General features: G+C 37.1%; 12 protein-coding genes and 2 long non-coding RNA genes across 35 annotated transcripts in view; 7 read left to right on the forward strand and 7 right to left on the reverse strand.

Annotated features, from left to right (window-relative positions):
* LOC144002426 (germ cell-less protein-like 1) overlaps positions 1-2609 on the forward strand; it is a 7016-nt gene extending 4407 nt beyond the window's left edge. For 7 of the 8 annotated variants that reach the window (XM_077497639.1, XM_077497642.1, XM_077497641.1 and 4 more), the window contains 6 exons: positions 1-39; positions 144-213; positions 291-366; positions 648-793; positions 1212-1299; positions 1362-2609. The exon at positions 1-39 is cut by the window's left edge and continues 102 nt beyond it. In XM_077497639.1, the coding sequence (XP_077353765.1) occupies positions 1-39; positions 144-213; positions 291-366; positions 648-793; positions 1212-1299; positions 1362-1481 (539 nt within the window). In that variant the 3' untranslated portion in view covers positions 1482-2609. The remainder of the gene's footprint in view (positions 40-143; positions 214-290; positions 367-647; positions 794-1211; positions 1300-1361) is intronic. The other variant, XM_077497646.1, reaches the window with a different exon arrangement.
* Positions 2023-3495, reverse strand: fam136a (family with sequence similarity 136 member A). The gene is made up of 3 exons (XM_077497647.1): positions 3237-3495; positions 3029-3169; positions 2023-2879 (listed from the first exon to the last, which is right to left on the reverse strand). The coding sequence occupies exons 1-3, from the start codon at positions 3321-3323 to the stop codon at positions 2691-2693; spliced, it is 417 nt and encodes a 138-aa protein (XP_077353773.1). The 5' UTR covers positions 3324-3495; the 3' UTR covers positions 2023-2690.
* A 374-nt stretch (positions 3496-3869) lies between these two features.
* pcyox1 (prenylcysteine oxidase 1) lies at positions 3870-14069 on the forward strand. 7 transcript variants are annotated; one of them, XM_077497398.1, is made up of 8 exons: positions 3894-3976; positions 4285-4411; positions 5323-5529; positions 5624-5798; positions 5866-6077; positions 6152-6304; positions 10138-10838; positions 13935-14069. In XM_077497398.1, the coding sequence occupies exons 2-7, from the start codon at positions 4312-4314 to the stop codon at positions 10806-10808; spliced, it is 1518 nt and encodes a 505-aa protein (XP_077353524.1). In that variant the 5' UTR covers positions 3894-3976; positions 4285-4311; the 3' UTR covers positions 10809-10838; positions 13935-14069. The 7 variants fall into 7 exon arrangements, with proteins under 7 accessions (XP_077353522.1, XP_077353524.1, XP_077353525.1 ...); XM_077497399.1 differs by having other exon boundaries at positions 10138-10810; positions 13935-14036; XM_077497397.1 differs by lacking the exon at positions 13935-14069 and adding an exon at positions 10933-11085.
* A 38-nt stretch (positions 14070-14107) lies between these two features.
* Positions 14108-19011, forward strand: LOC144002295 (uncharacterized). 3 transcript variants are annotated; one of them, XM_077497403.1, is made up of 13 exons: positions 14108-14177; positions 14266-14316; positions 14389-14415; positions 14705-14755; positions 14834-14869; positions 14953-14973; positions 15058-15096; positions 16537-16572; positions 16662-16703; positions 16803-16841; positions 16925-16966; positions 17477-17509; positions 18264-19011. In XM_077497403.1, exons 1-13 carry the CDS (start codon positions 14123-14125, stop codon positions 18275-18277), a joined length of 486 nt encoding a protein of 161 aa, XP_077353529.1. In that variant the 5' UTR covers positions 14108-14122; the 3' UTR covers positions 18278-19011. The 3 variants fall into 3 exon arrangements, with proteins under 3 accessions (XP_077353529.1, XP_077353530.1, XP_077353528.1); XM_077497404.1 differs by having other exon boundaries at positions 18527-19011; XM_077497402.1 differs by having other exon boundaries at positions 17477-19011.
* Positions 19012-86982: 67971 nt separating this feature from the next.
* On the reverse strand, positions 86983-100775 carry slc20a1b (solute carrier family 20 member 1b). The gene is made up of 11 exons (XM_077497162.1): positions 100447-100775; positions 98587-99219; positions 97775-97915; positions 97166-97251; positions 96889-96985; positions 93848-93967; positions 92862-93143; positions 91939-92497; positions 91681-91866; positions 88588-88672; positions 86983-88497 (listed from the first exon to the last, which is right to left on the reverse strand). Exons 2-11 carry the CDS (start codon positions 98939-98941, stop codon positions 88333-88335), a joined length of 2076 nt encoding a protein of 691 aa, XP_077353288.1. The 5' UTR covers positions 98942-99219; positions 100447-100775; the 3' UTR covers positions 86983-88332.
* Positions 100776-102131: 1356 nt separating this feature from the next.
* On the reverse strand, positions 102132-109726 carry LOC144002417 (uncharacterized). Its single transcript, XR_013278735.1, has 4 exons — positions 109574-109726; positions 108769-108858; positions 103363-104718; positions 102132-103248 (listed from the first exon to the last, which is right to left on the reverse strand). It is a non-coding gene; the product is annotated as an uncharacterized LOC144002417 (long non-coding RNA).
* stard7 (StAR related lipid transfer domain containing 7) lies at positions 102370-106686 on the forward strand. Its single transcript, XM_077497619.1, has 8 exons — positions 102370-103293; positions 103373-103536; positions 103617-103666; positions 103990-104100; positions 104417-104499; positions 104629-104728; positions 104843-104927; positions 105718-106686. Exons 1-8 carry the CDS (start codon positions 102839-102841, stop codon positions 105891-105893), a joined length of 1224 nt encoding a protein of 407 aa, XP_077353745.1. The 5' UTR covers positions 102370-102838; the 3' UTR covers positions 105894-106686.
* Positions 109727-115295: 5569 nt separating the features above from the next.
* drg1 (developmentally regulated GTP binding protein 1) lies at positions 115296-123919 on the reverse strand. The gene is made up of 9 exons (XM_077496532.1): positions 123730-123919; positions 122419-122542; positions 121926-122101; positions 121749-121818; positions 120464-120633; positions 120209-120339; positions 117223-117390; positions 117004-117126; positions 115296-115625 (listed from the first exon to the last, which is right to left on the reverse strand). The coding sequence occupies exons 1-9, from the start codon at positions 123766-123768 to the stop codon at positions 115526-115528; spliced, it is 1101 nt and encodes a 366-aa protein (XP_077352658.1). The 5' UTR covers positions 123769-123919; the 3' UTR covers positions 115296-115525.
* A 382-nt stretch (positions 123920-124301) lies between these two features.
* On the reverse strand, positions 124302-161687 carry kcnn2 (potassium calcium-activated channel subfamily N member 2). 5 transcript variants are annotated; one of them, XM_077496529.1, is made up of 9 exons: positions 157979-161687; positions 157527-157622; positions 143874-144292; positions 143420-143561; positions 140371-140481; positions 140163-140290; positions 131823-131833; positions 130635-130741; positions 124369-127793 (listed from the first exon to the last, which is right to left on the reverse strand). In XM_077496529.1, exons 1-9 carry the CDS (start codon positions 158726-158728, stop codon positions 127518-127520), a joined length of 2040 nt encoding a protein of 679 aa, XP_077352655.1. In that variant the 5' UTR covers positions 158729-161687; the 3' UTR covers positions 124369-127517. The 5 variants fall into 5 exon arrangements, 3 of the variants coding, with proteins under 3 accessions (XP_077352655.1, XP_077352652.1, XP_077352651.1); XR_013278624.1 differs by lacking the exons at positions 130635-130741; positions 131823-131833 and adding an exon at positions 124302-124360 and having other exon boundaries at positions 127656-127793; positions 157979-161663; XM_077496526.1 differs by lacking the exon at positions 131823-131833 and having other exon boundaries at positions 130635-130704; positions 157979-161686.
* A 33-nt stretch (positions 161688-161720) lies between these two features.
* On the reverse strand, positions 161721-211092 carry LOC144001900 (uncharacterized). Of its 3 annotated transcripts, XR_013278626.1 has the most exons (5): positions 210912-211092; positions 191355-191440; positions 168506-168686; positions 168262-168377; positions 161721-167531 (listed from the first exon to the last, which is right to left on the reverse strand). It is a non-coding gene; the product is annotated as an uncharacterized LOC144001900 (long non-coding RNA). The 3 variants fall into 3 exon arrangements; XR_013278628.1 differs by lacking the exons at positions 161721-167531; positions 168262-168377; positions 168506-168686 and adding an exon at positions 172356-172571; XR_013278627.1 differs by lacking the exons at positions 161721-167531; positions 168262-168377; positions 168506-168686 and adding an exon at positions 191103-191288.
* Positions 168156-173464, forward strand: LOC144001898 (solute carrier family 2, facilitated glucose transporter member 11-like). Its single transcript, XM_077496531.1, has 12 exons — positions 168156-168194; positions 168287-168385; positions 168451-168611; positions 168691-168815; positions 169008-169137; positions 169309-169457; positions 169519-169706; positions 170184-170294; positions 172439-172540; positions 172626-172701; positions 172989-173116; positions 173197-173464. The coding sequence occupies exons 1-12, from the start codon at positions 168156-168158 to the stop codon at positions 173407-173409; spliced, it is 1521 nt and encodes a 506-aa protein (XP_077352657.1). The 3' UTR covers positions 173410-173464.
* Positions 175893-182115, forward strand: LOC144002750 (solute carrier family 2, facilitated glucose transporter member 11-like). Its single transcript, XM_077498241.1, is given in 12 exon segments — positions 175893-175918; positions 176234-176369; positions 176435-176595; positions 176675-176799; positions 177178-177307; positions 177479-177627; positions 177699-177886; positions 178646-178756; positions 179829-179930; positions 180015-180090; positions 181166-181293; positions 181374-182115. Coding segments are annotated over 12 exon segments (1548 nt in total). The 3' UTR covers positions 181590-182115.
* Positions 182968-192356, forward strand: nt5c2l1 (5'-nucleotidase, cytosolic II, like 1). The gene is made up of 18 exons (XM_077496530.1): positions 182968-183128; positions 184634-184707; positions 185173-185290; positions 185383-185478; positions 185546-185637; positions 186852-186909; positions 187004-187097; positions 187190-187243; positions 188456-188539; positions 188613-188648; positions 189139-189246; positions 189466-189532; positions 189627-189797; positions 189879-189930; positions 190145-190205; positions 191745-191921; positions 191998-192080; positions 192157-192356. The coding sequence occupies exons 1-18, from the start codon at positions 183070-183072 to the stop codon at positions 192176-192178; spliced, it is 1506 nt and encodes a 501-aa protein (XP_077352656.1). The 5' UTR covers positions 182968-183069; the 3' UTR covers positions 192179-192356.
* A 2958-nt stretch (positions 211093-214050) lies between the features above and the next one.
* Positions 214051-242846, reverse strand: sppl3 (signal peptide peptidase 3). Its single transcript, XM_077497778.1, has 11 exons — positions 242217-242846; positions 228500-228577; positions 225605-225693; positions 225396-225515; positions 225100-225178; positions 223589-223701; positions 222146-222252; positions 219926-220089; positions 219474-219664; positions 216888-216997; positions 214051-216409 (listed from the first exon to the last, which is right to left on the reverse strand). Exons 1-11 carry the CDS (start codon positions 242240-242242, stop codon positions 216341-216343), a joined length of 1146 nt encoding a protein of 381 aa, XP_077353904.1. The 5' UTR covers positions 242243-242846; the 3' UTR covers positions 214051-216340.
* Positions 242847-243793: the final 947 nt, after the last annotated feature.

Here is a 243793-nt window from a genome sequence, read left to right on the forward strand (position 1 = left end):
CTGCGCGCATCCTGGAGCGGGACAACATTTTGCCTCCTGGTACGCATCATTCCAATGCTAATTCGAATCTCATTTCATTTACAACAGTGCAAACCGATTTCAATGCAGTTTCACCACATTGTTTCATTGACCCTCTCTTCCAGATTGGTTGAACGCAGTGTACAAAACGCAGTGGTTTGCCATGTTGAGGACAGAATTTGACTATGATAATGGGTAAGAAGAGTTCCTCTGTGATAAATCTGCTGTATGTATTCAAACTGAGCTGAATGCATTAAATTATGAACCATTAGTCCACAGGAAGCCAACAAAGAAGAATTTGAGTTGAGCAGCATGAGGTGTGGCAGGAAATTGACCAAAGATGGAGATGTGAGTGACACATGATTGCGATGTCAGAAGATTTGTACTATATAGAGACACTATTTATGCATCTATGTACGGTACGTATGTTAAGTGCAACGTCTGAATTGGTGTAATTTAATGGTGTGAATGTGTGATTTATTTATTTTTTGCCTTTATTTATATTTAGTATTTGTTTTTATTTTTTATTTGTTTATATATTTATTAATAATAAATAGATTTTACTTTTATACATATGACATCATGCAAGCTAGAATAAAGGGTATATAATTATTTTTGTAAATCCTCAGTACTGCTGGCAATGGACCGGTTTCAACTTCGGTTTCGACCTGCTGGTCACCTACACCAATCGCTTCATCATCTTTAAAAGGAACACGCTAAGTCAGCCATGTGGGGGCGTTGTGAGTCTGCAGCCACAGCGAAATCTGGCATACAGGTTAGCAAGGACCACACCTCTCACTTGCTGTTGTGGCTCAGAGTTGACAGAATACTGAAATATATATATATATATATATATATTTTCTTTTCCATTTCCGTGGGTTGGTTTTGTGTCAACACTGTGGTGTCCTATCGTCACTAGGGCTTTAACTGGACTGATAACATCAATATTGCGATATTAAATTTACCACAATATCCGCCACGATATTAATAAAAGCAGCACATCTGTTGAAAGGGTGAGCTGAATTGATTGACATGGGTCATTTTATGACATCCCACAAACCTGGTGTTTTTATTCGGGGGTGTCTGGACTTTTAGTATCCAATGTACTTAGTAGATGTGTTGGTAGACAAGTAGGTCGACAAGATTATTGCAGGTATCACTATGTGTCATTTGTGCTGCTATTGTTGGTCCAGGTTACGCTTGGCCTCCTTTGATAATCGTGGCAAGCTGGTGTACAGCCGCTCTACCGGCTACCAGCTAATCACACTCGAGAAGGGCCAGGTCAGTAAGTGTGGTGCATCCATACAGGAAGTGAGGCGTTTTACTTGTGTCCCTCCTCTCAGGAGTATGTGGTGATGAACCTGGACAGCCGCCTGCTGTCCTTTCCGCTTTACGTCTGCTGCAACTTCTTGTATACATCGCCGGACGCGGACCACCGGCCGGATCCCTCGGAACAAGAGTGAAGCGGCTGCAGCATTTCCTGATCGACACACCATAGCCGCCACCCGCTCCTGTGGTAACTTTGGCACTGTTTGGACACTCCGCCGGCATCTTCAACATCACGAGTGGATCACCTGTAAGCCAGCGTGTGGGAATACGTCACTGATTGGAGAATGGTGTCATTCCACGGCGGTGTAAAACTGCATACCTCGACATGGAAACTTTTCCATTTGTGCACTTAACGTTGGTGACAGTGTTCCACAAACCTGTCACCACATTGATGGGAACAGTGCCCCGTGGACTTTTGGAAATCAGAAAACAGGGAATTTTCACCAAAGCAGGAATTTATGGATTTGTGTTTATTCTTGTTCAACCCCTAGCAAAAAGTATGAAATCACCAGTCTTGGACGGACACTCAGACGTTTTATTCTGTAGATCAAACTCAAGATTTATTAAAAAATAAATAAATAAATAAAAAATAAAAAAAAATAGCAAGTGCATGGAAATAAATATGGAATCACTCCATTCTGAGGAAAAAAAAATAAGCAGACAAAGACAAGACAATCAAAGCACATCACTAGTATTTATTTGTACCACCTCTGGCTTTTATGACAGCTTGCAGTCTGAGGCATGGACTTGATAAGTGACAAACAGTATTCTGCATCAATCTGGTGTCAACTCTCTTTGATTGCAGTTGCCAGATCATTTTTGCAGGTCGGAGCCTTGCTGTGGACCATTTTTTTCAATTTCCACCACAGGTTTTCAATTGGATTGAGATCTGGGCTATTTGCAGGCCATGACATTGACTGGATGCATTTTTGCTCTGTGGCATGATGCATTGTCATCTTGGAAAATGATTTCATCATTCCCCTTCAGTATATCCTTGCACCATCCCAAAACAAAATGATTACCGTAGTACGTACTTCACATATTTTCACCTGTTTCAATTACTGGTTGTACCTTTTAACCTAATGTAATTATTACCTTATTAGTTTGCTCTACAAAATATGCAAAAAGGCAATTGTGGTCTCGACCATGTTTAATGTTTTACAGAAACATACTTCCCACGATGGGAAGTAGGGATGTACTTGTACTAAAAATGACAATTAAATATGTGTGACAGTTCAACACATGATTCCAACTGCACAGCATACTGCTAGGTCTCCTGCTTTTTCACTTTTCTACTTCATAGTCACTGCTCCGAGTTGGCTCAGCACAAGTGTTGACGTTTGTTACTGAGGTATAGAGTCCAGGTTCTCTTGGATTCTACGGGTCATGCTGGGGATCAGGTTCATGTGGTCATCCACGCAGCTGCCCACACATCGCTCCATTAGGGATCGGACAGCAGGCTCCTTGGCACCAGTGTCAAACAGATCTTTCGCCTTGTCATTGCAGTGCATCGTGCATCTGGCCAGACGGTCCTGATGGTGAGAAAAAGGTTTAATTTTAATATTGCCATTCAAATAATTCACAGGAAAAATCTGGAATCTCACATAGATCCTTAGAACGGAGTTCGACGTGCTAGTCCAATTATGAAAAAAAAAAAAAAAAAGCAACTTCTATCACTCACTTGAAACTTCTCCAGCTCGTTGTTGACGAGGCCCTGGGCTTTGGCCAAAGGAGTGTGACAATTGTTGATGCACTGATGCACCTGAGTCGTCGAGTCCGTGAGTCGATCACAGCAGTCCGCGCTGCACTTGAACATGCGAGCCTGCCAGCACGAACACAACTCGTTCATAAATGTACATGCGCGACATGTGCACAATTAGAAGCCCTACCTGCATTTTGCGGATGTGATTCTTTTCCAGATTTTGGAGCATTTCCTCCACCACAGCCTGAACGCGTGCTTGGTGAGCCTCCGCCATGTACGTTCGTCGCGCTCAATACTGTATTAAACAATACGCGGCAGGTGCCTAACACTAGGGAACAGTCAATTTTTTTTAATTTTTTTACTTCACTATTAGACACTAAGGTCACCTCCATTCAAGCATGGTTTTCGAAAAGTAGGGAGCTTCGTCACTTCCGCGTTACTTCCGCTATCGGTTTTTACCTTCCCCTTATAAAAATAAAAATTGACAAAAATGTATAATTTTACATTTGTCTTTTTTTTTCAAACAGGAGGTCCAAGATACAAGCATTTTTGGTTTTATTTATAATAATATAATTTATTTTATTTATATATAACAAATGAAAATGAACGTCCACAGTCAGTGGCTATGAAAATATATTCATAATTCTACCACATTAGGACGTGATTGTTTAATGTAATTTTAAGTAACTGAAATATAACTGTAGGTATGATCAGGAAATTATAAGTATTATTGCATTTTTGACCCCCGAATGTATGCAAAAGTGTATATTTCTTTTAGTTTGAAACTGAAGGGGAAAAAAAAAAAAAAAAAAAACGTACCCGGAAGTTTCATCTCGAGTCGTTTCAACTGTTCAAACTAGCAGGTGAGGTGATTGCAACTTGTTACTAGTTTTGTTCCAAGCCAAGCTTCCTGTATATACGTCTTGTGTAAGTAGTCAAATAATCTTAATAGTCAACTTGTTTGTTATGACGAAGCGTTAAGAGTGACGCTAAAGAAAACTGCGAGACTTGTAGACTAGTTTTTTTTGTTTTTGTTTTTGTTGTTTTTATTTTTATTTTTATTTTTTTTGGTCTGGCATTCCCACTTGACTGCATGAAACGTAATTTGCTGAAATGATACTGAAGTGAACACGCTTTCCGTCCAGCTTGTTATGATATGAACTAGGTTAGGTTAGACTTTGAAACGTGACTGATAAGAATTAAATCACTGACTGGTTTTCTTTATATTGTTTCAGACGTCCTCGGCCCACTAAAAGTGCACCATGATGCTCATGAGAGCCTTCCTACTCTTGGGAATCTGTCACTACGCCAATAGAAGTTTGGCCTCCAGTCCGGAGCTACACCGGCCGCCCACAAATATTGGTGAGATTTAATACAAATCTTTTCATCTAGATGAATTGTTTTGAGTTAATTTTATTCCCATAATACAGCAATTACTATGGGATACAATGCGGTGGTTGCTGACCACCTGTTTATTAGTAGGAAAATTAAGTTAATTTGACATTCATTTTGATTCTCTCAACTCAACTTTGGGTGCTGAAGCCTATCCCAGCTGTCTTCGGGCAGTAGGCGGGGTACACCCTGAACTAGTTGTCAGCCAATTGCAGGGCACAGAGAGATGAACAACCACCCACACTCACAAGCACACCTAGGGACAATTAACCTGCCATGCATGAATGTGGGAGGCGACAAGAGTATCCAGAGAAGACCCACGCAGGCACGGGGAGAACATGCAAACACCACCCAGGAAGGCCAAAGCCTGGACTCGATCTTGCGTCCTCAGTACTGGGAGGCGAACATGCTCACCAGTCATCCACATATTTACACATACATTTTCCAGGCATCATTTTGTATATTTTTACAGTAATAAGGTCATCATTTTGCAAGAGTAAACTTTGCATCATATTATAGGTTAAAGTCGGAAAAGTTCTCAGAATCTGTTTTTATATTTTCAAGAAAAAAGTTGTCTATTTTCAAGGTTAAAGTTGTATAATCACGATGAATCATATTAGATAAAAAATTTACATGATCACCAAACACAGTATGCAAAGTTTGTACTCAAGTGCATTAGACAGAATTCCCATGACAACTGGCTTCCATTTTGCATAGACATTTTTGTCATTTTTGTGGTCAGTAACCGGGTCTATTCTCACGATTCAGTCCCTAAGCAAGTTTCACACCCCATGCATGTATTGTGTATATATAGACCCTCACAAATACTACATAGCGCATGGATGACTGCATGTCATTGTCTTAACATTGCTCACGTCCAGCTGTGGTGGGAGCAGGCATCGGCGGTACGGCCGCAGCGTTCTACCTGAGGCAGGAGTTCGGACCCACGGTTAAGATAGATGTGTTCGAACCCAACGATGTCGGTGGACGACTGGCGACGGTGCAGATGGCAAATCAGGAATATGAGACGGGAGGTGTGGTCATCCATCCCCTTAACCTCCACATGAAGCACTTTGTTGACAAATTAGGTAATAGCTTTGAATCAATAGGATGCTTTCCGACCTAAATGAAGGCTACCTGTACTTACTTTTTTTTTATATATATATATTTATCTATCTTCAGGCATCCCTTCACGTAAGGATTTCCCGTCGAAAAAGGCAGTCTTCGACGGTAGCGAGCTCACTTTCGAGGAGAGTGACTGGTTCATGGTTAACTTCTTGCGCATGCTGTGGCGCTACGGACTCAACTATCTTTTCATGCAGATATGGGTAGAGAGTGTCATGGATAAATTCATGAGGTGAGAGCAGAGAGAATAAATCTAATATCTTTTTGTCATGAAGTGTAAGAGTTTCCTATGCTGACAGGATCTACCAATACCAGCAGTATGGTTATTCCTTCACCAGCGTCGAGAGGCTCCTGCACGCCATGGGCGGGGATGACTTCCTCAGCCTGATGAATCACTCGCTGGAGGAAAACATGAGGGCCGAAGGATTTACGCAGGTCTTCCTCAACGACGTTGTGGCTCCCCTCACGCGGCAGACCTACGGACAAAGTGTCCGTATCAGCGGCCTTGCGGGTTTGGAATTTCACATCGCAAAACGCACTCGCCGGTCAAGAAATTTTGTGGACACGTTTTTGTTGTCGTGCCAGGGGCTGTGTCACTGGCGGGGGCTGACTCGGGCTTGTGGGCAGTGGATGGAGGTAACAAAAGAGTTTGCTCTGGACTTCTTTACCACAGCAAGAGTGAACTCATCCGAGCCAGAGTGACCAACGTTTCGTTCAAACTCCGCCCATCCAAGACAGGTACCCTTACTGAGTCATTCACAGAGTTTTGACAGTCAAGTAATTGACACCCACTTACACACACAAAAAACACCAACAGAACTGCCTGTATCATTGTTTTTTTTTTTTTTTTAAATTACACAAATATCACCAAAAATAAATAAAATACAGTCGTGTAAGAGAATTTTTTTCTTCCCTAAAAAGTATATTTTGTTCACCAAGGTAACATGGAGTTTGAGCACTAACGTGAGTCAATGTAGGGAAAAAATAATACTTGAAGGGGACCCAGAAATTTTCCTGACAATATGTTATATGTAACCCCACTAGTATAAACGCATTATTCTGATTAATATTTCCTTTATGAGTTAAATTAATATTTATACTTAAGTAGACAAATCCACCCATTTTTAGGGGGCGACCATTTTGCTTTGCTGTCAACTGAACAGAAACATCACAGTTGCTCACAGCTCACCTCTTTTCTGAAACTGCGCCGTGATTGGTTGTTACGTAAGCCTTGATCAACCGTGATGTCATTTTCTATCAACAGCAAGTGGCCAAATGGCCGCCCTGGAGATGGATAAAAACAGGTGGATTTTGCTGCTTAATTTATATTCTACAAACGCATTATTAGTCCGAATACTGTTTTTAGACTGGTTGTTGTGCATGTAACAATAATTTTTTGGGGTTGATTTCCTCTTTAAAAACAATTCCATTAAAATGTAAAGAATAAAAAAGTTAAAATGAAACCAAATATTTGTAGATGATTCAATCCAAATTGTACTTAAAAGTTCAATACAATTTAACTGTAACGACAGTAGAACAAATTTACTGGCCTGGATTAAAACAAAGTTGCAGCGACTCAAACATTAAAGGAAGGCTCCTTTAATTTTACATGTATGGCTTGATTGGCAGTAAATAGTTAGTATAGCTACGAAACATGCATAAGAGCTGAAGAATACACTCCTATATTGATTTATTTAACTTTTTTCAACATAGAAGTACTTCCGTGTTGCAACGCCCCGAAGTGGTGACGTCACTAGTGTGTATACTCGCTTGGGGAACAGTAGTTCACGCAGACATAACAACGAGGAAGACACAAACGTCAGTTATGCCTTACTGTATTGCAAAATTTTGCAAGGCGTCGGCAAGGAAAAACCCGCGAGAGACCCCCCCCCCAAAAATAAAAAAAAAAAAAAAAAAAAAAAGCTACTTGAGTAGACAATGGTTTGTTTTCTAAGTGCTGTCAACCTCCCGAACAGCGAACATTTCAGGCATGAGGACTTCGAATATATGTTACAATTTGAGATGGGGTACGCCACACGCCTAATACTAAAGCCCAACGCAGTACCGAGTATCTTTAAAGAACCAGACGTGGGAAATAATCAAGCCGATGGAGGAGCCGCAACTGCTAGCAACACGGAGCTTTCACTCTCACAACAGCCGGCACAAATCGAGGTCTTACTACGGCCACTGAAAGATCTCGGAGAAGCGAAGCAAATTTAAAGCGAAAGGTAGGCATGTTTCGGGGGTGGGGGGGCATTGGTTATTATACTGCACGGACTGTTTTATTTCATAATTCATTTGAAGGTGGCCAACGCAGGGGCACGTCGGCACGTTACCGTAATGCACAGTATTAACAATCGTTGGGGCGGCTGGCTTGACTTCGTCTTTTCGAGTGGCGGCTGGCCTGACCGCAGTGGGACGCTACGCAAAAAAGAAAAAAAAACAGCTAGGGGAGGTTGGGTGCTGTAACGACGATACATTTAATTTTACTATTTTTTCTTTTTCCTGAAATATTTCGTCAGTTCCACACGTTTTGCATTGCTCGTACTGTGTGTCACTTTACCTGTTGGATATTTGCTCCTCCAAGACTTTTCTTCTTCACATCTTTCATCGCAACCAAAGCTATCCTGAGAATGTCTATTTAGTATTGCCATGTTGAATGTCTGATGTTCCAGGATGCAGTTGAGATTGTCCGCAAGGAACCGATCCTCGAGTTCTTTCATTTCCAGACAGCACACATTCATTAGCGGATTGTCCATTCCTGCAGCTCCCGCACGAGCACCACTCACCCCCCGCCTGATTCACTCGTTCGTCAAAGTTTATTTTGTGCCCGAAAAGACCATCTGGCGCCACAACTTTCACATCCAAGGCAGACTTTCCTTCGGTAGTGTTATTTTGTCGTGTTGGCTCGAAGCGATAAGGTTTAATCCTTCCGGGTTTGACGCTAGATGCACGGCTGCGTTGCATAGTGCTTCCATAGTGTAGCGTTTACACACTAGTGACGTAAACATCCGGGTTATTTAGTCACGTGTAACAAACATGCCGGCGTTCGATTCATTTTAACAATGGTTTAAAAGTTATTAAATGTACATAAAAAAATAATCACGTCACCAAATTAATTATTGAAAAAGTAGCAACTTTTTGCTACTAAAAATGGATCAATAAGTAAAGTGTCCCTTTAACAGTTTGAACATTTCAATTTACCACTAGAGGGAGCCCACATACCAAATTTGACAATCACTGGCCTGTATTCATAGTGTGAACCAGAGGTCACTAACTGGCCAAACCCAGTCTGGGTCCAGTCCCAGAAGCTGTTCCATTTAGATGCAGACCTACAGCCAAAAAAGTTTGGTGAGCGTTCTGGTAGTAGTTTAGTGGAAGGCGAAGTGTGCAGACTAATTAAATTCGACTGAAGTCATCCTACGGGATTTTACTAAGCCAATCAAATTTTCATTTCAGCCAGTAAACACTGACTTAACAGTGAAGACGAGACCGCCATACGCTGAGAAAGGAAGAGAAAATACATAACGAATGACGCTCCCCAAAGAAATGAGTGTAATGACCAGTGGCATTTATTTCTGTTTATATTTCCCACTGGGAGCACCTTTTAAAAGGGCAAATGTGAAACATCATTATGAGACAAAACATGCCGGTTTTGAAAAAACATAGCCACTAATTATTAAACATAACATTAGAAAATAATAATAAGGAAATGGACCCCGTTCAGTCATGTTAGTCATGTGGGGACGACTCTCCATAACGCTGCTAAAAACTCAGGCTAAACCTAGCTCCTCCAAATTCATCTTTTTTTCTTTTGCTGTGGAGCTAAGCCTACTATATGTGTGTAATTTGGTGCTCTTTCTATAACATCCCACAGTGGCCTCACTCAGAAGCAGGTCTTACTAGATTTACGCCCTGGGCGAAAGAATCCCTTAACTTTTAAATACAAAAACATAACTAGAACAATGAAAGAACAACAGCATTAAATTAAATACAATGCACTATATAAATTGCACATACTTGAGAAATCTCTGGAAAAAAAAATAAATAAAATAAAACTGGAACAAAAAAAAGATTGAACTTTTTCAGTTCAAACTGAAATTAAAAACAGGTGTGAAGTACAATGTAAAACTTTTCTGGCCTTCTTCGGTGCAAACTCATCAATGACATCATCATATGAAATCTGTTGTGCAACTGTTTGATTGATGCTGATAAAGTCCAAAAAACCATGGCAAGTCCACAGTCAGCCATACTGTGTTGCAAACAGAGTACACACAAAACAGATAGGCATGGGTGAAATTAATTGCTTCACTTGATGCCTCAGTCAATTCTAGTAGTTGCTCGTTCAGCAAAACGAAATGCCAAATTAAATCGATTTGTCTTTTGTGGCTTAGCAACATATTAGCAAAAGGCAGCTTTATTACAGACACATTTTCAGAAATAGGAAGAGTGCAAAAGATTTACTTGCTTGTATATTACCCTTGATGGTGAAGATACACAGCTATTTGTGTTGAAGCCATTTAACAAAAAAAAAAAAGGAAAAAAAAAAGAGGTTGTTTTCTTGTTTGCAGTGGCCACCACCGGCTTCTATGAGGTCAATTATGTTGGGGACACTGGTGCGGGCCATTCCATGTATGACATCGTTGTCATAGCAACGCCGCTTCACCCGGGCAAGTCCGACATCTCCTTCTCAGGTCTATCCTCGCCGGTGGCGTCCCAATTCCCCGGCATCTACCACCAGGTGTTCTCCATTCTGGTCCACGGTGTACTCAACACGTCCTACCTAGGATTCACGCGGCCCACCTCGGAGTTTACGGTGTCGGAAGTTCTCACCGCAGACTCCAAAGACAACGTCATGTACAGTTTGACGTCCGTCGACCCGGTCCACATCCCGCCCGGCTACAGCCGACCTCCCGTCAGCCACAGCAAAGTGTGGAAAGTGTTTTCTCCGAGAGCGCTGGACCAGGAGGACCTCCGACGTTTGTTCCTCTCGTGGGATTCGGTATCGCAGACTCCGTGGCTGGCCTACCCCGCGTACCGCTCCCCGCAACGCCCGACCCCGCCCTTCATCCTCCACAGTAAACTCTACTATCTCAGCGCCGTGGAGTGGGCGGCCAGCTCCATGGAGATGAGCGCCATCTCGGCCAGGAACGTGGCGCTGCTGGCGCACCACCGCTGGCACCAGCAAACGGGCCGGATCGACCAGGAGGACCTGCACACGCGCTTGCGGGGGGAGCTCTGAAGGTACACGGCTTCGGTCCCAAAACTTCAGGTATTTGGCTGGTGTCAGGGTCAGACTATTTTCGTTGAGAAAATGATTTTAGAGTAATTATTTGCCAAAAAACTTGTCTTCTTATCACTTCCAGATCAACTGCTTGTCATCAGAGTCACACACAGCGTAGGCAAAATATTCAAGTTCACCGAGCATTTACATTAAAAGTTCTGCAATATTTCTATTTTTATTACTCATTAAATATTTGATTTATTGTAATAAAAAAAAAAAGGTACAATAAACCATTTCAGTCCTAAATTAAATATGTTTTTATTTTGTTTAAAAATTAATTATAATTATGTAATGTTAAGATGAAAATGATTTATTTTAATATATATATATATATATATATATATATATATATATATATATATATATATATATTTAATCTCATCAATAATACATGGCCCATCAAATGACTTTGCTTAACCCTGTGAATAATTCACAGCTGCAAAAATATTAACTTCATGTAGAGCATACACATTTAAAGAGTACGCCAACATAAACATTTTCTTTGCTACAATATGGTCTCTACATCCCACTAGTCTACACGCAGCATTCAAATTAATATAGACTTTGTGGACTATGAATTTAGCAGCAAAATTCTGCCATTTTTATCAATTTCAGAGGGCGGCCATTTTGTCACTTGCTGTGAACTGAACCTCAGGTAACAGTAGCTCAGGTAACTACCAATTACAGCTCAGCTTCAGAAAGCAGGTGAACTGTGATTGGTCGCCACCTGAGCCCTTCGGCTCTGATGTCATTTTCTATCAACAGCAAGTGGTAAAATGGCTGCCTCCTGAGATGGATGAAAACAGTCAGATTTTGCTGTTTAATTCACTTTCTGACCCCTTATGAGACTATTTCAAAGCGACTAGCAACTTTTTCAGATCAACAATCCTGCTGTAGATTCCCAATAAGGGCGTAGTAACTCGCTATGTGAACGTTATTATGCAAATTAGCCCCACTGTTGTGTATGTGGCAAAAGTGTGGAACACAGACACATTTTCAGAAACTGTGTTTAATGTCTGACTTCATAGCTGGGCAACACCAGAGATCCAACTATTTGCATATAAGCCGTTTAAAAAGTCCATTTTCCAAATTCATCATATTTTGATTGAACTTGAATCGGAAGTTCCACCTTGCACGTTTTCATTGTGTCGCGTTTTTGAAGTCGGCCGCACGATAATGGAAGTCACGTTTGCGGAAGTAATCAAGTGCCAAGCAACCCTCATTACGACGAACTGGCGTCCCTTTCTCGGTACCAACAGGCACAACCGCATTGCACTGAGATGAATTGCAATGATTCACTGTCAGTCATGCCAAAGTTTCGGCGTGCGCACTCTCAAGATTTGTATCGCCAAAATACTGTCATACGCCTGTCATGTTGTGACACTCCATTAGGGATACTTGCGCAAACTAATTATATGAGAATAATACGATATAATATAAGGTTTGTATGAGGTATATTGTGTCTTAAGAACAATAATAATGCTCAGTCTTGATTGAGAGGTATTTATTTCACATTTGTTATTTTGGTGGTTGTTTATATTGGTCTACAAGTGATCTACAAAAGTACTACTGAGAGCTGTTTCTATTTTTTATTTTTTTAAATTTTATTTTATTTTTTTGCTCAGCTTGGATTGAGTTGTGTAGTTGTAAGATAATTACCCTTACAAGGCTCAACAGTAATAGTGGCCTGATTGTCCGGGGCCAGTTTGACAAGTATTGCTATCGTGAATGACGAGGAGTAATTAACACTTTAAAAACAAAAAAAAACAAAAAAACACAAATTGCTAAACTGTCATGACATGAAGTCACGGAACACTGGAGTTAAGTGATGCACTACGCCTACGCATTTCTCATAGCATTAATGGGGAAGTCAACCCCAAAATATTCTTTATAATATGTTAATAGCATTACTAGTCCAAACGCGGTACAAATATGAGTTAAGCAGCAAAACCCTAACCTAATATTTTTGTCCATCTCAGGGGGCGGCCATTTTGCCACTTGCTGTCGACTGAAAATGGCAACCAATCACTGCTCAGCTCTTTTCTGAAGCTGAGCCGTGATTGGTTGTGCAAAATGGCTGCCCACTGAGACTGATAAAAACGGGTGGATTTTGATGTTTAACTCATATTTCCGAATGCGATAGTAATCAAAATGCCTAGTAGGATGGGAACACATGGAATATTATTGTAAAGAAAATTTTTGGGCTGGATTCCCCTTTTAGCTGTCAATATTGTCTCGCTCATAACTATTCAAAGAGGGGCTTTTTGAAACGTTGATGGCTGCAAGAGGATTTACGGTATTTTGTTTAATCATTAAAACTTATAATAACACTATGAATATATCACCAATAGCGGTTCTGACAGGGCCACTCAAAAGGCTTCATGTTGGACCCTGCCTTAATTGTCCCTCTTGGCCTTAACTCTTTACATTTTAATATAAATACATAAATATGCTTCTACTGTAAATGTTTATAATAACTTCTTCATTGTTCCTACCTCCTGAACTCCTCCTTTAACTTACTATCGAGTTCTTTTTAGACAGGAAATAACGCCATATTTGTTTTTAATGATCTTTAATGCTATTAGTAGAATAACCAATGTAAGCAGAATCTCACAATCAGGGCCCATCATAAGGGAGAAAATTGTTTGCATCTGTCTGATGTAGTTATTCTCTACATGCCATATTGTACTTTTGTAATGCATTGACAGCTCTGTTTTAAAAGAGAACAATTTGCTAATGCAATTTGAAAGGGTTTAATTGTGCAATTTGACAGAATCCAAGAACTGCAACAACTAAAATGTATTTTTATGGGAGTTAGAAATAACAGTTTACAGTGGTTTTCTACTGTGCTTTGATGTTAATAATCAATGTTTAAAAAAAATAAAATAAAATAAAAAGTCCCCTCTGCCAATGTCTCGGTTTTGTGACCATTGTGAGATGTCAGTTAACAGCCAAATGAAAACAGAATTAAAAAAAAAAAAAAAAAGGAAATAAACATTGTCTACACTTGTCAACAACATCTTTGCACTCTCTTGTTTTTTGTTTTTGTTTTTTGGGGCTTTGATCACCCTCCCCTAAATAAAGGCCCATGTGATGGAAGGCCGAACAATGGCTTCCCATTGAGCCTCTGAATAAGGAGGAGTCTGTTGAGCTGATGTGACTCAGGTAGTGAGGGGAGACAATGGTACCACAACCCAAGCGGGACATGTGACCGGACATCAGAGGAGATATAAGAGCATTGATGCCGTTTGTCCACGCACGCTTGCGTTAAGATGAGATTTCTAGCGCCGCTTTCTGTCGTCCTCGCTGCAGCAGCTCTGCAGTCTGGTGAGATTATGAAAACCTTTCATGGGAAATTCATCAACTTATATCAACAGTATTGACTTGCGTTCATATAAATGTATTTGTCCTGTAGCTTTTTCGGCATCGCTGCAACCTGCTGAAAAGGACAAAAAGGTTCATTATGGTGAGTAGTGATGATCATCATTAAGTTAATCACAATTAAATATAAACTTTTTTTTTTTTTTTTTTCTTGCAGATCCATTGACAGAACTGCGGAAAATAGGTGACGTGCATTTCTTTGTTCATGTTTGACATTTAAATAAGATGCAATATGATAGTGTGCATTTTGATTTTCCTTTTTTTATTTATAGGCATTTGCAGCTTGCTTGCACAGTAAAATGTGACAGAGGATGAGGATGATCATAATTGCGTGTTAGCTTATAAAATTGCTAGATTTTTATTTTATTTTCTTAACAGTACATGTATTGAGTAATGTAATCTTGATTGTGACAATATTAACGTGTGATAACATCTTTAATTGTAATAATGTATTTATGTCTAATTTTGTTCAGATCAGCTGGAGTTTGAGGCTGCTCAGAAGAATGAAGCCGCTCAGCTGAACAGTACGATTCGAATAAAATAACGTGCGCTGTACTTCTCGTGTGCGAACATAGTGAATTCAAGTGACTTCTGTCTTCTAGTTACGGAGAAGCAAGGCGAAGATGCACGTTACCTCGGTAAGTGGAGGCATTAGCATCACTTTACATACTCATCCAGGTTTGTGTGATAACATAATTCTTTGTGTGAAATATCCAAACAGAGGCTGGCACAGATGAATCTGGTAAATAGTTAAATACTGTAGAATCACATTACTAATTGGTACTGTGAATATGTCTAACAAGTGTTACCGGTGTTGTTTCTACAGTGGAAGTGCACAGTGAGGATTCAGTCAGTGACGCAACAGGTAAATGTGGCTGCAGATAAATTGAAACCAATAGTATTGTGTGGGGGGAAAAAAGTGCATGTGGAATATAATATAATAAAATGAAACTCATTGGAAACTACATTTGGAAGTGAACAAGAATAATTAAAAATGTACATTTGCAACACAAAGAACACTGATGTGCTGATGATATACTATATGTACAGAATACTGTGTGATCAGCAGCATCAATAGTCAGAATGTCAAATTATATTGAAGGACATGGGACGATATCCAGTAGAAGGAACAGTAATGAGTTGAACATGTTGAAGTTGGAATTGTTTGGATCAGTTAACTTATTATATGTCTAATCTGGAAGTGATTATGTAGAAATTTAGAATTAGGGAGAAGACGAACAGTTGAAAGTTAGAACTGTTTGAATTGGCCAAAAACTGTCGAAATTAGAGGGGGGTAGTTTTTGGTTTTAATTTTGAAATTTAATGAATTGTGCTAGGAATAAAATTAATAGTTTAAAGTTGGAAAAGTTTGATTCGGTCAAGAATATAGAAATTAGTGGAGAAAAAAAAAGCATAATGTAGCTTTTATTTTGAAATTTAAAGAATTGTGCTAGGAATAAAATGAATAGTTTAAAGTTGGAAAGGTTTAAATCTGTCAAAAATTTAGAAATTAGAGGAGAAAACAAAAAAAATCAATGTAGCTTTTATTTTAAAATTTAAGGAATTGTACTCGGAATAAAATGGTTTGAAGTTGTAAAGGTTTGAATCGGTCAAAAATGTAGAAATTAGAGGAGAAAAAAAATACAGAGAAGCTTTTATTTTGAAATTTAAAGAATTGTGCTAGGAATAAAATGAATAGTTTAAAGTTGGAAAGGTTTGAATCGGTCAAGAATGTAGATATTAGAGGAGAAAACAATTTGGGAAACTGACTTCCAAGTCATTTCCTGTTCAAATTGGGGCACTTCCGGTTGATGTTGGTTCTCTTCCAGGTTCACTTCCTGTAAAATTCCCAGGCTTTTTTTTTTTTTTTTTTTTTTTTTTTTTTAAGGCTCTTTTGGGTCACTTTTTGTTCAGTTTGGAGCACTTCCGGGTCACTTCCTGTTGATTTTGGAGCATTTCCTGTTGATTTTGGGGCTCTTCCTGTTGCTTTTGCAGCATTTTTGGGTCACTTGTACATAAATCGACAGCATACGTACATAATTGAATGTGAGCAGCAACAAGAAGTCAGTCAGCAGCATCATATGAACGAACACCTGCATTACTATCAGATGCACCTTGAGAACAATACAATCACAATAATGTATCAGATTTATATAGTCTTGTCCACTATAATATATTGTATACACAGTTGTAGATGTGATCCAAAACATGAAAAATTGTCAGTTCAGCGGGATTCGATGCTACACCAACATTATGCGCATTCATACAACTCTCTTGAGTGTCCCTGGTGCATTTATTTCCACAGTGGAGGTCCGCGGTGAGATTTTGAACGATGCAGCAGGTGAGTGCAACACGTGCAAAGATGCTGCACACATGCACACTCCTACCATATTATATAACATTCCCATAATGCCCCTGTCCCTCCTGCAGACGGAGGACGAAGCTCTTCTGATGCAGCAGCTGCTGAGGAGGGTAAGACTGTAGGTGGCGACTAAAGCCCACTCTGATGAAGTCCTGCACTAGTCTAGCGTGAAATATCACATAACCTTGTCTTTTTTTTTTTTTTTGCAGGTGCAAACTGTCAGTCTTCAGAGGAGATGGTGGCAGATGGTGAGAAGTGCACACACGGCTCAAGTTAGAAACGCTGGCAAGTTATTAAAAATGATGTTATGTAATTGTTGTTTGCCCTCCAGAGCAACAGCAGCAGCCACCTGGACACCCAAAGAGCACTTCGGGTAAGGTGGAAGTCACAACAAAATAAATAGGATTAAAATACTTTGTCAATATATTCATGACACTGTGACATAACAGCATAGCACAACACTGAAGTACATAAAACAAAAATGCTACATAAGATAGCGCAAGGCAACACCACACTTCACAGTAGGAAGAATGACTAACAAAGTGCAACTAACGCGACATGATAAAATTACACGAACATAACACAACACAAGAGTACATAACGTAATACAACACTACATGATATAAATCATGAAAAAATAGGCAGACGATCATATAGATGTAGACGTAGTGCTGTTTAGTAATTTTTTGTAAGTATGCTAGCTACTACGCAAGCTAATACTTCCTGCGCACTTAATGTTCACACAAACACACACAATGAAAGCGCCACTGCCACCTGCTGTAGTGGATGTGCAATTACACGTCATTAAGGCCTGATGTATTGAGTTACGCAGCTTGTGTAGGTGTACCTAATGTTGTGCCCCTTTTTTCTCATGTTTGTGCAGAAGATGACAGCAAGGATTTAACTAAGGAACAAGGTGACCACACACACACACACACAATATCTGTATAATATAAAGTATGTAAAATAGTTTATTTAAATTATAAAAATGCAATACTAAAATAATACTATGGCCAAAAAAAATGTAATGAATATACACATGGCTTAGCTATATGCTGTGACATAACCTTAGTGGACACGTCCACTACACTAGTGTGGCCCATCGCAGTAAAAAGTGTCAAGTGTGTGTATGAGAACGTGAGCTTATGCAATGCAGCACATTGTTGGGGGAAACTGGACGCAGCCAGTCTGGGTCAGCTGAAAATAGTCAACAGCCTTTTATAGACCTTTGGCTGAGAACACAACATTTACACATACCACTTTTTTTTTTTTTTTTTAAATGACTGGAAAGTGCCAACAACAATGTTGCAAATGCTGCAATGCTGCACAAATGACAAAATGTTTGGACCGGCTTGCAAAATGTAGTACAGGACAAACGTAGAACCAGGACATTTCTTTTTCAAGGCCAGTTGTCCCCTGGTAGTTATTGTGCTGGATTTCTACTGTCGCTATATTTGCCTGTGCTACTTTTAGCAGTGTTTAGTAGATGAATGGCGCACTTGCAGCTTATATGCACAAGTAGGTCAACAGCCATCTTACTGCACCTGTTTGAATAAAACCTGTTGAGCCAGTAGTGATCCAGAAGGAAGCTGAATGTGAGTCATAGTAATTAATGAATGGCTTGCACAGTGCTGGGAATGTAACAGTTACATTTTTTTCCCGCCTAACAGATGAACTCGAGTGAGAGCATACGCGTGAGTGGATGGGAGCACTTTTTACAACGTGGCAGCGCCAACCCTATTAAATACTAATTAAGAAAAAAAAAAAAAAAAAGTGTCTTGTCTTCTTAAGCAACATTTACAGTAAACTTCATGACAAGTTCCGGAAACCACTGTGGCAAGTTTGGTGGAAATATTTGAAGTTAATCATTTAGGCTAATGAGATGCTAATTTCTGGTAAATATACAAATCATCTAATTTTTTTTTTTAATTAGGTTTATAAGCGAGCTGAGTATATCCCGGCTTCCCCGGGAGAAGGGCGATGTGCACCGTGCATTGGGAGGCCCGACTGGAAGCAAGTAACACATTGTGGGCTGTGATATGATGCAGCCATGAATCTAAAGGCCTAAATCACAACTCCCATTAAACATCAAGTGTTTTGTTTTTTTTTTCTTTTCTTTTCTATTGGCTTGAGTTAAGCATGATATGAACCCCGCCCAACTCCATGTGCCGGAACGGTCATCGTTTTCCCTCTTTTCCCCGGCGGCGGGGGCCGAAGGCTCACACGGTGCCGTTGAAAGCGTAGATGAAGATGGCCATGATGGCGGCGCTGATCAGGCCCGAGATGGGCACGGTGACGAACCAGGCCATGAAGATGTTGCGGAACAGACGCCAGTCCACCGCCTTCCTGGAACGCAGCCAACCCACGGCCACCACGGAGCCCACCTGACAAAAAAACTAAATAAAAACATTCCTCTTGTTGTTGACTGTTATTGGCGCACACTTGACTTGACGACTTGTTAAAAAAAAAACGACCATGTATAGTAAGGCTTTTTTTTTCAGACAAAAAAAACGACCATGTATAGTAAGGCTTTTTTTCCGGCAAAAAAACAACCATGTATAGTAAGGCTTTTTTTTCCCGACAAAAAAACGACCATGTATAGTAAGGCTTTTTTTTCTGACAAAAAAACGACCATGTATAATAAGGGTTTTTTTTTCGACAAAAAAACGACCATGTATAGTAAGGCTTTTTTTTCTGACAAAAAAACGACCATGTATAGTAAGGCTTTTTTTTCCGACAAAAAAACAACCATGTATAGTAAGGCTTTCTTTTCCAACAAAAAACGACCATGTATATAGTAAGGCTTTTTTTCCGACAAAAAAATGACCATGTATAGTATGTTTTTTTTTTCTGACAAAAAACGACCATGTATAGTAAGGCTTTTTTTCTGACAAAAAAACGACCATGTATAGTAAGGCTTTTTTTTTCGACAAAAAAACGACCATGTATAGTAAGGCTTTTTTTTCTGACAAAAAAACGACCATGTATAGTAAGGCTTTTTTTTCTGACAAAAAAATGACCATGTATAGTAAGGCTTTTTTTTCCGACAAAAATACGACCATGTAGAGTAAGGCTTTTTTTCCCGACAAAAAAAACGACCATGTATAGTAAGGCTTTTTTTCTGACAAAAAAACGACCATGTATAATAAGGGGGGTTTTTTCGACAAAAAAACGACCATGTATAGTAAGGCTTTTTTTTTCTGACAAAAAAACGACCATGTATAGTAAGGCTTTTTTTTCTGACAAAAAAACAACCATGTATAGTAAGGCTTTCTTTTCCAACAAAAAACGACCATGTATAGTAAGGCTTTTTTTCCGACAAAAAAATGACCATGTATAGTATGTTTTTTTTTTCTGACAAAAAAAAAACGACCATGTATAGTAAGGCTTTTTTTTCCGACAAAAAAACGACCATGTATAGTAAGGCTTTTTTTTTTCTGACAAAAAAACGACCATGTATAGTAAGGCTTTTTTTCTGACAAAAAAACGACCATGTATAGTAAGGCTTTTTTTTTCGACAAAAAAACGACCATGTATAGTAAGGCTTTTTTTTCTGACAAAAAAACGACCATGTATAGTAAGGCTTTTTTTTCTGACAAAAAAATGACCATGTATAGTAAGGCTTTTTTTTCCGACAAAAAACGACCATGTATAGAAAGGTTTTTTTTTCAGACAAAAAAAACGACCATGTATAGTAAGGCTTTTTTTCCCGACAAAAAAACGACCATGTATAGTAAGGCTTTTTTTTCCCGACAAAAAAACGACCATGTATAGTAAGGCTTTTTTTTCCGACAAAAAAACGACCATGTATAGTCAGGCTTTTTTTTCCGACAAAAAACGACCATGTATAGAAAGGTTTTTTTTTCCGACAAAAAAACGACCATGTATAGTAAGGCTTTTTTTCCCGACAAAAAAACGACCATGTATAGTAAGGCTTTTTTTTCCCCGACAAAAAAACGACCATGTATAGTAAGGCTTTTTTTTCTGACAAAAAAACGACCATGTATAGTAAGGCTTTTTTTTTTCGACAAAAAAACGACCATGTATATAGTAAGGCTTTTTTTTCTGACAAAAAAACGACCATGTATAGTAAAGCTTTTTTTTCTGACAAAAAAACGACCATGTATAGTAAGGCTTTTTTTTCCGACAAAAAAAACGACCATGTATAGTAAGGCTTTTTTTTCCGACAAAAAAAAACGACCATGTATAGTAAGGCTTTTTTTCTGACAAAAAAACGACCATGTATAGTAAGGTTTTTTTTTCTGACAAAACACGACCATGCATAGTAAGGCTTTTTTTTCCGACAAAAAAAACAACCATGTATAGTAAGGCTTTTTTTCTGACAAAAAAACGACCATGTATAATAAGGCTTTTTTTTCTGACAAAAAAACGACCATGTATAGTAAGGGTTTTTTTTCTGACAAAAAACGACCATGGAAAGTAAGGCTTTTTTTTTTTCTGACAAAAAAATGACCATGTATAGTCAGGCTTTTTTTTCCGACAAAAAAACGACCATGTATAGTAAGGCTTTTTTTTCCGACAAAAAAACGACCATGTATATATAGTAAGGCTTTTTTTTTCTGACAAAAAAACGACCATGTATAGTAAGGCTTTTTTTTCCGACAAAAAAACGACCATGTATAGTAAGGCTTTTTTTTCCGACAAAAACACGACCATGTATAGTAAGGCTTTTTTTTCCGACAAAAAAACGACCATGTATAATAAGGGTTTTTATTTCGACAAAAAAAACGACCATGTATAGTAAGGCTTTTTTTTCCGACAAAAAAAACGACCATGTATAGTAAGGCTTTTTTTTCCGACAAAAAAAAACGACCATGTATAGTAAGGCTTTTTTTCTGACAAAAAAACGACCATGTATAGTAAGGTTTTTTTTTCTGACAAAACACGACCATGCATAGTAAGGCTTTTTTTTCCGACAAAAAAAACAACCATGTATAGTAAGGCTTTTTTTCTGACAAAAAAACGACCATGTATAATAAGGCTTTTTTTCTGACAAAAAAACGACCATGTATAGTAAGGCTTTTTTTTCTGACAAAAAACGACCATGTATAGTAAGGCTTTTTTTTTTCTGACAAAAAAATGACCATGTATAGTAAGGCTTTTTTTTCCGACAAAAAAACGACCATGTATAGTAAGGCTTTTTTTTCCGACAAAAAAACGACCATGTATATATAGTAAGGCTTTTTTTTTCTGACAAAAAAACGACCATGTATAGTAAGGCTTTTTTTTCCAACAAAAAAACGACCATGTATAGTAAGGCTTTTTTTTCCGACAAAAACACGACCATGTATAGTAAGGCTTTTTTTTCCGACAAAAAAACGACCATGTATAATAAGGGTTTTTATTTCGACAAAAAAACGACCATGTATAGTAAGGCTTTTTTTTCTGACAAAAAAACGACCATGTATAGTAAGGCTTTTTTTTCTGACAAAAAAATGACCATGTATAGTAAGGCTTTTTTTTCCGACAAAAATACGACCATGTATAGTAAGGCTTTTTTTTCCGACAAAAAAAACGACCATGTATAGTAAGGCTTTTTTTCTGACAAAAAAACGACCATGTATAATAAGGGTTTTTATTTCGACAAAAAAACGACCATGTATAGAAAGGTTTTTTTTTCCGACAAAAAAAACGACCATGTATAGTAAGGCTTTTTTTCCCGACAAAAAAACGACCATGTATAGTAAGGCTTTTTTTTCCCGACAAAAAAACGACCATGTATAGTAAGGCTTTTTTTTCCGACAAAAAAACGACCATGTATAGTAAGGCTTTTTTTTCCGACAAAAAACGACCATGTATAGAAAGGTTTTTTTTTCCGACAAAAAAACAACCATGTATATATAGTAAGGCTTTTTTTTTCTGACAAAAAAACGACCATGTATAGTAAGGCTTTTTTTTCCGACAAAAAAACGACCATGTATAGTAAGGCTTTTTTTTCCGACAAAAACACGACCATGTATAGTAAGGCTTTTTTTTCCGACAAAAAAAACGACCATGTATAGTAAGGCTTTTTTTCTGACAAAAAAACGACCATGTATAGTAAGGCTTTTTTTTTCTGACAAAAAAACGACCATGTATAGTAAGGCTTTTTTTTCTTACAAAAAAACGACCATGTATAGTAAGGCTTTTTTTTCCGACAAAAAAACGACCATGTATAGTAAGGCTTTTTTTTCTGACAAAAAAACGACCATGTATAGTAAGGCTTTTTTTTGGGACAAAAAAACGACCATGTATAGTAAGGCTTTTTTTTCCGACAAAAAAACGACCATGTATAGTAAGGCTGTTTTTTCCGACAAAAAAACGACCATGTATAGTAAGGCTTTTTTTCCGACAAAAAAACGACCATGTATAGTAAGGCTTTTTTTTCCGACAAAAAAACAACCATGTATAGTAAGGCTTTTTTTTCTGACAAAAAAACGACCATGTATAGTAAGGCTTTTTTTTCCGACAAAAAAAACGACCATGTATAGTAAGGCTTTTTTTTCGACAAAAAAACGACCATGTATAGTAAGGCTTTTTTTTCCCGACAAAAAAACGACCATGTATAGTAAGGCTTTTTTTTCTGACAAAAAAACGACCATGTATAATAAGGGGGGTTTTTTCGACAAAAAAACGACCATGTATAGTAAGGCTTTTTTTTCTGACAAAAAAACGACCATGTATAGTAAGGCTTTTTTTTTCGCCAAAAAAACGACCATGTATAGTAAGGGTTTTTTTTTCGACAAAAAAACGACCATGTATAGTAAGGCTTTTTTTTCTGACAAAAAAACGACCATGTATAGTAAGGCTTTTTTTTCCGACAAAAAAACAACCATGTATAGTAAGGCTTTCTTTTCCAACAAAAAACGACCATGTATATAGTAAGGCTTTTTTTCCGACAAAAAAATGACCATGTATAGTATGTTTTTTTTTTTCTGACAAAAAAAAACGACCATGTATAGTAAGGCTTTTTTTTCCGACAAAAAAACGACCATGTATAGTAAGGCTTTTTTTTTCTGACAAAAAAACGACCATGTATAGTAAGGTTTTTTTTCCGACAAAAAAAAACGACCATGTATAGTAAGGCTTTTTTTCTGACAAAAAAACGACCATGTATAGTAAGGTTTTTTTTTCTGACAAAACACGACCATGCATAGTAAGGCTTTTTTTTCCGACAAAAAAAACAACCATGTATAGTAAGGCTTTTTTTCTGACAAAAAAACGACCATGTATAATAAGGCTTTTTTTTCTGACAAAAAAACGACCATGTATAGTAAGGGTTTTTTTTCTGACAAAAAACGACCATGTATAGTAAGGCTTTTTTTTTTCTGACAAAAAAATGACCATGTATAGTCAGGCTTTTTTTTCCGACAAAAAAACGACCATGTATAGTAAGGCTTTTTTTTCCGACAAAAAAAACGACCATGTATAGTAAGGCTTTTTTTTCCGACAAAAAAAACGACCATGTATAGTAAGGCTTTTTTTCTGACAAAAAAAACGACCATGTATAGTAAGGCTTTTTTTTCCGACAAAAAAAACGACCATGTATAGTAAGGCTTTTTTTTCCGACAAAAAAAACCGACCATGTATAGTAAGGCTTTTTTTCTGACAAAAAAACGACCATGTATAGTAAGGTTTTTTTTTCTGACAAAACACGACCATGCATAGTAAGGCTTTTTTTTCCGACAAAAAAAACAACCATGTATAGTAAGGCTTTTTTTCTGACAAAAAAACGACCATGTATAATAAGGCTTTTTTTTCTGACAAAAAAACGACCATGTATAGTAAGGGTTTTTTTTCTGACAAAAAACGACCATGGAAAGTAAGGCTTTTTTTTTTTCTGACAAAAAAATGACCATGTATAGTCAGGCTTTTTTTTCCGACAAAAAAACGACCATGTATAGTAAGGCTTTTTTTTCCGACAAAAAAACGACCATGTATATATAGTAAGGCTTTTTTTTTCTGACAAAAAAACGACCATGTATAGTAAGGCTTTTTTTTCCGACAAAAAAACGACCATGTATAGTAAGGCTTTTTTTTCCGACAAAAACACGACCATGTATAGTAAGGCTTTTTTTTCCGACAAAAAAACGACCATGTATAATAAGGGTTTTTATTTCGACAAAAAAAACGACCATGTATAGTAAGGCTTTTTTTTCCGACAAAAAAAACGACCATGTATAGTAAGGCTTTTTTTTCCGACAAAAAAAAACGACCATGTATAGTAAGGCTTTTTTTCTGACAAAAAAACGACCATGTATAGTAAGGTTTTTTTTTCTGACAAAACACGACCATGCATAGTAAGGCTTTTTTTTCCGACAAAAAAAACAACCATGTATAGTAAGGCTTTTTTTCTGACAAAAAAACGACCATGTATAATAAGGCTTTTTTTCTGACAAAAAAACGACCATGTATAGTAAGGCTTTTTTTTCTGACAAAAAACGACCATGTATAGTAAGGCTTTTTTTTTTCTGACAAAAAAATGACCATGTATAGTAAGGCTTTTTTTTCCGACAAAAAAACGACCATGTATAGTAAGGCTTTTTTTTCCGACAAAAAAACGACCATGTATATATAGTAAGGCTTTTTTTTTCTGACAAAAAAACGACCATGTATAGTAAGGCTTTTTTTTCCAACAAAAAAACGACCATGTATAGTAAGGCTTTTTTTTCCGACAAAAACACGACCATGTATAGTAAGGCTTTTTTTTCCGACAAAAAAACGACCATGTATAATAAGGGTTTTTATTTCGACAAAAAAACGACCATGTATAGTAAGGCTTTTTTTTCTGACAAAAAAACGACCATGTATAGTAAGGCTTTTTTTTCTGACAAAAAAATGACCATGTATAGTAAGGCTTTTTTTTCCGACAAAAATACGACCATGTATAGTAAGGCTTTTTTTGCCGACAAAAAAAACGACCATGTATAGTAAGGCTTTTTTTCTGACAAAAAAACGACCATGTATAATAAGGGTTTTTATTTCGACAAAAAAACGACCATGTATAGAAAGGTTTTTTTTTCCGACAAAAAAAACGACCATGTATAGTAAGGCTTTTTTTCCCGACAAAAAAACGACCATGTATAGTAAGGCTTTTTTTTCCCGACAAAAAAACGACCATGTATAGTAAGGCTTTTTTTTCCGACAAAAAAACGACCATGTATAGTAAGGCTTTTTTTTCCGACAAAAAACGACCATGTATAGAAAGGTTTTTTTTTCCGACAAAAAAACAACCATGTATATATAGTAAGGCTTTTTTTTTCTGACAAAAAAACGACCATGTATAGTAAGGCTTTTTTTTCCGACAAAAAAACAACCATGTATATATAGTAAGGCTTTTTTTTTCTGACAAAAAAACGACCATGTATAGTAAGGCTTTTTTTTCCGACAAAAAAACGACCATGTATAGTAAGGCTTTTTTTCCGACAAAAACACGACCATGTATAGTAAGGCTTTTTTTTCCGACAAAAAAAACGACCATGTATAGTAAGGCTTTTTTTCTGACAAAAAAACGACCATGTATAGTAAGGCTTTTTTTTTCTGACAAAAAAACGACCATGTATAGTAAGGCTTTTTTTTCTTACAAAAAAACGACCATGTATAGTAAGGCTTTTTTTTCCGACAAAAAAACGACCATGTATAGTAAGGCTTTTTTTTCTGACAAAAAACGACCATGTATAGTAAGGCTTTTTTTTTCTGACAAAAAAATGACCATGTATAGTAAGGCTTTTTTTTTTCCGACAAAAAAACGACCATGTATAGTAAGGCTTTTTTTTCCGACAAAAAAAACGACCATGTATAGTAAGGCTTTTTTTCTGACAAAAAAAACGACCATGTATAGTAAGGCTTTTTTTTCTGACAAAAAAACGACCATGTATATATAGTAAGGCTTTTTTTTTCTGACAAAAAAACGACAATGTATAGTAAGGCTTTTTTTTCTGACAAAAAAACGACCATGTATAGTAAGGCTTTTTTTTCCGACAAAAAAAACGACCATGTATAGTAAGGCTTTTTTTTCTGACAAAAAAACGACCATGTATAGTAAGGCTTTTTTTTCTGACAAAAAAACGGCCATGTATATATAGTAAGGCTTTTTTTTTCTGACAAAAAAACGACCATGTATAGTAAGGCTTTTTTTTCCGACAAAAAAACGACCATGTATAGTAAGGCTTTTTTTTCCGACAAAAACACGACCATGTATAGTAAGGCTTTTTTTTCCGACAAAAAAAACGACCATGTATAGTAAGGCTTTTTTTCTGACAAAAAAACGACCATGTATAGTAAGGCTTTTTTTTTCTGACAAAAAAATGACCATGTATAGTAAGGCTTTTTTTTCCGACAAAAAAACGACCATGTATAGTAAGGCTTTTTTTTTCCGACAAAAAAACGACCATGTATAGTAAGGCTTTTTTTTCCGACAAAAAAAACGACCATGTATAGTAAGGCTTTTTTTCTGACAAAAAAACGACCATGTATAGTAAGGCTTTTTTTTCTGACAAAAAAACGGCCATGTATATATAGTAAGGCTTTTTTTTCTGACAAAAAAACGACCATGTATAGTAAGGCTTTTTTTTCCGACAAAAAAACGACCATGTATAGTAAGGCTTTTTTTTCCGACAAAAACACGACCATGTATAGTAAGGCTTTTTTTTCCGACAAAAAAAACGACCATGTATAGTAAGGCTTTTTTTCTGACAAAAAAACGACCATGTATAGTAAGGCTTTTTTTTCCGACAAAAAAACGACCATGTAGAGTAAGGCTTTTTTTTCCGACAAAAAAAACGACCATGTATAGTAAGGCTTTTTTTCTGACAAAAAAACGACCATGTATAGTAAGGCTTTTTTTTTCTGACAAAAAAACGACCATGTATAGTAAGGCTTTTTTTTCTTACAAAAAAACGACCATGTATAGTAAGGCTTTTTTTTCCGACAAAAAAACGACCATGTATAGTAAGGCTTTTTTTTCTGACAAAAAACGACCATGTATAGTAAGGCTTTTTTTTTCTGACAAAAAAATGACCATGTATAGTAAGGCTTTTTTTTTTCCGACAAAAAAACGACCATGTATAGTAAGGCTTTTTTTTCCGACAAAAAAAACGACCATGTATAGTAAGGCTTTTTTTCTGACAAAAAAAACGACCATGTATAGTAAGGCTTTTTTTTCTGACAAAAAAACGACCATGTATATATAGTAAGGCTTTTTTTTTCTGACAAAAAAACGACCATGTATAGTAAGGCTTTTTTTTCTGACAAAAAAACGACCATGTATAGTAAGGCTTTTTTTTCCGACAAAAACACGACCATGTATAGTAAGGCTTTTTTTTCCGACAAAAAAACGACCATGTATAATAAGGGTTTTTATTTCGACAAAAAAAACGACCATGTATAGTAAGGCTTTTTTTTCCGACAAAAAAAACGACCATGTATAGTAAGGCTTTTTTTTCCGACAAAAAAAAACGACCATGTATAATAAGGCTTTTTTTCTGACAAAAAAACGACCATGTATAGTAAGGTTTTTTTTTCTGACAAAACACGACCATGCATAGTAAGGCTTTTTTTCTGACAAAAAAACGACCATGTATAATAAGGCTTTTTTTCTGACAAAAAAACGACCATGTATAGTAAGGCTTTTTTTTCTGACAAAAAACGACCATGTATAGTAAGGCTTTTTTTTTTCTGACAAAAAAATGACCATGTATAGTAAGGCTTTTTTTTCCGACAAAAAAACGACCATGTATAGTAAGGCTTTTTTTTCCGACAAAAAAACGACCATGTATATATAGTAAGGCTTTTTTTTTCTGACAAAAAAACGACCATGTATAGTAAGGCTTTTTTTTCCAACAAAAAAACGACCATGTATAGTAAGGCTTTTTTTTCCGACAAAAACACGACCATGTATAGTAAGGCTTTTTTTTCTGACAAAAAAACAACCATGTATAGTAAGGCTTTTTTTTCCGACAAAAAAACGACCATGTATAGTAAGGCTTTTTTTTCCGACAAAAAACGACCATGTATAGAAAGGTTTTTTTTTCCGACAAAAAAAACGACCATGTATAGTAAGGCTTTTTTTCCCGACAAAAAAACGACCATGTATAGTAAGGCTTTTTTTTCCCGACAAAAAAACGACCATGTATAGTAAGGCTTTTTTTTCCGACAAAAAAACGACCATGTATAGTAAGGCTTTTTTTTCCGACAAAAAACGACCATGTATAGAAAGGTTTTTTTTTCCGACAAAAAAACGACCATGTATAGTAAGGCTTTTTTTTCCGACAAAAAAACAACCATGTATATATAGTAAGGCTTTTTTTTCTGACAAAAAAACGACCATGTATAGTAAGGCTTTTTTTTCCGACAAAAAAACGACCATGTATAGTAAGGCTTTTTTTTCCGACAAAAACACGACCATGTATAGTAAGGCTTTTTTTTCCGACAAAAAAAACGACCATGTATAGTAAGGCTTTTTTTCTGACAAAAAAACGACCATGTATAGTAAGGCTTTTTTTTTCTGACAAAAAAACGACCATGTATAGTAAGGCTTTTTTTTCTTACAAAAAAACGACCATGTATAGTAAGGCTTTTTTTTCTGACAAAAAAACGACCATGTATAGTAAGGCTTTTTTTTCTGACAAAAAAACGACCATGTATAGTAAGGCTTTTTTTTGGGACAAAAAAACGACCATGTATAGTAAGGCTTTTTTTTCCGACAAAAAAACGACCATGTATAGTAAGGCTGTTTTTTCCGACAAAAAAACGACCATGTATAGTAAGGCTTTTTTTCCGACAAAAAAACGACCATGTATAGTAAGGCTTTTTTTTCCGACAAAAAAACAACCATGTATAGTAAGGCTTTTTTTTCTGACAAAAAAACGACCATGTATAGTAAGGCTTTTTTTTCCGACAAAAAAAACGACCATGTATAGTAAGGCTTTTTTTTCGACAAAAAAACGACCATGTATAGTAAGGCTTTTTTTTCCCGACAAAAAAACGACCATGTATAGTAAGGCTTTTTTTTCTGACAAAAAAACGACCATGTATAATAAGGGGTTTTTTTTCGACAAAAAAACGACCATGTATAGTAAGGCTTTTTTTTCTGACAAAAAAACGACCATGTATAGTAAGGCTTTTTTTTTCGCCAAAAAAACGACCATGTATAGTAAGGGGTTTTTTTTCGACAAAAAAACGACCATGTATAGTAAGGCTTTTTTTTCTGACAAAAAAACGACCATGTATAGTAAGGCTTTTTTTTCCGACAAAAAAACAACCATGTATAGTAAGGCTTTCTTTTCCAACAAAAAACGACCATGTATATAGTAAGGCTTTTTTTCCGACAAAAAAATGACCATGTATAGTATGTTTTTTTTTTCTGACAAAAAAAAACGACCATGTATAGTAAGGCTTTTTTTTCCGACAAAAAAACGACCATGTATAGTAAGGCTTTTTTTTTCTGACAAAAAAACGACCATGTATAGTAAGGCTTTTTTTCTGACAAAAAAACGACCATGTATAGTAAGGCTTTTTTTTCCGACAAAAATACGACCATGTAAGGCTTTTTTTGCCGACAAAAAAAACGACCATGTATAGTAAGGCTTTTTTTCTGACAAAAAAACGACCATGTATAATAAGGGTTTTTATTTCGACAAAAAAACGACCATGTATAGAAAGGTTTTTTTTTCCGACAAAAAAAACGACCATGTATAGTAAGGCTTTTTTTCCCGACAAAAAAACGACCATGTATAGTAAGGCTTTTTTTTCCCGACAAAAAAACGACCATGTATAGTAAGGCTTTTTTTTCCGACAAAAAAACGACCATGTATAGTAAGGCTTTTTTTTCCGACAAAAAACGACCATGTATAGAAAGGTTTTTTTTTCCGACAAAAAAACAACCATGTATATATAGTAAGGCTTTTTTTTTCTGACAAAAAAACGACCATGTATAGTAAGGCTTTTTTTTCCGACAAAAAAACAACCATGTATATATAGTAAGGCTTTTTTTTTCTGACAAAAAAACGACCATGTATAGTAAGGCTTTTTTTTCCGACAAAAAAACGACCATGTATAGTAAGGCTTTTTTTCCGACAAAAACACGACCATGTATAGTAAGGCTTTTTTTTCCGACAAAAAAAACGACCATGTATAGTAAGGCTTTTTTTCTGACAAAAAAACGACCATGTATAGTAAGGCTTTTTTTTTCTGACAAAAAAACGACCATGTATAGTAAGGCTTTTTTTTCTTACAAAAAAACGACCATGTATAGTAAGGCTTTTTTTTCCGACAAAAAAACGACCATGTATAGTAAGGCTTTTTTTTCTGACAAAAAACGACCATGTATAGTAAGGCTTTTTTTTTCTGACAAAAAAATGACCATGTATAGTAAGGCTTTTTTTTTTCCGACAAAAAAACGACCATGTATAGTAAGGCTTTTTTTTCCGACAAAAAAAACGACCATGTATAGTAAGGCTTTTTTTCTGACAAAAAAAACGACCATGTATAGTAAGGCTTTTTTTTCTGACAAAAAAACGACCATGTATATATAGTAAGGCTTTTTTTTTCTGACAAAAAAACGACAATGTATAGTAAGGCTTTTTTTTCTGACAAAAAAACGACCATGTATAGTAAGGCTTTTTTTTCCGACAAAAAAAACGACCATGTATAGTAAGGCTTTTTTTTCTGACAAAAAAACGACCATGTATAGTAAGGCTTTTTTTTCTGACAAAAAAACGGCCATGTATATATAGTAAGGCTTTTTTTTTCTGACAAAAAAACGACCATGTATAGTAAGGCTTTTTTTTCCGACAAAAAAACGACCATGTATAGTAAGGCTTTTTTTTCCGACAAAAACACGACCATGTATAGTAAGGCTTTTTTTTCCGACAAAAAAAACGACCATGTATAGTAAGGCTTTTTTTCTGACAAAAAAACGACCATGTATAGTAAGGCTTTTTTTTTCTGACAAAAAAATGACCATGTATAGTAAGGCTTTTTTTTCCGACAAAAAAACGACCATGTATAGTAAGGCTTTTTTTTTCCGACAAAAAAACGACCATGTATAGTAAGGCTTTTTTTTCCGACAAAAAAAACGACCATGTATAGTAAGGCTTTTTTTCTGACAAAAAAACGACCATGTATAGTAAGGCTTTTTTTTCTGACAAAAAAACGGCCATGTATATATAGTAAGGCTTTTTTTTCTGACAAAAAAACGACCATGTATAGTAAGGCTTTTTTTTCCGACAAAAAAACGACCATGTATAGTAAGGCTTTTTTTTCCGACAAAAACACGACCATGTATAGTAAGGCTTTTTTTTCCGACAAAAAAAACGACCATGTATAGTAAGGCTTTTTTTCTGACAAAAAAACGACCATGTATAGTAAGGCTTTTTTTTCCGACAAAAAAACGACCATGTAGAGTAAGGCTTTTTTTTCCGACAAAAAAAACGACCATGTATAGTAAGGCTTTTTTTCTGACAAAAAAACGACCATGTATAGTAAGGCTTTTTTTTTCTGACAAAAAAACGACCATGTATAGTAAGGCTTTTTTTTCTTACAAAAAAACGACCATGTATAGTAAGGCTTTTTTTTCCGACAAAAAAACGACCATGTATAGTAAGGCTTTTTTTTCTGACAAAAAACGACCATGTATAGTAAGGCTTTTTTTTTCTGACAAAAAAATGACCATGTATAGTAAGGCTTTTTTTTTTCCGACAAAAAAACGACCATGTATAGTAAGGCTTTTTTTTCCGACAAAAAAAACGACCATGTATAGTAAGGCTTTTTTTCTGACAAAAAAAACGACCATGTATAGTAAGGCTTTTTTTTCTGACAAAAAAACGACCATGTATATATAGTAAGGCTTTTTTTTTCTGACAAAAAAACGACCATGTATAGTAAGGCTTTTTTTTCTGACAAAAAAACGACCATGTATAGTAAGGCTTTTTTTTCCGACAAAAACACGACCATGTATAGTAAGGCTTTTTTTTCCGACAAAAAAACGACCATGTATAATAAGGGTTTTTATTTCGACAAAAAAAACGACCATGTATAGTAAGGCTTTTTTTTCCGACAAAAAAAACGACCATGTATAGTAAGGCTTTTTTTTCCGACAAAAAAAAACGACCATGTATAATAAGGCTTTTTTTCTGACAAAAAAACGACCATGTATAGTAAGGTTTTTTTTTCTGACAAAACACGACCATGCATAGTAAGGCTTTTTTTCTGACAAAAAAACGACCATGTATAATAAGGCTTTTTTTCTGACAAAAAAACGACCATGTATAGTAAGGCTTTTTTTTCTGACAAAAAACGACCATGTATAGTAAGGCTTTTTTTTTTCTGACAAAAAAATGACCATGTATAGTAAGGCTTTTTTTTCCGACAAAAAAACGACCATGTATAGTAAGGCTTTTTTTTCCGACAAAAAAACGACCATGTATATATAGTAAGGCTTTTTTTTTCTGACAAAAAAACGACCATGTATAGTAAGGCTTTTTTTTCCAACAAAAAAACGACCATGTATAGTAAGGCTTTTTTTTCCGACAAAAACACGACCATGTATAGTAAGGCTTTTTTTTCTGACAAAAAAACAACCATGTATAGTAAGGCTTTTTTTTCCGACAAAAAAACGACCATGTATAGTAAGGCTTTTTTTTCCGACAAAAAACGACCATGTATAGAAAGGTTTTTTTTTCCGACAAAAAAAACGACCATGTATAGTAAGGCTTTTTTTCCCGACAAAAAAACGACCATGTATAGTAAGGCTTTTTTTTCCCGACAAAAAAACGACCATGTATAGTAAGGCTTTTTTTTCCGACAAAAAAACGACCATGTATAGTAAGGCTTTTTTTTCCGACAAAAAACGACCATGTATAGAAAGGTTTTTTTTTCCGACAAAAAAACGACCATGTATAGTAAGGCTTTTTTTTCCGACAAAAAAACAACCATGTATATATAGTAAGGCTTTTTTTTTCTGACAAAAAAACGACCATGTATAGTAAGGCTTTTTTTTCCGACAAAAAAACGACCATGTATAGTAAGGCTTTTTTTTCCGACAAAAACACGACCATGTATAGTAAGGCTTTTTTTTCCGACAAAAAAAACGACCATGTATAGTAAGGCTTTTTTTCTGACAAAAAAACGACCATGTATAGTAAGGCTTTTTTTTTCTGACAAAAAAACGACCATGTATAGTAAGGCTTTTTTTTCTTACAAAAAAACGACCATGTATAGTAAGGCTTTTTTTTCTGACAAAAAAACGACCATGTATAGTAAGGCTTTTTTTTCTGACAAAAAAACGACCATGTATAGTAAGGCTTTTTTTTGGGACAAAAAAACGACCATGTATAGTAAGGCTTTTTTTTCCGACAAAAAAACGACCATGTATAGTAAGGCTGTTTTTTCCGACAAAAAAACGACCATGTATAGTAAGGCTTTTTTTCCGACAAAAAAACGACCATGTATAGTAAGGCTTTTTTTTCCGACAAAAAAACAACCATGTATAGTAAGGCTTTTTTTTCTGACAAAAAAACGACCATGTATAGTAAGGCTTTTTTTTCCGACAAAAAAAACGACCATGTATAGTAAGGCTTTTTTTTCGACAAAAAAACGACCATGTATAGTAAGGCTTTTTTTTCCCGACAAAAAAACGACCATGTATAGTAAGGCTTTTTTTTCTGACAAAAAAACGACCATGTATAATAAGGGGTTTTTTTTCGACAAAAAAACGACCATGTATAGTAAGGCTTTTTTTTCTGACAAAAAAACGACCATGTATAGTAAGGCTTTTTTTTTCGCCAAAAAAACGACCATGTATAGTAAGGGGTTTTTTTTCGACAAAAAAACGACCATGTATAGTAAGGCTTTTTTTTCTGACAAAAAAACGACCATGTATAGTAAGGCTTTTTTTTCCGACAAAAAAACAACCATGTATAGTAAGGCTTTCTTTTCCAACAAAAAACGACCATGTATATAGTAAGGCTTTTTTTCCGACAAAAAAATGACCATGTATAGTATGTTTTTTTTTTCTGACAAAAAAAAACGACCATGTATAGTAAGGCTTTTTTTTCCGACAAAAAAACGACCATGTATAGTAAGGCTTTTTTTTTCTGACAAAAAAACGACCATGTATAGTAAGGCTTTTTTTCTGACAAAAAAACGACCATGTATAGTAAGGCTTTTTTTTCCGACAAAAAAACCCGACCATGTATAGTAAGGCTTTTTTTCTGACAAAAAAACGACCATGTATAGTAAGGTTTTTTTTTCTGACAAAACACGACCATGCATAGTAAGGCTTTTTTTTCCGACAAAAAAACAACCATGTATAGTAAGGCTTTTTTTCTGACAAAAAAACGACCATGTATAATAAGGCTTTTTTTTCTGACAAAAAAACGACCATGTATAGTAAGGGTTTTTTTTCTGACAAAAAACGACCATGTATAGTAAGGCTTTTTTTTTTCTGACAAAAAAATGACCATGTATAGTCAGGCTTTTTTTTCCGACAAAAAAACGACCATGTATAGTAAGGCTTTTTTTTCCGACAAAAAAACGACCATGTATATATAGTAAGGCTTTTTTTTTCTGACAAAAAAACGACCATGTATAGTAAGGCTTTTTTTTCCGACAAAAAAACGACCATGTATAGTAAGGCTTTTTTTTCCGACAAAAACACGACCATGTATAGTAAGGCTTTTTTTTCCGACAAAAAAACGACCATGTATAATAAGGGTTTTTATTTCGACAAAAAAAACGACCATGTATAGTAAGGCTTTTTTTTCCGACAAAAAAAACGACCATGTATAGTAAGGCTTTTTTTTCCGACAAAAAAAAACGACCATGTATAGTAAGGCTTTTTTTCTGACAAAAAAACGACCATGTATAGTAAGGTTTTTTTTTCTGACAAAACACGACCATGCATAGTAAGGCTTTTTTTTCCGACAAAAAAAACAACCATGTATAGTAAGGCTTTTTTTCTGACAAAAAAACGACCATGTATAATAAGGCTTTTTTTCTGACAAAAAAACGACCATGTATAGTAAGGCTTTTTTTTCTGACAAAAAACGACCATGTATAGTAAGGCTTTTTTTTTTCTGACAAAAAAATGACCATGTATAGTAAGGCTTTTTTTTCCGACAAAAAAACGACCATGTATAGTAAGGCTTTTTTTTCCGACAAAAAAACGACCATGTATATATAGTAAGGCTTTTTTTTTCTGACAAAAAAACGACCATGTATAGTAAGGCTTTTTTTTCCGACAAAAAAACGACCATGTATAGTAAGGCTTTTTTTTCCGACAAAAACACGACCATGTATAGTAAGGCTTTTTTTTCCGACAAAAAAACGACCATGTATAATAAGGGTTTTTATTTCGACAAAAAAACGACCATGTATAGTAAGGCTTTTTTTTCTGACAAAAAAACGACCATGTATAGTAAGGCTTTTTTTTCTGACAAAAAAATGACCATGTATAGTAAGGCTTTTTTTTCCGACAAAAATACGACCATGTATAGTAAGGCTTTTTTTTCCGACAAAAAAAAAGACCATGTATAGTAAGGCTTTTTTTCTGACAAAAAAACGACCATGTATAGTAAGGCTTTTTTTTCTGACAAAAAAACAACCATGTATAGTAAGGCTTTTTTTTCCGACAAAAAAACGACCATGTATAGTAAGGCTTTTTTTTCCGACAAAAAACGACCATGTATAGAAAGGTTTTTTTTTCCGACAAAAAAAACGACCATGTATAGTAAGGCTTTTTTTCCCGACAAAAAAACGACCATGTATAGTAAGGCTTTTTTTTCCCGACAAAAAAACGACCATGTATAGTAAGGCTTTTTTTTCCGACAAAAAAACGACCATGTATAGTAAGGCTTTTTTTTCCGACAAAAAACGACCATGTATAGAAAGGTTTTTTTTTCCGACAAAAAAACGACCATGTATAGTAAGGCTTTTTTTTCCGACAAAAAAACAACCATGTATATATAGTAAGGCTTTTTTTTTCTGACAAAAAAACGACCATGTATAGTAAGGCTTTTTTTTCCGACAAAAAAACGACCATGTATAGTAAGGCTTTTTTTTCCGACAAAAACACGACCATGTATAGTAAGGCTTTTTTTTCTGACAAAAAAAACGACCATGTATAGTAAGGCTTTTTTTCTGACAAAAAAACGACCATGTATAGTAAGGCTTTTTTTTTCTGACAAAAAAACGACCATGTATAGTAAGGCTTTTTTTTCTTACAAAAAAACGACCATGTATAGTAAGGCTTTTTTTTCCGACAAAAAAACGACCATGTATAGTAAGGCTTTTTTTTCTGACAAAAAACGACCATGTATAGTAAGGCTTTTTTTTTCTGACAAAAAAATGACCATGTATAGTAAGGCTTTTTTTTTTCCGACAAAAAAACGACCATGTATAGTAAGGCTTTTTTTTCCGACAAAAAAAACGACCATGTATAGTAAGGCTTTTTTTCTGACAAAAAAAACGACCATGTATAGTAAGGCTTTTTTTTCTGACAAAAAAACGACCATGTATATATAGTAAGGCTTTTTTTTTCTGACAAAAAAACGACCATGTATAGTAAGGCTTTTTTTTTCTGACAAAAAAACGACCATGTATAGTAAGGCTTTTTTTTCCGACAAAAAAAACGACCATGTATAGTAAGGCTTTTTTTTCTGACAAAAAAACGACCATGTATAGTAAGGCTTTTTTTTCTGACAAAAAAACGGCCATGTATATATAGTAAGGCTTTTTTTTTCTGACAAAAAAACGACCATGTATAGTAAGGCTTTTTTTTCCGACAAAAAAACGACCATGTATAGTAAGGCTTTTTTTTCCGACAAAAACACGACCATGTATAGTAAGGCTTTTTTTTCCGACAAAAAAAACGACCATGTATAGTAAGGCTTTTTTTCTGACAAAAAAACGACCATGTATAGTAAGGCTTTTTTTTTCTGACAAAAAAATGACCATGTATAGTAAGGCTTTTTTTTCCGACAAAAAAACGACCATGTATAGTAAGGCTTTTTTTTTCCGACAAAAAAACGACCATGTATAGTAAGGCTTTTTTTTCCGACAAAAAAAACGACCATGTATAGTAAGGCTTTTTTTCTGACAAAAAAACGACCATGTATAGTAAGGCTTTTTTTTCTGACAAAAAAACGGCCATGTATATATAGTAAGGCTTTTTTTTCTGACAAAAAAACGACCATGTATAGTAAGGCTTTTTTTTCCGACAAAAAAACGACCATGTATAGTAAGGCTTTTTTTTCCGACAAAAACACGACCATGTATAGTAAGGCTTTTTTTTCCGACAAAAAAAACGACCATGTATAGTAAGGCTTTTTTTCTGACAAAAAAACGACCATGTATATAGTAAGGCTTTTTTTTCCGACAAAAAAACGACCATGTAGAGTAAGGCTTTTTTTTCCGACAAAAAAAACGACCATGTATAGTAAGGCTTTTTTTCTGACAAAAAAACGACCATGTATAGTAAGGCTTTTTTTTTCTGACAAAAAAACGACCATGTATAGTAAGGCTTTTTTTTCTTACAAAAAAACGACCATGTATAGTAAGGCTTTTTTTTCCGACAAAAAAACGACCATGTATAGTAAGGCTTTTTTTTCTGACAAAAAACGACCATGTATAGTAAGGCTTTTTTTTTCCTGACAAAAAAATGACCATGTATAGTAAGGCTTTTTTTTTTCCGACAAAAAAACGACCATGTATAGTAAGGCTTTTTTTTCCGACAAAAAAAACGACCATGTATAGTAAGGCTTTTTTTCTGACAAAAAAAACGACCATGTATAGTAAGGCTTTTTTTTCTGACAAAAAAACGACCATGTATATATAGTAAGGCTTTTTTTTTCTGACAAAAAAACGACCATGTATAGTAAGGCTTTTTTTTCTGACAAAAAAACGACCATGTATAGTAAGGCTTTTTTTTCCGACAAAAAAAACGACCATGTATAGTAAGGCTTTTTTTTCTGACAAAAAAACGACCATGTATAGTAAGGCTTTTTTTTCTGACAAAAAAACGGCCATGTATATATAGTAAGGCTTTTTTTTTCTGACAAAAAAACGACCATGTATAGTAAGGCTTTTTTTTCCGACAAAAAAACGACCATGTATAGTAAGGCTTTTTTTTCCGACAAAAACACGACCATGTATAGTAAGGCTTTTTTTTCCGACAAAAAAAACGACCATGTATAGTAAGGCTTTTTTTCTGACAAAAAAACGACCATGTATAGTAAGGCTTTTTTTTTCTGACAAAAAAATGACCATGTATAGTAAGGCTTTTTTTTCCGACAAAAAAGCGACCATGTATAGTAAGGCTTTTTTTTTCCGACAAAAAAACGACCATGTATAGTAAGGCTTTTTTTCCGACAAAAAAAACGACCATGTATAGTAAGGGTTTTTTTCTGACAAAAAAACGACCATGTATAGTAAGGCTTTTTTTTCTGACAAAAAAACGGCCATGTATATATAGTAAGGCTTTTTTTTCTGACAAAAAAACGACCATGTATAGTAAGGCTTTTTTTTCCGACAAAAAAACGACCATGTATAGTAAGGCTTTTTTTTCCGACAAAAACACGACCATGTATAGTAAGGCTTTTTTTTCCGACAAAAAAAACGACCATGTATAGTAAGGCTTTTTTTCTGACAAAAAAACGACCATGTATAGTAAGGCTTTTTTTTTCTGACAAAAAAACGACCATGTATAGTAAGGCTTTTTTTTCTGACAAAAAAACGACCATGTATAGTAAGGCTTTTTTTTCCGACAAAAAAACGACCATGTATAGTAAGGCTTTTTTTTCTGACAAAAAAACGACCATGTATAGTAAGGCTTTTTTTTTGGACAAAAAAACGACCATGTATAGTAAGGCTTTTTTTTCCGACAAAAAAACGACCATGTATAGTAAGGCTGTTTTTTCCGACAAAAAAACGACCATGTATAGTAAGGCTTTTTTTTCCGACAAAAAAACGACCATGTATAGTAAGGCTTTTTTTTCCGACAAAAAAACGACCATGTATAGTAAGTCTTTTTTTTTCTGACAAAAAAACGACCATGTATAGTAAGACTTTTTTTTCCGACAAAAAAAACGACCATGTATAATAAGGGGTTTTTTTTCGACAAAAAAACGACCATGTATAGTAAGGCTTTTTTTTCTGACAAAAAAACGACCATGTATAGTAAGGCTTTTTTTTCCGACAAAAAAACAACCATGTATAGTAAGGCTTTCTTTTCCAACAAAAAACGACCATGTATAGTAAGGCTTTTTTTCCGACAAAAAAATGACCATGTATAGTATGTTTTTTTTTTCTGACAAAAAAAAACGACCATGTATAGTAAGGCTTTTTTTTCCGACAAAAAAACGACCATGTATAGTAAGGCTTTTTTTTTTCTGACAAAAAAACGACCATGTATAGTAAGGCTTTTTTTCTGACAAAAAAACGACCATGTATAGTAAGGCTTTTTTTTTTCGACAAAAAAACGACCATGTATAGTAAGGCTTTTTTTTCTGACAAAAAAACGACCATGTATAGTAAGGCTTTTTTTTCTGACAAAAAAATGACCATGTATAGTAAGGCTTTTTTTTCCGACAAAAATACGACCATGTATAGTAAGGCTTTTTTTTCCGACAAAAAAAACGACCATGTATAGTAAGGCTTTTTTTCTGACAAAAAAACGACCATGTATAGTAAGGCTTTTTTTTCTGACAAAAAAACAACCATGTATAGTAAGGCTTTTTTTTCCGACAAAAAAACGACCATGTATAGTAAGGCTTTTTTTTCCGACAAAAAACGACCATGTATAGAAAGGTTTTTTTTTCCGACAAAAAAACGACCACGTATAGTAAGGCTTTTTTCCCGACAAAAAAACGACCATGTATAGTAAGGCTTTTTTTTTCCCGACAAAAAAACGACCATGTATAGTAAGGCTTTTTTTTCTGACAAAAAAACGACCATGTATAGTAAGGCTTTTTTATCCGACAAAAAAACGACCATGTATAGTAAGGCTTTATTTTTTTTGACAAAAAAACGACCATGTATATAGTAAGGCTTTTTTTTCTGACAAAAAAACGACCATGTATAGTAAAGCTTTTTTTTCTGACAAAAAAACGACCATGTATAGTAAGGCTTTTTTTTTCCGACAAAAAAAACGACCATGTATAGTAAGGCTTTTTTTTCCGACAAAAAAAACCGACCATGTATAGTAAGGCTTTTTTTCTGACAAAAAAACGACCATGTATAGTAAGGTTTTTTTTTCTGAGAAAACACGACCATGCATAGTAAGACTTTTTTTTCCGACAAAAAAAACGACCATGTATAGTAAGGCTTTTTTTCTGACAAAAAAACGACCATGTATAATAAGGCTTTTTTTTCTGACAAAAAAAACGACCATGTATAGTAAGGCTTTTTTTTTACCGACAAAAAAACGACCATGTATAGTAAGGCTTTTTTTTCCGACAAAAAAACGACCATGTATAGTAAGGCTTTTTTTTCCGACAAAAAAACAACCATGTATAGTAAGGCTTTTTTTTCTGACAAAAAAACGACCATGTATAGTAAGGCTTTTTTTTCCGACAAAAAAACGACCATGTATAGTAAGGCTTTTTTTTCCCGACAAAAAAACGACCATGTATAGTAAGGCTTTTTTTTCCCGACAAAAAAACGACCATGTATAGTAAGGCTTTTTTTTCTGACAAAAAAACGACCATGTATAATAAGGGTTTTTATTTCGACAAAAAAACGACCATGTATAGTAAGGCTTTTTTTTCTGACAAAAAAACGACCATGTATAGTAAGGCTTTTTTTTCCGACAAAAAAACGACCATGTATAGTAAGGCTTTTTTTTCCGACAAAAAAACGATCATGTATAGTAAGGCTTTTTTTTCCGACAAAAAACGACCATGTATAGAAAGGTTTTTTTTTCCGACAAAAAAACGACCATGTATAGTAAGGCTTTTTTTCCCGACAAAAAAACGACCATGTATAGTAAGGCTTTTTTTTTCCCGACAAAAAAACGACCATGTATAGTAAGGCTTTTTTTTCTGACAAAAAAACGACCATGTATAGTAAGGCTTTTTTATCCGACAAAAAAACGACCATGTATAGTAAGGCTTTTTTTTTTCGACAAAAAAACGACCATGTATAGTAAGGCTTTTTTTTCTGACAAAAAAACGACCATGTATAGTAAAGCTTTTTTTTCTGACAAAAAAACGACCATGTATAGTAAGGCTTTTTTTTCCGACAAAAAAACGACCATGTATAGTAAGGCTTTTTTTTTCCGACAAAAAAAAACGACCATGTATAGTAAGGCTTTTTTTTTCGACAAAAAAACGACCATGGAAAGTAAGGCTTTTTTTTCTGACAAATAAACGACCATGTATAGTAAGGCTTTTTTTTCTGACAAAAAAATGACCATGTATAGTAAGGTTTTTTTTCTGACAAAAAAATGACCATGTATAGTAAGGCTTTTTTTCTGACAAAAAAACGACCATGTATAGTAAGGCTTTTTTTTCTGACAAAAAAAACGACCATGTATAGTAAGGCTTTTTTTTGCTGACAAAAAAACGACCATGTATAGTAAGGCTTTTTTTTTCTGACAAAAAAACGACCATGTATAGTAAGGCTTTTTTTTCCGACAAAAAAACGACCATGTATAGTAAGGCTTTTTTTTTCTGACAAAAAAACGACCATGTATAGTAAAGCTTTTTTTTCTGACAAAAAAACGACCATGTATAGTAAGGCTTTTTTTTCCGACAAAAAAAACGACCATGTATAGTAAGGCTTTTTTTTCCGACAAAAAAAACCGACCATGTATAGTAAGGCTTTTTTTCTGACAAAAAAACGACCATGTATAGTAAGGTTTTTTTTTCTGACAAAACACGACCATGCATAGTAAGGCTTTTTTTTCCGACAAAAAAAACGACCATGTATAGTAAGGCTTTTTTTCTGACAAAAAAACGACCATGTATAATAAGGCTTTTTTTTCTGACAAAAAAAACGACCATGTATAGTAAGGCTTTTTTTTTCCCGACAAAAAAACGACCATGTATAGTAAGGCTTTTTTTTCCGACAAAAAAACGACCATGTATAGTAAGGCTTTTTTTTCCGACAAAAAAACAACCATGTATAGTAAGGCTTTTTTTTTCGACAAAAAAACGACCATGTATAGTAAGGCTTTTTTTTTCCCGACAAAAAAACGACCATGTATAGTAAGGCTTTTTTTTCTGACAAAAAAACGACCATGTATAATAAGGGTTTTTATTTCGACAAAAAAACGACCATGTATAGTAAGGCTTTTTTTTCTGACAAAAAAACGACCATGTATAGTAAGGCTTTTTTTTTCCGACAAAAAAACGACCATGTATAGTAAGGCTTTTTTTTCCGACAAAAAAACGATCATGTATAGTAAGGCTTTTTTTCCCGACAAAAAACGACCATGTATAGAAAGGTTTTTTTTTCCGACAAAAAAACGACCATGTATAGTAAGGCTTTTTTTTTCTGACAAAAAAACGACCATGTATAGTAAGGCTTTTTTTTTCTGACAAAAAAACGACCATGTATAGTAAGGCTTTTTTTTCCGACAAAAAAACGACCATGTATAGTAAGGCTTTTTTTTCCGACAAAAAAACAACCATGTATAGTAAGGCTTTTTTTTCCCGACAAAAAAACGACCATGTATAGTAAGGCTTTTTTTTCCGACAAAAAAAACGACCATGTATAATAAGGCTTTTTTTTCCGACAAAAAAACGACCATGTATAGTAAGGCTTTTTTTTCTGACAAAAAAACAACCATGTATAGTAAGGCTTTTTTTTCCAACAAAAAACGACCATGTATAGTAAGGCTTTTTTTTCCGACAAAAAAACGACCATGTATAGTATGTTTTTTTTTTTCTGACAAAAAAAACGACCATGTATAGTAAGGCTTTTTTTTCCGACAAAAAAAACGACCATGTATAGTAAGGCTTTTTTTCTGACAAAAAAACGACCATGTATAGTAAGGCTTTTTTTTCGACAAAAAAACGACCATGTATAGTAAGGCTTTTTTTTTCTGACAAAAAACGACCATGTATAGTAAGGCTTTTTTTTTCTGACAAAAAAATGACCATGTATAGTAAGGCTTTTTTTTTCCGACAAAAAAAAAACGACCATGTATAGTAAGGCTTTTTTTCTGACAAAAAAACGACCATGTATAGTAAGGCTTTTTTTTCTGACAAAAAAACAACCATGTATAGTAAGGCTTTTTTTTCCGACAAAAAAACGACCATGTATAGTAAGGCTTTTTTTTCCGACAAAAAAAAAACCGACCATGTATAGTAAGGCTTTTTTTCTGACAAAAAAACGACCATGTATAGTAAGGTTTTTTTTTCTGACAAAACACGACCATGCATAGTAAGGCTTTTTTTTCCGACAAAAAAAACGACCATGTATAGTAAGGCTTTTTTTCTGACAAAAAAACGACCATGTATAATAAGGCTTTTTTTTCTGACAAAAAAACGACCATGTATAGTAAGGCTTTTTTTTTCCCGACAAAAAAACGACCATGTATAGTAAGGCTTTTTTTTCCGACAAAAAAACGACCATGTATAGTAAGGCTTTTTTTTCCGACAAAAAAACAACCATGTATAGTAAGGCTTTTTTTTTCGACAAAAAAACGACCATGTATAGTAAGGCTTTTTTTTCCGACAAAAAAACAACCATGTATAGTAAGGCTTTTTTTTCTGACAAAAAAACGACCATGTATAGTAAGGCTTTTTTTTCCGACAAAAAAAACGACCATGTATAGTAAGGCTTTTTTTTCCGACAAAAAAACGACCATGTATAGTAAGGCTTTTTTTTCCCGACAAAAAAACGACCATGTATAGTAAGGCTTTTTTTTCCGACAAAAAAACGACCATGTATAGTAAGGCTTTTTTTTCCGACAAAAAAAACGACCATGTATAGTAAGGCTTTTTTTCTGACAAAAAAACGACCATGTATAGTAAGGCTTTTTTTTCCTGACAAAAAAACGACCATGTATAGTAAGGATTTTTTTTCCCGACAAAAAAACGACCATGTATAGTAAGGCTTTTTTTTCCGACAAAAAAACGACCATGTATAGTAAGGCTTTTTTTTCTGACAAAAAAACGACCATGTATAGTAAGGCTTTTTTTTCCGACAAAAAAAACGACCATGTATAGTAAGGCTTTTTTTTCCGACAAAAAAACGACCATGTATAGTAAGGCTTTTTTTTCCCGACAAAAAAACGACCATGTATAGTAAGGCTTTTTTTTCTGACAAAAAAACGACCATGTATAATAAGGGTTTTTATTTCGACAAAAAAACGACCATGTATAGTAAGGCTTTTTTTTCTGACAAAAAAAACGACCATGTATAGTAAGGCTTTTTTTCTGACAAAAAAACGACCATGTATAGTAAGGCTTTTTTTTCTGACAAAAAAACGACCATGTATAGTAAGGATTTTTTTTCCCGACAAAAAAACGACCATGTATAGTAAGGCTTTTTTTTCCGACAAAAAAACGACCATGTATAGTAAGGCTTTTTTTTCTGACAAAAAAACGACCATGTATAGTAAGGCTTTTTTTTCCGACAAAAAAAACGACCATGTATAGTAAGGCTTTTTTTTTCCGACAAAAAAACGACCATGTATAGTAAGGCTTTTTTTTCCCGACAAAAAAACGACCATGTATAGTAAGGCTTTTTTTTCTGACAAAAAAACGACCATGTATAATAAGGGTTTTTATTTCGACAAAAAAACGACCATGTATAGTAAGGCTTTTTTTTCTGACAAAAAAACGACCATGTATAGTAAGGCTTTTTTTTTCCGACAAAAAAACGACCATGTATAGTAAGGCTTTTTTTTCCGACAAAAAAACGATCATGTATAGTAAGGCTTTTTTTCCCGACAAAAAACGACCATGTATAGAAAGGTTTTTTTTTTCCGACAAAAAAACGACCATGTATAGTAAGGCTTTTTTTTTCTGACAAAAAAACGACCATGTATAGTAAGGCTTTTTTTTCTGACAAAAAAACGACCATGTATAGTAAGGCTTTTTTTTCCGACAAAAAAACGACCATGTATAGTAAGGCTTTTTTTTCCGACAAAAAAACAACCATGTATAGTAAGGCTTTTTTTTCCCGACAAAAAAACGACCATGTATAGTAAGGCTTTTTTTTCCGACAAAAAAAACGACCATGTATAATAAGGCTTTTTTTTCCGACAAAAAAACGACCATGTATAGTAAGGCTTTTTTTTCTGACAAAAAAACAACCATGTATAGTAAGGCTTTTTTTTCCAACAAAAAACGACCATGTATAGTAAGGCTTTTTTTTCCGACAAAAAAACGACCATGTATAGTAAGGCTTTTTTTTCTGACAAAAAAACGACCATGTATAGTAAGGCTTTTTTTTCCGACAAAAAAACGACCATGTATAGTAAGGCTTTTTTTTCCGACAAAAAAAAAACCGACCATGTATAGTAAGGCTTTTTTTCTGACAAAAAAACGACCATGTATAGTAAGGTTTTTTTTTTCTGACAAAAAAATGACCATGTATAGTAAGGCTTTTTTTTTCCGACAAAAAAAAACGACCATGTATAGTAAGGCTTTTTTTCTGACAAAAAAACGACCATGTATAGTAAGGCTTTTTTTTCTGACAAAAAAACAACCATGTATAGTAAGGCTTTTTTTTCCGACAAAAAAACGACCATGTATAGTAAGGCTTTTTTTTCCGACAAAAAAAAAACCGACCATGTATAGTAAGGCTTTTTTTCTGACAAAAAAACGACCATGTATAGTAAGGTTTTTTTTTCTGACAAAACACGACCATGCATAGTAAGGCTTTTTTTTCCGACAAAAAAAACGACCATGTATAGTAAGGCTTTTTTTCTGACAAAAAAACGACCATGTATAATAAGGCTTTTTTTTCTGACAAAAAAACGACCATGTATAGTAAGGCTTTTTTTTTCCCGACAAAAAAACGACCATGTATAGTAAGGCTTTTTTTTCCGACAAAAAAAACGACCATGTATAGTAAGGCTTTTTTTTCCGACAAAAAAACAACCATGTATAGTAAGGCTTTTTTTTTCGACAAAAAAACGACCATGTATAGTAAGGCTTTTTTTTCCGACAAAAAAACAACCATGTATAGTAAGGCTTTTTTTTCTGACAAAAAAACGACCATGTATAGTAAGGCTTTTTTTTCCGACAAAAAAAACGACCATGTATAGTAAGGCTTTTTTTTCCGACAAAAAAACGACCATGTATAGTAAGGCTTTTTTTTCCCGACAAAAAAACGACCATGTATAGTAAGGCTTTTTTTTCCGACAAAAAAACGACCATGTATAGTAAGGCTTTTTTTTCCGACAAAAAAAACGACCATGTATAGTAAGGCTTTTTTTCTGACAAAAAAACGACCATGTATAGTAAGGCTTTTTTTTCTGACAAAAAAACGACCATGTATAGTAAGGATTTTTTTCTGACAAAAAAACGACCATGTATAGTAAGGCTTTTTTTTCTGACAAAAAAACAACCATGTATAGTAAGGCTTTTTTTTCCGACAAAAAAACGACCATGTATAGTAAGGCTTTTTTTTCCGACAAAAAAAAAACCGACCATGTATAGTAAGGCTTTTTTTCTGACAAAAAAACGACCATGTATAGTAAGGTTTTTTTTTCTGACAAAACACGACCATGCATAGTAAGGCTTTTTTTTCCGACAAAAAAAACGACCATGTATAGTAAGGCTTTTTTTCTGACAAAAAAACGACCATGTATAATAAGGCTTTTTTTTCTGACAAAAAAACGACCATGTATAGTAAGGCTTTTTTTTTCCCGACAAAAAAACGACCATGTATAGTAAGGCTTTTTTTTCCGACAAAAAAAACGACCATGTATAGTAAGGCTTTTTTTTCCGACAAAAAAACAACCATGTATAGTAAGGCTTTTTTTTTCGACAAAAAAACGACCATGTATAGTAAGGCTTTTTTTTCCGACAAAAAAACAACCATGTATAGTAAGGCTTTTTTTTCTGACAAAAAAACGACCATGTATAGTAAGGCTTTTTTTTCCGACAAAAAAAACGACCATGTATAGTAAGGCTTTTTTTTCCGACAAAAAAACGACCATGTATAGTAAGGCTTTTTTTTCCCGACAAAAAAACGACCATGTATAGTAAGGCTTTTTTTTCCGACAAAAAAACGACCATGTATAGTAAGGCTTTTTTTTCCGACAAAAAAAACGACCATGTATAGTAAGGCTTTTTTTCTGACAAAAAAACGACCATGTATAGTAAGGCTTTTTTTTCTGACAAAAAAACGACCATGTATAGTAAGGATTTTTTTTCCCGACAAAAAAACGACCATGTATAGTAAGGCTTTTTTTTCCGACAAAAAAACGACCATGTATAGTAAGGCTTTTTTTTCCGACAAAAAAAACGACCATGTATAGTAAGGCTTTTTTTTCTGACAAAAAACGACCATGTATAGTAAGGCTTTTTTTTCCGACAAAAAAACGACCATGTATAGTAAGGATTTTTTTTCCCGACAAAAAAACAACCATGTATAGTAAGGCTTTTTTTTCCAACAAAAAAACGACCATGTATAGTAAGGCTTTTTTTTTCCGACAAAAAAAACGACCATGTATAGTAAGGCTTTTTTTTCGACAAAAAAACGACCATGTATAGTAAGGCTTTTTTTTCCCGACAAAAAAACGACCATGTATAGTAAGGCTTTTTTTTCTGACAAAAAAACGACCATGTATAATAAGGGGTTTTTTTTCGACAAAAAAACGACCATGTATAGTAAGGCTTTTTTTTCCTGACAAAAAAACGACCATGTATAGTAAGGCTTTTTTTTCCGACAAAAAAACGACCATGTATAGTAAGGCTTTTTTTTCTGACAAAAAAACAACCATGTATAGTAAGGCTTTTTTTTCCAACAAAAAACGACCATGTATAGTAAGGCTTTTTTTTTTCTGACAAAAAAATGACCATGTATAGTATGTTTTTTTTTTCTGACAAAAAAACGACCATGTATAGTAAGGCTTTTTTTTCCGACAAAAAAAACGACCATGTATAGTAAGGCTTTTTTTCTGACAAAAAAACGACCATGTATAGTAAGGCTTTTTTTTCGACAAAAAAACGACCATGTATAGTAAGGCTTTTTTTTCTGACAAAAAAACGACCATGTATAATAAGGCTTTTTTTTCTGACAAAAAAACGACCATGTATAGTAAAGCCTTTTTTTTTTCTGACAAAAAACGACCATGTATAGTAAGGCTTTTTTTTTTCTGACAAAAAAACGACCATGTATAGTAAGGCTTTTTTTTCCCGACAAAAAAACAACCATGTATAGTAAGGCTTTTTTTTCCAACAAAAAAACGACCATGTATAGTAAGGCTTTTTTTTCTGACAAAAAAACGACCATGTATAGTAAGGCTTTTTTTTTGGACAAAAAAACGACCATGTATCGTAAGGCTTTTTTTTCCGACAAAAAAACGACCATGTATAGTAAGGCTTTTTTTTCCGACAAAAAAACGACCATGTATAGTAAGGCTTTTTTTTCCGACAAAAAAACGACCATGTATAGTAAGGCTTTTTTTTCTGACAAAAAAACGACCATGTATAGTAAGGCTTTTTTTTCTGACAAAAAAACGACCATGTATAGTAAGGCTTTTTTTTTCCGACAAAAAAAACGACCATGTATAGTAAGGCTTTTTTTTCGACAAAAAAACGACCATGTATAGTAAGGCTTTTTTTTCCCGACAAAAAAACGACCATGTATAGTAAGGCTTTTTTTTCTGACAAAAAAACGACCATGTATAATAAGGGGTTTTTTTTCGACAAAAAAACGACCATGTATAGTAAGGCTTTTTTTTCCTGACAAAAAAACGACCATGTATAGTAAGGCTTTTTTTTCCGACAAAAAAACGACCATGTATAGTAAGGCTTTTTTTTCTGACAAAAAAACAACCATGTATAGTAAGGCTTTTTTTTCCAACAAAAAACGACCATGTAAAGTAAGGCTTTTTTTTCCGACAAAAAAACGACCATGTATAGTATGTTTTTTTTTTTCTGACAAAAAAACGACCATGTATAGTAAGGCTTTTTTTTCCGACAAAAAAAACGACCATGTATAGTAAGGCTTTTTTTCTGACAAAAAAACGACCATGTATAGTAAGGCTTTTTTTTCGACAAAAAAACGACCATGTATAGTAAGGCTTTTTTTTCTGACAAAAAAACGACCATGTATAATAAGGCTTTTTTTTCTGACAAAAAAACGACCATGTATAGTAAAGCTTTTTTTTTCTGACAAAAAACGACCATGTATAGTAAGGCTTTTTTTTCCGACAAAAAAACGACCATGTATAGTAAGGATTTTTTTTCCCGACAAAAAAACAACCATGTATAGTAAGGCTTTTTTTTCCGACAAAAAAACGACCATGTATAGTAAGGCTTTTTTTTCTGACAAAAAAACGACCATGTATAGGAAGGCTTTTTTTTTTGGACAAAAAAACGACCATGTATAGTAAGGCTTTTTTTTTTCCGACAAAAAAACGACCATGTATAGTAAGGCTTTTTTTTCCGACAAAAAAACGACCATGTATAGTAAGGCTTTTTTTTCCGACAAAAAAACGACCATGTATAGTAAGGCTTTTTTTTCCGACAAAAAAACGACCATGTATAGTAAGGCTTTTTTTCTGACAAAAAAACGACCATGTATATATAGTAAGGCTTTTTTTTCCGACAAAAAAAACGACCATGTATAATAAGGGTTTTTTTTTCGACAAAAAAACGACCATGTATAGTAAGGCTTTTTTTTCTGACAAAAAAACGACCATGTATAGCAAGGCTTTTTTTTCCGACAAAAAAACAACCATGTATAGTTAGGCTTTCTTTTCCAACAAAAAACGACCATGTATAGTAAGGCTTTTTTTCCGACAAAAAAATGACCATGTATAGTAAGGCTTTTTTTTCCGACAAAAAAACGACCATGTATAGTAAGGCTTTTTTTTCCGACAAAAAAACAACCATGTATAGTAAGGCTTTCTTTTCCAACAAAAAACGACCATGTATAGTAAGTCTTTTTTTTCCGACAAAAAAACGACCATGTATAGTAAGGCTTTTTTTTCTGACAAAAAAACGACCATGTATAGTAAGGCTTTTTTTTTCTGACAAAAAAACGACCATGTATAGTAAGGCTTTTTTTTCCGACAAAAAAAACGACCATGTATAATAAGGGGTTTTTTTTCGACAAAAAAACGACCATGTATAGTAAGGCTTTTTTTTCTGACAAAAAAACGACCATGTATAGTAAGGCTTTTTTTTCCGACAAAAAAACAACCATGTATAGTAAGGCTTTCTTTTCCAACAAAAAACGACCATGTATAGTAAGGCTTTTTTTTCCGACAAAAAAAACGACCATGTATAGTAAGGCTTTTTTTTCCGACAAAAAAACAACCATGTATAGTAAGGCTTTCTTTTCCAACAAAAAACGACCATGTATAGTAAGGCTGTTTTTTCCGACAAAAAAACGACCATGTATAGTAAGGCTTTTTTTTCCGACAAAAAAACGACCATGTATAGTAAGGCTTTTTTTTCCGACAAAAAAACGACCATGTATAGTAAGGCTTTTTTTTTCTGACAAAAAAACGACCATGTATAGTAAGGCTTTTTTTTCCGACAAAAAAAACGACCATGTATAGTAAGGCTTTTTTTTCTGACAAAAAAACGACCATGTATAGTAAGGCTTTTTTTTCCGACAAAAAAACAACCATGTATAGTAAGGCTTTCTTTTCCAACAAAAAACGACCATGTATAGTAAGGCTTTTTTTTCCGACAAAAAAAACGACCATGTATAGTAAGGCTTTTTTTTCCGACAAAAAAACGACCATGTATAGTAAGGCTTTTTTTTCCGACAAAAAAAAACGACCATGTATAGTAAGGCTTTTTTTCTGACAAAAAAACGACCATGTATAGTAAGGCTTTTTTTTCTGACAAAAAAACGACCATGTATAGTAAGGCTTTTTTTTCCGACAAAAAAACAACCATGTATAGTAAGGCTTTCTTTTCCAACAAAAAACGACCATGTATAGTAAGGCTTTTTTTTCCGACAAAAAAAACGACCATGTATAGTAAGGCTTTTTTTTCCGACAAAAAAACAATCATGTATAGTAAGGCTTTCTTTTCCAACAAAAAACGACCATGTATAGTAAGGCTGTTTTTTCCGACAAAAAAACGACCATGTATAGTAAGGCTTTTTTTTCCGACAAAAAAACGACCATGTATAGTAAGGCTTTTTTTTCCGACAAAAAAACGACCATGTATAGTAAGGCTTTTTTTTTCTGACAAAAAAACGACCATGTATAGTAAGGCTTTTTTTTCCGACAAAAAAAACGACCATGTATAATAAGGGGTTTTTTTTCGACAAAAAAACGACCATGTATAGTAAGGCTTTTTTTTCTGACAAAAAAACGACCATGTATAGTAAGGCTTTTTTTTCCGACAAAAAAACAACCATGTATAGTAAGGCTTTCTTTTCCAACAAAAAACGACCATGTATAGTAAGGCTTTTTTTTCCGACAAAAAAAACGACCATGTATATATAGTAAGGCTTTTTTTTCCGACAAAAAAACGACCATGTATAGTAAGGCTTTTTTTTCCGACAAAAAAAAACGACCATGTATAGTAAGGCTTTTTTTCTGACAAAAAAACGACCATGTATAGTAAGGATTTTTTTTCCCGACAAAAAAACAACCATGTATAGTAAGGCTTTTTTTTCCGACAAAAAAACGACCATGTATAGTAAGGCTTTTTTTTCTGACAAAAAAACGACCATGTATAGTAAGGCTTTTTTTTTGGGACAAAAAAACTACCATGTATAGTAAGGCTTTTTTTTTTCAGACAAAAAAACGACCATGTATAGTAAGGCTTTTTTTTCCGACAAAAAAACGACCATGTATAGTAAGGCTTTTTTTTCCGACAAAAAAAACGACCATGTATAGTAAGGCTTTTTTTCTGACAAAAAAAACGACCATGTATAATAAGGGGTTTTTTTTCGACCAAAAAACGACCATGTATAGTAAGGCTTTTTTTTCTGACAAAAAAACGACCATGTATAGTAAGGCTTTTTTTTCCGACAAAAAAACAACCATGTATAGTAAGGCTTTCTTTTCCAACAAAAAACGACCATGTATAGTAAGGCTTTTTTTTCCGACAAAAAAACAACCATGTATAGTAAGGCTTTCTTTTCCAACAAAAAACGACCATGTATAGTAAGGCTTTTTTTTCCGACAAAAAAAACGACCATGTATAGTAAGGCTTTTTTTCCCGACAAAAAACGACCATGTATAGAAAGGTTTTTTTTTCCGACAAAAAAACGACCATGTATAGTAAGGCTTTTTTTTTCTGACAAAAAAACGACCATGTATAGTAAGGCTTTTTTTTCTGACAAAAAAACGACCATGTATAGTAAGGCTTTTTTTTCCGACAAAAAAACGACCATGTATAGTAAGGCTTTTTTTTCCGACAAAAAAACAACCATGTATAGTAAGGCTTTTTTTTCCCGACAAAAAAACGACCATGTATAGTAAGGCTTTTTTTTCCGACAAAAAAAACGACCATGTATAATAAGGCTTTTTTTTCCGACAAAAAAACGACCATGTATAGTAAGGCTTTTTTTTCTGACAAAAAAACAACCATGTATAGTAAGGCTTTTTTTTCCAACAAAAAACGACCATGTATAGTAAGGCTTTTTTTTCCGACAAAAAAACGACCATGTATAGTATGTTTTTTTTTTTCTGACAAAAAAAACGACCATGTATAGTAAGGCTTTTTTTTTCCGACAAAAAAAACGACCATGTATAGTAAGGCTTTTTTTCTGACAAAAAAACGACCATGTATAGTAAGGCTTTTTTTTCGACAAAAAAACGACCATGTATAGTAAGGGTTTTTTTTCTGACAAAAAAACGACCATGTATAGTAAGGCTTTTTTTTCTGACAAAAAAACGACCATGTATAGTAAGGCTTTTTTTTTCTGACAAAAAAACGACCATGTATAGTAAGGCTTTTTTTTCTGACAAAAAAACGACCATGTATAGTAAGGCTTTTTTTTTCTGACAAAAAACGACCATGTATAGTAAGGCTTTTTTTTTCTGACAAAAAAATGACCATGTATAGTAAGGCTTTTTTTTTTCCGACAAAAAAAACCGACCATGTATAGTAAGGCTTTTTTTCTGACAAAAAAATGACCATGTATAGTAAGGCTTTTTTTTCTGACAAAAAAACAACCATGTATAGTAAGGCTTTTTTTTCCGACAAAAAAACGACCATGTATAGTAAGGCTTTTTTTTCCGACAAAAAAAAAACCGACCATGTATAGTAAGGCTTTTTTTCTGACAAAAAAACGACCATGTATAGTAAGGTTTTTTTTTTCTGACAAAAAAATGACCATGTATAGTAAGGCTTTTTTTTTCCGACAAAAAAAAACGACCATGTATAGTAAGGCTTTTTTTCTGACAAAAAAACGACCATGTATAGTAAGGCTTTTTTTTCTGACAAAAAAACAACCATGTATAGTAAGGCTTTTTTTTCCGACAAAAAAACGACCATGTATAGTAAGGCTTTTTTTTCCGACAAAAAAAAAACCGACCATGTATAGTAAGGCTTTTTTTCTGACAAAAAAACGACCATGTATAGTAAGGTTTTTTTTTCTGACAAAACACGACCATGCATAGTAAGGCTTTTTTTTCCGACAAAAAAACGACCATGTATAGTAAGGCTTTTTTTTCCGACAAAAAAACAACCATGTATAGTAAGGCTTTTTTTTCCCGACAAAAAAACGACCATGTATAGTAAGGCTTTTTTTTCCGACAAAAAAAACGACCATGTATAATAAGGCTTTTTTTTCCGACAAAAAAACGACCATGTATAGTAAGGCTTTTTTTTCTGACAAAAAAACAACCATGTATAGTAAGGCTTTTTTTTCCAACAAAAAACGACCATGTATAGTAAGGCTTTTTTTTCCGACAAAAAAACGACCATGTATAGTATGTTTTTTTTTTTCTGACAAAAAAAACGACCATGTATAGTAAGGCTTTTTTTTTCCGACAAAAAAAACGACCATGTATAGTAAGGCTTTTTTTCTGACAAAAAAACGACCATGTATAGTAAGGCTTTTTTTTCGACAAAAAAACGACCATGTATAGTAAGGGTTTTTTTTCTGACAAAAAAACGACCATGTATAGTAAGGCTTTTTTTTCTGACAAAAAAACGACCATGTATAGTAAGGCTTTTTTTTTCTGACAAAAAAACGACCATGTATAGTAAGGCTTTTTTTTCTGACAAAAAAACGACCATGTATAGTAAGGCTTTTTTTTTCTGACAAAAAACGACCATGTATAGTAAGGCTTTTTTTTTCTGACAAAAAAATGACCATGTATAGTAAGGCTTTTTTTTTCCGACAAAAAAAAACGACCATGTATAGTAAGGCTTTTTTTCTGACAAAAAAATGACCATGTATAGTAAGGCTTTTTTTTCTGACAAAAAAACAACCATGTATAGTAAGGCTTTTTTTTCCGACAAAAAAACGACCATGTATAGTAAGGCTTTTTTTTCCGACAAAAAAAAAACCGACCATGTATAGTAAGGCTTTTTTTCTGACAAAAAAACGACCATGTATAGTAAGGTTTTTTTTTTTCTGACAAAAAAATGACCATGTATAGTAAGGCTTTTTTTTTCCGACAAAAAAAAACGACCATGTATAGTAAGGCTTTTTTTCTGACAAAAAAACGACCATGTATAGTAAGGCTTTTTTTTCTGACAAAAAAACAACCATGTATAGTAAGGCTTTTTTTTCCGACAAAAAAACGACCATGTATAGTAAGGCTTTTTTTTCCGACAAAAAAAAAACCGACCATGTATAGTAAGGCTTTTTTTCTGACAAAAAAACGACCATGTATAGTAAGGTTTTTTTTCTGACAAAACACGACCATGCATAGTAAGGCTTTTTTTTCCGACAAAAAAAACGACCATGTATAGTAAGGCTTTTTTTCTGACAAAAAAACGACCATGTATAATAAGGCTTTTTTTTCTGACAAATAAACGACCATGTATAGTAAGGCTTTTTTTTTCCCGACAAAAAAACGACCATGTATAGTAAGGCTTTTTTTTCCGACAAAAAAACGACCATGTATAGTAAGGCTTTTTTTTCCGACAAAAAAACAACCATGTATAGTAAGGCTTTTTTTTTCGACAAAAAAACGACCATGTATAGTAAGGCTTTTTTTTCCGACAAAAAAACAACCATGTATAGTAAGGCTTTTTTTTCTGACAAAAAAACGACCATGTATAGTAAGGCTTTTTTTTCCGACAAAAAAAACGACCATGTATAGTAAGGCTTTTTTTTCCGACAAAAAAACGACCATGTATAGTAAGGCTTTTTTTTCCCGACAAAAAAACGACCATGTATAGTAAGGCTTTTTTTTCCGACAAAAAAACGACCATGTATAGTAAGGCTTTTTTTTCCGACAAAAAAAACGACCATGTATAGTAAGGCTTTTTTTCTGACAAAAAAACGACCATGTATAGTAAGGCTTTTTTTTCTGACAAAAAAACGACCATGTATAGTAAGGATTTTTTTTCCCGACAAAAAAACGACCATGTATAGTAAGGCTTTTTTTTCCGACAAAAAAACGACCATGTATAGTAAGGCTTTTTTTTCCGACAAAAAAAACGACCATGTATAGTAAGGCTTTTTTTTCTGACAAAAAACGACCATGTATAGTAAGGCTTTTTTTTCCGACAAAAAAACGACCATGTATAGTAAGGATTTTTTTTCCCGACAAAAAAACAACCATGTATAGTAAGGCTTTTTTTTCCAACAAAAAAACGACCATGTATAGTAAGGCTTTTTTTTCTGACAAAAAAACGACCATGTATAGTAAGGCTTTTTTTTTGGACAAAAAAACGACCATGTATAGTAAGGCTTTTTTTTCCGACAAAAAAACGACCATGTATAGTAAGGCTTTTTTTTCCGACAAAAAAACGACCATGTATAGTAAGGCTTTTTTTTCCGACAAAAAAACGACCATGTATAGTAAGCCTTTTTTTTCTGACAAAAAAACGACCATGTATAGTAAGGCTTTTTTTTCTGACAAAAAAACGACCATGTATAGTAAGGCTTTTTTTTTCCGACAAAAAAAACGACCATGTATAGTAAGGCTTTTTTTTCGACAAAAAAACGACCATGTATAGTAAGGCTTTTTTTTCCCGACAAAAAAACGACCATGTATAGTAAGGCTTTTTTTTCTGACAAAAAAACGACCATGTATAATAAGGGGTTTTTTTTCGACAAAAAAACGACCATGTATAGTAAGGCTTTTTTTTCCTGACAAAAAAACGACCATGTATAGTAAGGCTTTTTTTTCCGACAAAAAAACGACCATGTATAGTAAGGCTTTTTTTTCTGACAAAAAAACAACCATGTATAGTAAGGCTTTTTTTTCCAACAAAAAACGACCATGTATAGTAAGGCTTTTTTTTTTCTGACAAAAAAATGACCATGTATAGTATGTTTTTTTTTTTCTGACAAAAAAACGACCATGTATAGTAAGGCTTTTTTTTCCGACAAAAAAAACGACCATGTATAGTAAGGCTTTTTTTCTGACAAAAAAACGACCATGTATAGTAAGGCTTTTTTTTCGACAAAAAAACGACCATGTATAGTAAGGCTTTTTTTTCTGACAAAAAAACGACCATGTATAATAAGGCTTTTTTTTCTGACAAAAAAACGACCATGTATAGTAAAGCTTTTTTTTTCTGACAAAAAACGACCATGTATAGTAAGGCTTTTTTTTTTCTGACAAAAAAACGACCATGTATAGTAAGGCTTTTTTTTCCCGACAAAAAAACAACCATGTATAGTAAGGCTTTTTTTTTCCAACAAAAAAACGACCATGTATAGTAAGGCTTTTTTTTCTGACAAAAAAACGACCATGTATAGTAAGGCTTTTTTTTTGGACAAAAAAACGACCATGTATCGTAAGGCTTTTTTTTCCGACAAAAAAACGACCATGTATAGTAAGGCTTTTTTTTCCGACAAAAAAACGACCATGTATAGTAAGGCTTTTTTTTCCGACAAAAAAACGACCATGTATAGTAAGGCTTTTTTTTCTGACAAAAAAACGACCATGTATAGTAAGGCTTTTTTTTCTGACAAAAAAACGACCATGTATAGTAAGGCTTTTTTTTTCCGACAAAAAAAACGACCATGTATAGTAAGGCTTTTTTTTCGACAAAAAAACGACCATGTATAGTAAGGCTTTTTTTTCCCGACAAAAAAACGACCATGTATAGTAAGGCTTTTTTTTCTGACAAAAAAACGACCATGTATAATAAGGGGTTTTTTTTCGACAAAAAAACGACCATGTATAGTAAGGCTTTTTTTTCCTGACAAAAAAACGACCATGTATAGTAAGGCTTTTTTTTCCGACAAAAAAACGACCATGTATAGTAAGGCTTTTTTTTCTGACAAAAAAACAACCATGTATAGTAAGGCTTTTTTTTCCAACAAAAAACGACCACGTATAGTAAGGCTTTTTTTTCCGACAAAAAAACGACCATGTATAGTATGTTTTTTTTTTTCTGACAAAAAAACGACCATGTATAGTAAGGCTTTTTTTTCCGACAAAAAAAACGACCATGTATAGTAAGGCTTTTTTTCTGACAAAAAAACGACCATGTATAGTAAGGCTTTTTTTTCGACAAAAAAACGACCATGTATAGTAAGGCTTTTTTTTCTGACAAAAAAACGACCATGTATAATAAGGCTTTTTTTTCTGACAAAAAAACGACCATGTATAGTAAGGCTTTTTTTTTCTGACAAAAAAACGACCATGTATAGTAAAGCTTTTTTTTTCTGACAAAAAACGACCATGTATAGTAAGGCTTTTTTTTCCGACAAAAAAACGACCATGTATAGTAAGGATTTTTTTTCCCGACAAAAAAACAACCATGTATAGTAAGGCTTTTTTTTCCGACAAAAAAACGACCATGTATAGTAAGGCTTTTTTTTCTGACAAAAAAACGACCATGTATAGGAAGGCTTTTTTTTTTGGACAAAAAAACGACCATGTATAGTAAGGCTTTTTTTTTTCCGACAAAAAAACGACCATGTATAGTAAGGCTTTTTTTTCCGACAAAAAAACGACCATGTATAGTAAGGCTTTTTTTTCCGACAAAAAAACGACCATGTATAGTAAGGCTTTTTTTTCCGACAAAAAAACGACCATGTATAGTAAGGCTTTTTTTCTGACAAAAAAACGACCATGTATATATAGTAAGGCTTTTTTTTCCGACAAAAAAAACGACCATGTATAATAAGGGTTTTTTTTTCGACAAAAAAACGACCATGTATAGTAAGGCTTTTTTTTCTGACAAAAAAACGACCATGTATAGCAAGGCTTTTTTTTCCAACAAAAAACGACCACGTATAGTAAGGCTTTTTTTTCCGACAAAAAAACGACCATGTATAGTATGTTTTTTTTTTTCTGACAAAAAAACGACCATGTATAGTAAGGCTTTTTTTTCCGACAAAAAAAACGACCATGTATAGTAAGGCTTTTTTTCTGACAAAAAAACGACCATGTATAGTAAGGCTTTTTTTTCGACAAAAAAACGACCATGTATAGTAAGGCTTTTTTTTCTGACAAAAAAACGACCATGTATAATAAGGCTTTTTTTTCTGACAAAAAAACGACCATGTATAGTAAGGCTTTTTTTTTCTGACAAAAAAACGACCATGTATAGTAAAGCTTTTTTTTTCTGACAAAAAACGACCATGTATAGTAAGGCTTTTTTTTCCGACAAAAAAACGACCATGTATAGTAAGGATTTTTTTTCCCGACAAAAAAACAACCATGTATAGTAAGGCTTTTTTTTCCGACAAAAAAACGACCATGTATAGTAAGGCTTTTTTTTCTGACAAAAAAACGACCATGTATAGGAAGGCTTTTTTTTTTGGACAAAAAAACGACCATGTATAGTAAGGCTTTTTTTTTTCCGACAAAAAAACGACCATGTATAGTAAGGCTTTTTTTTCCGACAAAAAAACGACCATGTATAGTAAGGCTTTTTTTTCCGACAAAAAAACGACCATGTATAGTAAGGCTTTTTTTTCCGACAAAAAAACGACCATGTATAGTAAGGCTTTTTTTCTGACAAAAAAACGACCATGTATATATAGTAAGGCTTTTTTTTCCGACAAAAAAAACGACCATGTATAATAAGGGTTTTTTTTTCGACAAAAAAACGACCATGTATAGTAAGGCTTTTTTTTCTGACAAAAAAACGACCATGTATAGCAAGGCTTTTTTTTCCGACAAAAAAACAACCATGTATAGTTAGGCTTTCTTTTCCAACAAAAAACGACCATGTATAGTAAGGCTTTTTTTCCGACAAAAAAATGACCATGTATAGTAAGGCTTTTTTTTCCGACAAAAAAACGACCATGTATAGTAAGGCTTTTTTTTCCGACAAAAAAACAACCATGTATAGTAAGGCTTTCTTTTCCAACAAAAAACGACCATGTATAGTAAGTCTTTTTTTTCCGACAAAAAAACGACCATGTATAGTAAGACTTTTTTTTCCGACAAAAAAACGACCATGTATAGTAAGGCTTTTTTTTTCTGACAAAAAAACGACCATGTATAGTAAGGCTTTTTTTTCCGACAAAAAAAACGACCATGTATAATAAGGGGTTTTTTTTCGACAAAAAAACGACCATGTATAGTAAGGCTTTTTTTTCTGACAAAAAAACGACCATGTATAGTAAGGCTTTTTTTTCCGACAAAAAAACAACCATGTATAGTAAGGCTTTCTTTTCCAACAAAAAACGACCATGTATAGTAAGGCTTTTTTTTCCGACAAAAAAAACGACCATGTATAGTAAGGCTTTTTTTTCCGACAAAAAAACAACCATGTATAGTAAGGCTTTCTTTTCCAACAAAAAACGACCATGTATAGTAAGGCTGTTTTTTCCGACAAAAAAACGACCATGTATAGTAAGGCTTTTTTTTCCGACAAAAAAACGACCATGTATAGTAAGGCTTTTTTTTCCGACAAAAAAACGACCATGTATAGTAAGGCTTTTTTTTTCTGACAAAAAAACGACCATGTATAGTAAGGCTTTTTTTTCCGACAAAAAAAACGACCATGTATAATAAGGGGTTTTTTTTCGACAAAAAAACGACCATGTATAGTAAGGCTTTTTTTTCTGACAAAAAAACGACCATGTATAGTAAGGCTTTCTTTTCCAACAAAAAACGACCATGTATAGTAAGGCTTTTTTTTCCGACAAAAAAAACGACCATGTATAGTAAGGCTTTTTTTTCCGACAAAAAAACGACCATGTATAGTAAGGCTTTTTTTTCCGACAAAAAAAAACGACCATGTATAGTAAGGCTTTTTTTCTGACAAAAAAACGACCATGTATAGTAAGGCTTTTTTTTCTGACAAAAAAACGACCATGTATAGTAAGGCTTTTTTTTCCGACAAAAAAACAACCATGTATAGTAAGGCTTTCTTTTCCAACAAAAAACGACCATGTATAGTAAGGCTTTTTTTTCCGACAAAAAAAACGACCATGTATAGTAAGGCTTTTTTTTCCGACAAAAAAACGACCATGTATAGTAAGGCTTTTTTTTCCGACAAAAAAAACGACCATGTATAATAAGGGGTTTTTTTTCGACAAAAAAACGACCATGTATAGTAAGGCTTTTTTTTCTGACAAAAAAACGACCATGTATAGTAAGGCTTTCTTTTCCAACAAAAAACGACCATGTATAGTAAGGCTTTTTTTTCCGACAAAAAAAACGACCATGTATAGTAAGGCTTTTTTTTCCGACAAAAAAACGACCATGTATAGTAAGGCTTTTTTTTCCGACAAAAAAAAACGACCATGTATAGTAAGGCTTTTTTTCTGACAAAAAAACGACCATGTATAGTAAGGCTTTTTTTTCTGACAAAAAAACGACCATGTATAGTAAGGCTTTTTTTTCCGACAAAAAAACAACCATGTATAGTAAGGCTTTCTTTTCCAACAAAAAACGACCATGTATAGTAAGGCTTTTTTTTCCGACAAAAAAAACGACCATGTATAGTAAGGCTTTTTTTTCCGACAAAAAAACAATCATGTATAGTAAGGCTTTCTTTTCCAACAAAAAACGACCATGTATAGTAAGGCTGTTTTTTCCGACAAAAAAACGACCATGTATAGTAAGGCTTTTTTTTCCGACAAAAAAACGACCATGTATAGTAAGGCTTTTTTTTCCGACAAAAAAACGACCATGTATAGTAAGGCTTTTTTTTTCTGACAAAAAAACGACCATGTATAGTAAGGCTTTTTTTTCCGACAAAAAAAACGACCATGTATAATAAGGGTTTTTTTTTCGACAAAAAAACGACCATGTATAGTAAGGCTTTTTTTTCTGACAAAAAAACGACCATGTATAGTAAGGCTTTTTTTTCCGACAAAAAAACAACCATGTATAGTAAGGCTTTCTTTTCCAACAAAAAACGACCATGTATAGTAAGGCTTTTTTTTCCGACAAAAAAAACGACCATGTATATATAGTAAGGCTTTTTTTTCCGACAAAAAAACGACCATGTATAGTAAGGCTTTTTTTTCCGACAAAAAAAAACGACCATGTATAGTAAGGCTTTTTTTCTGACAAAAAAACGACCATGTATAGTAAGGATTTTTTTTCCCGACAAAAAAACAACCATGTATAGTAAGGCTTTTTTTTTTCCGACAAAAAAACGACCATGTATAGTAAGGCTTTTTTTTCCGACAAAAAAACGACCATGTATAGTAAGGCTTTTTTTTCCGACAAAAAAAACGACCATGTATAGTAAGGCTTTTTTTTCTGACAAAAAAACGACCATGTATAGTAAGGCTTTTTTTTCCGACAAAAAAACAACCATGTATAGTAAGGCTTTCTTTTCCAACAAAAAACGACCATGTATAGTAAGGCTTTTTTTTCCGACAAAAAAAACGACCATGTATATATAGTAAGGCTTTTTTTTCCGACAAAAAAACGACCATGTATAGTAAGGCTTTTTTTTCCGACAAAAAAACGACCATGTATAGTAAGGCTTTTTTTTTGGGACAAAAAAACTACCATGTATAGTAAGGCTTTTTTTTTTCCGACAAAAAAACGACCATGTATAGTAAGGCTTTTTTTTCCGACAAAAAAACGACCATGTATAGTAAGGCTTTTTTTTCCGACAAAAAAAACGACCATGTATAGTAAGGCTTTTTTTCTGACAAAAAAACGATCATGTATAGTAAGGCTTTTTTTTCTGACAAAAAAACGACCATGTATAGTAAGGCTTTTTTTTTCTGACAAAAAAACCACCATGTATAGTAAGGCTTTTTTTTTCCGACAAAAAAACGACCATGTATAGTAAGGCTTTTTTTTCCCGACAAAAAAACGACCATGTATAGTAAGGCTTTTTTTTCTGACAAAAAAACGACCATGTATAGTAAGGCTTTTTTTTCTGACAAAAAAACGACCATGTATAGTAAGGCTTTTTTTTTCTGACAAAAAAACGACCATGTATAGTAAGGCTTTTTTTTCCGACAAAAAAACGACCATGTATAGTAAGGTTTTTTTTTCCGACAAAAAAACGACCATGTATAGTAAGGCTTTTTTTTCCGACAAAAAAACCGACCATGTATAGTAAGGCTTTTTTTCTGACAAAAAAACGACCATGTATAGTAAGGCTTTTTTTTTCCGACAAAAAAAAACGACCATGTATAGTAAGGCTTTTTTTCTGACAAAAAAACGACCATGTATAGTAAGGCTTTTTTTTTCTGACAAAAAAACGACCATGTATAGTAAGGCTTTTTTTTTTCTGACAAAAAAAACGACCATGTATAGTAAGGCTTTTTTTTCCCGACAAAAAAACAACCATGTATAGTAAGGCTTTTTTTTCCAACAAAAAACGACCATGTATAGTAAGGCTTTTTTTTCCGACAAAAAAACGACCATGTATAGTAAGGCTTTTTTTCTGACAAAAAACAACCATGTATAATAAGGCTTTTTTTTTCTGACAAAAAAACGACCATGTATAGTAAGGCTTTTTTTTCCGACAAAAAAACGACCATGTATAGTAAGGCTTTTTTTTCCCGACAAAAAAACGACCATGTATAGTAAGGCTTTTTTTTCTGACAAAAAAACGACCATGTATAGTAAGGCTTTTTTTTCCGACAAAAAAACGACCATGTATAGTAAGGCTTTTTTTTTTCCCGACAAAAAAACGACCATGTATAGTAAGGCTTTTTTTTTCTGACAAAAAAACGACCATGTATAGTAAGGCTTTTTTTTCTGACAAAAAAACGACCATGTATAGTAAGGCTTTTTTTTCCGACAAAAAAACGACCATGTATAGTAAGGCTTTTTTTTTGACAAAAAAACGACCATGTATAGTAAGGCTTTTTTTTCCGACAAAAAAAACGACCATGTATAATAAGGGGTTTTTTTTCGACAAAAAAACGACCATGTATAGTAAGGCTTTTTTTTCTGACAAAAAAACGACCATGTATAGTAAGGCTTTTTTTTCCGACAAAAAAACAACCATGTATAGTAAGGCTTTCTTTTCCAACAAAAAAACGACCATGTATAGTAAGGCTTTTTTTTCCGACAAAAAAACGACCATGTATAGTAAGGCTTTTTTTTTTCTGACAAAAAAACGACCATGTATAGTAAGGCTTTTTTTTCCGACAAAAAAAACGACCATGTATAATAAGGGGTTTTTTTTCGACAAAAAAACGACCATGTATAGTAAGGCTTTTTTTTCTGACAAAAAAACGACCATGTATAGTAAGGCTTTTTTTTCCGACAAAAAAACAACCATGTATAGTAAGGCTTTCTTTTCCAACAAAAAACGACCATGTATAGTAAGGCTTTTTTTTCCGACAAAAAAAACGACCATGTATATATAGTAAGGCTTTTTTTTCCGACAAAAAAACGACCATGTATAGTAAGGCTTTTTTTTCCGACAAAAAAAAACGACCATGTATAGTAAGGCTTTTTTTCTGACAAAAAAACGACCATGTATAGTAAGGATTTTTTTTCCCGACAAAAAAACAACCATGTATAGTAAGGCTTTTTTTTCCGACAAAAAAACGACCATGTATAGTAAGGCTTTTTTTTCTGACAAAAAAACGACCATGTATAGTAAGGCTTTTTTTTTGGGACAAAAAAACTACCATGTATAGTAAGGCTTTTTTTTTTCCGACAAAAAAACGACCATGTATAGTAAGGCTTTTTTTTCCGACAAAAAAACGACCATGTATAGTAAGGCTTTTTTTTCCGACAAAAAAAACGACCATGTATAGTAAGGCTTTTTTTCTGACAAAAAAACGATCATGTATAGTAAGGCTTTTTTTTCTGACAAAAAAACGACCATGTATAGTAAGGCTTTTTTTTTCTGACAAAAAAACCACCATGTATAGTAAGGCTTTTTTTTTCCGACAAAAAAACGACCATGTATAGTAAGGCTTTTTTTTCCCGACAAAAAAACGACCATGTATAGTAAGGCTTTTTTTTCTGACAAAAAAACGACCATGTATAGTAAGGCTTTTTTTTCTGACAAAAAAACGACCATGTATAGTAAGGCTTTTTTTTTCTGACAAAAAAACGACCATGTATAGTAAGGCTTTTTTTTCCGACAAAAAAACGACCATGTATAGTAAGGTTTTTTTTTCCGACAAAAAAACGACCATGTATAGTAAGGCTTTTTTTTCCGACAAAAAAACCGACCATGTATAGTAAGGCTTTTTTTCTGACAAAAAAACGACCATGTATAGTAAGGCTTTTTTTTTCCGACAAAAAAAACGACCATGTATAGTAAGGCTTTTTTTCTGACAAAAAAACGACCATGTATAGTAAGGCTTTTTTTTTCTGACAAAAAAACGACCATGTATAGTAAGGCTTTTTTTTTTCTGACAAAAAAAACGACCATGTATAGTAAGGCTTTTTTTTCCCGACAAAAAAACAACCATGTATAGTAAGGCTTTTTTTTCCAACAAAAAACGACCATGTATAGTAAGGCTTTTTTTTCCGACAAAAAAACGACCATGTATAGTAAGGCTTTTTTTTCCGACAAAAAAAACGACCATGTATAATAAGGGGTTTTTTTTCGACAAAAAAACGACCATGTATAGTAAGGCTTTTTTTTCTGACAAAAAAACGACCATGTATAGTAAGGCTTTTTTTTCCGACAAAAAAACAACCATGTATAGTAAGGCTTTCTTTTCCAACAAAAAACGACCATGTATAGTAAGGCTTTTTTTTCCCGACAAAAAAACGACCATGTATAGTAAGGCTTTTTTTTCCGACAAAAAAACAACCATGTATAGTAAGGCTTTCTTTTCCAACAAAAAACGACCATGTATAGTAAGTCTTTTTTTTTGGACAAAAAAACGACCATGTATAGTAAGGCTTTTTTTTCCGACAAAAAAACGACCATGTATAGTAAGGCTTTTTTTTCCGACAAAAAAACGACCATGTATAGTAAGGCTTTTTTTTCCGACAAAAAAACGACCATGTATAGTAAGGCTTTTTTTTCTGACAAAAAAACGACCATGTATAGTAAGGCTTTTTTTTTCCGACAAAAAAAACGACCATGTATAGTAAGGCTTTTTTTTCGACAAAAAAACGACCATGTATAGTAAGGCTTTTTTTTCCCGACAAAAAAACGACCATGTATAGTAAGGCTTTTTTTTCTGACAAAAAAACGACCATGTATAATAAGGGTTTTTTTTTCGACAAAAAAACGACCATGTATAGTAAGGCTTTTTTTTCCGACAAAAAAACGACCATGTATAGTAAGGCTTTTTTTTCCGACAAAAAAACGACCATGTATAGTAAGGCTTTTTTTTCTGACAAAAAAACGACCATGTATAATAAGGGGTTTTTTTCCAACAAAAAACGACCATGTATAGTAAGGCTTTTTTTTCCGACAAAAAAACGACCATGTATAGTATGTTTTTTTTTTTCTGACAAAAAAACGACCATGTATAGTAAGGCTTTTTTTTCCGACAAAAAAAACGACCATGTATAGTAAGGCTTTTTTTCTGACAAAAAAACGACCATGTATAGTAAGGCTTTTTTTTCGACAAAAAAACGACCATGTATAGTAAGGCTTTTTTTTCTGACAAAAAAACGACCATGTATAATAAGGCTTTTTTTTCTGACAAAAAAACGACCATGTATAGTAAAGCTTTTTTTTTCTGACAAAAAACGACCATGTATAGTAAGGCTTTTTTTTTTCTGACAAAAAAACGACCATGTATAGTAAGGCTTTTTTTTCCCGACAAAAAAACAACCATGTATAGTAAGGCTTTTTTTTTGGACAAAAAAACGACCATGTATAGTAAGGCTTTTTTTTCCGACAAAAAAACGACCATGTATAGTAAGGCTTTTTTTTCCGACAAAAAAACGACCATGTATAGTAAGGCTTTTTTTTCCGACAAAAAAACGACCATGTATAGTAAGGCTTTTTTTTCTGACAAAAAAACGACCATGTATAGTAAGGCTTTTTTTTCTGACAAAAAAACGACCATGTATAGTAAGGCTTTTTTTTTCCGACAAAAAAAACGACCATGTATAGTAAGGCTTTTTTTTCGACAAAAAAACGACCATGTATAGTAAGGCTTTTTTTTTCCCGACAAAAAAACGACCATGTACAGTAAGGCTTTTTTTTCTGACAAAAAAACGACCATGTATAATAAGGGTTTTTTTTTCGACAAAAAAACGACCATGTATAGTAAGGCTTTTTTTTCCTGACAAAAAAACGACCATGTATAGTAAGGCTTTTTTTTCCGACAAAAAAACGACCATGTATAGTAAGGCTTTTTTTTCTGACAAAAAAACAACCATGTATAGTAAGGCTTTTTTTTCCAACAAAAAACGACCATGTATAGTAAGGCTTTTTTTTCCGACAAAAAAACGACCATGTATAGTAAGGATTTTTTTTTCTGACAAAAAAACGACCATGTATAGTAAAGCTTTTTTTTTCTGACAAAAAACGACCATGTATAGTAAGGCTTTTTTTTCCGACAAAAAAACGACCATGTATAGTAAGGATTTTTTTTCCCGACAAAAAAACAACCATGTATAGTAAGGCTTTTTTTTCCGACAAAAAAACGACCATGTATAGTAAGGCTTTTTTTTCTGACAAAAAAACGACCATGTATAGGAAGGCTTTTTTTTTTGGACAAAAAAACGACCATGTATAGTAAGGCTTTTTTTTTCCCGACAAAAAAACGACCATGTATAGTAAGGCTTTTTTTTCCGACAAAAAAACGACCATGTATAGTAAGGCTTTTTTTTCCGACAAAAAAACGACCATGTATAGTAAGGCTTTTTTTTCCGACAAAAAAACGACCATGTATAGTAAGGCTTTTTTTCTGACAAAAAAACGACCATGTATATATAGTAAGGCTTTTTTTTCCGACAAAAAAAACGACCATGTATAATAAGGGTTTTTTTTTCGACAAAAAAACGACCATGTATAGTAAGGCTTTTTTTTCTGACAAAAAAACGACCATGTATAGCAAGGCTTTTTTTTCCGACAAAAAAACAACCATGTATAGTTAGGCTTTCTTTTCCAACAAAAAACGACCATGTATAGTAAGGCTTTTTTTCCGACAAAAAAATGACCATGTATAGTAAGGCTTTTTTTTCCGACAAAAAAACGACCATGTATAGTAAGGCTTTTTTTTCCGACAAAAAAACAACCATGTATAGTAAGGCTTTCTTTTCCAACAAAAAACGACCATGTATAGTAAGTCTTTTTTTTCCGACAAAAAAACGACCATGTATATTAAGGCTTTTTTTTCCGACAAAAAAACGACCATGTATAGTAAGGCTTTTTTTTTCTGACAAAAAAACGACCATGTATAGTAAGGCTTTTTTTTCCGACAAAAAAAACGACCATGTATAATAAGGGGTTTTTTTTCGACAAAAAAACGACCATGTATAGTAAGGCTTTTTTTTCTGACAAAAAAACGACCATGTATAGTAAGGCTTTTTTTTCCGACAAAAAAACAACCATGTATAGTAAGGCTTTCTTTTCCAACAAAAAACGACCATGTATAGTAAGGCTTTTTTTTCCGACAAAAAAAACGACCATGTATAGTAAGGCTTTTTTTTCCGACAAAAAAACAACCATGTATAGTAAGGCTTTCTTTTCCAACAAAAAACGACCATGTATAGTAAGGCTGTTTTTTCCGACAAAAAAACGACCATGTATAGTAAGGCTTTTTTTTCCGACAAAAAAACGACCATGTATAGTAAGGCTTTTTTTTCCGACAAAAAAACGACCATGTATAGTAAGGCTTTTTTTTTTCTGACAAAAAAACGACCATGTATAGTAAGGCTTTTTTTTCCGACAAAAAAAACGACCATGTATAATAAGGGTTTTTTTTTCGACAAAAAAACGACCATGTATAGTAAGGCTTTTTTTTCTGACAAAAAAACGACCATGTATAGTAAGGCTTTTTTTTCCGACAAAAAAACAACCATGTATAGTAAGGCTTTCTTTTCCAACAAAAAACGACCATGTATAGTAAGGCTTTTTTTTCCGACAAAAAAAACGACCATGTATAGTAAGGCTTTTTTTTCCGACAAAAAAACGACCATGTATAGTAAGGCTTTTTTTTCCGACAAAAAAAAACGACCATGTATAGTAAGGCTTTTTTTCTGACAAAAAAACGACCATGTATAGTAAGGCTTTTTTTTCTGACAAAAAAACGACCATGTATAGTAAGGCTTTTTTTTCCGACAAAAAAACAACCATGTATAGTAAGGCTTTCTTTTCCAACAAAAAACGACCATGTATAGTAAGGCTTTTTTTTCCGACAAAAAAAACGACCATGTATAGTAAGGCTTTTTTTTCCGACAAAAAAACAACCATGTATAGTAAGGCTTTCTTTTCCAACAAAAAACGACCATGTATAGTAAGGCTGTTTTTTCCGACAAAAAAACGACCATGTATAGTAAGGCTTTTTTTTCCGACAAAAAAACGACCATGTATAGTAAGGCTTTTTTTTCCGACAAAAAAACGACCATGTATAGTAAGGCTTTTTTTTTCTGACAAAAAAACGACCATGTATAGTAAGGCTTTTTTTTCCGACAAAAAAAACGACCATGTATAATAAGGGGGTTTTTTTCGACAAAAAAACGACCATGTATAGTAAGGCTTTTTTTTCTGACAAAAAAACGACCATGTATAGTAAGGCTTTTTTTTCCGACAAAAAAACAACCATGTATAGTAAGGCTTTCTTTTCCAACAAAAAACGACCATGTATAGTAAGGCTTTTTTTTCCGACAAAAAAAACGACCATGTATATATAGTAAGGCTTTTTTTTCCGACAAAAAAACGACCATGTATAGTAAGGCTTTTTTTTCCGACAAAAAAAAACGACCATGTATAGTAAGGCTTTTTTTCTGACAAAAAAACGACCATGTATAGTAAGGATTTTTTTTCCCGACAAAAAAACAACCATGTATAGTAAGGCTTTTTTTTCCGACAAAAAAACGACCATGTATAGTAAGGCTTTTTTTTCTGACAAAAAAACGACCATGTATAGTAAGGCTTTTTTTTTGGGACAAAAAAACTACCATGTAGAGTAAGGCTTTTTTTTTTCCGACAAAAAAACGACCATGTATAGTAAGGCTTTTTTTTCCGACAAAAAAACGACCATGTATAGTAAGGCTTTTTTTTCCGACAAAAAAAACGACCATGTATAGTAAGGCTTTTTTTCTGACAAAAAAACGATCATGTATAGTAAGGGTTTTTTTTCTGACAAAAAAACGACCATGTATAGTAAGGCTTTTTTTTTCTGACAAAAAAACCACCATGTATAGTAAGGCTTTTTTTTTCCGACAAAAAAACGACCATGTATAGTAAGGCTTTTTTTTCCCGACAAAAAAACGACCATGTATAGTAAGGCTTTTTTTCCCGACAAAAAAACGACCATGTATAGTAAGGCTTTTTTTTCTGACAAAAAAACGACCATGTATAGTAAGGCTTTTTTTTTCTGACAAAAAAACGACCATGTATAGTAAGGCTTTTTTTTCCGACAAAAAAACGACCATGTATAGTAAGGTTTTTTTTTCCGACAAAAAAACGACCATGTATAGTAAGGCTTTTTTTTCCGACAAAAAAACCGACCATGTATAGTAAGGCTTTTTTTCTGACAAAAAAACGACCATGTATAGTAAGGCTTTTTTTTTCCGACAAAAAAAACGACCATGTATAGTAAGGCTTTTTTTCTGACAAAAAAACGACCATGTATAGTAAGGCTTTTTTTTTCTGACAAAAAAACGACCATGTATAGTAAGGCTTTTTTTTTTCTGACAAAAAAAACGACCATGTATAGTAAGGCTTTTTTTTCCCGACAAAAAAACAACCATGTATAGTAAGGCTTTTTTTCCCAACAAAAAACGACCATGTATAGTAAGGCTTTTTTTTCTGACAAAAAAACGACCATGTATAGTAAGGCTTTTTTTTCTGACAAAAAAACGACCATGTATAGTAAGGCTTTTTTTTTCTGACAAAAAAACGACCATGTATAGTAAGGCTTTTTTTTCCGACAAAAAAACGACCATGTATAGTAAGGTTTTTTTTTCCGACAAAAAAACGACCATGTATAGTAAGGCTTTTTTTTCCGACAAAAAAACGACCATGTATAGTAAGGCTTTTTTTCTGACAAAAAAACCGACCATGTATAGTAAGGCTTTTTTTTTCCGACAAAAAAAACGACCATGTATAGTAAGGCTTTTTTTCTGACAAAAAAACGACCATGTATAGTAAGGCTTTTTTTTTCTGACAAAAAAACGACCATGTATAGTAAGGCTTTTTTTTTTCTGACAAAAAAAACGACCATGTATAGTAAGGCTTTTTTTTCCCGACAAAAAAACAACCATGTATAGTAAGGCTTTTTTTCCCAACAAAAAACGACCATGTATAGTAAGGCTTTTTTTTTCCGACAAAAAAACGACCATGTATAGTAAGGCTTTTTTTCTGACAAAAAAACAACCATGTATAATAAGGCTTTTTTTTTCTGACAAAAAAACGACCATGTATAGTAAGGCTTTTTTTTCCGACAAAAAAACGACCATGTATAGTAAGGCTTTTTTTTCCCGACAAAAAAACGACCATGTATAGTAAGGCTTTTTTTTCTGACAAAAAAACGACCATGTATAGTAAGGCTTTTTTTTCTGACAAAAAAACGACCATGTATAGTAAGGCTTTTTTTTCCGACAAAAAAACGACCATGTATAGTAAGGCTTTTTTTTTTCCCGACAAAAAAACGACCATGTATAGTAAGGCTTTTTTTTTTCTGACAAAAAAACGACCATGTATAGTAAGGCTTTTTTTTCCGACAAAAAAACGACCATGTATAGTAAGGCTTTTTTTTCCGACAAAAAAACGACCATGTATAGTAAGGCTTTTTTTTTCTGACAAAAAAACGACCATGTATAGTAAGGCTTTTTTTTTCTGACAAAAAAACGACCATGTATAGTAAGGCTTTTTTTTCTGACAAAAAAACGACCATGTATAGTAAGGCTTTTTTTTTCCGACAAAAAAACGACCATGTATAGTAAGGCTTTTTTTCTGACAAAAAAACAACCATGTATAATAAGGCTTTTTTTTTCTGACAAAAAAACGACCATGTATAGTAAGGCTTTTTTTTCCGACAAAAAAACGACCATGTATAGTAAGGCTTTTTTTTCCCGACAAAAAAACGACCATGTATAGTAAGGCTTTTTTTTCTGACAAAAAAACGACCATGTATAGTAAGGCTTTTTTTTCTGACAAAAAAACGACCATGTATAGTAAGGCTTTTTTTTCCGACAAAAAAACGACCATGTATAGTAAGGCTTTTTTTTTTCCCGACAAAAAAACGACCATGTATAGTAAGGCTTTTTTTTTTCTGACAAAAAAACGACCATGTATAGTAAGGCTTTTTTTTCCGACAAAAAAACGACCATGTATAGTAAGGCTTTTTTTTCCGACAAAAAAACGACCATGTATAGTAAGGCTTTTTTTTTCTGACAAAAAAACGACCATGTATAGTAAGGCTTTTTTTTCCGACAAAAAAAACGACCATGTATAATAAGGGGGTTTTTTTCGACAAAAAAACGACCATGTATAGTAAGGCTTTTTTTTCTGACAAAAAAACGACCATGTATAGTAAGGCTTTTTTTTCCGACAAAAAAACAACCATGTATAGTAAGGCTTTCTTTTCCAACAAAAAACGACCATGTATAGTAAGGCTTTTTTTTCCGACAAAAAAAACGACCATGTATATATAGTAAGGCTTTTTTTTCCGACAAAAAAACGACCATGTATAGTAAGGCTTTTTTTTCCGACAAAAAAAAACGACCATGTATAGTAAGGCTTTTTTTCTGACAAAAAAACGACCATGTATAGTAAGGATTTTTTTTCCCGACAAAAAAACAACCATGTATAGTAAGGCTTTTTTTTCCGACAAAAAAACGACCATGTATAGTAAGGCTTTTTTTTCTGACAAAAAAACGACCATGTATAGTAAGGCTTTTTTTTTGGGACAAAAAAACTACCATGTAGAGTAAGGCTTTTTTTTTTCCGACAAAAAAACGACCATGTATAGTAAGGCTTTTTTTTCCGACAAAAAAACGACCATGTATAGTAAGGCTTTTTTTTCCGACAAAAAAAACGACCATGTATAGTAAGGCTTTTTTTCTGACAAAAAAACGATCATGTATAGTAAGGGTTTTTTTTCTGACAAAAAAACGACCATGTATAGTAAGGCTTTTTTTTTCTGACAAAAAAACCACCATGTATAGTAAGGCTTTTTTTTTCCGACAAAAAAACGACCATGTATAGTAAGGCTTTTTTTTCCCGACAAAAAAACGACCATGTATAGTAAGGCTTTTTTTTCTGACAAAAAAACGACCATGTATAGTAAGGCTTTTTTTTCTGACAAAAAAACGACCATGTATAGTAAGGCTTTTTTTTTCTGACAAAAAAACGACCATGTATAGTAAGGCTTTTTTTTCCGACAAAAAAACGACCATGTATAGTAAGGTTTTTTTTTCCGACAAAAAAACGACCATGTATAGTAAGGCTTTTTTTTCCGACAAAAAAACCGACCATGTATAGTAAGGCTTTTTTTCTGACAAAAAAACGACCATGTATAGTAAGGCTTTTTTTTTCCGACAAAAAAAACGACCATGTATAGTAAGGCTTTTTTTCTGACAAAAAAACGACCATGTATAGTAAGGCTTTTTTTTTCTGACAAAAAAACGACCATGTATAGTAAGGCTTTTTTTTTTCTGACAAAAAAAACGACCATGTATAGTAAGGCTTTTTTTTCCCGACAAAAAAACAACCATGTATAGTAAGGCTTTTTTTCCCAACAAAAAACGACCATGTATAGTAAGGCTTTTTTTTTCCGACAAAAAAACGACCATGTATAGTAAGGCTTTTTTTCTGACAAAAAAACAACCATGTATAATAAGGCTTTTTTTTTCTGACAAAAAAACGACCATGTATAGTAAGGCTTTTTTTTCCGACAAAAAAACGACCATGTATAGTAAGGCTTTTTTTTCCCGACAAAAAAACGACCATGTATAGTAAGGCTTTTTTTTCTGACAAAAAAACGACCATGTATAGTAAGGCTTTTTTTTCTGACAAAAAAACGACCATGTATAGTAAGGCTTTTTTTTCCGACAAAAAAACGACCATGTATAGTAAGGCTTTTTTTTTTCCCGACAAAAAAACGACCATGTATAGTAAGGCTTTTTTTTTCTGACAAAAAAACGACCATGTATAGTAAGGCTTTTTTTTCTGACAAAAAAACGACCATGTATAGTAAGGCTTTTTTTTCCGACAAAAAAACGACCATGTATAGTAAGGCTTTTTTTTTCTGACAAAAAAACGACCATGTATAGTAAGGCTTTTTTTTCCGACAAAAAAAACGACCATGTATAATAAGGGGGTTTTTTTCGACAAAAAAACGACCATGTATAGTAAGGCTTTTTTTTCTGACAAAAAAACGACCATGTATAGTAAGGCTTTTTTTTCCGACAAAAAAACAACCATGTATAGTAAGGCTTTCTTTTCCAACAAAAAACGACCATGTATAGTAAGGCTTTTTTTTCCCGACAAAAAAACGACCATGTATAGTAAGGCTTTTTTTTCCGACAAAAAAACAACCATGTATAGTAAGGCTTTCTTTTCCAACAAAAAACGACCATGTATAGTAAGTCTTTTTTTTCCGACAAAAAAACGACCATGTATAGTAAGGCTTTTTTTTCCGACAAAAAAACGACCATGTATAGTAAGGCTTTTTTTTTCTGACAAAAAAACGACCATGTATAGTAAGGCTTTTTTTTCCGACAAAAAAAACGACCATGTATAATAAGGGGGTTTTTTTCGACAAAAAAACGACCATGTATAGTAAGGCTTTTTTTTCTGACAAAAAAACGACCATGTATAGTAAGGCTTTTTTTTCCGACAAAAAAACAACCATGTATAGTAAGGCTTTCTTTTCCAACAAAAAACGACCATGTATAGTAAGGCTTTTTTTTCCGACAAAAAAAACGACCATGTATAGTAAGGCTTTTTTTTCCAACAAAAAAACAACCATGTATAGTAAGGCTTTCTTTTCCAACAAAAAACGACCATGTATAGTAAGGCTGTTTTTTCCGACAAAAAAACGACCATGTATAGTAAGGCTTTTTTTTCCGACAAAAAAACGACCATGTATAGTAAGGCTTTTTTTTCCGACAAAAAAACGACCATGTATAGTAAGGCTTTTTTTTTCTGACAAAAAAACGACCATGTATAGTAAGGCTTTTTTTTCCGACAAAAAAAACGACCATGTATAATAAGGGGTTTTTTTTCGACAAAAAAACGACCATGTATAGTAAGGCTTTTTTTTCTGACAAAAAAACGACCATGTATAGTAAGGCTTTTTTTTCCGACAAAAAAACAACCATGTATAGTAAGGCTTTCTTTTCCAACAAAAAACGACCATGTATAGTAAGGCTTTTTTTTTCCGACAAAAAAAACGACCATGTATAGTAAGGCTTTTTTTTCCGACAAAAAAACGACCATGTATAGTAAGGCTTTTTTTTCCGACAAAAAAAAACGACCATGTATAGTAAGGCTTTTTTTCTGACAAAAAAACGACCATGTATAGTAAGGATTTTTTTTCCCGACAAAAAAACAACCATGTATAGTAAGGCTTTTTTTTCCGACAAAAAAACGACCATGTATAGTAAGGCTTTTTTTTCTGACAAAAAAACGACCATGTATAGTAAGGCTTTTTTTTTTGGACAAAAAAACGACCATGTATAGTAAGGCTTTCTTTTCCAACAAAAAACGACCATGTATAGTAAGGCTTTTTTTTCCGACAAAAAAAACGACCATGTATAGTAAGGCTTTTTTTTCCAACAAAAAAACAACCATGTATAGTAAGGCTTTCTTTTCCAACAAAAAACGACCATGTATAGTAAGGCTTTTTTTTTCTGACAAAAAAACGACCATGTATAGTAAGGCTTTTTTTTCCGACAAAAAAAACGACCATGTATAATAAGGGGTTTTTTTTCGACAAAAAAACGACCATGTATAGTAAGGCTTTTTTTTCTGACAAAAAAACGACCATGTATAGTAAGGCTTTTTTTTCCGACAAAAAAACAACCATGTATAGTAAGGCTTTCTTTTCCAACAAAAAACGACCATGTATAGTAAGGCTTTTTTTTTCCGACAAAAAAAACGACCATGTATAGTAAGGCTTTTTTTTCCGACAAAAAAACGACCATGTATAGTAAGGCTTTTTTTTCCGACAAAAAAAAACGACCATGTATAGTAAGGCTTTTTTTCTGACAAAAAAACGACCATGTATAGTAAGGATTTTTTTTCCCGACAAAAAAACAACCATGTATAGTAAGGCTTTTTTTTCCGACAAAAAAACGACCATGTATAGTAAGGCTTTTTTTTCTGACAAAAAAACGACCATGTATAGTAAGGCTTTTTTTTTTGGACAAAAAAACGACCATGTATAGTAAGGCTTTTTTTTTTCCGACAAAAAAACGACCATGTATAGTAAGGCTTTTTTTTCCGACAAAAAAACGACCATGTATAGTAAGGCTTTTTTTTCCGACAAAAAAAACGACCATGTATAGTAAGGCTTTTTTTCTGACAAAAAAACGATCATGTATAGTAAGGCTTTTTTTTCTGACAAAAAAATGACCATGTATAGTAAGGCTTTTTTTTTCTGACAAAAAAACGACCATGTATAGTAAGGCTTTTTTTTTCCGACAAAAAAACGACCATGTATAGTAAGGCTTTTTTTTCCGACAAAAAAACGACCATGTATAGTAAGGCTTTTTTTCCCGACAAAAAAACGACCATGTATAGTAAGGCTTTTTTTTTCTGACAAAAAAACGACCATGTATAGTAAGGCTTTTTTTTCCGACAAAAAAAACGACCATGTATAATAAGGGGTTTTTTTTCGACAAAAAAACGACCATGTATAGTAAGGCTTTTTTTTCTGACAAAAAAACGACCATGTATAGTAAGGCTTTTTTTTCCGACAAAAAAACAACCATGTATAGTAAGGCTTTTTTTTCCGACAAAAAAACGACCATGTATAGTAAGGCTTTTTTTTTTCCCGACAAAAAAACGACCATGTATAGTAAGGCTTTTTTTTTCTGACAAAAAAACGACCATGTATAGTAAGGCTTTTTTTTCTGACAAAAAAACGACCATGTATAGTAAGGCTTTTTTTTCCGACAAAAAAACGACCATGTATAGTAAGGCTTTTTTTTTCTGACAAAAAAACGACCATGTATAGTAAGGCTTTTTTTTCCGACAAAAAAAACGACCATGTATAATAAGGGGGTTTTTTTCGACAAAAAAACGACCATGTATAGTAAGGCTTTTTTTTCTGACAAAAAAACGACCATGTATAGTAAGGCTTTTTTTTCCGACAAAAAAACAACCATGTATAGTAAGGCTTTCTTTTCCAACAAAAAACGACCATGTATAGTAAGGCTTTTTTTTCCCGACAAAAAAACGACCATGTATAGTAAGGCTTTTTTTTCCGACAAAAAAACAACCATGTATAGTAAGGCTTTCTTTTCCAACAAAAAACGACCATGTATAGTAAGTCTTTTTTTTCCGACAAAAAAACGACCATGTATAGTAAGGCTTTTTTTTCCGACAAAAAAACGACCATGTATAGTAAGGCTTTTTTTTTCTGACAAAAAAACGACCATGTATAGTAAGGCTTTTTTTTCCGACAAAAAAACAACCATGTATAGTAAGGCTTTCTTTTCCAACAAAAAACGACCATGTATAGTAAGGCTTTTTTTTCCGACAAAAAAAACGACCATGTATAGTAAGGCTTTTTTTTCCAACAAAAAAACAACCATGTATAGTAAGGCTTTCTTTTCCAACAAAAAACGACCATGTATAGTAAGGCTGTTTTTTCCGACAAAAAAACGACCATGTATAGTAAGGCTTTTTTTTCCGACAAAAAAACGACCATGTATAGTAAGGCTTTTTTTTCCGACAAAAAAACGACCATGTATAGTAAGGCTTTTTTTTTCTGACAAAAAAACGACCATGTATAGTAAGGCTTTTTTTTCCGACAAAAAAAACGACCATGTATAATAAGGGGTTTTTTTTCGACAAAAAAACGACCATGTATAGTAAGGCTTTTTTTTCTGACAAAAAAACGACCATGTATAGTAAGGCTTTTTTTTCCGACAAAAAAACAACCATGTATAGTAAGGCTTTCTTTTCCAACAAAAAACGACCATGTATAGTAAGGCTTTTTTTTTCCGACAAAAAAAACGACCATGTATAGTAAGGCTTTTTTTTCCGACAAAAAAACGACCATGTATAGTAAGGCTTTTTTTTCCGACAAAAAAAAACGACCATGTATAGTAAGGCTTTTTTTCTGACAAAAAAACGACCATGTATAGTAAGGATTTTTTTTCCCGACAAAAAAACAACCATGTATAGTAAGGCTTTTTTTTCCGACAAAAAAACGACCATGTATAGTAAGGCTTTTTTTTCTGACAAAAAAACGACCATGTATAGTAAGGCTTTTTTTTTTGGACAAAAAAACGACCATGTATAGTAAGGCTTTTTTTTTTCCGACAAAAAAACGACCATGTATAGTAAGGCTTTTTTTTCCGACAAAAAAACGACCATGTATAGTAAGGCTTTTTTTTCCGACAAAAAAAACGACCATGTATAGTAAGGCTTTTTTTCTGACAAAAAAACGATCATGTATAGTAAGGCTTTTTTTTCTGACAAAAAAATGACCATGTATAGTAAGGCTTTTTTTTTCTGACAAAAAAACGACCATGTATAGTAAGGCTTTTTTTTTTCCAACAAAAAACGACCATGTATAGTAAGGCTTTTTTTTCCGACAAAAAAAACGACCATGTATAATAAGGGGGTTTTTTTCGACAAAAAAACGACCATGTATAGTAAGGCTTTTTTTTCTGACAAAAAAACGACCATGTATAGTAAGGCTTTTTTTTTCGACAAAAAAACAACCATGTATAGTAAGGCTTTCTTTTCCAACAAAAAACGACCATGTATAGTAAGGCTTTTTTTTCCCGACAAAAAAACGACCATGTATAGTAAGGCTTTTTTTTCCGACAAAAAAACGACCATGTATAGTAAGGCTTTTTTTTTCTGACAAAAAAACGACCATGTATAGTAAGGCTTTTTTTTCCGACAAAAAAACAACCATGTATAGTAAGGCTTTCTTTTCCAACAAAAAACGACCATGTATAGTAAGGCTTTTTTTTCCGACAAAAAAAACGACCATGTATAGTAAGGCTTTTTTTTCCAACAAAAAAACAACCATGTATAGTAAGGCTTTCTTTTCCAACAAAAAACGACCATGTATAGTAAGGCTGTTTTTTCCGACAAAAAAACGACCATGTATAGTAAGGCTTTTTTTTCCGACAAAAAAACGACCATGTATAGTAAGGCTTTTTTTTCCGACAAAAAAACGACCATGTATAGTAAGGCTTTTTTTTTCTGACAAAAAAACGACCATGTATAGTAAGGCTTTTTTTTCCGACAAAAAAAACGACCATGTATAATAAGGGGTTTTTTTTTCGACAAAAAAACGACCATGTATAGTAAGGCTTTTTTTTCTGACAAAAAAACGACCATGTATAGTAAGGCTTTTTTTTCCGACAAAAAAACAACCATGTATAGTAAGGCTTTCTTTTCCAACAAAAAACGACCATGTATAGTAAGGCTTTTTTTTTCCGACAAAAAAAACGACCATGTATAGTAAGGCTTTTTTTTCCGACAAAAAAACGACCATGTATAGTAAGGCTTTTTTTTCCGACAAAAAAAAACGACCATGTATAGTAAGGCTTTTTTTCTGACAAAAAAACGACCATGTATAGTAAGGATTTTTTTTCCCGACAAAAAAACAACCATGTATAGTAAGGCTTTTTTTTCCGACAAAAAAACGACCATGTATAGTAAGGCTTTTTTTTTTGGACAAAAAAACGACCATGTATAGTAAGGCTTTTTTTTTTCCGACAAAAAAACGACCATGTATAGTAAGGCTTTTTTTTCCGACAAAAAAACGACCATGTATAGTAAGGCTTTTTTTTCCGACAAAAAAAACGACCATGTATAGTAAGGCTTTTTTTCTGACAAAAAAACGATCATGTATAGTAAGGCTTTTTTTTCTGACAAAAAAATGACCATGTATAGTAAGGCTTTTTTTTTCTGACAAAAAAACGACCATGTATAGTAAGGCTTTTTTTTTCCGACAAAAAAACGACCATGTATAGTAAGGCTTTTTTTTCCGACAAAAAAACGACCATGTATAGTAAGGCTTTTTTTTCCGACAAAAAAACGACCATGTATAGTAAGGCTTTTTTTTTCTGACAAAAAAACGACCATGTATAGTAAGGCTTTTTTTTCCGACAAAAAAAACGACCATGTATAATAAGGGGTTTTTTTTCGACAAAAAAACGACCATGTATAGTAAGGCTTTTTTTTCTGACAAAAAAACGACCATGTATAGTAAGGCTTTTTTTTCCGACAAAAAAACAACCATGTATAGTAAGGCTTTCTTTTCCAACAAAAAACGACCATGTATAGTAAGGCTTTTTTTTCCGACAAAAAAAACGACCATGTATAGTAAGGCTTTTTTTTCCGACAAAAAAACGACCATGTATAGTAAGGCTTTTTTTTCCGACAAAAAAAAACGACCATGTATAGTAAGGCTTTTTTTCTGACAAAAAAACGACCATGTATAGTAAGGATTTTTTTTCCCGACAAAAAAACAACCATGTATAGTAAGGCTTTTTTTTCCGACAAAAAAACGACCATGTATAGTAAGGCTTTTTTTTCTGACAAAAAAACGACCATGTATAGTAAGGCTTTTTTTTTTGGACAAAAAAACGACCATGTATAGTAAGGCTTTTTTTTTTCCGACAAAAAAACGACCATGTATAGTAAGGCTTTTTTTTCCGACAAAAAAACGACCATGTATAGTAAGGCTTTTTTTTCCGACAAAAAAAACGACCATGTATAGTAAGGCTTTTTTTCTGACAAAAAAACGATCATGTATAGTAAGGCTTTTTTTTCTGACAAAAAAATGACCATGTATAGTAAGGCTTTTTTTTTCTGACAAAAAAACGACCATGTATAGTAAGGCTTTTTTTTTCCGACAAAAAAACGACCATGTATAGTAAGGCTTTTTTTTCCCGACAAAAAAACGACCATGTATAGTAAGGCTTTTTTTTCTGACAAAAAAACGACCATGTATAGTAAGGCTTTTTTTTCTGACAAAAAAACGACCATGTATAGTAAGGCTTTTTTTTTCTGACAAAAAAACGACCATGTATAGTAAGGCTTTTTTTTCCGACAAAAAAAAGACCATGTATAGTAAGGTTTTTTTTTCCGACAAAAAAACGACCATGTATAGTAAGGCTTTTTTTTTCGACAAAAAAACCGACCATGTATAGTAAGGCTTTTTTTCTGACAAAAAAACGACCATGTATAGTAAGGCTTTTTTTTTCCGACAAAAAAAACGACCATGTATAGTAAGGCTTTTTTTCTGACAAAAAAACGACCATGTATAGTAAGGCTTTTTTTTTCTGACAAAAAAACGACCATGTATAGTAAGGCTTTTTTTTTTCTGACAAAAAAACGACCATGTATAGTAAGACTTTTTTTTCCCGACAAAAAAACAACCATGTATAGTAAGGCTTTTTTTTCCAACAAAAAACGACCATGTATAGTAAGGCTTTTTTTTCCGACAAAAAAACGACCATGTATAGTAAGGCTTTTTTTCTGACAAAAAAACAAACATGTATAATAAGGCTTTTTTTTTCTGACAAAAAAACGACCATGTATAGTAAGGCTTTTTTTTCCGACAAAAAAACGACCATGTATAGTAAGGCTTTTTTTTCCCGACAAAAAAACGACCATGTATAGTAAGGCTTTTTTTTCTGACAAAAAAACGACCTTGTATAGTAAGGCTTTTTTTCTGACAAAAAAACGACCATGTATAGTAAGGCTTTTTTTTCTGACAAAAAAACGACCATGTATAGTAAGGCTTTTTTTTCTGACAAAAAAACGACCATGTATAGTAAGGCTTTTTTTTTCTGACAAAAAAACGACCATGTATAGTAAGGCTTTTTTTTCCGACAAAAAAACGACCATGTATAGTAAGGTTTTTTTTTCCGACAAAAAAACGACCATGTATAGTAAGGCTTTTTTTTCCGACAAAAAAACCGACCATGTATAGTAAGGCTTTTTTTCTGACAAAAAAACGACCATGTATAGTAAGGCTTTTTTTTTCCGACAAAAAAAACGACCATGTATAGTAAGGCTTTTTTTCTGACAAAAAAACGACCATGTATAGTAAGGCTTTTTTTTTCTGACAAAAAAACGACCATGTATAGTAAGGCTTTTTTTTTTTCTGACAAAAAAAACGACCATGTATAGTAAGGCTTTTTTTTCCCGACAAAAAAACAACCATGTATAGTAAGGCTTTTTTTCTGACAAAAAAACAACCATGTATAATAAGGCTTTTTTTCTGACAAAAAAACAACCATGTATAATAAGGCTTTTTTTTTCCAACAAAAAACGACCATGTATAGTAAGGCTTTTTTTTCCGACAAAAAAACGACCATGTATAGTAAGGCTTTTTTTCTGACAAAAAAACAACCATGTATAATAAGGCTTTTTTTTTCTGACAAAAAAACGACCATGTATAGTAAGGCTTTTTTTTCCGACAAAAAAACGACCATGTATAGTAAGGCTTTTTTTTCCCGACAAAAAAACGACCATGTATAGTAAGGCTTTTTTTTCTGACAAAAAAACGACCATGTATAGTAAGGCTTTTTTTCTGACAAAAAAACGACCATGTATAGTAAGGCTTTTTTTTCTGACAAAAAAACGACCATGTATAGTAAGGCTTTTTTTTCCGACAAAAAAACGACCATGTATAGTAAGGCTTTTTTCTTCCCGACAAAAAAACGACCATGTATAGTAAGGCTTTTTTTTTGACAAAAAAACGACCATGTATAGTAAGGCTTTTTTTTCTGACAAAAAAACGACCATGTATAGTAAGGCTTTTTTTTCCGACAAAAAAACGACCATGTATAGTAAGGCTTTTTTTTTCTGACAAAAAAACGACCATGTATAGTAAGGCTTTTTTTTCCGACAAAAAAAACGACCATGTATAATAAGGGGTTTTTTTTCGACAAAAAAACGACCATGTATAGTAAGGCTTTTTTTTCTGACAAAAAAACGACCATGTATAGTAAGGCTTTTTTTTCCGACAAAAAAACAACCATGTATAGTAAGGCTTTCTTTTCCAACAAAAAACGACCATGTATAGTAAGGCTTTTTTTCCCCGACAAAAAAACGACCATGTATAATAAGGCTTTCTTTTCCAACAAAAAACGACCATGTATAGTAAGGCTTTTTTTTCTGACAAAAAAACGACCATGTATAGTAAGGCTTTTTTTTCCGACAAAAAAACAACCATGTATAGTAAGGCTTTCTTTTCCAACAAAAAACGACCATGTATAGTAAGGCTTTTTTTTCCGACAAAAAAACAACCATGTATAGTAAGGCTTTCTTTTCCAACAAAAAACGACCATGTATAGTAAGTCTTTTTTTTCCGACAAAAAAACGACCATGTATAGTAAGGCTTTTTTTTCCGACAAAAAAACGACCATGTATAGTAAGGCTTTTTTTTTCTGACAAAAAAACGACCATGTATAGTAAGGCTTTTTTTTCCGACAAAAAAAACGACCATGTATAATAAGGGGGTTTTTTTCGACAAAAAAACGACCATGTATAGTAAGGCTTTTTTTTCTGACAAAAAAACGACCATGTATAGTAAGGCTTTTTTTTCCGACAAAAAAACAACCATGTATAGTAAGGCTTTCTTTTCCAACAAAAAACGACCATGTATAGTAAGGCTTTTTTTTCCGACAAAAAAAACGACCATGTATAGTAAGGCTTTTTTTTCCGACAAAAAAACAACCATGTATAGTAAGGCTTTCTTTTCCAACAAAAAACGACCATGTATAGTAAGGCTTTTTTTATTTGATTAAAAAAACAACCATGTATAGTAAGGCGTTTTTTATTTTGTTAAAAAAAAATGACCATGTATAGTAAGGCGTTTTTTATTTGATTAAAAAAATGACCATGTATAGTAAGGCATTTTTTGTTTTGTTAAAAAAAACGACCATGTATAGTAAGGCGGTTTTTATTTGATTAAAAAAACGACCATGTATAGTAAGGTGTTTTTTATTTGATTAAAAAAACGACCATGTATAGTAAGTCGTTTTTTATTTGATTAAAAAAACGACCATGTATAGTAAGGCCTTTTTTATTTGATTAAATAAACGACCATGTATAGTGAGGCGTATTTTATTTTGTTAAAAAAACTACCATGTATAGTAAGCCGTTTTTTATTTTGTAAAAAAAAACGACCACGTATAGTAAGGCGTTTTTTATTTTGTTAAAAAAACAACCATGTATAGTAAGGAGGTTTTTATTTGATTAAAAAAACGACCATGTATAGTAAGGTGTTTTTTATTTGATTAAAAAAAAACGACCATGTATCGTAAGTCGTTTTTTATTTGATTAAAAAAACGACCATGTATAGTTAGGCGTTTTTTATTTTGTTAAAAAAAACCCCGACCATGTATAGTAAGACGTTTTTTATTTGATTAAATAAACGACCATGTATAGTGAGGCGTATTTTATTTTGTTAAAAAAAACAACCATGTATAGTAAGGCGTTTTTTATTTTGTAAAAAAAAAACGACCATGTATAGTAAGGCGTTTTTTATTTTGCTAAAAAAAACCCGACCATGTATAGTAAGGCGTTTTTTATTTGATTAAAAAAATGACCATGTATAGTAAGTCGTTTTTATTTGATTAAAAAAACGACCATGTATAGTAAGACGTTTTTTATTTGATTAAATAAACGACCATGTATAGTGAGGCGTTTTTTATTTTGTTAAAAAAACGACCATGTATAGTAAGTCATTTTTTATTTGACTAAAAAAACGACCATGTATAGTAAGGCGTTTTTTATTTGATTGAAAAAACGACCATGTATAGTAAGGCGTTTTTTATTTGATTAATAAAACGACCATGTATAGTGAGGTGTTTTTTATTGTGTTAAAAAAACGACCATGTATAGTAAGGCGTTTTTTATTTGATTAAAAAAACGACCATGTATAGTAAGGCGTTTTTTATTTGATTAAAAAAACAACCATGTATAGTAAGGCGTTTTTTATTTGATTAAAAAAATGACCATGTATAGTAAGGCGTTTTTTATTTTGTTAAAAAAAAACGACCATGTATAGTAAGGCGTTTTTTATTTGATTAAAAAAACGACCATGTATCGTAAGTCGTTTTTTATTTGATTAAAAAACCGACCATGTATAGTAAGGCGTTTTTTATTTTGTTAAAAAAAACCCCGACCATGTATAGTAAGACGTTTTTTATTTGATTAAAAAAACGACCATGTATAGTAAGGCGTTTTTTATTTGATTAAAAAAACGACCATGTTTAGTAAGTCGTTTTTTATTTGATTAAAAAAACGACCATGTATAGTAAGGCGTTTTTTATTTGATTAAAAAAACGACCATGTTTAGTAAGTCGTTTTTTATTTGATTAAAAAAACGACCATGTATAGTAAGGCGTTTTTTATTTGATTAAAAAAACGACCATGTATAGTAAGTAGTTTTTTATTTGATTAAAAAAACGACCATGTATAGTAAGGCGTTTTTTGATTAAAAAAACGACCATGTATAGTAAGGCGTTTTTTATTTTGTTAAAAAAAACGACCATGTATAGGAAGGCGTTTTTTATTTGATTAAAAAAACGACCATGTATAGTGAGGCGTTTTTTATTTGATGAAAAAAAACGACCATGTAGATGTTCGTTTAAAATAAAAAAAAAAAACGCCTTAGTATACATGGTCGTCTAAAAAAAAAAAACGCCTTAGTATACATGGTCTTTTTTTTGTGTATAAAAAAAAAAAAACAAAAAAAAAAAACCTTAGCATACATGGTCGTCTAAAATAAAAAACGCCTTAGTATACATGGTCGGTTTTTTTTTGTTCATAAAAAATAAAATAAAACAAACCTTAGTATCGATGGTCGTTAAAAATAAAAAAAACGCCTTAGTACATGGTAGTGTTTTTTTGTTCATAAAAAAAACAAACAAAAAAAACCTTAGTATAGATGGTCGTTAAAAATAAAAATAAAAACGCCTTAGTATACATGGTCGTTTTTTTTTGTTTATAAAAAAAAAAAAAAAAAAAACTTGGTATACATGGTCATCAGAAAAAAAAAAAAACGCCTTAGTATACATGGTCGGGTTTTTTTGTATTAAAAAAAAAAAACCTTAGTATACATGGTCTTTTTAAAAAAAAAAAAAAAAACCTTAGTATACATTGTCCTTTAAAATAAGAAAAATGCCTTAGTATACATGGTCGTTTAAAATAAAAAACGCCTTAGCATACATGGTAAATTTGGGGCCCTCCCTCCAACCATGGCGCGAGAGCACACAGGGCGCCACAGCTCTGACTCGGACAAGACAGACACACTCGCACCCATCGACAGGAACGCGTAACCGTGTGGCACAAAGTCGGAAGTGCAAGAAGTGTGACGTTGCCCACACGTCGCAAACAGAAAAAGGAAACAAAGCTGATGTGTGAAATCCAGGAAGTCTGAAGTCCCGCCCCCTCCGTGGTATATACCCCATTTTCAAATTTCTTCCCATGTAATGTATCCAAAAATGTCCACACTCATAACTCAACTTTTATTGGAGAACTTAAGAGACACAACATTGGTTTCTTCAATTTTTGACTTTTTCCATCCATAATGTGGCTCAGTGTGTTCATGTACATTTATTTAAATAAAATAGAAAAACACAAAATTCTTTGGTACCTAAAGGGCAACTGAAACACTTTAAGGCAAGTACAGGTGTGAAAAGCATTTAGAGTTTATGGACAAAGGATCAAATGAAAACTGTGGAATGCAACATATCTGTCCTCAAATGCTTATTCAATTTCCAAGTAAAGAAGGAAAAAAAAAATAATAAAAAAAAAATATATATAATTAAACCGGCTGCATTTGGACACGTGTGAATGTAACAAAGGATTGTTAGCATCAAGCTAAAACAGGATCTCAGCAACATTCGTATTTTGTAATCTAATTCAAGTAACATTATTGTTCAGTGTTTTTAATAGCTGCACTGATACTTTGAAGGAATATTAGTCATTTGCTTTATGCACCTCATTTTTATTGGCATGTAGCATTCTTTCAAAAAATAAAAATTGAACACGCCACACAATTGAAACAATCGAATACCACACTAACCATTTGCTTTGTCAGCTAGCGCACAAAGCTGAGATGTAGTCTATTTAATGGATTTTTACGGTTTGTTTTTTTACACTTAACCTATGTTAGTTTGATCAGAAATGAAAGGTGAAGAATGTCATAAGCATTTCTTCTCAATTTGATGCAGTTTGCTTTCTCTGCAGTCTACAGCAATGGGGCCAAATGTTTCTAAATATGGTTTCTATCCCTCAGCATTTTTTTTTTTTTTTTAATGTAGTGAATACATCAGGAGAAGCCTGATAGAAAATAAAGTCAGGTCGAATCCCGCTCGTAAATGCATCCTGGTTTTCAAAGTTTTGCATCTATGCCAACTCCAGCACATGTAAAAACAGCAAACTTACATCTGCAAAACGCTAATACTGCATTTTAATTGTTCTTTTTGTATTTTTTTTTTTAATGGCTAAAACGGCATAGTTGTATTTACAGGACTGCAAAGTAAAAAACAAAAAAAAAGTGTATTAGAAAATCAAGTTGTTGCCTTTTACAGAATGAGAAGATATGAAACAGCCAAGTGAGAACAAAAACATTCTTAATGGGAGGCCCGACTGGAAACAAGTAACACGTTGTGGGCTGTGATATGATGCAGCCATGAATCTAAAGGCCTAAATCACAACTCCCATTAAACATCAAGTGTTTTTTTTCTTTTCTTTTCTATTGGCTTGAGGTAAGCATGATATGAACCCGGCCCAACTCCACGTGCCGGAACGGTCATCGTTTTCCCTCTTTTCCCCGGCGGCGGGGGCCGAAGGCTCACACGGTGCCGTTGAAAGCGTAGATGAAGATGGCCATGATGGCGGCGCTGATCAGGCCCGAGATGGGCACGGTGACGAACCAGGCCATGAAGATGTTGCGGAACAGACGCCAGTCCACCGCCTTCCTGGAACGCAGCCAACCCACGGCCACCACGGAGCCCACCTGAAAAAAAATAAAAAATAAAAACATTCCTCTTGTTGTTGACTGGAATTGGCGCACACTTGACTAAATCCGGCGCCGGTTGCAGCCTACCTTGCAGTGGGTGGTGGAGACGGGCAGGCCAATGTTAGAAGCCACCACCACCGTCAGAGCCGATGCCAACTCAATGCTGAAACCACTGCGGGAGAGAGAGGGAGGAGGGAATCAAAACACGGCTGTTGACAAATGTTAAAATACCGCCCATAAATAAATAACAAAATAACACACCTATACATGGTTGTTCTTTAAAAAAACAAACAAACAACAAAACACCTTACTACAAATGGTAATTTTTTTGTTTCGTTTTTTTCCTTTAAAAAAAAACAAAAAACTCTATACTATATATATATATATATAACTCTTATACCTGGTCATTTAAAATAAGAAAACGGCTTTGTATACATGGTCTTTTTTTTTTGTTTATTAAAAAAAAAACGAAAAAAAAACAAAAAACCTTAGTATACATGGTCGTCTAAAATAAAAAACGCCTTAGTATACATGGTCTTTTTTTTTTTTGCTCATAAAAAAAAACGAAAAAAAAAAACGCCTTAGTATACATGGTCTTTTTTTTTTGTGTATAAAAAACAAAACAACAGAATACATGGTCGTCTAAAACCCCCCAAAACGCCTTAGTATACATGGTCGTTTTTTTTTGTTTATAAAACCCCCCCCAAAAACCTTAGTATACATGGTCATCTAAAATAAAAACCGCCTTAGTATACATGGTCTTTTTTTTTTTTAATAAAATTTTTAAAAAAAGACCCTTAGTATACATGGTTGTCTAAAATAAAAAACGCCTTAGTATACATGGTCGTTTAAAATAAGAAAATGCCTTAGTATACATGGTCTTTTTTTTTTAATAATTTTTTTTTTAAAAAGACCCTTAGTATACATGGTCGTCTAAAATAAAAAACGCCTTAGTATACATGGTCGTTTTTTTTGTTTTTGTTTATAAAAACAAAAAAAACCCTTAGTATAGATGGTCGTTTAAAATAAGAAAATGCCTTAGTAATGGTCTTTTTTTTTTTTTGCTCATAAAAAAACAACTTAGTATTGATGGTCGTTAAAAATAAAAAAAAACGCCTTAGTATATATGGTCTTTTTTTTTTGTGTATAAAAAAACAAAAACAACAGAATACATGGTCGTCTAAAAAACCCCAAAACGCCTTATACATGGTCGTTTTTTTTTGTTTATAAAAAAAAAACAAAAAAAACCTTAGTATACATGGTCATCTAAAATAAAAACCGCCTTAGTATACATGGTCTTTTTTTTTTTTATAAAAAAAAATTAAAAAAAAGACCCTTAGTATAATACATGGTTGTCTAAAATAAAAAACGCCTTAGTATACATGGTCGTTTAAAATAAGAAAATGCCTTAGTATATATGGTCCTTTTTTTTTTTATAAATTTTTTTTAAAAAAAGACCCTTAGTATACATTGTCGTCTAAAATAAAAAACGCCTTAGTATACATGGTCGTTTTTTTTGTTTATAAAAACAAAAAAAAACCTTAGTATAGATGGTCGTTTAAAATAAGAAAATGCCTTAGTAATGGTCTTTTTTTTTTTGCTCATAAAAAAAAACGAAAAAAAAAAAACGCCTTAGTATACATGGTCTTTTTTTTTTTTGTGTATAAAAAACAAAACAAAAAAACAGAATACATGGTCGTCTAAAACCCCCCAAAATGCCTTAGTATACATGGTCGTTTTTTTTTGTTTATAAAAAAAAACCCCAAAAACCTTAGTATACATGGTCATCTAAAATAAAAACCGCCTTAGTATACATGGTCTTTTTTTTTTTTTAATAAATTTTTTTTAAAAAGACCCTTAGTATACATGGTTGTCTAAAATAAAAAACGCCTTAGTATACATGGTCGTTTAAAATAAGAAAATGCCTTAGTATACATGGTCTTTTTTTTTTTAATAATTTTTTTTTTTTTTAAAAGACCCTTAGTATACATGGTCGTCTAAAATAAAAAACGCCTTAGTATACATGGTCTTTTTTTTTTTTTTTTATAATTTTTTTTTTTTTTTTTTTTTTTTTTTTTTAAAGACCCCGAGTATACATGGTCGTCTAAAATAAAAAACGCCTTAGTATACATGGTCGTTTTTTTTGTTTTTGTTTATAAAAACAAAAAAACCCCTTAGTATAGATGGTCGTTTAAAATAAGAAAATGCCTTAGTATACATGGTCGTTTTTTTTTGGTTTGGCTAAAAAAAAACAACAACAAAAAAAAAAAAAAAAACCCTTCGTATACATGGTCGTTTAAAATAAGAAAATGCCTTAGTATACATGGTCTTTTCTTTTGTTTATTAAAAAACAAACAAAAAAAGCTTAGTATATACATGGTCGTTTTTTTTTTTTTTTTTTTTAATAAAAAACAAAAACCTTAGTATACATGGTCGTTTAAAATAAGAAAATGCCTTAGTATACATGGTCTTTTCTTTTATTAAAAAACAAACAAACAAAAAAAGCTTAGTATACATGGTCGTTTAAAATAAAAAAACGCCTTAGCATGGTCGTTTAAAATAAGAAAAAACCTTAGTATACATGGGCGTTTTTTTTTGTTTATTAAAAAAAAACCTTAGTGTACATGGTCGTTTTTTTGTTTGTTTAAAAAACAAAAAAACAACCTTAGTATACATGGTCGTTTAAAATAAAAAAATGCCTTAGTATACATGGTCTTTTTTTTTTTTGTTTATTTAAAAAAACAAAAACAAAAAACCTTAGTATACATGGTCTTCTAAAATAAAAAAATAAAAAAACACCTTCGTATACATAGTCGTCTTTTTTTTGTTTGTCTAAACCCCCCCCCCAAAAAAAACCTTAGTATACATGGTTGTTTCTTTTTTTATTTAAAAAAAAAAAAAAAAAAAAGGACCTTTGTATGCATGGTCGTTTAAAATAAGAAAATGCCTTAGTATACATGGTCGTGTTTTTTTTTTTTTTTTTTTTTATAAACACTCCTTACTATACCTGGTCATTTAAAATAAGAAAACGCCTTAGTATACATTTTTTTTTCTTTTCGAAAAACAAAAAACAAAAAACAAAAAAACCCAAAAACAAACAAACAAAAAAAACCCAAACACCTTAGTATACATGGTCCTTTTGTCTTTTGTGTCTGTTGTTGGAATGGAGGCGGAGCTTACCTGGAGGGGGTGATGGGGGTGAGGTCCCTGCCCATAGTCTGGATCACTCTGCGGCCCCACACCCACAGGCCAATGCAGATGCCCAGACCGCCGTAGAGCAGCAGCCAAATGGGCGTGGCTTCACTGGACGTCACGCTGCCGCTGTTGTACACCAGCCAGAGCGCCACCAACGGGCCGATGGCGTTACTGCACGACCCGCAAACGGAAACGTTATCGCCGCAGTCTCTGAGTTAACATGAGACCAAAACGACCGCCTACCTGACATCGTTGCCTCCGTGGGCGAAAGAGCCGAAGCAGGCGGTGAGAATCTGGAGGAACTGGAAGAGCGTGGACACTTCGGGTTTGTCGGCGTCCAGCCCGTCCTCGTCCAGGGAGCTCTGCGTGCTGCCCGCGTCCTCCTTGCCCATCTCCACCGTCGCGTCGTCCTCGCCGAGGCCCTCGGGCGCGGCGTGCTCGGCCACGGCGTTGCAGTAGCTGGTGTAGCTGTCCATGCGGATGCGCTTCCGGTCGGGCCCGGGGGCCTTGTCCCCGTCCTGGGGGTCGCCGTCCTTGTGCTTGAAGTCGGCGTGCATGCCGATGATGGCCATGGTGTAGGACGTGTAGCTGTTGTTGCGGCGGATGGGCCGCTCGGCCCCCTCGCCCATGCAGTCGCCCACCTTGGCCAGGTGGAGCTTGTGCAGCAAGTCCTTGTAGAGGCCCGAGTCCTTGTGGACCGTGTGGTACTGAGTGTAACCGTTGCTCGGGATCTGCGCCGGACGGTTGTTGAACTGCACCTGATGGGGGCCGGTGGCGGCACCGTTGCTCTGCTGCTTGGCGACTGCACGGCCAAACAAGTGCAATGAGACGTTCACTTCAGAGTGGTGAAAAATCAAAATAGTGTTTCCTCGTTTATCTATCACGGGTTTGTTCATCTTTCACATTCTCCGTTTCGCGGATTTTTTTTTTACAACATGCTTTTGTTTTTTGTTTTGCGCGGCCGTATCACTCGAACCCTACGTCCAACCGGGGACATACGGGTATCCGCGGATTTGTCTCAACAAGACCTTTCCAACGGCATCTATCCCGTCGCTCCACAACATTGCATTCCGCAGATAGAAAATATATACTGTACTGTATAACAAGTAAATTAAAAACATACTTTTAATGAAATGGGGAAAAAAAAAAAAAAAAACCACACTTACCATCATTCACATGGTTACACTCATTTTCATCCGGCTCGCCCACGTCAAAGGCCACCTTGCGCTCTTTGACCGCGTCGCCTTCGTCACCGTCACCGTCGCCAATGTCGATGTCGAACGCCACGTGGCGCGCCTCTGAAGGGGGCGGGGCCGCGAGGCTTGTTGGATCGACGGCCTGGGTGGCCGGCGCCTCCTTGTCGGGGTGTTTGAGGATGGGGCAGTGGGGCTCCCTCACCTCGCTCTTCATGAGGGGGCTCTCAGAGGGGCTGGAAGACTTGCTATCGCCTACGAAGAGGAGGAGAGATGGGAGTGAGACGTTGCTTGGGAGTCGGCCAAACATACGCAAAGAAGTGCAAGTACAGTCTAAGGGAGGGAAAATACTGTTTAAGAAATAAAATCAGATGACAAGGAATATATTTACAATACCGCTTACAGCTTCTCTTATAAAAGCAGCTGACTTGTGTCTCACATGACAAGTTTGTGGATTCAATGATATCCAGTACAGCAGGGGAGCGAAAACTTTTGCGCTCAAGTGATACATTTTTTCCCCCCCTCTGAACAAAATCAGTTGGCAAGGTCACTTGGAGTTTAAAAAAAAAAAAAGAAAAGAAAAAAAAAGCATAAATAAAAGTATTTTCTGTTAATAATTATATAATGCTTACAGAAATAAATTGGATTCAAGTGTAATTAAACCAAAAGTTCATATAATAAATAAATAAATAAAAACAAAAAAAATAAATAACTGTGTGATGCAACAGAAATTTGGACATGCATGATCAATGGTCCAAATGCAGACCTGGAGCAGGCCTGCCAAGATTCTGTATGTGTTCATCCAAACTGGTCGTGACCATAGTAGAGGTTGCACATTGCAAATGTGGTGTTGACACCTTAAGAACCGAACCTAACCCGAAGTATGTCACATTTGACAGCTAATAGTTTAAAAATGGTGTGGCTGGCAAGTAAACGATTTTTCTTCCTCAATTGCCTACCTTCGATCTTCTTCTTCAGGTGCGGGCAGACGACGAACCATACGATGACGGCCGTCAGCAGCGCGCAGCCGAGCGAGATGAGCAGGATGCCCCACCAGGGCAGCTTGTCGAACCCCAGCACTGGAGGACCGCCGGGCGCACATAACACACACAAATGGAGAAGGGGGAGAAAAAAACAAAAAACAAAAAAGAAGCAAGTTTTTAAACAAACAGGCAGCGGGCGCCACCATTCTTAGTGGGCAACAATTTTTTTTTTTTTTTTCGGGTTACCCCCACAAAAACAAAGAACTCTTTGTATGTATTGCAGAAAACTATTAGCATTGTGGATGCAACACCACGTCAATCAACTCGGCTGGTTGCAGCCAGGTAGTGCACTCAATGACCATACTATTGCGTTATGGCAGCTATGTGGTAGGCACCGGAGGAATCTTTGATTTGAGCCGCAGCAGTATCTCCGTGGTTCAATGCTGGCAACATGCGGCCATTGCTGTGCACTGAATGTAAATATTAACACAGCGGCGTTGTGATGCAGTGCTAGTTAAACATGTGAACTTGATGTGAACGCTTATGTAACATCTAGAAAAAAGAAAAAAAAAAAGAAGTTGAGGACGAATAATGTTCGCTTGAAGCCTAACAAGAGAACAGAGACGAGGAGTTCCTTAAAAGGTGACATTACATTTTCCACAGGGAGTGCGAGGGAAGGGAAGGGAAGGGAAGGGAAGGGAAAGGGGAGTCAACTCGATGCCAACGCTGCAGCAAGCTGGTGCAGCCGACGTCGGCATGACGCAGTGCACGGGCACAAAAAGTAACTTCAACCTCCCAGGGGATGAAGACAACTTGCGGCAAAGCTACTTGGCTGGTTGATTTAAAATGAAATTAAATGATCACAATTAAATAAAAAAATAAAATGTAACAAAGATAAATGAATAATAAAAATAAATGCATAAATAAATTAATTAATAAAAAAAAAAAAAAAAAAAAAAAAAAATACACGCTCTCGCTGAAGACAAACAGAGCGATAAGCGTTGTAGGGCAGAGTCCGCGGTGGAACTCTCGGTCACGCTGCAGCATGAGACCGCAGAGCACCTAGCTGCTGTTTATTCAGTTATGTAACAGAGCCGCGCACCCTTCGGGGGTGGGGGGGCGTGACAATGAGGAGAATAACCAGAGGGGCATGGTTCTGAACAGCTGAGCTCGCTGTCCTTCACGGGCCTCATTTGGAGCATGGGATGATCGCAAACAGGTGCCAGAAGGCCTTGAAAAAAAATAAAATACATTAAAAAAAGAAAGAAAAAAAGAAAGAAAAAAGTTTGGTTTGGCAGCTAGCCGCTAGTCATGTCAGTCTGTCCGTGTGTCATAATGACTCAGTTACGAGTTTCCTGCAAAACAGGCCTGCCGCAGCCATTAAGTGGGATGGATGGGACTGCGCAGGAAATGGAATTTTGACCACGGCGGCGTTCCACACCCCTCCCCGAAAACCTCCGCACACGTTACGCAATTACACTGAGTGTTTTGTTTTTTTTTTTTTCCCCTCCACCCTTCGGTGATCCGCCAACTTTAATTACACAAGTGACAGCGAGAGTGATACTTTATGGACGTGTGGGCGACTTGACCTTACGTTTGCCTAACTTCCAGTCGAGTGCTTGACAACAGAGAAAGGTCTTTGAGTTCAGCATTAGCGCCTCAAAAATGCAATATATCAATTTCAAAAATTAGCTTCCGGGAGCTTGGCTAAAATTGAAAAACTAAAAGGGTCCATTATGTTTTGCTGCTTTTTGTCACCACAGCAATAAATGCCGGGGGTGGTTCAGAGCAACCCGAGCAGAAAATCCCCATCCAGCCAAACACATTGAGCTGCCATCAATGGAGGCTGGTGCGAGGGTCATATTGTACCCTCACAATGACACTGACCCAGACGTGCACTCGCTCTGTCTGGTGTGCAAAAAGAGGATTTGTTTACGGTCCGATAGATAACGTGGTCTTTCATTCCAAATGTTTGTTTGGCGTAGCGTTCTTGTTCATTTACAAAGCCATGTGATATTATATTTCAGGAAATCCTCCTCGACTTTCCTTATGGAAGATGGACAGCTGACCCACAAATTCTTTCCTAGGATCGCGTTGGCCTTGCTGACTTGGTCTCTGCCACTTATGCGTGTATATTAAGTGCTGGAATGTTTGGGATCATATCGCACCACTACGATAGCATCTGAAGAACCCGAGTCCCATCACAGGAAACCAAGTGGACTGTACGAGCTTGGCTACTACTGTTACACAGTTGACCACCACACAATCCAAATGGATTTAGACAACTGCTGCTTAAATAATGTGGCAAAAGTGTGACTAAGGATGCAGTAGGCATTTGTTGATGCGTCTAAAATGCATTCTCGCACCTTTTTTTTTTTTTGTTTTAACCCAAGTACAATTGTACAGAATGCGCCTGGCTAGTCATCAGGCTCATGGGTTTATGATGGAAGCACAAGTGATCGCCTCTCAGTGCGCTGATGTGTACGTGCACATCAGCGCACCATATCTGGTCCTACTCTGGCCTGTGGCCACCATTTAATGGCCCAGGCCAGCTAACATCTCGTTAGGCCCTGCAGAGAGAAGAACACAGAAGGAGCAAAAGTTGCTCATTTAATCAAAAGTGTTTGACGTTAAGAGGGGCAACAAGTATTCAGAAAACGCTTGTATAATTTCACAGACTTGGAGCAAATATTACAAATGACAACACCCTCATTACTTGTCTTGTCCGCTTCCGCGTCTGAAGGCCACAGACGGTGACGTCAAGACTTAAAGTGAACTCTTATTTCCATCTGCCTGCCGCGCTCCGCTTTTAACATTTTGATTCCGCCTAAGACCCACTTCCAACCACAAGCAACCAAGAAAGCCCCGAAAAACATGTTAAAACAAACAGCTGTGAGGATAAACAGTCTGGAATATGCGTGGGCACCCTGCAGTCTGCGTGAGGGAGCGGTTTATTTTTAAGCTGTGGCTGAGGACAGACATGGAGAGAGAGAAGTGAACCAGACAGTGACACTCACTCGGCGCTCCAGTGTACATGATGGAGAACAGGTTGATTCCCATGGTTATGGCGTAGAACACAGGTAGGGCCTTCAATCCGTTCGGTACCGGGTCTTTCTGCAGAGAGAAAAATCACAAATCAGGAAAAACATAACGAGCCCCTTCGTTACACTTAAATCACACGATTAGCGAACAGGGGTTTGGGAGGCAAGTCCGAGCTCCTAATTTCCAACCCCCCACCCCCCCCCAAAAAAAACAACAGACGCTCAAATGACTCAGATCTAATTTTAAACTTACCTTGTGCAATATGAACACGCGTACAAAGTAGAAAACCACAGCAGACATTATTCCAGACAGAAGGGGACTCAGAAACCATGAAGCAACTGCAAAAAAACAAAAACCGGCCAGTTAAACATCAGACGCAATAAGGAATTTAAAAAACAAAACAAAAAAAAACAAGAAAGGAATATTAGACATCAATGTGGAATTTCCATCCATTCTTCCTCATTTACTTGTTAGGAAGCAACTGCCACCCATCTGGTTACAAACAGGAAACGCTTGCTCAGTGTCTCCAGTTACATCAGTTACCGCCAGCATTAGTAATTAGAACCCCAGGCGTGGCTTTGCGTCAGTGTGGCATCAAAACATGTTCCGGTAAATAAATACCGTACAATTTTAAGACAACTTCCGCTCTACATCAAGAGGGCAATTTGCCAAGTCCAATCATTTACAATGTAGTGTCAAACTTCCTTAAATAGCTACAGAAATGCTGCCGGTTCTCATGTGTCCTGTGCAGTTGCACGCCATCATTACCGTGTCGTTTACACGCCAAACAAAATAACCACGGGCTACAAGAACTAAACACTAAAGCTATGAAAAGCTGCCAACGAGGCACGTGTGACTTACCAATACGAAGAAGTTGGAGCCACCTGACCCCCTCCTGGCCTCTGGCTACTAAAGAGAAGCCGATGGTAGCACCAACAATGCAGTGTGTTCCCGAGATGGGCAGCTTGAGGAACGAGGCTGCCAGCTGCCACACAGCAGAACCTGAAGACAATCCAGACATCTCAGCTATCGTAGATTTTTCAACCTGGAAAACAACTTTTTGAAAAATAAAATGGCACTGCACTTTTTTTTTTAAGTTACATTTAAGTTTGAAGCACATAATATTTAATCTTTTAGAAATATTTGTTTTCAAACATTTAGGTAAAAATTGTAACTTATGGAAAATGCATTATAATTGAGTGGTTTTTAAAAATAAAAAAAAAAAGTCCAATATTTAAGTGCAGTGTAAACATTCCCACTGTGAATAACGCTACTGTGGCTGCTTACAATAATATTAAATATACCTTTTAGAAATAAAAATAACCCAGTGTTTATTACTACGCTTCTGCATTTAATGTTAGCCACTACAGAGATATGTGGAAAGCATTTTTTTGTAGGTAGTTGTAAAAAAAAAATAATAATAAATACAAAATTAGAGCACCACTGTTCAAAATGTATTAAGAGTCATACGAACATACAAAGTAAGCCATATAACATTTTCTCTAGTTTGTACAGTGGCCATTCTATATTAGTAACATTTTAAAATTTTTATTTCCGGGCTTTTCCCCAACTGTTTGCATAATCTAGACAACATAGTCAGAGAGCCAATTTGCACTTTGTTGACAGAGGTCAGCAAGCCCTCGTTTAATCACATATGCGGCGAAGATGCTCACCAAACATGGCACTGATGGATCCGGCCATCAACACGTGCTCGGATTTGTTGCTGTACATGCCTACGTCGATGATGCCCGTGCGGATGGTTTCGCTGACCTTGGCGCCGAGGAGCACTGAGCCCAACGTCTCAAACACGGTGGCCAGGATGCAAGCCTGTCTTAGGGTGACCACCCCAGAGCCCACCGCAGTGCCAAACGAGTTGGCGACATCATTGGCGCCCACCGAGAAGGCCAAGATGAAGGCGATGATGAAGCCGGTGACCAGCAGCCATAAGTAATCCGTCATGGGACCCTGTGTCGTCGCTACAGTAGTTGCTACCACGATTGCAGTGACGGTTGCCGTTGTCGAAACCATTATTGTAGATTACTTTAAAAGATAAAAACTACTAATGCTATACGACACAAACGAACTGGAGGTACGAGGAAATAAATATATTTTCTTGAAGGCCCACCTGTTGCACAGGACTTATCTGGGACAGACAAGAAAACAGAGGTACAGTTAATTTATGGGGCTTATTGCTATCCTATAATTATACTATACAGGTTACAGTTTATTTGGGTCTGAGCTAGTGCGCAGTGTGAAGAGGCGGCCATTGTGCAACTGTAAGAGCAGCAGATGAGCAGGGGAACATCCTGAAAGAAAGAAGAGACATTTGCTTTGCATCAGTGACTCACCACTATAGATGTACCATCTAGATTTCATTGGCCCAAAGCATAACGCATTATTGTTCATCTATCAATGCCAGCGACATATAGTGACAGACAGAATAACCAAATGCCCTTTCGCTAGATGGCAGAAAGCACAACTGACTTGAAATACTTTTGTGTTCAACTAAAGACATTTGCGAGTAGATTGAGACGAAATTATTTCAGTGCATCTAATTTGTTATAATTTTGTTTGGTTGCGTGCCGTAACATTTTTTTGAGGTTGGGAAAATACTTTCGATAAGCATTACTTCATGCTAGTGACAACAAAAAGAACTATTTGAGCGTGAATCATGGAATAACCTGAAATCTTAAACGTCTCACTATGCTAACTGTAGGACTGCGCCGCAGGGTAGCCATTTTTGTTACAACCGCCACACAAAACCGGCTTTTTATGTGCGTACATGCATATACATATACACATGAATAACAGAATCCCATCCTGTTCGACTCTAGACACAACAAAGCCAACTGTTTTGTGTGTTGCCCGGGGAAAGGGGAGACGATAGACCGAGACTATTTTATTATGCGCACGTGTCGTCATCCATTCATACGACTTTAAGCTTCCGCCATCTTCAACGGGGTGACACTTCAGTCCGTTTAATCACCTCGGAATATACATGCATGTCAAGTGAACCGCGATGGTGGCCGCAGTCTTTTTTTCCTCTCTCTTTTTTTTTTTTCCTTTTCAGTTTTATGTGATACGCGGTATCGCGCAAAACAATGTCGACAGCCGGATGTGGCTAGTATCCAAATAGTGCCAAGCCGCATTCAAGGACCTGCCAAGTGTTGGACAAGTAGCCACCACTCAACGACGACTTTCATTGTGTCGTAAAAATCACTAACACGACTCCAACATTCACCCAAACGCTTTCTTGGTTATATTCGTAGTAGTTAAACGACAAACAAATTAACGACCGGGTTTCTCAGCGGCGTTCACGAAGTAGCAGTAGTAACAGCACTTTTCATTCAAAGCTAACGTGTCATTCAAGTAATGCTTCAGGGTAGAAGGACGAATGCTAACAGTTAGCTTAACAACCCACAATAAGCCCATTGACGCCGCTTACGAGCGGGCGGGGTGAAAAATACAGGCTCCGTACTTTTGAATTTGACACCACCAAAAACAAACAAAACAACAGAAAAAAAAACACTTACCGCACTTCGAGTTGTCAATTCTCGTTTGAAGAACGTCGTTCTTGAAGCCGGTAAGCTAATTATGATGGCTGGCGCGCGCGCGCCTACTGGAACGTTGCGAGGGAGGGACCGTGGAGAATTCAAATTAGAATTCAAATGCCGTCACCAAAAAGAAAAAAGAAAAAGCCAGATTAATAAATAACACGGTACATGACACGAAGAAATAGCAGCGTCTTCCTTTCCAGAACCGTCTCAATTTCACTCGGCTTCGCTACCGCGTGTGCCTACGCTGTTGTCAGCGAACGAGCGGGTGAGTGGGGCTTTTATCGTTGGCTTGTCCCGCCCCTCCCACCACCACATCGCCGCACTTCCGCCACCCAGCTGACGTACAGCAGGACTTTTAATTTCAAATACAATGAGACACATTACGTACTTGGAAACGTACTCACACTCTAACCAAAGATGGTGCAATAATAATAATAATAATAATAATGTTGATAATAATAATAACAGTCCGGTAAGAGTTGGACAAAGGTGAAAAACAACAACACTGGATTTTGTTACATACTTTTAATTTAAAAAAAATAAAAATAGCAATCTATAAAAACATATTTCCGCCCATCATTCAATCATTGTGTTAAAAAGGACTGTGTAGGTTTTTTAAATATATAACATTTTAAGAAAATACATAAAACACGGGACAAACGTTGAAAGGTTTAAGTTTTTAAAATCATGCCCATTTATATGCACTGCCATAATCCTCAATTATTATTATTATTATTAACAACAATTTATAACAACTACACTCAGCATTTCTTGATATTCGCTTTGTCCGTGCTCCGTCTAGTTTTTAATCCACCTTTAATTAGGTAAAAGCAGCATTTCGAGGAACATTACTTAACGTTTCCGGGTAGTTTAGCAATGTCGTGTCGTCTCTTTGGCAAAGAGTGCCGGAAACAACCAAGTGTGAGTCAGGACGCCCAACTTATTTTTTTATTTTTTATTTTTACAAAAGTTGGGCGTGGACTGCCCCCAAAATAATCCATCAGTCAAAACCATGCATATCATGCATAGGCCTAATTATTTAAATCAAAATACACACTGTATAATTTATTTGACGTCCCGGCGTCATCCACGGTATGTCCCACAGATAAACTCGCCGTTTCTTTGGACAATTGACGCCACCTGCCGCCTAATGTGATGTATTACCTGCCTAAAACTTTACCTGAATGTTCATTCATTCATTTTCTACTGCTTATCCACAACTTACCACAAGAGCTGTAATTACATATGCAAGAAAATGAAAACTATAGAAAAAAAACCCATTGATAAATACAAAAATAAATTATATTCTAAATAAATACCAAAATGATCACAATTTGATTTAAGATGTACGAAACAACAATACTTAGGGGCAATACAAGCTATGCCACAAGCTATGGTAAACATAGTGAAAGGAATGTTATGTTACTTGTAAGAATACCTACGATTCCATCACTCTTTATTGACGAGGTTAATTTTATAGATAAAAAAAAAAAAGTACTAATAATTTTTTTACGCCTTGGCCGCACATCCAAAATATTTACATTGCCGATAGTGGCACTGCTCAGTTTAAATTGGATGCTGGTTTTTAAATCAAGTAAAGAAAGCATAAAATAAGTAACGTGTAGCGGCCGCACATTGATGACGTAAAGATCAGAACGGCGTTATGAACTCCCTTTTTTATTTTTAAATCATAATAATACAGTACTTACAAATTCTAAAGCAGCTGTAATTGTGGGATTTGTCAAGCATGTCGCGAAGATTGTGTTTTATAAAAGATACACAAGAGACGTAGCATGTGAAAATTCTGAACAATATTTAACCAGTTGAGAAAAGCGGACCAAACAACATGCTTGTACTCGAGCTAATACGTTTTAGACCCATGTCGACCAATCACAATCGCCTTAACGTTTACCAGTTTCCAATTAGAACGCTTGTTAGAAGGCTGTAAGGCATTTTACTTCCGGGTGGGCGTGTCTACCAGGCGATCAGAAGAGGAGGTCAAATGGACTGCTGAGGATGCGAAACGTGTGCGACAGTTGCGCGTCTCCGGGATATTATCAAATTTTAATTTGCCAATGCTAGATTTGAGGCTCGTATAATACGTATAGGTGCACATATAATTTGGAATAAGATCGACCCGTTAAGGTGTGCAAGTGTCGTGCTAACGTTAGCTGATGCTAAATGTCGCGTGTTCACTGAGCATTAATGTCATGGACATTTGCGAGCATGAATCTGCCATATAAACTTTTAATGTAGACAATCGTCTGGTGCTTATAGATAGATATTTCTAGTATCAACTTCGCTACCCTAGTTTTTGGGGATTCATCCTTTTTCTTGGGAACTTGTGTCACGGTCGCAGCAAGCCGTCATGTTTCACTCCGTACCCCGTCGTGTCACCACCGAGGTCGGTGTTAGGACACTCAGGCAGCCAGGGGTCAGGTCATTCCGACGGGTTGTGCAGGAAGATGACGGCCGAGGCTTAGCGCCATGGCTGGGCAGGGCCGCGGGCCTGCTCCTGTCCACTCTCCACCGGGTGGGCGTCCTCGCCGCAGAGACCGCCACAAGAACGGGAAACAGCAGCAAGGGTTTGCTGTCCATATTCGCGGACCATTGCGGCTTCGTCACCGGCCAGAGGCTGCGGCGTGCGTGTCGGATCGCCGAGTTGTACTCCAACCTGTATTCGGAGAGGACCCGACGGACCCTGGTGGGCAGCGTATGGCGCAGGTTCCAGAGCAAGCATCCCTCCCCGGGCAAGCTGATCGCGGCCCTGGCTGGAGTCTTCATGTGGGACAATGAGAAGATTCAAGATGAGGAAATGCACAGGTTTGCAAGCTCAATAACTCAGGACCACATGAGTAACCTAAGCTTATAAAGCTGGATAAAGCTTTGTACATTTTTGCAGATGCGGGCTGGAGCTGCAGGCCCTGGAGGCTGTGAAAAGTCTAAACGCACACGCCTGTGCTTTGAGCGGTCGCGCCGAGCCTGGCTGGGAAGTGGTGATGGAGAAGAAGGACTTCCGAGTGTGGAAGCGACCAATCCCCGACAGCCACCTCTACGAGTACAGAGGTTAGCATTAGAAAAAGTGGCTTGTCGTGCATGCGGACTATTTCAGCTGTCAACATTCGTTTGTATGTGTTTTATTGCAGTGCTGGGCTCTTACACTGATGTCACACCGAGGCAGTTCTTCAACGTGCAGGTACTAATGTCATTTTCTATGATCTCACTCGGGTTTGAAATGGGCCATTGGTGTCACACGAGGTCCATGATAGACATAAATAAGACTTGTACGCACAATAAACTGGTGCAAATTAGTGGGGGTGTTTTGTGTAGTGTATAGTTAGCTAGTTGAAAATACTTCTGAGCAGTAGTGAGGCTCTCACGACATGGGAAGGTGGTTGTGCATTTGTGGATTCACCTGTTGTGCAATCTGCTTGTCACCAATGTTAACATGTTGGCACTAATATACGGAATATAAATAGCATCGCACTTGACTGACCGCTGCTTTGTCTTTGGCCAAAGTTGGATACCGAGTACAGGAAGAAGTGGGACGCTCTGGTGATCAAACTGGAAGTGGTGGATCGTGACATCAACACGGGCTCTGAAGTCGTACACTGGGCTACGCACTTTCCTGTTAGTTCCCCTTCACCTTCTTCTCTTATTTACTTTCTAAATATAGCTCCCTGATAAAACAGTGCTTCACAAACTGTGGTAGTGGTGCACGGGCGCCCACTAGTGGTATGAGAAAGAATTACTGCCCAAGTATCTTTTGCTTGTATTTCACATTTAAGTTCAATACATTTGCATTTAAAATTTAAGAACGGGTACATTTTAAAAAACGTTTTTGTATACATTTATTCACTTTTTTTTTTTTTTTTTTATTCTTACGTGTACATTTAAGCGCCTTTCAAGCTGTGCCTAACGTTGCAAGTCGACTCTTCCTCTACAGTATCCCATGTACTCCAGGGACTACGTTTACGTACGACGCTATGAAGTTGACTTGGAAAACAACCTGATGACCCTAGTGTCCAGGTAAGAAATTATTATAAATGAAATGCAGCCCTGCTTACTTTTTGACTATGATACAAGCAATGAAAGGTCAAATTTTTTTTATGTCTGTTTTAAACGAAGCAATTGAAATGAAAATGTACTTATCGTTAGAGCCGTGCAGCATCCCAGAGTTCCCGAGTCTCAGGATTTTGTGAGAGTTCACGCATATCAATCCAAGATGGTCATCCGTCCTCACAAGTCCTTCGATGAGGTTAGAAACAAATCGGATCATTTTGAGTCCGAATGCAACATTCATATTTTCAGGATACACAATCCCAAGTCAACTGTTTTAACCGCCTCTTGACGATGATGATGATGTTAACAGAACGGATTTGACTACCTGCTAACGTACAGTGACGACCCTCAGACCGCCTTCCCTCGTTACTGTGTGAGCTGGATGGTGTCAAGTGGTGAGACTCTCATTTCATATCCGCCAATGTGTTCACAATCAGAATTTCATTTACGTTTTATTTATTTTATTTTACCCGTCCGACAAACAGGAAAAATAACAATAACAAATAGAGAGAGACAGAACGAGATGCAACGCCTGCACATAGCAACACAATAATGACATGCATACAACAAATGTGGATGCAGAAGTATTGATGAATGAATGCTGTATTGAAGTAATTTTCATAAATAACACACATTAGTCGTGGAATTATAGATTTTTAGGGACTGCTCCTTTAACGTCAAATCAACATTTAATCCCTCAAACCTTAAAAAATATAAACATTTATATTAATTTTTTTAAATACCATACTTGCACTTTTAACAACTTCAATACAAATTGTACATGTTAAGTAAAAAAAAAAAAAAAAAAAAAAAGTATTTAGTAAATGTGCCTTTCTATAAATTGCACCAACAAAAACTAAAAATAAATAAATAAAAAGATTTAATGGATTGTAATTAGCTGTTAAAATTGAATTGAATTTTTTATTTTTTTTTAAATTACTTTGGTACACAATTTGACAGACCAGAATGCAATTATGCACAAACACTTAGTTGATAGGTAATTTATTTATTTATTTTTGGTATTCTTACATTGGAATTTTTGGCAAAAAAAAAATAATACATTATTTGAATTGAGTAAAGAATAGACAAAAATTAAATGGCTTATAGCCATTTTCTATTGTGGTCCACATGTACAAAATAACACATTTAGAGACGTGTCCTATCTGTCCTATTATGACCCGACAGGCATGCCGGCCTTCCTGGAGAAGCTCCACATGGCTGCGTTGAAAGCCAAGAACTTGGAGGTGGGCATCCACGACTACGCCGGAGTCATCAAGTCCAACGACAACGCGGGCCGCCAGCAGAACCAGGAGCGCCTCGAAAAGAAACACGCCGGCGGTCCCGGTCAGATCTTCGCTTGACGTGGGACGACGACGTGGATGACTTTTTCACAGATGAAACCCTCCAAAGCCTACTTTGTGGGTACGATGTGTGTCAACATGTTTGTTTTATTTTGTAGATGAAGTGTTAAAAAGAAGAACGGACCTCGGCCAAGGTGCGATGTGTGGTCCCAATGACATGAGACGCTCTGGCCAAAGCATTCGCTGTTGGGCATTATTGACATTTTGGTGGACGTGCTTTTTTGCAGTATTTCCAATAGAATAGAGATGTCTGCACTGATAGATGAAGGCCTCAATGGGATAACACTGGTCTGCTCCTTTTTAAATTTTCTTCATGACTCACAACGTTGCTATTTCTTCGGTTATGTCCACACGATGAGAGGGCTTAAAAAAAAAAAAAAAAACTAGCTAAACCAGTCCTTCCATAGCAGGGGCGCAGTGTCTTATAACAACCGTGGAAAAGCCTCACGTCCAATGGTTATAGATGCACTTGCTAGTCTTTGTTTGGGGGGAAAAACAGCACTTCAAAATCTGTTCACGTATCATTTCACAAGTGGGAAAGGGTAAGATGGAAATGAACTTTAAAAAAAAAAAAAAGGTTATCCCATTTCAGCTATTTTTTTTGTAGCAAGCTAACATCTTTAACACTGTGACTTTCCACATGTCGACTTTGTCCCTAACTGGCATGAAATGACATGCACAAGCTCTGTAATTCTGCTTTGTTCATCCTGTAATGAATGTACAAATAATGCATTCGCTTCGAGATAATTAATAAAACGTTTACAGTCTGGCGATGTGGCAGACAACACATGCATTTCTATGTTATTGCTTTTTGTTTCCAGCAGTATCAACGTCGTCGTGTTCAGCAACTTCCTGCTCTTTACTATCTCACTCGTGAAGGGTGTGGAAATTTGGTTGTTTATTTTTCTGCTTATGTGCACAAAGTTAACAGTGGAACCGAAAGGGCCAAAGAGACAACATTTGCAATTTTTCTTATGACAACTGAATGAAGGTGTGGAATTCAAAGCGTAATAAAACCAAGGAGCTCATGCAGTCTTTACCAAAAAGAAAAAAATACTTCTGTATATGTGGAAAAATAGTTTTAAAGGAATACTTTACTTATTTAGCCATTTTATTTATTTATTTATTTATTTAGCCATGTCAAATATTTTTGCCTATAATAAATTTGATATTTTCATTATTTTTCACGTACAATTGGTACCTTTTAAAAACACATTTTGCAATTTGCTGTCGACTGAAAATGACATCACAAGGGCTCAGGTAACCAATCACAGCTCAAGTGACTTGTTTTGTTTTAGTTTAACTTTAGCAAGAATCCTTCTAAGTGAAAACAAATATAAAAACTAAAATTACTAATTGCATGGTCGTTAAAAAAAAAAAAAGAGCCTTAATGGTCGTAAAAAAAAAAAAAGTAAATAAAAGCTTTTACTATAAATGGCTGTTTTAACTTACTAAACATCGTTTTAAAAACCCCCGAAAACATTACTATGCATGGTCATTTACAACAACAACAACAAAATCAGACTTACTATACGTGGTCATTTAAAAAAAAAAACAATAAAAAAAAAACGCCTGATTATACATTGTAATTTTTTCGTTTGTTTTTTTTAAATGCCTTACTAGACATGGTCGTTTTAAGAAAAATAAAATGTCTTACTACACAAGGTCATTTTTTTTTTAATTGTATTTATTTATTTTAAGACGCCTTAAGACGTCATCTTTTTAAAAGTGCCTTACTACTTACCTTACATGGTACATAATATACACTTTACTATATAAATGGTCATTTTAAAAAAAAAAGAAAAGAAAAAAAAGACTCCCCATGATGGTCATCTTTTGGAAAAAATACCTTCCTATACATGGTCGTTTATTTAAAAAAAAAAACAAAAAAAAAACTACTTACTATACATGCTTGTTTTAACAACAAAAATGCCTTACTATACTACATGGAGATTAAAAAAAAATCCCTTAGTCGCTAAAAAAAAAAAAAAAAAAAAACTCCTTACAACACATGGTCGTTTAAAAAAAAAAAAAGGGAAAAAAAAGGCTTACTATACTACATGGTCATTTATTAAAAAAAAAAAAAAAAAAAAAAAAAAGACCTTTGGTCATCTTTTTAAAAATGCCTTACTATACATGGTGGTCGTTAAAAAAAATAGCATCATTATACATAGTTGTAAAAAACAAAAAAAACGTGTTATACATAGTTGTTTAAAAAAAAAAAAAAAAAAAAAAAAAAAAAAAAAGACGCCTACGATACATGGTCATTGTTTTTAAAATGCTTTACTCTTATACATGGTCATAAAAAACCCCCAAAAAAACAAACACCTTACTATATATGGTTGTTTAAAACAAAAAACATGCCTTACTATATACAGTACATGGTCATCTTTTTTCTAATCTTTACTATACATGGTCGTTTAAAAAAAAAAAAACACGCCTTACGCCTCATTAAAAAAAACGTTTTTTGTTGTTTTTTTAAAAAAAGGCCAAACAAAAAAAAAGAAGGCCTTACTATACATGGTCGTTTTTTTGTTGTTGTTTGTTTTACCTTGGTCGTTTTGAAAAAAAAAAAAAAAAAAAAGCCTTTCTATGCCTATGCCTGGATTATGCTGCTTTATTCATATCCATAAACACAAATTTAATCAGAATGCTGTATTTATACCAGTGGGGGCACATTGAACATATTATTATAAAAAGGAACCCTGGCTGTCATGACAAGTTTGCTCTATAACTATGAGATTCATTTTTCAAAAATAATTTCCAGTATTTTGTAGAAACTTTATTTAGACGTACGCTGACATTGTTACTTATTGGTACAACCATACGTCACACAGTGATATTTTCGCTGCAGAGGAAGATAAAGTCAACTTACTTTAAGTCTGGCAACGCATGATGGCCGCCGCCGGCTTCACTTTTCAGAAACATTTTCTGTCACTTAAAAGCGGGCAGTTCATTCTGAAATCTAAAAGACAATCGGGGAAAAAATTGTATAGTTCATTTTGCAATTTTTATTCAACTCAAAAGTTCATTTTCAACAAAACCACTCGTCATGACTCTGTGACCTGGGATTAGCTAGCAGTTGCCTTCATTTGCTTTTTGGATTTAGGGCTGTACGATGTTATTTTATTTATTTTTACTTATTCAATTTACTTATTCACTTACCTACATCCTGTTATATATATATATATTTTTTGCTTTTATACTTACCTACATATATTTACTAGAACTAATTTTATTTTGTGTTATTTTCTTTCACTTGTCTCTACTGCAAGACTGATTTCTATTCCATGCACAACACTTTGTATGCAGCAATGGATGTTTCAAAGTTCTTTATAAATAAGTTTGAGTTGAGATATGTCGATAATACAGAGAAACGACATATGGGTGTAATGAAAAACAAGCAAAAATATCAATCCAAACTGATGTGTAAAGTGCTGTTTTTTCATTAGAACTTAGTGACAGTCATCAACATTAACAAACTTGGCAATAAAAAAAAAAAAAAGAGAAAATTCAACTTACATTGTACCGCAACTGTGCTTTAGTGATAAATAATTTTATGCTCCAAAGTTTGTGTGTGTGTGTGTGACTACGTGGGTCTGTTAGCCGCATACTGTGTATTGCTACAATTCGTCCGTGCTGTGTGGCTTGACTAACCAAAACAAAAGTTTGCAACTCACTTGTAAACGTTGTTTAGTGGACCCAGTGGACGCAGGATTCCCAGCGATGTCAACTGTGTTGGTTTGGCATTTATTTGGTGGTCATTGAGTCAGCACCGGCCGGCGAAAGCGCACTAGTAGCTAACCCGGAAGTAAATTTGGCTAATGCTTTTGTATCCTCTCCCCCCACCCCCACCCTCCCAATCCCGATTGTCATTGGCCGTAGTTGTCAATCAAAGTTACATCTGAAAGGAGGTATGTGGTTGGCTGGCCATGCTTTACTTGAAACAGAAGGCGCAACTTTACGTGACTGACGTAGGATAAAAAAACAGACTGCACACTCTCTTTCACCCTTGTTGACTACTACCATGAGCGATTAGCATTTAGTTTGTCCAAGACGGCTGCCGTAGTGCAGCCTAATGGGATAATGTGTGTAAAGCCTGTTTTCCCTGTCTGGAGTCTGGAATAAAGGTCAAGGCAGGCACGGTACACAGTGACTACAAGCATTGTGTGCTTCAATAATAAGGATATGAAGACAGAATAAAGAAATTAATGTACTATTGCAATGTGCAACTTCTTGTGGAACTATTGGTACAATATTAATTAACAGTATGCTATGCTATCATATGCTATGCTATGCTATGCTATGCTATAAGGCTGAATTTTGGTATTCATGCAACAGAGTTGCATGAGTGTCCATAATAATGCTTTTGTATAATTTAGTAATATATACATTACTCATTCCATTACAATGCAACAAGAAAAAATAAAAATAATAAATCGGGGACAAAAAAAAATAAAAAATACATCTAACAGTATTCTATTCACACTTGAGCTTCCCTCTCAAATCTATTTATTCTTTTACTAGGTCAAACTAATGCTGTGCAAAAAAAAACATTTTTAAAACAGACCCTAATAACTTAAACATAAGCATATTAAACATGTATTCATTGTGCTCCAAGTGCGCTTTATACAATTCCAACAAGCTGTGTGTAATCTATCAAGTGGAGTAGTGTAATAACATTTGATCATCTCCATAAGCGCACACTTTTGCCTTGTATGTCTCATTACGCAATGTCTGCTCGCTCTGATTTATGGATCCGCTAACAGCATTAATAAAAACGACCTCTACGGGCTGCACTTATTAAGCCGGACGGTGGAGGCACTTACGCTAATTGAGACACTTCACAAATCTGCCATGTTGGCTTTGGCACACAGTCACCATTTCAAGACACGGGATTTTTGGATGATGTTTATTACAGTGACACAAGAAACAAACAAACAAAAAACAGCTTAAATGAAGTGTAGAGAAAAAGAACAAGAGGTTATTTTTTTTCGGATGTTGCAAATGCTCGCAAGGCTCCAAAGTGCTTGGCACAACCATGGACAGAGACGCACTGCATGGTTAGATCAAGCACAATGGTGCCCTCGGCAGTCAAGGGAGGGAATCGGACAATAATCATCGAAACAGGAGCTCACATCGACAAAAAAAACAAAAACAAAACAAAAAAAACAGCAAATATTGCCCACAACTTAAGTTAGGCTTTTTTTTTCTTTTTTCTTTTGCTGCAGTCAAAAACATCTTCAAGGTGACGTTCAAGTAGGAATGAGGAAGACAAAAACTGGTTTTAAAAATACACATGGAATTAAAAACAAAAACACATATGTATGTATATAGGTATACTGGTGGTTTCATGTGACACAGTACCTCAGCTCCATTTTCAGTTAGATACAAGAAAGTGTCAAAAGACAATATTTTTGCTTTTAATTTTTTTTATTTTTTATTTTTATTATTTTCAATGTTCTCATTGATTGAGCAATGTGGCCAGCTGTACAAGTACAAAAAAAAAAAGAAAACATAATTGGAAAATATATATCGAGAGTAAAGAAGGAATTAACAATCTCATTTTTAGACTGAGACATGACTTTATTGATCCTTTTGGGATGGCTCCCTATTTTGTAAATTCAAACTATTTTATTTTATTTTTTTATTAATTAATTTATTTATTCATTTATTAAATTTTTTTTATTCACGTCAATTTATCACCGCTGGCTAAAAAAACAAAAAGTAAATTGAATCTGAATTGATAAAATATCATTTAAAACAAATGTAAAAAAAAACAAAAAAAACAAAAACATAACAATAATAATTATTATTATTGTTATTATTGTAAGTTTTAAGATTTAAAATTACATTAAAGTGAATTGAAATTTATTTTTGATTGAAATTGAGTAAACATTGATCATTCATGTTCATAAAATCTTCATGTTCATAATATTTTGTAAACATTAAAAATGTATATTTGTCTAAATATTAAAATTACTAAAAGATAAAGCCCATAAAAAAAAATCAATTCTTTTAACTATTTTTTTTAACTAATTTTGACTTACAACTTTACATAAAAAAAAAAAAAGTACGTGTATGAATTTCAAAAATTTCAAAACCAAGAAAAAACAACTTATGATCATTTTACGAATGAAAAGTTACCAGGTAGCAAATCATTTTGATGTGCAAATTTTTATTTCTTTATTTTTTTTAATGAGAAAAAGATGAGTAATAGGTTGCGTCTCACTGCGGTAAAACGAGCGGGACTCCGCCCTTCTTGCGGACAAACTGCGTCAAACCCCACCCACGTCTCAAACCGTGCGACTTTTCCGATTTAAATTTTTTTTTTTTTTAATAAATTGCGGTAAGTTCTGACGTTTTTCGGTCCTCTTTACTGATGGCCCCTTAAAAATGGTTCCCAAGCTGGTCAGTTGACAAGCTAACTAGCTAAGATGTCTCAGACGTTCTGACATTTTCCCGCTAACCTTGTTAAAGGACAATCTCGTTACCTTCCCTTGAGTGTTTCTCTTCTCCTGTGGGATGTTTTGGGAAACGGTTGGAGGTGACTCAAAAATGGCAAAATGGAAGGACTTTACGTGACGATTAGACGGGGATGGATGATGATTTCATGGATGATTGTGATACTGAAGTACGTACGCATTCCTTACCAGGTTGTTTCGCAATGTTCACCTGTGGCGCTGCAAATATGAACGATTAATGACAAATCAAAACAACTTTGACTTTTTTTTAGCTATAAAAAAAAAAGACCCACCTTCTTGATCCATTGCGATGGCCTGAGGGTGACTACGGCTTGGGATGCTGCTGTCGGGTTTGTCGGTGGTTAGCCGAGATGTTTCCAGGCTGCTCTACTGGAGCCAGACTGTCCCGACTGCGTCCTCAGCACCCTTCAAGTCACCATCGCCTTCCCGCCCCTCCTTCCAGCTAAAGGAGGGGTCAGCGATGTTCTCCTCTCGGGATAGGTGCGCTGCCAAGGGGCGCTGCTACACGCTACCATTGGACATGAGATGGTGATGGGCTAGGTAGGGTGGGGGGGGGGATTTTTTTTTTTTTTTTTGGAGGATGGCTCCAATTCCGCATTTCATAAATATTAATACAGAGGCCTCACTCCGTGCCCGCCCTCGCTAAATGGCTAGTTTCTTTAATTTTGTTAGTGGGGGGTGGGAGGGAGTGGGAGTGCTTTATTCACTAAATGGCTTTTATTAGTGGCCGGTCTTCAACTCTTTCATTAGCTAAAGTGCTGCTATAATTTACAGACAGGGGGAGAAACGGGTGGGAGGAGGAGGGATGGATTGGAGGCCGCGCATCGGTGAGGATGCCGGGACTGGAAAGTCCTTCAAGTGTTTGGATTCATACTTGCGAAAACAAATGGAGACCACCACACATTACTGTGACAATATTGGGGGGGGGGGGGGGGGGGGGGTGGAAGTTAAGTAACATATCGATTGCAGCCACTTTGGAGCAACATTTGCAAGCATAAATCGAAACTCAGTGGCGTTGTGCATGACTGGTTAGCACATTTGCCTCGCAGTTCAGGAGTCGTCGGTTCAAATCCAGCAGCTGGCCATCCATTTATGTGACTGTGAATGATTCTCTTGAGTTAGGATCAGGTTTATAATAGTTTTCAATGTAGTTTTTAATTTATTTTGGCTTTTTTTTTTTTTTTTTTTATTCAGTTAGTTTTGTATTCAATATTCAGTTTTTATTAGTTATTTTTTAATGCTTTGTTTCAATTAGGTTTTTACCAGTTTAAGTATTAGTTTGAGCTTTTTTCAAAAAGTGGAGTGTAAAAAAAAAAAAAAAAAAAAAAAAAAAAAGTCACAAATTATTGTGTAATACAGTAAAGTGGTCTCACACGCCGGTCCTCGAGAACCGCAGTTCTGCATGTTTTAGAAATTTTCCTTCTCCAACATACCTGATTTAAATTATCAGCTCATCAGCAAGATCTACAGGAGGCTGATAACGATCCTGATAATGCTGATTTGCTTTCTTTCAAATACATTGCGGTGATATAAATTTACATCCAGTTGTGTTAGCAATTTAGACTACAGCCCTATTAAGCGATATCCATGTTTTATATCAGCCTCATAATAGCCGATACACGGGCGCAGTCCATTGCTGGTCGTAAAATGGCCGCTGGTCTTCCCGCGCACGCCTCCGCTCTGATGAAATGCTTTTTCCACGCATGTGTGTGCGCGTTCAATGGAGTCGCGTTAGTTGTGAACAGCTGCCGTATGATGTCCCCAAACTGCATCTGAGTGAATGAACTGATTAACCTGAGTGGCTGTCCCGGCCGGCGAGGGAGGAAAAAGGGGGGACGCAGGGATGGAGGGGGTGGAATAAGTGCCTTCATCATCAATGTCCCGTAAATCACTGAGCTGGACAGGCTTTTTAAATGAGACTTTCCCCCCCTCCTCTGAGCCAGAATGGAGTGGTTGTGATGCAGTGGAGAGGCCTTTGCATTACAAGGAAACCATCAAGTATAACTGCTTTCGTGCATTGTGTTTGTCGATACATTATTAGAATTTTTTTGAAACTGGCCTAAACATTTAGCTATACCGGAATGAATGACATCCAGTAGAAGAGATGAGTGGGCCAAGTAGTGTACCTAATAGGGTATATGCCACGGAAGAGGCGGGACCTGATTTTGCACATCCGTTTCGGGTCCGGGTTGCGAACGCGCAACCGAGGGGCACAAAGTCGGAAGCACAAGTATTTTTGACGCAGCCCACACGTCGCAAACCGAACCGGAAAGAAACTGATGTGCAAAAACAGTCCCGCCTCTTCCGTAACAATGATAAGCGCAATATTGTGATATTAAAACTGGCACAATAGCGTCGTCGTCATGTTCACAATATTTAAATGCAATACATCTGTTAAAAAAAAAAAAAAAAGTCAGGTTGATTTGCATTTGTGCAATTCTAGCCCCCTCTGGTGGCTAGTTTTTTTTTTTGTGCAATTTAATTTTCATTAGGGATGTTTTGGCCCTTCTATGTTGAAAATCTACACTAATTGTCAGATGAAGGGGAACGTAATATTCTTATGAAGCTAGAGTCAATATGTGGAGGAACTCAATGTGTGCATGCATTAACAAAGTCACATAATAATAATAATAATAATAATAATAGCATAACATTGCTGTTATGTACAAAAACACAATAGTGCTTTTTTTTTTGTATGAGCCCATTTTTTTTTTTTTTTTTTACAATATTGTGACCATATTTAAATATTGCCAACCTCCCCACAATATCATGATAATTATCGTATTGTGAGCTTCATATAGTGATAATATTGTGTCATGACGTTTGGATATTGTTACATCCCTAGTACCTAATGTTGTGGCCAATGAGCAGCAACAGATAGATGTGTACTGTTGACAAATAAAAAGTCAAACTCGTGTAAAGTTGTGAGACTCTTTTGCTTTTATTTTGTTTCCATTTCAATGCAAGCGTTAACCAATATTCAATATGAACTAATCATGGTGTTGAAGTGTTTCCATGTGACATGTACATTCATGTCATCCAGTTGAAAATAAGACAGGCGTGACAAGCACATTACACAGAAGCTCTGATGAATTGTTTACCTTTGTGATACCATGCCACACATCTTTTTCTTTCCTGCAAACTTTATTACTTCTTCACCAACTGGATAACGTCCTCGTCTTCCATCACGTGGTCCTTGCCCACCTTTTGAGGGTTGTGTTTGACGGACGATCCCCATACGAGCGCGCTGAAAAGAAGTTGATGGCATCGCGTGAATCGCGTGGGACGGAAGCAGAAAAGGTGAGCAGCAGCGAGCGTCAGTGACACAAAAGACTGTCGCTAATGTGGCGTGACACGGCTCGCCCCCCCCCCACCTTCGCCTCCCCGGAGGATCACTAATGCTCGGCCGCACTCATGTATTGACTGATTGACGACCCGGGCGCTCCCGTTTGGAGACGGACACCCCTGATCCAAACGCCGGCAGTTAATACGTCTATATCTGCACGTAAAGTGACCGACGGCTGTAACTGGTTAAATGGACTCTTTGTGATTCCTGGTTAGTGGTTGCTTTGGGACTAGATGCTGCCTTTATTTTTTATATAGTATTAAGGATAAAATTATTTCTAAATCTTACTAAGTAATTGGTTCGATTTTGTTGCAATATTCTGGACTTTTCCTTGCAAGTGTCGATGGCCAATGATGCACTAAAATCCTAATTTAAAACTTAATCACACCGACAACAGAGAGACATTGTGACGATCATTGGACAAGTCATTCTGTACACATGGGGGTATTTTGAGAAAAGCATGAAAATGACACCTGGGAAATGCAGGACATAATAATAATAAAAAAAAACATTATGTTTATGTCTTTATTTTATTTTTTTATTTTTTTTACAATGAAATGTATTTAGAATGTATAAAATTAATTTATAATTATTATTATTATTATCATCATTAATTCAATCTCTGGTGTAATAACCTTATTGATTGATTGAATTTTTATTTTACTTTTATTATTTTATTATTATTATTATTATTATTATTATTATTATCATCATCATTAATTCAATCTCTGGTGTAATAACCTTATTTATTGATTGACTGAATTATTTTTGATTTTATTATCTGTTCTCATTGCTGCTGGACATGTACATTTCCCAGAGGGAGCCATCCCAAAGGGATCAATAAAGTCAAGTCTAAGTCTAAGTCTATGTGCCCAGTAGTCCAAACTATGAAAGACCAAAACTGCCAAAATTCCAAATAAATAAATGTCTAAATATATAAAATATATTCTATTCTATTCTATTATATATATAATTTACGGTGGCCATTTTGCCGCTGTAAAACGGATACAAATGTGCGGATTTTTCTGCTTAACTCTTATTGCACAAACCATATTAATCAGAATGCAAAGCTTAGACTAGTGGGGCGCATACAACATTTTATTGTAAAGAACATTTTTGGGTTAACACCTCTCAGTGTGTCAATCAAAACTGAGCACTATCACCTTTGTCTCACAGTCTTTCATATTATTTCAGTGGCAGTATCTTGGATTTTTTTATTTTTATTTTATTTTAACACACATGACTGTATTGTATATGAATGGAGTGTTGCAGTACTCACTACTTGAATTCCTTGATGAGGTTCTTGTGAATCTTCAAGCAGAAGTCCTCGACGGCGGTGTGCTGGTCAGGCAGCACGACGGGCGATGTGTAATCAGGGAGCTGGCCCTTGGGTTTGGTGTAGCTGCACATGTTAACACGTTATCATCATCACAGCTCAGGTTAGGAAAGGCGAGATATTATGGAAAACAAAAAACAATCAATCAGATGCAGCGCTTACATGCGCACGAGCTTGAGGTAGTCCCACATCTTCTCCAGCAGGTCGTCAAAGTTCCAGCGGTGGTGGGCCGAGATGGGCACGCAGTGCGGCACCTTGTAGATGACGTCCAGCTCCTCGATGGAGATCTGGTCGATTTTGTTCAGCACGTAAATGCAAGGGATGTACACCCTGCAGGGAGCACACAAAACTCTCACTATGGGCAGAGCATACTAATGACTTGTCATAAAGGCAAAAACAAAATACACATTTTTGTCTTATTGGGCCTTCTAAAGCAGCAGTGTTGAACCTGGGCAGAATTAATAAAACCTGATAAGATATTGCTCATATAACCGTTCAATAATGTTTACTCAAAAATGCTCATAATTGTGGGAATGCTGAAAGCATCCCACGTTATTCGGATTTTTATGCACCTCACTTATTAGCCGAGAAACAACTCCCACATAATACTTCCGATTTACATCGTTCAAATTTCAACTTGCATCAAAAATCCACACCTTTCGGGGTATCTATCATCTGATTCCACGTTACATACAGTACTCGCTAGAGGTGGGAATCTTGGGGCACCTCACGATTCGATTGCGATTACGATTCAGAGGCGACGATTCGATTATAAAACGATTATTGATTTCCCCCCAGGCAGCAGAAAAAAAACAATGTATTTTGGCGCTTTTAATGTTTCGTACATTAGTTACAAAAATAGTACAAAGGTCCTCTCAGGCCTAAATAAACTACTATTTCAGTATCAAGTTAACAGTTCAAAACAGTAAATAAAATACTCAAGTCCTCATTCTGTAACAACAGCTTTTAAGTATATTCAGTCTTCAACAGAATAAAACATAGCATTGAGCAAAAATATATTATTTTTATCCACTCAAAAGTGCACTGAGGTATAAATGAAAGACAATGTGAACTACTACTTCAATACAAATGCCTTAAAAAAAAAGTGCTTTCCTGCTTTTTAAGTTGTGTAAAGATGAACATGTAAACATTAAAGTTTCTCAGAGGTACAAAAAAAAAAAAACCCTCAAGTGCTTTTCTGCTTTTTAACTTGTGTAAACATGAACGTGTAAACATTAATGGGATCGTTCGGCTTTTTTAACATGAATCTCAATTTGATCCTCACCTCCCGTGTGTGCGATCAGCGCTGACTTCGGCGTTGGACGAGAGGAAAATAGTCCAGCAAGCTGGCTGGGGTCTCGGAAATAAAGCGTTTTTCTTCTAAAAACTATTTGTTTTCAAAAGCGTGATACATTTCCACCACAATACTCTTTTCTGAATAAAGTCAGACGCCATTACCGCCAGCCACTACTTTTCTGTTCGTTCGTTCGTATCACTGCGCGGCGCCCTGTAGAACGCTAACCGACGCACTGCAGCCAGCTAGCTGATACTTCCGCCTGAAGTTGTTTGCCTTTTCGGAGCAGGTCTGATCTCACGAAGAGGTGGGTTGGTCAGCTCAGCCATGCTTGTTGTTGTTATGAATCTCGAGGCGTGAGTTGTGGATGTGTACTCTCGGTCCGTCCCAAAAAGCGTCCCGAAGACCGCGCGCGCTACTGCGTTTCAGTTCCGCGTACTTTTCGCTCGTTTCGCTTCCCTTGGCATATTTATATAATCGGAATTTGGACATTTGTGAATCGTTCTCGATTGTTGCACGGCCGAATCGTGAATAATCTAAGAATCGGAAATTTTGCACACCTCTAGTACTCGCACAATTTAATGTTAATTAACTTTTCCCCATTCATTTTCAACGGGACTGACTTTGATTTTTTTTTAAGTCCCATTTTCCAGCTCTTTGATACTGCTAAGTGGAACACTTGGTTAAGTGCGGGTTCAAATCCCACCTCTGACTGTACATTGCAAATATATCCATGGCAATTATGCTTAGTGATATAACTGTATACCACCTGACTATCGTATCAGGAAATTCATTCCAATTTCACTGAAATTATTAAATCCCACCTTAGACAGATTGCAGTTCATGTTTTCATCTTATTCATTTATCTTTCAACTTCAATTAAAACTGTAATTTTCACATAATTTATCTTTCAATTTACATCATAAGCATTCAGCTATAAGCAGCTTTCAGCATTCCCACGCAATTTCTCCAGAAATTGTACTTAGTCGAGTATTTAATACAAATTTCTATAACCATTGCTTTGTATTTATCCACAAATCAAAGTACAATTTTTTAGTGATAGACCGATATGGTTTTTTCAAGGCCGATACCGATACAGATTATTTGTAGTCAAGTTGGCCGATAACCGATATTTCAAGCTGATATTCATTTGCAGTAAAATGGGGAGGGGGGGGGGGGGATTCTTTCAAACTATATATAATTTCTCACTGAGTAACAAATTCATGTGAATGTAGCTCATTTGGGGTTTTTGTTAGGGTTCGTAAAAACGTTTCAAAAAGATTTTTGCGGTGAAAAATTGTGTGAATATGTTCCAAATTTGTTTACGACAAATAAAAACTGACTGCGAACATCTTACAAATCCTGATGAAAACCCCAAATTCGCTACGTTCGCAAGTATCCCCTGCTCAGTGAGCTTTATCGGCCTTCAGATTCAAAACATGGCCGATGCCGATATTTGTCAAAATGTCAAATATCGGCGCCGATAATCGGCCCCGGCCGATTATCGGTCTATCCCTACAATTTTTAGCTACAAAAGCTCAGTATAAATGTTTTTCACCATCATCAAGATTGCTCATATTACCTTTCTTCCACCATTTTAATCTCAAATGACATCACAAACATTTGATCACTTTTAGTCAAAAATGCTTGAATATATATTTTTAACCTAAGCGTGATAATAACAATAATATACTGTATATTCAATTGATGATTTTCAAAATTGCAGAATAGCCCACGGTGTGTCCCCCCCCCATATGACTTGAGATGATTCCCATTAGGAGCATACGGGCCGGCGGCAATGATCTGCCGAGTGGCCACGCCCAAAGGAAAGCCGGCGGCGGCTCGTCGCCTCACCGGTTTCCCTCCACCACGTCGATGAGGTCATCCGCCGTGGCGTCGCTGCGGAGGGTGATGTCGGCGTTGTGGATCTTGTACTCGGACAGGATGGTCTTCACCGTGTCGGCGTCCAGCTCGTTTTGTGCACACTGTGCGGGGCGGAACACACAAGAGCAAATATTAATACTGCGTAGAAGAAACCGCACATGCAAAAATCAAGTTAAATGTCCACTAGAGGGCGCCGTTGTTAAATACACCTAAAAGGACACTCACGGTGGCAGTAAAGTTGATGCCGCCTTTGTCCTTTCTCTTGAAGCCGATGTTGGGCGGCTGCTTGTTCAGTCGGATGCCAAAGCCCTCCAGCTCGTGTTCTATTAACCTCTTGTGCAAGAGAGGCTTCAGCACGTCCAGCACGATGAGAATAAGGTTGCAAGTTCGAGCCACTAGTGCACAGAGAGGGGGAGACATGCGTTAAGTTGATACAGAAAAAGAGCAGTATGGATGGTGCAAATTGTTTTTTTTCCCCCACTGGTAAATATTTAACAGGGAAAAAGGTGTGCTACTGTGCTTGGTTTACAAGTTCTCAAGATTACCTCATAACTCACTAATATAAAGTCTTGTTTATTTAAACAAATAAATAGAAAAAAAATCTGTCTGGAGCCACAAGACAATTGAACATGATGATGAAAGAAACAGGGTGTTAGTCTCTAATGTACTGAAGGCCCAAGAGCTAATTAGAGCTGCACCATAAGAAATGTAAGCACTGAGCAGCATCCAATATTTTGAGATCCATAAATTTTTAGACCTTTCTGCCAAATTACTTACATTTTTTCACAATTTTATGAACATATGGTAATTTTCTGCTTCTTCTTTCTTTTTGGACATTTTATGGTTTTTTCCCCCCACTTTTTTTTGCTATAAATTTTCTGACATTTTTTGGCATTTCTTTTGTGTGGACATTTTATGGTAATTTTCAGTATTCCTTCTTGTTTTTGGACATTTCATGGTTACTTTTTGAAGATTTTCGTTTTTTCCCCAGACTTTTTTTTCCCCTTCTAAGTTTGTGGTCATTTTATGGTAGTTCTAGGGATTTCTTCTTTTGTTTTTGGACATTTTATAGTTACTTTTTAAAACGTTTTTTCCTCCCCTGCCTTTTTATATTTTCTACTTTCCTACATTTTCTGACTGTTGGGCAGTTATATGGACATTTCATAATAAATTTTCTGCTTTGCCTCTTCCTTTTTGGGTACGTTATGGTCACTTTTTGGACATTTTTTATTTATTTATTTATTTATTTTTTATTTATTTATTTTTTTTAAATATTTTACTACCTTTTGTCTCTTTCTGACAACTTAAAAATGTGGATCACTAATTCATTTTAAGAAAAAATCTAACCTGAAAATAAAGATAAATACATACAATAACATTTTCAACTATTTTTTTTTTTTTTAAAGATACACAGTGAGCCACAGGAGAGGGACTACATAGCCACATGTGGCTCCAGAGCCGCAGGTTGCAGACGCCTGATTTAAACTGACTGCAAGCATGTTGGTGTTACCTGCAATAACTTGTCTGCCTCTGCCTTTGCCATCTTTGGCCCCTTCAATGATTCCAGGGAGATCCAGAAGCTTTCAGGGAAAAAGATAAAGTCAAAATAAAATCACAAACTGACAACTTTCCATAGCTGCTAATCAGTAGGATTTGTATGTTGTTGTTGTTGTTTTTTTAAATGTACCTGGATTTTTGCTCCTTTATAGCGAATGACTCCGGGTACCGTTGTGAGAGTGGTGAACTCGTAGGCAGCAACCTCGGAGTAGACCCCCGCCAGGTTGCTCAGCAATGTCGACTTCCCCACTGAGGGAAAACCCACAAAGCCAACACGGGCATCGCCAGTTTTCGCTACGTCAAAACCTGAAATGACATACATATCATCAGACAGTGTGACTGGATACGTGGATACATTTTGTCAACAATAATGAATTGGATCTATTTAATAGTCATATCAACAAACAACAAACACCAGCGGCAACAATATTTTAGGCCCAACTATTTTCATGCCTAAATGAGCTGCCACTAAAATTGAAATGGCAAGCAAATAACAGCTAGTTTGTGTTCGGACCATTTTGCACTAATAAAGTTTGCTGTAAAATATTACACAACAGAGTCCCTTGGTTAGGATTAGTTACTAGTTACTTGGAACATGATGTTATCTAGTCCGTACTCATTACCTTCTCCCGTGCCGCCACCGCTGCCTCCCTTTGGTGTGATGAGCTCCCGCCTGAGCTTGGCCAGACGTGCCTTGAGCAGACCCAAGTGGTGAGCGGTGGCCTTGTTCCTCTGCGTCCTGGCCATCTGCAACAAAGCAGAGCGAGCACGGAAGCGCCAGCCCCCGTCGGGTCTCTTATTCCACTTATATAACCGGTACACAGAAATATAAAATTCCAGAAACACACTAACATTCCTAGTATTCATTTAATTCATAGTCTTTAACTATAATGTTTTTGAATTGTACATTTTGTATGTCATTATTTTTCACTTTATTTGAATTTATGTCTATTTACATTTACAGTAACTACACATAATGTTCCACTTGTCTGGCCCACATCGAAGCTGAAATTTGTAAATAGAGATTGATTTTTTTGTGATACCAGTCCTGGACTTTGTCTGACAAGAATATATCATCACACAGCCCAAGGCGGTGCGCCATATTTACCGTTTTCAATTTGATTGATTTCTACTTGCAGCCATGATGTGATTGCCATGCAATATTTACTGCAGACAGTTATATTTCAATGACGCAGAGTGGTATAAATTAATTTGCATGATGGCTTTGATTAAATACTTCGTCATGTGTACTGGGCTTGGTGTTTCTCTATCTGACATTTTCATTTTTACAGTGCAGAAGTGTTTTTCATACAAATACTTTCTGTAACTATGACTTTATGACTGCATTGTATATAATTACTTTAGTGTCACCTAAACTATGTTTTAGTGAAGGGAGGAGCTTCAATTCCCTGTCAAATAGGGAAACAATCGAAAAAAAATTGACTGTATTAAAAACTTATGTCAAGAAGAATGAATCACTTTTTATGTTTTTTTTTTTTTTCTGATTCATTCAAAGTATCAGACACCACTAACGGGTAAGTGTCCAGCATCCAGTGAGTGAACAAGTGACAGATTGAATACACAATTGACTTTGGCTTTTTATAACACTCGTTTTGGCATGTAACTGGTTTATTTGTGCACTATAATCCAGTTCCAAACGTTTACCGGCGAACTTCTCCACGAATACAACAATAACCCCAAGATACGCTCTTAAACCGAATGTTACAGCTACACCTTCATCAAATGATGACAAATGTTTACAGGAGGTGGGGAAAAAAAAAAAAAAAAGACAAAAGGCTGTCCTAAAATAACGACGTAATGACACATATGGCCCAGCTCTGTGAGCGTGGCTAAATTGTTAGCATTCCTAACTAACCGTTAGCTACTACGAGGCTTGATTCATCCGCGAGCGCCACGTTTCCTTTCGATCTTACCTCATTTTCGATCTCTGCTATTTTGGCGAGTATGCTCATGATGACTGAGATTTTGTGTCACAGTTTTGCGTTACCGATAAACGTTAAAGAAATGACAAACGGACGTGTCTAAAGTTAACAAGTGTGTGGCAAGCACACTGCTACCACGCAGGCGTCAACGTGCACTTCCTGGTACCAAATCTCGCGAGAATGCGTCTGTGTTATCTTTGACCCTGTTTGTTGACTTGCAGGTTGACCATGTTTTAGTATAGTAGTGTAATAATAACGCGTCAAATCAGGACGCAAATTTTGTCTAACAATGCCAGAAAAATCTAATAAAAATTTTGATGTATCCCATGGTTTTAATGCAAAAACATTCTCATTGTACACAAAAATGCCGACATAATAAGGTACTATGTATTCACATTTGTTATAAAATAAAATATGATATATCTACAGCTCATGCCGGTATCATGTGATAGTAAAATTGTCCACGAGATGTATAACGGCTTCTATTATTTCCATTACTTTAGGAATACAATATGTTTCAAGAAGATGAGTGCTGTATGAATTGAAATCAAACACACCAGAAATCAGTTGTCAGCCATGTTTATCATTTCTGCTCTTGAATACACTTCAGCGGAACCATTTCCTGTAAAAAATAAATGCAAATTGAATGATGATATAATTGAAAAGAAAAACAGGTCCATAGTTACATTCTGTAAAGAACTTTGCAGATTTGAATTCATACTCAGTATATATGTATGTACTCCATTCTGATGAGTCTAACACCACATGCTTGGTATGCTGAATCTGTTTGTGCCCAGATCCCTGTTGCGGTTCATTATTATTACACTGTAGGAGGTGTGCTTGTCCTCATCAAAATATACAAAAATAGTACTTTTCTATAAGGTAGATACGGTATTCAGCGAGTTGTTCAGCATCAGTTGTTGTTCAGCTGAGCATGAGGAGCACACGAAGGAAGGAGGAAGAATAGGAAGTGTAACACAGCAAGACAAGACAAGTTTCATTATTACTGAGTTTGTGACATCTGTACTGTATACTAGATATGTAACTTTAGCTTAACACCAACGGGGGACTTTGCCTCCAGTCATCCGCCCTTGCCATAGCTCAAACTCTTCTTTAATTAGAATACATCACCAAACATCAGTCATTAATGAAGTGCATTGATTTAATAAAAGTGCAGATTACAGACTTTGATGCATTGGGCTGGAGGATTTTTACTAACGTGTTGTACATGCGTACAGATGATCAGACCTGAACTGTCCAATATAGCCGTTGTCAAATCTTTGTGTGTGCGGTGGCGGAGTCCTGATTTGGCATTTTTTAAAATTTAAATTTTTGACCGCGACCTTTCGCCGAGCGGATGACAGGATATTCCTGCGAGCCAGTGGCAAAATACTCCAATTATCAGTAAGCGTGTACCCCATTTTCTATAAATCATTTTTGTGCATCCAGATAAGTTTTTGATTCATATCATTGAATAGCTCTAGCTATCTACTTTTGACCTGTTTTTTTGTTATTTTATGTTATGATATTTAATACAATATTTTTGTGGGGAACATGCTAATATTCAAGTACAGATACCACTAATGTGCAAGTCAACCGCATAAGCCAGCGAGAATCAGTATGAATAAATAATTTGATAATACACAAGAAATAAATAAATGCAATATGGTTTATCCATCTGCAACTTGTCTCGGGTTGTCACACTGTGTCAGCTATCATGGCGGTTTTTGCTTATTTGCTGGCAACCAGCTGGAAGTGTTCTCTTCGGTCTTCACTCTGTATTTCTGTTAATGTTGTCAGAGCAACACAATCATAATAATACAAATAGAATTAATGATCAAATATGCTGTGTTATGTCCTTAAAATAATATCACAATATACGCATATAGGTATTGTGTGTATACTCACTATACAGTACTCCCTTAAGTACATTGAATATCTTGGTAATATAGTGAGTATATGGACAACTATAAGCACTAAATAAACTACATTCACTGAAATGTTGTGACATTTCTTTAAGGAGACCACGCAGTCCAAATTACAGCTCTTAAAAATCTCACCGTCAAGTTGATCAATTGCATACCCAGTTGCAGATGAATACACCAGTTGCAAATTGCAAAATGTCATTTTCAAAACTGGAATGAATAAAAACTCAGGACTCGGGTCTTGAATGTCACAGGAGTGACTGACCAATCAATAAGCATTGAAAAAGAATTTCTTCCAACTGAGGTGAAAAGTGTCAAAAGTTTTGTGACAGGGGGACGCTTCATTTGGAGAATTGAAACAAATAAATTTGGTTAATTGATGTATAATTTTTAGATCTTCAAAATGCCTCTTTCTCATAACATTTCTGAGTACAGTGAACCCCTGCTATTAACTAGACTAAGTGCAATTTCTGGAGAAATTGCGTGGGAATGCTGAAAGCTGAATGCTAATAGCCGAATGCTAACCTGAATGCTTACGAAGTAAATTGAGAGATAAATTATGTGAAAACTGCAAAGTTTTCATTGAAGTTGAAAGATAAATGAATAAGAAGAAAAATTGAACTGCAATCTAAGGTGGGATTTAATCATTTCAGTGAAATTGTCATGAATTTCCTGATATGATAGTCAGTTGGTATACAGTTATATCACTCAGCATAATTGCCATGGATATATTTGCAATGTACAGTCAGAAGTGGGATTCGAACCCGGGACCTCCTGGTGACTGGACAATGCACTTAATCAAGTAGGCCACTGAGCAGTGTCAAGAGAGCTGGTAATGATGATCAGTTGTATGTACGGAAGTGGGCATGGACAGAGTGACTTAGACAAAGTCCCATTGAAAATGAATGGGGAAGAGTTGATATTTAACGTTAATTTGTGCGAGCGCCGTAAGTAATGTGGAATTAGATGATAAATACCCCGGAAGGCGTCAATTTTTGAAGCAAGTTGATATTTGAACGGTGTAAATCGGAAGTATTATGTGGGAGTTGTTTCTCGGCAAATAAGTAAGGACGATAAAAATCCGATTAACATATGTGGGATGCTTTCAGCATTCCCACAATGAGTAGCCAAGTCCTGCTAAAAACAGCAAAAACCCAAGAGTAGGTTTTTGAAGGACTGCTTATAGATGCCACTAGATGGCAGCAATTCACATTTGTTCCTATTATACCTGAATAAATGGAGCTCCTCCTCTCAGTTCACGTTGCTTGGCACCAAGATACCAACAGGTGGTGCCAAACTTTTAAACACTGATTTGGCCTGAACACAAAACAGCAAATAGGTGAGTTTTTCATTGAATAACGATGTTGCCCAAAACAACCAGTGAAGAGGCGAATTTGAGAATGCAAATCTGCAAATATGCAGGAGCTCACTGCACTAAGACTTTTGGGGCACAATCACTACACCGCTGCACGCCATTTGTTCGACAGGACACTTGATGTTGATGCTGTTTCTAACCTAAAAGATTACACTTGCTTGTATTTGCCTTCTGCCGTCACGCCAGTCCCATCCAGCTCAAACCGTTCCCCCAATATCACTGTCATTTTCCAGTGAGAAGCACTATTTTAGTGCAGTAGTTTCCCACCCGATGACAGGCCTTTACTGAGGGAAGCGTCATGCCAACACTGAGGTAATAGAAAGCAAAAACTAAAAAATAAACTGCATGTAGTTATCCACTATCATTGGATTCTGTCATCAGAATATGGATAATACTTATTGAAGCCATAAGGCTTTAAGATAAATGCAACTTGGCCATATGATGGCAAAAGTCTTCAATGGAGGCCTTCCCTTCGGACCCTAGCTGCTCTCGGAGGAGGTGGGCGGCGCCGTGGTCGACGACCGCCGCCGCGACGCCGACTGCGAGCGTTCGGGGCTGTGTTTGTCGTAAGGCTGCAGCCGCACCTCCACGAAGTCCCTGTGCTGCTGGCTGATCACCTGGCTGATGAGCGCGGGCAGAGCCTGCAGGTTGCTCAGCAGAGTCTCAAGTTTGGTCTCCAGCAACGCGATCCGCTTCTCCATGTCCTCGCCCCGCTCGTTCAAGTCCGACACCATGTCGTACATGATGTTCTGAGTCTGGGACAACAAGGCAGAGGAAAACGCAGCGTTAGCGTCACGCGCTGCTTTTCCTGCTCCTCGCTAACATTCTGCTTTCATAATGAGACTTAAATGCAGCTGGCTGAATATGGATTTCTGAAAAGGAAGGAAATAAGAATGATATTTAGGCTGCACTTTAGTAGAATGGTAACAATTCATAACAGAAAAACAACATAATTAGAAATCATAAAACGTACCTAAATAGGTGCTGATGATATAATTAATCATTACTCATTATATACTGTGCGTGTTGTACAGGGGTCAGCAAGAGTTCCTGTCAAAAGAGCCATGTTAGACAAAATAAATAAAAATAACCACAAATCTGTCTGGAGCCGCAAAACATTTTAACATTGTGACGAAGGAAACAGTGTGTTATTGTTAGTCTAATGTACAGAGGGCCCAGGAGCTCATTAGAGCTGCACCATCACAGAAAAATATGCAACAGCCAATACTTTGAAATTCATTTTCTTCTACCTTTCGTATTCCGTTTTTTTTTTCTCCTTTTTTCTGTTAAATTTCTGTCATTTTTGGCAGTTTTATGGACATTATACCAATTTTCTCACTCTCTTCTTCCTTTTTTAGACACTTTTCTTTCATGGACATTTTACGGTCAATTTTTGGAAATTTTCCGGCATTTAAAATAAACAAAACTTTTTCTCTTTTTCCAACTTAAAAATTTTGACTCCATTTTAAAAAAATATTTAATTACTCATTGTTATTTAATCATTAATTAATTAGAAGAATATTTTATCTAAAAAATAAAAATTATGTAAAAAATATTTCTCTAACAATTTCTTCTCATTTCCATTACTTGACTCAGGTGTCTACAAAGGTGAGTAGTTTTACTTTATTTTAGTTTTATGACACACTGATGAACTCGTCTTTCTAATTGTCTGACATGATAAAATTACTTTATACGCAGTGATGTTGTATTGAGCTTAAATCACGTTCCATTATTTCCTAAAATGCATTATAACTAGTCAACCGTCATCATGAAGAATGTTTTGTTCCATTGTATTATGAAAATGTTACACGCCAAAGTCATATTTGACTGCCTCTCAATGAGTGCCCAATAAAAAGGCAAAGAAAATGTTGAATTTAAACAGTCAATGTCAGTTTAACCTTGTTGCTACTAAACTCCAAGAGCTGATCAGCAAAGCCAAGTAAAAAGCATCACCCCCAAAAGCAGTAAGACCTAACAGAGTGTATCCAAAGAGGAGTAAAGGTTAGAAGCAGAACCGCACATCCAGTATGGTTGACGACACATTCATCACCACCAGCACATGACTTATCTTTACAGCCTCCACAAACAGGCAGCAGCAGAATATATGCTGGAGGAGACGCGGCCACAAGGGGTCGTGTTATATGAGCAGGGACTCATGTTTGATTGAGCACGTTAGTCCGTCTGACCTTGACTTTTCAAAAGAAATGGTGCCACTTTCACACACCTTAACACAATATAAGCTCTGGGGCTGCGCAGGTCTTTGGAAAACACTGTCACTTTGAAAATGGACTCTTGGAGAGGAGAGTGAGAAGGTTTTAGACAATGTTTTAAGTGGAAAAACTTACAACTTACAGTAGGTCAGATAGGTGTGGCTACTTGGTGTTTTGAATTTTTTTTGTAAATGATGTGAAACTGAATAAAGTTTTGTAAAAATCGCAACGTAAGATGGCCGCCGCAGGCTTAATTTCTCGCCACAGCATGAGAAGCCGCTTATTTTTACGTCCGTGCTGTATCAGCCTGCGAATCCACCGTCTGACCGTAGTCTTTTTGAAGCTTGTTGCTGAGACAGCATGGTAGCGTTTTCATTTCATTTTCTCCACTCAAGAACGACGGTTCAACACACGCATTCGGGTTCGCTAGCGTCACGTTTACCGCGGCCGACTTGAATGACGTAAGCGCGCGTCTCTCACAAAGCAGAGATCTGTAAAAGTTCTGGAGTATGCGTGCGCATGTTAATGTGACGAGCGCAGGACTGCCATACTATATGTAAGTCCGTGGATGAGCGGTGCTCGCCGGAACAGCTTTTGGGGACAAAAACATGCATTGTCGAGCGTACCGGAAAGCTGATAGTACGTTCATTGCACGTTGAGGAGTACCTGAACGCTCAAGTGAGATTTTTAGAAGTGCCAGAGCTCCATACCGGCGCGTTCCGGCCCACTTAAATTTCAGACTCATCTTGTAGAGAGAGAGAGAGAGAGAGAGAGAGAGAGAGAGAAAAAGTGCTGCTGGACTGCTGCCCTCTTGTGGTGACACGCTCTTCCAACAATGAGACCAAGAATCAGCTGCTGTGTGCATAAAAACCATCTTGCAGCTGTTTTTATAGCGGGATACATTGCCAAATATTAGACTCCATGACACACTGGCCCTGATCCAGTTTGACTGCAGCGTTCTGTTGAATGTCAAACACTCTCCTTCTTTCTCTATCTCTATCTGTTGTACCTAGAAAGTCTTTTTCCCAGGTTACTGGTTCTGCTGTGTCAGGTTGGCCCGCTGCCCGGTCTTTGCCTCAAAGGTTCTGTTTAGCGCATCTGGAGATAAACTTTTTTTTTTTTCTTTCTTCGTAGAATACCCACACAGTACACACAGTCACACACAGGGGCGGCTGAATTGTCAAAACATTGTGGAAGAAAAGACAAGAGGTGAGTGAATTGGCACACATGTGAAAGGCCTGTCTGTTCATTTGACACCTGTAGACTTTGATTGAGGAGTGAAGCTTGCATGCGCCACAAAACAACAACACGCACATCGGGAGAGAAGCGTCAGTCTTTCCTCATGTGCAATGCAGCAGAAAACCGTTTACAGTCCATATAGCTTACCTTGGCAAGGTCCACTAGAGAGTTTGCTTGGTCATTCAGCTTGCGTTGCTCCATTTTAACACTTCTCAATCTGAACACAAGACCATCCAGAGGCCAGTAAATGAACGCTGCCATCAAATAGTGGGGTGGGGTTAGCATACACACGCAGCACGGTCCCGGGACATGCACAAGGATGTGTGTGTAGAGAGAATGCAGGGGTCACTCTTGTTCGGTTGGAGCTGCATGCAAGTGGGAAGGAGCCGAAAAAGAAAGGGGGACACGCGTGACTCTTTGGCTTATCGCTTCATTAATGCAGCGATGAAGTGGACTCAAATGGGGGCACGAGTGCACTTTAGTGTGGCACAGGTCCAACTGCCACTTGACAAAGAGGATTAGAAAAGTCTTTTACAATGTGCATTTTTCAATGGGATGACTTCATATTTATGCCCCTCAGGTTGCTCAAATTTACAGTGTGTGAAGTTTGGAGATGACCTCATTTAAAAGGCGGGGTCTTCCGTTTTCACTCAGGAAAATGCACTATATAAATACAGGATGTATACCCATGAACGCTTTCTCAATTTTCACCTCTGGGCTTCTGTTAATGTGTGGTGGTGATTTTTTCCTAAACAATAAAATAAAATACTGATATTGTATCTGCTCCCTTTTATGAAATTAATTTAACTTGCATTCCCAAATTACCTAAAACTAAACCCAATCTTCACTTGAAATTGAGTTGACTTTAATTTAGTAAGAATAATTTCAATAAATGGAAATAATAATAATAATAATAATAACAATAATAATAATAATAAATTTAAGCAAAGCTAAGCGTAATTATATGTTTACCCCAAACTTGTATTTCTCATATCTGAACTATACCGACTGCAACTTTACATTTCACCTAACCTGCTTAATTCGCTATTGTCCTCTCAGTGACCTTAAAAAACAGCTGTTAAGTTTTGCGCATGTGTACTTTTGGAAAAAAAAACAAAAAAAAAAACTCCATAAATAACCCACAAGATAAATGTAATGCATTTACGGGGATCATCTGGTTATGTAAATGGCAGAACAACCACAAGGGAATTATATGTGCTGATACGCGTTCTTATGTTCAACCTGGAAAGAAGCGCACACGGCCGCCGCCAGAGGGCGCCAAAGGACACCCTGTCTCACCTCATATGGAAGTCAAACGACTCCAAAAAATGTGACATTTTCTTGCCCTATTTATGAATCAAATGTGTGGCAGACAATATGGAACGTTCAGTGTTACATGAATGTGACTGCAATTGATGTAGAGGACTCGGCTGGATGGATGACCGACATCCGTGAAAACGCTGTGGAGGTCAGGCCACCACCGAGTCCGCCTCGCCTCGCCTTGCCTTTCATTCCCGATGCGTTCCCTCTCCTCGGTCAATCACCCGTCATGGGCGCTTGTGCATGGGAACGGCCCCTCTAAATCTGATTGCTATTCCCCAGGGCAGCGCGGCAACACAAAGCCTCTTGGCGTGTCACTCCCAGTTAGTGCTGTCCTATTTATTTATTTATCTATTTATTTATTTAAGCTTTTATCGCAGCCCTCTTCATTATTTCGTACAGCGCATAAAAGGACGACATGGACATTTACGCCACCAAGTCATACTTTTATCTTAGCTGACAGTTTTACGACATCTGTCACTCGGCTGCGCAAATGATGGGCGGCCGGCTTTGGCCTGACCTTCCTCTCGTGTCACGTTCCTCGTCACATATCTCGCAGCTTAAAAGACACATAGTCACTTGACTGTCGTGGCTCTCGCCTTGACTCCCGCGTTAACCTTGGGAACGGGAGGGGACACGGCCTCGAATAATGGAACCTCGAAAGTCGAACAGCTCTAAGGTAGTACAATTTTGATTTTGAATATTAGCATGGAGGGCTCTATTTTCGTCGATGGCTCATTTGGATCTGATTTTTTTTTATTATGTAGGGCGTTTCGGGGTCGTGATAGTTTTGAAGATGTGCCCAGTGGTATGAAAATTTGATGGCAGAAATTCAATTACAATTTCAATTATTACACTCCACAATTACAAAATCAGGATAATCGTTTAAAAAAAAAATAATACAAATTTTGAGTTGTTTGAGTTTAAATTTGATACATTTGCACCTTTTTTTTTTTTAAACATTTTAAAATAACTAATTTAAAATAACTAATTATAGTGTTTCAAAGATTTGTATTTGTCTTAATAGTATTTACGTTTAAGCATGTAAAAAAAATATCCGTGATTTCAATCATTACCAACATAATCGTGATTAGTATTTTTTAAAATTTTAAAATAACTAATTCAAAATAACTAATTATAGTGTTTCAAAGATTTGTATTTGTTTTAATAGTATTTACGTTTAAGCATGTAAAATTTTTTTTATCCGGGATTTCAATTATTACCAACATAAACGTGATTAGTATTTTCTTCATAATCGATCAACCCTAGCTCAGACCACGTCTAAAAATTGGTGCAAGTAGACAGATACTGAGTGCATCATATTTCATTCATAAATATGATACCAACGGGCATCAAACCCTCTGAATCCTTGTAGAAATCAATTAATTGAGCACATTATTATTATTATTATTATTATTATTATTATTATTATCATCATTAAAAACATTCATGTTATTAATAATATTAATACATCTGTCACCCTCTTAAAATAGTTACCTAAGTATTATTAATTATCATTATGCAGTACTTTGGCTGATGCCACAGCAGCCAAGCGCAGTGACAATGCTCCGGTCATGCACGGAATCACTGCGCCGTTTTCATTTTCCATTTAAAGGGAATGAGAGGATTCCGTTTTGATTGTTGACGAAATCAAATTGGCTGTGGTCACCCCCACAATGGTGCAAAATCTCCTTTAAAAAAAAAAAAATACCAACACCAGGTCTAAGATGCCTCTGGGCATTACCAGATTTGTGATAATAGAGCCCAGTGTTTAATTGTACGATAACCACATTAACTGTTAATAGCATATTATTTTTAATCCATCCATTTTCTATCCTGCTTATCTTCATTAGGGTCACAGGTGTGCTGGAGCCTATCTAGCTGACTTTTGGGTGAGAGGCGGAGTACACCCTGGTTGGTGAAGTGTTATTTAAGATTTTGTAATTTTATTGATGAATTTAGGAGAAAAAAAAAATACATAACCACCGCACTGCTTTAAAATAATGGACAATATTGTCGTTACGTTAGCAGAATAAAATGTTTAACTTATGCATGCACGTAGTCCAGTTTGAGCATAACATTCACCTTTTCTACTAAATTATTTGCGCTTCAAACTTAAAATTCAACAGAGGGAAATGCATGACAAGTGCCGCGATCGTCTTTGCGGCCGTGCCATCCGACAGAGAATTAGAGGAAATGTAGGCTGCAAATGTAGGAGCAGGCCAAACAATGGTTCCACACACCGAAAGATGACCCCCGAGCCCTGATCCGGCTGACAAAGCTGTTCAACGAAACACAAGGGGATATGCTGGTGGGAAAAGATAACTGTAGAGCTCTAGTCGTCATCCTTTGGTACATGAAAGCACAGTGGATTGGAGTTTAATCAGTGGCTTTCTGATTAAAGATCAAATCGTCATGCAGAAATGGAAAGAAGAACACCCTCCATCACTGATAATTGAAATTCACTTGACGAGCATCTGCGGGAAAGCCATTTGATTGCAACACAAAAAATGTGTTGTGAAACAAAAGGAAAAACAAACTGTGGCATGAATTTCACTTATCAAATGAGGGTGTGTCATTTGTAAGTCACACTATCGGGTTGGAAACAAGCTCTCGTTAAGCATGCACACGACAGGTCTGGAGCTAAATGGGAGGCGAGCACTTACTTTCGAGCTCTATTGCATTGAGTGTGGAACGACAAACAGGACAAAAAAAAGGAAACATGAAGTAGACAAATGAATTATTGCAACATTATAGACATATATTCAGATGGCAAATTAATCGCTTTCTCTTGAGTCTGGCTGCTGCGCAAACCTCATCTCCAACGTCTTGACTTATTGCTTCAGCAACCACGCTGTTCTCTCTCTGCAGTCTCACTTGTTTGCTGCTGCGCTTGCTCTCTTCACTGCGTCCAATCCCACTCTTACACTAAGCCATCACGCACGCACGCACACACACACACACATTGGGGCAACTAAAACAACCTTGCTGCTGACGTCAGGATGCTTACGCTTGGCCAAACAGACAGACGGTGCCTCAAAGCGTTAACGGCCCAACAGCTGTTTGCACCTCGCATTCCTTTCCTGCCACAAGGGGAGGACGTCTCACAGCGACGTGATTTGATGTTTCACATTGCAGCACCGCACACGTCACAGTGCATTCTCGTCCAAACTGCTTCGCCTTTTTCTTTTCTTTGATTATCCACTGCCACTTTAAGAATTGTGAGTTTATTTAGTTTATTTAGGTTCCAAGTGTGTCAGTGCTCTTGTAGTATTGCAGATTTTGCAAAAAATACCACGGTATCACAGGATTAAAATTATAGTTCTAAAATGACCCCCCCCCCCCCCCCAAAAAAAAATAAAAAAATAAAAAAATAAAAAAATAAAATTACATTATATATATATATATATATATATATATATATATATATATATATATATATATATATATATATATATATATATATATATATATATATATACATACTGGTGAACTATTTTTTAAAACAGACCTGTGGGCTACTCATGTTGTCCTTGGGGCTAAACAGTACTCAGCGGCACCATTTTTTCTTTTTTCTTTTTTTTCTCCCAAGGACAACGCACAGAGTAAAAAGGCATCGATGTTTGCAGTGTCATTAACACAACCTAGGCATAGGTTAATACTCCTAACCAACCTTTACCTATAACCACTGTGCTGTCACCGATGTGCAACATGAAACGCTAATGCCATCCAGTGTTACCTTCATTTTTTTACGGCAGCAATATTTTAAGCAACGTGCCCCCAATGATGTTTGTCAACTATATGACGATGCTCAAAAATTCAGAAGCACTAACTTATTTTGTTAAAGGGATACTTCACTTATTTTAGCCCATTATAGCAATAAAAAGTTAATATTTTTGTCTGTAAATTAATTTTATATTTTCATTATTTTTCACGTACAATCAGTACTTTTAAAAACACATTTTGCAACTTGCTGTCGACTGAAAATGACATCACAAGGGCTCAGGTAAGCAATCAGCTCACCTGTTTTCTAGGTTTGGTCATGTGACATTCACAAGCTGAGCTGTGATTGGTTACCTGAGCCCTTGTGATGTCATTTTCAGTCGACAGCAAGTTGCAAAATGTGTTTTTAAAGGTACTAATTGTACATGAAAAATAATAAAAACATCACATTTATTATAGGCAAAATATTAATATTTGACTGCCAAAAATATGAATCCTTTCGCGGCCAATCAAAGTGGCTGGTCTCATTCTATTTAAATGTAGCATCTCACATGGAGACATCTCAGGGAGAAAAAAGGACGCAGCAATCCGTGTGTGACGGAACATTGTCACTTTGATTGTACGTTGTGGCAGCAGGCAACGTGAGCGGGTATCTTCATTAAATGATATGCTGAGAACTTCTGTAACCGGTGATTTAAATATGTCCGCGGACCTAATGGAACTATTATCCCCACCACAGATCGTTTACCCCCCGCCAAAAAAAAAAATAACGCACTCAATAAATTCATTTCTACAATGATTCAGATGGTTTGATGTCCACTGTCGCCACATTTATGAATGAAACGCAATAACAACCGTGCACATTCACAACAATCGGAATACATACTTAGAAATGTCAAATATAAAGAAATACAAATGTTTGCTTATCCTGTCACCGCAGCATTTACACTCTGCCATCTCCACTTTGTGGTCTGTTTTCATACTTCTCGCAGTCTCCTCTGCATAACAACAGCCACACGCCGAGATGTAAATACGCAAGCTGCTTCCCTCTCTTCTGTTGTTTGGTGCCGTGTCTCGCTCTGACCGATGCGTTCAAAGCGACATGTTTTTTTTTTTTTTTCAAATTACCTGCAGAAGAGCCGAGCTTGTATTTCACAATGGGAAAATGTTTGAAGCTCCTGAGTGTAGTTTTTCAAAGGCACAATTGCTTTATTTTAAGTCATTTTAGTTGAAAAAATCATAACGTAGCTCACATAGTATTGTTGGTTTGTGTAACTGCAACTTGACAGTTGTGATATTAAAAGTGTTGGAGTAGTCCCTACTTAAGGGTCAGGTAGCAATGATGTATTTGCACTGTTAAGTTATTCACCAAAAAGATGATCTTCGAATAAGCCCAATTAAATTGTTACATGACAAAAAAAAAGGTACAACTTCATCAGGATTCAACTAAAGCAATGACATTTTGTTGAATAAAATCTCAACATTGAATGGCCGATTATGAACCCAACGTATCCCTTTAATGGAGAAGTCAAGTAAAAATTTTAATTTCCACTAAGTTCGATGCGCCCCCACATAGTCTAAACTATTCTCATCTTGTGAACGTCACATGACCAAACTCAGAAAACAGGTGAGCCGTGATGGGTCGTTAACCTATTGCTGCATTCGAGGAAGGTGGGAAGTCTGACATTTCCGACTTCATACCAGGAAGTGCGCACGGGAACAGCCATTTGAACTCGGACGTCTGAATTGCGACGTGGACAGACCATGAATGGCAAAACATAATTTACACGATAACATATTTCGCTTTACTTGTTATAACATTCATTTATTTATTTGTAATAAGTGTTTAAATTAGCGCGTTAATAGTGCGTTAACTTAATTAACTCATATGAACAATGTTTAAAGAGCAGAAAACTAGAATGGAGGAGCCATTTGGCACCGCTTCCATGCTTCAAAAGAACGCGCTTGTCAGTTAGCAGTTAGCGCGCGAGCTAGGTTGCTACAGCTCTCAAAGATGTCGACATGGGCACTCTCAGACCCCTTTGAGAGCGTGTTGAGCGTTTGCTCTTCATGTCACTTGGAGAGACGTCCAAGTCACTTGATCTTTAGACGCGAGGCGTATTTTATTCAGCAACTCCAGAAGATAGCTCGTGTAACACATCCGTGTCTGGTTCGTTTGCAGTAAAGCTGTGTCATTTTACAATGCGCAGCCGTGTAAAACTTATCAAAAGATTCATGAGTTAATTATTAAAGTCAAGATATTAATTATGATTAAAAAATTTAATCAACTGGCAGCCCTATAAATAAGTAGCTTCACGTAAAGCAACGTGATTTGGACTGCCTTAACCAGAACAACCAAAAATGTATCAGTATCAGCCATCTTTGTTATTTACATTCGCCTTGAACTGGGACAATCCAGGTGGGCTAAATCTGGCTTCTTTTGTCACAGCAAGTGACAAAATGGCCGCCCCCAAGGCGGATAAAAACGGGTGGATTTTATATATCGTGTTTGTGAAGAATTTTGACTTGATTTCCCCTTTAAGTGACGTCTGAATACTGACTGAATGCGGTGTACAGGGCAGCACAGCCTTTTCTAACTCCCTACTTTGATCCGCTTGCTGATGGCCATTTCCTGTCCTACATTCATCTTGATACAAGCATCACACTCACACTCAGTCCAGCCAATTTCTTGAGGCGCTCCGAGATAACACGCACACACACATACAGTACACAACAGCCCGCGCGTGTAACAATCTGTACAGGATGCTGAGCGCTACGCTACCACACAGAGCTGGACGTGTGGAGGATCAAAACTGCCAAAATTAAAAATAAATAAATGAATAAATAAATAAATAAATAAATAAACACAAGTGAAAATAAAATGTAAAAAAATAAATACAAAAAAAATATAAAAATAGAAATAAAAACAAACAAATAAATAAATATAAACATAAAAATGAGATTCAAAAAATACAAATATAATAAACACAAAAATAAATTTAATTAAATAAATGTAAATATCAATCAATAAATATGACATTACATGCAAAATGGTCTCACATTTATTTATTTCTTGCTGCAAACGCTCTGTCAGGAGTCAGGACAAAATGTTATTCAAATGAGGGGGCGGTCCGAAGCGCGTCTTGTGTTGGACTCCGCCGTTTGAAACCGGCTTTCAATGGTCGAGTGAGTGGGTCGGTGAACAAGGAAGTCTCACTGGCTTGCATGAGAGCTCCAAGCAATGGACTCGACTATTGAAAGGCAACGACGGAGTCCAACCGAAAACACGCTTAGGACCGCCTCCTCATTTGAATAACAGACAGAGCGTCTACAACAAGAAATAAACGTGAGAGAAGAGCGTTTTTTATTTAATGATTGATATTTAAGTCTATTTATATATTTATTTCCACATTTATTTTCATTTTTTGAATCTCGGTTTTATTTTTGTATTAAATTTTTACTTTTATTTATTTATTTATTTAGGGATATATAATTATCATTTAAAAATATATTTTTATTTCCATTTCTATGTATTTTTTTGTATTTAATTATTGAATATTATTTATTTTTTATCTGTTTTATTGTCACTTTATTTATTTTTGGCAGTTTTTTCCCCTCCATACTACACGGAGCTGGTCGCGCCTCTTTCCTACCCAATATTCGCACCAAAGGAACTTAATTCGGAAAGCGTGAGGTCTGTGTGTCATCGTCACATCATCGCTTCAAACTGCGAGGACATAAATGACACGAACAGGTGACCGTAAACAAACAAATATATATATATATATGTGGATGTGGGTTGCAGCAGCAGCAGCAGACCTTTTGTGTAGTAACCAGCCTTCCATACACAAACGGGTATGTCAAATGAAAGTCACACACGACATCAAACTACAGGGAGCAACCAAACATACAAACAGCAGCACATAGCGCGGTTCGAAAACTTAAACAAGAGCACAGTCAGTCACCTTTAGTTGAACAAAGCACTGAGCTGATTGCCGCTGAAAGAAGCCTGTGTGTCAATGGAGAAAAAACACGAGCAAGGTGAGGCTACGATCGATACTTTTAGTGAAGTCACAGCGCACTTTGGCTGTCCTCGGAGGCTGGGGCTGAAAGAGCAGCTGCCAGGTAAGGAGTGTGAATGAGCCCGTTAGGAAAAGCATAAAAAACAAAACGCGCAGGTCAACCTGGCGCCCGACTCCACGCATCCGGAGTGACAGTAACACATGAATCAATAGCTTGCGGCTAAATGAGTTGCGATGATGTTTCATCTGCACAACCACTCACGCGCACACAACACGGCAAGAAATGTTTTTACATATCTCGTTGCCAGAATAAGCATTTTTAACAGCTTTTACGCTGACTACTCCAACGCTGCTCTTAATATAAATGGATTACAAGAGCCTCTTAGTCCGAGTGATTTACATACATTTATGGAATTTGCATATTCTAACGCATATTGCAATGTACACAAAGCCAGATCAACTCCTCAGCTGTGAAATGAAAATGAGTCAAGGAGGAGGGGGAAAAAATTTCAAATACATTTGAGAGTTCATTTGCTACAGGTGTCAAACAATTCAGGATTCAGGTGAATGACAGGTGCGGACATAAGCGTGTGAGAAGTATGGCACCTACTGATGAATGGCTTGGAGAAATTTCCTCTGGTGCTTCCTGACTCTGGCGTGGTCCATCTTCCTCACCAGTTTGGTGTTCTTGTAGATGAGCCACGTCTCCCTGAGAACGTTCGCAGCTGTGTTTTTCACCTGAAGGGCCCAGCAAAGCGTAAGACGGCTGATAAATCCGACGCAAAGCGATCAGAAGCGGGCGCGGAGGGATGACGCACTCTTTTGGTGAGCTGGGTGTCCATCATAAAATTGTGAACGTGCTTTTCAGCTTTGGTTAATTCCAGCTTCTTCGCCACCACAGCTACCACCAAGGCGGTGCAGCCGGCACCCTGGGAAATAGGCAGGAAAGTGACACTTTACAAAGAGAAATTTTGTTACCATTTTATTTACTTTTTTATTTTTATTTTATTTTTTTATAGTTTTTAATTTTTAAAATAGTTATTAGTAGTTGTTGGATTTGCACACACGGGGGATGTGTTTGTTGCAACCTCTGCACTTTTTTAAAGCCACACATTTCACACTTGCCCCTTTTTAAATCACATGCAATCTGTGTGAAATGTTATTTTTAGTCCTGCATATGCCATGGGCCAATACAAAATGGACAGTGAGCTTCAAATGGCCCACGGGCTGTAGTTTGGAACCAAGGTGTCATGACTGGGTCATGCAAGGGTTATGTTTGGGTCATGCAAGGGTTATGTTTGGGTCATGGCACTGTCATGACTGGGTCATGCTAGGGTTATGTTTGGGTCATGGTACTGTCATGACTGGGTCATGCAAGGGTTATGTTTGGGTCATGGCACTGTCATGACTGGGTCATGCCAGGGTTATGTTTGGGTCATGCAAGGGTTATGTTTGGGTCATGGTACTGTCATGACTGGGTCATGACAGGGTTATGTTTGGGTCATGACTGTGCTTTGTTTGGGGTCTGATGCAGTCAGCATGTAACAGCAACTAGTTTCAACTGGTAAAACGCCATGTGATGTCAGAAGCTATGTGATGTCATGAATCTGTGATACACCCCCCCCCCCCAAAAAAATAAAATAAAAAATAAAATAAAATCTACGCCACTGCTCTAATTAAGTTGTTGGAGAAATTAAAGATGTTATTTCCGTTGTCCCCTTGTCATAAACTATCAAACAAACAACTATAATTAGAACCTAACCTATGATATATAATCAAATACATTTTATGGGCTTAAAGCATATTAAATAGGTGATTAAATCAATCAAGGGTTGGGCCAGACTGCTGAATTGTTCATTCATTTGTGCCAGAAGTTAGGGGAGGGCACTTTTCTGTTCCCCAGCGCCCAAAGCAAGATCCATAAAAAGCATGCCTGGATGAGCTCGCTGAAGAAGAACTTAAATCACCAAGCACCTTTGGAATGAACTACAACAGAGATTGTGAGCCAGTCCCTCGCACCGACCTCACAAATGTTGCTCTGGATGAGTGCACAACATTTCCCACACACGACAACATCTTGTACAGGAGTGGAAAGGAGTGAAAAGCAATTCAGCATTCTTTTTGATTTTCACTTCCGGTAAATGGAATGTCCAGATGTCCCGTCGTTTAAGTCAGGGGTCTGCAAACTGTGGACACATGAGTGTTCACATGTGGCTCTTTAGGCCCTGTGAATCTCTTAAAAAAAGAAAAGAAAAAAAAAGTAGAAATTATTATTATTTTTTAAAAATTTTTTTAGGGAAAATATTCTTCAAATAAATTGATTTATGTAAAAAAAAAAAAAAAAAAGCCGTAATTACATTTTCAAAAAATGTCACAGTTCAATTTTTTAATTTTTAAGATTAAAGGTACAATGAAAAAAAGTTTTAAATATTACTTTAAAATGTCCCAAAACTGACCATAAAACGTCCCAAAACAATTGAAGGGCGAACATTACCATAAAATGTACATAAATTTGCCAAAAATCTTCGAAAATTGCTAGTATAAATAGGCAGAAAAACTGCCAAAAAGCAGCCATAAAATGTCCAAAAAGGAAGGAGGCAGAAAATTACCATATGTCCATAAAATTACCAAAAATGTCAGAAATGTGACAGAAAGGCAGAAATGTCTAAAAATGTGTATTTTTTTTTATTCCAAAAACAGAAGGCGAAAGGTACGTAGAAGAAAATGAATCACTACGTATTCAATGCTGCATACTTTTCTGTTATGATGCATCTCTAAATAGCTATTGGCCCCACACGGTTTCCTTCATCACAATGTTCAAATGTTTTGCAGCTCCAGACCAATTATAGTTTTGGAATTTTCATTTTAGTTATGTTTTATATCATTTTTTTTATTTTTTTTTATTTTTTTAGTTAGTTTTTATTAGTTTTAGTTGTTTAATAATTATCTACTTTTAATTTAGTTTGAGTTAGTTTCAGTATTAGTTTTAGTTTGTTTTTGTTTTAAAAAAAAATGTGTATTACTTGTGCGCAATATTAACAAAAACAGCATGGGAGTGACGTCATCTGAAGGTGCTTTGCTATTGGCTGCTGCTAGATGACATCACTTCTGTGTGACACACTTTCAAACGTCCTTATTCCAGTTAATATCAAAATAGAGGGGCGGCACGGTAGTCGAGTGGTTAGCACGTCCGCTTCCCAGTTCTGAGGTCTCTGGTTCGAGTCCAGGCTCGGACTTTCCTGGGTGGAGTTTGCATGTTCTCCCCGTGCCCGCGTGGGTCTTCTCCGGGTACTCCGGTCTCCTCCCACATTCCAAAGACATGCATGGCAGGTTAATTGGGCGCTCCGAATTGTCCCTAGGTGTGCGTGTGAGTGTGGATGGTTGTTCGTCTCTGTGTGCCCTGCGATTGGTTGGCAACCAGTCCAGGGTGTCCCCCGCCTACTGCCCAGAGCCAGCTGAGATAGGCGCCAGCAGCCCCCGCGACCCTTGTGAGGAATAAGCGGTCAAGAAAATGGATGGATGGATATCAAAATAGAGCTACTTAAAATTACATTTAAAATCATCCCCATAGGCTCATGCATTATATTACCGAAGACTAAAATGAAGGACATTTTTGCTATAATCATAGTTAGTTTTTTGTTAGTTCTGTAAACATAAAATGTAGTTTCAGTGAGTTTCCAGTTTTTGAAAAAGCATTTTCATTTTTATTTTATTTTGTTAATGAAATTGTTTTTGAATTTTAGTTTTAGTTTTTTCGTTGACCTTGTTCCAGACAGATTTTTTGTTGTTGTTGTTATTTTGGCCTAAAATGGGCTCTTTTTGACAGTACAGGTTGCTGACCCCTGGTCTACGTAACAATGTTCTCACCATAATGCCCGTCAGGAGGCAGACTCCTTTCCCACAGTACGTATTTGGGACCATGTCTCCATAGCCGATTGTAAGAAAGGTGATGGAAATCAACCACATGGCCCCGAGAAAGTTGCTGTTGGTGTCTTGGCTGTCGTGGTACCTGCAATACATAATGCATGCAACAGGCTGAGCATCTTATTTTATCTTTCTTTTTCTGCCTCATGGTTTTGGGGTTGGAGTCTTGGCTCAGAACTCTCCATGCATGTTACGCTCAATAAAAAAAAAAGGTTCTAAATCGTGAAATGAAATAACTAAAGCAGAGCGGAATATGTTCGACCTTTTAGATTCAAATGTTGCTGGATGCTTATTGAGCTCTTGGATGCATGGAGATGATCTATTTTTGTGCCTTATCTATGTTTGATGCTGAGAGGCGCAGCATAGCGTGAGAAAAAAAAAAGAAAAAGAAAAAAACCTCTCGCAAGCTCTGACTGTCCACGCCGCGATGATCCACAGCGAGATGGTGAAGACCAGCAGCACCGTCCCGGGACAGATGGTCATGAGGGTCTTCATGACGAACCTCGTGTTGAAGTTGATCTTGTTGAGCGCCCCGATGCTGCGGGACGAGGCGTCGGTGAACAGCTTGCTGTGCAGCAGCATGACGCGGGCGATGAGGTACAGCCGCAGGAACATGGGGATGGACAGGATGATGTCCACGTCGGCGTCCGTCTGGGATGGCGTGTAGGAGTAGGCCAGGCGGGCGTTCCAGGTGAAGGTGTAGTTTCCCGGGACGGGGTGGATGGCGCACACCAGGATTTCAAGGCAGATGAAGAAGATGCGCTCGTAGGTCATGGCTATCCTCCAGTCGTCGGCCGCGTTGTCCACCATGAATAACTGCGAGCACAGCGGCCAACGTTTCCATCATTGTGACACAGCAGGCAACAGGAAATCATTCAAGCCTCTAAACAATATGTCACTAATGTCCTCGGGTCATTAAAGTACATTTCTCACCTCACGTTACTCAAAGACTCTTATTTCTGATTTGGTCCAACACTACACGCCGGAGACAATTGATTGCGAGTAAGCACAACATCCCTGCCCAGCAGCCAATACAAAACACGTTTTCAGGTCAAAACCCAAATTAGAAATTTCCTCACCAGAAGTCCAACTTACACGAATAAATTACATATTGATCCAACATTGACAGGCGCGTATAAATTAATGAAAAAGAACACTAATGTATTACAACAAATGGGAATCAAAAAAGCCCTTTGCCAAGAAATGGCATGCCTGCTTGATGATCAATAAAACAGCTTACAGCATTTCACTCTGACAATCTGCTACCCAATAAAAATGCGAGCCAACGGTCAGGAAAGGCAGCAAGAAAAGAAATCTTATATAAATGAAATATATAGTGATTTTTTTTCCAACAAACCTTTTCCACATATCATGACATTTCAGTATTTTTTATTTTTTATTTTATATCACCAAACTCCCCACAATATCGTGATAATTATCGCATTGTGAGGTTCATATTGTAATACTACTGTATCGTGACATTTGGATATTGTTACATTCCAAATCATAACCGAGCTAATCTGGGTCAAGGGTCAGCCAACCTGGACTCCAATAATGTGACGAGATTGTATGTTGTTGGTTAAAGCTACCTTGTGTTTAATAAATCATAACCATTTTGAGTTTCATTTTCGAATGAAACACTGCCAATTAGGTTCTTGAGTTTTTAGACTATAGTGGTACCTCTACTTATGAAATTAATTGGTTCTGGAAGAAAGTTCTCAAGTCGAAAATTTTGTAAGTAGAGACGCATTTTCCATGTAAATGCCCTAATCCGTTCCAAGCCTCCCAAAATTCAGAAATAAATGTTTTATAAAGCATAAAAATGCATCAAAACATGTAACAAATACAGGACTGTCTCAGAAAATTTGAATATTGTGTCAACTGAAATATTGCAAGACTTGTATTATTTTAATATCGCTGATTATGGCTTAAGAAATCAAAATATTAGATCTCAAAATATTAGAATATTTCCTCAGACCAAGTAAAAAAAAGAAAAAAAGAAGCCATAATCAGCAATATGAAAACAATAAAATCTTGCAATATTTCAGTTGATTTGTAATGAATCCAGAATGTATGACATTTTTGCTTATTTAATTGCATTACAGAAAATAATGGACTTTATCACATTATTGTAATTTTCTGAGACAGTCCTGTATACAAGTATACTGTAAATTTCAGCCACATTTGCTCCTTTTTCATATTCATGAGAAAAGATTTAAAGCACTTTGGGCACTCGCGGTGTTTGCACTCAAATGCAGTAAATCACACTTGCGCCATGTACCTTTTCTGCACAACCAAGCCAAGTGGGATAATGCTGTAACCGTGTGCACTTTCACTCAATGACACGGCATCCTGCAATCAAATCATTTGATTGATGCCAGAGTCTTCTGGAACGGATAAAAATACTTGTCGTACAGCCACAATTGCTTTTAACACAACAGGCCAGGAGAGGTGAGTGTGATGTATTAAATTTCACATCCCTGTCATGACCAAAAAAAAAAAAAAAAAAAAAAAAATCCCTGCAATTTTGAATCATGTTTCTATATTTTATATAAGCACTTTTTGGCCCAGTGGGGTTTGCAATAAACGCACGTGCATGCATTCCGACGCCAATGGCCCTCTCTCTCTCTCTCTCTCGTCTCTTTCTTCCACTTCTGTGATTTCTCTCGCCGCTTGGACTCTTTGAATAAAACAAGAGCAGAGAAAGGTGCAACATTAGCAGCGTGCAGTCAGCGTTTTCAGCTGCACGCCGAGTCGCACTGATGCGAACATCTGCTGCCGCCACATTAAGCGCTTTGCCTTCCCGACTGGACGGTGCCGGTGACCGACCGGTGAAGTCGTCTCTCTGGGGACGACCAACGTGGCTGTAATTTAACACCCTTCGTCGCTCCCGCAAACACACACACACACACATTCCTCCCTACTCTTCATCATTTTAAATGCAATTTACAGCTATCTACGAAGACAGAGCGTGTTCACCCTGAGCTCATGGCAGCAGTCCGATCACGGCGCTCTCTTATCTCATTTACACATTATCTGGAACTCACCCTGTTGCAGATTAAAGGCCATCAAACTGCATCGGCTTCCGCAACATTTGTCAAATAGATTTTGCTCCCATTAAGTTCCTCCTCTGTCTACGTGCACGTCATCGGGACTGGCAGCAGATATTTCACAAAATGTATCCGTCAGCAAACATTAAAGGGGATTCCCCCCCGTGGGCTGTTTTGGCCACGAAAAGTCAAAGGCAGGAGAAAAAAAAAAAAAAAAAAAAAAAAAAAAAAAAGACTAGACTAGAATCTAGAAGGTCTAAGTTGTGGCGCAGTTTGTTTGATCTTGGTCAAGGCAGCGGACGTGTTTTATTCATAAATATGTCAACAGTGTGCATCAATCTCTCTAAATCATTTTAGAAGTGAATTCATTGAATAAATTATAATTATTACATTCTATGTAGTTAGCACGCCCGCCTCCCAGTTCCGAGGACTCGGGTTCGAGTCCAGGCTCTGGCCTTCCTTGGGTGGAGTTTGCATGTTCTCCCTGTGCATGCGTGGGTCTTCTCCGGGTACTCCAGTCTCCTCCCACATTCCAAAGACATGCCCAGACTGCCCAGAGCCAACTGAGATAGGCTCTAGTACCCCCCCGACCCTTGTGAGGAATAAGCGGTCAAGAAAATGGATGGATGGATGGAAGGATATTAATGTGGACGGGCGAGTACCAACCAGTATCCATGCATCATGGTGGCATCTTGTGGCCATTTTACTATCAGGAACTAGATAATAGGAATTCGATTAATAGAAAATTGCCAATAATTTCATGCAGTTTTAAGAAAAAAAACGCTATATATTGGTATATATTTATATATATATTTATCAAGATCTGCTTATGTTCTATGTTGCCAAACTGGCCGGTTGTGATCTTTTCTACACAGAGATATCTCCATTTGAGATGAGCACGCCCCATTTAAAGGGACTGAGATGAGCTGCTTTGTTTAGCGGCGCATAAAGTCGGTTGTGCTCGCTCCCCCAACGGTGCAAACCAACCGTTGTATCAAATTACTAACACGCAGTCTAACCAGCCTCTGCGCAGATTTACTGTGTAGCGTACGCAGCTCGGCGTGATAGACTTGTGCCATCCAGTGTTTTGCTACCGAATTTTACATTTATAGTCGTTGATTTCACACAATGCCTTCACAATTATTAAAGGTTTTAAGACAATGACAGCTGATGCTGAGAAAATATTTTACATTCTTTTTATTTCCTATTGTGAAATCAGAAAACAAAATCAGCGATCAAACAGTGTCTCCGAATATTTATTTATTTTTTTGCCCGATTGCTGCTGTGCTTGTATTTTACTTCCTGCATTTATTTGATAGGGACATTGCAATTTACCATAGTTCAAAGACAGGTCATGAAACTGAGGCACTGCACAAAGACTTTATAGCTTTTTGCTCATTTACAACTCCGGGCCTTAGCTGAGCCAAGCAGGCGTACACAAACAAACTTAAAACTACTTTGACTTATGCGGCGTAGCCTACATTATAATCACACGTAAAATATGTTGAAAAGAGGTCATAACAGCAATCTTGAGTATGCAGATACAGCAATAGCCATCATATGGAACACTCGCTGCAAGCTCATGTCGGACCTTTGCCAGCAACTTTCCATTTAGTCTAATTTGAGATTTCTCATTATGGAGGTGAAAACAGTCCTGGAGGCCTAATGGGATCAGCGACCTAGATTGTAAATTTAGCAGTGATACATAAAATTAAATTGCTGAATAGTCTTGCCCCCCCCCCATACAACGTGAAATTGGAAACGCCTTTTCATCATTTTCAAGGCAAGGACACAAAAATGTGTCGAAAAAAAAAATAAAAAAAAATCAATAATCTGGAGTAATGCCACTAAACCGCCTGCTTTGCCTCGACACACGTCAAAGTCTGCTTTGTATGATACGAGAACAGAGCAAGCGACAAGTCCCCCGTCGTGGCCCCACAAAGGCCGCTCCACTCATCTATAATTATTTAAAAGCCACAATCCGTTTCCCCGCACACATGAAGAGGCGTCAATTAAATTTTCAGCGCTCGTTGTTCATATCAGCCGAGTGACACCGAGCTCTTTTGACAAGCAGACATCTGTCAGAGAAGTTGTGTAACCCTAACCTGCCCGGCCAGCTCGGCGTAACGTAGACACGCAGACACACAAAAACGGGCGGCCGGCCTCTTGCTTCCCGCCTCCTACTTCCTTACTTTACGCCAGCTCAATGCGTTGTTCTCTACGTGGCTCAAGCTGCGTTTTATTTTACATTTTGAACAACGCACATCCCTGTGTGAAGCGTTTACAGAGCTTGTTACCTCAAAACAATGTAATTAAACATTTAGACCCCGCTTGCATAAGGAGCGCCTACATGGTGGCTGAAAGCAATTAGGGTAATGGTTGACCTGAAATACAACACTCAAGGGCCCTTTACCACAGAGCATCAAGTATTGAAGGGTGGCACCAGAACAACAGTTATGACACACGGGTGCATACCAAGCCATAAAGCATGGAGTCAAACATTAAAACAAGAACTGTCGTCCTGTTGGTTGCAAGCTAACATACCGTTTTTTGTTTTTCGTCTATGAGATCAACCAAACCTTTAAAGTAGGCACAATTTTCCGTATCTTATAGCGATTAATCGCATTTTTCTACTTCTGCTTCAACTTTTTATTCTTCAAAGCTTGTAACAGACATTTGCTTGAGTAAAATTGGAATTAATGTACACTCATCAAATAAAAAGTACATTTAGAATTAAAGAACAATTGCCACATTCCTTTCTTATTTCTGTATTTATTTTATCAAATCAAATCAAACTTTATTTATATGGCACCTTTCATACTTTCAAATGCAACTCAAAGTGCTGAACAATTAAATCATCCATAATACAATAAAAAGGAAAAGCCATCGCCCCCCCCCATATCCCCATGATCGTTCCCACAGACACAAACCACAACATGGCGGGGCACAGAAGAACCCTGTGAGGAAAGGCACCCAGGAGGAGTTCATCCACACTGAGAGGGATGATGGCCAACCACCACAGGGATGTCAAGCGATTACATTTTTTTTTTTTTATCGTAATAAAACTCATGACTTCAATAGTTAACTCACGATAAATCACAAATTTTAATCTGTTCTAAATGTACATGTAATGTAATGTCTGCGATTGGCTGGCAACCAGTCCAGGGTGTCCCCCGCCTACTGCCCAGAGCCAGCTGAGATAGGCTCCAGCACCCCCCGCGACCCTTGTGAGCGGTCAATAAAATGGATGGATGGACTAAATGTACAATAAAATGTACAAAATATGTTTTCCCTCAAGTAACACATGTTCACATAAAAGTGGGATAAATGTTAAACTAATAGAAATATGGCTGCATCTTTGAGTCAATGGTTCAGTAATTTCATAATAATTCATAAAATTGAGTTAAAAAAAAAACGAGTGTGAAATTGATTTGTGCTGAGGTCAATTTTCTGCCACTAGATGGCATAATTGCATTTGTAAGACGATGACAGCTCGGTGCATTTTTCTTTTCATATTAAGAGCTATCTAATCTTTATCATAAAGTAACTTGTGAAATTCTGCATATTTTTAAAAATTGTAAAATACAACTTGACCCTCGTCTCCACAAATGTATGCATTATTCACTCATTCATTTTCTTAACTGTTTATTCCCCACAAGTATGGGATGTATGTATTATGTATATATTATTCTTAAATTTATTACTGCTAATTTTTTACATGGACGTGTCCTGATGTGTTGCGACTGGAATTCTCCCTGTACAGGCTTTCCAAGTAAGGAAAAAAAAAACTAGTGGCGTTAAAGGAACTTTAAATTCTCAAAATTAACACACTAATTTTGACACCCATAAGAACAATATATCGTGTGTAAACCACTTCCATTAACACATTCACTGCCAGCCCAGCAAAAATCCATTATTTGACGTCTTTTTCCGTCAATGGCAGTCAATGAGTTAAAATGAGATGTAACCAAAATTGACAGATTTTTAAGCAAAATTTGCCTTAAAAGGTTAAAAAAAAAAAAAAAAAAAAAAAAAAGGGGGGAAAAGGATGCTACAATATAATCACAAAATATATTGGCACATTGTGGTTAACACATTCACTGCCAGCCCAGCAAAAATCCATTATTTGATGTCTTTTTCCGTCAATGGCAGTCAATGAGTTAAATTCTAATAGGACCTTCTGTAAAAATCTTATGTGGCGTGAGGAAACACCAAATCATTTATTCATGTTTTTGTTTACAGGCTGGAAGAAACTGCACACATCAGCAAAATAATTAATGAAAAAAAAAATACAAAATAGTCATAGAGTGTGTTTGTAACGGTGTAGCTGATGTGAAACTCATCAACTTGAGCAGGAGAAAGCAAAATAATTGTTTTCAAGCTGCACTGAACACAGACCTGATGAACTGCGTGCATGAACAACAAAATGCAGCACATTTGCATGAAGGCCATATGCCACAGCTTCGTTTATAGATGCGCTGATTCATTCAAAGGGGCAGCCAACATATACATCATTTCAATAAAAACATCTATCTGCAAATTGTTTTCATCATCAAATTTCATATAAGGGAAAATAAACATGAAGAAAATTACCATTTCACAGAAATATTGTCGTTGTGGCGAATAGGGCGGAGAACGAATCAAGTCCAATTGATTTGACGATGCTGTACATACTGTACAAGCCTATTAGGAAAGTGAGTAAAGAGTATGAACTCTGGATTATCCTTACAGCTTCAAAGGCAGACACTCATGTTTGACTCTTTGTAACACACAATCGGATCCAGTAACATTTACCTGGCAGTTAAGCCGAGCATAGTGGACATGGGCTCACAAAAAACACATTCACTCACACGAGACGCACGCTAATCTCGTGCATTGTACAAGATAGCTCTAAAAGACACAGGAGTGAAATCCAAGGAGATTGGTCACAGGAACAGGCAACAACTGCACAACTTCTTTACTTCATTCATCTTCAACTAGACTAAGTGCAATTTCTGGACAAATTGCGTGGGAATGCTGAAACCTGAATGCTAATAGCTGAATGCTATGATTTGAATGCATGTGGAATGCTTATGAAGTAAATTGAGAGAGGTATTATGAAATCATAACCTCCTGCTTACTGGACAATGCACTTTACCAACTGTGTCACCGAGCAGTATCAGCCACCTAGAAATGATAAGTTATTTAGAAAAGGTTCAATGTCTGTCCCATTTAAGATGAATGGGGAAACGTTGAGATTTAACGTTAAAATTTGCAAAATACTGTATGTAATGTGGAATTACACAATATATACCTCAGGAGGTGTGAATTTTTTAAGCTAGTTGAAATTTGAACGGTGTAAATCGGAAGTATTATGTAGGAGTTACATGGCCAAAAACGTGTGGCGAATAAAAATTACAATAACAATGAAAATCCACACAGAAAGGCCCAAGTCAAGATTATAACCAAAAATGAGGCCAACGCGCTAATCGCAACTTCATCATGCTGTCCACAATACGGTCAGACAAGAGAAAAAAAACATACATTATATTTAGCGCAGAGATCTGCATTTTACTGAATGCCATTTATAGTTTATAGTGGGCACATTTTAGTTTTTGGTTTCCTTAGGGACAGCTCACCAGTGCTGCTAGCTAGGCTGGTTACCGCCTCCACCACGCTCAATATAACTAATGGAGTCCAGCTCAATATTTAATCTGTGTAATGTCGAGTGAGAAACATATATCTTGCCATCCAGAATGAAATCGCTCAATTTCATTAGTGAACAAAGTTGAGAGGTTCGGCCCAATTAGACATTAATGCAATGCTTTATTTATGATATCGAAGCGAGCCACTAAGGGGCCACTTTACTCTGTAAATCTGAAACTGTCGCACGTTCCCCTCGATTTTTTATTTTTATTATTATTATTTATTTTTTTTACCCGCGCCATTCTGAAATCAAGTTTCATGTATGCAAATAAATTCTTTTTAATCAAGCAAAGTAAGCACCCGAATAAATCTTTCTTCCTTTATTGTTACAGCCCAGATGCCCACAGTCGGTAAACTGAAATGCCCCGCATGTTGACATTGCCATGCAGAGCACGGTTTAGAGGACGTCATCAATAAATAATCTTTAGGTTTCTGGTTGGGAGGCAAAGAAGTACGTCTGCTCCAAAGGCTTGTATGTTCGGAGACAACATTGAGGTCAGCAACCAGTGAAGTCAACTCCAACCAGCCTGAAGTCTCAAGTACAGTTACAGAGGAAAATTCACGAGAGCTTTAAAGAAAACTGGATTCCTAAACCATTTCCTGTTTTTAAGCTCCAAAACTGCTTTAAACTGGTTTTCAGTATAAAATGTCGGGCTGTGCTTTATACACATACCACATTGCTGACAGGTAAAATTAACATCATTTCACGAATTAAATGTTAGCTAGCTAACTAGCTAACGAAAGAGCCATAAGTTGCCAAGGGAACAACGAGCGTCCAACAAATTCTGCGTAGCAAACATGTTATTGTGTAAATGTGATAAAGCAAGGAAAAACTGTCAATTTGTTGATCTGTCGCTTTTCTAACTAGCTAACTAATAAAAGAGACCACAGTTGCCAAGGGAACAAAGAGTGTCTCACAAATTCTGCATAGCGAACATGTTACTGTGTAAATGTGTGACATGGCAAGGTAAAAGAAAGCCAATTTGTTGATCTGTCGCGTTGCTTGCTAGCTAGCTAGCTAACTAACTAAGGAGACCAAAGTTGCCATGGAAACAAAGAGTGTCTCACAAATTCTGCATAGCGAACATGTTACTGTGTAAATGTGTGACAGGGCAAGGTAAAAGAAAGCCAATTTGTTGATCTGTCGCGTTGCTTGCTAGCTAGCTAGCTAACTAACTAAGGAGACCAAAGTTGCCATGGAAACAAAGAGTGTCCCACAAATTCTGCATAGCGAACATGTTACTGTGTAAATGTGTGACATGGCAAGGTAAAAGAAAGCCAATTTGTTGATCTGTCGCGTTGCTTGCTAGCTAGCTAGCTAACTAACTAAGGAGACCAAAGTTGCCATGGAAACAAAGAGTGTCTCACAAATTCTGCATAGCGAACATGTTACTGTGTAAATGTGTGACATGGCAAGGTAAAAGAAAGCCAATTTGTTGATCTGTCGCGTTGCTTGCTAGCTAACTTAAGATTTACTGCATTCACCAAATGAGAAAGTGCCCTTTGCCTATCTGCTGTTTGTAAAAATAACTTTTAATAGTATGCAAATTTTAAACAGACTTCAAGGACATGCGAGCCCCCAAAGAATTTAGCATTAGTCCACGTTTAAGAAACTCAGCAGAACTATCAATCACAAAGCATCACAACGATAGCATGAACACAAATGGCCCTCGGTCAAATAAAAAAAAAAAACAACAACTTGGATTTAGTGTGTTAAAACGACACTTGAACTCGTCAAGTTGGTGAACCCGCTGACCATCACAAAGCAGAATGGCGTTCACATGCTGACAATGACAAATCAAAGTCGGGGGAGACGCAACACAATCTCTGTTGGTACGCTAAATCGCTGCCTGCCAACGCAGCAACCGCAGCTAAAGTAAAAAGTCTAAAAATTCCTTTGGCGGATGGCCACATGTCAACATGAGGCATCAAGGCAACTTGATCATCAGCTAACACTTCAAGGAGGACTAAAAATAAGCTCAACATCGGCAATGGGAAAGGAGGATTTCACATGAAAGCGATTAGAGATGACGAGATCAATCTAGTTCACGGACACCCCACCTCTTTTTTTTTTTTTTTTTTGTGTGTGAGAAATACACTCGCCTCTGGAGGCCACCTGAGCACGGCAGACGATTCCCAAACTAGTAATTCCCATGACAGCAGGTAGGCTGCATCCATCCCTGTCCGACGTGACCTTTTCCAGCAAGCAAAAACATTTCACGTTGTTAGGAAGTAGATAAACGAGTGGGAGTAATATTTACTGAGCTTGACAAGTGAATCAGTTTTAAGGGGCCGGGAGTGGTGAGGGGAACGTTTCATAGCGAGGACTTATTATGGCTCAGTGTGTGACAGACATCTGTGAATACACAGAGACGTGCATGCATAATGAATTTCATTGCAGGGGGGGGCAACATCTCGGTGGGCCTAAAATGACTGGTTCATAAACCAGCAACATTGGAATTTACTTGGCAACAAAAAGCAGGTTGGAGCAACCTATTGACTGTGAATGAATCAGTGGTGACTCGAATTGAGATGCGAACGCTGAATCAGAATTTTCGGATTTGAGTGACAATGAATCACAGGAATGATTTCAATGGAAATGCCTGGAAAGTGTTTTCATGTGTATGAGAACGTTTAGCTGTCTATAAATATTATGTTTATCTGTCAAGTAATTAGTCACTAAAGACCATCTTGGCAACATATCATTACTTTGTCTTTGTCATTACTGTACTTCGCTGTTGGCGATGGAGTTTGCAATCTTGGTCGTTGGACCGGAAAGACAAACCCTCCTAGGTTAGCTTATTGCTAGCTAGCAGGTACAATACAACATGAATGGATTAAAAACTTTACCAAAAGTGAAAAAAATAAATAAATAAAAATAAACACCCTTTGACCAGTGTATGACGAGGTGTCCTGGGGGTTAAAAGTGAGTTATTTTCAACTACAAGTAAAACTGAAAACCTTTCTGTAGGTTGACGCGACTTCTTTAGCACATGTACACTCGGATATGTTTAAAAAAAAAAAAAAAAAAAAAGTGCTTTGGACAACAAATTTTGTCGATAAAGTGCTTTATAAATAAAGATGACTTGACTATAAGCATTTAACATTATGATCAAATTGGCTTTTTATTTTGTTATTGCTATCTTTTTTTTTATTGACATGTTTTTCGGCAAAAGTACATTCTGATTGATTAGAGATTTGGTTATTGAATGGTAAACGAATATACGACCGTGCATTTTTTGTACGATTCCAGACAGTAAAACTGTTCAGTTTTGTAAAAAACAAAAACTCCCCCAAAATGTTCCTTTGAATTAATTTGTCACTTCCGAATAAAACAATTCCAGTTGACAAAAATTCTGCAATATGCATGCCAGGCCACTAGGCGGCAATGACTGTTTTCCAGGACAGCTGGATTTACGTAATCCAAAAAACACGGTACTACAAAACAAATCAAAACTATATATATATATTTTTTTAAATCAATTTTCAATTTTGAGTGACTATTTATATTGGGTGTTTCTGTTGGGATAGCTGATGAATGTGAAATTACTAGTAAAATGATAACATACTTTATTATTGGAGATACAGTTTGCAGCTGTACTGAGAGGTGTTTTATTTATTTTTTATTAGCAAATTAATTATTCCACTGATGATAAGACTGCGTTTTTTTAATCTCCGTTTGTTTACTTATGTGTACGTGAGGATTATGCAAAACCACTTTACCTCAACTTTGCATGTCAATGGTCAAATCCAATCAAACTTGTGGTGGATAAACGTGAGGATCCAGGATTTGTCTTGTTTACTTTTGTACTTATGTCATGAGAAAGTTTGGATCTCAAGGTGTGCATGCTGCCTACAATTATCAGTACACTACCATTATGACTATAAAACCCAGCTTTCACTAATAACAATGTCAATGACTATCAAACACAGTGCACATGCACTGAAAGTGTTTATGGGGAATGGAGCCAATAAATGTGCACTGAGGCACCGCCAACAATTCCAGCCAACCTGTTATATCCTATAATGGAAACCCGCTTTAATGAAGAATACGTAGTGGCACGATATCATTCACAAATAAACCCCCCGTATGACGCGCAGAATGTTCAGGGAGGACTCGTTTATGAATTGAATAATTTACTCATAAGCAAGAGAGGTTGCAAGGAATGTATGTGATGCATTCATGCAAACGAAAGCTCTCTGAGGGAATGGATACACATTACGTGCATTTCTATCATCACTCATAAAAGAAAGCGTTACAATGAGACATTTTACTCTCGGGTGACAGACATGTAAATGACAAAAATACAAGCCTGGCACAAAATATGACAATCAATCTGAATTGAGTATGGGACTGTTAGGAGAACACGTCACAAAAGCGATGACGGTTGCTTCCCTCGCAAGTCAATTAAAACGGAGACGTCTTGCATACGTGAGAGCAACGTAGATTCTCACTGCAGAATGTGTCACTATTGATTTTGTGGCTGTTGGACAAAGGCACAAGCGCTGCGGCTTAAGATGAACTGTTGCAGCACCGTTTCTGGGCAAGGTCATTAAACTGTCCGCACGCGTTGGGGAACTCTCAAGGTGGTCGGGCGGGTTTATTTCACGCACTCGACGCTAACTTCTCGAATCAGACTGAATCTGTTTTTCAATTGCCATCAGGTCTAATTGTAAAGTTGTGTTTGCTCGCTTTTGAATGAGTGGAGATGAAAACTGAAACAAGAAATGAGACACGTGAACCTGAGCATGTTGTTTGAGTACGATAAATTAAACTACACGTTTCCTCAAATAATGCCGGGTGGGCCATTCACTTAAAAAAAAAAAAAAAAAAAAAAAATATCATTCTTTGAGCTTGCTAACCAAAACAGCAGCACCAAGTGAAGTAAACTGGACAATTAACATTCCAGTACTCTCACTACAAAATGTGTGTGCCCATTATGTGTGACAAGACTTATGGGTTTGGATTTTCCTCCATAATTTTTTTTTTTTACTTAGTTTTAGCTCCATTTTCACTTGACACAACTAGAACACATTCTAAAAATGCCGTTATACAAAACGCATTATATGGCTTCCCCAGCTGCAGTTGAGTAAAAAAAAAAAATGCCTCTAACCACTATTTATGGAAATCTAGTGTACCTTCTCTACAGCCCGGTTCCATTTCTAAAAATAGCCTTTAAAAAAAAAAAAAAAAAAAATCAATTGTGATGATCCCATATGAACCTCTATCCCCTTTGGTCACATCGACATGTAAAATAGTGTGAAAAAAAAACAAAAAAAAACCACCAACCAAAATACAAGGTGTGTTTCATTACCTGGATCTCTCTTGCATGGTAGATGATAATCAGTCCCAGGAGAATGATTGTAGAAAGGCTTATCAGGCATTTTAGCGCTAATGAATACAGGGACTCCTGGAAGAGAGCGACAACACTAAAACCAAAGACAAGATTGTGGCATAAAAGGAGAAATTTCACAGCATTATGTTACACGGCGGGATAAATCAAAATGACGGCTGATTAAAGCACTTTAGTTAGCTTGCTCCAAGGGGAAACGAGTCCATTAATGGCTCATCACCTTTAAAGATGCTTTGAAGCCTTAGCAACTCCGTAAACATCTCTGGAAAGTGAGTAAGAGTAACCTTGGAGCCCAGTAATGACTATTTATTGTACCTTGAGGGGCTGAACACACTCCTAAAATACTTTTTTTTTTTTGGTTTTGAAAAAAAAAAAAAAAAAAAAAAAAGTTACCAAAATTTCAAGATACACACCTTTCCATAGGTTCCCCAGGAGAGTTCAGTCTCTATAACCATAACAACGATCCCAAACATCCCAAAGATTAAAGCATAGTCGCTGAGCCGCTTCCTCTTCTCGAACAAGGCCCTCCTGTGGCCGAGTTTCTCCCCAATGTTCTGGTTCTTCTTCTTGCCCGATTTCCCGCAGCCCGCGCCTCCGTCCCCGGACGCGTACGGCATGTGCGTGGCCGAGTGGTTCTCCGGCTTGGAGACCGCCAAGGTGTCCGACGCGTCCGCGGCCGAGAGGGGCTGCAGGGGCTGCGACTCGGAATCGAACTCGTGCACGTTCCTGCGGGACGAGCTCAAGTGGCTGAGCGGCCGCATGACGCCGCCGTTGTATCTGCAGCTGCTCATGGCTGTCTCATGGCGGGAGGCGAAAGCGTGGCTGGCCCCGGGATGCTGCGGATGCTGCTGCTGCTGACGACGACGAGGAAGAGGAGGATGAAGATGAGGAGGGGGATGCCTGGAGGAAGTAGCATGACTAGAGGGAGTCGGGGCGCGGACGCCTCGCCTGGAAGACGTCTCCGAAGATGTCCTCAAAGTTACCGCGGTGCACGTCGGCGACGTCCCGCGGAGGACGCGGCTTTCCCGGGCATGGCAGGTGCTGTAGCCGGTGCAGGTGCAGGTGGAACGCGGCGGCTGTCCGCAGGGGTGCCGGTGGCACTGACTCGGATCCGACTGCTGCTCCTGGTAGAAATGGTTCCGCAGCTGCAACGGGCTTCCCATGTCACGGCTCCTTTTTTTTTTTTTTTTTTTTTTTAAAGCAGCAGTCAGCCAATCACTGAGCACCCGCGGTGTGCTACTCGGACCAGGACAGAGCCATGTCGGCTCCTGTTAACACAGCAGCTTCGATTGGGCAACGAGGACCAAAATTGCTTCGACGTCATGAAACGCTTGCAGCCGCGGGTTAACTTAATTGCTCTGACTTATACACGGTGGCACATGCATAAATTAATTAACTAGGAGTTTTATTCACAAATTGTATCAATAAAAGACCTAAAACTCCATACACTTGTTTGATGAAAAACTTATTTTTAATCTACAAACGGTATAGCATCTCTCTCCACCCATCTCAATAAAACAAACTTTTGTTTTCATGACTATATTTATCTATATCCATATAGCTATCAATCTTTCTACGTCCATCTAGCAATCGACCAACCCATCTATTTATCTATCCATCAGTTCATCTATGAAATATTAATCCATCCATCTATAATGTATCAAATATTTATCCATTATCTGTCCATCCAGTTGTTTTTTTATTGCTTATCCATATAGTCCTTTCTATTTATCCCACTCTAAACTTGGGCGTTTTTTTTTTAACCATCACTAATTTTCCCAATGTTGTACTTTATCAACATAGATTACAAATCTAAATACATGTGTTTTAAGCATATAGCACCCATCAAGGGCTCCTCATAAATTCCACACGCGCTTCGCTCCAGTCTAGCCTCTTCCACTGCGACTTAATTCATTTGATTGGCTGCTGGTCACGTGAGCAGGCGCGTTGCTCAGTGCTTGTGCTCGGACCCGGGAATGACTTGACCGCTGCAGCCTGCTGGCCGTTGCATAAACCGACTGCATGTGGCGTTCGCGTCGATCACGCCGAGGACTATTACGAGGTAAACGGGATCAACTTGCGTCGCCCTCTACCGTTCCAATTTGTGGTTCTCTGCAGTTATGTTGTCCCACTGAAGTTGCTTCCATGCGTGTACTAAACTCGGAGGTCTTCGTATAGTAAACGAACTTCTCACACGCTCGCTCATTGATCACGAAGCGCCTTTTCAGAAAAGCGTCCCTCTGCACAGCATCGCACTGGGCACTTACTCCTGATTGGCTCGATACCCGTACACAAATATAGTTAGCTTAGTGATTTGAGGGTCACAAAAAAAGGAGGTTAAAATGTGTATGTAAAATATGTCAAAGTTTACAATTAACTCATTCACTGCCATTGACGGAAAAAGACGTCAAATGATTTTTTGCTGGTCTGGCAATGAATGTGTTAATAAATAACTTAAAAAAAAAAAAAATCAAAGTGGCCCTTGCAGCTTTCTATTTTTCTGTATGTGGCCCTCAGAGGAAAAAGTTTGGACACCCCTGCTGTACATTATATCAACAATTTATAATTGCTTCATTGATTTTTACCATGTTTAACTCATTTACTGCCATTGACAGAAAAAGACGTCAAATGATGCATTTTTTTGCTGGTCTGGCAATGAATGTGTTAATAATTAATAAAAGCTGATGTTACTACCTGCAATACAAAGTGGCTTTATAGAAAGATCCCAACACATCTAGTTAGTGTAGTCTATGTAGTGTTAATGACCCAAGAAGCCATTCCTATATTGCAGAGGGGCACTGGAAAGTTAAGTTTTATCTAAGGTTATAAATAAAGGGTTTGTATCTCAGAGCTGCATGGGGCCTATCATTGTTCCCTAGGCTGTAAAATGCTATTAAAGATGAAACATCCCGCCAGCAACATACAGCAATTCCATACTCAGCTCCGCTTTAAGCCCTCCAACTTACTCAGTTAGGTTTTGATCATGCACGACATGACATGCTGATAGCGAAATGGACTTTGAGACAAGACGAGTTGATTTCCTTCGCACGCTTCTTTTGGACAAAAGTACCAGTCCATTACGAGAAAGAACCCTTTGACCTCAAGACAGGCTTAGTGCTGAGAGTTACGCGTTCGGTTCCGAAGCACTTTTTCAAGCACTTCATCACTTCAGAGACGTTTGTTCATTAGTCTTTTGAAACACACTGATGGGAAAATTCAAATAACGGCAATCGAGCCTAATAAATCATGTCCTGTCATTCTGTTTAACCTACGCGATCAATCGGTCACCTCTGCATTAAATGTGGACAACTCATACTCTCACTGATTGCACCATAAGTATGCAAATAAAGGGGTCCGCTCCTTCAAAGATGTCTGCCTTTACAACGAAGAGATGACACTCCAATCCTGCAAACGGATCAAGTCCAATCATGAAGCCTGTTCATGATCTGTCATGTTTCAGTTTTGGGGGGGTTGAGTTTTTGTTGAGTTTTGGGTGTTGATGTCTTTTGTCCGGTTTTGTCTCCCCTAGTCTCATCATAGTTAACCTCATCCACCTGTGTGTGTCGCCCCCTCCCCGAATGTGTTGCTAATTAGTGACCTCTGCCTGCTGTGCTTCCCAGGTGTGTCTTGTCAGTGTGGTATTTAGTGAGTTCACGCTATGGGAGCATTGTCTTGTCTTGTCCAGTTGAGGGTGCTAAGCTGTGTTAGTAGTTTCTCAATGTCTGGTCAAGTTTCGCAATGTCTGGTCAAGTGTTCTCTCGTCCACGCCAAGTGTTCTCTCAAGTATTCTCAAGTCTCCACATCAACTCAAGTGTCTCCACGTCAACTCAAGTGTCTCCACGTCTACTCAAGTGTGTCCACGTCTACTCAAGTGTATCCAAGTGTCTCGACGTCTACTTCAGTTTCTCCACGTCTACTCAAGTGTCTCCACGTCTACTCAAGTGTCTCCAAGTAAGTCCACGTCTACTCAAGTGTGTCCACGTCTATTCAAGTGTGTCCAAGTGTCTCGACGTCTACTCAAGTGTCTCCATGTCTACTTCAGTGTCTCCACGTCTACTCAAGTGTCTCCACATCTACTCAAGTGTCTCCAAGTAACTCCACGTCTACTCAAGTGTGTCCACGTCTATTCAAGTGTGCAAGTGTCTCGACGTCTACTTCAGTGTCTCCACGTCTACTCAAGTGTCTCCACGTCTACTCAAGTGTCTCCACGTCAACTCGTGTCTCCACGTCTACTCAAGTGTCTCCAAGTAACTCCACGTCTACTCAAGTGTGTCCACGTCTATTCAAGTGTGTCCAAGTGTCTCGACGTCTACTTCAGTGTCTCCACGTCTACTCAAGTGTCTCCAAGTAACTCCACGTCTACTCAAGTGTGTCCACGTCTATTCAAGTGTGTCCAAGTGTCTCGACGTCTACTTCAGTGTCTCCACGTCTACTCAAGTGTCTCCACGTCTACTCAAGTGTCTCGACGTCTACTTCAGTGTCTCCACGTCTACTCAAGTGTCTCCACGTCTACTCAAGTGTCTCCAAGTAACTCCACGTCTACTCAAGTGTGTCCACGTCTATTCAAGTGTGTCCAAGTGTCTCGACGTCTACTCCAGTGTCTCAACGTCTACTCAAGTGTCTCCAAGTAACTCCACGTCTACTCAAGTGTGTCCACGTCTATTCAAGTGTGTCCAAGTGTCTCGACGTCTACTTCAGTGTCTCCACGTCTACTCAAGTGTCTCCACGTCTACTCAAGTGTCTCGACGTCTACTTCAGTGTCTCCACGTCTACTCAAGTGTCTCCACGTCTACTCAAGTGTCTCCAAGTAACTCCACGTCTACTCAAGTGTGTCCACGTCTATTCAAGTGTGTCCAAGTGTCTCGACGTCTACTCCAGTGTCTCAACGTCTACTCAAGTGTCTCCAAGTAACTCCACGTCTACTCAAGTGTGTCCACGTCTATTCAAGTGTGTCCAAGTGTCTCGACGTCTACTTCAGTGTCTCCACGTCTACTCAAGTGTCTCCACATCTACTTAAGTGTCTCCACATCTACTCAAGTCTGTCCACGTTCTGCCCAAGTCTGACCACGTTCTGCCCAAGACTGTCCTGCCACGTCTGTCCACGTCATGCCAAATCTGTCCTGCCACGTTTGTCCACGTCATGCCAAGTCTGTCCATGACCTGCCCAGTCTGTCCACGTTCAGTCCAGTAATAGCAACTAGTCCGCTCACGCTCCATCCAGTCAATAAAATTATTCTTTTTGCTGCCTTTCTCCCCGCCTGGTTTCTCCGCCTTTGGGCCCATCCACCACATCCTCGCTCCACATATCCTGACATTATCACGTCATATGTCACATGCTCGAGTAGTGACCGATCTCCAAAGTCACCAGGTCAGATTCCAACGCTATTATTGGTAGAGGAAATGTAGGTTGCTCAGAAGAAAAAAAAAAAAAAAAAAAAAGCCCCATGATAGCAAGTAGAGTAATGACTTTCACTTATTATGCACAGAACTTTTCTTTCGCTTGAAGCCTTCTTTTTAAGGAGATCGAGGAATGGGATGATTAAGACGACAGATGCCAGTCTGGATGAGAGGAATAATTGCTATTGAGATTAAGAGCATCAATTAAACACTAGACGTGACAGCGAAGTGAGGAAAGAGTCCGAAGTTCATTATTTCTCTGTACTTCTTTGACATTTGTCTGCAAACTCCGATGACCGACTAAGCGGCAGAAGGGTCACCCCTGTCAAATTTGTTCTTGCTTTTTTTCTTTTGTTTTTAATGAGACAGTTAACGTTTGGCTGACAGACCATGAAAGTGTCACTGGTGACTTAGTGAAGTGTGTGACAATGTCCTTATGTTTCACACCTGCACAACTGAAGAAAAAAAAAAAAAAGTGCTCCTCTGTGTGCTTACCACATTCACAAATTTCACACCTCTCCAGTCCGGGCAGCTACAGACTTGAACGGAAGTGATTGGGTCTTCTTTAATAAAGGCGACACCTGAAAGTGCTGCAGGACATTGCGTGTTAGTAAGCAGATATAGTAGCTCGGCATTTCTACCTCTGGAAGCCACAGCAGTGAAATGCCGCTCCAGCCAAGGACATCCATCCAACCATTTTCTTTTTGTCCTCGTTAGTGTCGCGACCAAGCATGGAGCCTATCACACCTGACCTTATGATGTTAATATCTGGTCTGCACTTCTTAAGCACTAGACACAATATAAATACACTGTATATGAAAAATAAAGCCTAGCGACTGACTGATATGAAACTTTCCCCCTAATTACAGCCTTTGTGTTTAGAAAATTGCATTCTACTCATACTAATTTGATGAATTGCTCTGTCCTAATGTAATTCTCATTAGATGAAAGCAGGGGTGTCAAACTAATTTTTGTTGTGGACCACATAGTAGATACGGTTTCCCTAAAAACAAAAACAACAACAAAACATATTGTTTAATCACCTCATAACATTATTACATGTGCACATTAAATTGATGAATAACTAGTTTTGAAATCAGAAGTCAATATATTAGTTTGTTCAACTATTGTTCAACTTACTGTAAAAAAAAAATGTGTCTGGTAACAAAAAATCTTGCAACATCTGAGCGTTTATTATATATGAAAATATGACATTTGGCACACATTTGAGCAAGAATCATGTAAATTGACACAAAATGATTTGCTTTTGCAGGCCACATGCAGATTAAAAAATTATTGAATGCTCATAAAGTTGTTATTCTTGGCTTCACTATCCCTGAAGATCAATTAATGATTTTTTTATTTATTTTTGTGTGTGACATGATCCTGCTTGCTTCTAACAAGAAAAACAGTATTTAGTACAGTAGAGTGGTACATAACCTCAATACATAATAATAATCTTTTTGCACTTTATAATTAACAATTCATTAATATGTAGCCTAGACTGGTCGCCAGTCAATTATAAGACAGTAGTCAAGTTAGCCATATGATTTGATAAGGAAGCCAGTCTATCAAATCAAGCTACAGATACCACCTAGTGGCCGTGTCCAGTATTACCATGTGAATAGGTTTCAAATGAAAAGGTGTGATTACTACTTGGGAAAGTCAAAAATGTACTTTACAATGTGTTCTATGCGGCCCCCCTACGCTAAAAGCGGCATTGTGATTAATATTGTGTTTGTGGAATATGAATTACGTGTCAAAATTCACCTGTTTTGAACCATCTCAGGGGGCGGCCATTTTGCCACTTGTTGTAGACTAGAAATAACATCACAGTAATGACCAATAACAGCTCAACTGTTTGGTCATGTGATGCTTGTATTCTGGATTTGGTCATGTGACTTTCGCAAGCTGAGCTGTGATTGGTCATTACCTGAGCCCTGAGCAACTGTGATGTAATTTTCACTCGACAGCATGTCACAAAATGGCTGCCCCACAATTCATATTCCACAAATGCAATATCCATCATACTACCATGTTTAGACTAGTGGGGGTGCATAGAAAATAATATTGTCAGGTTTTTTTTAAACTTGATTTCCTCTTACAGGATTGCAAAGACACACTTTTATTATATGTTTTGTAACAAAAGGTGTCCTGCCCAGCATCATCATCTTTTCACATTTAATCTTCACTTCTTCATCGTGTCTGTCTGATACCTGTAATCCAGCTGGCTTTTAGTCAGGTTGCAACTGACATAACAGCCGTTTACGTTGAGTAGAAGATTTACGGTCAATCTGCCTTAAATGTCCCGCTCAAGGCCTTGATGGCACCATGCGGGATTTGGACTCGCAGGTTTATTTCCACTGTCACACTGATGTATGGCCACTGTGCTGATGTGTTGCTAAATTCATATTCGCAAGAAGGGGTGTAGGCAGAGAATGGGCGCCCCAACAGTGAACTAACTTGGATAATTATGTACTGGAAACTTTACGTACTAACTATACAGGCAAGATTTTAAATAACGTTCAAAACTGTTATATGCGTATTTACTTTGATGACAGCAAGACAACTACATAGAAATACAGTAATTTTAACTTCAACTAGACTAAGTGCAATTCCTGGAGAAATTGTGTGGGAATGCTGAAAGCTGAATGCTAATTTTTGAATGCATGTGGAATGCTTATAAAGTAAATTGAGAGAAAAAAAATTAAATTATGTTGTATGTATGGAAGGGGGCGTGGAAAGTGATACTTGGAAAAAGTTCAATGTCTGTCCCATTGAAAATGAATGGGAAAAAGTTGATATTAAATGTTAAATTGTGCAAATAGTGTAAGTAATGTGGAATCAGACGATATATACCCCGGGAGGCGTGAATTTTTGAAGCCAGTTGAAATTTGAACAGTGTAAATGACAAGTATTATGTAGGAGTTGTTACATGGCAAAAAAGTGTGGAGAATAAAAATCACTATAACATATGTGGGAATGCTGAAGCCTTCCCACAATGAGAGATATTGTGAATTTCTTTCCCCAGAAATTAACAGTTTCCAAGTGTTACATTTATGAATTAAATATCTGACTTAATGTTTTGGTCAAACTACACCAAGTATAGAGAATATACCTGTTGAAATCAGACAATATTTTTTTTTCCTAACCTTTTAGCCAATTCTGAATTGTACAAAGTACTGAAGGGTAAGCAAAAGAATGCAGCTAACCAGCTGTGAATGTTTCACATTATTAAACCAGGCTGTGTATAAATAAAACATTCACACACAATGAAGAGAGCAGAGCTATATTGGATAAATTGTACTTTTAACTAGACTAAGCGCAATTTCTGAGAAATTGCGTGGGAATGCTGAAAGCTGAATGTCAATAGCTGAATGCGTTGGAAGTAAATTGAAATACAAAATACGTGAAAATTACACATTTTTAATTGAAGTTGAAAGATAAATGAATAAAAAGAACTGAGAAGTATCACAGAGCTGGTAATGACGATCAGTTGTACATATGGAACTGGCTGTGGAAAGTGGGAGTTGTTTCTCGGCAAAAATGTGAGGAGAATAAAAATCGCAATAACATATGTGGGAATACTGACAAGACCAGATAATTATTATATTTATTGCTATACATATTGCTGTCATAATAATGCAATCATGTCAATTACATAGTGCCACAACCACACACAACTTGACTTACAATTTGAACTTTTTACTTATTTACGAACCACTTCTTGAGGTCAATGCGTCACTCACCCCTGAGAATGAAAACTCTTTATGGGTTTAATCATCACCTCAGAGCTGGAGGTGCAATTGGGACAGGACAGATTGCACTCATTTTCTCCAAAAGCCAGAGGTGCTTCTTTGGCCACTGACTTGAAATACACGGCACCGGGGAGCGTGTAAAACGGCATCGAACATTACATATCAGCGCTGTTTAGCAGTAAATACACTTTGCTGCCTTCGCATTTTATTTAGAGAGCTCCAGAAATGTAGGCTTCACTTGACAATGTGAGAGAGAGCACTTTTATCTGCTTTAAAAGCGCACGCTCGTCAGAGCCTGGAGCATCGAGATGGCTTCAGTCGCAGTTACGGGCATATGGGGAGCATTTAAGACAGCACATCATTTTGGATGTGGGCGGCTGATATTAAGTATCCCAACAGTTTGAAATTCTCTTGCATGTAACTGCGTGCAGTAGTCGACTATTATTTGCTCATCTATGTGTATAAAAATAAGGCGACTTGATTTTCAAAATGAAAAACCGGGAGACTAACATTTTGCTGAAAATCAAATGTACAATAAATGTTCACCTAGAACTATTTTACAACCCATTTAATCGCCAATCAATGTGGTGACTAATGGTTTTGGTATTATTTTATCAAATGCTAAATGCCAACTTGGTTGATAGTTCAACAACGCTAAACAAGCAAAATACTCACCATTGTAGGTATTACCTTTTTTGCGATCGCAGCATCATGCTAGTAAGACTACATTTTCCAAACCGTGATTCTTCTGCTGCATTCGAGGATGGTCGGAAGTCGAATATATCCGAGTTATTTTTTTTCCAGTTCCGACCTGAAAGCATTCGAGGAGAAAGTAAACAACTAAAATAGTGGAAAACAATTTTTTATTTTGGTTCTTACAAATCATTTTTGACTCCCAGGAAACTTACCTTCTCATAATTTTGCTTAATTTATTGTTTTTATCTTATTGTGGGAATGCTGAAGCACCCAAATCACCACCAGAAATTAAGAGAAGCCCAGATCTGTAAATTGAGAAGTCGTTTGTTTGTTTAAATCCTGTATTTAAAAAGTGCATTTTACTGAGTGAAACCGTCAGACTGGGCCTTTATACCTGACGCAAATATTGCTAAATATTGCCTTGACACTCAAGTTCAATTTATGAGCAAACACAAACGTCAAGATGATTCTGAAGATGATCCTCAGATGGTTTTTGTTTGTAGTTTTCCCACAGTCTATTTAAATGCAACAAGTTTTTCTAGATCTTTATTTAATTAGTAAATGGCAGTTAAATAAGGTTTTAGTACAGCAAGTGTTTATCAAGTCAATTATATAAACACATGCACACGTGTGTCATAGGAGCTCTTTTTAGCCTGATGGTAAGGTTAATCATTTCAGGGCAGCTTTCTGAAGGTGGAACACCAGATTACTCAGCAGTCAGTGATTCATCAGGTTGGCCATGAAGAGACCAACGATGCTACAGCACCTAACACTCCTGGTAGGTCCTCATTCCTTTTTTCCTAATGGAATTTTATGTTGTGTATATTAAAAAGGTCAAAATGCACCTTCCTCCATGCTGTTTCTTTACAGTTGGACTGTCCTCTTGTCATCGCTGTCATTTTCATCTCGGGCATCGGCGGGACGTTCCAATACGGGTTCGGAATATCTTCGATGACGGCCGCTTCCGTTGTAAGTCCAACATGTTTGGATGAAAGGTATTGATCGTCAGGTAATTTTCCAAGTGCTAATTGCAGCACATCAGGAAGCTGGTGAACCAAACATGCATACAGAGATACGATGTCTACCTACAAGACTGGCAGCTTTCGCTCATCTGGTCCTTCACCGTCTCCATCTTTTGCATCGGGGGCTTGCTGGGCTCGCTCCTGGCAGCTCCGTGCCTCTCGGCCGTTGGCAGGTGAGAGCGCAAATTAAGGCTTCGCTTTCACGATGACACTTGGCATTCATGCAGCTCTGTGTTTTCCCATCCCATCTAGGAGAAAATGTTTTTGGTTAAACAATTTCGTGGCTATAACGGGCGCTGTGCTGATGCTCGTGAGCCAAGTCGCCATGTCCTTTGAGATGATCATGGTGGCACGACTTCTTTACGGTATCAATGCAGGTGAGAAGAAAAAGCATACACAAAAAACGATTTTTAAAGCGCAAGTCAACACAAACAGTTTCTTTAATACGTTCTATGAAGCCCTACGAGTCTAAACACGATGTCACGACTCATGCAGGAGTAATGTTTGTTCCCAGTTGAAGCCATTCTTTGGTCACAAACATCTAAAATGTTCTGTTTGTGTACTTGCAGGAATCGGTCTCTCTGTTCAAGTCTTGTACGTTGTTGAATGCACCCCAAAGATTCTGCAAGGGATGGTGGGGGTCACCATCGCCACCTTCCTTGCCATGGGGAAGTTGAGCGGGCAGATTTTGGGGCTCAGGTGAGAATAAGTGCACACATGCCATCCCTTTAATGCGCTGCTCAGGCTGGGCTGCAGCTCACCTGTGACCCAAATGAGGATAAGTGTGACAGAAAACGGATGGAAATCGCGGCCACACAATCACATGTTGGCGCTCAGATTGATGCTAACTCATAGACACTCCCCTTGCAGAGAGTTACTGGGCTCGGAGGATAGATGGCCCTGGCTGCTCGGCTTCAGTGGCTTCGCCGCTCTGTTTCAGCTCGTCACCCTCCCCTTCCTGCCCGAATCTCCCAAATACCTGCTGCTCAACCGAGGAGACCGGCAGGCCTGCGATAAAGGTGCGTTCGGAATCACATACTGCGTGTCGGGTACGCCAAAGTCATGTCACGGCCGCTTTAGCTTTGGCGAGGCTTTGGGGCAACAAGGACCACAGCGGGGAGGTGGAGGAGATGCTGGAGGAGAAAGCTGCACTCAAGAACATCCAGATTCACTCTGTGATGGAGCTGCTTCGGGAAAGAAGCGTTCGCTGGCAGCTGGCCACCGTCGCCGTGACCTTCTCCTCGCTGCAACTTTGTGGCCTTACCGCAGTGAGTAACGTCATGTAAAGAACTAAAACAGGGGTGACCAACCTTCCAATAAATTCGACCACATAGGTCGTTTTGAAAAGGTGGCAAATTACGACCAAGTGTTACGTATTTTAGTTTAGCGACCTCTAGTGGCGATGTTCAATAGTGCAAAAATACTAAGGAGGGTTTCAAATCCGCTCCGTCTGGTCCAAAGACGAGTGCTTATTATGGGAATGCTGAAAGCATCCCACATATGTTATTCGGATTTTTATTCTCCTCGCTTTTTTTGCAGAGAAACAACTCCGACAAAATGCTTCCGATTTTCAAATATCAACTTAAATGTTGATCCATTTCAAGCAATCATTAGAGATACAGTACTTGTCAATGCTTAAGCTGTCTCGAAATGTTTCATAAGAGTTTATAATTTTTTTTTGCGGGGGTTATGAAGTGGCTTGTATGAACACGTAAATAAACCTACTTTGTTACGCTTTACTGCAGGTGTACTTCTATTCTTACGAAGTGTTTCGTGCAGCAGGCATTCACGAATCCCAGCTCGGATACGCCACTTTGGGAACGGGGACGAGTGAAATGACCTTCTCGCTAGTGTGTGTAAGTGCAACCTCATCACTATTCTGTGTATACAATTGCAGTGTGTTAAGATACATGCAATGACATCATTACATAAAGTATGCAGGGGGAGCAAACCACGGACATACTAGAACATTTGCAAAACAGTGCCCCCTGCCCATTTGTTTAATTCACCTTGCAGTTGTAAGTAAACTTTGTCAACAAACACTAGTAATGTTTGAACAGCATTATCTCTGTCTTATGAAGTAAAAAGCTGCTTTTTGCTCATTTTAAAAGAGCTAATATCTGCTGATTATATATTGGCTTAGGCCCGAGGTATTATTTCATATGGTAGCGAGAAATGACCCTGCAATTGTATTCTGTGAATTCATGTTAAGAGTTTTACAAGTTTCGGCTGTGGGAGGACATGAAGGTTGTGACGTTTCTTAAACCTGTACCGCAACTTAAGAGTGTTGTTTCACTTGTCCTGGGGCGCTTTTCAACTGCGAAATATGAAAAGTGCTCACGTCCACAGGAGAAGAGGCACGAGGCCAACGGCCATATTTGAGGGTTGCTTACGTTGACAGCAGGATCTGTATAACCAGAAGATTGTGCACCTGCCCGTCTTGTCCCACCTAAGCGAATATGGCCCTTAATGAAGCTACTCACGTGCATTTTTTTTCAGCCGCTTATTTTTAAGTGTAATGTTGATGAGTTTGAATGATATTAACTCATTCACTGCCTTTGACAAGTATACTTGTCAATTGTATTTTTTAGAGCGGTGCTAAATGGGGGCGAATCTGAGCATGCTCCACTGTAAATATCAAACTTGGAAACAACTTTACTGATGCCCAACCACCGGTAGATGACATCATTGCCGAATTTTATAGGAAATAAACACAGTTTCAGAGTCCATGGGAGAAATGGCTGTATTTTGGCAAACCTACATTTTTCTGCTGTCAATTATAAAAGAACGGGACGGGACAAAAAGTAGGGAGTCTATTCTGTTATTTGGTAGATTCGGTTTATATATAATTATTGAATGGAATATCACGTGAGTATTGTAAATGTAAAAATTTTCTATAATGACTGGCAGTGAATGAGTTAAACTGTTTTGGGTTCATAGTTGGTGGCATATTTACGGTGTAAACTATTACTATAAGCAATAAATATTATAAAAAAAATTTTTAAAAGGAAGGCAGCAATTGTTCACGTTTTTAACTATTGGCGGCAGGTCTTGGTTAACAGGTTAACTGTAATGTCTTTCACAGACACTACAAAGGACAGAGAGAACACAAAAAACTGAATTACAAAGATGCCAATTTCATTATTGAATCACCACTAGACCACCATTAGATATGTAACGTAAGTCCAAATTCACAAGGCTGGGTCCTCCTAAGGCCGAATTTGTCGGCCGCATGACGTCACTTCCGGCACGACTCGTCAACAGACTTACACATGAATGGAGTGTTCGTCAATGCACTACCGAAAAGCAACATTGACATTCCAAAAACAAAACAAAAAACAAACAAACAAACATGGACATTCAATTCATATGTAAGTCCGTGCGTGCTGCTAGCAAGCGGCAACACTTCCTCCTGACCGCTCATCAGCTGACAAACATTGACCAATCAGGAGCTAGCAAACTTTAGGTAAATGCAAGTGAATGAGAACAACAGATTAAACATATCAGTTTAGCTACTTGTATATAAAAAAAAAATACAAAAATGTGTAAATAATAATTCTAGAAACATAAATATATAAGTAATATATATATATATATATATATATATATATATATATATATATATATATATATATATATATATATATATATATATATATATATATATATATATATATATATAACAAATCTTACTCATTTCTGAACCTTACAGATATAAAAGGTCATCTGATGGATATGCCCCTAATTCACATTAGTCAATTCGTAAACGTGGTTTGTTGACAGATGAAATCTTTCAACACCAATCTGCATCCATATCATTCACAGTCTCTTTTATGAACTATATTCATGCTTTTGGATGGAAAGCAGCACACAGAAAAGCCCAAGCCAACACGTTAGAACCGAGAGGCAGTATTGTAACAACAGCCCCACCTTGTGGTAGTTTCTGTGTAATGTTTGTCCTCCAATACTGTCGGCACTTTGCTGTGTGCTGATACTGCAGTTCATCATCATTGAGAGTACAGGAAAGAAGGTGCTCCTCGTCACAGGATATGCGGCCATGACCGTTATTCTCACCCTCCTCACCATCACGCTGTATTTTCAGGTGAGCCACACCAAAACTGGGATTTCTGCATCTTCAGACATTCAAAGCAAAAGCGACAACTGACACATCTTTGATTCTCACCTAGTCAAACATCTCCTGGTTATCGTACTGCAGCATGGCCCTCATTTTCATCTTCCTCGCCACTTTTTCCAGTGGGCCAGGTAAGTTTTTTTCATTTAGCTAAGAAAGGGATTCAGCGTGAGTGTTACTATGTGAAATGACACGTCACTTTTCGTTAGGAGCTTCATTTTGACAAAGGTATTACTTTGCCGCCATCTTGACTGTAGCTAGCTCTAATGCTAAAGTCAATGTAACAGCCCATTGACATCCCATTCGCATTGACTTCAGAAGTGATATTCCTTCAGTACTGCATATTCACAGATGAATAACACAGGTAACATAATACTCATAGGCACAAATTTGTGTTCATGTGTTCTTGCGCGTATAGGCGGAGTCATACCTCCTCTTCCGGGTGTCATTTTCAGTCAGGCATTCAAAGCGAGTGCATACACTGTCGGCTGCGCCATCAACTGGGCGGGCATGTTTATAGTGGGGATGATCTTCACAATCTTAGTGGTGAGCTCATTCATGTGTTCGTGGATATGCAGAATGGGATCGCAAATTCACCCACGATGCAATTTGCTTCCCTTTTACAGGATCATCTGAAATCCTTTTGCTTTCTCATTTTCTTGTTTGTGTGCTTGACTTCTGGGCTGTTTGTGTACTTCAACGTGCCCGAGACGAAGAATAAAACTGCTCTGGAGATCGCTGATGACTTTGAAAGGATGCACGGCAAGTTGGGAAGGTGGAAGTGGGGCAAACGGGATGACAAGCTTGAAGTCTGTCAAACTTACGAGACCAAATTTTAGCTTCAGCTCAAAACTGAAATCTCAAAGATAAAAAGGGAGATTAGTTTACGGTATTCTTTTTTACAGAAGTTGTTTATTATGATGATAATTATTTCTTAATGTTGTGTATAACTTTTCGCTTTATTAAGAATGCTTGAACTTCCCATTGTCCTAAAGTTGTTTTTTATTTGATTGTTGTTGAAACTTTTTTTTTTTTTTTAAATTTCAGGCTACAAACTGCATAAAAACAATTTCATTTATCAGCCACTGTTAATTATTCAATATACTTATGTAGTTAATAAATTGTCACATGATATCACAGGACAGAGGACAATGGGATCTCTTCTTGTTTAAAAGTTAGTATTTAAAATCATCAACACAGGAACAAGCTGTGGCACTGTTACGTGTTTTAATATCATTCAACGGTAAATCTTGAATATGGCTGAAGAAGGAAACCAGCTTCTTTTTGGTTAGCATTTTGCCATCAGTTTAAAACAAAGATGATTGCAATTGCTTATTTATACTTTTGACAAATTCTTAAAATAACTTTGATCAATGTTTGTATTAGACCAAAATATACTTGTTGTTATTGATGAAACACATTATTGGGTATGTACATGTACGCAGCATGTTTTACATGAGGTTTGATATTTTTACTTGACAAATTTCTTGTTCCGTTGGCACATTTTTCAATAAAACAATAAATGTGATTTTTATTCCATTTTGTCTCCCAATGTGTTACTGTGATTCATGTAAGGGAACATTAAATACCTTTGTTGTTGTAGTTGACTGCAACAGTATGCGATTGTAACCTATGCATATTTTGACTTTGGTTAAATATAGTGGTAGACCAATATGTTTTTTTTCCCCAAGGTTGATACCAATTATTAGCCATCTTGAAAAGTGAAATAAAAACTTACATAATAGCTCCCTCTTGTTTTCTACAGTGAATAAAATCTTGCAAAAATTCTAAATATCTGAAATGTTAGTTTTACTTATCTTAGCTTGAATTTCAAACAAGGGCTCAGTAGCATCTCTTCTCAAGTTAACTGAAAATGTAAATAAATGTGTTTGGATCCTTCAAAAACATTGATCGAACGTTCAGGAGCGAATGTATCATGACTTTTTATTGTAGTCTGTAGATTTTAAGATACATTTTGAAGCTCTGGATGACGGAGTTGCTGGCCTGCGAGCCACCACAGCGGGCGCAAAGTCTGTTCCCGTTTTAGTAAATGTAAATGCAGTGATGTGTGCTGGCCAATAGATGGCACTGCAGCCTCTAGGGACCGGGGGCTTCTGGGCTTGTCAGAGAGTGTTGAGAAGGGAGTCTAATAAATAAAGTACTACTGACTTTAAAGTGTCATCAGATTAAACAAGGATTTGTGTTTTGTGCCAAGTAGACTGACATGGCATACTATATTTATTTTTTTGTGCTGATTTTAGTTGAAATTTGCTGAAAATCCCTTTTTTTCTTCAGCCGCAGCACCCAAAGATGTAAAAGAGGAGTATAGGCGTTGATTATAAATAGATGAATGAAAACACTTTACTATAATAGTAATTTATGGCAGGTGACTACTGCTGACTACTGACTTAGAATGGATGGATGGGTTTTTATTTTCCATTAAACTACAAGTTACTACTTCATAATTATTAGTAATACTACTACTATTACTAGTAATTAATAGTTAATTACTATGTAATTAACACCAAGCCCCCTTGAACTGTGGAGATGCACAGAGGAACAGTGGCAATAATCCGACAAACAAACACACACACACTTCTCAGACAGCTACTACAGACAGTGAATCGATCTGATTGGTTGTGACTAAGTAAAGGATTAAAGATTGACATCACAAAGCTCCTGACATCACATAGCTGTCACATAACTTAAAACCAGTTGAAACTAGATGTTACATCAATTCCATGACCTCAGTTCAAATGACCAAGTAAAGGATTAAAGTTTCTTGACATCACATTGCTCCTGACATCACATAGCTTAAAACTAGTTCAAACTAGATGCTGTTAAACTACAAGTTACTACTTGATAATTATTAGTAATACTACTACTATTACTAGTAATTAATAGTTAATTACTATGTAATTTTCACATAATTTATCCTTCAATTTCCTTCATAAGCATTCAGCTATTAGCATTCAGCTTTCAGCATTCCCACACAATTTCTCCAGAAATTGCACTGTTATGCAAATAGAAATTGCATAACATAATTGTTAATTTTGTAATTGATTTAAAAACACGGAACCCGTTGAAAGGCATACTTCAAGAAATAGGAGTAAAAAAATTATTTTTCACTTCTGTCTCTGCTTCTACTTCAACCTGACGCAAATATTGCCAAATATTGCCTTGGCACTCACAAGTTTATTTTATGAGCAAACACAAACACGTGCAAAGACAGGCATAAAAAAAAAGTGTCAATTGCTTTTGAATAAAAGTATCGCCTCAGTCCAGAAACGACTTATGGTAATTTTTACGACTGTTTGTCAAAATGCTTCTGAAGATTATCCTCAGATGGTTTTTGTTTGTAGTTTGCGCACAGTATTTAAGTTTAACAAGTTTTTCTAGATCTTTGTTTAATTTGTAAATGGCAGTCAAATAAGGTTTTAGTACAGCCCGTATAAGTGTTTATCAAGGCAATTATATAAACACATGCACGTGTGCCATAGGAGCTTTTTTAAATTGACGGGACGGTTAACATCAGATTAGACAGCAGTCAGTGATTCATCAGGTTGGTCGTGAACAGAACAACGATGCTACAGCACCTAAGACTCCTGGTAGGCCCTCATTCCTGTTTTCCTAATGTAATTTTATGTTGTGTATATTCAAAAGGTCAAAATGCACCTTCCTCCATGCTTTTCCTTTGTAGTTGGACTGTCCTCTTGTCATCGCTGTCATTTTCATCTCGGGCATCGGCGGGACGTTCCAATACGGGTTCGGAATATCTTCGATGACGGCCGCTTCCGTTGTAAGTCCAACATGTTTGGATGAAAGGTATTGATCGTCAGGTAATTTTCCAAGTGCTAATTGCAGCACATCAGGAAGCTGGTGAACCAAACATGCATACAGAGATACGATGTCTACCTACAAGACTGGCAGCTTTCGCTCATCTGGTCCTTCACCGTCTCCATTTTTTGCATCGGGGGCTTGCTGGGCTCGCTCCTGGCAGCTCCGTGCCTCTCGGCCGTTGGCAGGTTAGAGCGCAAATTAAGGCTTCGCTTTCACGATGACACTTGGCATTCATGCAGCTCTGTGTTTTCCCATCCCATCTAGGAGAAAATGTTTTTGGTTAAACAATTTCGTGGCTATAACGGGCGCTGTGCTGATGCTCGTGAGCCAAGTAGCCATGTCCTTTGAGATGATCATGGTGGCACGACTTCTTTACGGTATCAATGCAGGTGAGAAGAAAAAGCAGACACAAAAAAACGATTTTTAAAGCGCAAGTCAACACAAACATTTTCTTTAATACGTTCTATGAATCCCTACGAGTCTAAACACGATAGTCTGATTAATATTGCTTTTTGTGGAATATGAATAAAGCAGCAAAATCCAGCCATTTTTACCCATCTCAGGGAGCGGCCATTTTGTGACATGCTGTTGACTGACTGGTGATTCCATACTTTTTGCTAGGGGTTGTATTAGGAATAGAATCGTCACTCGGGTGACAAGTGAGACTATTTCTTTTTCTTTTTTAATTCCCTGCTCAATCTGCTTTATTTCTCTTTTGTTGCCATTCTTTGGTCACAAACATAAATGTTCTGTTTGTGTACTTGCAGGAATCGGTCTCTCTGTTCAAGTCTTGTACGTTGTTGAATGCACCCCAAAGATTCTGCAAGGGATGGTGGGGGTCACCATCGCCACCTTCCTTGCCATGGGGAAGTTGAGCGGGCAGATTTTGGGGCTCAGGTGAGAATAAGTGCACACATGCCATCCCTTTAATGCGCTGCTCAGGCTGGGCTGCAGCTCACCTGTGACCCTAATAAGGATAAGTTTGACAGAAAACGGATGGAAATCGCGGCCACACAATCACATGTTGGCGCTCAGATTGATGCTAACTCATAGACACTCCCCTTGCAGAGAGTTACTGGGCTCGGAGGATAGATGGCCCTGGCTGCTCGGCTTCAGTGGCTTCGCCGCTCTGTTTCAGCTCGTCACCCTCCCCTTCCTGCCCGAATCTCCCAAATACCTGCTGCTCAACCGAGGAGACCGGCAGGCCTGCGATAAAGGTGCGTTCGGAATCACATACTGCGTGTCGGGTACGCCAAAGTCACGTCTCCGTCACGTCACGGCCGCTTAGCTATGGCGAGGCTTTGGGGCAACAAGGACCACAGCAGGGAGGTGGAGAAGATGCTGGAGGAGAAAGCTGCGGTCGAGAACATCCGAAGTCGCTCTGTGATGGAGCTGCTTCGGGAAAGAAGCTTGCGCTGGCAGCTGGTCACCGTCGTCGTGACCTTCTCCTCGCTGCAACTTTGCGGCCTTAACGCAGTGAGTAACGTCATGTAAAGAAATAAAACAGGGGTGACCAACCTTTTTGAAACTGAAAAGACAGTCCTCCAATAAATACCACCACTTAGATGGCCCTGGTAGGTCCCTGAACTCTTTGTTAGAATTTTAAAACAAAGATGTCTACTGACTAAATAATAACAAAAAAAAAAAAACTCTAGTAATATTTTGTAAATCTTAAAAAATATTAAATAAACACATGAGTTACAATAAAAAATAAATAAAAAAATCAAAGAGTTGAAGTTTGGATTCTTTTTACATTTTAATGCAAATATCTTCCCTTTTAGTGAAAACTGACATTAATTTCATGCAATTTTAAGAGAAAATGCTATATTGGGATATAGAAGTCATTCTTTAAAATTAGCTGTCATTGATCGATTCACTGTCTTGGTATTGGTAACTAATCAAGAGTTGATAACTTAAATTAGTATCAAACATCCCTAAAAAAACAAACAAACAAACAAACAAAAAAAACAAAAAAAAACAATGAATACCGAAACCTTGAAATAAGGCAGGGTATTGGTCCGATACCGATATCTAGTATCAGCACTGAGCTATGCCTAGTTTAAATGTTGATCCATTTCAAGCATCATTCAAGACATACAGTACCTGTTTATGCTTAAGCTGTCTCGTATCCCCAGAAATGTTGCATAAGATTCAATACATTTTTTTTTTGCGGGGGTTATGAAGTGGCTTGTATGAACACGTTAAGTAAACCTATCTTGTTACTTTTTACTGCAGGTGTACTTCTACTCTTACGAAGTGTTTCGTGCAGCAGGCATTCACGAATCCCAGCTCGGATACGCCACTTTGGGAACGGGGATGAGTCAATTGACCTTCTCGCTAGTGTGTGTAAGTGCCACCTCATCACTATCCTGTGTGTACAATCGCAGTGCGTTAAGATACTGTCAGGAGTCGACGTGGTGAGGGACCCAAACGCAGGCGAAGCAGGGCACGAGGGCAGACGTGTCGTCAAGGAGGGATTCTATTAATAAAACAAAAGCAGTAGGCAAATACGGAACTGATCAAAAACAAATAAACTCGGGGCAGACAAGTAACGATTATGCAAAGACATGAAGGTTGTGACATTTTTTAAACCTGTATCCCAACTAAGTGTGATGTTTCACTTCTCCTGGGACGCTTTTCAACTGCGAATTATGAAAAGTGCTCAAGTCGACGGGAGAAGAGGCACGAAGCCAACGGCCATATTTTGAGGGTTTTTTATGTTGACAGCAGGATTTGTGCAACCAGAAAATTGTGCACCTGCCGTTTTGTCCCACCTGAGCACATGGGAGGAATATGGCCCTTCATGTAGCTACATGCATTGCATTTTTTTCAGCCACTTATTTTTAAGGGTAATGTTGATGAGTTTGAATGATATTAAACTGTTTTGGGTTCATTGTTGGTGGCATATTTACGGTGTAAATTATTACTATAGGCAATATTTTTTTTTCTTTTTTTTAAAGGAAGGCAGCAGTTGTTCACATTTTCTCTATTGCCGTCAGAGCTTGGTTAACACACACACAAAAAAAGGCAAAAAATGAATTACAAAGATGCCATTAAACAATTCTAGAAACATACATGTATAAGTAAATATATATATTTAACAAATCTTACTCATGTTTTAACCTTACAGATATAAAATGCAATCTGATGGATATGCCCCTAATTCACATTAGTCAATTCGTAAACGTGGTTTGTTGACAGATGAAATCTTTCAACATCAATCTGCATCCATACCACTCACGGTCTCTTTTATGAACTATAGTCATCTTTTTGGATACAAAGCAGCACACAGAAAGGCTCAAGCCAACACGTTAGAACCGAGAGGCAGTATTGTAATAACAGCCCCACCTTGTGGTAGTTTCTGTGTAATGTTTGTCCTCCAATACTGTCTGCACTTTGCTGTGTGCTGATACTGCAGTTCATCATCATTGAGAGTACAGGAAAGAAGGTGCTCCTCGTCACAGGATATGCGGCCATGACCGTTATTCTCACCCTCCTCACCATCACGCTGTATTTTCAGGTGAGTCAAACCAAAACTGGGATTTCTGCATCTTCAAACATCAAAGCAAAAGCGACAACTGACACATCTTTGATTCTCACCTAGTCAAACATCTCCTGGTTATCGTACTGCAGCATGGCCCTCATTTTCATCTTCCTCGCCTCTTTTTCCAGTGGGCCAAGTAAGTTTTTCACTTAGCTAAGAAAGGGATTAGCTTGAGAGTAAATTGGGCGGGTGTAGCTTATATAGTGTCCTGTGATACTATGTGAAATGACATGTCACTTTTAGTTAGCTCAGGAGCTTCATTTTGACAAAGGTATTACTTTGCCGCCATCTTGACTGTAAATCTAAGCGCGCAACTAAAATAATTGCACAAACTGTAAATGTAAATACAAGACATGCTTCGTTTTTAAAACATCGCTAGCGCTAATGCTAAAGTCAGTGTAAAATCCCATTGACATCGATTTCAGAAGTGATATTCCTTCAATAGTGCATATTTATGGGGAGAGATTTGTATTGATTTTCACGTGTTTTTCAGATGCCCAAATATATCCGCGATTTTCACGTCTTTAAATGTCGTGTGTGCATTTTCCATGACTTTTGCTTGCGAGTTGTCTAAAGTGTGTTTGTGGATCGTCGCGCAGGCGCATTTATTTTTAAGATAAACATCATCCTGTTTGAGATTTTCACCCACACAAGCCCTCAGATATTCACGTGTCTCAGGCGCGTTCCTCCTCCGTCCACAGGGAGGCAGTGTTGCCGTTTCAATTGAACGAGAAGGAGCCGTTTCTCGTTTAAAATTTTAAACAAGAAGTGGCTCGTTCTCGTTCAATTGAGACAGCAACACTGCCTCCCTGTGGACGGAGGAGGAACGGGCCTGAGACACGTGAAAATCTGAGGGCTTGTTTGTGTGAAAATCTGGAAAACAGCGTGATGTTTTGGTCTCAAAAATATATGCACGTGCACGACGATCCACAAACGCACTTTTGAAAACTCGCAAGCATAAATCATGGAAAATGCACACACGTTTAGAAGCACGTGAAAATCGCAGATATATTTGTGCATCTGAAAAAACACGTGAAAATCAAGAAAAATTTTGTGGATCTATAAAACATGTGAAAATCACAAATTTATTTGTGTGAATATTTTTTGGACAAATCTCTCCCCATACATATTCACATATGAATAACACATACAGGTAATATAACAATACTCACAAGGCACAAATTTGTGGTCATGTGTTCTTGCCCGTATAGGCGGAGTCATAGCTCCACTTCCGGGTGTCATTTTCACTCAGGCGTTCAAAGCGAGTGCATACACTGTCGGCTGCGCCATCAACTGGACGGGCATGTTTATAGTGGGGATGATCTTCACAATCTTAGTGGTGAGCTCATTCATGTCTTCGTGGATATGCAGATTGGGATCGCAAATTCACCCACTATGCAATTTGCTTCCCTTTTACAGGATCATCTGAAATCCTTTTGCTTTCTCATTTTCTTGTCGGTGTGTTTGACTTCTGGGCTGTTTGTGTACTTCATCGTGCCCGAGACGAAGAATAAAACTGCTCTGGAGATCGCTGATGACTTTGAAAGGATGCAAGTCAAGTTGGGAAGGCGGAAGTGGTGGAAACGGAATCAGAAGCCACTTGACGTCTTTCACATTTACGAGACCAAACTTTAGCTTTAGCTCAAAACTCAAATCTCAAAGATAAAGATAAAAGGGAGATTAGTTTACGGCATTCTTTTTTGCACGACTTGTTTATTATTATTATCTTAATGATATTTATATATAACTTTTCGCCATATTATGGATGCTTGAACTTCCCATTGTCCTTAAGTTGTCTACATATTGCTTTGTTATTTGATTGTTGTTGTCCGAAACACTTTTTTCCCCCTTCAGGCTACAAGTACAAACACAGCATAAAAACAATTTCATTTATCAGCCACTATTAATTTTTCAATATATTTATGTAGTTAATAAATTGTCACATTATATCACAGGACAGAGGACAATAGGAACTCTTCTTGTTTAAAAGTTAGTATTTAAAATCATCAACACAGGAACAACCTGTGGCACTGTTATGTGTTTTAATATCATTCAACGGTAAATCTTCAATATTGCTGAAGAAGGAAACCAGTTTCTTGTTTTTTTGGTTAGCATTTTGCCATCAATGTAAAACAAAGATGATTGCAATTGCTTATTTATACTTTCAACAAATTATTAACTAACTTTTATAAACGTTTGTATTAGACCAAAATATGCTTGTTGTTATTGAGGAAACACATTTTTGAGTATGTGCATTTACACAGCATGTTTTACATGAGGTTTGATATTTTTACTTTGGCAAATTTCTTGTCCAGTTGGCACATTTTTCAATAAACCATGTCTTTTAGTCTGCTTTTCTTTGCATATATGTGATACCGTGATTCATGTAAGGGAACATTAAATGCCTTTGTTGTTGTAGTTGACTGGAACACTGTGACCTTATCATGCGGGACCTCATCATGCTTAACCAATTGGACAAACAACAGACCATCTTGAAGTCCGTTGTTTGCAGGACAAACTTGATTCTTCAAAATTGGCCATGCATATTTAGACTTTGGTTAAAATATAGAGATACATCCTGTTTTTTTTTTTTCTTCTTTTTCTTTTTCCCCAGGGCTGATACCGATTATTAGTCATCTTAAAAAAATTAATTAAAAACTTAATAGCTCCCTCTTGTTTTCTACAGTAAATAAAAAATCTTGCAAAATTTCTAAATATCTGAAATGTTAGTTTTACTTATCTTAGCTTTAATTTCAAACAAGGGATCAGTAGCATCTCTTCTCAAGTTAACTGAAAATGTAAATAAATAGTTTCCTGAAGTTTTAAATTGATCTATGATTCTTCAAAAAGGCAAACTCGGGAGCCTCTCAAGGGTGCAAACGGGGGGGTTTGCAAGTGCGTGTGCCCGTCTGATAACACAATCGGCGTGACAATCTGTAAGGCCGCATACCTCTCGACGGCAGTAAACAAACCATATGAGGGAGGAGTTGCGGCATTCTCCAATTTACGTCACTTGGATCATTTAAATGTGGACTGAGGTCAAGCCCGAGAGAAGTCGCATCCCTCGTCAACAACACAACAAGCTGACTTTTGGCTGTCGGCAATTTTAGACGCCATGGACACAGAAAGTTGTTCCTGTGATGACTCCAAGGGGACCAGAAGCAATGGACAAAAGTGAGTTTGACATTTTTGGAGAGTTTCTTTACTCTGACTGAGCATAACATGAATAATCCAATCATTCCCTTCAGTTATCTACTGCCATGCTCTTAAAGGGTTATCTGTCATCAGCTTATACCCAAGCCATGAGTTGTGCTCTTCAACATTTTGGAGAAAGATCCTCAGGGCTCAAATAAGTGTGCGTGTTAAATATTCATAGCCACCTTATATGTACGATCCGGAGGCTGAAACTTGGACCACCCTGGTCCCCGACGGGGTAAACACAACAGTCTTTCTTGACTATATGTGACTGTCAGTCAATTGAGGCGAGGCCGAAAATGCTGAGGAGATGATAAAAGGGTATTGTCTCCACCCAAGAAAAAAAAACTGCGGGCGGTCATAAGGCTACAAGAACAACTCGAAATATGAGATGTTACAAATCAATTTCACACTTATATTAATAGCTGTTTGATTTGCAGGCAGTTTTTATTCAGTCTGTCAGACTTTTCCGCTTTAGGGCACTACCTAAAGCATACATTCAAATCACAATAAAAGGGGAAATAGCACTGAAAATCTTTGTGCTCGGACTGTGCAGTTAATTGAAATTCAATTACAATTTCAACTATTACACTCCACAATTACAAAAACAGTATAATCTTAAAAAAAAAAAAAGAAAAAAAAAAAGATTATTAATACAATTTTTCGAGTTGTTTAAATGTATACATTTACATCTTTTTAAAATTTTTAAATAACTCATTGAATAAATTTTGTTTCATCCAAAAGGAACTTGCATAATTACAGTGTTTCAAAGAATCTTATTTGTCTTAATATTTTTATTAGTTTTTTTTTTTACATTTAAACATTTTCTTGTTTTGTATCAAAAAAATAAATGATCGTCCTACTGCACAGTGGACATGCTGCACTCCAACTTCAAGTTTTTGCCAACATAAATAAATAAATATATATTAGTATAATTTTATATTATAAATTCTGTTTGGTCCAATAGGAACTTAAATAATTATAGTGTTTCTATTTTTTTAATTGGGCCTAATATTTTTATTGTTTGCCAACATAAATAAATGTACATATATTATTATAAATATATATTATTATAAATTCTGTTTGATCCAAAAAGAACTTAAATAATTATACTGTTTCTATTGTTTTTAATTGGTCCTAATATTTGTATTTTTTGCCAACATAAATAAATAAATGTACGTAAATTATTATAAATATATATTATAAATTCAGTTCAGTGCAAAAGGAAATTTATGCTTCTATTTTTTTTTTTTTTTTTCTTAATATTTTTATATTTTAAAACATTTTCTTGTTTTGTACAAAAAAAAAAACAACTGCCAAAATAATTGTGATTATTATTTTTTCCATAATCGAGCAGCCTTATGGGCTAACCTAAAATCCTGGCATACTTTCCCAAGTCATCCTTGTGACAATTCATCTCAGCAAATCTCGTACTGTCACGCTGACTAACTTCATCTACTGGATGTCCTTGTGTTCCGTCACAGGATTTTTGTCAATAGAAGCTTGACGCTGGAAAACATCAAATGTTACGGCTTCGACATGGACTACACGCTGGCAAGTAAGTGCAGGCACGCCTCCCAAAAACCTTCCGTGATTAAATAGTATTCAACTTACGATTATAGTGACCACAATTATCACGGTTATCTGTATTATCACAATTAAAGTTATTTACTACTATAGTGGTACCTAGTTGTAAGCAAAAAATAAATAAAAAATACAATTGAGTAACTAGCTAGCAGCAATGGCTACGGCAGCAGCAAATTTCCCAGCAAAAGGCAGTTTGGAAGATTACGAATTGCTGTTTAAGTGCTTCTAGTTTATTTCCACTCCCAACTGAAGTTTACAGTAAAACTAAACATAAGACAAAGAATGATACGCTCACTGATTTAACTTGCTCTTGCTACGCCTACTAGCTTAATGCTAACACAATGCAACACCCATAGATAGGCCTTTCATGCCTTTGTGCGCAAAATGTGTTAAGATGAAATTATCATGCTGTTGTCTTTGTGTGTTCTTATCATAGTGTACAAGTCTCCGGACTATGAGAGCCTGGGGTTCGAGCTCATAAGGGACAGGATGGTGTCTGTCGGCTACCCTCATGAGATCCTGCGCTACACGTACGACCCGAGCTTTCCCACAAGGTTGGTTTTCCACTAAAACAACATTCTCAGTTGTGATTGGCTCAAATTGACACACATCACTGCCACCAATAATGTCTCACGCCAACACTCAGGGGCTTGGTGATCGACACCACATACGGCAACCTCCTGAAAGTGGACTCCAACGGCAACATTCTAGTTTGCAGTCACGGCTTTTGGTTCCTCAAAGGGTAATGTGAAAACAAATGGCAGCGGGTTTTCCAACAATGACCCGTCCTATTTGTTTGTGCCTTAAAGCGACGAGATTCACCGCTATTACCCCAACAAGTTCATCCAGAGAGACGACACGGACCGTTTCTACATTCTCAACACGCTCTTCAACCTTTCAGGTGTCCCATTTATGACTTTTTCATAGTAGTGTCGTAGTACTCTGGTTCATCAAAACATGAGGCTGTACTTTATATATAGTATAGGAATGGCAAGATTTGCAAGGTCATTTCTTTTTTTTTTAGTTGCATACTGAAGACATTTGGGTTTTTAATTTTAACAACTCAGGACAGAGTATCTTTTGTTTGAACCCACCCACTTTTTGAGTGAAAATTATAAAAATTGTATTTGCTGTAAAAGGCGAAGTCAACCATGAACATTTCTTGGCAATATTGTTATATGTCAGTAATCTTAACATGAAATTCTGATTAATATCACATTTGTGGAACAGGAGTTATGAGGCAAAATCCAGCCATTTTTATCCACCTTAGAGGGCGGCCATTTTGCTACTTACTGTCGACAGAAGAGAACATCACAGTTGCTCAGGGCTCAGGCAACAACCAATCACAGCTCACCTGTTTTCTGGAGCTGATCTGTGATTGGTAGTTACCTCTGAGCAACTGTGATGTGATTTTCACTCGACAGCAAGTGACAAAATGGCCGCCTTCTGATACTGATTAAAAACTGCTGGATGTTGCTACTTAACTCATATTCCACAAACGCAATATTAACCAGAATACTGTCGACTAGTGGGGCTGCATAGAACGTTTTTTTTTCTTTTTTTCGGGGGCTTGACTTCTTCTTTAAGCGAACATGAAGACCAGAGATCTGTCTAGGGGAGAACAACAAACCATTTTGAAGCTGAGAGAAGATGGAAAATAGCCAATACAACAATTTGGAAAGTCCTGAAAACAACGAACAGGTCGGCCAAGGGTATCAATACAAACAGCAGCTGTGAAGCTGAAACACTGAAAGACTGAAACAGTCAGTGACATCACTGGTATTGCACTGTTTGAATGTTTTTAAATAAAGTTTTATGGACTGATGAGACTAAACGTAGAACAATGCCCATTTAAGCCACTGTAAAATTATGTGCGGTTTCTTATGTGGACACTTGATGAACATGTCAGAAGACTCACATATGATTGCTCCACAATCTTGTGTGTGTGTGTATATGTATGTCCATGTTTATGTTCCAGGGAACTATACGACCTGGCTGCCCCCGTCTGCCTGACGCAAATCTGTACATAGTATCATTTGCTATTACTCCAAAAATGTGTTTGGACAAACAATCACCTACCTCTAACTAAACAGCGCCTTCTATTTTTCTTTGCAGAGACGTATCTCTATTCTTGCCTTGTGGACTTCTTCACCAAATGTAACCGATACAAACCGTGAGCATGCCCTTTTGATTGACCTCCTTGCTCGACCATCTTTTTTTTTTGCAAACCAAAATGAAAGAGAACACAACTTTCCAACCCCCCCCAGCGTGCTAAAAGGTTACCACCACGGCGACCTGTTCATGTCATGCAGAAGCATGTTCCAGGATGTTCGAGACGCGATGGACTTCATTCACGACACGGTAACCTTTACACAACAATTATGTTTTGTTTTGTTTTGTTTTTCCACTCAAATGGATAGTAAGACGAAGTTACATTCTCTTTGTTTGTGCAGGGCATCCTCAAAGACCAGACCATCAAGAATATTGATAAATATATTGTTCAAGACGTGAGTAATAAAATAAAAAATAAAATAAAAATGAAAACACAGTGTACAGTGGTAGAATAGATAATACCGGTTATAAATTAATGTTCTAACTACTCTGCAATGCCGATGTTTTTGTCCATTACATTGGAATTTGTCGTGCCCCACATTAAACTTTTCGTTTTTGAAATTTGTTTTTTTTTCTCCACACTTGTTTTTAATTTAACTTATTTTTTATTATTATTATTTTTATTTATTATTATTATTATTATTATTACCCAGCAGCAATAACAACTTCTTCTTTTTTTTTTTTTTTTTTACCAGCTAAGGGGCGGCCATTTTGCCACTTGTCGACTGAAAATGACATCACAGTTGCTCAGCTAACGACCAATGACCAATCATGGCTCACCTGTTTTCTGAGTTTGGTCATGTGACAATTGCAAGCTGAAAGCCTTGCGCAACTATGATGTCATTTTCAGTCAACAGCAAGTGGCAAATTGGCCGCCCCTTAGATGGATAAAAACAGCTGAATTTTGCTGCTTAATTAATATTCCACAAACTCACTTGCTCCCAAAAATGTATAAATACATTCTATTTCAAATGTTTTAGGTGTCTCAAAGACATATTTATACTATTTTTTTTATGCTAGGGCAAAGAGAAGGCTTTGATGCAGCCTCTCAACTGCAGTGAACGAGTGAAAAAAAAAATGGTAGTAATTACAAAAACGGCCAGCAGGTGGCAGTAGAGTATAAGAGATCAACCAGGGCCATTGTTGAAACAAGCTGTTTCCCCACAATTCTAAACAGATTTGTGAATAATGATGAAACTTAGCTATATTTTAATGCTAATTGTTGCAAAACGGAAAGAGATAGAAATATACTTTTTTTTCCTGATGAAAGAAGAAACTCTAATCTAATCTTTCTTTTGGTAGGTTCCATTTTTTTTTTATAGCAAAAGAACACAATATTCTGTGGGGCTTGCAAAATCAGACAAAATCCAGTTAAACAGCCGGGAGCAAAGGGGGTTGCTTCAGTGAAAATGACAGGGACTCTGGGAGTAATCAAAATACAGTGTTTAGACTGGTGGGCGTGCATAGAACTTATTATTGTGAAGAATATTTCTAACTTGACTTCCCCTTAATCAAGACACTGGCTAGTGAGCCAGTACACAATAAAACAATAATTTGATTCAAAGCAATAAAGCAACCTACTAAATATTTAAACATTTTTCTTACAGCCCAGTATTATTGCGCTCTTGACCCGGATTAAAAAGGTGGCCAAGGTTTTTCTTGCGACCAACAGTGACTACAGCTACACTGAGGTAGGCCTCCAAAAAAATACTTAGGACAACGATGACTAACAATGACTCTGAAATTCTTCCTCTCTTCATCAAGGCCGTAATGACATACCTTCTTGAAAACGGTGCCAAGGTAAGGCTTGAATATGTACAAAAATTGATAAGGAACAAGGTCGTAATCGTCAAATGTCAACATAAAGCAAATAGCAAATGACGTTGTTAATAGGAATAAAGAGGCCTAGAATGAAATCCACTGATATAAAATTTTTCTAATAGTATCCTTGTGGTTTTTAATGTGAGGATTGATAACAAAAATTTAAAAGATTGACATAAAAATGATAAAATAATAAACAGAATTGTGGGGGTGATTGGATTCTCTTTTAAAACTGGGCCAGAGTCCATTATGTTTGAAATAAACACATGCAAATCCACTTGGTAAGGTTAGCACCAATGCTAATGCTAATGCGACAAGCTGTATCCTGACAAGTCTACCAATAAAAGCTCAACTAGGTGCAGTATTGGCTCTATGGCTACAAAATAGAGGGGCTTTTCGAAAAGTATGTAACATGGCCTAAAGGTTTTTACTTTGAGCTCTTGCTTAACTTTTTTTCGCCCCACGGCAGTCTGGAGATTCCCCAGCGTCGTGGCGCTCTTTCTTTGACCTCATCGTTGTGGATACGAGGAAGCCGCTGTTTTTCGCTGGGGGCACGGTGCTAAGACAAGTCGACACGGTATGAAGACATTCCTGCTTTTTGACGCCGTACATCATCGGTCCATTTAACAACTACATTTCAAATAGAGATCAATTCAATTTTGAGTAACCCTTGCATAATTTCAGTTCACTATCACAAATACTCCTTTTCACGTATTTTTTCCCCTCAAAAAGCCCCGTACAATAGGAAAGTAGTACATTGCATTCATGTAAACAAGCTACCGTATTTGGGATACAGAACACAGGGAAACTTCGGATCGGGACGTACACCGGCGCACTCCAGCATGGAACCGTGTACTCCGGAGGTGAGACTAACCAGGACTTGCTATTTTCAATTGTCACTCAAGCAGCTCTTGTCAGTCTGTGTATATTGACTTTGGATAACTTTTATGGCCCCAGGCTCGTCGGACATTGTGACCCACTTGTTGGACATCAAAGGTAAAGACATCCTCTACGTAGGGGATCACATCTTTGGCGACATCCTCAAGTCGAAGAAGCGCCAAGGTTGGAAAACGTTCCTCGTAGTTCCAGAGCTCACCAAAGAGCTACGAGTGTGGGAGGACAAGAAAAGTAGGACGCGCTCCTATTTTTGTTCTCGCAATTAATCTGTGATGTGAGTTTTTTATGTTGTTGTTTTTTTTTTTTCCTCAGAATGGTTTGAAGAACTGAAAGGGCTCGACATCTTCCTAGCTGAGATTTACAAGTACGTAAAGGCCTTTTAGGGTGACATTTCTGGATGGACCAAAAATCCACTCGTGTTAACTGAATTTCACCTTCGCTAAACATTTGATTGTCCAACTGTTAAGCGTTTCAGTACTTTTTACACAACTAGTACCCGAAAGGCAAAATCGCTAACAGGTGTTTAATCCGTGAATGGAGCAATGCATTTCCTAGTTCAATTAGAATTTTGCATGCAGGCACCTGGATAGTGCGAGTGATGACGTTCCTGACATCAGCAGCATTCAGACCAGAATGAAGGTAAGGTGCTGTACACGGAATATCACACGACTGTATTGTATTAGGTTAGATACATTTTTCCCTAAATGTCTACAATTATTCAAACCATGACATAATATGCATATAATGTCTGCCTGGCTAAGGAAAGAAATCTTTCATTTGAATCTTCACCATCCTCGTGCAAGCAACCTCCAAAGAATGAAAAGAGTTGACAACACATCTTTAACTAATTAAATCAGTTCTGTCATTTCTGCACATATTGAAAAGAAAACCATGTAATTACAAGTTGCTGTGATTGTAATTTAATTATGATAAAATATAAATATAATAATTATAATCTCTTTAGTGAAGGTGTAATTTTATTTGATTTTTAGGTATACTCAAATGAGTTGATATTTTTTTAATAAAAGAAAAAAGACTAACTTTGTTTAGTGAAAAGCATAAACGGTCATTTGTGACCTTTTTTTGTTTGTTTGTTTGTTTTTTTAACATTCAAATAAAAAGAAATGTAATGGCCACTTTCTTGTTATACTTTGTAAAGTATTTTTATTTTTTTTAAGATTAAAAAAACCTCTTAGAATATAAAAATTCTGGGGAAAGGAACACGTCATAATGTTTTTTCGACCGTAAACTAAAAAACAAACAAAACAAAACAAAAAAAACTGCAAAAACAAATTGCTCTTTTAGAAAAATACTGACAAAATTTGTCTAATGAAAAGCATTTCTCTACATTTTGTGATTTAAAAAAAAATAATCTAAAACAAAAAACAAACAAAAAAAATCTCACAAATTGTATCTAATAAAAATCAGCTCCAAATTTAGTGATTTTTTGTCATCTTAAGACACAAAATGCTTTATTTTTTTGCATAAGAAGAAACAAAAATCTTATTTGTATATCTGTTTAATTAAAACCATGTAACACTGGATTGGGTGAGAGATACGTTTTGAATAAATGAAGACTAAATTGTGTTCTTCAAAGGCTGGATGTGTATTAATCAACCACTACTAGGTTAAAATGATAGAAATAATCAATATCAAACATAAACACAATATAACACAACACAACTGTGCAACATACAGTTCGGAGAAGTTTACAGTCAGCATCTGGAATAACATGATGAAAAATGTTTTTTTGTTTTTTTTTTAAAATGTAAATTTCATCATACTCACCAAAGAGGCTGCTCTGATGAACCAATCACAGGACTGAATATGATGATGTCATCATGAGGAGAACTCTGATTCTGGTTCTGAAGGCCCTGTGGAGATTAGATTGACATGGCAACAGAGTGTGAATGAAATCTGGAAGAAAATTCTAAAGTCCACATACATGTACTCAAAACAGTGCCGCAAAGGAAAACACATAAAATAAAAATAGATTGCTGGGAATAAATTAATTCAATTTAATAGAAAAAAAAAAAAAAAAAAAGAGGTAGAATTTTGGTTTCAAATGTAGGTCAGTGTTTCTTATAGTGTTTAGGCCTTGCTTTTCCTGCAACTGACTTGCACGAGACAAATGATGAAATTGATGAGGATTTGATTGTCTGCGTGCCCCCAACTCAGATTCTGACCACCTGGATGGACATGTCTTACGGCCGGATGGGCAGCCTACTTCGCAGCGGCTCCAGACAGACGCTGTTTGCCAGCCAGCTCATGCGCTACGCCGACCTCTATGCGGCCAGCTGCTTCAGCCTGCTGCACTACCCCCTCAATTACCTCTTCATGGCTCCTCCCGTGCTGGTCAGTCCTCCTTTAATGTAACGGAAGTACAAAGCAGGCCTTTCCTCCCACAAACGTCAGGTGTCGCTCTTCCCAGATGCCCCACGAGGCCCCTGCGCTCAACTCGGCTGACTTTCCTTCGACGCCGCTCAACAACTGTCAGTGTGAGCAGGCACTAAGGTAGCGTTTGTTTGTTTTGTTTCTTTAAAATATCAGTAAAAGTACAATTGTGGATATTATTTTGTCTCAAATACAGCGTTAAAAACAAAGGAACATGAGAAGGACACTTTCTAAAGAGCCGGTGCATGAAGACTTGCCATGTTGGAATGGTTTGGCAGTCATGAGGAGACAACATGTTGCCTAAGTGTACGGCTCCCCCAGCTGGATGGGAGTTGCGATGCACCCTCTATTGAGTAATACTGGTGCAGCTCAATAAAGTGTCAGTATGGTAGAAAAGATTGTTTGGTGGTTAATTTACCCCCTTTTGTTATGTACTTAAAAATTGAGTAGAACACACTCTTGTGCCTGTGGCAAAACCGCAATTGAGACTAATGTTTAAAGGAATACTTAACTCATTGAGCCATTTTCAACAGTAAAGTTAATAGTTTGTCCAGAATTTGATAGCATCATTATTTTTAATTAACTATTAATACCTTTAAAAGCTGATTTTTTCCCCCCACTTGCTGTCGACTGACAATGACATCACCAGTGCTGCAGCAGTAGGTAACGACCAATCATGCCTCACCCGTTTTCTGGGTTTGTCAAAAAGAGCCATGATTGGTCGTGAATCTACTTCTTCACTCAGCACAGGTGATGTCATTTTCAGTTGACAGCAAGTGGAAAATTTTGTTTTTAAAACTATTAATTGTACATAAAAAATAATGATAGTTTTTACTGCTGAAAATGTCTCAATTTGTTATTCATTGGTTGTCCACTGGATGGCGGTAAATCACCTCTGAAGCAAACCTGCCCATCAATATGATCTCACATACACATACATTAGCACAGGCGCATACGCTACAAGTATAGTATACTGTGTGAGCGAGTTAGTAGAGCATATAGTAAAATGTAATGCATAAATACTGTATATGCTACTAATATCACTGTTTTCTTTTTAACATTTTCAGCTAAAATGTTTTGTTTTTTACATTTCACACAGTGAAGTCAATATACAAAGGTGTTGCGTTATAATTGCTATCACTAAAATACACTAATTTAGTAAATTCTTAATTAGGGTAAATAGTGTATGGGAAAAACATATAGGCCATACTGTAAATATACAACAAGGCTGTGAAAAACAAAAAGTACATGGAACCGAGTGTGCCACTTGACAAGCTATTCTTACGTTTCTGTGCTATTCAGCTGTTTGTAACTTTAAAATGTCATGTCAGGACAGTCACAAAAAATGAGGCTCACCTGTAGAATTTGTTCCTGTTCTGTTCCACTCCGCTAGGCAATACAGGTCACTTTCAAATAGTTTAAAACTAAATGAAGAGGAAGTTCGTTTCTACCTACAGTGGACTCTGGAAGCTAATGCTAAAAACACTAGAACGACTTGCGCTAACGTTAGCCGGAGTGTTTTTGCTAGCTGTGTTGCATTCAAGGCAATACAGTGTTCCCTCGTTTTCCGCTGGGGTTAGGTTCCAAAAAAAATACCCGCAAAAAATGAAATCCGCGAAGTAGCTAGCTTTCTGTTTTACATTTACTAGAAATGTTTTAAGGCTCTAAAACCCCTCGCCCCACAGTTTAGACACTTTTCTCATCGAGGCATTTACGTTTTCTTACATTTCTCTAAATAAACTAAACAGAGTTGAACAAAACTATTTCATTGTTTGACTTCAAAACTAGTTATCCATCCATTTGTGTTCATCTAATACTATGCCAATTACATTTGTTCTCAAAGTTTTAAGGCTTCTCTAAGGGAAATGACAATTACAATGTGACGCCCCAAAAAAACAGATATACAGATGGAAAGACGGGCGGAGACGTTCCCATTTTTTTTTTTTTTTTTTTTCACATGCGCTTCAAAACTTCACCAGACGAGTTTGGAGAGCTGGTTGAGTGCTCATATGGAATGTGTCTCATCTGCGGAAGTCACCACCGCGCGTGTGAAAGTTTGCGTGATCAAAATAATAATGGCGGGAACCATACAAATAATTATCATGACGATTATAAAAAGGAGTTAGTGTCCAAAGAGGTCACAGCAGCAGCTGTGGGTGAGGATGCTGACATTTTCATAGAGATTCTGAAAGCGGTTGGTGGCTAAATACAAGCAAAGTAAGCTTAATATTTTAATACTAATCTATTTAAAGGTGGATTCATTAAGTGGGCACTTTTATCGGAACACTTCAAAAGTTGATAAGAGTGATGCAATGTTGATATGATTAACTTTCTTCTCTAAGATGAGAGGAAAGTCTTCGAGAGGATACACCCCCTTTTTATTGGCACCGCCTCCTTCTACAACCACACACACGCCAGACACACACGCACACACTCCAGACACATACACTTCCCAGATGATTTCATTTCCTGTATCAGGGGCTATTTCGGTTTATTTGGATTTCCCTCTTCATTGTCTGCTTGTCGGCGGGATTTATTTTGTTACTGTTTTGTTTTCATTTTTTCCCACTGTTTCTTAATACTCATTGTGTTGTATTATTTTAGTAGCACGAGTTAAATTCACATATTTCATCATTTTTTCTTCTCCTTTTTACAACTATTCCTGTTTTATTCACACCATTTAATTGTTTCTGCATTCTTTCGTCCAAGAAAAAGATATTTTAGTCATTTGATGAGAAGAAATTGTCCTATGGTGGTGGAGTCGCTTTAGTGGCATATCAACTTTTTTTCAAGCTCTCTAATGGAGGAACAATATCACACAAAGTAACCTACATACAATTATGTATCGGCTTTTTAAACATTCATTCATTTTAATAGGATTCGTTCACATACTGCGCTCTGCACTTTGACGGCTTTATGTGCTGTTTCACATTTAACAAAGCAAACTGTTAACTGTCAACTATTAACCAAATACAAGTCATGGTAAGTAAGTGAGAATAGTACAAAAACTGAGATTGTTTTATCCTTCAATGTGCAAAAACAACACTTTTTCATGTTTCACCAGATTGAAGATGTTTTTTTGTTTGTTTGTTTGTTTTTTAACTTTTGAAAGGCTTGTGGGTTATGCCCAACACTAAACATACTTTACCAAAAAAAAAAAAAAAATGTTTAGATTTTTTAAATTTTTATTGACTTTTTTTTTTTTTTTCTTTTCCGTCCAAAAGGACACTGTAATAGTACAAAAATATTGCACTTATCCCTTTGGTGTAATTTTTTTTTTATGGGAGAAACTTTACTTCTTTAGCCATTTTTGGCAATCAAACAATATTTTGCCTATAGTAAAGTTGATATCTTCATTATTTTTCATGTACAATTAGTACCTATAAAAACACATTTTGCAACTTGCCATCGACTGAAAATGACATCACAAGGGCTCTGGTAACCAATCACAGCTCAGCTTGTGAATGTCACATAACCAAACCTAGAAAACAGGTGAGCTGTGATTGGTTACCTGAGCCCTTGTGATGTTATTTTCAGTCGACAGCAAGCTGCAAAATGTGTTTTTAAAGGCACTAATTGTACGTGAAAAATAATGAAAGTACCTAATTAATTATAGACAAAATGTTCACTTTTTATTGCTATAATGGGCTAAATAAGTGAAGTATTCCTTTAACTTTGCTGTTACTAAAGCAATCCTTGCTTTCTCCGCCTCACACAATTATTAGAGTTGCATGTGAAGTATATATCCTGAATAATCATTGGAGTGTTTTATAAGTTAGCAAAAAAATAAATAAAATGCATTTGGTTGGATCAGGCAAGCATTTCAATGATATAAATCAGACTTTTTGTTTTTGAAATTCTTCTTAATGTAAGATTTTCTGCAGCATACCCTTGCTTGGGACTTCATCTCAAATAAATGTTTTTTGTTTGTTTGTTTTTTTTACATCAAAAGAAAATAAAAGTTGCTATTTTAATGAGTTACAGGCTCTGACATATTTTAATAGAATGAATTAACTTATGAGTAACAAGGTGTCTAAAAGCACACAGGAGGCAAAATGTTTGTTTTTTTTTAAACGGCTTTATTGAAGTACACATACAAAAGATACAAACAAAAACCAAAAAGTCAAAATAGGCTTTGCTTTAACAGTTGTTAATGCCATTCTTTTGTACTTGAATGTGCTTCTCAGCAGCCATGTGCGGCTCTCATGGCAAGATACTGTGCGCTCTTGTGCAGCCTGCGGACGCAGAAGCACCACCGTCCCCCATTCCACACATTCCAGGATTTCCCAGCAAGCATTGCAAGCGAGCCCAAACAAGTCACGTTCTTGCACTGGGGCGGAATTTCACACAGTCAAGTGACTCGAGGCGGCTTCTCTTTCTTTTTTTTGGGGGGGGGGGGGACCCCTCGACCGACGCTTCCCCTATATCTTGGCCGCGTACAATCACAATAAGCAAATGAGTCACTTTCTGTCGTGACAAAGATATTGTATTTATTTTTTTTTAAGATGCGAGTATGCACTGGTGGTCGAGAGAGAAGGGTCTCTTAACACGGTGCAAACAAACAAGGCTCTTTGCTCGGCCGGTTGCCCTCAGGGTTCAAACATGAGGCGCACACGGGAGCACTGACACTATAATCTCAACACAACCTGAGAGAGAAGAGCAGGACGAGAGGGACGGCTTGTTGGAGGGGGGGAGGGCCTGCATTCCTCCCCGAACGTCCCCCCTCCCCCCCTTCCCAAACCTGCTACAAGGATGCTCAAAAACACAAGAGGCCCACCCTCACCCGACTCGGCTTCCTTTTAGCATAATCGCGTCCGCGTCAGCGTGTTTGATGACACAACACCACACGGGTGTCGAGGACAGTTGGTGTAAATAAACCTCCTGTTACTGTTTAATGGAAGAAACTCAACTGTTACCTCAGCTGAGGAGGTTATGTTTACACTGTTTGGGAGTTAACTACTTCAAATCGGGCTAAACTTTCTTTTTTTGTGTGGTGTGGATTCCCAACCACTCAAGAAAGCCAACACTGGCAAATGCCACATTCTTCTTGAAAAGTGGATAAGTGGGACTTTCTGGCCTCTTTTTTGTGTGTTTTTTTTTTTGCAAATGTGCAACAAGTCAATATATAACTTGACTATAAAATCAAATAAATACATTATTTCTGTTTTGGCAGAAAAAAATGGTGGTATTTTTTTTTTTAAACCACTTTTGCTAACATTTTCATTGTTTGGAGGATTATACAGAATTTACTCACAGATTTATAATGATACCAAAGCAGCACTTTTTAAAAACATTTTCCTAGTATAATCCTTTTTGTGCCTATGAAGTTTTTTTTTCGCCGCAAATTTTGGGAGCGTGACCTTCTCCATAAGATGTCAAGGATATCATATGAGCTAAGGGTGTGAATTGCCTAGTACCTGACGATTTGATTCATATCGCGATTCAATTTTATTAATCCCGATACCAATTTATAAGTCGATTGTTGCAATTTTTTTTTTTAGTCAAATTTAGAAAATACTAATCAGTAAACTTGTACATGTTCATTATTTATTTATCTGAAACTTCAGGTCTTATTAACTGTGAGCCACTGTATTTAACAAACAGGTTGCAATCTGTCTAAACAGCATTAAAATAAAACTATTAAGGCTTAAACTCAAACCCTAAGACGTCTTGTTGAATATTTTTCCATCAAAAATGGATCTTTAAAAATCGATTCGACCGCCTATTGAATCGATTCGAGAATTGCGTACTGTAATATCGCAATATATTGCCGAGCCGAATCGATTTTTTTTAACACCCCTAATATGAGCACATGAATCTTAAAGACAACATTTTAGTTTATACTGGAGGAGAAAATGACTTCTTTTTAAAATGTTATTTTATTAAATGAGAAATCAACCCCCCAAAAATTATTTACAATATTATGTTCTATGTAGCCCCACTAGTCTAAACATGGTATTCTAATACTGCATTTGTGAAATAAATAGAGCCACCCTTTTTTTTTATCCATCTCAGGGGCGCCATTTTCCCACTTGCTCTTGCGTAAAAATGACATCACAGTCGCTCATGGCTCAGGCAATGACCAATCACGGCTCTGTTTGCAAATGTCACATGACCAAACTCAGAATAATAGCTAAGCCGTGATTGGTTGTCACCTGAGCGACTGTGATGTCATTTTCAATTGACAGCAAGTGGCAAAATGGCCGCCCCTGAGACGGATTAAAAAGAAGGTGAAGTCAAGACTTACAGTGGTGAGGAATTGACATTGTGTTGCATTTATTTTGTTTAAATATTGACTCAATCTGTAAATTAAATGACACAAAATTCGACATTTGAGGGATATTCAAGATGTCTTATGGATATTTCAATTTAAATTACGTTTGTTAGACCTTGGTGTGTTTTAGTACTTCCACTAAATTGTGTGCTAGTCTACATTACCTCATTTCAACTTAACCAATTCCAGTAAACTTTATGGAGTGGTGAGAAGTAAACTATGGAAGAAGGCACTCAGTGGACATACATTAATTTTGGGACTGGTGAGTACCAGGTATGAGTATTTGGCCAATACCTGGCCTTATTTCACGTATCAGTACTCCCGATGGTAGCACTCTTGTGACCGTTTTACGATCAGACAGTATGAATTAGAAGAATAGAAAATTGCCATTAATTTCATACATTGAAAATATTCTATTTGGACATAAAGGGCTTTTTTTATTTTTATTTTGTATTTTTTTTATGTTATATATCAAAAGTACGAGTGGCATTAACATTTGGTATCGGTATCAGTGACTCCTCGAGTTTAGTACTCTTTTTGGTATCGGCCTGAAAAACAGTGATCATCAAAAAGGTGTCTCGCTTTGTTTGGACAGAAAAAAATAATATAATAATAATAAGTAAACAGTGCAGGAGGCTCCACCACCTGCCGCCAAGTGAAATCAACCAGTCCACGTCCACCGGCCAGTTCTGAGGCCAAATGCTATGACAATACTATTGCACTGCTAGAATGGATGGTACAGTAGTGCAACATTGTCAAAGCAGCTGACCTCAGCATGTGTCAGCACACGGACTGAATAAAGAGATAGAGAGGAGGGAGTAGGGGACTGGAAGGGGGGAGGGGGGTGGGGTGACCATTATTTTTGCTGCCAATCTACATTTAAATAGGTTGAGTTAAAATGGTGAGACAGTGTTTAAATATTCAGAGGCTATTTGGGAGGTTGCTTTAGCTAATACAACAAGGGTGGGGAAGCTGGATGACCTTACGCGGTCAGTCAGAACTTTTAACTAAATTCTCAATATGTATGGAAATAATGTGTAGAAAGTTGTTTTAGATACTACACTAAAAATGGGGAAGATAATAATGGTTGACCATATTTGGCATTTAACTCTAGACCATAACACAACTTTAAAAGAAATTTCTTCCTTCTGAAAAGTACAGAAAAGTTGGAAGTTGATTTAGCTAAAATACAAAAAGTTGTCTATATCAAAAGGGTAGACCAGGTATCTGTATCGGACAGATACCTGGCTTTATTTCAAGGTGTCAGTACTTACGATGGCGGACGATTTTACGATCAGACTCTAGAAGTGAAATTAATTTCATGCAATTTAAGTAAAATTCCGACATTGGGATATATAGGTCTTTCTTTAACATTATTGGTCAGTTTTTTTTTTTTTTTTTTATGTGTCAAAAGTACTAGTGGTATCAATATTTGGTATCAGCCTGGAAAAAAAAAGTGGTATTGAACATCTCTACCATATAAATAAATGCACACAACATACAATAACCCTTTGTTTGATTGGAAAGTCAGATTTTTCAATGAATTCAGAAGTGGACTTTCAACTGAAAAACTGAAGAAGAAAAAAAAAAAAAAGATTCCCCACCCCAGTACACATGCAATCTTTCTTTTTCTATACACAAGTCAAAGAGTGGTGTGGGTCCATCAACCAATGCCCTTTTAATATTGCACTGCTCATCCCCAATGGCCAGTAGTGCAACAGAAAAAGGGCAGTGGTCAACAACCATGGAGCCTCCATTGCACAGGAAAAACTTGACAGAAAAAAAAAATACATTATGTATATTTAAAAAAATAGCCCATGTCTGTGTGTGGCTGAGGAGGGGGCACAATAACAAAAAGCTGCTTGAGTGTTGAATTAACTTCCTAAATTTAACAGCGTTGCTTATACTCGCGCCCTGGGAGAATGGGAATTTCCCAGCATGTGGGCCCATACTATTCTCTTCAGTCAATGACATGCATTCTAATTTGGGGAAGAGGAGGAGGCGGAGGAAGAGGAGGAGGATTGAGGTGGGGGTTAAAGAGAGGAAGAAAAGGAGAGCAGATGTGCACATTAAAGCTTTCCACACCTTGACTATTAAACTATTAGTCCGACAACATGGTCCCAAAGTTGCAGCTCACAGAGTACAAAGTGTATCGAGAGCAAAGAGGAGGAGGGGGGGGGGGGGCAAAAGTTGGAAAAGGGAGAAAATGAAAAAGTGCAGAAGTGCACGTGAGGCGTTTGCGCAACGCCGACCGTGGCTGTTACACAACGTACACAATCCATAGCATGACGCCAGCCAGTGGACGGCGAAAAAATACCTGCTTTCCCTTACACACTCTCTCTCTCTCTCCGCCATGTCTACAAAAGGAGGAGGTGAAGGAGAAGGAGTGCGCGCGCGGCCTATGCGCCTCCTCCACTCCTCGCCAAGCCACCCGAGCAACCAACCAGCCCGGAGTCTCTTTCCTGCCAGCCCACGGCGCAACACTGACGACTTGTTAGATTGCACAACAGGCTTGGCTGCATGCACACGCCCGCAACGTGAAAATGTAACCCCACACCCACCCCACGAACCAACACCCCCCCTCCTCCCTCCCTCCCTCCTCCTCTTCACTCCCACCCCTTCCTCCCAATCATCGGATACCTATTAGGTGGCCAAATAAGGTGCACTTTATCCTCTTCAACCCCCTCCACTCCACCGACCCAACATCGGTCTGTTTTCCACGCGTGGAATCAAGTTTGAGCACAAGATTTACGCATAAAAAGAAGCTACAACTCACCGTGGAGACACCCCCTCCTCCTCCTCCCCTCTTCTCACACACCGCCCCCCCTTTTCTACCTCTCGTCTTCCCACGGAATACTATCACCAGGAGGATCCGTGGATATGCCAAGAAAAACAACGAACACAAGAGAAAAAACGAGCCTCTTTCCTCGAAATCACGCCGCGTGGAAAGCGGGTGGTGGAAGGTGGGGGGGGGGAAAGAGGGGGGTGGGGGTATGGCTTCGGTACTCGTTGTCCCCGCGTCGTTAATAACCGCAGAAAATGGAACCGAAAAGCTTCCGAAAACGAGCGTCAAATCCCGCACAAACCTCCTCTGCTTCCTCATAAGGGGGTGGTGGAGGAAAAAGTGTTCCACGCACACGTAACACACACGGCCCTCGAGCATACCGGACTCCATCTTTGACTACTTGACATTCACAGGCTGGCGAGGCTCGAGTCGCCGCTTTTGTATTGCCGCGCGGCCATTGGCTGCCTCCTGCGCTAGTCCGCGCCGATTGGCCGGCACGCGGTGCCCCCCCCTCTTCCTGCGCAGCGCTCATTGGTCCAGAGCGACGACGCGTCAACCGGCGCAGCGAATCCCTGATTAATTATGTCCCATTCACAAAAATTCCACCCAAGCTCCTCCTCCTCCCCAGTCTCGGTATCCTAATTATTTTATTCACTTTTTTTTTTTTTTTTGGTGGGCGCGCTTATAAAACAAGGACGATAGCTTATGATAGTATAATCAGGCCTTAATTGACATTAGCGAGGGTGGACGTTTCACTATGGCTTCGCTTCTCTTACTTCCGGAACGAATCTGAATTAAAGCAACTGAGATTATATAAAATTTAACAATAACAAAAAGTAACATTTTCGAGTCAATATGGGCGGGGGAGAAACCACCACAGTGGCAAACTGTATAGTTCGAACGGCTGAATTTGTCATCCTGTGCATGTGCACACAAAATGGAAGCGCGGCCAGCCTCTCTCGCTCTCTTTTCCCCCTCTATTTCTCTCTTTTTTTTTTTTGATTGACGCCCAGAGAGGACAAACGGCCTGTGAAATTTGGCATTCCTGGCCCAGAGGAGCTGAAATAATGGCATTATCCCGCAGCGTTCCCCCGTTTTCCCTCCACTCGGATCTGATTGTGCAGCCACTCGGTGCATTTTTTTTTTTTTAACGTATAGGCGGAGCGTGAATGTTCGACCCCCCCCCCCCCCCCCCCTAAACTTCGTCCTCCGCCTAAAAGTGTCCCGTCAAGACACACAAGTTAATTTAGGAAACTATACAGCAGAACTCACTCACTCTCTGTCTCTTTCTCTATCTAATTCCAATAATAGGTTCTGATAGTGACGGCTGGTGGTCCACAGCGTCCTGCTGCTAATACACAAACTGCACCAGTACGCACACTCGTGCTGCAAACGCCTGATTAGCTCGTTCATTACTGTGGGGAGCACACACACACACATACTGGATGACAATCAGATGAAAGTACTATAGTGAAACTGAAAATGTTAACAGGAGGGGTAAAACTCATATTGTTGGACAATAATATCACTTGCAAGTTTTGTAAAAATCCCCCACATCTAAAATAATGTCAATATGGTATGTTAAAAGTGTTGAAATAGCATTAAACTATATGACATATTAAAAGCAATTTGTTTCCATAAACTGTTGAAAAGGCTGTGCAAAAGAAGGTTTGCTTTTTGAATACAAATATAACAAAAATGTAAACAGTATTTAAAAAAAATATATATTTTAATGACTTGAAAATAACGATAAAATTAAAAATGGACCATCTGCTTTGAAATACACCTTTACCTGCTTTCCTCCTTTAAGTCTGTTTGACAATTAAAATGTTACATTTGTTTGATGTCAACTTGCGTAATTTGTATTACATAACTAATACAATTAAATGTCAAATGAAACAAGGCATTGATATAAAAAATAAATTGAATATCTTTTAGTAACAGTAACTACACTCTCGCTCATTTGCTTACACACGAATTATAATTCAGTCTAACATATTCTTGTGTTCTTAGGAGGTCAAGTTTTGTAGTTAAAATGATTGTGTAAAAATTGTTAAATTTGGAAAATGACAAGTAGCATTGAAAGAGTAGTTTTAGTGTATTTTATGTTTTGAAATGCATTTTTTTTTTTAACTAAATAAAATCTTTTTGTAGCTAATGTTGGTCTACCCTATATAAATACACTTCTATGCATTTTAGGCAACATTTTTTTTTGAAGAAACCCTGCATGTATTAATTAGTTAGCTAAGAAGTCTATTAAAATAATTGTCATGCAAAGAGAATGTTAGACTGAAAGTGTTTACACCTTTTGAATTAGTAAAGATTTGCAGATGAGGTTTAAAAAAAAATAAAAAGGACGAGAGAGAGAGAGAGAGAGAGAGAGAGAGAGGGAGGAAGGAAGGGAAAAAAATCACTTTCATGTTTTGGAAATGTTTCTGTTTAAAAGGAAGGAGCCTAAGCGGATGTAAAACGATGGGGAGGTCGGGTGGGGGCTTTAAGGCTACAAACATGCATGCAGTAGTAGTAGTATAGCTGCCTGCCTGTATGTTTGTGTGCATGTGAGAGGTGTCACGTGAGAAAAGCCTTTTAAAAGATGCTGCTTATTGTTGTGCCTCTCTCTCTCGCTGTCTCTTTTTCCCCCCCGCTGAATTTCCCCCCACGTAGCAGCTACCATCCTCCCAAAATGTACCTCCTTTCTTCCTCTGCACTTTGACCTCTTCCCTTCCCCCATCCCCATTTCCATCTACCACACACACGTCGGCATACATACGCACACGCACACGCAGCCGCCACCTTCCTCCTCCCATCCGGCCAAACCAGTGTGATGGATCGTCATTGATAATTTGGAAGAAGCTTAATGGTGAAGTTTTGGGTGGCTGTGGGAGGTTTCTTCTCCATTCTCATGAAGGAGCAGTGGCTGGACCCCACCTCGAGCGCCCCTCCTCCACCACCTTCACCTCCCCCCCTTGAAACAGACTCTATGGACTGCATGCATGACATTCCAGCTGTGTGGGTGGCACACTTTTTTTTTTTTTTTTTTTTTTTTTTAAACTGCGTCTCCAACAGCGCACAGCAACTCGTGAAGCTCCCAACAGCACGGGAACCGCCGGCGCCCCGACATCCGCCTGCCTTTCTTCAACCTCTATTTTAACTGGCTGAAAATAACCTCACAAGTCACAACATTAGGTACCCCTGCACGTTCTACTTAGAGCGCTTATGTGTAATATTTCACACGACGCAAAAATCAAGGCGTTCAGTATGATGCAGTTCAGTTGTACACCGCTACAAAAATGACGGTAAACCTTTTGCTAAATTGGAATGATCAAAGAAATATCATTGCCAATTAATGCTTTTAGTCAACCCAAATATTGTCTTTAAAATATATTATACATACTAGGGGTGTGAATTGCCTAGTACCTGACGATTCGATTCGTATCACGATTCACAGGTCACGATTCGATTCGATACCGATTAATCCCGATACGAATGGTCACGATTCGATACCGATTAATCCCGATACGAATTTATAAGTCGATTGTTGCGATTTTTTTCCATTCAAATTTAGAAAATACTATCAGTAAATTTGTACATGTACACTGTAAGATTTGTATGAATATATTTATCTAAAACTTGAGGCTTATAACCGTGAGCCACTGTACACAGTTTGCAATCTGTTTCACATTTGAACAGCATTAAAATAAAAATATTAAGGCTTAATGTGCCGTTCATATAACATTCTTCCATGCTCAAGGTGTGAATCCTAAAAAAAAAAAAAAAAAAAAAAAAAAAAAAAAAAAAAAAAAAAATCGATTCTGCCGATTATTGAATCGATTCGAGAATCGCGCGATGTAGTATCGCGATATATCGCCGAATCGATTTTTTTTTTAACACCCCTAATACATACCCACACTAACGTAATGACGGTATTGTGATTCATATTGCGTTTGTGGAATATGAATTAAGCAGCAAAATCCACTTGATTTAATTCATCTTAGGGGGGCGGCCATTTTGTCACTTGTTGGCAGAAAATGACATCAAAGTCTCTCAGGGGTTTATAAGCAACGACCAATCACGGCTCAGTTGTTTTCTGAGTTTACTCATGTGACACTCGTAAGCTGAGCTATGACTGGTCGTTACTTGAGCCCTGAGAAACTGTGATGTCATTTTCAGGTGACAGCAAGTTTCAAAATGGCCACCCCCCCCTTGGGGTCTGGGTGATGGAGTGGTTACCGTCACTTGCATTTGATACAGTTGGTGTGGGTTCGCGTCCCCACCTGGGAGACCGTGTTTGTACATGTGCGTGTTTGTGTGAGTGAGTGTATGTTTAAAAAAAATAATAAAAATGGCCGACCCCAGAGATGTGTAAAAATATGTGGATTTTGCTGTTTATTTCAAATTCCACAAAAACAACATTAATCAGAATTTCGAGTTTAGACTAGATTAGTTTTGTTGGAACCCACCTACATTACAAGAAAATAAAATGAGGTTAGCATCAGAATCAGGGCAAGTGCATTCAAGTGTTGGTAGTTACGTAACTTTATTTGTCCGGAATTTAATAAAAGATAACTTCTTTTTTTGTTTTTGTTTTTTTTTTTTGGGGGGGGGGGGGCACCCAATGTTCCTTGTCTGGACCCCATGAGTACGTAATGTATTTTGTTCCTGTTGTGTTGGATTGACTTGATCAAAATGCAATTCTTCTCTTGAGAAATTACTCAAATCTTGAATTCCCTGAAGCACACAAGGTGCATGCTGGGTAATATTTGCCATACGTAGTGATCAGACTATTAAAACTAGCCATCAGTGGGATGTGGTACAGTTCACCGCTGCAAATTACCAAAATTTTCATTATTATCTTTGCAAATGCAGAATTTTTGATATAACACTTGTATTGAATCTATTTAGAGGTGTACCTAATATTGTGGGCTGTGAGTATATATGCAGACCGGTATATATACTGTATTGACTGACTCATATATATTGACTAACCATAACCCTTCAACAAATAAATGACTGAAAACACTTAACCTTTTTATCTGAGCACACAGGGTGCATTCTGGGTAATATTAGCCACTAAAAACATCAGTACATTGTGAATGGACTCAAACTCCAGCTACTACAAGTATCAAGACATCACTTATTATCAGCTTTGAAGAGCTAATCTAAGTTCATTTACTTTTTATGTTTTAATGTTACTCTCATATTACTAAACAGCAATTTTATGCTGCTGCAAACATATTGCTTGTTATTAACTGACTCAGCTTTATTACATTTGTAAAGGAAGAATTCTGGATGAGCTTAATCTTTTTTTTTTTTGACATTGTCTTTCACGTAACAAGAGGCTGTTTCTACATATAGCCAATATATTGTTTATGTACTTCATCTTCATGGTTCGTTAACATGATACTTTGCACCATTCAGTAACACGTACTGCTGCAAAGACATAAGAGTCGTAGCCAAAACGCGATGTATTTGGGGCCATTTTGTCAAAAGTACAAGTTTAATTTCACGCAACAAAATTGTTACAAGCAACTGTCAATTTAAAAACAAACCGAATACACTATTATTAACTCAATCGGAAGAGATTAAAAAGTTCTGAAAAAGTGCAAAAAGTAAGACGCAAAATCTTTCGGGTTTAGCTTTAACAGACAAACACCTCGACTCCTCGTGTTATTAGACATTGATTCTATTATAGATAGATAGATAGATAGATAGAAGGGGTGGGAGAAAAAAAAAATCGCTATCGCAATATATTGTTGCGCTCTCTGTTGCAATAAATTATCGATACACTGACGGTAGATATCGCTATAATGTGTCCAGTTGTGCAGTGTTATGTTATAAATGTTTATGCATAATTTGTCTCACTTTACAATGTTTACAGTTAAGAGTCTCAGAGGCAGTGAGGCACTATGCAGAACTGTGTACATTGTACAAAGTTTTGGCAGTGAATAAATGCATAATTAGACATTTTCCTTTTTATGGGCATTTGTTGGCTTTTTCAGTCGCATGTCATGATAGATTGCTAATTTTTTTTTTGACAATATATCAAAAATCGCAGATATCGTGTATCGTTATATTATCGATATAACCAAATACTGTCACAGTATTGAATCGTGGTTTACCCGTATCGTCCCATCCCTAATAGATAGACAGAAAAAAAGTGTCGTTTTGCCTTCCAGTTAACTATACTTGTGCATATAAATTGTAATCTATACATAGTAGCAACTTGCTGTCATATTTAACAAGCAAAATAAACACTTAAAGCAAAGAGAAGTGCAACCAGGGAGCAAAAGTCACCCTGAAAGCCTCCCGAGCTCACTTACTGACGAGCACATTGATTACTTATTGATTATTTCTTAGTGTGCACGTGATCAACCACAAACCTCGTCCATAACTCACTGCAGTCGACACCCTCCTTTTCCTCCATGCGGTATGCATACATGCACACATACTCCTCCTCCTCCTCCTCCCACCCTTTCCACTTCAACTATAGTGCATGAGCAGAGTCCAGGAGGGGAAAAAAAAACAAAAAAACTCAAGCCCATTAAGTGAACTTCAGAGGAATTCCTCACTTTACATATGGAATGCACTCAGGGTCGAAGGGCAAAGGGCCAGAGGGGAATCCACCCGGGCCCGGGCAGGCCGGCTGGCCTTATTTAAACAAGCCTGGAATGGCTGGAGTGCAGGAAGAAGAAGGAGAAGAAGAAGAAGAAGAAGGAGAAGAAGAAGAAGAAGACTCAACACGACATTCACATCTAATGCAAAAGATCAAAAAGCTCACTTTTGTCTGACACTGAGGTACGTGTTTATAATTGTGCTTGTATTTTTAGAAACAATTTTTAGCCTATAATGAGTACAAGTTTTTGAAATTGACAGTTTTAGACAGATTCTAGAACCCACCCCACCCTTCCCGCCCCCATAATTAGTGATTTTAAAGCTGCAAAGTATTTTTGAAAGCAGCTTACAATTCCACAAAGCTACAATTAAAAACATATTGTTATTCTTCTGTTATGTTGTTAACTTGTCATAAACACCAGTAATGCTCCTAGGCCAGTTTTGACCCAAGGAAAATGTTGTTTATTAAAAGTGTCAACAAACAAAACAAAACAAACAAAAATGCAATAAAACAATTAATTATTATTATTATCTCAATTGAAGGATCATTACACCACACAAGTTAAGCAGAATTTTCAGAATGAAAAAACTGACCCGAGTTGCTATTTTTAAACTTCAACATGGGTCATTTTTACACAAAGCATAGTGCAATTTAAAACTTTTGTTAACCATTATTATGACTTTACATTCCTGAGCATATTTTTTAGGTGCTGGATCTCATTCGATTGTGCAGGTGTACTTAATGAAGTGGCCGGTGACTGAACTGGCAAGAAAACTGTTTGCTGTTGTTTATAAATGCTTATTTTGTTGCCGTATATGTTTCAAAATATCTTATGAAATTGTTCCCAACAAATAATGCAACTTTTAGCATTATCACTGATTCAGTTCTCTTCTATCAATAAGCAACTCGTCTAATTTCAGTTCCATTTCATCCCCACAACAGGATTTGCTGCAGATCCTCTTTAATCATTTTTTTTTTTTTGCACGTCAAGATAAATTTGTTTTCATTTTTTGTGCACTTTGTGTCACTTTTTGAATCTCTGGACTTTGGATCAGCCATTTTGAGGTATGGCCCCCTTTCAAAGAGGCCCTCAAGCCAAGACCACACAACAGCCACTTTTGATCAAGAGAGTTTGCCAAACTTCAGTAACATCACAATATTAATAATAATAATAATAATAATAATAATAATAATAATAATAATAATAATAATAATGTGGTTTATACAAAAAGTCATTTCAATGAATTGCTGTATATTGTGCAACATATTAGGACACTGTTTAATTTGTTGTATTGTTGTGATGGATATTGTTATTTCTGTTTCTTTTTTTATTACTATATAAACGGAAATAAATCAGAAAATGCATCAGAGAAATATAAACATTCAACAAGTTTTTATTTGCCGATATTTAATGATTAAAAAAATACTGGGCAAAACTTATTACTTCACAATTAAATGTAGTGTTTTATGGAGATTTATAATTATTGTCTTTTTACTATGATATAACAATAAAAAAATGCAACTTAAAAAGTCTCTTAAACTTAAGTCTATTTGGAAGACTTTTTGAATTTATACAATAGCGTGTAACATATTAGAATCATCAGATTTGCTGATTTATAGTGATAAATTATATTTTTATTATTTTAAAAAAGTGTTTAGAAAAGTGCTTCTGTTTGGAAAGTGCATTTACAAAAACTACTTTTTTTTTCATCTTTCCTCATTAAAATACAAAATACAATAAAGTAAATAATAACTAATATATAAACATGTATATTTACAATTGATGTAGAAACATGCAGAACAAACATTCCAGGATTAACTGTCAAGTATTAAGTGTGAACCGATTTTACACAAAATGGCCGCTTTACACCTACTATTTTTAGACAGTCAATTATATCAAAATGACTTCTTTCATGAACATGAATAAGGCAATTTTAAGGAAATTTTTTTGCACTTTTTTTTTGTCCACAGAATATAATAATAAAAAAAAAAAAAAAAAAGTCCTCTCGTAGGTTAAAAGAAGAAGAATCAATCAATTCAAGAATCAATTCACTGGTTGGTGCGTGTGGGCTGTAAATGTAAATGAATGCATCGAAAAGCAGCTGGCCGTCATCACCTGGCCTGTCTGGTCATGTGACTTACGGGCACCTCTGGACAACAAAACCCAGCATTCCCAATCCCACCCTCTTCTGTTTTTAGGACCACCTCGCCAAATTTCCTTTCAAATGACGTGCTACAATCCCCATGGCCGTGGTGGAATTCTGGCCACTTCAAAAGCGGCCCAGGGCCGGCCGGGCTTAGCGGCCAATGATGGACGAGGGGGCGGGTCTCCGCCTGCCTTGACCTCCCCGACCTTCCGCCCTGCCCCCCATCCCGCTCTGCCGTGGGACCATCCCACCATCCAGTGTCATGCTCTTCAACCCCCACCCACCTTCCATGTCAGTAAAGCCACCAAAAAGCTAATGACTGGTCACTTGAGCCTTCCTATCGGAACATCTGTCACTTTTAACCAGTGCTGGCAGTCCACCAAACAAAAGCAATCGAATCAATTCCAGGCTTTGCAATCAGAGATGGGAAAAGTACTGACATTCTGTACTTGAGTAAAAGTACAATTACTTGCATAAAAAATGACTTTGGTAAAAGTAAAAGTACTCATTCAGATAATTACCCAAATAAAAGTAAATGCACTTCATGAGTAAAAGTATTTTTACCGTATGTTTCCTCCTCATGTCCTATCATTTGAAGACCAATTTAAAAGATCATCTCTTAACAAATCTTTAAAACTGACTAAATCGCCCTTGCAACAATTATTATTTTTTACTCCTCTAGATGGTGTCCTTGGTTTAAAGATACAATGGAAATTAATTACGTTTCCACAACTTGCCTTAAATACACGTATAAATTATATGCTTAATGATGTTTACAGTAGGAAACTTGTGTATATATATATTTTTTTTTTCTTTTAATTAAAGAATTATAACTGTAATTCAACAAAAGATGCCTCTGCCAAATCTAATATTGGGGTTTAAGGAACTAAGAAAAAAAAAAAAAGGGGGTTTTCAAAGCAGCACATGCCATCCACTTGTTAATTTTTTTAATTGCACCCGGCCCTATACTAACTGCCTACGAGCTGTATATGTCTAATCTGTACGTATACCGTATAGTTTATACAGTAGTCTGCTCGGGCTATTGGCCATCCAGCCATATATTCAGATCAGTGCATTAACCAGAGCCAAGCTAACGAAAGGGTAATGATTATTTAGCTTTACTGTACCTTACCTCGATAAATTGCTTCAGATTGGACGGGGAATTCTTGCAGGAAGCGAGCTCGTGGACTTTAGGATGCCATGAATCGTTCTGAGAGGTGAACATTTCCCGCAGGTAAGGCCATGGGTGGGCAGACTGGGTAGCCAGCCGACTAGCTATCGCTAGCTCCTTCTGAGTCAAGTCCATCATGTTGACAGTTTCAAACTTGTTTCAACTTGGCGGCATCTCAACATTGCGTCATCTCATAGGTTAAGATGGAGCCTATCACAAGCAGGGATGTCGGAGAGCGTGTGTAACGCTTCATGTGATTGGCCGTATTGGCCGAGCCAGGAACTTAATCGTTGTCGTGCACGTAAAACAAAAGTAACGAGTAACGACCCTCTGTTTTGAAAATGTATCAAGCAAAAAAGTACAGATACTGTTGTTAAAATGTAACGGATAAAAGTAAAAAAGTATTCTAAAAAATAAATACTCCGTGAATTAAAAAGTACTGGAAAAAACTACTCAAGTACAGTAACGAAGTATTTGTACTTCATTACTTCCCATCTCTGTTTGCAATTAATTTATCGCAAATATTTGACACAATAGGCTATGTAACAAATTTTTCCACAAATAGAGGGGCTCCTCCATCAACGACATCATTGCGACCCTACAGTGGCAAAGTAATCCGAATTTGTACAAGTCTCGACCAGCCGTTGTGGAACATGGCAAAACTACTACTAAAAAAAAAAAAAAAAAAAAGACTCAGGTTAACGTAGAAATACTGATTCAACTCAATTATTTAAGTAAATGAAATGTATGGCGTCTGAAACGACTGTATAAAAGTTCAAATTCATATTTGTTATACTTGTGTATACCACTAGAGGGAGCTCATATTCAACTCAACTTTATTAAGCACTTTAAAACAACTACTTCCGCATACAAAGAACATGAATAAAATTTATGAATATGTCATGCAGTAAAGACAGGTAAAACTAAAAAATAAACCAATTAATAAATATCATGAGGTGGTTAACAAATAAGTAAATAAAATTAATAATAGACACACAAGAAGTGGGTAAGTAAAAAATGTTTAAGAATTCTATGCCAAGCTTGTAAGATTTGTCTACCATTTTTGGCACGTTATTTACTGCGACTTTACTTGACACTGCAAATATTTAATAAATATGTACACCCAAGTGATAACCCATGTGTCCTATCTGGTGGAATCAATAAAGATGTCATATTACACAATACTGTTGGCCACCATTAGATTTATTTATTTATGCATATTTTTTTTTAAACAAAATGTTTTTTTTAATCAAGTACACAAACAATACTACAATGTCAATCACAGACCAGGGTACAAGTCATGACAAATGTGATCAATCAAATCAAATCAAATAGATTAATGGAGGATGACGAATAGATGGACGGTACGATTATGATTCCGTGGGGGGATGGAATACTAATAGTTTTGTAAAGACTTGAGTGGAGTTAAAAAAAAAAAAAAAAAAAAAAAAGTCATTAGTGTTGATTTGAGGTGTATAAAACATTTTGGAGAGAATTTCCAGCGAGCGACAGAGGAGCAAGAGGAGAACGCAAACGCGGCGCTTCACTCAACGTCTTTGCTTTGTCATTGCTGCAGCCATTTTCTCCTCATGAAGTCGTCGACAAGTCAACACCCCTCCCTCCACCCTATCCCAACTTTTACACTCCCTGAACAAACCATCTATATCCAAAGATTGTTTTATTTCCAACAACTTAATCTTTGTCCTTTCTTTTTATTTCTCACTTTAATATCGTAAGAGCTTTTATATTTGTTATGGTACAGCACTTGTTAAATTTTTTTTTCCTTTTTTGTTTTTGTTTTTTTAAACAAAGTTGACTAAGATGTTTATACACAGGACGATAATTTAGAGATAATAGAAGGCCTTGTCATATTTTAAATCATTTAATATATATGATAATCCGCCATTTCCGTCACGGCCGAAAGCAGATATTTGTATTGTGTCTCCCTCTGCTGGACAACCACCTCACATTCACCTTATTTATACAGTTCAGTATTGTTTACATGGTGTCCCCGCTTTACGACGTAGTTCAGTCTTTACGACGGAACTTTTAATTAGGCGGAACCTGCCCTGAGTCTGAAGCAGTACGCAGTACAGTCCATACAACAAATTATAGACTTTTAATTGCTCACAATGAGAGACGTGCGGAGGGATTCTGCCATTTATTTTTTAGGCCAGATAGATTTAAAAAAGTGAAGGAAGAAAGGGTAGAGTTAAGCATGCGCCAAGCAACAAAATGTAGTTCACAAGAACATTTATTTATTGTAGGTCTAAGCCAGTGAAATTGTAAATAATTATAAAATAAAATCTACCAGCATTGTGCATTCTTTTCTTCTCACAACCTTAGGTCATAAACAACATTTTCAGTGACTTATAGTGAGTTTATTAGCCATTGAAATGTATTTTCTCAAAGTCGACTCATTAAATTGTTGCTAAATGTTTTGCTAAAAAAAAAAAAAAAAATCTCAAGTATCGCACAGCTCGAAAAATAGCTAAGTAGGTACCTGCGTAGAAGAATTCCACCAACGTGAACCTGTGTGCTCTCGTACGCCCCCTTCAGTGTGGATGTGACAGGCACGCCAAAGAAGGCTGGAGTGGACTGTTTGTCTCTCAATCTTTATCTGCGTTATCAGCAAAACTATGTAATATTGCTGGCTTTGAGATAAAAGTTGTTATAATTTGGGAAATGTAATATTTTTCTCTATCTATCTATCTATCTATGTACAGTAAAAAGACTCTGCCCTACACCAGCAATATGTAAAACATTAAATACATTAGGCTGACTATGCAAAATAAATCAGAATGCAATCAATGCAGCTTTCATTTTTATGTAGGGTTGCACAACCTGTGAGGCGAACTAGTTGCTGCCTCACTTCCCATCTGAGCTATAGGTTTGAACAGGAAATACTGTACACAATATCAGCAATTTACCAATTCATTTATGGACAGTGGATTCAAAATGAAAACCATAACAAACCAAATGGCTTCACTATCCGTGATCTGACCCAAATGAAGACACAACAGCATTTACAGTTAGAGTCATGTTTATTTACAGCACAATCCTGAACGAGGGAGGGAGACATTTTTATTTTGTGTGTGTGTGTGTGTGTGTGTGTGTGTGTCTGTGGATAGAATGCATCTGGATTCATATTTCATCACAACACAGTTCTTAATTTATTTAGTCACCATTTGTCTATACAGAATCCATTCAGTCGCAATATCTAGAGAGCTGCAATCCTCTGCTGGAGACAAAAAAAAATAAAAAAATGAAAGGGCTGGGGAAAAAAAAATACCATTAAAAAAAAAAAAAGTTGTCCACAACGATCGTCTTCAGCTATTTATATATGTATATATACACATATACACACACATATATATATACGTATATATGTATACTTATATATGTATATAAATCTATATATTTTCTTGCCATGTCCATGGAGAGGTGATGGGGTTTGTGGTTTCGACAGTTCAGGTTTAGAGAGGGTTCTCAGGTCCCAAATATTGAGCCTTTTTTTTTTTCCCCTCCCCCCCAAGTCACAAATGTCCCGAGTACAAACCCTGCTCTGTACATGGGGGGGGGGGGGGGGGGGGGGGGCTTCATAGAATAGGTCCAGTCCAGACTCCAAAAAAGTTCTGCAGTAGCCCTCCAAAATGATTACAATGTACACTTAACATGCACGTCCAGAGTAAAAAAAAATAATAAAAAGAACATTGAGGGGAAAAAAAAAATGCACAGGCGTTCTAGCCTCTTGCGATATAAATTAAAAAATAACTGACGAGCACCACAAAACAGTGGCAAGACAACATAAGAAAAGAAAAGGTTACAGTAAAAACATCCTACGTTTGCATTTAGTTCTAATTTCCATTGATCAATTTCAGATTTTTTTAATTTATTTTATTTATTTATTTTTTAACTGATTTCCTCCCATCCTCAGGTCCAACACGCACACACATTCAACTGTATCTATACATGTAACCACGGTACGCGTTCATCTCCCGCTGACTTATCACAATAGTCAGGTCCTCATCGCTCTCGCTTGCTTGTTCTGTACCAACGTCACCGCGTTGGTGGCCTTTTAACGTCCCTTTAAAGATGTGCAAAAAAAAAAAAAAAAAAAAAAAAAAGTATTAAAGAGAAAAGCGGGCCAACAAAAGGGTTCCTGGATGAACGTAACATACCTTCAAATTAGTTCAACATTCATTTATTTGAAGAAATATAAAAAAAAAAAAAAAAAAAAATATTTCAAACCGTCTGGACTTGTCCCCCGATTTTGAGAAAGAAAAAACAAGATTTTGTATATATTTTACAAAAACAACAACAACAAAAAAAGTTTACACACTGGTGAATCAGAGTAGTCCGACTGCATGGATGCCAACCTGACTATTGTCACAGCCAGTTCCAAATTAAAAGCAAATAAAAACATCATCATCATTCACTCTCTCACACACCTGAAATCAGGAGCAGGAAACCAACCGCCGTCGACACTGATGGATTTTTTTCTTTTCTTTTTCTTTTTCTTTTCATTTGTGTTTCGACCGCACGAGCAGACGCACGATGGGCTCACGAGTCAACCGGCCGTCAGTTTCGAGTCTCCCGCCGCTCAACATGCTCTCAAACACAAACTCAAAGAGATGGCAAAAATACAAGTGTACACATATATACAAACGCAAAGCCACGCCCGCCGGGCGTGCGGCTTTGCAATTTCATAATGCATCCTTTTTCTGTATACGCAGAGAATAAAACCTTTTCTAAATAAAATACATTGTTGTCTGTGCAGAATTGGGGGAGTGAGGATAGCAGATGACCAGAGGAGGCGGAGTCTGTGCTCCACTCCTCTTCCTTGACTGCATTACCCCCTTCCCGTCTCCGCGGCGACGCTCCGTGCTTGTTTGACATCGCTCCAAAATAATATTAATAATAATGTCAAGAGTAATGACCACGACAACGCTAAAAAAATATATATAACCCCCCCTCATGTCTCACAACTGCAAGTCCACAAATGGAGTTTTGAGGGGGGGTGGGGGTGGGGCAGGAGGGAGGTCATGTGATCTCGCGTGACAAATCAATGCGGAGGAAAGACGGGAGGAAGGGGAAGTGAAACATGAGCAGGATGTGCTATGATGATGAGGAGAAGGAACACAAACACGCTCGTGTGCTTCTGGGGCGGGGTTGGTGGGTGGGTTCTCCGCAAGATGAGTGGAAAAGCATAAACGAGTGGTGACGACATGGCCTCGCAGTGAGGGCGGCCCCCTCTACCCCCCCCGCCCCCACACCACTCCATCCCCCCTGCTTTTCCATGGGAGTGAGGGGAGGGGGGGGTCCGCTGTCCTTCCACCTCCCTCCTCACCCCCCCCCCCCGGTTGCTGGTCGCTAATGGCGTGGGTGCATCATACCTCCAGGAAGCGGGAACTGGGCTTGGCGTGGAAGGGCTCGGACCACATGCGCCGCAAATCCCCCTGAAACACACGCGCACACACAAAATGTTTACAACTGGGGCGGGCACAAGTACGGCCATGTTCTTTCATCTGCATATATTTGTGGAGACTGAAATTGAAGTTGTATTTTACAATTTTTAAAATGTGCAGAATCAGTATCACACTCATTTTTTTACAGTACCATGCATCTTTTTTATTTTAACTCAATTATGAAATTATTATATCAATGACGAAAAGATGTAGCCACGTTTCTATTTAACATTTTTTTTCCACTTCAGTTAAGAGTATGAAAACATAAAAAAAAAAATGTACATTTGGAACAGATAAAAAATGTGTGATTAATCATGAGTCAACTGTTGAAGTCATGCAATTAATTACGATTAAAAATTTGAATCCCCTGACACCTCCAATTTTTAAAATGGTCACAAGAAGAGTTTGACTGCAGACTTTCAAACGAAGTCATCTCACATCTCCATCAATCAAAAACGAGTGGACGTACCTTCAGGTAGGCCATCGTGAGCAGAGGCAGCAGGGTGAAGGGCACCAGGTAGAGCAGAGCAGGCTGAGCAGCGCGATGAATCCTGGATGCCACGGTGGCCGTCAAAAGGCCTGGCAAAATGAGAAAGCCGACTTTTTGATGATCTTGAGGGCCTCCGAGTGTGAAAATAGATCATCAGCATCTTTTGTTTACACACTCTACTATAAAGGGAAGCTAAAAACTGATAGGTGCAGTCAAAGTAAAACAGTCCGGGCACAATGCACCTTTAAGCAATAAAATATCAGGCAGCCATTTTGCCACTTCCTCTGATGTTATTTTCACAGTTGCTCAGGTTTCAGGAAACAACCAATCAGAGCTCAATATGAGCTCGATATGATAATTATCACTATATTGTGGGGATGATGGCGATACAAAACAAAAGTTGTAATATTGTCAACCCCCCCCCCAAAAAACAACAACAACAGTATTGTCCTTTTGTACAATGCATATAAACTATGGATGACCAAAACTGCCAAAATTCAAAATAAATAAATGACTGAAAGTGAAAATAAAAATGGAAAAAAAAAATATAATTCAAATTTGTTTACTTTACTAATAGAGGTGGGAATCTTGGGGCACCTCACGATTCGATTGCGATTACGATTCAGAGGCTACGATTCGATTATAAAACGATTATTGATTTCCCCCCAGGCAGCAGAAAAAAAACAATGTATTTTGGTGCTTTTAATGTTTCGTACATTAGTTACAAAAATAGTACAAACATCCTCTCAGGCCTAAATAAACTACTATTTCAGTATCAAGTTAACAGTTCAAAACAGTAAATAAAATACTCAAGTCCTCATTCTGTAACAACAGCTTTTAAGTATATTCAGTCTTCAACAGAATAAAACATAGCATTGAGCAAAAATATATTATTTTTATCCACTCAAAAGTGCACTGAGATATAAATGAAAGACAATGTGAACTACTACTTCAATACAAATGCCTAAAAAAAAAAAGTGCTTTCCTGCTTTTTAAGTTGTGTAAAGATGAACATGTAAACATTAAAGTTTCTCAGAGGTACAAAAAAAAAAAACCCTCAAGTGCTTTTCTGCTTTTTAACTTGTGTAAACATGAACGTGTAAACATTAATGGGATCGTTCGGCTTTTTTAACATGAATCTCAATTTGATCCTCACCTCCCGTGTGTGCAATCAGCGCTGACTTCGGCGTTGGACGAGAGGAAAATAGTCCAGCAAGCTGGCTGGGGTCTCGGAAATAAAGCCTTTTTCTTCTAAAAACTATTTGTTTTCAAAAGCGTGATACATTTCCACCACAATACTCTTTTCTGAATAAAGTCAGACGCCATCACCGCCAGCCACTACTTTTCTGTTCGTTCGTTCGTATCACTGCGCGGCGCCCTGTAGAACGCTAACCGACGCACTGCAGCCAGCTAGCTGATACTTCCGCCTCAAGTTGTTTGCCTTTTCGGAGCAGGTCTGATCTGACGAAGAGGTGGGTTGGTCAGCTCAGCCATGCTTGTTGTTTTGAATGTCGAGGCGTGAGTTGTGGATGTGTACTCTCGGTCCGTCCCATTAAGCGTCCCGAAGACCGCGCGCGCTACTGCGTTTCAGTTCCGCGTACTTTCCGCTCCGGTCCACTTTTAGTTTCGGTTCCCTTGGCATATTTATATAATCGGAATTTGGACTTTTGTGAATCGTTCTCGATTGTTCCACGGCCGAATCGTGAATAATCTAAGAATCGGAAATTTTGCACACCTCTATTTACTAATAACACTTGTAATATTGAGGCAAATGCACATACATATTGAATTTCTCCACATATTGACTCGCTTCAGAAGCATGTTACGTTCGCCGTCATCTGATCAGTAGCGTGGATTTTAAACATAGAAGGGCCAAAACATGCCTTGTGAAAATTAAACTGCGCTTAAAAACTAGCCACCAGAGGGTGCTAGAACTGCAAAAATGGAAATTAATGAGTTTTATGCTGCTTTGAATATCGTGACATGACGACGACGACATATTGTGGCAGTTTTAATATTGTGATATCACGATATTGCCATTATCGTTACATCCCTATTGCCCGGGTACTGTGATGTCATCTTACGTCGACAGCAAGTGGCAAAATGGCTGCCCCCTGAGATGGATAAAATCATCTGGATTTTGCTGCATAACTCAAATTCCACAAATGTAATATTAATCAGAATGTCATGTTTAGACTAGCATGGTCACATATAACATATTATTGCCAAGAAATGTTTAAGGTTGACTTCCCCTTTTAAGCAAAAATAAAATTTGATGGCAGGATCCTGTGTCACGATGTGCAAGTTAGTCAAATACTTTCACTGGATTCCTTGTAAAATTGCAGTTCTTCTGTGGCGGCTCGTTTGCAGGATCTTTGTTTAATTAAAGGAGGCTGACGTTCCAACAATGCTAACAACAAAACATGTTTGCCGCGCAACGTGCGTGTGTGGGCACGTCACGCGTGCAGACGCTCAAGAGTGAGTAATAAGTCTCCAAAGAAGCTTAATTAACAGAGTGTTCTGAATGCCCACCTTAAATCTTTTACATCCCCGCCACTCACTTACCCACAAAGTATCCAATGAGAGTGCAGTGGAAATAGGAGACCCGCTGCATGCGTCCCGACATGTTCCCGGGCCCCGGGGCCTCCCCGCTCGCCTGCTTCTTGTAGTTGTCGTAGCGCAGGACAAAGCACAAGAGCAGCCCGGGCATCACGATGTCTCCGATTCCCAGCATTGAGAAGTGACTTCCCGTGGAGCTGCCACACAGATGCGACGAAAAGAAGCAAATGTTTGGAATGTTAAAATTCTTCGATATCTCGTCATTGTGTGCAAATAAAAGGACAACGAGACCAATTTGGCGGAGAAACGTTCTTTAACAGCCCGCTGAGGCTGTAATGCTCATTGTAGCGGAAAATTAAAAAAGTCGTGTGGAGAGAGAAAAGCAGAGAAAAATAAATTCAATACCAAAAAAAAATCAGTACTAAAGAGAAACTAGAGGAATCTATTGTCATTCCTACCTGGGAAAGACCAGTTTTCCGGGTAAGGAGAGGCGGGGCACGTCACGGGCCATCCCTGGCCCCAAGTGCAGCTTCCTGGAAAGGACGTCAATTGGGTTTTCAGCAGGTTGGGTGGCCACTTTGACCATCACGTTGCTGTTGAAGATGTAGGCTGAGAAGAACACCTAAAAAGGGGAAAAACACAGGCACCGGCATGTTACGTTCCTCTGTTTACATTGGTGGTTGCTAGGCGACCAAGCGCGTATGCTGAAGATGCGAGATGCACTTCTAGTGATCGTTTGCTTTTATTGGCGCGTGATGCATCCTTTTCCCAATTCACTTTAATGTTAATGCAACACTAAAACACAGTATCGGTTTGCTCCAGGGAGTCTCCGACTGTTGTGGAAGAGTAGTAAAACACATTTTGTTGATAAAGACGTGAGCAAACGAACCAATATGTATATGTGCTAACAGAATTCATCTGTGTTTTAAGATCATGCTTTGGAAATAAACAATCTCTCAACATTTGTGTGCATAATCGCTCAACACAATCAGAGGGAAGTAAACTATATTTAGGCTTTTGCTTTTATTGTATACATTGTGTGATTTCTTTGTTATTGTAATCTAACTATACTATGTTGAGCAAAAAAAATAAAAAATGAAAGTGGTCAGACAAATATGTGCAATATGAACTCACATATATAACGGCGTTCCGCAGGGTTTTGTTCTGGGGCCTCTACTGTTTTCATTGTATCTGCTACCCCTGGGTTCCACTTCACTTATTTAGCCCATTATAGGAATAAAAAGTTAATATTTTGCTTGTAATTAATTTGATACGTGCATGATTTTTCACATAAAATTAGAACCTTTAAAAACACATTTTGCAACTTGCACAACACTTTCTGAATTCAAGGTGAAGACAGCCAGATTACACAAAAAGGCTACTCTCCCTCTTCATTTTGTTCACCAGTAAACCCGATATCCATGTCTTGAATTTGAATAAATAACATTTTATTTTTCAATAAAGACGGGTTCAGTGAATGTGCATAGGAAACTGGCGGGTTTCAGCACCTCCAACAAGTTAAAGAACCACTTTAGTTGAACACAAAGCTGCTATTGTGAATGGCAACAGGAGGGAGGACGCGCACGCGCCCAAGTTAACTGTACAGTCTGCCATCTCGTGGAAGAGCATTTAATTGTTCCGTCTATATTTCGGATGGAAAAAGGTCACGTTCAATATCCTGGGGCATACCTGAATCCTTAACTAATGTGCCAGGGCACAGTGGTTGGTAATCACTGTTTAACAAAATGATGAAGATGCAATTTGCCTAATTACAAGGCAGCACAGCATCTAAATCTTTTGGGGATGTTATCTGATGTGGAAGATTTGAGCCGGGACTCAAAATGAATGGAAATGATGACAACAATCTCCCGAATTACATAAAAAAAAACAAAAACAAAAAAACAACTCATTATTTAATGAATAAATCACATAATATGAGATGCATGTTGTACCTGATTTAGTCCTCACTATACTATGCGAAAGCAGTAGAAAAGTCACAATAAATATTCATATGTAGAACACCTTATGGCCACAAATATAAACGCACTCAAATGCCAAAGCCAGTAAATGTCGTCAACTGAGCGTGCAGTCTTTTGCCACGTAACACTCTTAACCCCAACACAAACTTGTTGCGTCGTTTGTAACCTTAAAATGTCATAATTACAGTAAATATTTGCCAACATAAAACAACGCAATGAAAACAAGTAATTAGCATGCCATCTTGTGACACAATGTTCGAAACAGGATAATGCCATATAAGAGGACCACTGTATATTTAATAATAAAAAATAATCAAAAAAATATATATAATAATTTTATAATAATAATAAAAATAATAATAATAACAATAATGATAATAATAATAAGAAGAATAATTTAAAAAAGAAAAAAAAGAAAAAAAAGAAAAAGAAAAGGGAGCTTCCGGTATATTCAAGGGATCAGTTGCCACACCTGTTTCTTATTGTTCCGGAATCAGGCTCGTCTATGATTGACAGAGGCAATAACTGCATTTGAGGTTCATAAATCACACCAAAGCCAATAACACGACAGCCGCATGCAAATGTTTCTGCTCAAACTCATTTGGGAGACAGTGAGCTGATGACAATGAGCTTGTCCTCATGCATCTTTTGCTCACGGCACCGCGTGTGTGCGAGCGCGAGCGCGTGTCAGCGGCTTACCCAGAAAACGTCATAGATGAGCAGTCCTGACAGCAGCAGGCACGACACCTTCAGACTGGGCAGCCGCACAAAGGCTATCATGGCCACGCACAAGCCCATGGCCAACGCTGCAGGGAGGGTAAAAGCACACAATAAAAAAAGTAAAACATTATTGAAAAAACAACAAGTCAGACCTATACAGACCTGGCTAATTATTAAGATTGTTTTAACGGCAGTGTGAGCTCATATGATGTCATCCGTAAAAGAAATGGCCATTTGTCAAAATTGACATGATCTGTTAAGAGGGATTTCTTAAGGGAGCAGAGACACCATGTTGTTGTTCTTTATAAAGCAAACTACTGGATCCTGAGGTGGGGGAAGGGATTCATCATTCAGAGACGAAACAATTTTCCTTTTGTATGCATATTTCTCCAAACCCCCCAAAATAAATAAATAACTCAATAAATAAAATTAATAAACGAGAGAATGTAATTTCTGGAGAAACTGCATGTGAAGGGCGGGAGGCTGAATGTAAAATTGTGTCATAATTTGGCATCATGATATCGAATGACAAGGTATGATATGAAATTATCTGTTGAATTTGGAATGGGTTGGAAATCGGTCAAAAAAATGTTTGAAATAGGAGAAAAAATAAATAAATAAATAAATATATATATATATATATATATATATATATATATATATATATATATACATATATATATTTTTTGCTTTTAGTTTGAAAAAAAAAAAAAAATGCTGTAGGGATGGTTTGAAATGGCAAAAAAAAAAAAATAATAATAATAATTATAGGAAAGGGAGAAAAACAAACCCAAAAAAAAATTAAAATAAAATAAATCATAAATTTAATAAATTTTTCGTGCATATTTTGTTAAGCAGGAAATTGAAAATAATTCCCAAGGTGAATTGAATTAACCAAATAATTTAAATTTCAAATAGGAACCAACTGAATCTGTTAAGTTGAATGTGGCATTGGGAATTAAAAGTGAATTTCTGGAGTAAAAATTGTGGATTTTTTTTTTTTTTTTTTTTGAAAAATTAGAATTTTTGGAATGACAAAAACAGTAGCACTGACAAGCATGAATTTTTGCAGTATGTTGAAACATGAATCGTGACTCAGTCATACAGTACATGTAAAGAGAGGTGAATAAAAATTAAGAAAATTATTGCAAAAAATTTGAAATTGTTGGCATGTGTGAATATTGAAAATCCTTCCCAAAGTAAACTGAATCCGCTGACTGTTTTGAATTTCAAAAACTGGTTATCAAAACAATCTCTTGCGACATAATGATGATGCAGAACAACACATATAAGTGCCTTCTTCAAACGAAGGGAGACCATCAAAACTATTTTGACCGTGATGATGCTGGTAGGCGTAACATGTCAACTTGGCTGTGGTTGAACCATCCCAACTGGCACAAGAGTGGCGACAGGGTGACGCACCGTCCATGAGGAGCCAGTGTCCGGTCAGCACCCAGATGAGCACCAACATAACCGAGAGGGAGAAGGACAGCAGCTCGGCCAGAGTGAAGCGGCCACAGCAGCCAAACGAAATCCTGCAATCGATGGCAGGAGAAAAACATTTAGAGAGCAACATTACTGACATACTAAATACGTAGAAAGAAAGACCCAGGATAATAATGACTATACAAGAAGTCAAGTTTGGAATCTTTGTGTGAAAGGGTTCATATTAGCTGCAGAGTGGGTGGGTTGTTGCCACTCCTTGTGGTTCACCATTGCAATGGAACAGCTGCAAAGTCCAGACACCATGCTAAACTTAACCTTTAGACGGCTGCATGGGCAGCAAGTTGATTTATTTATTTATTTTTTAAACAATTAAGCAGAGTCATTTCTGCACTGTTATGCGAGAGAAAAATCTACACACAGGACACAAGCGATCGACCATCTTATCTTACATATCTGACAAGTATCGGTCTCATGAAGGGATGATGCAGAAAGATGGAGGAGCCATGCTAATTGCTAAGCTACGTAAACCTAAGACTGACACGGCTAGCGCGTTTAACACCAAAATTAGAATTAGAATATATATAAGTTTCATTATTATTCACAAATCTATTTAGAATTGTAATTGAGCTTTTTTTTTTTTTTCAACATGGCCCTGGTTGATCTCTTATACTCTGCTGCCACCTGCTGGCCGTTTCTGTAATTACTACAATTTGAAGGCCTTCTGTATGCTCTAGCTAGCATAAAAAAACAAAAATGTATCAATATGTCTTTTGGACACTTAAAACATTTAAAGAAACCTATTTATACGTTTTTGGGAGCAAATAAGCCCAAATGAGCCGTTTGGAAATTGAATGAATAATATACAAGTAGGACAAAATAATTATGTATAATGTCAGTTATATTAACTCAGAGTCCTGAGTTTTGATTTGGATTTTTTTTAGGTCTGCATAATAAATGTTCTCAAAATACATTATGCCAGATTTTTTTTTTTTTTTTAATAAACTTCCTTTTGCCTTTATATATATATATATATATATATATATATAAAAAGAAAACCATTTGTTTGCTCATTTGTTATGTGATCATATTTGTATTGCAAACATTACTTCAGGTGCCTGGGATTAATGTGGGGGTAAAAAAAAAGAAAAAAAAGCTGCTCCTCAAATGAAGTAATTGATTCACAAAACAGCTCTACAAATACAAAAAAAATAAAAAATTGAGCCTCGAAGAAGAATTTCTATATTTTTTGTGCTCAGTGGTCCAAACAGTTTCTAAATTAACAACATTATGTGCGGTTACCCCTTGTAACCATTGTGACGGCCCAAAAATAGTGGTGACATGATAATTTATCATCGACAGAATCACAGTTAAAATAACGGCGACAGAGTGATGGAATGACGGACTAGGCCTTCAACTGCCCAGGGTATGCAGATGATTGAACCAGAACTGATATTTAAAAAAAAAACACCAGACAAACAATATCTTACTTATTCTGTGGGGAGCATGGCCTCGTCAGATACTGGCACATCGGCAACAGGAGGAAAGCAAAAGCAATCGTAGCGAGCACTGAGGATGAGAAAAAGAGAGAAAGCACAGAACAGCAATGAGATACAGTCAGCTCATTCTCATCCTTTTTTTTTGTTGTGTCCGCTTCACGGAGCAGCTAATGATCTTTGCACTTCCATCAGCGAAGCACAAAAAAAAAAAAAAAGAGACACACCACAGTGTGTGTAAGCCTTAAAGCACTCGTTTTTGCTGTGCTTTTCTGCTATGCGGCGCTTACCTGCCGTGCAGATGGTGAAGACCACCTGGACCGAGTCAAAGAAGAAGAACATGACTAGCAGAGACACGGAGGCTCCTATGGGGAGAAAAAGCGCCTGCGTCGAGTCTATAGTCTGAATACCTGCAACGCAAAAACAAGTCGTCAAATCGCCGCCGTTGTCATGACACCACGCAAATAAAACGTCGTCGCGCAGTGACGACCACGCTCACTGTTGTTTGTGTTGCTGTTGAAGGCGCCCGTTGCGGTGGGGTTGCCATCTTTGTCCTTCTCTTGGTTCTCACAGTCCATGTTTAATGACCTGCAGCGGGGATGAGAGAGCTGTGAGGACGCCTCATACTTTACAGCTTCTTTAACTATTCAGCTCTCAATTTAATTGGGACAAATTACTGACACTTGAGGTCTGAAGTGCAATTGACTTGTTAGCCTCGGCGGTCGACTCAAAGAGACAGCAAAGACAATTGGATGCGCATGCTTGACACAAACGGGACTCATTTCGGCTACAACAGCATGCCAGATATAAAATATTGGATGACGATGAGGGCGAGATAATGGATCGAAAAGAGATGGCTGGTCATTAGTAATTACTAGGGATGTAACGATATTCAAACGTGACAATACGAGATTATCACGATATGAAGATCACGATACGATAATTATCACGATATTGTGGGGAGGTTGGCGATATTTAAAAAAGGTCACAATATTGTAAAAAAAATTTGCTCATACAAAAACAAGAACATTATTTTGCTTGTGTACATAATATCAATAGCATTATTATTATTATTATTATTATTATTATTTTTTAAATATTATGTTATGTTCTTAATGTGCGCACACATTGAGTTCCTCCGCATACTGACTCGGTTCACGCGCATATTACGTTCCTCTTCATCTAAAAATGAGTGTAGATTTTAAACGTAGAAGGGCCAAAACATCCCTAATGAAAATTAAACTGCACTAAAAAAAAAAAAAAATAGCCACCAGAGGGTGCTACAACTGCACAAATGGAAATCAACCTGACTTTTTTTTAACAGATGTGTTACATTTAAATATCGTGAACATGACGACGACAATATTGTGGCAGTTTCAATATCACGATATCGCGCTTATCGTTACATCCCTAGTAATTACTGGGGCTGAACAATTTTGAAAAATAATTGTAATTCCCCCCCCCCCCCCCCCCATACAGGATGGCAGGCTTCTAGTTAACTTGGTTTCTTGCACATTGCTGGTTGGTTTTAAATAAGCAATAGCACAAATAATAGCGCTCCTATTGGAGACTCTTGGTACTACACATGACAACCATAAACATAATCAAATCTTTTATACAGAAATGTGCTTAGACTGGGGGAAAAAAGTAAAGGCAAATGAACCATGACTTACTATAAAAGTTGTTTTATCTACTTCATTATGACTTGTTAACTTACTATAAAAAAATACTTTCCGTCTTTTAAGCGTTCACTACAACAACTTCACAAATCTCCAATCAAGTGTGGCGTAAAGTCACAAAGTCTTGAGTCAGATTCCAACAATAGTGTCAACAAAACTTAACAAGAAAAACAATTTACATGCAGTCTTACATTTATGCTCAAGTATTTTTTGGTTAGAATTAGAAAAATACCACACTAATATTACACAGAATTATGCACGACAACAAGCAGTAGTTCTTGTTTTATTGAACCAATAAATATATACATAAATACATACAATTAAAAAACAAACAAAAAAAAAGGACCGCTTCCCTCACACAGTGTCCTTACATTATCAGAATAATAGCTTTTAATGTTTTGGTGGTCTGATGTCATATTTGTAAATGTTACTTTACTGTACATTGTGATTAATGCCCTGAAGTTTGATTTTGGAGGGAAAAAAATAAATAATACAGAAATAATAAATAAATAATAATAAAAATAAAAAATAAATAATAATAATAATAATACGTGTATCTGTCAGAAAAATCACAATTGACTTCAGCTCTACCTGGGACAGAATCTTCAGGGTATTTTGTTGTTGTTGTTTTTTTAAAGCAATGCTTGCAAATATGCTGCAGGTGGAGTTCGACTAGCAACGACTGCTGATGGTTTTAGCAGTCAATACAAAGCAGATGAACACAGTTTATCCGGACGCTGGAGTGATTGTGTGCTCGATGACAAATGAAAGGTGCGAAACCCAAATTCAGTATGCGACTCCAAGCTGGGTGAAGTCGTGTACCTGCTATTGAGGCTGCTGTAAATCAGCGCGTTGCGGGTGTTTTTCTAATGCAACTAAATCCATCAAAACACCATTACAGGTGCGGTCCGGAGTGCTCATAATGTAGCAAAATCCCGTTCCAACGACTACAGTAGTGGGTGCAGCTGGGCTGTGTGAGAGCTTTGCAAACAGCTGTAACTGAAAATGTGCATTCAGTGGTTGAAGCCCAGGAAGTTTATACATCACATTTTCCACAATGCAAGGCCTATGTGAACTGACTGGGTCTTGATTTTATTACACATACGGTTATGTGAAAGTGCATTTTGTTACATAGCAACGGAGCAAGTTTTCCCCACCAGCAAAATTTCTCTAATGAGAGAAAAACTGGCCACACAGACATCTGAACAAAATAGAGATAAAGGAGCAACAAACTCAAAAGTCATTTGACCCTAGAGTAACAGCATCATTTTGATGGGGCACTAACTTATATTGCAAGCCGGCCATTGCCATAGCAACTCCAGACGACATCGTTTTGGGTCTGTACTGTTGGTAGAGTTTTGCAGCAATAAAATTAATCATGTTTATTTCAAGAAACTTTCTTTTAAAGTATTCTGGACTGATGCGGGTGTATTTACGACAGATATTAGCGCTCACGATTGTGTATATTTGATCTGTGTCAGACATCTGATACGTTTCGGATTTTTAAATCTGCATTTTGAAGAGGCCAGATTCCAAACTGAAGATATCTCATTCCACCTTCTGTGTTTTGCTCCACAACAAATCTCAATTGTGACACATGGGAGTAGGAAATGATCGTGTCACTCGAACCATGCTGTGCAAATTCAAGTAAAACCCACGTGTGCAGAGAAACGCACCTTGACAAATAATCGGATATTTTACCAAGCGACGCTTACCTGAAGCTGCCATAGACGATGAGAAGGATGGAGATGAGGAAGGTGGACACCTGGCTGGAGTCAACTAAAGAGTACGCCCTGAAGAGAAGAAAACAATTTTAAAATGATGTACCATTCCTTTTTTTGGGATTATGACAGGGGTAGTCCAAACGTTTCCCTTTCAGGATTTTAGTTACGTAATCATTAATGTGATATGTTCACAAATCAGACGTTGACACAGTGGAACATGGAGGAAAGCATTTTTGCGTCTCAATCTGAAAATCTAGAAAAGCAGGCTGTGTAAAAAGTTATTTATTGTATGTGATGAGGGCCGCTAGAAGATGGGCGGCGGGCCGCAAAAGGCCCCCGGGCCGTGGTTTGGATTCCTCTGGATTTAGATGACAATAAATAAGATACAAATGTAGAAATACACTGAAAACTCCAGAGAAGAATTTCGCAGGTGTTACAATTTGGAGTTCAACTCACATTTTCTGGTACAATATTTTATGCTTAATGTAATGTGCTTAATAATTAATGGCATAACTTCAGTATTTTCCATGAACAATTGATTTAAAAAAAAAAAATAAAAAAATAACAATCATGGCTCAGTTTGCTGACCAAACCCAGCAAACAAGTGAGCCATGATTGGTCGTTTCCCATTTCCTCAGCACAGGTGATGTCATCTTCAGTCGTCAGCAAGTGGGAAAAAAAAAAAAAAAAAGTTTTTAAAGGTATTAATTGTATATGAAAAATAATACAATTATGAAATGAATTCTGGACAAACTTATTACTGCTGAAAATGGCTCAATGAGTCACGTACCCCTCGACTATGAAAGGCACTGGGAAAGCTCAATTTGAAGCTGAGCTATTATTAGCACAGTAACAAAATGCTCAATTGAAAAATTCATAATGATAAAAGTGACAACTTTAGATTAAGTACATAGTGTATCACTTCCGACTATAAAAACAGCTGCTGTTTAACAGTGAGGATAAATATCCTTCTCCCCTGGGAGACTATTGTCCCTTATTTTTCAGAGCAGGCAATAAGCAGAAATGGTTGTGTAGTAAAATAATAGTAACTAATAACTGATGAATTAACTGTAAAAAGCAATTATCCGAACCCATTCAACTCCAAGTACAAAAAGGGTGTTGCCACTATCGCTTAAATAAAAAAAAAAAAAAGAAAGAAAGAAAAAAAACCTGGAACATTTTAAGCATTCTTTATCTATTGCGTCCCTCCTTGTCTAAGACCACATTTTCAACTTCCTCAATAGCCTTTAAAACTCCCAACAATATGTTTTGGGAAGTAGAAAGACACCTGGCAGGCCGTCTGAACGCTACGTCTTCTAAAAATACTGCATGTCAATTCTCAATTTTAATGATTACAGAATTTCAAGGAAGGTAGGGTAGCCAGGCAGTGGGTCAAGTTGCGTGTTGGCACGGCACGGTAGGAGTTTCCCTTTCACAAAAAAGCCGGCCTCCCCTCTGGCACAGTGCACAAGCGAGAGGTTAAAAATGACTGCAATCAATCAATAGGCCGTGTCAGGAAATTAAAAGCCGCACTGGCAGTGAACAGACCTACACAACATTTAAACGAGATTCCAACGGACAAGACAGACAAGCAGTCACAAGTTCAGTATTTACTCCGATATTATTCCTCCACTCGACATGATAGCAGCTCCAATACTGAATGGATTACAATCAATTAACATAATCTGTAGCTCATATGCGACTGGTGATATTGGAACATTAGTCAGTTAGCAATTAGGGATGTGACGATATCCAAACATCACGATACGATATTATCACGACATGAAGGTCACGATGCGATAATTATCACGATATTGTAGGGGTGTTGGCCATATTTAAATAAGATGACAATATTGTGGGGAAAGAAAAATAGCTCATACTAAAAAAAAAGCACAATATTGTGCTTTTATACATAATAGCAATGCAAATAAACCACCTACAATCTTTAATAATAATCGGGCACGTAACTGGTAATGCAAGCACACACTGATCGCTTCACAAGAAAATTAGGTTCACCTTCATCTGACAATTAGCATAAATTTTAAACATAGAAGGCCAAAACATCCCTAATGAAAATTAAATTGCACTAATAAACTAGCCACTAGAGGGGACTAGAACTGCACAAATGGAAATCCAACTGACTTTTAACAGATGTGTTCCTTTTAAATATTGTGAACATGACGACGACAATATTGTGGCAATTTCAATATCACGATATCACCAATATTGTTACGTCCCTATTTGCAATATTTAACTTTGAATCCAGGAAGAGAGTGGGAAAAAAACAAACAAATCGTATACACATATTAGCTAAAGTTCAATAACTTTCCAAGCGTCTGATCAGTTCCATCAGTCGTCACCTTGCTGTCGTCGTGCTCCGAGCCCCGAGGGGGACACATTTGCATGGCATCTAGGGAATGCCACAATATCCTGCTGTGACGCATGAACAAGTGATCTGGTCCTCCATTTCATTTCATTCTTTGGCATCTTGGCTTGGTGACAACATCTCTCAACATTCACAGAAGAATTGTGGGAATTGCAAATTCTAGTGCAGATAAGACATCGACGGCGTCCAACGGAAACACAAAACCGCAATCTTTCTCTCCTTAGCTAATGCGCGGATTTTCTCTCCAGATCGGCATCCAGGAGTGCAAATGTGCAAAGGGGGCTTAAATCAGATCAAGCGCTTTGATTGAAGTGTTGAATGTTTTGACACAGCCTGGACCTGACCCGCAACCTTCTAATGCAGGCCCCGGTGCTCAGGAAAAAAAAGACAAGGCGGCCATTGTGGCTCACTGCTTTCTCCCGGGCGTGCTGACCAAGATTCTGACCTGTCAGTCGCCTGTCAAAGTCGCCCTTCTTGGGGGAGGGAAACCCTGTATGTCCTATATAACATTATCATTGCACTTCATGGAGTGTGTGGTATCTAAAATCCATACTACATTTCTGAAAACAATGCAACAATTGAACTCATGTTTATTATTATTAAGAGCATTTTTTTTTAAACAGTCCTGTAAGGTTTTGTTTGCTTTTATATTGTATGGTGGTTTGGACAAAATGCTTCGTCTCGACAGCAAATACTGCTAAATTCCTAGATATAAATTCTGCTCAATTACAAAATTAATTACACAAGCCCATGAAATAAGTGTAAATATATAATGTATAAAGGGGTAGGACTAGATAAGTTTTTAACTTCTTTCTACTCCCTTTTGAACGTGTAAACTGTGATTGATTGATGATTTTATGGGGTTCTTCTTTTCTTTTTGTTATTTCGTTAGATAATAAAAATGTAATTTCTTTGGGTACATGTTAAATATCGCAATAATATCGTTATTGCTATATTAACTCAATCATTATTTTGTGCACCATCAATTTAAAATATCCTTGTTTTTCCTTTTTTTTTTTTTAAAGGGATGGATTTTATTTTTTTATTTTTATTCGATTCATCCATTAATCGAGAAAAATAACTGACAGGTGAATTGATTACTGAAATACTTGTTAGTTAGATCCCTACTCAAAATACTGCCTACTAGCCCATTTAAAAAAGCAAGAATGTGTTGAATTCATCATATTTATGTTATTTATTGTTGTTAAAAATATCCATTTTCAAAGAATGCTGATGTGATTTTTTTTGTCTATAAGAATAACTGTAAAACCTCGTTTTCTCTCAGACTAATCGTGCACCAAAATCTGAAACCCCAAACCTCTCATACATCATCTTTAAACACAAATAACAATGGCTCGGTGTGCCTGAAGAAATACATAGGTCATAATGAATTCATAACAAGGAAGACAATTCAAATACGACATCAGTTCAGATGTCATCTTAAATGGGTGATTTAAAAAAAAAAAAAATAACCGGCTGAGCCTGGAAGATTTACAGAGAGCATTTTTCAGAAAGACTGACCTTGTTCCTCTCAGATTCTAATGATGTCACCGCAGCGGCTAGATAGACGGCGAGTTTCATCCGCCACGGAGCTAATTCATATTCTAGCACCAAGCTGGTTCGTCTGAATTCTGCGCACAGATGCCCGCAGAACATGGGCAAGATAGATGAATGGAACATTTAAAAACAAAATACAATCCCGGACTGTTGGGGGCTGGACGCACGCCCAAGGAGCCATAAGCCCTCCTTGTCCACTGACAGACTCAGTTTTTTTTTTTTGCCCCCCCCTCCTCTCGCTTCCAAATAACACAATAATTCCAAATCTGACTCCAAACAAGCTAACATGCGTGACTTGACCACAAAGGGTTAGCGAGTGGGAGAGTCTGGGAAAATGATACGTTGCCGCATCTAACGTAGTCACTGTGCTGTATTTAACACCCTTTCACAGTAGCTACACGGTGGAGTTGCCTTGAGACCTCCAATTGAGGACTAATATTCATCATCTCCCTCCATCGTCTGATCCAATTATGGATGTAATGGGCTAAATCCTCTGGGAACAGGAATGTAATTTGTGATCAACTGCGACCTTTTTGCCTCCATTAAAACACGTTCACCACCCCTTCCCTGTCATTTGGATGTATGGCGTGTTCGCAGCCTCGTGTGGCATTTGCACGAGGGGTCCGTCCGTTTGCAGGAGGCTGAACACGCGATGTTTCGTGGTTTCAAACGACAGGTAATGAACTAGTTTACATTTTTCAGTAGATTGTTTGTTTTTGGCCGAGAAGTCTCTCTCATACATATGCAGACAGCAATTTAAATGGAATAAAATGAAGTATCATTCTTCAAATGTGACACTGTTAACCGTTAAGTCATGAATTTTTGCTAACGAGCTTCATACTGCCAATACAATCAGGGTTTCCCCTCGCGCTTTTTTAGCCTGGCGGCCCGCCAGGCTTTTCCTTGACTCCTGATTCACACGTGCACGTTCAATAATTCACAAGCAGAATTGAATATTTACAAATGATAAGTCAAGATACATGAAAGCACAACATAAAAAAAAAAAGCCTGGTAAATCACAGACGTAATTGAATTAAAAAAAAATAATAATTGAAAAATGATCTTTTACCTTATATCTTATTTTAATAAAATGTAAAAGAATGGACCTAGCACTACTTGTTGCAGACAAATTTCTGATTACAGTAAATATGCAAATACATCGAGTTACTGTCAACGTTTACATCAAACTAATACACAGTATGCCTATTAAGACAATTTCCCATCATCAAAAATGGTTGTGCTGTACCTGCCCAAAAAAGGGTGCGACCAAATCCTATGCTGGAGCGACCATCAGTGGTTAACATCTCGTTCTACTCGTATGACCACAATCAGTTCTCTGGCACTTGTTGACTTCCGAGTTATTACTTGTCAATGTTCCAAAACTTTTAGTGACTGTAAAAGGTATTTTAGGTTGCCGGCTTCTAGCATCCAAGTGAGGTTAACCACAGACACATTATGGAGATGGAGCAGACATACTGTCACCCAAAGGAACGTTAAAGGCACATGGTACTGGAATAAGACTTGCGAAATCTGCAGGATTGGAAGGTCACAAGATTTCTCGTCCCTCCGCAGCACGAGATCTTTTGAGATAGGATTGTGAAATTAATCGAAATGACAAAATTGGCATAATCGTACAAAAATGATTATTAAGACTAGCGCTGAATCGAGTCCTCGTCATTTCTGCCTCGGATACCCGCGGAGATGGTTGTAGTCAAGCTAACGGCAGTACGCGTGACAGTACACGGGGCTGTGACAAACCCAATTTCAAAATAAATGTTACCAAGTAAAAAAAAAACAAAACAAAAAAAACAATCGATTCAGCAATATATCGTGATATGACATCGCGCAATTCTCGAATCGATTCAATAAGCGGCCTAATCGATTTTTAGACATCCATTTTTGATGGAAAAATATTCAACAAAATGTCTTTTACTTAGGGTTAGGGTTCACACCTTAATCATGGAAAAAATGTTATATTAATTAATGGAACGTTAAGCCTTAATATTCCATTTCAAAGGTGTTCAAATATGAAACAGATTACAACCTGTTTATTAAATACAGTCGCTCACAGTTATGACTGAAGTTTCAGATAAGTAAATAATACATTTTCATACAAATCTTACAGCATATATGTACAGTTTTACTGGTTAGTATTTTCTAAATTTGAGTAAAAAAAAAAATTGTATCGAGATTAATCGGTATTGAATCGAATCGTGACCTATGAATCGTGATACGAATCAAATCGTCAGGTACAAGGCAATTCACACCCCTACCAAGTAGTATATGTAGATGAATGCATCGTAACGTTTTTATTTTGAAGTAGTTTCCAGAAGTGTGTCGTCGCTGTATAGTAGCTACGTGTGCTAAAGTTTGACATTTTGATGGTTTAAATTCGTAAGCTTTGTTTTTCCAGACAGTTTTGGAGCACTCTAAAAATTGTAGCCAAAATTTGGAGCCATTCCACAACTACCGGTAAATTTAACTAATCTTAAGCCCCTGGCCCAGCTCACAACACACAAGCAAAAACACCACCGCCTTGGGGGAGGTCAGAAGTAGCACACAAATTGTGACATTAGCCTCGATAGACTGACGAAACAGTGGCACAACAAGGCCAGATCGCATCAGTGATGAATGCGGTGGTGATGATGATGGATTACACGGAGGCACTGCTGGCCAAACACAACACAACGCAACGCATACATGGGAACAACATTTGTTCCCTCACATCCAAAAACTGTAATTTTGAAAATATGGGCTTCAGCCTTGTATTCACAGGCTGCAATTACAAGAGCACAACTCCTGTTCTGTGCAGTCACATTTGTTTATTTTTTTAATGTATAAAATATGTACCGTATAAAAATCTGCAATACTTATTTTAGCTCCTTTTTGCAAGATTTTCCGGGGGCATTAAACACTTAAAAATGTACATGGCAAATCAATCAGCCAGGCAAAACTGCCTCCATACATCACGACAAACAATGCCTGCTACTGTTAGATGTCTGTAATCACAAAAGCGATTGGATACATACATGGTGCTGCTGAATGAGTCAGTGTGACGTGCAGGCGTGTGTGAAAGGTCATGACAAGATGAGCCAGCACTCGTGTTCTCTATGCATAGAATGTCTACATCAAGCCACGTCTTCAGCTTGCCATGTTGAGCTCAAGCCTGAAAATAAATTCTGACTTGACTACAATGTGAGGGAAGCAGTATTTAAAATAAATAAATAAAATAAAATAAAAGGCGGGGGGAATAGTTAACTCATTCAATAACAATTAATTCAAATCACTTATTAATTTTAATGAATTAATTGCGTGACTATAACTGTTGAATAATTCACATTTTTCCCCTCACGATTTGAACTTTCCAGTACTCCAAGATGGCCACACTGCTGTAACAGCCTTTTTCTTTTTTTTAATCAATGGTTATGGTAGCATAAATAAACGTAACATACTTATCAATGTGTTGACTACAGAGGATCTTCGAAGGTCAAACTACTTTGCAGGATGCTTTCCACTGGGGAGATACAAACCGTTGGCATCTGTGCAGGAATTTTAACTACCATTCTTGACTGTCATGCACGTGTAAAATAAGTTAAGCACTGTTATTCAAATAAAAACAAAACTAGGGCAGCCACTAACGATTATTTTAAGCATCAATTAATCAATAATTATGTCAATTAATTGGATTATTATTTTTTTTTTTAAATATTGATCCCTTTCTTCTGAAACGGCTTAGTGCAGAAAATAGACAAACATAAATTCATTCTGATTTAGTTACTGGTTTGGTCTGGTGAAGATGTCAGAAAACAGGCAAAATCTTGATCACTGTTTTCCAAAGTAAAAGCAGGTGTTTGCAAATGTCTTATTTTGAAAAAATAAAAACACAACAGTCTACTTTCAGAGGACAAAAGAAATTTGAGAATATTTACTGTTTAGACTTAGAGGCAGAAATTTCGAAGATTGGGAACATTTGAAATTAAACAAAGTGCCTAAATGATTAATCAATTACCAACATAATTAGATGATTTGATAATTGATTAGTTGACGATTAATTGTTGCACTGCTACTTATTTGAAGCTTAATGACAACTGAAAACAAGCCAAATGAAACAGTGACTCCAATCATTTGTAAACAATCTTAAATAAATGGTCACAAATGTAAAAATCTGCTGTTAATGTGAAGACACAAAAGAAACTGCTCAGTCTGAACTTTAACGACTAATGACAAAAGTCAGATGTGCCTCATCTTCTTATACAGTTTGTAACATGGGTTCAGTTGATCAGGGGTTCCATGAGTCAGTCTCAAGGGTTCAATGGAGTTTAATAAAGAAAGGGAAAAAAACAAAGAAACTTGGGTTCAGTGGAAGAAATACAGAAAGAACAGAAGACAGACACTGAATGTGCATGTCTATTTGGTTCACCCCACTCATATGATTTGTGACATTAGGCTCTGCTTGACCATCGTTGGCTGCGTGCCATTTGTTACAAAACTTTGCAATGTTACGACTGTGCGAGCAATACTTTTTGCAGATGGTAGGACATAAAAACAAAGAAAAAGAAGACTGATGCAAAAATGATGAGATGAGATGAGAGTGGCCCTTGCAAAGGTGAAGCCGATAGATTAGAGTTTAATCTATCCATTTTAGTAAATGGGCTTTCACTTCTATTGCATTTTTCTACCTTGGGTACTCAAAGCGCATTAATACTTTTTCCTCATTTTACCTGCTGATTACTCAACATCAGGCTCCAACTGGAGATTCAGTGTCTTGCTCAAGGACACAATGTCCAGGGATCGAACCCACAACCGCTCACTTGGGAGTAGGGCTGGACAATATGGCCAAAGAACAAAATCTCGTTTTTTTTTTTTCTGCCATTCTGGACGATTACGATTGTAAATCGATTTTAATCAAAAGTTAAAAACTAAAAAACATTTAAACAAGGTTTGATTTATTCAAAAATAAATCTTGTGCAAAGTGTTCAGACAATAACGTACACTGATTTTGAATCAGTTTTAACGTAAATTTAACATACATAGCTTGGGCTAATATTTTTTTGCATAGCTTAAATGCCACATAGCTTGTGCAAAAAAAAAAAAATACTCACAGCTATTGCTCAACTTAAATGCCATAAATATCTTATATAAAAAAGCCACTTATGGCTTTTGCATAACCTAAATGCCACAAAATGTTCAGACAATAACGTACACTGATTTTGAATCAGTTTTAACGTAAATTTAACATACATAGCTTGGGCTAATATTTTTTTTGCATAGCTTAAATGCCACATAGCTTGTGCAAAAAAAAACAAAAAACTCACAGCTATTGCTCAACTTAAATGCCATAAATATCTTATATAAAAAAGCCACTTATGGCTTTTGCATAACCTAAATGCCACATAGCTTGTGGGAAAAAAAAAAAAAGCTACTCATAGCCTTTTGTTCAACTTAAATGCCACATACATAGCTTGTGCAAAAAAAAACAAAAAAACAAACAAACAAACTCATAGCATTTGCTCAACTTAAATGCCACATACATGGCTGTGCTTTAAAAAAAAAAAAAAAAAAAAAAAGATACTCATAGCTTATGCATAACTTAACTAAAAACAATAACTTAACTTATTATCTGGTTTATCTGTATGACATCAAATTGCTCGATAATTGTCGGTAATAATCGGCCACCGATATTATCGTGCATCCCTACGTAAAACACTTTTGGAATGTTAGAAGCCAAGAGTTCCCAGAGGAAGCACACGCAAGCAACTTGCAAACATCACATGACCAAACGCAGAAAACAGGTGAACTGCTATTGGTTCTTTTCTGAGTCCTGAGCAACTGTGAAGTCATTTTCAGTCTGCACTCGGCAGCAAGTGGCACAATGGCAGCCCCTGAGTTGAATAAAAACGATTGGATTTTGCTACTTAATTCATATGCATACAAATTCAGGTTACATTGCCGCCATAAGAACAGTAAATTATAACGTCCTAATAAATACCCTAATAATTGATAATTACAAGTTCAATAAAACTCTCCATATAAATCCACATAGAAAAACATGCTGATCCCTCCACGAGCCAGTTGAGGTGCCGATTCTCAGAGCGTCCGATGGAAAACGTTTTTAAAAAGGAATACACTTGTGAGCTCTAGACGAAAATATTGATTTGGGTATAATACTCCAAGCAGAACGAGTGCAAGATCCACAATGAACACGCACCAACACTGGCGCACTTTGTTGGGCGAGTAAATGTCACCGAAGGCTACAGCGAAAGATGGTGCTGTGACACATCAGCGTGCTGGAGGTGTAAGAGTGGGACTGATGTGTGAGGCTGTGGCTCAAATGATGTTCTTGTGTGCGCCAGAGATGAAACACGATAGAAAAGGTGTGATTTTTTATTTTTTTGAAAGAGTCTGAAATGACAACCGCAACATTTAAACAGAAATTACATGAACTGCTACTCTATTGTAAACAACACGTACTCCATGTTGAGGCAGTGTTTAAATACTCTTTCAAGAATAGCACTGAGAGGTCCTAGGAAGAAACAAGTCTTTCTCTGCCACTTTGCAAAGAAGTGCTTCAGGATACGACAGAAATATTTACATAAACACAGTTAAGTCAATAATCTCTTTTGCTAGATAGCTGGTTGCGCTGAACTACAATTGCTCAACTTGGCATTGCAAATCATGCAGTGAGGACGCAGACTCCCATCACTCAACTCTATATTTACAGAGGACTTCAAAACAACCGCTGCTGCTTTCTCAAGATGGAATCCAGGGACAGCAATTACAATGAAAACAGCAGAGGCCCCAGAATTGAACCTGTGGAACGCCATACATTCTGTGAATTCATTAGGGCTGGGTATTGCCAACAACCTCACGATACGTATCACGATACATATGTATCCCAATTAGGGCTGCATAATATTGGAAAAAACTGACATTGAGATTTGTTTGGGTTCTGCTGCGATTTATATTGCGAGATTAAGAATAGAAGAATTTTCACCAGATGACGTGAATAGCAGTTTGGGAAGAATTTGTTTAACTCACCATGGCACTATTGTATTTATATAAATGGACTGCTTTTTATATCGCGCTTTGGTGCTCAAATCACTTTACAATGTTAAATGCGCATTGCATTTGGTCTCCGTTGTAAAGAATGGGGGTAATTTTTTCAAATCAAATTTTTGTCTTAGGAATGTGGCAAATACACAAAAAACATATATATATATATATTGTACTGTACTCAAGTCTCCATGGCACGAGTAATCAATAGAAAAAAAGTCATTTTGGGGGTGAACTACTCCTTTAATGTTTTATTCCAATGCAAAAACTACATATGCTCTTACCATGAATACTTGTCTTATTTCTAATGAAACTATTCTCATAAGCATTATAATAGATGAAAATTGTCTAAAAATAAGTCACTTTTTAGGTGATAAGTCTGATCTCAAAAGTAATGAGATTTGTTTGAACCATAAAGGAGACATTTTAGCTATTATTATCATCATCATCATCATTATCAGTAGTAGTAGTAGTAGTAGTAGTAATAGTAGTAGTACTAGTACCAGTACTGTCGGCGCCGGTGACTGATTAGCGGGAGGGGGGCGAGAGGTAGCTTGCTTGCTACCTTTATGAAGCAAAACAAACGTTTGCTTGCTCTAACAAAAAAATAAAAACATTGCACGTCTTGCGATGTGGCTATCGCACATGCGCACATCACGATTGTGATGTTCAAACGATATATCATGCAAGCCTAATCCCAATACATGGTCTTCAAGGTGATACGTACTCTGGATATTTTGCATGACTTTGCATGCATTTTCATTATAACAGCCATATGTATATCTAAATGATATATTATGCTGGATCAGGGCTCGACACTGCGAGCATTTCACTCGCAAATGCGGCCAACTTTCAAGTGCGTGCTGGTGAAAAAAAAAAAAATACCGCTCGCACGGCGCGAGCGCATTAATGCTCCCTCTGTACTGTGTTTAAAAACGTACGCTCGAAAGTTGCCGTGTCCTCCGCTATCTCTCCCGTAGCAACGACAGCGAGCTGACTTAATCGACTAGTATTTGAGTGAAACATGACCCGCTGCAATGTGACTGGCTGGCTACTTCCTGATCGGGCACAGCATACGCGTATACGCGCAGACTACAATTGACATACAATCATATATGGCGCTTTTCCACTAGACCGGTTCCGCACCGAAGCGGCATTTTTTTTGTCACTGGATGTTAGCGTCTCCATGGGACTTTTTCGGGGCCGAGCGGTTCCGTTGTAAACGCTGTTTAGAACCCTTTTGCCAGTGTGGGATTATTTTGGGGCCGTGTCGTCACCTGTCATCTGATTGGCCGACAGCAATGTATAAAGCAACACCGTGGCACACGCCCATTTCCTTGTTTTACACGAGAGAAGCGGAGGCGCCCGCCGGTCTTCGCCAAAGTCATAAAAAAAATACAGTGCATACAATAAATATAATAATGTTTTACAACAACGCTGAACTATATCTACAATTTAAAGGTACTTGTGGATGGATTTGTAAAGTTTGCGGTTTTGAAAAGCATCGTGAGTGCACAACGCTGGCTGGTGGTGTGTTCCCATTCACTTGAATCGTATTCTTTTGGACACTGGCATGTCTTGTGACGGTTCTGTCTGTACAAGATTTGTTTGAGGAACGAAGCCGGCTTTGCTTCCGCGTAAACAGGGCCTGACTCACCGAACCCCTACGGTTCGATCGAATAATTCTTAGATTAGTCATTCCATTGGCAAAAGGAAGAAGGTAATTTCCTTGGTATTCATTAAAAGTTGTATGCTTCATGGAATCTTGCCCTTAATTGTGTTCATTTTTATGTTAGATGGATGACTACCACAATTCAGCTGAAAATGTCTCCTTCCTCACTGAGCTGGGGGCAGCTAAACCTTCAATGCAAAATAAGGTTTTTAACGAGCAAAATTGTGCTCATTTTCACATCTTCACACAAAGTTGCCGAGCTAGTCAAACGCTCATCTTATGAGGCCTCAGCAGAGTGCAAGTGATTTTCATTCAAGGGGCGTTTTGAATGGTCACGTCATCCGAATCGAGTGTCAACATTCAAGGTAGCTTCAGGTGCTCGTATCTCATCCCCACCTGTTCAAACTGCGATGTGCGGCTACCTGTCGAGTGTCAAGCCATGTGGAAAAAGGATTGTCATGTTGGGACACGATTGCCACTGTGGTGCAAATAGCTTTTAGCCCCCCACAAGCGGAGCCATCGTTATTACGATGAATGCTGGCCTCTCTCTCACACACACACACACACACATCAGCCAACGCTAATTTGTTTGCCCACTAATCAGCTTAAGGCTGCCGTGCAATGTCGAGTCGCCTCCAGTGTTACTAACCAACTCGTACGAAATATAGTACAATATACATGTTAAAGCACAAATATTCCGAGTGAGACGTGGTTCAGTTAGCTGGCTGGCTAGCTCCTTAGCATTCGTGCACAATAGCACCATTGGAATTGACCTCAACTGAATGGCGTTAGCACGGCAGCATCATTAGCCGCGGCCGGCTAACCGCATTTATTTAGCTGCTCTCAGAAATATTAAAACGAGTGACGTGTTTTTCTTGAAGTTGGGGGGCAATATAAGATAGTTCGCTGCGGGGGGTGGGGGTGGGGGGAGACGGTAATGTTTACGGCAAAATGCGTCGACTTGTGAATGGCACTTGCCAGAAGCGCAGAAGGCTAGGTGGCTAATGCTAGCGTTAAGCGCGGTGCCCGTGCGCACTCACCAAGATGAGTAGCCTTGCTCCGCCATAGCGCCGACAACAGTGGGGCTCCGCTACTGTGGCTCACACGGATTGGGGTCCCCGGCGACGACCCGTTGGGACCTCGATCAAGAGGGGTCTTTGGGTGATGGGGCGAGGCTCTTTCGGCGTTTCCCTCGTCGTCCGTCGCCCTAGCAGCAGCTACTTGTCGGTTCCAACATGGTGAACCATCCCGACGTCAGCTAGCCGAGCCACTAGCCGAATATCGTGCAGTCGAAGCGGCTCCACTGATGGGGGTTGCTGTGGTTAGGTGGACAAGACAAAAGCACCCACCGAAACAGCAACGCAAATCGTTGTTTACGCTCGTCGCTTTTTTTTTTTTTTCTGCTGCCGTCCGTCAACCCCGCAGCCGAGAAGGCTCGGTCTCCAGCGATGCTACACCCACTGTAAATCCATATTCAGCGCGACGTTGCCCGAATAAATTCGGCTGTTCCTCAAGTCTGCAGCCTTCGCTGTTATGGAAGACGTAGGCTTTGTTGTCTATACTAGAGTGGCGGGAGCGCGCACACTCGCCCTGCTGCGCGTGCACGCGGAGAGGGCTTTTTGCAAGTAGGACGAGCACTGGAACGCTTTTGTGCACTTGAAAGCCTCGCAAAAAAACAAAAACGGCTTTGGTTTGCAATTACGGCAACGCGCGGTTATGAACGCGTTCGAAGCACCGCATTTGGATCGTTATGAAAGCTATTTGGATTGAAACAAAAAATATAAAATTATGTCTATCTATCTATCTATCTATCTATCTATCTATCTATCCATCTGAAGTGTTGCCTTCAGGAACAGTTCGAAAACTGCTAACCTCATGCAACTAAGCAATTGTTGAAATTAAAATGGAAAAAATGTTAAATAGAAATATGTCTGCACATAGTCATTGGTGCAGTAATTTCACAATAATTCATAAAATTCAGTTCAACTTAAAACTATGTACTGAACTGCAAAAAAACAAAAAAACAAAAAAAAAACGAGTGATATTGATTTTTGTTGAAGTCATTTTTCTGCCACTAGATGGCATAATTGTATTGTATTGTATTGTAGTGACAGCTCATATAAAAAGCTATCTAATCTTTAACATGAAGTAACTTGTGAAATTCTGCACATTTTTAAAATTGTAAAATACAACTTGACCCCAGTCTCCAGGCATATATGCATTATTAGTAAATTTATTACTGCAAAATTTTACCGTGGACGTGTCTGCAGCATTGCAACTGGAATTCCCCCAGTACAGTTTGTCCAACTAAGGGGTGGTCATTAATCGCACATTTAAAAAAAAAAAAAAATAAGTAGTGGCATTAAAGGAATTGTAAATGAACTCAAAATTAAAGCACCAACATTTGACAGCCTCCTTTCAACACAAAAGGACAGGAGAAGTGGGTGGAGGGCATCCAGACATTACACACAGGTGTCTGCTTGACTGCTACGGCTCTGATATTACCGAAAAGGGTGGATAATTGCCGGGTCAACTTTATCCGTGTCAATGCAAATTACACGGAACGGAAATGACCTTTTTACCTGATTACCTCTTAAGAAAAGGTCAGGTGATGATT

Source organism: Festucalex cinctus, chromosome 15 (assembly GCF_051991245.1).
Source record: "Festucalex cinctus isolate MCC-2025b chromosome 15, RoL_Fcin_1.0, whole genome shotgun sequence".
Classification (NCBI taxonomy): domain Eukaryota; kingdom Metazoa; phylum Chordata; class Actinopteri; order Syngnathiformes; family Syngnathidae; genus Festucalex; species Festucalex cinctus.

Bases quoted from the DNA above. Each gene is read 5' to 3' on its own strand.
- LOC144001898 (XM_077496531.1), top strand. From the start codon at position 168,156: ATGAAGAGACCAACGATGCTACAGCACCTAACACTCCTG. The intron at 168,612-168,690 runs GTGAGAGCGCAA...CATCCCATCTAG, and splicing joins TGCCTCTCGGCCGTTGGCAG to GAGAAAATGTTTTTGGTTAA. The intron at 170,295-172,438 runs GTAAGTGCAACC...CTGATACTGCAG, and splicing joins TGACCTTCTCGCTAGTGTGT to TTCATCATCATTGAGAGTAC.
- stard7 (XM_077497619.1), top strand. From the start codon at position 102,839: ATGTTTCACTCCGTACCCCGTCGTGTCACCACCGAGGTCGGTGTTAGG. The intron at 104,101-104,416 runs GTTAGTTCCCCT...CTTCCTCTACAG, and splicing joins ACTGGGCTACGCACTTTCCT to TATCCCATGTACTCCAGGGA. The intron at 104,928-105,717 runs GTGAGACTCTCA...ATGACCCGACAG, and splicing joins GAGCTGGATGGTGTCAAGTG to GCATGCCGGCCTTCCTGGAG.
- pcyox1 (XM_077497396.1), top strand. From the start codon at position 4,312: ATGATGCTCATGAGAGCCTTCCTACTCTTGGGAATCTGTCACTACGCC. The intron at 5,530-5,623 runs GTAATAGCTTTG...ATCTATCTTCAG, and splicing joins GCACTTTGTTGACAAATTAG to GCATCCCTTCACGTAAGGAT. The intron at 6,305-10,137 runs GTACCCTTACTG...TCTTGTTTGCAG, and splicing joins ACTCCGCCCATCCAAGACAG to TGGCCACCACCGGCTTCTAT.
- slc20a1b (XM_077497162.1), bottom strand. From the start codon at position 98,941: ATGGTTTCGACAACGGCAACCGTCACTGCAATCGTGGTAGCAACTACT. The intron at 96,986-97,165 runs GTAAGTTTAAAA...TTCTCTCTGCAG, and splicing joins GCGTGTTCATATTGCACAAG to AAAGACCCGGTACCGAACGG. The intron at 93,144-93,847 runs GTAGGCAATTGA...TCCTCTTCGTAG, and splicing joins CCTGAAGAAGAAGATCGAAG to GCGATAGCAAGTCTTCCAGC.
- fam136a (XM_077497647.1), bottom strand. From the start codon at position 3,323: ATGGCGGAGGCTCACCAAGCACGCGTTCAGGCTGTGGTGGAGGAAATG. The intron at 3,170-3,236 runs GTAGGGCTTCTA...TCGTGCTGGCAG, and splicing joins ATCACATCCGCAAAATGCAG to GCTCGCATGTTCAAGTGCAG. The intron at 2,880-3,028 runs GTGAGTGATAGA...TCTCACCATCAG, and splicing joins ACGAGCTGGAGAAGTTTCAA to GACCGTCTGGCCAGATGCAC.
- nt5c2l1 (XM_077496530.1), top strand. From the start codon at position 183,070: ATGGACACAGAAAGTTGTTCCTGTGATGACTCCAAGGGGACCAGAAGC. The intron at 185,479-185,545 runs GTAATGTGAAAA...TGTGCCTTAAAG, and splicing joins GGCTTTTGGTTCCTCAAAGG to CGACGAGATTCACCGCTATT. The intron at 190,206-191,744 runs GTAAGGTGCTGT...CCCCCAACTCAG, and splicing joins GCATTCAGACCAGAATGAAG to ATTCTGACCACCTGGATGGA.
- drg1 (XM_077496532.1), bottom strand. From the start codon at position 123,768: ATGAGCATACTCGCCAAAATAGCAGAGATCGAAAATGAG. The intron at 122,543-123,729 runs GTAAGATCGAAA...GCTTTGTTGCAG, and splicing joins TAGCAGAGATCGAAAATGAG to ATGGCCAGGACGCAGAGGAA. The intron at 115,626-117,003 runs GTGAGTACTGCA...ACTTCTTTTCAG, and splicing joins CTCATCAAGGAATTCAAGTA to CGCGCTCGTATGGGGATCGT.
- kcnn2 (XM_077496529.1), bottom strand. From the start codon at position 158,728: ATGGGAAGCCCGTTGCAGCTGCGGAACCATTTCTACCAGGAGCAGCAG. The intron at 144,293-157,526 runs GTAATGAAACAC...CTGTGCTCGCAG, and splicing joins ACCATGCAAGAGAGATCCAG to TTATTCATGGTGGACAACGC. The intron at 127,794-130,634 runs GTAAGCTATATG...TTGTTGTCCCAG, and splicing joins CTCTAGTGGACCTTGCCAAG to ACTCAGAACATCATGTACGA.
- sppl3 (XM_077497778.1), bottom strand. From the start codon at position 242,242: ATGGCGGAGCAAGGCTACTCATCTTG. The intron at 222,253-223,588 runs GTGCGTCACCCT...CCCTCCCTGCAG, and splicing joins ACACTGGCTCCTCATGGACG to CGTTGGCCATGGGCTTGTGC. The intron at 220,090-222,145 runs GTAAGCCGCTGA...TCCCCTTTTTAG, and splicing joins TCATCTATGACGTTTTCTGG to GTGTTCTTCTCAGCCTACAT.
- LOC144002295 (XM_077497402.1), top strand. From the start codon at position 14,123: ATGAGATTTCTAGCGCCGCTTTCTGTCGTCCTCGCTGCAGCAGCTCTG. The intron at 14,416-14,704 runs GTGACGTGCATT...AATTTTGTTCAG, and splicing joins GACAGAACTGCGGAAAATAG to ATCAGCTGGAGTTTGAGGCT. The intron at 14,756-14,833 runs GTACGATTCGAA...TCTGTCTTCTAG, and splicing joins TGAAGCCGCTCAGCTGAACA to TTACGGAGAAGCAAGGCGAA.